The sequence below is a fragment of the Vipera berus genome (assembly GCF_964194415.1).
Source record: "Vipera berus genome assembly, chromosome: 3".
Lineage (NCBI taxonomy): Eukaryota > Metazoa > Chordata > Lepidosauria > Squamata > Viperidae > Vipera > Vipera berus.
The window spans coordinates 164,964,646-165,237,861 of record NC_138204.1 but is presented as its reverse complement, the minus strand read 5'-3'; the positions used below and the strand labels follow the sequence as shown (position 1 = coordinate 165,237,861).

The 273,216-nt window shown below is 38.7% G+C and overlaps 5 protein-coding genes and 1 long non-coding RNA gene across 15 annotated transcripts; 5 read left to right on the top strand and 1 right to left on the bottom strand.

The window, feature by feature from the left end:
- Positions 1-51,007: 51,007 nt before the first annotated feature.
- NDUFV2 (NADH:ubiquinone oxidoreductase core subunit V2) lies at positions 51,008-77,785 on the top strand (the record flags this gene model as incomplete). Its single annotated transcript, XM_081323489.1, is given in 9 exon segments — positions 51,008-51,028; positions 51,031-51,144; positions 54,300-54,365; positions 58,142-58,204; positions 58,354-58,470; positions 58,774-58,942; positions 62,350-62,459; positions 75,996-76,072; positions 77,638-77,785. Coding segments are annotated over 9 exon segments (831 nt in total). The 3' UTR covers positions 77,732-77,785.
- Positions 77,786-86,011: 8,226 nt separating this feature from the next.
- ANKRD12 (ankyrin repeat domain 12) lies at positions 86,012-159,931 on the top strand. 5 transcript variants are annotated; one of them, XM_081324433.1, is made up of 13 exons: positions 86,012-86,204; positions 110,192-110,328; positions 123,232-123,379; positions 128,935-129,003; positions 137,795-137,941; positions 138,990-139,190; positions 141,259-141,401; positions 143,572-143,719; positions 144,664-149,222; positions 151,010-151,108; positions 151,323-151,466; positions 155,245-155,340; positions 158,533-159,931. In XM_081324433.1, exons 2-13 carry the CDS (start codon positions 110,242-110,244, stop codon positions 158,716-158,718), a joined length of 6,027 nt encoding a protein of 2,008 aa, XP_081180559.1. In that variant the 5' UTR covers positions 86,012-86,204; positions 110,192-110,241; the 3' UTR covers positions 158,719-159,931. The 5 variants fall into 5 exon arrangements, with proteins under 5 accessions (XP_081180559.1, XP_081180561.1, XP_081180560.1 ...); XM_081324435.1 differs by lacking the exon at positions 128,935-129,003 and having other exon boundaries at positions 137,801-137,941; XM_081324434.1 differs by lacking the exon at positions 128,935-129,003.
- Positions 159,932-164,505: 4,574 nt separating this feature from the next.
- TWSG1 (twisted gastrulation BMP signaling modulator 1) lies at positions 164,506-180,927 on the top strand. Of its 5 annotated transcripts, none has more exons than XM_081325271.1 (5): positions 164,506-164,718; positions 166,909-167,065; positions 174,836-174,935; positions 179,440-179,703; positions 179,987-180,927. In XM_081325271.1, the coding sequence occupies exons 1-5, from the start codon at positions 164,582-164,584 to the stop codon at positions 180,166-180,168; spliced, it is 840 nt and encodes a 279-aa protein (XP_081181397.1). In that variant the 5' UTR covers positions 164,506-164,581; the 3' UTR covers positions 180,169-180,927. The 5 variants fall into 5 exon arrangements, with proteins under 5 accessions (XP_081181397.1, XP_081181396.1, XP_081181399.1 ...); XM_081325270.1 differs by having other exon boundaries at positions 164,567-164,850; XM_081325273.1 differs by lacking the exon at positions 164,506-164,718 and adding an exon at positions 164,872-164,945.
- A 12,326-nt stretch (positions 180,928-193,253) lies between these two features.
- RALBP1 (ralA binding protein 1) lies at positions 193,254-221,858 on the top strand. The gene is made up of 10 exons (XM_081324047.1): positions 193,254-193,440; positions 203,092-203,388; positions 205,103-205,561; positions 208,481-208,830; positions 212,145-212,306; positions 213,751-213,882; positions 214,676-214,783; positions 215,703-215,824; positions 217,136-217,256; positions 219,233-221,858. Exons 2-10 carry the CDS (start codon positions 203,145-203,147, stop codon positions 219,515-219,517), a joined length of 1,983 nt encoding a protein of 660 aa, XP_081180173.1. The 5' UTR covers positions 193,254-193,440; positions 203,092-203,144; the 3' UTR covers positions 219,518-221,858.
- Positions 221,859-226,932: 5,074 nt separating this feature from the next.
- On the bottom strand, positions 226,933-271,851 carry PPP4R1 (protein phosphatase 4 regulatory subunit 1). 2 transcript variants are annotated; one of them, XM_081325268.1, is made up of 20 exons: positions 271,487-271,851; positions 270,941-270,985; positions 258,905-259,040; positions 258,134-258,240; positions 255,185-255,327; positions 252,721-252,867; positions 250,601-250,708; positions 248,141-248,206; positions 247,205-247,363; positions 245,947-246,077; positions 244,906-245,408; positions 241,592-241,767; positions 241,326-241,424; positions 239,726-239,911; positions 238,769-238,930; positions 238,372-238,472; positions 235,634-235,754; positions 235,410-235,544; positions 234,620-234,761; positions 226,933-228,563 (listed from the first exon to the last, which is right to left on the bottom strand). In XM_081325268.1, the coding sequence occupies exons 1-20, from the start codon at positions 271,491-271,493 to the stop codon at positions 228,400-228,402; spliced, it is 2,838 nt and encodes a 945-aa protein (XP_081181394.1). In that variant the 5' UTR covers positions 271,494-271,851; the 3' UTR covers positions 226,933-228,399. The 2 variants fall into 2 exon arrangements, with proteins under 2 accessions (XP_081181394.1, XP_081181395.1); XM_081325269.1 differs by lacking the exon at positions 248,141-248,206.
- On the top strand, positions 244,588-252,406 carry LOC308666433. The gene is made up of 3 exons (XR_014026127.1): positions 244,588-244,601; positions 245,060-245,133; positions 252,201-252,406. It is a non-coding gene; the product is annotated as an uncharacterized lncRNA (long non-coding RNA).
- Positions 271,852-273,216: the final 1,365 nt, after the last annotated feature.

The following is a 273,216-nucleotide window of genomic DNA, read 5'->3' as shown; positions in this document are numbered from 1 at the left end:
ATGCTAATAACACCTATCAAACAGAATAAATTAAAAGTCAAGGTTAAAACAGATTTGTATCTTTTCACACGTCTGTTGTAAGAAATAACACGAGCAAAGAAACTTGTTAAGTAAATTCTGCTGACACTTGATATCGTTAACACATAAAAACTAAGAATGGCAACATTTTTTTTAATTACAAGAACATTGCAGTTAAGACTGCAAAGCAGATTAGAACCATATGATCTTGGAACTATTTTTTCCACTCCCTCTAATCCCATATTCTCACATTTGCCTCCTGAATGCTGGCCTCATTCCTAACTGTCCTTTTGACACTGTTTCAGTAGCCTTTGAACCCCAGCTCAGACTGGTATGTTGAATATACATAGAAAAAGGTGAAAGATTAGTAGAAAATGGGATTTCAGGAAGTCAAATCTGAAAATGAGCACAAATAACCCTCTAGATGTGTTTCATTTATTTACATACATGCATACATACACATACAGGTACGCAGGGCTTTTTTTCTAAAACAAAAGGTGCCGGAACTCTCATCTTGGCGGGCGGGGGGTGGGGGGGTCAGCGCTGCTGCGGTCACAGGCGTGAGGGTTGTTGGCAGCGGGCTGTCCCCTGGGTCTGGAGCTGGTGCAGTGGGAGCAGCGGGGCCCGCTCTATACGGCGGGACTGCGCGGGGCGGAGGCGGTGCGGGCCAAGCAATGCAGGGCAGCCACTTAGCCACGCAGGGCGAGGCGATGGTGACGCAGGTCCAGCACCGGGTAGGCCACCAGCCTGGCTGACACGGGTGAGCACAAGGAAGGAGTGCACATGGACTCCGCAGAACCCACCTCCCACTCCTTGTCCTCTCTTACTTACCTAGTTGAAATGGTGTAGTTGGGCAGCAGGGAGGGATGCAAACTTCCTGCCAACTCACCTTTGCTGCAGACAACTTTCCAGTGCAACGTTTGCCAGCCAGGTCTTTTGGCACTCTCAACAGCAATTCCTATTGGCTTTCAAGTAGCATAGCTTGTGGGAGGGAGGGAGTAGCATAGCTTGTGCAAAAGCTCTTTTTTTGTGTGCGAAAAAAAGGTGCCGGAACGCCATTCAGAGCGTTCAATGAGAAAAAAAGCCCTGCTTTTATGTTTTAATCTTATGATTTTAAAAATATATTTTTTTCTGTTGTAAGTTGCCCCAAACCTCACCATGTGGATTGCATACAAATATTATATAATCGGTAAATAAAGGTAGAACATATGTTAAATATACATCAAATGATAATATGCTTCCCTACAAAGTCAATTCTTGCTCAATGACAGACCAAGGAGTTAACTCGGAAAGGCAAGAGGAAAATCTTGAAGAGGTCTGTGCAACTTATAGAAGGGAAAGGCCCACACTGATAAATTAAAAATCTTTGTGGTCTGCAAAGGAATGCTGGTGGGCTAATCAATGATTTGGTGACTAGAGGAGCATCTACAGTGTTGGAGCTCATGGTCATGGTAAGCCATGGAGACACTAGGCAACATGACTTTCATGGCAGTGGTGGTGATTTTATTACTTTTTTTAAAAAAAAGTCTGCTCTGTCCAAGGGTGTTTGGCAGGCTGCATGTACACGCCTGGTCTACAATTTATTTTGGAGCATTCAACTATCTAGAGCAGGCATGTCAAACTCATTTTGTTTGAGGCAACTTCTTATAAAAGAATTGCCATTAATTTGTTTTAATAAAATAATTTAAATCAATTTTTCACTTGATTTCAAATTAAATGAATTATATTGGTTGACAATGAGATTTTTTTTTTTAGTACAATTGCCAAATGCAATAAACTGGTTTTAGGTATATGTTACTGGAAGGAAAAAGCAATCCCTGCTGCGTTACTGATCCCAGAGAAGCATTTGCATGTATGCAGGTATCCTTAGGGTGCCATAGTTATGGATGAGAAATATTGGTTGCAAAGTTGGCATTTCTGGATGTAATACAGATATTTTGGACTTATTTTTGTTTCTTTGCATGTTTGATATTTTTAAAAAGGCATATGCTACTGACTACACTTATGCACATATGTAACATCTTTTGCTAGAATACATGACCACTGCTTTTCCAGAATGTGAAAAGTGAAAGACTGTGACTAAACAAAATTTTAATGTACAGATAATACCACCAGAAATTATTTTAGCCTTTTTAATAAATGTTGTTATTGATGTTAAGCTCACCATGGAAAACATCATATATTGTTATGTATATACTAGGTTAATTATTTAAAGACTGAAGTGCAACATAACTAGATTCTAAATAATCTATTTTTCAAAACACACAGCAGTCCAAACAGTAAAAGTAAAGTCCAAATTAAGAATATTTCATTCTTAAGAATTGTTTAATTTAAAGTGGTTTAGTTGTAATAGATGGTTAGATTCAAAATAGTTTTCAAGAGTACAAAATAGTACAAAAGATACTATTTTTTTCTAGCATCAGCTAAATTAGACGTATCACATTGAGAAAAATGTTTCTCATTTCTGTCCTGTTACCTTTATGAAATCATCATTGCAGAGATGTTAACATAGGAAATAGATTATTTTGTTATCTAATTTTACCTTCCAAAAGACAGAAGCAGATTAAAAATCTGAGGTTCTTTCCTGTTGGCTTTTTTGAATTAGCTGCTTTAGATTCTAAAAGTTTAGTTCCTAAAGAAGTAACCCTGTAAATAATTTTAATGTCCTCCTCTAGTGCAGGCAACCTTGGCTCTTTTATGACTCATGGACTTCAACTCCCAGAATTCCTGAGCCAGCCTGGCTCAGCTTGGAAACCTCTCCCTTTCCCCTCAGCGTGGCTGGCTCAGGATTTCTGGGAGTTGAAGTCCACAAGTCATAAAAAAGAGCCAAGGTTGCCTAACCCTGCAATAGGCTTAGGAAAGCCAATAGAGAGAACTGCTTCTTTTTTTTTTTTCAAAAAAAAAAAGGTGCCGGAACGCCGTTCTGAGCGTTCTATGAGAAAAAAAGCCCTGCAGGTACGCATACATAGACGTGTGGGGAGGGTGTTGGTGGGGTGGGGAGTGTCTTTCAGAAAGCTGTGAAAGTTATAGCATAATCTTACAATGCCTGAACTGCAAAAAATCAGGGATGGCAACAACATTTCTTGATTTTCCTGTTGTCATCTAGTGTCTGGCTATGGTAAGCCACTAGAGATGGGCAGAAAAATTGTCAAAAATTGTTTATGCACCTAAGATTCTGCAGTACCAAGAAGTTTCCCTGAATGGAATGAATCCATTGAATACAAATACCTAAACTTCCATAAGCCATTTTTTAACCCTCTCATGAGGAATAGTCATATTGTTAACCTATACTTGCAGTCCAACGCAGACCTAGGGACTTTCACTGCACCATCACATTGTGCTATTGAAATTTGACTGCCTTTCGTATGTTTCTTACAAACTGAAAATGCAATCCAATATTTCAGAATAAATATTTAGATTTGAGTAAAAAATGTACTATTAATAATTTGAAGTATGTGAGTCTTAGTTGTACTTTCAAATATTGTACAGTATAGCAAGGCTATATAAACAATGTATATGAACCAAATCTTAAAGCTAGTTAGAAAATGTTACTTTATTAGACTCTCCTGTTTTTTAAACATAGGCTTAAGTATGGAAAATATATTTCCCATCAACAATAAAAGATTTAAAAATAATATTTTATTTAATCTTAGAACCAGAAATACCTCATGGGTTTAGGTAATTGATATATTTTATTAGATTTTCATTAGTTCATTTCAGACTCAGTTTTAACAGTATCAGCTTGAATCATTTTGATAATTTCAGTAAGAAAGCCAACTGGATTATAATGTTCATTGTATTTTCAAAAGTGGTGAAACAAACATCTAGGCCAGTGCAGTTTGTTAACAGTAATGACATTGTTTTCAGACTAAAGCAGTAATTTTTAAGATAAAAGATACAGAGATAAAGAATCTTATATTAAGGCAGACCAACCTTTGGATGATATTGGGTTTGGGAAGGCAATGCTGTATGACAAGCAATCACAGAAAGTAAACAGGAATTTGGCAGTGGAGTTAAATGCGAAGAAGTTCATTCCTTTGCAAGTTCATTCAGTATGTCTTTACCAGCAGTAAAGAAAGGGAAAAGAGCAGAGTGATCAGAAAGTTATATATTTAGCTGTGAGGGATGAAACGGGTCCCCCCCCGAATAGGTTCTAATTGCAAACGATATTTCCAGAGAGCTCTTGATTATCCATTGTGAGTGCTGGCACAATTGTTTCTTATTGAATCAGCAGAAATAAAAGAAAATATAAAATAGATAGGTTTTAGGGACTGGACTTACTGAGTGAATTAACAGGAAGAGCTACTGGAAGTCTGCCAGTTGAGTTCAATACTGAATTTTCTTTTTAAGTGAATATTGTTGTTGTTGTGTTGTTAGCTGCGAAGTCGTGTCCGACCCATCGCGACCCTATGGACAACGTTCCTCCATACCTAAGATGTCGATGTTCAGTCTTGTCATCTCTTGTTTGACCACGTCCAGCTTTCCTTGATTCATGGATCTTACATTCCAGGTTCCTATGGAGAAAAAATCTTTACAGCATCGGACTTTCCTTTCACCACCAGACACATCCACAGCTGAGCGTCCTTTCGGCTTTGGCCCAGTCGCTTCATTCTTTCTGGCGCTACTAGTACTAGCCCTCTGCTCTTCCCCAGTAGCATATTGGACGCCTTCTGACCTGAGGGGCTCATTTTCCAGCATCATATCGTTTTGCCTTTTGACACTGTCCATGGGGTTTTCATGGCAAAAATACTGGAGTGGGTTGCCATTTCCTTCTCCAGTGGATCACGTTTTGTCAGAACTCTCTGCTATGACCTTTCCGTCTTGGGTGGCCCTGCATGGCATAGCTCATAGCTTCATTTAGCAAATTCAAAGTAATCGCAGTGTCTTAACATAAACAAAAGACTAAAATTTAACATTTAAAAAGGGACAATTTCTTCTTTAAAAAGAACAAGTTCACAAAATTCCCTTACTTTAAGTAAAAAGACAGATACAGAGCTAGTTTAAATGCTGTCTCCTTAATTCTAGGTAGAATCTCTCTTTAACGAGCTTTTACCAATTGCTTCTTGTCCTACTCTCAGGTGCTTTGGAGAATAAGTTGACCTCTCTTCTCTGTGACAGCCTTCCAGTGTTGGAAGATAGCTATCATCTCACTCCTAAACCTTATCTTCGTTAGACTAGACACACTTAGTTCCCTTAACTATTCATCATACAATTTACCCCCCAACCCCTTATCATCATTGTTGCTGTTCTCTGCACTCTTTCTAGAGTCTCAACATCTTTGTATTGTGGTGACCTGACTGGATGCAGTTTCCAGGTCTGGCCTCACTAGTCCAGATGCTATCATTTCTCATAATCTTGATGATATCCCTCTGTTAATGCAGCCTAGGATTGCATTGGCCTTTTTGGTAGCTGCAGCATACTGCTGACTAATAATAAACTGGTGGTCTACTTAAATATTATGTGGTCCATTTTAAATTCTTAAAGGTTATAAAGATGCATGTTCATTTTCATATTTTAAGGATTGAAGGCACTTACCTGATATTTGCAGTCTTGTCTCTATAAAAGTGCCCAATTTCTTTGAAGCAGTTAATAGGCCATTTCTGAAAATAGTTAGCAAGGGAAATGCAAAATTAGTGTCCTTGTTGAAGATGAAAGAAAAGAGTACCAAAACTAGATTGCTGCTCAATATTTTGTTAAAAAATATGTTAATAGGTAATGATGGCCCAATGCAAAGGTGGAGGATAACTTGAAATAGTTACAGACGTTATCTTCCTAGGCTCAGACAATAGGAGATGATGAGTATATGGAATACCAAGACTTGTGTTGCCATTGGTTTGTGCTTAAATTGTAAGCCGCCCTGAGTCTTCGGAGAAGGGCGGGATATAAATGGGATTAAAATAAATAAATAAATAAATAAAACTAGACAAAATAGATGGTCAGGTAAAATCACAAGTTCACATCTCCATGGCTTAATGACCTGCATCCCAGGGTATTCAATTCACTGGTATTCTGACCAAATCTTGAGAAATGCCTGTCAGAGAACAATGTATTTTGAAATTATTTAACATGGTGAAAAAGAAAAATCCAGAGAATAACAGATCACACACAAAAAAAGCTAACAATAAACAACAGCCCAATCAAGGAGCCATCAGGACCACTCCTATCAACACTGAGAGAGCAAGCTGCTAGAATATAAAATGAGAACAAACGCCACTCCCTTCTAGCACTGATGACGTTACCTAGTTTGGTAATGAAACATCTACAAGAAAACACCAAGCTCAGAGAGTACCAAGGACTCCACAATTACAGATCAGCCTGACATCAATATTTGAGAAGAGGGTAGAGTAGGTCATAAGATTTTTCTGTAAGCTCTTTGAAAAAGCTGGTGGCCATTAGACATCAAATTAAATTTGACAAAAGCAAGTCTCAGCAGACTAAACTTATCTTGTGTTTTTTTTAAAAAAGATATTTTTAATGCAGGGCGAGAGTACTGCAGATACAATATACTTTAATTTCAGTACAACTTTTGACAAAGTAGCACATAATGTTCTTCACAGTTAGTTAAGTGCAAACTGCCTGGGATCACAAGTGGATACCTTGTGGACTTGAAACATGATCATCACCAATAGTTTTATCAAACCAGGAGAAGGTTTCTAGTGGGGCTGCCACAAGGGCTCTTTCTATTCAATGTTTAAAAAAGATTTAGATAAAATTGTCAAGTTTGCTGATGACACAAAGCTGTGGGGGGGGGGGGGGAAATAGGATGCTTAGTATGTACCAAAAATAGAAGAATAGAAGATTGCAAACTGAATATAAAACTGTAGTGGATATGATTCCTCCCACACACGCCCCCCCCAAATACTCCAAGTGCAGCTTTCAGTGCAGCTTTTCTCATCATGTGACAACATTTTTTTACAATTAAGATAAAAACTGCATCACGTAATTATAAAAAGTATATGTGAAATATATTCCTGCAGATGTTCTGTGAGATATAAAGAATTCTATTACAAATTAATTCTGTACTAATATTCATCAGAAGCAATGATTTCTTCCCTCTGCCTGTCCTTTTCTGCTAAAAAATGGTATTTTTTCTCTCCATCTGAAATAGAAAAATGAGAAAACAGATTACCATCACCACCACCCAAAAACAAAATGCAGCCTAGGGGATGTCTGAATATTCATGATCCATCTTTTTTAAAAGAAAAGAGAACAGAGGCAGACTTTACAATATACAAAGCTGGTTAATGACTGAGAAGTAAAGTTGTTCTCTAGATTCCCTGAAAACAGCTGAGCCCTCGGATTAATTGTCAGTCATCCTGAAATAATAAAGTGTGATAAGATGAGCAGCTTGCTGTAGTCTGTCAAAGAAACTGCAGGAGTTCCCATCAGTAATTGCAGGAATTACTTAGTCAAGAGGCAGACTGACCATAAGGAGGAAGAAAAGGAAAAAGAAACAAGAATAGAAAAGGTCAAATATGAAAGCTTCTGTCATGATCTGAAATTAACAATTCAGTGTTATTTTCCCTGTTGCCAAGTTAACACACCTGACAACATCAAAGGTATTGCCCATAGATTATAAAAGCCCGGAGGTGTTCATGGTTAGCCAGTATGATAGCTTTCTCTCTAGATACTACACAGCTACATTTTTCTATTATGGGCAGTCTTAATCTGAAATATTAAACTTGCAAGAAATTTACAATGTAATCTTATATGGAACTTCTAAGAACTTAATTCTGCTGAATTCAGTGACACTTATTCCCCTCTAAATATAAAAACCAGTTATAAGGTATAATCTAAAACAGAGGTCCCCAACCTTTTGGGCACCAGGGACTGGTTCCGTGGAGAGAGGTTTTTCTGCAAACCGGAGGGTGCGTGGTTTTGTGTGCTGCCTGCATCCCGCAGAGGGGGCGTTGTTTTTTTGTGCAGACTGGTTGCTGGCATGCCACGGCCCGGTACCACTCCACGGACTGGGGTTTGGGGACCCCTGATCTAAAATACAGGTGGCAAACCATTCAGATACTGCCAAATTGTAACTCCAGTCAGCCTAATCAAAGATGAGGAATGATGGGAAATACAGTTCAATCACTTTTGGAGCTCTTCAAGGTCCCATCCCAAAAGTGTCAAGTATAAAGGCACAATGACTGTGTACGTGCCATAATGATAATCACACAGATATCATGAATCATGTAATTTGAATTAGTTGCATTGTAATATAATGAGTGTCATTTGTGCAATGACATAACACAATGTCATTTGGTCCCCTTTGCAGATGCCCAAATTCCAAACCCTATCCTAAAGAAGACAACTTCTGCTTTCTAAATACTTGAGTCTCCTGGTGCTATTGCATTAATCATTTACGCCAGACTTTCCCAAACCTGCCACTCAGGGATGTATTGGAATTTCTGGGCAATTCCACAAGAAATATAAATGCTGGAGGGCACCAGGTTGAAAAAGACTAAGTTCAACCAACAAGCTAAAGAATTAAGCAAAGGGTCAGAATTATATGAACACATTTCTGAAGCTGGGCATATTCATCTCCACTTTGGTAATAGTGGTTCAATGAACTCCTGCCACTGTATTTATAATTTTCATGGTTTTCGTATGCAGAGGCCTTCAAACATGGAAACAAAATATGTGCATGTCTTCTTCTACCTGATGTAGGGCTGAAAGAAGAGAACCGGAAATGAAGCAGCCAACACACAAAGGACCTAGCAATCCCTGATGGAAATGCAATTCTATATATGCATCATCATCATTTTCAAAACCTTGATGTGAATAACTGGACTGCTGGTGGTTGTCAGGTCAAAAATATCAGCCTGTAATAGGAAAATAATGTTTCATGATTTCTGAATGCTCAAACCTGAGGTCAGAGAAACTCATTTTACACCAACTGAGGTTTTCCGGCACAATAGCTCAGCATTAATCATCTAGCCATTTAGGCAGCTCATCTTTTAAGTGGGATATAATTAGAGCTTCTTTCTAAAACTGTTAAATTATTTAGAATCCTTTCTTGGAAAAGTCTGGACAAAGGGATATAGCAAATAAAGTTTCCAAGCAAATACCTAAAAGGCTTTAAGAACAAGGGAAAAGATAAGCTCGATCCCCTGTAGTGATTGGGTCAAATGATTGCTATTTTTAAGAAATAGCCAGAGAGTCCTCAGGGAAGAATTTAAAAAAAAGTCAAGATGGCAGCCACATTATATGATCAAAACACTCTTTTTATGAGCGTTCTGCACATCTTGTTTCTTTTTGTAGTTATGTTAAACAATTAAAAAGAAACATATATGTTGATCGCATTGTTCCTTTCCAGGATAAGCAAGGTTATGTAAAGTGCAGAAATGGAGCAAGAAATAGTGAAGAAAGTAAAGGCCTGAGATAAGAATAAAAGAAGAAAGATAGCTAAAATTTGTTTGTATCAACACTGTTCCTCATACCTTTCCATAGCTACCTTTTTTCAAGAAGATATATAGGGGAAATAATTTACATCACCAAAGGAAAAAAAAATACTGATTATATAGTGAAAATGAACCTAAATGTTTTAGAGTGAATAAACATGACAAAAAAAGAAAAAAAAAGCAAACAATTATATAAAATTATTTCACTTCCTCAGTTGACATTAAATCTAGACCATCTAGTGCATATCGTGTCATTTATTTTTTCCATTTTCAGTACTGAGAAACTGCAAGAATAAATAAGAAACTCATATCCTACATTCATTCCTTTAAAATCAAAGGAGTAGGTTTTCTTTCCAACTATGCAGAATTATCCTTTTTGCCTTATGCAAGCTCTTCATGAGATGGCAAAATCCATGTTTTAGGAATGCAGTTCAACATCATATCGAGATCCTTAACTTGGTTTCCCCCCCCCCCAAATTGTATCAATACATGTACTAATTTGAAATCAAAACAACACCATAATAGAACAAAAGTTTTATGAATTAAAATTTTTCACATTTCTCACATCAGCAGCATTTTTAAAAAGTGCTTTTTTCCTTTTGAACATTCTTTGAGAGTCCAATAAACATAATATTTTCAGATGAACTAATTTTGTTTGTAAATCATAAGAAGACTATTTCATATTTTTAACACTTGGAATCATTGTGTCTTCAAAACTGGATATTCCAATTCTCCATTTCACAATTCTTATACCTAGCTATTGCTAGCTTTCATTCTACTTTCTAATGCCTTAAAAATGTAATCGTTGGTTTCTCTTGAAGTGCTGCATCACTCAAACTAAAATATCCAGTTCCTCAGAGGCTACTAAAGCATCAGACCATACTGTTGAATTAATCTATATTTCATATGTATATTGTATATATTGTAGTCCTTGACTGACAATGGTTCATTTAGTAACCGTTCAAAGTTACAATGGCACTGGAAAAAATGACCATTTTTCACACTTACGACTGTTGCAGCATCTCCATGGTTATGTGATCAAAATTCAGATACTTGGCAACTGGTTCGTGTTTATGATGGTTGCAGTGTCCTGGAGTCATGTGACCCTCTTTTATCACCTTATGACAAACAAAGTCAATGGGGAAGCCAGATTCATTTAACAACCATGTTATTAACAATTGCAGTGATTTACTTAACAACTATTGCATGAAAGCTTGCAAATTTCATTTAACAACTGTCTCAGCAACAAAACAATTTGGGCTCAGTTGTGTTCATACATCAAGGGCTCCCTGTATTGTAGATGTCAAATTCAAGATGCAGTCTCTCAAGAGCTTTAAAAGAGCTGTTAGAAACATTCCAATAGAACATTTTCCACACTATTTTCATATTTGAGTTAGTTCGCAATATCAATTTCTCATGTAATTTGAAATCAAAACAGAAGGAAAATCGGGAGTTAGTACATGTGGATCCTAAAACTTGCCCAAAGTTCAAAATACGTCCTCTTTAATAAAGTGAACTTGAATAGAGCAAAATTCAGAAGACTGAGCAATTACTGCATTAAAACACTTTTTAACCTGAACAAAGTTATCAACTTATAAAACAGGCCAACTTCAATGCGACACATCACAAGTACATTACTGGGCAGATTTTTCTTTTTGGAAACCAGTCTGCCATTGAAAATGTCAATATATATCTGCTACATCTGTTGCCCTGGCAGGACTCCAAACAGTTGCCTCTTCCTGCTCTGATATCATCATCAAGGTCAAAAAAGATCATAGGCAAGAGAAGAGCCTGAAGATTGCTTTGAAATATAGGAGCTGTTGCAGATCATGTCACTATCACTTCCCATTTGAACTGTATACGCCATTACTAACTCAGTGCTTTCAGGCTGGGAACTTTCTGATGATGCGGGTGATCTGAAGCAGGTGGAGGGTGTTTTTTTCTCTTGTTAAAACCCCCATGCATTTTGTATACAAGTAGCCAAGGGAAAGCCAACTCTTCTTCTCCTGCCCCCCATTCCTATATATAGGAGTTTCAGTCTGGGTGCCCTGGGTGCTCACACCAAAGAAAGGGGTTTATTCCAGGGCGCTTGCTTCGTGTTAATTGTTGTGGCTTTCTGGAGTCAGAAGTAAACAAAGTTCTCCATTTAAGGAAAGGACAAGGTTATGCTGAGATTTCATGCAATTGCAAGTCTTGATTGCTCATGATGTCACCAGTGGAATAATTTTATATTCAAACAGAAGACATAAATCCTTAAAATTATAGTCAATAATTAATAATATTTACATTTGAGAATAAAATCCCACAGTAAGTAATTAAATTATGGAAAATGCAGAATATGAGAACAGACTGGGGGGGGGGGTAGAGTATGCCATCTTAGTAAATCTAACTAAATCAATGACACCTATTTAAATCACTTAAGATTTAAGATTTGCAGATGATGTTGTTCTCTTCTTATAATGGATGCAAAAGCTAAGATTGGCACAAAGAGCCATGGAAAGATACATGCTCGACATTACAAGACAAGATAGAAAGACCTGCACATGGATTAGAGAACAAACAACATCATCAAGAGAGTAAAAGAATTGAAATGGAAACGGGCTGGTCACATAGCAAGAAGAACTAATGGCAGGTGGACCAAGGCAGTCATAGAATGGACCCCACTTGATAAAAAGTGTCCACCAAAGAGACCTAAAACAAGATGGACCGACAACATCAGCAAGTATTTTGGGCCCAGTTGGCAAAAGAAAGCTCAGGACTGTATTGATTGGAAATATGTGGAAGAGGCCTTCATCAGTGGATAGACAATGGCAAAAATGATGATGATGATGATGAAGAGCATTACTAGAGTTGTATTCCTAAGGTCTAGGTTCCCACAGCCTGAAATCTCCCAATTTAAAGGAACATAGTTGTTCTTTTTTTAAAAAAATGCAAGATTTTTTTTCTATTTGAGGGGAGTGAAGAACTGAGCTTAGAGAGAGCTATATTGGTGCATGCAGCAGCTTATTGCTTTCATCAGAATGACATAAGCAGTGTTGTGGCATCACATTGCAAATTCTGCCCATATATACATGTTGCAATATCAGGATGCATGTACAAAACAGGTAGAGATTGAGTTGCAACACCACAATGCTAACTTTGTGGTGCCTCTCCTTCTCCCACCTATGGATACCATTGGAAAGCTACTTGTAAACTGGAAATGGGATGGTCAGAAATAAATGCAGAGTTTCCTAATTACATTTATAATGGTTTAAAATTGATTGTAATTATTTTGTATGATAATGAATCTATACTGAGTTCTCTACAGGCATGGGTCATCTGGATATATTAGCAGTAGAAATGATGCAGTAGTAGCTCTATTACTCTCCAGAGCATCAGGTCTGTGATGGTCCTTCAGGTGATAAGACAAGAACTTTCAGAAGGAGCAAATACTCTTTCAACACAGGTAAAGTTTCCTCTGCTGCCTCTAAGGTAGGCATGTCAGACTGCCGGCCCATGGGCTGGATGCATCACACCAAAACTGTGCCCACCCCATTGCCAGCAATGGGGAAAAAGTCCCAATACGTCACGCAACATCAGGTGACATCGCGAGTTTAACATGCCTGCTCTAAGGACTCTTAATTCACACACACAGTAGGAAAACATACAAGAGGAAGGCAGCAAAGAAAACATCAAGACACTAGTACAAAATTGTGAGGGTTTTCAAGGAATGTTTAGGCTTCACTAGTAATTCCACCTCTTATTCTGAGAATTTTTGACAGTATGTATATAAATCAATTTCCTTCACTTAGGAGACTAGTATAAACTCCCACAGCAAAACAGGAATTAAAGATTTATCAGCATCATGGTTGTTCTCAGGAAATAAATACTGTTTGATGTAATGAAATTTAGATGTAACTTTTATCCTCCTCATTCTGAGGAGATGCGTCTATGATGTATGTATTAATAATCCCTTTCCACTGTGCTCCAAAGGCATGCTTCTCCAGACACATTAGGAAACAGCACAGCAAATTATCCATCAGTAATAAATAATGCAGAATTTATTTCATGTGTGCGGAAAGTCCATCCATAAGGTTTGTGCACTCCTGTGCGTATTGAAAATCTTTTTATTGATTCCCCACCTTTTATTCAGTTAGTAACATGGATGTTATGAGTCCATTTTGCTTTCAGTTTGCAAAACGGGTCTGGATATGACTGTCTGGCATGTTTATGTGTAGCCAGTTCAGCATCAAGATCTTCTTGAAGAATCATGTCTCATTTAAATCATCAATTCTGCTTCCTAGTGCCTGAGTTAAGAGTTTTTGGTTTATATGTATTCTTCAAACAAGTACCGGTATATTATTTAAAGCCTTGTAAAACAACAGTTAGAATCAGATATGGAAAATTCTAAATGAGAAAATATTTCATTGAATCTGAGCACAAAAAGCTAAGGAATGTCAGGCTTGGTTAGTACTCAGACAGGCAACTCAACCTTAGCAGCTGAAGAACATCCCAGTGGCAAATCTCAGCTAATTATTGCTTAAGCAACACATCATGAAATCATCAAAAGTGAGGCTTGCAGAGAAGGCTTTATTGTATATTAAAAGAGAAGGAAACAATCTTTTTCAGTCAGGTTAGTACTTTTCTTCTTGGAAATCTTTTGGAGCCTGTAAAAGTGGGCAATAATGGTGGATGGAGATATAACATATACAGAAGGATATACATTCTCACATATACTTGCCTAAGCAAACAGATCTGTGCAAACCCACACACCACACACATTGAAACCTTGACTTTCCAGCAGGGAAAATAAATATTTAGCTGGATTATTGGGCAAAAGAAAGGAAACTTTCCCCTTTGCAACCCACAGTAAAGCCACTAAAGGGAAGACCAGTTTAAATCCTCTCCCTGGGATTCACAAATCTTGAGAAAAATTCTTTGTGACTAGTAGCCATGCTCTGTAAGAAAACTGCAAAAGGAGGGGGGGGTTGCCTGTCTTTGCTGAAGCCACACTACCAATCTCATTTTCTTTATTACATTGTAATCAGTGCTTTTTTCTTTAAAAAAAAAAGGTGCCGGAACTCTCATCTTAGTGGGCACAGGAGGTGGGGGGTGGCACTGCTGTGGTCATGGGTGTGAGGGGTGTTGGTGGCGGGCTGCCCCCCAGGGCCAGAGCCGGCACGGCTGGTGCTGTGGGAGCAGTGGGGCCCGTTCTATATGGCAGGGCTGTGCAGGGCAGGTGGCGGAAGCGGTGGGGGCCAGGCGATACAGGGCGGTGTGGGCCAGACGATGCAGGGTGGCCACTTAGGCACGCAGGGCGAGGTGACAGTGGCACATGTCCAGCACCAGGTAGGCCACCAGCATGGCTGACACAGCCCTCTCCACAAGGAAGGAGTGCACATGTACTCCGCAGAACCCACCTCCCACTCCTTGTCCTCTCTTACTTACCTAGTTGAGATGGTGTAGTTGGGCAGCAGGGAGGGATGCAAAGTTCCTGCCAACTCGCCTTCGCTGCAAACTTGCCGGTGCAACGTTTGCTGGCCAGGTCTTTTGGCACGCTCAGCAGCAATTCCTATTGGCTTTCGAAAGCCAATAGGCTTTCGAAAGCCAATAGAGGGAGTAGCATAGCTTGTGCAAAAGCTTTTTTTTTTTTGTACAAAAAAGGGTGCCGGAACGCCATTCTGAGCATTCTATGAGAAAAATAGCCCTGCTTTTATGTTTTAATCTTATGATTTTAAAAATATTGCCATGGAGGCACTAGCAACATGACTTTCATGGCAGTGGTGGTGATTTTATTACTTTTTTTTTAAAAAAAAGTCTGTGCTCTGTCCAAGGGTGCTTGGTAGGCTGCATATACAGGCCTGATCTAGAATTTATTTTGGAGCATTCAACTATCTAGAGCAGGCATGTCAAACTCATTTTGTTTGAGGCAACTTCTTATAAAAGAATTGCCATTAATTTGTTTTAATAAAATAATTTAAATCAATTTTTCACTTGATTTCAAATTAAATGAATTATATTAGTTGACAATGAGATATTTTTTTTAGTACAATTGTCAAATGCAATAAACTGGTTTTAGGTATATGTGTGCACTAATTATTTCAACACCAATACATTTTAGCAACATATTCTATTTGTAAATGAATGCAAATGCAAATTAAACAATTTTTTGTGCAAAAATAAAAGAAAATAACAGATTTAAGAGCTGTTATCATTAGTTATCCTTAGATAAAAAATAATTCCATCATCCAAAACTTTGTTATACTGTATTTAACGAACAGATGCTTTGGGATTAAAAAAAATGACTGACTACATTTGATTGTGTATGGCATTAAAACAAAATTCGAACAGTGTATGAAAAATAAAGGTTCCCTAAACATCTGCTGGCTATATCTATACATTTTCCTTGATAGCACTCTATTGCCTTCTTTTTAGCCTTTTTTTCAACTTCCCAGCTTAAAAAAGGCAAGGCACCGGGAGCTGAAAGTTACAGAGACTGTTTAAGCAGGTTGCTAAGCAACCTGTTCACACTCGGCCCTTCTTAACCTCCCACTTTTAAATTAGCCTGTACGGATTGCATTTCCGTCTATTTGAGCCATCTGAAGGCCTGTCGCTGAGATGCATTCTGCTGCTCTGCAACCTGGCTGCCTGAAGATAATTTGGCTCTCCGGAACAGTTTCCTTCAGCTTTTTGTTTTGTGTGTGTGCATAAAAAGGTGCTGGAACGCCGTTCTGAGCATTCTATGAGAAAAAAAGCCCTGCATGTAATACTAATTGACACAAGATATTCTTGCCAGTTTTCTTCTCTATAGTGTGGAAGTCAGGGGATCAATAACTATTAGCTTTGTGACTGCCTCTGAAGGCCATCTGCTGGGGGATTAGTGGTTGGCCACAATGCGGTTGGTGGCCACTGTGAGAACAGTTTCTGGAATAGATAGGCCAGAGCCCTATCCAGCAGGGCACTATAGCACTTAGACTTATACACTGATTCATAGTGCTTTACAGCCCTCTCCAAGCAGTTTACAAAGTCAGCATATTGACCCCGACAATATGGGTCCTCATTTTACCGACCTTGGAAGGATTGAAGACTGAGTCAACCTTGAGGCATTCAAAATCAAACTCCTTGCAGCCAGCAGAGTTAGCCTGCAAAACGGCATTCTAACCACTGTGCCACCACGGGTCTTTTTATATAATTAAAGTTATTATAATTCAGTTATATGAATTACTAACCCCATATATAGTGAACCAAGTGTTGTTTTAAAATGCTCAGAGAATGTTATTATGTTTATATTTTAGTTCTAATAAAAATAGAGTCAAAGATAGTATGCTAATCAAATTAGTCTTTCTAGTTAAAAGGGCAATGGATCTTTCAGTAAACATTTATATTGTTTCACAGTTGGAATTAATCTTATTTTTTACCAACCTTAGACCAACTTTGCTCCATTTGGTGGTTTATGATTTCAGATAAACATTCCTCTGTCTCAATAACTTCAAATGCCATCTTCTATTCCACAACGGTATTTAGAAAATGCATAAAACCGATGTTTGTCTGACATTCTTGTTTGTAATATACTCCCAAAGAAAGGATGAGAAAAAATTAGTCAATGCCAGAAAATCATAGCATAAGAACACACTAGAATCCTGTCTGAAAGTTTATCATCACCCTTCAAAATTACATCAGATGTAGAAACACCCTTCCCACATCTAAACCATAGAAGAGATTTAGAAGTACAAAATTACATTATTTCATGTGTTTTTCTCTATTTCTTTTTGTTTTAATTTAGCAAGTGACAGAAAAGTCCTAATGAATTCAAGCAAAGAAGACAATGTAATGTTATGGCTTTTAGATTCCTTGATCTAATTTTATGAGGTCCTCCATTTATTTCCAGGAGTTTTCTGCAACCTCTCAATTCAGTTTTCTGGAACTATCTTTTGTTCCCTCAACAGATAATTGAGAAAGGTGGGGAGAAAGAGGAGGAAATGAAAGTCAGAGGGAAAATGGGGTCAGGACAAGAGTGTTCACAGGACATGACCAAAAAATCAAGATGGTGGCATAACAATGTGAATGAAGGCTTTTTTTTTAATGTGTGGTGAAAGAGGAAAGGATTCATTCCATTTTTTTACTATGATATCACCTATCCCAGCTAGGTACTCCTCAAAAACTGGTGGAATGAAAGCACTTGATTTCTGCTCCTGATTGTCAGTCGTATCAGGTGGACAAGTCTAAGATTCCATGTGGACCTAAAGCTATTTTTATCAGAACAACTATAGTAATAGAATCTTCGAAGTCTGAGTGTAGGTGCTTCCTTTTCTCCCTTTTTTATCTTCATGAGAATTGGGGGTAGGTGGGGGTAGGGTGTTTGCTGTCTGCAACTTTTTGCAAACTACTTTCTTGGCCAGGGCACAAGTTTTGTTTATCTATTTGTTGCCTTGGCAGCTGATATTCTCTTTGTCCTTGAAGACCATTCTCTTTATTCACTGCATTGGTAGCAGGAAGCTAGCCTGAACAAACATTAGCGAGGCAGGCTTATAATTCTGACAAAGATTAATTTAAAGAAGTATATGATTTGACAAACCTTGGATTTAGCTAACCACATCCTCTTTGCACATCTGCCTAGGAAGAAAGGAACAAGGAAGGGAATTTAACTAGCAGGTTTGTAGACTACAAGCAGGCAGAGTAATAAACAAAAAGGAGAGCCCAAATAAATTCTTAGCTTTCTTTTTATACTTTGCTACCCCCTGTAAACAATAGATTGTGAGATACCAAAAACAATGCCACTGAAACTGGGTTCTTCGCTTCAATGACGAGACGAGGCGAGTGAGTTCAGCAAAGATCATTGTTTATTGCTTGCAGGATCTGAACTGAGAAACAGGGCTGCGAATGCAGCAATTTATACCCAGAGCTCTAGGCAGCGGCCAATAGGTTTAAAGCAACCTATTGCCGCCCTAGAGGCAGCCAATGGCAGCGCTGGAGACGGGTTGTCTGAGGAGCTGGGAGCCGTTAGCCAACTTCCCTGCTTAAGCAACCTTCCAGCAATTAACCCATGTGGTGTTCCCTTAACAAGACAAAGCCCAATACATTACAGAAACCATGCTTCCCAACAAAAGTTACTCTTGTGAGTACTTCCATCTTAAAGGTAGCCCAGTGACAATATTTTCATCATTTTGTCCCTCTTGTCAGTCATTAAGTTTTGGATAATGGTATGTGTTTTTACAAATTGTCTAAGTTGGTCTTGAAAATATCTCAGTCTAACTCTGAAGTGGCTGTTAATTTTCTTTAAGGAGCTATTGCAGAGTCAAAAGGTTTTAGCAATAGAAATAGAAATATCATTTTTCAGAGTAAAAGAAAAATGCTCCTATTGATACTTTTTACAGTAGAAGAAATTCAGCAGGCAAAATTAACTCACTGAACAATTATTAAAAATATACCTTCCAATCTTAGCCTTCTGTGTGCCTGACTGCACATCCAGTACAAACTGTACTGACAAAGTTACATGGGGGTGGGTATCCACCAGCATTCATGCAATGTGATCATCTCCTGTTAAACTTATGATGACACCATAATTCTTCCATATGATAGTATTACACTAGTGGCTAAAGAACAACTATCCAAGACAGGAATGTGCTGCAGATGCCTCAGTTATCACTTTATATTAGGTTCTAAATTTACAAAGCAAATTCCACTTGTCAAGAAGTCTTTATAAAAAGGAAAAGCTTAGAACCCAAGGGCAAAATAACTTCAACGGACCAGACACGAGAAAGCTGGAATCTTCTGAGTGTTTTCAAACTCTGACCTACATCAATTACAGCCAGCATGGCCAATGATCAGAATTAATGGGAGCTGAAGTCAAAAAGCATCTAATGGCCACAAGTTCCCCACCCCTAAAATGTTTATAGCAACACATAGTAAGTAATATGCCATTCTGTTCAAGTGGTTTGTCCATTTGATAGCCACCATGATGATATCATTGGAGTGCTTCACTTAAGCAGGTTGAACCATAAGAGATTTTTGATAAGAAGGTCAAGATAAGAATAATGAGAAAAAATGATAAGCCTTCCATTAACCATCCTTCTCAGCTCATATTGATGGAAAATAGTTTTCTCATCAGAAAGAGTCATTTTAGGTGAAAAAAATACTTGGGGAGGACAGTTATTTGAGGAAAAAGATTTACAGACAATTCCTCAAGTTAAGATGGCAATTGGAATTAGGATAGTAGTCACTAAGTAATAAGGTCATAAAGGGCAATGACCTGTGACTGCAGCATTAATTGGTGGCAATCCAGGCAGTCTTGGTTGTTGCTGTAACTCCAAGACACGTGGGTTGTTAAGCAGAAAGCAGAGGAAGATCCCAGTAAGCAACTGCAAGCAAATTGGGGGAGGAGTACCACAGTGTATGCAAGCAAGCAAAGGTGGAAGGAGAGTGAAGTGCATGCAAGCAAACAAGCAAAGGGTGCATGATGTGGGCAAGTGAGCAAAGGCAAAAGGAGGGTTTGGTGCCTGTGAGTGAGTGAAGGAGGGAAGTAGGACATGCAAGCTAGCAAGTGAAGGAGGAAGGCAGTGGGGTGAACTGTATGTGAGTGAAGGGGTAAAGGGGGTGCAGCGTGTTCAACTAAGTGAAAGAGGGCATGGTGCACACGGAATGGGACAACATTCCGGAGCCAACTCGCCATGGTCAACTCACCATGGTCAATTCGCCATGGGGACTACTCATTGTGGGACCATTCAATGGTTCAATTTAATTATTTAAAATAATTTAAACATTATTTTAATTTTTGTAATTCACATTTCATTTTGTCTCTCCTTTGGCATCTTTTCTTTAACGATTCTATTCCACTATTTCTTCAATATCGGTGTAACTCTTGTCCCGTGGTAAGTTGTCCTGTGGCGAGTTGACGGTGGCGAGTTGACCACAGTGAGTTGTCGTAGACCAGGGGTCTTCAAACTTGGCCCTTTTATTACCTGTGGACTTCAACTCCCAGAATTCCTCAGCCAGTGTACCTGCTGCATGCAAGTGAAGAAAGAAAGTTCAGGGTCGGTAGGGCAGGCATATTCAAGTAATTTGTGATCTCCCCTGCTAGCTTCCACATTGACCTTGCTTGTGGGAAACTGACAGGGAAAGTTCCCAACCGTGTTTATATGATCGCAGGATGCTTAGCAACCAGTCATAAGTGCAAATAGGTTGCCAAGTGCTCAGATCACAATCACGTGACTACAGGATTGCTGCAATGGTTGTAACTTCAGAGTCCAGTCATAAGCCTCTTCATTTAGTATCACATAACTTTGAACAATCACTGAATGAGTGATTGTAACTGGAGGGCCACCTATAAACCATAATAAGGTGGTTCACATTACATAAGACTAAGATATACTGCAAATAATAACTTGTGACTGAAAGATGGGCATAATGAGAAATTTTTTGAAGAAGAGTAGCCCAAATTTCTTAGCATGCAAAAAGTAGAGAAAGGAAATATAACAATAAAAACTCAGAATATAACAGCAATAATATGTTATAAAACAAATACAGTGTTGAATATCTTGGCGATCTAGAATAGGAAGTTTTCTTCCCTCACAGCAGAGATGTCTATTTGTCCCAATAATGTAAAAATTTCTAAAGACAGACAGCATAAATAAATTCTGGTTCCCCGAGTCAAATACTGCTGAATTCCATTAGTTTCCATCCAGCAAAGCCAATGTTAGGGGATGGTTGGAGTTTTAATTCAGTAATAACAGGAAACCCACAGGCTGCCTAACACAAAATAGACTATCATGATTCCATATATGTATTTCTTTGAAATATTACATTTTTTATATGCCTGCATAGAGAGTTTCTGAAAAAATAAGTAGAAACCATTTCCTTATTATTCCCGTAATCACTATACCCCTTGTGCCTATCTAATCAGCAGAAGTTAAACTTGACTCAAGGTATTCTTTACCCAGGTCTAGGCACTCATGCAGTAATAATTTTAATAGAGGTTTCCTTTAAAAATTACTCACTGGAGAAATAACCAAGAAAGGTACTAATCTCTTGCAAAAAATTGTTTGTTATTTCCATTTTCGTGTACTAATCCAAATAAGAAAGGATCATCTCAAAGGAGCAGAAAATATATCTGTGTATCTAACAGCAGCACTGATAAACCTTTTGCGTTACTTTCTCTAGAATCCTCTCTGAAATAAACTTTGTGATGGGATGCTCTTCTGTTATTCTAAGTATCATATGAATGTTCGCCCAATGCTGAAAAGAACCACCAATGAAAGGCTTTATATAAGCTAAGCCAAATACCATCTCTAAAGTTCATTCAGGTATCAATAGATAGAAGACAAATCCAAAAAGTTAATAACTAGGTTTTTATGCACTAATGATGGTAGATCAGCTTGATGCTATTCTTACACATATATCCAAATCTCTTTGACTTTTCTTTCAAATGTCAACCCTTTCTCATCAGGTTTTACCCAGCATGAAATTCTATTTTCATCAAATAAATGTTCTTTTAGGGAACATGCTGTCATCTTAGCTATCAGCTGAACATTAATGGAAATATCATGATTTTGTATAAATAAAATATGATATAAGTAATAATAAGGCAATGCCTCAATATGGAAAACACAGTTAATTCTGCATTTTTCAAAATCCCCCTTTTAAACAAAGCTTTATATTTAAATACAAATGGGAAGGGAACAAAAACCATTTATCTAAACAAATCACTTGGAATAAGCTAAAAATTCATTACTTATACTTACTTATTCAGTGTATAGATGAACATTTATTTTATTAGTTATATAAAGCATCCTTTTGCCAGTTGCACAAGCAAAACAAATGTGGAACATTTATATGGTCAGTAAAATAAAAAATGCAAATATTAAATTTTGTACTTAAATAAGAATTTAAGTAATATTTAGAGTCATGTTATCCTACTCAGAACTGACCTCCTTTTTTAATCTAGTCTTCAGATGATGAAACAATAATGATGAGAGAGGAAAGAAAAGAGTTATTCCCTTTCTTAAGGAAAATATAATTTCAGTTTTTTTATGAAATGAAGGATGGGCCTTTTTATAAACGGCATATGTTTCAGTTTTCAAAATAAACATAGACTAACATCCAATATAACCCAGCACAGAGGAAGTGTTAAAAAGCTGCAAAATTGTTGGAGAGATGATGAGACATTTTGCATAATCTAGTTGGCAAGTCTAATACATCATCTTCCTGACACTGTTTATAACCATCAGGACAATCCCTATTTAATGCAGCTGCCTTCCCCCTCCCCCATTTATTCCTAACTACCATCTGTTTGCATTGGCTCTCCATCTCCCGTGTTTGAAGCTACTATTTCTTGGAGTGACAAATGAACAATCTATGGTAAAACTAATTCACTTGCATAAAAAAGAGCATAAGATCCAGATGGGCACCCTTAGCAAGAAACAGGAGCTCTGGAATAGAATACCCTGTTTGCAAAATGAATCACCATAACAACAGCAAATTCGCTTCACTGTAGCACAAATGGTTACGGTCCTTTTGGCCTTCTGGTGATGTACGATCAGGAAATGAACAGCCAGCAGATACTATTTTATGGTCCATTTTGGAGAGAATGAAAAGATGACAAGCTTCACACCTTGACTAGAATCTTGGGAGGGAGGGAGAGAGGGAGGGAGACATATGGTAGTTTGTTTTAGGAAAATGAAAACTAAATGATGGATCTCTATATTTTCTCCTCTTCATATTGCATATATGTATTGAGTTCATGTCAAAATGAAATTTGGCTTCCTAATATTTAATTAGACTAGCGCTAAATTACAGTATGTAACTCTTTGCTATGTTAAGGCTATTTCATGCAAGTATTGATACTATATAAAGAAGGGTTCTAATTTGCTGCTACTAAATTCTGATTACGATAAAAAGAACAACTGCACGAAGCATTGAAAAGAGGCATTCCAGCATGAACAAAGCACCTCTTTCAAAATTACAGAGAAGCCATATCCATTGCTCAGCCTGCACAGCTGTCTTTAAAGCTCTCCCTGGCTGCGTCTACAAATTAACTTCCCTTGCACACTATAAGGCTGGTTTGCCTGTTCAAAGAGAGATGTTTTGTTCATGCTAACATAGTTGAAAGCACCTTTTTCAAATGCATTGTGATTCCTTGAAAATGAGTCATTTGATTCAGGAGTGTCCAAGATAGCACTGCAATGGTGTGATCAAAGCTCCACCTGTTTTTGTTTTTGTTTTAATATATCTGCCACAGTTGATTAAATTGGATACCAATAAATTTCATAAATACAAATGGGTGAACAATTGAAATAGACTTTCTCAAAATCCACCATTTCATAATTTTACAGGCATGTTTTCTTTATGTTTTGAAATAAATGGCTCATGCAAAGGAAGCATCTTATACTATTATTGTATGGAAGGAACTGAAGAAAAAGAGAGGGGAAATCCTGGGTGAAACAGAGGCCACAATACTAATAAAACAAGATATAGGCAGATTGCAAATCACTGAATCTGAGAACCAGTGCTGTGTACAAATTACCTTATTGAACCAGAACTGGAGAAACCCAAACCCAAACCCACTTTCAGCCATGAATTGTCTTAGGTGACTTTAGAGCAGCCATTCAGCCAAAATGGTAGTTTCTGTGTAAGCTGATGTAATTATGGTTTATTATTAAAATAGTAAGAACAATTACAGATGGAAAATCTTCACAAAATGGGTGTTCTTCACCCGGAGTAGGACTATCGCTATGAAAATGCCCAGCTGCATGTTTGGACTATATGCAATGCCAGCATATTCAGATGCTTTGCTGAGGAAAGTGGATTAGAGCGTGATATAACACCTGAAATTACTCTTGCCCTTGGCTTCAACCTTCTTGATGTTTCTCAGGTTTGGATTAAGTTATACGGTATAACAAGAGAGGCCTCCAAAGTTATATAAGATCAGGCTTCCAATGGGATCAAGCTCTAGGCATTTAAGTGGAATCAGAAAAATTGTTGTCAATCCAAGCTGTCAGGACCCACCTCAATCCACATCTTAGGAAATAAGAACTCTTGCATGCAAGTTTAGTCCAAAAGGAAAATGTTTACTAGGATGGAATCAATTGTGGCAATACAAGACGGAATCTAACAAAGTTACATTTCAATCCTATATAAAGCATTCCCATTTCAGCCCCTCCCCTCATCCATTTGGTCAGGCTCTCATCATTTGCTTAGGTGTTAGGCCCTTCCGTGGGAAAGGGAACACTCCTTGGTTTTATGGTTATTGCTTTCCTTTTTCAGTTGTAAATGAAGATGCAATCCAGAACTGTCTCTCCCCCTCCCTCCCCCAGTTCAAATGTTCCCTGTTGTTTGAAGATCACCTTAAGTCTATCCTCTCCCCCCCCCCTTCGGAGAGATGGCAGAATCCCCAGAATAAGCACATTGTTCTACCTATACATTTATGAAATGTGATATAAATGGATTCTGACACAAGCCAAAAGTAGGAGATAATCCAGAATAAGGAGTCATTCCTTCCAAGATATCTAATATCATAATATTTGTGTGGGGATGGGTGTGCGGTGGGGGTGTATTCAATTACTTTATTAAATGATGATGATACTGATGTAGACTCTTAGCAGTAAAGGAAATTCTCACTCTGATATCTCCTTCACTTTAAGACTGAAATAGTGATGTTCCTTCCCAAGACACTTCTGAATCCATAGGTTTGTTACAAATCTCAAATGTAATGAGATTATTTCTACACCCTCCACAAAGTAACTAATTTGTCATTCTCCAGTTCCTCAGCATTCTTGGCTGGGAATTATGGGAGTTAAAATTCAACAGGTATAGGTGGCACCAGACTAAGAAAAGTGGCCTGTAATTTCTATAGCTGTCCTGCATCCTTAGCGTTTCCCAATACTTCTTCCATCTTCTTTCTTTTCCCCAAGAACACCCTAGGAATACAAACGCTGATTAGTAGGGGAAAAGAACTGTTGTCTGGAAACATGTGGAAATTCTTAGCTAGGAACAAATAAAACTGAAGAAATTTATTCCCAAAGCTGAAAATAGTTAAGGCTATTCTGTCTTTAAAGACTGTTGAAGAAAAAAAAACATGTTCTGTGTCCCTTCATTTCTGAGGGTGGTTAATTGAAGCCTTTACATTAAAGTCTTCTTTTAAAATTTCATAAACAAAATCTCCAAATTGTCATTGGGTGTTCCCTCTCATATTGTCCTCCTTCAAAGAAGATCCAGCCATTTGCAAGAAAGCTGTCCTAGTGACCAATAATACTTGCGGATGGGCTATATCTTGCTGTCATTCCCACATGAACTCCATCAATAACATTTGTTTCTAAATACCTGATACAAAGCTCATTTTCTCTTCAAGAAGGTAGAGCACCATCTAGTGGAAATGAAGATTCTAATAATATAGGATGAGAAAGCAAAGTACAAAGTTAAAACCAGGATTTGTTTTTTTCAGTTTTCAGAAAGAAATAGCACTCCTTCTGGGTATCCTATACGAGGCCTTTTCCATTACATTACTAGAAATGTGGCTACCAATCCAGGCCCTTTTCTTTCAGTTGATGGGAAAATTGCATAAATTTGCATGTTTTGTAATGGCAATTTAAAGCTGAAAGAAGGAAAACTATTGACCACCAGTCCCCTTAGCGTTGCTGTCTCAGTCAAGAGATGAGTTGTATTGACTAAAAGAACGCCCTTTGAAAAACCCACTGAGGAAGCTGTTGTGCTTTATGGGGTTGAGTACAGTGAACAATCCCCATTTATAGCCGTATCTGCCCCTGTAAGGAAGGATGGGAAGCTTTGTTCGGTTTATGGTATTCCTATATGGATAATCTGTGTGGGTAGTTTATGTAGGTAGGAATTGCCAGAACCGGTGGAGAAAACCATTTTTTCTCTGTGGTGTCTTTCTTTTCATACTGAAAATTTTCGTCTCTTAAAGAAGAGAAAGAGACAAATTCTTAAATATATTTCATTTATATTGAGAAGCATAAGGGCTACTTAGTACCTTTCTTCAGAAATAGGAAAAGCTGACAAATGAGTTCTAAGATCAGATATGCTGGTGTGTGTGTGTGTGTGTGTGTGTGTGTGTGTGTGGTGTATTTGTAGAATGTCATCCTGAAATATTATTAAGTGTTCCAGTGAGCACTGCAACAGGAATAAGATGCACTTTGGGATATGTTTTGATGGTACTTTAATTCTCTGATCCATTCCATTTCCTGTCTCCTAATGGTGCCAATAATAATCCAAGACATCGAAGAACACTGAGTTAGCCAGTTAGTCAGACAGTGCTCAGACAGTGGTTATTTAATAGGATAATGGCTATGACATGTACATCCCTTGACTCCTGAAAAAGATATTGTTCTTAGTAATGCATAGATAGCATGTCTATAAGGAAAAAGCCTAAAACTAGATCATAATTTAGGAAGAAAATTCAGATTTACATGCTGGATAAATCTGTAATTCCTTCCTAAATTTGTAGGTATTTGTAATTACCTGCTGATTCCTGGACATTCAAGAAAGCAATACTCCTCAGTAAGCAATGTTTTATCCTAAATGTGTACAAACTGAATTGAAAAACCATTCTCATTATTACAAATATAGAACATCAGTTTCTTTCAGTTGAATTTCACACATTAGAGAATTTATATGCACAAAAACACATGCAAAGTAAAACCAGAATCAACATAAGACTTGATTTTAGAAACTTACACAATTGCTTAAAATTCCCTTGCCTGAGCTCTGCATGAAGAATAGATAATATATAATAATATAGAAACCAAAATACATCTCTCTCTCTCTCTCTCTCTCTCTCTCTCTCTCTCTCTCTGTGTGTGTGTGTGTGTGTGTATTAGTCTCTCCTCTTTCTCTTTCTTTCTCTCTGTCATTTATATGCTTGATCCTGTACTTCCTAGCTTGTGTAATGTGTTAGTGGGAGATGAGGAATTCGTTTGACTGATCAATCCTAAGGAGCAAAAGAAACATTGTAAGATGCTACACAAACCTGGGTGAAAGCTATTGACTCTAGAGAGGACCTATATTAACCGACATGTTCAAATGAATTTTGCCAGCTGGCAAAAGGTTGTTTTTGCAGAAGTCCTCTTGAATGAATAAAGCATTTTAATAGCTGCTTCCTTGACAGCAGAAGGTCAAAATTTGATCTCTCTAATTAGAAAAAAGTGCTGGTGCAACACTGAGAGACTGACGCCTTGTTTTCCACCATGGAAAAATTTGCCTAGAGCTCTTCTGTCAGTGAATGTGAGATCGTTCTAGTCCCCATGCAAAATAAAGAATGTTAAACTGAAAAAGTTTGTTCTTTTCTGTAATATAGACTTTAAATTTTCACACAAAAATGATAATTTTATTTAGTAATTACTGGACACTGCAATATTTAAATATCAATGAAATTACGTTCTATCAGTATTCAAATTGCAGCCATTTTTTTCTGCATTTGAATGTGTTTCAGTTGACATGCTAGGACTCCTATCAGCTAATGCTCCTTCTTCCCATCTATTGTTTGGGTCATTTTATGAACATAGAGAAAAATGTTCCAGCTTCATTATTAGTTCCTTAATAAACATCCATCATTTATTATTTCTGTACAAAAATATGGATATACTAAAAAGGAAGTGAATAAATGAGAGCATGCCAACAAGACTCCATTCTCCTTTGCAGAAATTCCTAAGCCTTTGAGAAATATATCTAATTTCGTTTAATATTTACATCCAGGTGGAACGTTCTCTTCCCCTCTTCTTTGTTTGATCATTATAAAGCATAAGCAAAAGGTACAGCATATTGACCCTCAATATAACAAGACATCCATCAATTACAAACAGGGTTACTAAAGAAAAATATCTAAAAATAACCAGTAGTGTAGCTTCTCTTAGACATTACTGAGTCTTTCACCAGTCCCGTGATGATGGGCTAAACTTTAGTTCTATAACTTGAATCTCACTTCTTACCTTTAGTGGTAAAATATAATTGTTGTTCTATAGGGCGTATATAAACTTGCTCTTCTTCTTCTTCTTCTTCTTCTTCTTCTTCTTCTTCTTCTTCTTCTTCTTCTTCTTCTTCTTCTTCTTCTTCTTCTTCTTCTTCTTCCTCCTCCTCCTCCTCCTCCCTAAAAAATAATAGGAAGGATTCCTCTGAAGCCCTGTACCAATTTCATGTTTTTCTGTAAACATGCCTATCAGAGAAAAATTAACACTCCCTCTGTCCAGTCCAGTAAAAAAATCCAGAGATCAGCATATTTTTGAAGAGATCTTTGTATGATGTTTAACAATTCAACTCTGCAGTGACAGAGTGCTTCCCCAGATGCAACTAACAAATCAAAATTGTTGACATGCACATTTCTTGAAAACTACTTTGTTTTTCCACATACTACAACTTTTGATTCACGAAAAGGAAGTAGAACTTGTCAAGATCTGATTATGTTTTCAGTATAAAAAATGAAAACTATGACCCAGATCTAAGAAGCCATGGAAAACTAGGTCTTATTAACTCCTGAAATATTTATTACTCAGCTGTGATTTATTTTCCTATTGCAAGACTGTGCTTCTTTAACCTGCTCTAGTAAAAAAAAATAGGGAAAAAAATCTTATTTAGAACATCTTATGAAAAGATGCAACAATCCAACCTTTAGATACATAGATATTCTTTATTATATGATGTTTTTAATTTTATTTTATTGTAAACTACCAAAATTGCTGTGGAATCAGATGACCTCCAATTTAAAATATTAAATTAAACCAAACATGACTTAGCATGACATTTGAACTTATCATCTCAAAAATGGATAACATTCACATTTTTATGACACAACAATACTCATTCTTTACATGAGAGCCGACTGCAAGGGTTATGGATGCCTTAAATGCTTCCTCCAACTAGATGTTCCTCAGATGGGTTGCTCCCATCATTTCAAGCCACCATGGCCATGTAAAGTACAATCTGGACACTCTGATCCCTGTCCTCTCCAGGAGCTACAGCTATGAACAAAATGTAGGTGCCCTCATTACCCCTGGGCAAAAAAGGTGCTGTCAGTTAGAAAAGTGTTCACTTTTGAACAAGATGTTGATGGTACATATTGACATTGTTTATTTATTTATTTATTTATTTTATTTAATTCAATTTATATACCGCCCTTTTCCCGAAGGACTCAGGGCGGTTTACGGGGCAAAATTTAAACTTCGCCGTCATCATCGCTGCGAGATAAGACCTCGTAGAGGTTCCCAACCGCAATCGGTCAGATTCAGACCAGCTAGATCTCCAACAGCTCTCTAGATCCCGTCTCCTACGCTTCATTTCCCGGAGCTCCACGGAAAACCATGGAGCCCACCGGGATCTGCGTTGGGTCAGGGGTCGCAAGGGTACAACACGGTCGAGCACCTCGGTGGCAGCCCTTTCCCAGGCATCCACCAAGGCATCGGCCGGGCTGTGAGGGAGATAGGTATAGACCCAAGCGCCGTCTGGAACCGTTCCGGATCCATTAGGTGCCTGGGGCGGAACCACCTGGTCGGTTCCGCAGCCCAGCAGCAAGGGGTGGCATAGCGGAAGACCAACCACAGGAGATAATGATCGGACCATGACAGGGGCAGAATAGTTGCCGAGCCCCCTCCCAGATCATCCAACCACTGTCCAGATAAAAAAACTAGGTCGAGAGTGTGACCCCCTCCATGAGTCGGACCCTGAATTACTTGGGTCAGGTCAGGTTACTTGTTGGCCTCAGGGCTGGATAGGACAATGTAACTGATGTTCAGAATTACTAAAAATGCCATGAAAAGAAACAGGAAAGACACTGGACAGACGTTTCTAAAAGCTTTTCCATCTTTCTCAGCCATTACCAGAAGTAGGACTTGCTTTTTCTTTCTGGTGAGCGGGGATCTCCATTACGGAGAAGCCATAATGAGCACAATTGGCTGCATTCCAGTTATCCATGTCCTATGAAATTCACAGTCAACTACTATTCAGTTCCTGCTAATATATGCAGTGTTTCCTTCATAAAGGGACTTCTAAGAACCCCCTTTTTAAAAAGTGTGGCACAAAATATCACAATCCATTGTTACTTTTTTTTAAATTCCCACCTCTGATTCTGCTCTATTCAGCAGGTATCCCTCCATGTCACCTAAATAGTTTCTGCATACAATATTATCAGATTGATAATATTGATAGTATTACCATGTTTATTTGGAGAGGTTGCACTTGAGTCCCATGCACCAGAATCACATACTGGCTCCTGCCCCCCGCCCCCCCGAAATCAGCACTAATGAACATTCAAATCAGCCTGTTCATGGGCATTAAGAAATGTGCTGTCTAATTGCTCAGGGAAATCTATACAAGTGCTGATGGCAGGATTGAAAAGTCACTAATGGCTACAACAGGATCTGAACTGCTGTGCCAACCATTAGACAAGATAACAATCAAATACCACAGCAACAAATATATATGTTTGCAGGGGTGAAGAAACTCCTTAAGGACTTGTTTGCAACGACAACTCTCCTTGGTTTACAACTCTGTTCATTTAAATCTAGGAAGAAAGAAAAGATTTTTTTAAGGATTCAGGAAATATCTATTTTATAGATCTGGGAGAGTTGCAAACTAAAGTATGCAATGAAGAGATATTAATCTTTTGTTCAATAATTAAAATTTCATAAACTACATAGCAGAAGATTACCATATTTCAACTTCATTTTTTAAAAAATAACCCAGTGCAGGAGAATCTAATTGATATGGCCCCCTTGTGGCTCCCCTTTGTATTAGGAATACTTTTATATTATGTCTTCCAAGCTTCTCTTTTCCAAATTCCTTGACATAAATGTACATATATCATGGAATGTGGAAGAGATGCCTGTGAGATATAACTTAATGGCCAGTTTAGGGCAACTTGAATATATACGAGAGGCCAAATTCTGATATATTCTGATAATTTTTGCTATGAATTTCCATTTATACCTGGAAATAGTGTTGGATTTAAGTCATAAACATTTGCCTCTAGAAACTTCAACATTGACTTTGGGACATTTTATATGAAGTAATATTTCTTGTACTGAAAAAATGCCAGATTCATTTCCAGGCACTCAAATTGCACCCTGGTGAAAATCTGGCAGGAGAGTCAGAGGATTTTAAATGATACTAGACATTGGCTCATCATTCAGAGATAGTGCCTTATCAGATTGTCAATGTCTTCAAAAATGTCAGTTCTTACAAATTCAGAGAGACAGAGATGTATCTGCCTTGAAATTTGAACTGCATAGTATAGACAAATATCAAAGGTTGACCACAGGAAGTGTTTTACGGCATTTTATATTATGTCATTAAATGTTCATAAAATGTTTTATAACATTTTCCAAATTTCAATTTCATGGGAATCATGGGTCCTGTATTTTGAACACATTCATGAGTTATCCCACTGTGTTGAAACAGTTTCCCCCTGAGATTCACTGTTTCACCCAGTTAAAAATTACAGACACAAGAGTTTTAGTGTTATATAGACTAAATAGATATCAAAGAAACTGCCTTAATCACAGTGGAATTATTTTAAAATAAAGGACCTTTTGTTATTTCCTCTGAAAAATAAAAGTCTTTATGATATGTGTTTTTTAATTAAATGATAACTGTAGTTTTTGGAGGGAAATTACCAAAAAGTATATTTGTCTGCATGACCATAGAGGTTAAAGAAATAAATTAATTAGCTCAATCGTTGCCTCTTTTGTATTATGTTTAATTATTGAACTTTGTTTCTGAAATAACCTGGGTAAGAAGGGCTATTAAGAAGCAATCTCGTTAGTTTGATTTTTGAAAATGAGTCTTTGTAATTGGCCATACACAACATTGCAATTGCTATAAACAGGCCAAAGCACAGGAGAGCTCATTTCATGAAACACTAATAGCATCCTTTAAAATTCCAAAAATGCTCCCTGACTCAGAAAGATAAAATATAAATCTACTATCTTTTGAAGTATGGTATATTCATTTTTAACTATCTCTGATAGTCATTTTAAATTTGGAGACATCATTAATCTCTCTAAAACTCTGAGACTGAGCACATGTACCAACAACATACTTCTAGAGTGGATTAGTAACTTTATTGTTGATCTGGACCAGGGGTAGACAATCTTGGCTCTTTTATGACTTGTGGACTTCAACTCCCAGAATTCCTGAGCCAGCTGGCTCAGGAATTCTGGGAGTTGAAGTCCATGAGTCATAAAAGAGCCAAGGTTGCCTACCCCTGATCTGGAGTCACACTTTGTTACTATCCCTTGCCTGGTAACCAGAGAAGATGTAGCTGGTAAAATCATGGTGTCACCAAAAGGGAGGGAACTGCTCTCCCTCCCTCCCTCTCTTCCTCCCTCCTTTTTTAAGAAAGTGGAAAAAAGGCAAAATGAGTCTAGAATTACAGTGTTTAAGGGATGAATCAAGTGCTTTAAGATTCTGCTAGGCCTAAGTTACCCATTTTGGCCCTTACCCTCTCCTAAACTGACTCCTCAAAAAAGCAAACAAGGACTCAAACCCCAGTCTGCCCTCTTTGCAAATGGCTCTGTGGGCTATAAATGGGCAATGGTGTCCATAGAAAACCACAGTGATGTTTAAATGATGACATGTGTGCGGTGATACAATCACAGAAAAACAAGCCTTTGCATGTTTGTATTCAGATCTTTGACAAAAAGATGTACTTTTCAGCACTTGGGTGATGATGTAGCCATTCATATTTCCTCTCATACTGTCCTCTGTTGACACTCATACAGATGGGCTGCTGGGGCCCTGAGTGCAGCCTGTAGGCCACATTAGCCATCTTGTCTAAACAGCCCTGACCTTTCCTCACTTTCCCTGGCTGGTCACAAACGTCATGGTTTATTTGGAGCAGTCCAAATAACTATTTGTCTTCCACTAGAACACCCAAGTGTGCTTGTTTCTGTGTGTGTGGAATAGAATAGAATAGAATAGAATAGAATAGAATAGAATAGAATAGAATAGAATAGAATAGAATAGAATAGAATAGAATAGAATAGAATAGAATAGAATAGAATAGAATAGAATAGAAGTGGAAGGGACCTTGGAGGTCTTCTAGTCCAGCCCCCTGCTCAAGCAGGAGAACCTATACCATCTCAGACAAGTGACTGTCTAGTCTCTTCTTAAAAATCTCCAGTGATGGAGTGCCCACGATTTCTGGAGGTTAATTGTTCTTACTGTCAGGAACGTTCTCCTTAATTCCAGGTTGCTTCTCTCTTTGGTCAGTTTCCAACCATTGTTTTTTGTCTTGCCCTCTGGTGCTTTGGAAAATAATTTGATCCCCTCTTCTTTGTGGCAGCCCCTCAAAGACTAGAATACTGCTATCATGTCTCCCCTATTTGTTCTTTTCTTTAGACTAGCCAGACCCAAGTCCTACAGCCGTTCTTCGTATGTTTTAGTCTCCAGGCCTCTGATCATCTTAGTTGCTCCTCTGAATTTTTTCCAAACTCTCAACATCTTTTTTGTGATATGGTGTGATATGTATTCAAATGTTAATGTTACGTTATTAATAGTTATGTTAAACTAGTTATGAATTAATTGTTATAAATGCTACATGAGGTAAACACCGCTGACAGGAAAACACGCGGCAATTTGACAGCTGTCAAATTGCCGCTAGCTACCGCGCAAGCGCAACAATTGACAGCTCCACACGCGGACTCAAGCTGTCAGAAACCGACGCAGCCGATTGGTCCGAGCAGACGAGCGGGAGAAAGCCAGGTCGCGGATTGGAGGAAGCAACTTCCAGCTGGCTATATAAGGGAGCCAAACCGATTGACTTCGCCTGGGTACCTCAATAAACAAACGTAGCTGAGCCTGCTGTCTCCGCGTAATCCTTACCATCACTAACCACTTCACTGGCGACGAGGATGGGATTCGCTTGCTAAGCTGAAGTCACTGAGCTTAGGAAGGGCAACCTTCTGGAGGCTCAGAGCTAGTCACTAGGAAGTTATAACTTCCACCTCACAGCAAGCAGAAGGAGAACCGAGACAGCATGGCCGCTTTCGGTCAGATACGTGAGTTTGACACCCGATTCCCCGAGCGCTGGGAATCACACCTAGGCCAAGTAGAAGGGTTCCTGCTGGTTAGTAAAATAACCGATGACCGGGCCAAGGCAGCAGCTCTCTTGTACTTGAGCGGAGCCGCGGTGTACGACGTGGCCGTCGGTCTATGCAGCCCGGAACTGGTCGCGCAAGTAACCTACGCTGAGCTCACCGAGAAGCTCAGCAAACACTACATGCCGACGCATTCCGAAATTTACTGGAGAGTCCAGTTCACGAAGCGACGTCAACGACCCGGGGAAACAGCAGCCGACTTCGCAGCGGGAGTAAGGCAAGCCGCCAGATGGTGTCACTTTCCGGACCTGGAGGACCGGATAAGGGACCAACTAGTCATAGGTCTTAGAGATGAGCATCTCCAGAAAAAAATAATGGCGAAACCAACCCTGAATCTAGCTGAAGTCACTAGAGAGATTCAGGCGTACGAAGATAGCCACTCAGAAGACTTCGCCAAAGCTGAAAATGGACAAACCGGAGCCGTGAACCAGGGGGAAATAGCCCCCAAGGACAGAGGAGAGCTGGAAGACCTCACCGATGTGGACGCCATCCACCGTCGGTTCGATAGGCTCCAAACACGGAAAGCCGAACGAGGAGAAGGGGCAAGATCCAAGAACAACACCCGAGAACTTCGAACCGCCTGCGCCAGCTGTGGAGGGAACCACATCAGATCCTCCTGCAGTTTCCGGAACGCCAGGTGCCACAACTGTGGCAAATCGGGTCACATCAAAACAGCATGCAGGAGCCGCAACCGTGAAAATCTCCATGAGGTCGAGGCAACGTCCCCAGGTATGACATCCCAGCCAACCCTAAAGGCCGAGCCCCCCAGATACCTAATACAGGCAGTAGATAAGGAAGGAGGAAGGGGGGAGGGCCATAGTCTAACCCCTAAGGTCAAAATCAAAGCCAAATTACAAGGACTACCATGCGAACTGGAGGTAGACTCCGGCTCCGCAGTCACCCTAATATCTGGAAAAACATTCAGGGAAATTTCCCAAAAAAGCCGCAAACAGATTCCCTTAAAACCACCCCAGATAATTCTGGCGGACTACCAGAAGTCCCCAATAACCCTGAAAGGCCGAGCGAAAATTTTCGTTGAATTCGAAAAATTTCGGGGACCCCTTAACGTCCTAGTCACCCAAGAAAACAGATCCAACCTAATCGGATTGGATTGGTTTGAAGCACTAGGCATAAAACTAACAGGCGTTAACAAAATACAGGCCACAAGCCTCGAAGACGTCTGCAAACAATTTGCAGACGTCTTCGATGGCTCCCTAGGTAAATACACAGGGCCCCCAATCACCCTTAAACTAAAACCTGAGGTGCCACCCGTACGAATAAGGGCACGAAGGGTCCCGTTCGCCCTCAAACAGAAGATTGAGGACGAACTGGACCGCCTTGTCAAAATAGGAGTCCTAGAGCCCACCGACGGAGGGACCTGGGAAACTCCTATAGTGACACCTATAAAACCAAACGGTCAAATTAGATTATGTGCCGATTATAAGGCTACTCTAAACCGGGCACTCAACGCACATGCTTACCCGGTCCCCGCGGTGAAGGATGTCCTCTCCTCTGTCCGTTCCGGCGCCATCTTTGCCAAGCTTGACTTGGCACAGGCGTATTTACAGCTCCCTGTAACTCCTGAAACCGCAGATGCGCAAACCATCGTAACTCACCGCGGGGCTTTTAAAGTCAAACACCTCCAATTCGGCATATCGGCAGCCCCAGGGATTTTCCAAGAAATAATGGAAAAAACATTAAAAGGGATTCCTGAGGTATGCCCTTATTTCGACGATGTCCTCATCGCCGGAGAAAATAAAGAAAATTTAGCAGAACGACTGTCAGCTGTTCTGACCAGATTCAGAGCAGCAGGTCTCAAACTACACAAACAAAAATGCCAAATAGGGGTTCCCTCAACCGAGTTCCTCGGTTACAAAATAGATGCCCATGGGGTCCACCCAACAGACACCAAGATCAAAGCTATCAAAGCTGCCCCTACAACAAAAAATAAACAAGAGTTACAAGCGTTCTTAGGACTCTTGAACTTTTATCACTCATTCTTGCCACATAAAGCCACCATAGCAGAACCATTACATCGCCTTTTAGATAAGGGACGTCCGTGGCTCTGGACATCGGAACACGATACTAGTTTTAACAAACTCAAAGACGCTTTATGCAACAGTTCCACTGTCACCTTATTTAGAGAAGACCTTCCCCTCTGCATCGCGTGCGATGCATCTCCATACGGGATAGGGGCTGTACTCAGTCATCTGCTTGACTCAGGGATTCAAAAACCAATAGCTTTCTATTCAAGGACCCTCACGAAAGCAGAGAGGAATTATGCCCAAATAGATAGAGAAGCTCTGGCCATTGTCGCCGGAGTCAAAAAATTCCATGATTACCTATATGGTAGGAATTTCACTATTTACACCGACCACAAACCCCTTCTTGGCATATTCACCTGGAACAAATTAACCCCGCAAATACTCTCACCGAGAATAATTCGATGGTCGACCTTCTTGTCGGCCTATTTGTTCCAACTAATCCACAAACCAGGGAAAGAACTGGGGCATGCAGATGGCCTCAGCAGACTGCCCCTGCCCCAGTCAGACCCAGACCCGGCCCCAGCAGGGCGCATTTTGGCAATCACGGAGCTGCCAGAAAGCCCCTTAACGGCAAAGGACATCTCCGCTGCCACAGCCACCGACAAAATTTGCAGCCGAGTATTAAAGTGGGTCACTGCAGGATGGCCAACCGCATGCCCGGGGCAGGATTTTAAAGCATTCTTCACAAGAAGACATGAGCTGTCAGCTCATTTAGGATGCCTCCTATGGGGAAACAGGGTGGTAGTACCGCACAAACATAGAGAAAAAACCTTACTGACACTACACGAGGGACACCCAGGCATAGTTAAAATGAAAGCCCTGGCTAGGAGTTACGTATGGTGGCCAGACATAGACAGCAACATAGAAAACTACGTTGCCGGCTGCTATCCGTGCCAATTAACACGCTCAGCTCCACCGCAGAGCCCACCACACAGATGGGAGTCAACCAAAAATCCTTGGTCCAGGGTCCATTTGGATTTTGCCGGACCATTCCAGGGACAAACATTCCTAATCGCAGTAGATAGTTTTTTGAAATGGCTAGAGGTAGTCCCAGTCCACAGCATCACCACTGCTACCACAGTACAGGTTCTGCGGGGGCTTTTCGCAACACACGGCCTCCCTGACATCCTTGTTACCGATAATGGGCCCCAATTTACCTCTCGTGAATTTCAGATATTCATGAGGGGCAACTCTATTAAACACATTACATCGGCTCCCTTCCACCCCTTGTCCAACGGGATGGCTGAAGTCATGGTGAGATCCACAAAGGACGCCCTCAGAAAAATAGTCAAAGGCAACTGGCATCGACGACTTTCCCAATACCTGCTCGCCCAGCACACCACCCCATGCACCACCACGGGGAAATCTCCAGCTGAATTACGATGGGGACGTCGGCTCATCACTCGACTAGACAAAATGCACCCAGATAGATCCAATGCCAAAACAGACCAACCCTTGCCCCCAAGAACCTTTGAAATTGGTCAAAATGTGTGGGCCCGTAATTACTCAGAAGGACTTAAGTGGCTTCAAGGTATTGTCATGGACCAAACAGGGCCACTCTCATACTTGATACACACACAACACAACGGACATATTCGCAGACACACAGACCAATTGAGAAACCGACATCCCCAAAACATCCCACACCCTGCACCAGCCGATTCCGCAGAGCCGCAACAAGAACCCGAAACCCGCCACCTTCCCGCGATAAACCAACCAAGACTGGGGGAAGGGGTACAAGAGAACGAAAGAACCCCTCGACGCTCCAGCCGGAGTAGACAACCACCAACGTATTTGCGAGACTATGAATGGCAGGGCAACAGGCACCATCATGTGGAGAAGAACAACACCAGTTCAGGGGAGGGGTAAGGGGTGATATGTATTCAAATGTTAATGTTACATTATTAATAGTTATGTTAAACTAGTTATGAATTAATTGTTATAAATGCTACATGAGGTAAACGCCGCTGACAGGAAAACACGCGGCAATTTGACAGCTGTCAAATTGCCGCTAGCTACCACGCAAGCGCAACAATTGACAGCTCCACACGCGGACTCAAGCTGTCAGAAACCGACGCAGCCGATTGGTCCGAGCAGACGAGCGGGAGAAAGCCAGGTCGCGGATTGGAGGAAGCAACTTCCAGCTGGCTATATAAGGGAGCCAAACCGATTGACTTCGCCTGGGTACCTCAATAAACAAACGTAGCTGAGCCTGCTGTCTCCGCGTAATCCTTACCATCGCTAACCACTTCATGGTGACCAAAATTGGCTGCAGTATTCCAGGTGTAGTCTTATTAGGGTTTTATAAAGCGGTACTAATACCTCACGTAATCTTGATTCTATACCTCTGTTTATACAACCCAGAATTGTATTAGATTTTTTGGTTGCTGCTGCACACTGCACACTGTCAAGTGATTGTCCACTAGGACTCCAAGGTCCCTCTCACAGTTACTATTTTTGAGCCAGGTCTTACCTAATCTGTACTTGTACCTTTGATTTCTTCTGCCTAAATGTAAAACTTTGCTTTTCTCCACACTGAAACTCATTTTGTTGGATAGGGCCCATTGTTCAAGATTGTCAAGATCTTTTTGGATTCTGAGTTTGTCTTCTGGGGTGTTGGCTACTCCTGTTAGTTTGGTGTCATCTGCAAATTTGATGAGTTCCCCTTCAATTCCCCCATCTAAGTCATTTATGAAGATATTGAAGAGTACTGGGCCTAAGATGGAACCGTCAGGTACCCCACTGCTTACTTCTCTCCATGTGGAAGTGGTGCCTTTGAGGATTACTCGTTGAGTACGGTTTGCCAGCCAGCTACAGATCCATCTGGTGGTGATATTGTCTATTCCACCTTTTTCTAGCTTACCAAGGAGTCGGTTATGGTCTACTTTATCAAATGCCTTACGGAAAACTAAGTATACTATATCCACAGCATTTTGCTGATCTACTACTTTATTGAAGAATGAAATAAGATTGGTTTGACATGATCTGTTTTTGGCTACTAGTGCTGGCTACTAGTTATAACTTTGTTTGCTTCTAGTTGTTTGCAGATCTGTTTTTTATTATTTTTTCTAGGCTCTTCCCAGTTATTGATATTAAACTGATTGGTCTATAGTTTCCTGGGTCCGTTTTTCCCCCTTTCTTGAAGATGGGAAGCACACCAGCCCTTTTCCAATCCTCAGGTACTTCTCCGGTGCTCCAGGATTTCTGAAATATGTGGTGCAATGGTTCTGAGATAACATCTGCCAGCTCCTTCAGAACTCTGGGATATAGTCTGTTGTGTTCCCGTGATTTATACTCATCAAGGTTGGATAGGTGTTCTCTTACCATTTTCTTGCTTATTTTAATTTTTGTTTTTAATTTGTCTTTTGCAGTGGTTTTCTTGGTATGTTGAGCTATAGTTTCTTTTTGTGTGAAGACTGATGTAAAGTATGAGTTAAGCAGCTCTGCTTTCTCCCTACTGCCTGTTATTTCCTTGCCATCTTCTCTCTTTAGTGGACCTACAGTTTCTTTGAATTTTTTCCTTGTTGTTAATGTGTTGGAAGAAACTTTTTTTTTATTATCCTTGATTTCTGTTGCAAGTCTATGTTCGTTCTGAGCCTTTTCTTTCCTGACTTCATCTTTGCATGTTCTGGCTGCTTATGGTCAACAGAGATTGGAAACTGAGTCTTTCCATTATTTATTCTTTAGCATATAATAAGAACATGACAAAGAGAAGAAAACATATACACACAACCCAGGTAATTATATACAAAACATCTAAGGGGATACGGCAGTGACCTCATAACTGGATGTCCAGTTCAGCTAGCCAGGCAATTGCTTCTGGATAGATCTTCCAAGGAACCAGAGAATACATGTCATGGGCTGTCTTCCCATTCATAGGCCAGTATTCTAATCATGACATACTAGGATATTATGTAACTTTACTTCAGTTCTTGAAATCAGGAATAAATTATGAACAAGTATGTAGAAGACTCTTAAAAGTCGGGCTTAAAATGTACTAGATAGCAAGCTGACAGGGCATTTTTTTCTACATATTGTCTCCTTTCTCAACAAATAAATGGTGAAAAGTAAGCTAGCACTTAATGGGTAAAATATTTGCCATGTGGAAAGTTCATACTCAGAAATACTCACATTCAGAAATATTTCAGGAACGTAAACATTCAGGATTATTTAATTTAAAAAACATAGACACAGTGTGTAGGATCTACTTAGGGCTAACTCTATATACTCACACAGTGTTAATCACCCACCATCACAAAGTCAAATTGATATATCTCTATTGATTAGATAGCATGCTTATAGCTAATGCCTCTGAAGAAAATTACCATGCTGTGAAATGGTCCTAACAACTTTTGATTCAGCTCCATAATTCCATGCAGGATATAAGCAGAACTGCTATTTTCTGATATGCTATTAAAATATTTCTAATATTATGCAAAATAATACAGTTAGTTAATTAAAGATGTTTTGCATTAAATGCATATTTTTCCAAAGTTCAACAAATCAAAAAAAGGGAGAAAGGGGTGAGAGAAAAATAGAATTTGGCTCAAAAGCATCAGTGGAACATTTTCTCAGTTTCCTCACAGGTAAAACAATAAAAATAGAAACCAGGGAGCTCAACAAAGTTTGTGACATTAATTCGTCTTCTGGGCAGAAATGATTTATTTGAAGTATAGCCTTCTATAATTAAGAATAGCATAATGGTGCACAAGAGAGCTGTAGACCAGCAGTCAGAATTATTTGATTGGTTATATACTGAGAATCTGCCACTAATAACTACTGCCTTTTTTTCTACTGATCAAATAAAATACACTAAGGCTAGGTGTCGGGTTTTCTGGTGCTTAATTTATTGACAGAAAAACTAAAACCAGTGAGTTAAAAATTAAAATATATACAGGCGATCGAAGGTAATCAAGTAACAATACAAAGTCACAGGTACGTTTAATCATAATTAGTATCAATCATAATCCTTAGTTATGGGGCTGGAGCTACTACAAATTAATTGGAATACAAAAGGGGAAGCCAAAATTAAATATTTACCTATATTATTTTTAGGAACATTTTTCTTTTTCTTCTTTTTTAATATTTATAAATAATATAGTGAAGATTTTGGCACTAAGTTCAAAATTTATATCTTATTTTTTTATATAAAAAACCATTTAATACACTTTGCTTGGTATTTTTTACTAATCTTTTATTGAGCAATAACTGTATAGTTTCATTAATATTCATTGATTTTTTTTGGAAAATACAATTTTGTTTTAAATAAAATTAAGTAAGTTTAAAGACTATAAATAATAATCAAACAAGCACAGAGTACTGTTGATATACCTTTTAAAAGGAAAAAAATAAAATATATCTCTAAATCTGTATATGCTCTTTTTTTCCTTCCTAACATTTTCCTGCAGATCAACTAAATGTTGATCCATTGGTTCAGCTTCTCAGCTGAGCACAACATCCTGGGCTAAGAGAGAATGACTGGTTCAAAGTCACCTGCCGGACTTCATGTGTAAGATGGAACTAGAACTCACCATCTCCTCGTTTCTATCCTGGGGCCTTAACACTTAACTTTATTTTTGTTAAATGAAGTAACTGTTAAAAAAGCAATAATAATCACAATAACATAAAATATTATACTAGCTGATAAACACTATACTTGTTTTTTCTGTATTTTAGGACCTTGGTTTAAGCATAATATAGAACATGAAGCTTACTTTGGGAAAGGATTTATTGGGATTTAAGAAAAAAGACAACAAAGCTAGTGGAGGTGACAGTATTCCAGCTGAGCTATTCAAAATCTTAAAAGACGATTCAGTAAAAGTGCTACACTCAATTTGCCAGCAAATTTGGAAAACTCAACAGTGGCCACAGGATTGGAAAAGATCAGTTTACATTCCAATTCCAAAGAAAGGCAGTGCCAAAGAATGTTCAAACTACCACACCATTGCACTCATTTCTCATGCTAGTAAAGTTATGCTTAAAATCCTACAAGCTAGACTCCAGCAGTATGTGGATCGAGAACTACAAGAAGTACAGGCAGGATTTTGAAGAGGCAGAGGAACTAGAGATCAAATTGCCAACATATGCTGGAACATGGAGAAAGCTAGGGAGTTCCAGAAAAACATCTACCTCTGCTTCATTGACTATGCTAAAGCCTTCGATTGTGTGGATCATAACAAACTGTGGTAAGTTCTTAAAGAGATGGGCGTACCAGACCATCTTATTTGTCTCTTGAGAAACCTATATGTGGGCCAAGAAGCAACAGTGAGAACTGGACACGGAACCACTGATTGGTTCAAAATTGGGAAAGGAGTCCGGCAAGGCTGTATACTGTTGTCCTGCCTATTTAACTTATATGCAGAGCACATCATGAGAAAGGCAGGGTTAGAGGAATCAAAAGTTGGAATTAAGATTGCCGGAAGAAATATCAACAACCTAAGATATGCAGATGATACCACTCTAATGGCAGAAAGTGAAGAAGAACTAAAGAGCCTCTTGTTGCGAGTGAAGAAGGAGAGTGCAAAAGTTGGGTTGAAACTTAACATTAAGAAAACCAACATCATGGCATCCGGCCCTCTCAATTCCTGGCAAATAGATGGGGAAGAAATGGAGGTAGTGACAGATTTTATTTTCCTGGGCTCCAAGATCACTGCAGATGGGGACTGTAGCCAAGAAATTAAAAGACGCTTGCTCCTCGGGAGGAAAGCAATGGCAAATCTAGACAGCACACTAAAAAGCAGAGACATCACCCTGTCAACAAAAGTGTGTATAGTCAAGGCTATGGTCTTCCCAGTTGCAGTGTATGGCAGTGAAAGCTGGACCATAAAAAAGGCTGAGTGCCAAAGAATTGAGGCCTTTGAACTATGGTGCTGGAGAAGACTCCTGCGAGTCCCTTGGACTGCAAGGCGATCAAACCAGTCAGTCCTAGAGGAGATCAACCCTAACTGCTCTTTAGAAGGCCAGATCCTGAAGCTAAAACTCAAATACTTTGGCCACCTAATGAGAAGGAAGGACTCACTGGAGAAGAGCCTAATGCTGGGAAATATTGAGGGCAATAGAAGAAGGGGACGACAGAGAATGAGGTGGCCGGATGGAGTCACTGAAGCAGTAGGCGTGAGCTTAAATGGACTCCAGAAGATGGTAGAGGACAGGAAGGCCTGGAGGAACGTTGTCCATAGGGTCGCGATGAGTCGGACACGACTTCTCAGCTAACAACAAGAAAAAAGACGGACCTTTAGTTTAGGCATTTAAGGAAATGTATGCTGTACAGAGAGTTTTTTGAATAATAAAATGAAGAGAATAGAACACAGCTGTGTCTAGTGCATTCCACAATTAAATGTACAAGTCAACTTACCACTTACATTAAAGATTAATAGGTCTCAACTGAGTAGTTAACTCCCAATCTAATTAGTTTTGGTAGGGAACTAGTTTTTTCCCCATTTTCTCATTGAAAAGGCATCTGGAGTCTCCCTGCACTTCCCAGCCATCACAGTTTGGTCGTATATTATATCACAAACAGTTTTTTAAAAAAATAAAAAGGAAATAAAATTTAAACTTTCTACATGTCTATGAAGATTCTCAGTCATCCAGATCATAGTTATCCCAAAGATGCTTTTTCATGAGGCAACTGGATGTTTTCTTTGAAGCTGAAGAAGCGTCTCGGGTGAGAAGCGAAATGTCTTCAGAGAAAAATGAGAAAGTCCAGTAGCCTCGTGAAAAATCATCTTTCTACAGGTCACCAATTTAAAGCCCTGTGGCCAGGAAGGCCTTCATGCAGCTTCATTTGGCACCCAGTTTCATCATTTCCTAGAGTGGGAAGCCCTTCAGATTTAATTCATGTCCTAGTCACTTCATGGCTCAGTTTACTGTAATACACTCTACGTGGGACTTTCTTTGAAGGCCACTTGGTAGCTTCAACTAGTCCAGAATGCAAAGGCATGGACTGTGATAGGCATGCCTTGATACACCCATGTGATTGCCAGATGTCTTACAAGTGTGATTCGAGATGCTGGCTATGATGTATAAAACCTGTGGAGATTGGCCTATGTGGCCTGATCTGGAAGGGTTGGCACACACTCCAGATACCTTTGATTAAACAGGGCAATCCATTGAGACTTTGGATGTGTTCCTTCTATGTTGTAGCACTACCCTCTGGAATGAGGTACCCCTTGAGAGCCAAGTGGCTCCCACCCTGCTGATGTTCCTGGGAGCCTTAAAGACCTGGGTCCTCTTCAGGCTCTAAACTAGAATGATTGGAGCCCATTGCTGGGTGTAAGATATGTTTTGTCATTGCTGACTAGATTCCACATCTTGTTTCAGTTTTTCTATTTGGATTGTATATTTCTTATTCTGTGCTTATAATGTGAACCATCCAGGGTTTAATATTGATTGATCGATCACATTTATATGCCCACCCATCTCATAGAAAGTGATTCTTGGAGTACAATGATGCATGTGCCCACAGAGAGGGCTACCACCCTCTATACTGAACAGAATAGAAACCTGGTTTTCCTGTTTTATAAATGAATTGTGTAAGATAATTTCTGTATGTCACTATAATTGAAATGTACTTGGTTTCAGGTTTATGGTATGGTATCATGAGATTGATTTAACTTTTAATGAAGAATTGAAGGAATTATTTGTCCCAATCTTTATTTGTATATGTGTCTGTCTTATGTTTATGGTTGTTTTTTTTCCATTTGTTGATACTGCATGTAACTGTTTAGGGATTATCAAAAGAAAAGAGTGAACTGATACAAATTCAGATTGATTGACCTCAGTATAAATGTATATGTGTATAAATGTATGGTAAATAAATTTAATAGCAATTATACTTTCCTATTAGCGAGTGTACATTTCAATGAGTCTCATTCCCTGCAAGGGGATGCAACACTCCCATCTACTGGTTTAATAACCAGTCTTACAAAAAATGCTAATATCGACAGCATATCCTGAAGTTGAATGATAGGGAATATTTATGATGGCTGAATTATAGCTCCCAGAAATTCAAGCCAACTTAACCAATTGGAGTAATATCTGAAGGGCTACAGCTCTCCCACAAACTCATATTCCCCTGCCCCCCATTATGGGTACACAGTGATAAGAGATAAAAATACATTCATCCAGCAGAATATTATGTAAAATCCTATTTACATGTACAGGTCCACATTACTCTTTGTTCACAAAATACACATAGGCTGATCCCATGCCACAGCAACTGCATTATGCTGTCAAATTTCCATGACTATATCCATATGTTAGACAACTGTTAGTCACCCTTAACTGTTTTAGTACTAGTATGTAACCCTTAAGAACTGGCAGCATACTTCAGGAATTCTAAAGTATCTGAAGTCTGATGTACTTTACACCAGAGTTTCTCAATCCTGACAACTTTAAGATTTGTAGACAGAGAAAGAAACAGTGGTTTACAGATTATTCTGTCAGGAATGCAGCCAATTGGCCATCCAAGTGGGAACAATTCAGCACTTATTGGCCACTTGAGGCTGATGTACACCATTATTGTTTATGCCCCTGGGCTCTCTCCTCTGCCATCATTGTTTTCCATCCTCTTGTAACCTGATTTGCTCCCTATTCCTAAATTCAACCCTAATCAGTGCACCACCTCAACACTCCTGTCTCCCCCATGAGGCCAAAAATATCCTTTGTAGCAAGCAGTTCAGTCTTATAAAGAAACCAGTACCCTGGTACTCTAGAATAGGGGTGTCAAACTGCCCGCCTGCAGGCCGGTTGCATCATGCGGAGGCCGCGCCTACCCTAGCTCTGGCAATGCGAAAAAGGTCACGATACGTCATGACGTGTCACGTGATGCGGCAAGTTTGACACCCGTGCTCTAGAAGGAGGATGGCAAGAAGGCAAGTGGGTCTGCAGAGGTCAAAAAGGTGAAAATGGTGATCATGACCATGGGATCAAAACTACACCTCCCAAAAGCAAGATAGTGATCACAACTGTAGGATCGAAACCTGACCACTGGGAGCAGGGCTTTGATCCCAAAACAATGGGCACCATCTTGACTTTTTGACAATACCAGCAGATGCCTTGCATGCATGTCTGGCTGACCGGCAGAAAACCTAATTTGGGTTGAACTCAGGGGGCCTTTAGAAAATCCACTTCCATTCCTTCCTTCTGTGGAAAATAACTGGAAGTAGTGAGGAAATTTAAAAATAAAAATATATATGCTTTTAGTATTATCATGTAATCATATTTTATATTTTATAATAATCATTTTATAATCAATTGCCTGAGTAGATGCTTTGAGTATATGGGGAAAAATACAGGTCTCAAGTGGAGGGAGGGGGAGAACAGGATTTACCATGGGGCCCAGTGTGAGTCACCATCTAGGAATTGGTGCCTGGTACCCCTGGCAGGTGCAGAAGATGGGAGACATCTCTCCTCTAGAAACAGGATAGTAGGGGAGGGATCTTATTAGTATAATGTAAGCAAAGAGGGGCAGAGATAATGTATTCTGTTTAGGCGCTTCTGATAGATTGTAACCTCCAAAGCCTAAGCCAATGGGGCCATGGGGGAGGGAATGGGGCGTCGTGATAGGATGTATAATAATATGTGATTTTGGAATTTGGGGTGTGTTTCAGTGTTTGGCTACATTGTTTGCCTTCCTGAATCCACCACACTTTGCAAACCGTTACTTTTTAGACTTTGTTGTGAAGTCTAATAAATTTCTTTTCTATTTGTAACTCAAACAGAGTGGATTTCAATTTGTGACTATTTTTGTGTCTAACATTTCTAAACAAAATTCTGCAATAATAAGGAATAAACAGTGGTCCCACAATGAATCTTTTCAGATAAGCATATGGATGTAAGGTGATATATACAGACATACATGTCCTTACATAACTTGTTGGTAAAATAATGATTGTGGCTCTCTTTTGAAATCCTGTAGGCCTTCTGCACAATATTTATGTAATCAAAAGAAAAGACTGGAGATTTAAACTGGAATTTATATCTATACATAAAAACTTGAAATTCAGAAATATGGTGGCTAATCATCCTAATTCTGTTCACACGCACAAAATTGAGTGATTCATGCATTTGTCCAGAAGATGGCAGTCGATAAATACTATACCAGTATTTTTACTAGAACAAGTTAATTATTCATTAAACCCTTTAATTAAAGGATGCATTATGATAAAATATTTCTTATTTGTTCATTTGCAAACCAATTTGTTTCTCATCTTACATCAAAAGGTGATATTTACAATATCACCTTCTGGTTCACATTAAAGTCAATCTTACTTGCCACTTAAATCTGATCAACAGCGTTATCATTTTAGTCAAAGCAGGTCTATTTTCAATCAACTACCTTTAAACCGAAAAAGTTTAACCTCCCATAGAGTTGAGTTACAATAACATTAATTGAGAAATGGAATTCTCATATTCTACCAAGTTATCTGCTGTTTGTAATACCTTGCTAATTTGTTTTGTATAGTGGGAATATCAATAATGATTTAAATAATACCATATTTACCTAATGGAAAGGTGAGATTGCTTTTTCTCATAATTAGAATGCATATATTCATGTGCTGATGATGCAGTCCTATATATTAAGGGTGGGTGACCTTTAGGTGACTAAGAAACATACTTAATTTTTATAAAAAGTACTTTACAAAAAGCTTTCATATGATACATCCACAAGCAAAGACAGGAACTGGGGGGTATTCTAGTTTTTACAAAAGGGTTAATATATTTTTTTAAGTGATGGGTAAGAAATGTATAGTTCTTGGAACTAAAACATTTCAGAACCCTTGAATTTTTCATTCTTCATTTGTATAACCCCAATCTGAACATTCCAATCATGGTCCAACTGTAAGGACCCACTTCAGCTAACCCCTAATAAAAGTATCCTTTTGAGACAATGCCTGTTTCAAGAGTTCTGCTTTCTTGGGTGGTTTTCTGGAATAATATGCTTTATATAGATATATTTTTAAATGATGCCAAGCATATTTTAGAACTTAAATTACAATAGTTCTGTTCACATCTCAAGATAGGAAGAAAGGATTATGCTGATTTTGGTAACTTTTATCAAAGTTGTCTTCAACAGACCCCCAAATGAGCCTTGGTGGAGCAGTGGGCTAATGCCTCTTTAAGTAACACCAGCTGCCTGCAATTAGTGCAGGTTCGAGTCCCACCAGGCTCAAGGTTGACTCAGCCTTCCATCCTTCCAAGGTAGGTAAAATAAGGACCCAGATTGTTGGGGGCAATAAGCTGACTTTGTAATAATGCCGCTTGGGGGGGGGGCGAAAGCCCTAATAAGCAGGCATATACATAGAATGAAGGCTATTGCTAAGCACATTGATTTGTGCTTTAGATTGTAAGCCGCCCTGAGTCTTCGGAGAAGGGTGGGATATAAATGGGATTAAAAATAAATGAATGGGAATCAGAGGCAACATATAGCCATGGGATGCCAAACTGCCTGCCCTGTCTCAAAACCATATGCAGAATACAATAATAGAACTGGAAAGGACCTTGAAGTCATCTAGTCTAACTCCCTGCTCAAACAGGAGAATCTATATCAGAGTTCCCCAATCTTTTGGGGTTGGCAACCGGAGTGGGGGGGAGGGGGGAAAGAAGGAATGGTTTTGTATGGGGGTGAACGCATGTATGCATAAGTGCGCACGCACAAACACCTGTTGCTCATTCGAGTGGGGCCACACAAGTGAGGCTGGACACATGCATGCACCAGCCAGCACACATGCACGCACCAGCTAGCACACAAGCACACACACACACCAGCCAGCCACTCATGTGGCCCTGTGGCTAATAGGCCACAGCCCGGTAGTGGCCCACAGGTTGGGGACCCCTGCTCAATATCATTCCAGGCAAATGGCTCTCCAATCTCTTTTAAAAAATCTCCAGTGATGGAGCATCCACAATTTCTGGAGGCAAAGCTCTTCCACTGGTTAATTGTTCTCGCTGTCAGGAAATTTGTCTTTAATTCTAGGTTAGATCTCTCCTTGTTACTTCATCTTCTGCTTCTTGTCCTGCCCTCATGTGTTTTCCCTCTTCTCTGTGACATCGCCTCAAATATTGGAAGACTGCTATCATGTCATCCTAATCCTCTTAGTTAAACTAGACATACCCAGAATTCCTGCAAATATTTATCATGTTTTAGTCTCGTTTCCTAATCATTTTTGCTGCTCTTCTCTGCACGTTTCTAGAGTCTCAACATCTTTTTTATATTGTGGTGACCAAAATTAGATGCAGTATTCCAAGTGGAGTTTTCCAAAGCAGTATAAAGCAGTTAACACTTCTGGTAATCTTAATACTATCCCTCTATTGATGCAGCCTAGAACTGTATTATATGTTTTCCTAAATTTCTTTTCAATTTCTTATATTGTTGTTGTTAGTTGTGAAGTCGTGTCTGACCCATTGCGACCCTATGTACAACGTTCCTCCAGGCCTCTACCATCTTCTGGAGTCCATTTAAGCTCATGCCTACTGCTTCAGTGACTCCATCCAGCTACCTCATTCTCTGTCATCTCCTTCTTCTATTGCCCTCAATCTTTCCCAGCATGGCTCTTCTCCAGTGAGTCCTTCCTTCTCATTAGGTGGTCAAAGTATTTGAGTTTCAGCTTCAGGATCTGGCCTTAAGAGCAGTCAGGGTTGATCTCCTTTAGGACTGACCGGTTTGATCGCCTTGCAGTCCAAGGGACTCACAGGAGTCTTCTCCAGCACCATAGTTCAAAGGCCTCAATTCTTTGGCGCTCAGCCTTTCTTATGGTCCAACTTTCACAGCCACACATTGCAAATGGAAAAACCATGGCCTTGACTATACGCACTTTTGTTGGCAGGGTGGTGTCTCTGCTTTTTAGTATGCTGTCTAGGTTTGCCATAGCTTTCCTCCCCAGGAACTTCTTTTAATTTCTTGGCTGCAGTCCCCAACTGCGGTGATCTTAGAGCCCAGGAAAATAAAACCTCCTAAATTCTTTTTAGATGGATTTACCCAGGATTACACTACAATAAGCATGCATCTCTGCTCCAGTTAGCTTCTATATACAACGATGAACCAAAATGTCATATTTGCCAGATTTACTGCTCTCATTGTCTCTTGGCGTCCTCTTTACCGCCCTTATTATTGGCATATAATGAATGGGGGGACATGAAACCGGTCCTTTTCTCGGCTGCTACAAGCTTTAATAAACATCTCAAGCGCAGATTCAAACGGCACAGGAAGACACTCTTGTGGTTTTCCAAGCTGGGACTGTTTTAAAAAAAGCCAGAAAGCCCTAAAAGTATGCATCATGCATCAGGACTCCAGGCTGCAAATGAGACTGCCGGGATCCGCATCTGATCTCAGCTTCACTTTTGAAAGGAAAACCTCGCGTTTTCTGCGCCGCCACTCCACCCGCTAGCGGCGCGCGCGTTCATAATAATGGTCCTAAAAGATCGCGCGCGCGTCGCACTCCCGAGAGGCCGGTTGTTTTCGCTGCAGCGGTTGCGCATGCGCTGTCGAGAGCGCCCAGGGGAGTGAGGCTCTTTGACTCTCGAGAGAGCGGGCGAGCTCGGGTTGAGGTGGCGGTGAGGGCGGCTGCCGCCATGTGGTTCCCTGCTCCTTTTCGGATTGCCTTTCCGCGCTTGGTAAGGAGAGGGGGCCGGGAAAAGTTGGCGTCCTTAAAGGAGCAAGTCGGGCGCCGTTAGCGATCTCGGGGGAGAGTTAAGAGCAGCCAAGGGCAGAGTGGCCTTCCTCTCCGGGAAGGGGAGGAGCGTGAGGTTCGGGCTGTTGTGCCTCACTTCCTTGGCGGAGAAGAAGCGAAAAGAGCAGCAGGGCAGGCTGGGCGGGTGTCAGAGCAACGCTTATTTTGCTAGAAGCGGCGGGCCTAAACCGACGAGCGAGGGGAAGATGGATGCGGAGCGAACCATTTGTGCCTTCGCATCGCTCCAAATATCATATCAGTCCGTCTTGATTGCTTCGTTCCGTTTATGCTAATTCGTATGCGTCGAACTAGGTCAGGGGTAGGCAACCTCGGCTCTTTTATGACTCGTGGACTTCAACTCCCAGAATTCCTGAGCCAGCTATGCTGGCTCAGGAATTCTGGGAGTTGAAGTCCACGAGTCATAAAAGAGCCGAGGTTGCCTACCCCTGAACTAGGTGATGGTGGCATAGGACCGAAATTTGCAATCTTCCGTGATTGCAGGAAGCATAGCTGGCTCAGGAATTCTGGGAGTTGAAGTCCATGAGTCATAAAAGAGCCGAGGTTGCCTACCCCTGAACTAGGTGATGGTGGCATAGGACCGAAATTTGCAATCTTCCGTGATTGCAGGAAGCATAGCTGGCTCAGGAATTCTGGGAGTTGAAGTCCACGAGTCATAAAAGAGCCGAGGTTGCCTACCCCTGAACTAGGTGATGGTGGCATAGGACCGAAATTTGCAATCTTCCGTGATTGCAGGAAGCATAGCTGGCTCAGGAATTCTGGGAGTTGAAGTCCACGAGTCATAAAAGAGCCGAGGTTGCCTACCCCTGAACTAGGTGATGGTGGCATAGGACCGAAATTTGCAATCTTCCGTGATTGCAGGAAGCATAGCTGGCTCAGGAATTCTGGGAGTTGAAGTCCACGAGTCATAAAAGAGCCGAGGTTGCCTACCCCTGACCTAGGTGATGGTGGCATAGGACCGAAATTTGCAATCTTCCGTGATTGTCCGAACAGTTTTTCTACCTCTTGGCTTCCACAAAGGTCCTCCCGCCTTAAACTATACGGTAGCTGATTAACGGAACACAGGAGCTGAGGTTGTATTAATGTGGGCAGCGTTTTCTACATAAATTTGAGATGGCTAGTTACGCATATTTGAAACTGTTATGGTCTGTTATCCTATATTGTCAGGTGTGGACATTGGTGTGGGAAATATATGAATATTAATTTCTGAATGAAGCCTGATTCTTACAGATCAAGAGTTAGAGATACAAAAATCAAAAGGTTTACTGTGCATCTTTCTTTCCTTTTATAATGTCCAGGATATTGAGCACTTCCTGATTCTATCCTTATTTTTTTAAATAAACAGAAAGAAAAGAGAATAGTATGCCAAAGAAGTGGACAATATGTTTACGTTTGTACACCATGCATTGCTTTTGTATTTGTATGACCTGATTATTTTAGATGGATTCTGCTCATTGCATAAAACTTTTGCTACCCAGGATACTGTCAAAATTTCAAATAAGTCCATTAATCTAGCATTTGCAAAAAATGTCCATTTTTAAAATTCTTTTCACTCAACTATTTCTGTTGTTAATTCTACCATTTATTTTTTACTAAATCCATTTTCAAATTCATTTATCCCTTCAGCATTTTTATTATAGTTTTCTTTTTAATTTTCTCATAGATCTTTCCAAAACTGGATTGTTTTCGTTTTGTTTGGTTTTCCATTTTCAGAATTTGCCATTTGTACTCTGGTAGAATTGCCTCTGGTCTGATAGCTGATTTTGCTTGGATGATTCATGCATCAGTTTTCCCAGTTATTGCTTTTATTGGTTGCTTTATGATTTCCAAAGCTTCTTTAATTTTTCTGATGCTAAGATTTTTTAAACTAGATTTGTCTTTATCTTTACATTTTTACTCTTTCATGTTCTTTAAATTACTTGTATCTGATCTTAATTATTTTATTTTGGTTTCCAATGTGACCTTGTTTGAGATTAAATATGGTTTTGCTTTTGGTTTTCTAGTTTTGATACCCAATTCTTCTGCAACCATCACTGTTTAGGCAAGCTGACTGAGATATTACTTTAAACCTTGCAAGACCCTTATTCTTATCGTTCATGATTATTTTGCAGGTGCAGCATGCTTTTGGCTTATTGTCACTTGTGATTCACCAAGACATAAGATGTATCTTCAATATATTGCTGTATCTGATCCATACTTAACTAACTTGTTAATTAACTTAATACCGAATACTTTGTTAAATTTTTGCAAAATTAAGGCTGTAAGATTCTTAGAATCCAGTGGGAAAATCACATGATCAAAAAGAGGCCACGTTAGCCTAGCAAGATTGGTTCTGATTTCTGGCAGTTACTACAGTATTTTCAGGATACTGTATCCTTTTATTATCTGCTCTAGAATTTTAGTAGATATTGAAATTGTACTGACTAGTGGTCTATAGTTTGTTGGAGCTTGGTCTCTTCTCCTCTCTTCTCTTCTCTAGTTATTGACATTTGCTATCATTCATTCAGCTGTCATTTTATCAGTTGTCCAGAATTCCTCAATACCTATAGCTTTGGCTAGTTCATTTGGTCTGGAGTTTTAAAACTCATTCAAAGAAATACTGTATTCCCTCAGCATGTTTCTATCAAAAGCCTTTATTCATGTAGGCAGATACATAGAAGGAAATGATTATGGTTGGTTATGTCACAAAAGCACTGAAGATTCTGTTGATAGGATGCCTTTTTTAGTTCCTGTAGAAAAGGAGCCTTATCGGGATTTCTAAAGAGCATGCTATCGCAAGACGAAATTCAAGCTGTTTATATCTTTCCTGTTCTAAACTTCCTGCAATTTCTTCTTTTGAATCATGGAGATTTAGGTGCAGGTAAAGGACAAATTTGAAATGTCAATACATATTATTACCTACTTTTTCATTTAATATTCTATACTTTTGGTTATATGTAGTGCAGAGAGATTATCAGCAGTACAGTAACTTAAAATAGACCCATCTAATTCAGTAAGGATTTAAGCATAATTTAAGGTTGGTTCGATTTCTTAGCTGTAATTGCAAATACAAACTGTTTGCTTTATATGAAATATTTGTAGATGACAAATCTTCGCTGCCTTCATACATCAGCAGAATGCAGAAGTAGTGGTGGAACTCTGTTTGTGGTAAGTAGTTTGCATAAATGATTATACAAAATGTTTAGTAAAATGGAAAAAATGTGGCTTTTATTTGTGTGCAATTTAACGGTATTTATAACAACATTACACTTTCTATTAGTAATAATAAAACTGCTATACATAGTCTTGTAGGTGATTGCATATATTATTGCTGTACTTGGCAAATACATCAACCTACTGAGCTATCATGTTTAGAAAAGCTTATTTTATTAGTGGAATATGGGGAGGAATATGGATGGGGAGGAACAGGCTTCGACTCAACCCTGACAAGACTGAGTGGCTGTTCGTGCCGGCATCCCGGGAAATTCCGATTATCCCATCTCTGGCCATGGGGGGTGAGCTATTACCCCCCGTAGATAGGGCGCGCAACTTGGGGGTCCTTCTAGATTCACAGCTCTCTTTGGAAGAGCATATTGGAGCTGTGACTAGGGGGGCCTTTGCCCAGGTTCGCCTGGTGCGCCAATTGCGACCCTATCTAGACCGGGATGCCTTGCGTACAGTCACTCATGCGCTCGTGACTTCTCGTCTAGACTACTGTAATGCTCTCTACATGGGGCTGCCCTTGAAGTCCACTCGGAGATTTCAACTGGTGCAGAATGCAGCCGCGCGAATTGTCCTGGGGGTTTCCCGATACTCCCATGTTACACCTTTGCTCCGCGAGCTGCATTGACTGCCGGTTGCTCTCCGAGTGAGGTTCAAGGTGTTAGTGATGACTTACAAAGCCCTACATGGCATGGGTCCGGATTACCTACGGCAACACCTGCGGCCGGCGTCAACTTCCCTCCGTCCAGTGCGCTCCCACAGAGAGGGCCTCCTCAGGGTGCCTCCGATCAAAGAATGTCGATTGGTGGCCCCCAGGGGGAGAGCGTTCTCTGTGGGCGCGCCAGACCTGTGGAACTGCTTGCCGGTCGAGCTCCGGATGGCCCCCGAACTTCGCTCCTTCCGGCGCAATCTCAAAACCTTTTTTGAACAAGCTGGCCTGGTCTGATGGGATGGGGTTGGGTTTTATAAATTGGTTTTAACTTTTAATATGTATTAATTTATTATGGGCATTGTTGTTTAATTATTTTTTAATTTTTGTATCCTGTTTTTTATTATGTATTGCCCTGTTCACTGCCCTGAGTCCTTCGGGAGAAGGGCGGTATACAAATTAAATTATTAAATTATTAAATTAAATAAATTTCCAACAAGCATGTAGAGAATATCAGCCCCCAAAGTATAAATGCTTGTCTGTTATATACATACACGTCCTATTTAGCAGTCGTGTATAGGCTTCCTGTGTTAGTTTTACATACACAAAATGACATATACAGAATGCATAAGTTTACCTGACCAGATTTCTGTTTTTGTCAACTGAAGTAGGAAAAATGTTGGAAATAAAAAACATATTTTGTAACTTAAAAAGTGTACTTATTGAACAATTAGTGTGGTGTGGTTACAGTATGTATTGAGGATTAGCAGCATATTTAGTTGTTAAATTAAACTTTATAATAACATTGAATTTCTACAAGTATAAATTGATTGTATATAAACATTGAAATTTTGGGTTTAAAATATTGTGTTAAAAAGCATTTTGGTCATTCCAAAGAGAAGATATTTGATTAGACGACCTTCCCCACTCCCATCAGTGTTCATCTAAAACTTTAAATTTTCTGCTAGTTTTCTCTTCAGAAAAATATGAAAATTTTCTTTTTTTTCCCCCACTATTGACATCATCCTGTACATGTCTTACATTTGTGGTACTGTGTATTCTTTATTTCAAACAGTTCTGTATCCTTTTTCCTTACATTTAATTAGGAAATTAATGTTTACTAATATTTCTCATATAGAACTAGTACCATCTGTTGTCACATTCTTTGTACTTTCACTTTTCTTTAATTTCCTTCCTTTAATCATTTCTTTCTACAAAAACATCTGTCCCATATTCAGAATTTACTGTCACCCGTGTATCTTTCACTAACTCTTAAACTTCCATTATAAACTGTCAGATTCATCATGTTTTAAAATTCATATTTATTCCTTTTTCATGTCTACACATGAGTTCTTAACTATATACTCTAAACCAGGGGTGTCAAAGTGCCAGTCCGCGGGCCGGATGTGTCACGCGGAAGCTGTGCCCACCCCATTGCCGGCAATGGCAAAACCGTCCCAATACATTGCACAATGTCACGTGACATCGCGAGTTTGACGTGTCTGCTCTAAACAAATCAATACTTTTCTAAGCAGATACTCACCAGTCACAATTCTCATTCCATCTTGGGTCCCTGGATGGCTCAGTGTCTTTTAACACAGTGGCCCCCAACCTTTTGGGCATCAGGGACCGGTTCCGTGGAGAGAGGTTTTTCCATGGACCAGAAGGGGCGTGGTTTTGCATGCTGCCTGCATCCCGCGGATGGGGCTTTGTTTGTGTGACTCAATTTCTGGCATGCCATGGCCCTGTGCCAGTCCATGGACCGGGAGTTGGGGACCTCTGTTTTAACATAGACTGGCATTAATACTTTTCCATTCATGTTACCTAACCAAGTAATGTTAGATCTTCTTATTCAAAATATTCTGCAGTTTCTCCTGAAATTCACACATGGTTCTTTCACTAGCTCCATTCAGTGGAGTGTAACATGCAACTATCACTAACTACAAATTGCTACTTGTATAGGTTTCCTTAACAGTCTAAATGTTTCCAAGATGTTTTAAACATATTTCAGCTTTTTTGTTTGTAATTAAACCTTCATTTCCCTACATGCCTTCATCAGTTCAGTCCACAAGTTCAAACCATCTTTATTCATATGTTATATCCATCTCCTCCTTGTTCATTCCATTTAAATTTTAAATCAGTGTTCCATATAGCAGTGTTTGCTTTTTGTTTTTGAAAAAAATGTGGCAGGGGGACAGGGAGGGGAGTAAGTAAGGAAAAGGTTTTGGGAAGCTCATCCTGAAACTGCCTTTTTTTTTTTTGCAAGGGCTGGTTTCCCAAAGCCTAGAGAGTTAGGAGAGCTTTGCAGCCTCCCTGCTTGTCAGCTGATGAGGGGCAACAGACAGGCACAGAACTCTTGGAAAGCAGCCGCCATTTTAAGGGTAATGAAAATGGCACTGCTTCCAAGAGTCATTGGGAGGCCTAATGCTACAGGGGTTGAGGGGGAACACCTGGCAGGGGAAAGTGCTGCAGAATCCCCATGGTCTATCGTAAGTGTGAATGACTGCGGGAGCGCTGCATCTGTTGTAACTTTGAAGGGACAGGTTTGTAGGTACATTTGGGGTGTTTGGTTGTTGTTTTGAACACTTGTCATATGGCCTGTCGTTTCTTAAGGATTACCTCTACTTTAATATTTGACTGGGTACAATAATTTTTACTTTTAGGTGATCAATTAAATGGCATGCAACTGTATAGGTTATCATAAACTTTTATTTTTCAATTCTGCATCCAGTTACTGCAAAGTTATTTTCATAATGCAATTTGCTTACATAATAAACATACAAGTTGAAACAATGATGATCAAAGTATTCACTATTAGTACACTTTTTTCATACCGCGTGTGATATAGCGTGATGCAACATTTCATTTCTGAAACTACTGAGTAGACTGATCATGCGTAGAAGGTGGCTCCTATAATTCAGCTGCTAGTAGAGCTTTTCATATCTTCATAAGAGGAATCTCTCCTCATGAAGTATCGTAATTATTAAGACACAAGAGCTATAATTTTTCTATATGTAACTATCTGAAATTTGTTTTCTGTGCATTTTTCATTATTTTATTGTAATTTGTACAGCACAGAGATACTCCTGAAAACAATCCAAGCACCCCATTTGATTTCACTCCTGAAAATTATAAGGTATGTTTTTTTTAAATTTTGTTATTAAATTACTTTGGCTTTTATGCCGTTTAGTCCCTTTTTGATGACCTTTCATGTTTTGATGGATGAAATGCTGTATTTCTATTTCAATAAAAATTGGTTATTGTAATATTTATTTTCTTTAATAGAGGATAGATGTAATAGTAAACAACTACCCAGAAGGACATAAATCTTCGGCAGTAATCCCAGTCCTGGATTTAGCTCAAAGACAACATGGATGGTTACCTATATCGGCTATGAATAAGGTACTTCTCTTTAATTTGATAATTTAGCATACATTCAACTGAACAATAACTATATTAACACAAAATAATTTTAATATTCATTAGGTACCTCTCTTAAAACAAGTAATTTAGAGTGTTGTCAGGTGATAAAAGGAAGTTTTTCAGTCTTAAAAATATTCAGATAATAACTTCAGGTTGAACTCTGCAAGAATTCTGCGAGTTATAATTTAGGAAAATTAAGACATTGTGAGATTTTTATTGCTTCTGCTAAAAATAGCAATATATGTAAATATATTCAGATAAAAAATGATCTTCTATTTATAGGTTGCTGACATTCTACAAATGCCTCCTATGAGAGTTTATGAAGTAGCAACATTTTATACAATGTTTAATCGCAAGCCTGTTGGGAAGTATCATATTCAAATCTGCACTACCACACCTTGCATGCTTCGAGATTCAGATAGTATATTAGAAGCCATTCAGAAGAAGCTTGGTATGAAACAGCACTTAATTTTCCTGTATCATGAGCCTGTTCTTGTTGTATTGACTTTTCTTACTTAATCCAATTTATATTTGTACTCTGAAAAGCATATTTGCAAAGAAACGTGATCATGACAAAGTTATCCTTGTACCCTTTAGAACTGAACAACAGGATTTTTTTTAGCTGTTGATGGTGGAGCTGCATATCCTGAGAGGCTGGTTTATAGCTAAGAAAAGGGGGAAAAGGAAATAAGAGTCTAAGAAAAGAGAAGCCAGTAATTTGAGAACGGAAGCTATGGGAGGTAATTAAGAATATAGGCAGTCCTTGACTTGTAACAATATTGGTCATTCAGTGAAGTGGTTGTTGAATGAGACATTACAAGATTGCTCGGGTGACTGTTCAGTGACTGCAGTCTCAGCACTCCCAGTTATTATTGAGCAATCTAGCAGGTTGTTAAGTGATTGGAGTCCCAGGTAAGGCACGTGGGATGCCTCAGGGTGTAGGGGAGACCCTGGGAGGACCCACTCAGGTCCCTGCCAAAAAACCAAGCAGCAGGATTTTTAGCCTGAGGAGAAAGACTTTTGCATGCATCTTTCATTGGGCCTTTCAGGCCCTCTCCAACCCCCTTCCCCCCCAGGAATCCTTTGCTCCGTAACTGCACTGCCCACCTGGAAAGGATTACAAGTATCCCAGTAATGCATATCTGCAACTTCCCCACACACTCCATAGTGTGCTCCACCCACCTCCACTTGCCCAGCACCATAGCACACACTCCCCTTTCACTTGGAAAGAATTTAAAGACAGGGTACAGATTAATGAAAACAAAAATCTCTGCTCTTGTAGCTTGAAAGTCAAAACACTTAACACACAACCCCCCATAGGGAATTACAGACCCATCTTATAACACTTTATCTGATTAAATATCCCAGAAATATCCTGATCTCTTTTGTATACAACTACTATTGTCGCATTAGTACAATTTAGTTTCTTTGAATATAGCTAAGTTTTATTACTCTGTCAATAAAATTAGGAAGACCTTGGTCACCCATTGATGATTTCACTATCAATTGTAATATATTACTGTATCTTGTTCTGTTTGGTTCTGTTCAGTTTTGCTTTATTTTAATGTTTAATTTTTTGTGCTGATCTGTGACCATAATAAAAATTGAATTTTTTTAACATAAAATAGAATAGGGAAGAGAGACTAAAATAAGAAACTCAGACACTACCTTCTAATGTTTGTTTAAAAAATGAGCAGTCATGATGAAATCAGTTCTTTAAAAAAAAAGCCAAGATGGTGACCTGATATTTCCATTGAAATGGCTATAATAAAGCTGATTTTATTTGATGATGCTTTTTAAAATGTAGCTGTACTGTCAACATCTTTTTCCAGCTGTTTCCAATTTTTGAGAAGATGAGGCCAACATTTTGGCTTTTTGTGGTGAGACTCCTTAAGGGCAAGATGCATACGTTTATTTTAAGCTTGCTGAAATTTCACATACTATTTCATTCTTCCCCCAACCCACAAAATAGTTTTTTCTGAAGTTTATGAAATAAAATTAATACCTTCATTTAAGATAACATTTGGCTCATTATATTATCTAACAGCCAGCTATATACCCATACATTCCTATAAACAGGATTGCAACTCTAGTGGCGACAACAGATTGGGAAACATACAGTGGGACAAAAAAAGTATTTAGTCAGCCACCAATTGTGCAAGTTCTCTCACTTAAAAAGATGAGAGGCGCCTGTAATTTTCATCATAGGTATACCTCAACTATGAGAGACAAAATGGGGGAAAAGAATCCAGGAAATCACATTGTAGGATTTCTAACGAATTTATTTGCAAATTATGGTGGAAAATAAATATTTGGTCAATAACAAAAGTTCATCTTAATACTTTGTTATATACCCTTTGTTGGCAATGACAGAGGTCAAACGTTTTCTGTAAGCCTTCACAAGGTTTGCACACACTGTTGCTGGTATTTTGGCCCATTCCTCCATGCAGATCTCCTCTAGAGCAGTGATGTTTGGGGGCTGTCACTGGGCAACAAGGACTTTCAACTCCCTCCAAAGGTTTTCTATGGGGTTGAGATCTGGAGACTGGCTAGGCCACTCCAGGACCTTGAAATGCTTCTTACGAAGCCACTCCTTCGTTGCCCAGACGGTGTGTTTGGGATCATTGTCATACTGAAAGACCCAGCCACGTTTCATCTTCAATGCCCTTGCTGATGGAAGGAGGTTTTCACTCAAAATCTCACTATATATGGCCCCATTCTTTCCTTTACACGGATCAGTCGTCCTGGTCCCTTTGCAGAAAAACAGCCCCAAAGCATGATGTTTCCACCCCCATGCTTCACAGTAAGTATGGTGTTCTTTGGATACAACTCAGCATTCTTTCTCCTCCAAACACGAGTTTTTACCAAAAAGTTCTACTTTGGTTTCATCTGACCATATGACATTCTCCCAATCCTGTTCTGGATCATCCAAATGCTCTCTAGCAAACTTCAGATGGGCCCGGACATGTACTGGCTTAAGCAGGGGAACACATCTGGCACTGCAGGATTTGAGTCCCTGGCGGCGTAGTGTGTTACTGATGGTAGCCTTTGTTACTTTGGTCCCAGCTCTCTGCAGGTGAATGCACTAGGTCCCCCCGTGTGGTTCTGGGATTTTTGCTCACTGTTCTTGTGATCATTTTGACCCTATGGGGTGAGATCTTGCGTGGAGCCCCAGAACGAGGGAGATTATCAGTGGTCTTGTATGTCTTCCATTTTCTAATAATTGCTCCCACAGTTGATTTCTTCACACCAAGCTGCTTGTCTATTGCAAATTCAGTCTTCCCAGCATGGTGCAGGTCTACAATTTTGTTTCTGGTGTCCTTCGACAGCTCTTTGGTCTTGGCCATAGTGGAGTTTGGAGTGTCTGTTTGAGGTTGTAGACTGGTGTCTTTTATACTGATAACAAGTTCAACCAGGTGCCATTCATACAGGTAACGAGTGGAGGACAGAGGAGCCTCTTGAAGTTGTTACAGGTCTGTGAGAGCCAGAAATCTTGCTTGTTTGAAGGTGACCAAATACTTATTTTACCGAGGAATGTACGAATTAATTCATTAGAAATCCTACAATGTGATTTCCTGGATTCTTTCCCCCCATTTTGTCTCTCATAGTTGAGGTATACCTATGATGAAAATTACAGGCCTCTCTCATCTTTTTAAGTGGGAGAACTTGCACAATTGGTGGCTGACTAAATACTTTTTTGTCCCAGTGTATATGCCAATTTAATGTAGAAAATCCAAACTAAGAATTATACAAACTGCTATAATCTGTTTTGGAACATTGTATTGGGACAAATAGCCATAAAATTTTCATTTTTACAGTTTGCTTTATTATAAATCAAACTAATTTCTCTTGCCTCAGGTATAAAAGTTGGGGAAACTACATCTGATAAACTTTTCACTCTAACTGAAGTTGAATGCTTGGGAGCCTGTGTAAATGCACCAATGGTACAAATAAATGACAACTATTATGTAAGTAGGAATAAGCCTTAGATCTTTCAGTGTATTCATCTTGTATATGCTTGTTGCCTAGAAAAATTAAATTAGCATAAAAGACAGGTTTTCATATGATATTCTAATGAACAGAATTGTTTACTGAAATTAATTTTATATGAATTAGATTAGTGCTTCTCAATATTTCATTTGTTGTTCCATCATGATAAAAAGAAAAAGATCAATGTTTTCAAGAAATATATATATATATATATATATATATATATATATATATATATATATATATATATATATATATATATATATATATATATATATATATATATATATATATATATATATATATATATATATATATATATATATATATATATATATATATATATATATATATATATATATATATATATATATATATATATATATATATATATATATATACATACACACACACACACACACACATATTTATTTATTTATTTAGTTACATTTATATACCGCCCTATTCCCTGAGGACTCAGGGCGGTTTACAGGAAATTAAAAAATCCACCATACAAAAGTTAAAAAAAACCAAATTAAAAAATATTAAATTGACCTTGTATACTTAAAACCCCAATTAAAAATTTCTCCTCAGCCTGGGCCCGAGAGCTCAAAGAGCCAGGTCTTCAGGCCCCGGCGGAATGATCGGAGGTCGGGGGCAGTCCTCAGCTCCACCGGCAGCTGGTTCCAGAGGGCAGGCGCTCCCACTGAGAAGGCCCTATCCCTGGGTGTCACCCGCCGGCAATCTCTCACCGGCGGCACCCTGAGCAGACCCTCCCTGTGGGAGCGCACTGGGCGAAGGGCGTTTGATGCCGGCAGCAGGTGTTCCCTCAAATAGCCCGGACCCAGGCCATGTAGGGCTTTATAGGTAATAACCAGCACCTTGAATTTCACCCGGAGGGCAACCGGAAGCCAATGCAGCTCGCGGAGTAGAGGTGTTACATGGGAGTATCGGGAGACCCCCATTACAACTCGCGCGGCCGCATTCTGCACCAGTTGAAGCCTCCGAGTGGTCTTCAAGGGCAGCCCCATGTAGAGAGCGTTACAGTAGTCCAGACGGGAGGTAACAAGCGCATGAGTAACTGTGCGTAGGGTGTCTCGGTCCAGATAGGGACGCAACTGGCGCACCAGGCGAACCTGTGCAAAAGCCCCCCTGGTCACGGCTCCTATGTGGTCTTCAAAATTGAGCCGTGAGTCCAGGAGGACGCCCAGGTTGCGAGCCCTATCAACGGGGGGTAACACCTCACCCCCCATCGTTAGAGGTGGAATAAGTTGGTTAACCCGAGATGCCGATATGCACAGCCACTCAGTCTTGGCGGGATTGAGACGAAGCCTGTTTCTCCCCATCCAGACCTGAACCGCCTCCAGGCACCGGGACATCACGGAGAGGGCATCGCTGGGTTGGTTCGGGGTGGAAAGAAAAAGTTGGGTATCATCAGCGTACTGGTGATACCCCACCCCAAAACCACGAATGATCTCGCCCAGCGGCTTCATATAGATGTTGAACAGGAGAGGCGAGAGGACCGACCCCTGAGGAACTCCACAAATGAGAGACCTCGGGGCGGATCTCTGCCCTCCTGTCAACACCGACTGCGAGCGGCCCTGGAGGTAGGAGAACCACCGTAGAACGGTGCCTCCCACTCCCAACCCCCTGAGACGCCGCAGCAGGATACCATGGTCGATGGTATCGAAAGCCGCTGAGAGATCTAATAGGACCAGGACAGAGGAGCAACCCCTGTCCCTAGCCCTCCAGAGATCATTCACCAGCGCGACCAATGCCGTCTCCGTGCTGTGTCCGGGCCTGAAGCCCGATTGGTACGGGTCCAGATAATCAGTTTCCTCCAGGAACAGAGGGAGCTGATGCGCCACCACACTCTCAACAACCTTCGCCAGAAAGCGAAGGTTGGAGACTGGACGATAGTTGTTTAAAACAGCCGGGTCCAAAGCAGGCTTCTTGAGAAGGGGCCTCACCACCGCCTCCTTCAAGGCGGCAGGGAAGACACCCTCCTTCAAAGAAGCAGTTATTACTGCATGGAACCAGCCTCGTGTTCCCTCCCGAGCCGCATAAGCTAGCCAGGAGGGGCACGGATCCAACAAACAGGTGGTGGTGCTCAGTCTCCCCATGATCCTGTCCACATCATCAGGGGAAACAGGGTCGAACTCAGTCCAGATAACATGCTCAAGACCGCCTGATTCCTCCACGTCAGACTCTGCCCAGTCAGAGTCCAGACTGGTCCGGATCCGAGCGATTTTGTCCGCCAGATGATGACTAAACTCCTCGGCTCGTCCCTGCAAGGGATCCTCTCTCACCTCCTGGTTAAGGAGGGAGCGAGTCACCCTAAACAGGGCGGCCGGGCGATTATCTGCGGACGCGATAAGGGCGGCAAAGTAGTTAGACTTCGCCGTCCTTATCGCCGCAAGATAAGACCTTATAAAGGTTCTTAACTGCAATCGGTCGGATTCGGATCGGCTGGATCTCCAACCGCTCTCTAGACCTCGTCTCCGACGCTTCATCTCCCGGAGCTCCACAGAGAACCATGGGGCCCAACGGGATCTGCGCCGGGTCAGAGGTCGCATGGGTACAACGCAGTCAAGTGCCCTGGTGGCAGCCGTTTCCCAGGCCTCCACCAGAGCATCGACTGGGCTGTGGGTAAGGGTGATAGGTATAGGCCCAAGCGCCCTCTGGAACCGATCCGGGTCCATTAGGCGCCTGGGACGGAACCACCTGGACGGTTCCGCCGCCCAGCGGCGGGGGGTGGCATGACGGAAAACCAGCCTCAGGAGGTGGTGATCTGACCATGACAGAGGGGTGATGGACGGGGAACCCCCTCCCAGATCGTCCAACCACTGTCCAGACAGGAACACCAGGTCGAGAGTATGATCCCCCTCATGAGTCGGGCCCTCAATAACCTGGGTCAGGCCCATGGCTGTCATGGAAGCCATGAACTCCCGAGCCAATTCCGACGACCCTCCCAGTGACGGCAGGTTGAAGTCACCCAGGACTATAAGCCTGGGGAACTCCACTGCCAACCCTGAGAGGGCGTCGAGCAGCTCAGGCAGGGCTGTTGCCACACAGCTGGGCGCCAGGTATGTAAGCAACAAGCCCAACTGAACCCGAGGACCACATCTCAAGAGGAGGGATTCACTCCCGGCCATCTGGACAATGGTGGCCTCCCGGGGACACAAAGTCTCCCGAATAACCACTGCCACTCCACCACCCCTGCCCTGAGCCCGCGGCTGGTGCAGCACCCGGAAACCCGGCGGGCATAACTCGGTGAGAGGCACCCCTCCCTCCGAGCCCAGCCAAGTTTCCGTGATGCACGCTAGATCCGCACATTCCTCCTCGATCAGGTCACGGATGAGGGGAGCTTTGTTGACTACGGATCTAGCGTTAAAATAGACCAACCTGAGCTCAGGGGCCTGATCACCCTCATCCCCGGGTAAGAGGGTGCTAACCGGAGGGTCGGAGCGCGCCACCGCTCGGAGATAGCGGGGGCGCGATCCCAGGTGTTGATATGGCCCTCCGCGCAAACACCTGCTGCCTTTCCCTATCGCCGTGGGGATTTGAAGCCCCACCCCCACATTCCCAGAACCAGCAGCCACCGACCCCGTCCCGTCGGGACCTCTAACAGGTCCAGACTGAGTGCCGGTTAAAGATTCCCTCCCTCCCCTCCCCTCCCTCCCCCTCCCTAACCTTTTAAAATAACCGGCTAAAAATTTTATCAGGGGCCTCTTAGTACGTCTCCACTCGAGGCCCCTAGTTAAGCCCAGCCACCTCTCGGAGCCCCAGCAATTGGGTCCGTCATCAAGGGGAATGTTAGAAAAGAAGGCTGGTCGTATCCAAGAGGGAGAAACCCCTCTGAGGGCGCACAAGTCCGAACCAGAGTATTGTAAACGAGCCATGAGATGGAACTGTCTATATGAGCCATTGTTCACAAATGGGGTCAAAAGTTATTAAGCTGATGGGATGTTAGTTCAGATGTAAAGAACATTAAGTCCGGAACGTGTCTTCATCCAGCAGTCTGCCAATCATATACATATACATACATATACACACACACATCATATACATATACATACATATACACACACACAATCATATACATATACATACATATACACACACACATACATACATACACACACACACATATATACATACATACATACACATACATACATACATCGGAATGTGTCCTTTGGGCTATTCTATACATTGTGTTTATATGGTGCTTTCCTATTGGTTGATTGGCGTGTTGATGTGCTGCCAAGTCCTTGGCTCCTAAGTACCTGGTAAGCTGGTGGTAAATAAGCACTCCTGTTGACTGACAAGGGGCCTGTTTCCCAGATTTCAATCATTTCCCTGGCTATCTTTGTACCTGCACAGCTAACAATCTTAGTATCTACAAAGTGGAATATGTTCTTGTTCATTACTATGTGAGACTACCGATGTGTTTGAGTTTACTTGTCTGACCACTTGCTTGTGTTCTTGCAATCTCCCTGTCCATCCTACAGTCATGGGGCAATCCACGCAGGAGATCCGGTAGATTACATTAGAAGTATCTCCCACCTTCAAGTTATCTTTGCAATACATGATTTGTCCTCTTATGGTAGCCTCTAGGCGGTATGCAATGCCCACTTTCAGATGTCAGAAGCTGTGTTTTGCATTTATGGCAGGATGTGCTATATAATTGGTCTTATACCTCAGGGATACCTCAGGGACCACCTGCTGCCGGCATCAACTCCCCTCCGCCCTGTGCGTTCCCACAGAGAGGGCCTCCTCAGGGTGCCGCCAGTCAAGGAATGCCGACTGGTGGCCCCCAGGGGGAGGGCCTTCTCTGTGGGCGCTCCGGCATTATGGAACCAACTGCCGGTTGAGCTCCGGACGGCATCAGACCTCCGAACTTTCCGTCGTGGCCTGAAGACCCACCTATTTGAAATGGCTGGTCTGGCCTGACGGGGGATTATGGGTTTTAATTTGTTGTTTTAGATTTGTAGTACTGTTTTAACTGGGCATGGGTTTAATCTTTTTTAATTTTTGTATTGTCTTTTTTATATATGCCCTGTGAACCGCCCTGAGTCCCTACCAAGGAGAAGGGCGGTATACAAATTAAATAAAACTTAAACTTAAACTTAAACTTATACCTTGTTTCATTTTTCTTCTTAAGATAATCTTTATTGTCATTTTTTTTACTGTGGGCACAATGGCGCACATCAAAAATGAAATTTAGTTGCCCGCTCTCAAAGTGAGACACATACATGACACACCCAAAACATACTACATACAACATATGTATAGACCCACACCCCTACATATACATAACAGTAAAATATTAAATACTGTCCAACTTGAATATATAACGGAAGGAGGAAGCCTAAGAGTTCACAAGGTTAATGCTGTATGGAATGAAATTATGGCTGAATCTGGATGTTCTGCTAGGGATACCACGAAGCCTCCTCCCAGAAGGTAACCAGGAAAACAGGTTGTGAAGAGGATGAGTAGTGTCCCAGATACAAACCCTGTTCAAACAACACTTCTGTGCTATGTCCTGGATGGGAGGGAGGGAACTGTCAATGATCTTTTCTGCCATCCTCACCACTCTGCACCGCCTTCCTGTCTGAAGCAGTGATGCTTCCAAACCAGACTGTGATGCTGTATGACAGGAAGGAAAATGAGCTTTTCTCATGTGATGCAGGAAGTGCAGGCACTGCTGTGCCCGCTTCACCAGTTTCTCACTGTTGAGCGACCAAGCCAGCAAACCCAGGAATTTGATGCTGGTAACCATGTCCACAGGTGTGTGTTCTGCAGGCATCTTATAATGTTTGTGGGTACCATTCTGCCTGAATTGTTCACCTTTTCTTCAGTTCTCACCCTGCCATATAGTGTTCTGATGCAACTTTTTGTGTGACAGTGGATGGTTACTGTTGAAACTAAGAATATGTGGCGTGTTGGTGCCCTTGTGATAAACTCTGATTTCTAGGCTTCCATCTTCCTGCCTGTTGACAAATACATCTAAAAATGATAATTGTCTAGCCGTTTCTTCCTCCATTGTGAATTGTATGTCTGGAAAGATGAAGTTCAGTAGGATATGAAAGTCTTTCAGTGCATTTCTTTTGATGATGACAAATGTGTCGCCTACGACTACGTTATGGCACCAAAATTTAGAAGTGTAGTTTTAAAATGCACAATGTTCTAATTCACAGTTTCTACAATGACTTCTGATACTGGGGGTCCCATGGGTGTCCCTTTTATTTGCTCATACATTTCCCTTTTGAATATGAAGATATGCTGGCAGTACTGGAGTAACCTGATTTGTATCCTGGTTAGATTGTTTTGATCTGTGCTGTACTCTTCTAGTTTTCTTATCTATTATTTGTATGCTAAGTGAGGAGGGAGGGATGTAAATAGGGACACTATGTCAGAGGAGACTGTTCTGAACCAGCCAACTACCGGCCTTGTAATAAGGCAAACCCCTGTTCAAGCAGTAGAGACTGGAGAGCGTCTGAGGTTGCAAAGCGTCTGCCAAGTTTAATTCACAAGCAAAACAACAGAACAAGAAACACAGGAACTTGAATCCTCAAGCGGAAGGGTTGCTTTCAGCAACCAGCCCCTCCCCAAACACTCCTTTTATTTAGAGTTCAGGGCATGGTCTCCCTGTGCCTCCTCCCGAGGAGTCCCACAGCCTTTCTTTGTTTGTTCCTGCTCGACTGCCTCCTGCGTCGGGCGTCCTTGAACAGGGCCAGCTGTGGGTCATCATCCTCCGCACTATCGGGCTCACGCAGCTGAGAAGAGGGCCCCGGCTGAGGGCTCTGCGAAGCCTCCAAGCCATCATCAGCCGGTTCGTCTTCCACACCCTCCTCCTCCCCCTCATCTGAGTCATCCGATACATCTGAACCGGCTGCCGGACCCACCGGCTGGCCCTGAGTCATAACACTATCCCGCACCGCAGGGCCCTTCCCCCGGGGCTGCCGATCCGGATGCGGTCGGGATGGGAATTGTTCGTGAAACGCTGTCACCAACGCAGGGGCATGAACGGCGGTCGCGTCTTCCCATGTGAAGTCCTCCGGCCCGTACCCTTTCCACTCGATCAGGTACTGGAAGCGACCTTTCAGCCAGCGGGAATCCCGGATGCTGGCGACCTCGTACTCGGGGGTGCTGCCTCCATCACGAGGTCCTGATGGGGGAGGTTCCGCTTGGCGAAGTGGACAAGCCGGTTGTTCGGGGACCAACAAGGACCGATGGAAGACGGGATGCACGCGCAGGGAACGTGGCAGAGTTAAACGATAGGCGACCGGATTGATGACGGCCTCGACTGGGAACGGTCCAAGGTAACGGTGGTCCAGCTTCCTCACCGGCCGAGTGGATGGTAGGTTCCTGGTGGACAGCCAGACCCGATCCCCCAACGATAGTGGAGGCGTATCCCTTCTCGACCGATCGGCGAACCTCTTGTAGTCGGCCTTGGCCTTCTCCAGCTGCCGTCGCACCAACCGATGGATCGCCTGTAACTCCGCCATGAATTCGTTCGCTGCCGGCTCCGGTGAGTCCACGGGAGAAAGGGGGAAAAACCGGGGGTGATAACCCACGTTGGCCAAGAACGGTGTCATCTGCGTGGAGGTGTGCTGCGAGTTGTTAAAGGCAAACTCGGCTATGGCCAAATAGTCCACCCAATTGTCCTGCTGCAGGTTAACGTAGCAGCGCAGATACTGCTCTAAGATGCCGATGACCTTCTCGGTACCCCCGTCGGTCTGAGGATGATGCGCGGACGAGAGGCAAACCTTAATGTCCAACGCCCGCATCAACTCCTGCCAGAAGCGGGCTGTAAACTGGGCCCCCCTATCGGAGACGACTCTATCAGGAAGGCCGTGCAGCCGGAACACCTGTTGGATGAACATGCGACTAGTGGCGCGAGCTGACGGTAAGCCGCGACAGGGGATGAAGTGCGCCATCTTGGTCAACATGTCCACCACCACAAACACTGTCGTGAAGCCGGAGGATGGGGGTAGATCCGTCAAAAAGTCCATGGACACAGCCCCCCAGGGTCTCTTGGGTGTTGGCAAAGGCTGCAGTAAACCAGGCGGGGCCTCTGTCGCTGACTTGGCCTGCCTGCATGGGATGCAAGAGGTGACATAAGACTGGACGTCGTGTCGGACTCGGGGCCACCAGAAGGTACGGGAGACCAGGTTCAGAGTCTTGAACAGGCCAAAATGCCCCGCAGCCGGGTTATCATGACACTGGCTGAGGACGAGTCCCCTGAGTGGCCCTCCCGGAACATAGAGCCGGTCACGATAATACAGAAGTCCATCCGTGACCGACCAAGGCGAATCTGGCCCCACCTCTTCCTTCCGCTGAGCCACCCACGCCTCCTGCTGCTGCGCCTCCCGGATCCGAGCCCGTATATCCACCGGCTCCCGCACCGCAGCAAAAGACTCGACGGGGATCACTGTCCTGGGCGGAAGCTTGTCTTCCACTCGGGTGTACTCGGGCTTCCTGGACAGAGCATCCGCTCTCTGGTTGTGCCCGCTTGGTATGTACCGCACCCGGAAGTCAAACCTCGCAAAGAAGAGGGACCACCGGATCTGGCGTTGGTTCAAATTCCGAGCGGTCTGCAGGCTTTCCAGATTCTTGTGGTCCGTCCGGACCTCGATTTGATGCCGCGCCCCCTCCAGATGATGCCTCCAAGCCTCGAACGCCGCCTTGATGGCCAGCAGCTCCTTCTCCCAGATGGTATAGTTGCGCTCCGAGGGATTCAATTTCCGAGAGTGATACGCGCAAGGGAAAAGGGTACCGTTGGGCGTCGCTGCCTGGAGTAACACGGCCCCAATGGCAATGTCGGAGGCGTCCGCCTCCACGACAAACGGCCGTTGCGGGTCAGGATGCTTCAAGATGGGCTCCTTCATGAAGGCGTCCTTCAAAGCTTGGAATGCCTGTTGTTCGGGGGCGTTCCACTGGAACCGAGTCTTCTTCTGCAGGAGCCGGGTGAGGGGGGCTGTCAAGGCAGCAAAGCCAGGGATGAATGTTCGATAGTAGTTGGCAAATCCAAGAAGTCGCTGAACATCCTTCACGCGACGCGGGGGTTGCCAACTCTGCAACGACTCAACTTTACTCGGTTCCATGGCGATGCCCTCAGGAGAAATGCGGTGACCCAGGAAATCGATGGTCACCTGGTAGAACTGGCACTTCTCCAACTTGGCAAACAGCCGATGTTTCCGGAGGCGCTGCAGGACCTGACGGAGATGCTGATGATGCGCTTCACGCGACGGGGAGTAAATCAGGATGTCGTCCAGGTAAATCACGACAAACTGGTCCAACAGATCTCGAAAGATGTCGTTCATAAAATGCTGAAACACAGCGGGGGCGTTGGTCAGGCCAAACGGCATCACCGTGTACTCGAAATGTCCATAGCGAGTACCAAACGCCGTCTTCCACTCATCACCCGGCCGAACCCTGACGAGGTTGTAAGCTCCACGCAGGTCCAGTTTCGTGAAGATCTTAGCCTCCCGGAGTCGGTCCAAGAGCTCGGGGATGAGGGGCAGCGGGTAGCGGTTACGCACCGTGATGGCGTTAAGTTTTCGGTAGTCACAGCAGAGCCGTAACTCGCCCGACTTCTTTTTGATGAAGAGCACGGGCGCAGACACTGGCGAGGACGAGGGCCGGATGAAACCACGAGCCAAATTCTTTGTCAGGAAGTCCCGCAATGCAGCCAACTCGGGCTCCGACATGGAGTACAAACGCCCCACTGGGAGAGGCGCATCAGGGACTAGATCAATGGAACAGTCATAGGGCCTGTGCGGGGGTAATTGGTCCGCCTCTGACTCGCTGAACACATCAGCAAAGTCGGACAGTTCGGGAGGCAAGGAAACCCCTGAGGAACCCTCCACCTGGCCGGCACAGATATGGCGGGTGTGGTCCACGCACTGCAAACTTGGGAAGGTGACCAAGTTCTGAGACCAATAGATCTGTGGATCATGCGCCCGGAGCCACGCCAGTCCCAAGACCACGGGGAAGTGCAGATCCGAAGTGATGTAGAACTGAATGGCCTCCACATGGGAACTGATGGCCATACACACTGGTTGCGTGGCGGCCGTAATAGGCCCGGACAGGAGCACTCGACCATCGATAGTCTCCACCAGCATGGGCGGATCCACCGGACACTGGGGAACAGCCCATTTGGCCACAAAGGCCGAGTCCATAAAGTTAGTGGTAGCCCCAGAGTCAATTAAAGCATGGACCGGAATCCCCTCTGGCTTGCCAGGAAGGATCAGACGTGCCTCCAAAATCAAATGCCGTGGAGGTTCACAGGCACCGTCGGAACGGCGTTGCTCGGCGTGGTCGTTGTGGGTCGCCCGATCTATCACACCGTCTAGATCGGGCTCGGGCCGTTTCCCGACAGCAAAGCAGGGGACTTTCTCGGGGCAGGCTTGGTCACTGATGCCCGCTGATGCTTCTTTGGACAAGAAGCAGCCAAATGTCCAGGGTCCCCACAGTAAAAACACAACCCCCCCGATCGTCGTCTGTCCATTTCCGTCACCGATAGACGGGACCTGGCGGCACCCAGCTCCATTGGCTCCTCCCTCTGGACTGGGGGCTCACGCTCAACAGGGGCGGCAGGGGTCTGTGGGGTGGCACGGCGACTCTTTCGCTGCTGCAGCCAGGCATCGATTCGCAGACAAAGATGGATCAGCCCATTCAGGTCTGAGGGAATGTCCACACGGGCCAGCTCATCCAACATCTCCTCTGACAAGCCATCCTGGAAGGCATCCACGAGCGCAGCCTCATTCCAGGCGGAATCCTGGCTAAGCAGCCGGAAATCGCTGATATAGGCCTGTAGGGGGCGCTGACCCTGCCTCAGAGCTTTCAGGCGCCGGGTGGCAGTCTGCGCCTTAATCGGGTCCTCGTACATGAGGCGCATATGGTCACAAAACCCCCCAAAGTTATCCAACAAAGGGCTAGGCTGTGCCAGCAGAGGCGTGCCCCAACGAGCTGCATCCCCCGACAGAAGGCTCAACACGAATCCCACCTTATCTCGGTCAGTGGGGAAATCAGCTGCTCTCACGCTGATAAAAAGCTGGCATTGTCCCAGGAAGGCAGGAAACAGTTCTGGATTGCCAGCAAATTTATCCGGCATAGCTATCTGACATTTCCTCCTGGAAATGTTGAGCCACCTGAGCTGCCAGCAAAGTGAGTTGCTGGGTGAGCTGAGCATTCTCGGCAAGAAGCTGCTCCATCGTAGTAGTAAGGGGTGGGAGGCTGAAAGCAAACTGTTCTGAACCAGCCAACTACCGGCCTTGTAATAAGGCAAACCCCTGTTCAAGCAGTAGAGACTGGAGAGCATCTGAGGTTGCAAAGCGTCTGCCAAGTTTAATTCACAAGCAAAACAACAGAACAAGAAACACAGGAACTTGAATCCTCAAGCGGAAGGGTTGTTTTCAGCAACCAGCCCCTCCCCAAACACTCCTTTTATTTAGAGTTCAGGGCGTGGTCTCCCTGTGCCTCCTCCCGAGGAGTCCCACAGCCTTTCTTTGTTTGTTCCTGCTCAACTGCCTCCTGCGTCGGGCGTCCTTGAACAGGGCCAGCTGTGGGTCATCATCCTCCGCACTATCGGGCTCACGCAGCTGAGAAGAGGGCCCCGGCTGAGGGCTCTGCGAAGCCTCCAAGCCATCATCAGCCGGTTCGTCTTCCACACCCTCCTCCTCCCCCTCATCTGAGTCATCCGATACATCTGAACCGGCTGCCGGACCCACCGGCTGGCCCTGAGTCATAACAGAGACCATGATCTCATCAGGAATCACATTGTAGTTTTGGCAGCACAAGGAAACAACAGCCAATTGTCAGCCATCAACACACCAATTAGCCAATAGGAAGGCACCACATAAATGCAACTCATAGAATAGCTCAAAGGACTCGTTCTGGTGAGAGAGAAGTTTCCTGAGGATGGGCTCCAGCACAAGTCCGAAAGCTCAGAAGACTAACCTTTGGTCCTGGTGACTGATCCACATTTGAACTTGCAACATTATCCTGGGACAGGCTGGATAATACTTGATATTTTTTTAAAAAATGGATTTTTTAAAATTTAAATTGATTTTTTTTATTTTTATCAAATTTATTTTAATAAAATGCTTTTGGAGAAAACTTATCTAAATATAGTTTTCTATTTAAGATACATTAATTTAGTTTATTCAGCATGAAATGGACCTTAGTTATGTAGCATAAGGCTGTATATTCTGCAATATTTACATTTTTTGTAAACTCATTCAATGAATCCAAGCTCTGCTGAGATAACATGCACTGCATTGATGCATTCACACAATTTAACAGTAACCATGAAATAAATCATAAAACAAGTTCAGGAATATTCCTTTATCCCATTGTTTTGCAAACCTATGTACATTACAAACTGTATGATTGAAGAAAAATGCATCTGTACCAGGCGTTTTAGTTTAAAAGAATTTGAGTAGTTTTCCAACTATGTGTTAAACTAATTAACCTAACCTGACAGCTTATTATTGTAAATAGGAAACCTTCATTTTGATTCTAAATATTATTAAAGATTCTAACTATCAGCAAGAATGAGTCCTTACATTTAAAGAGCACCTGTCATTTCAGATCCATCATGGAAGCCCGTTAGCGGGCATCCACTCACCTGCTGCCCACCACATGCCTCATCTTGTTGTGTCACTGCTGCATCACCAGCTGGTTGAAAAGCCCTGTTAAAGGATTTTATTATGGCAACTTGAAATGTTGTGATACCTTCATACCAGTGTAAAACTTGCTCCTCATTCAGTTGGCAGTTTTGCTTGTGTATTACCTAGATTGCTTTTGTGCATTAAATCAGGTTTTTCAAATTGTATCCTGCAGAACACTAGGGTTTCATGAGGATGGGGTTCCTTCAGATTAAGGGGGGAAAGTTCAAACACAGCATATTTTTTACTAGAGTTATCTCGTCTGGGAATGCAGGTTTTTTTTTAAAAAAAAAATAAATCGGTTCCATAACTTGAAAAAGCTTGAAAACCTGTGCTAAATCACATGTAGTACTCTAATGAGAGTATGATGCTTTTTATTAAGTATGTAGAATTCAACTTGACACAATAAACATATAGACACATTTTCGAATTTTCCTTTTATAACTTCAGTTGGACAATTAAGAAATTTATCGTTCTCAGATATCTAATTTTGCCAGTACTGTATTCTGTTGCTAATATTACTAACAGATTACTAACTGCATTTGATATAGACACAGTAAAAACATTATGCGTATATCTTTAATCTTAATATATGGTTTTTAGATTATGTTCCGACTATTACAGAAAGTCACCATTGAAAGATATGCAGCTATATAAATGGAATAAAATATAAAATAGTCTAATAACTAATAACTTCTAATAACTTCTGAAGTACAATTTTTATAGTCTGTAGCAAAAAAGAGTTCTATAACATGTTAAATACATTAAACATACTCAAGATGAAGAAAATGACATATTTAATATGTGTAATATTGTTTTCATTTAATTTTACAGGAAGATCTGACAACAAAAGACATTGAAAACATAATTGATGAATTGAAAGCTGGAAATATTCCAAAACCTGGACCAAGGTATTTTATTTGCATAATAAAATAAATACCATGAGAAAGCAAGGAAAAAAACTACTAAAGCAATCCTGTAGAACAGCCCACAATCTTTTGGGCACCAGGGACCGGTTCTGTAGAGACATTTTTTCGCAGATTGGAGGAGACATGGTTTCACAGGCTGCCTGTATCGCGTGGATGGGGCTTCACTTGTTTGTGTGGCCCAGTTTCTGGGATGCCGTGGTCCAATGCTGGTCCCTGCTGTAGAAAATTCTCAGGATATATATTTCAATATGAGATTAAATATAGAATCTTATTACCAAGACATTTTCCTTTTTATGTTCCATGCTATGGTGGCCTATAAGAAGCTGCTTCTTAATTTTTAAGAAACAGGTGTTTGTAGGCATTTTTGCAAATTAATATCAAATATTTGCCAAAATTTATTGAAGACTGCTTTTCTTATATATAAAATATTTTTGTTTCTAAATATGCTAACATGCTGCAGAGTTTAACTTGGTAGCCCTAGATCCCCAAATTTATTTCAGATGTTATATGACCTTTCTAATCAAAGTTTCAGCCAACAATTATCAACATATTTTGATGTTGTATGGGAAAGTTACTTAAATGCGTTTGGTAGGTATGCATCGTTGATTTGTGATCATCATTTGATTAATTTTCATCAAATTCTGCTTTTTGAAATTTCAGGGCTTTTTAGTTGTTGAGAAACCATTTCATTTGTTACTTGATGTTAATGCTTTCTGTTAGGAACAAAGATAGATCTATAGCACCAGTGTCAAACTTGATTTTGTCATGTGACGTATCGTGACTTTTTTGCCTTTGTGGAGCCAGGGTGGGTGTGGCCTGCGCATGACGCATCTGGCTCGCAGGCTGCCAGTTTGACACCCCTGATCTATAGGAAATGTGGGATAGTATTCAAGATGGAAAAAAGAAAGTCATGTTATTAGTCATAGATTCTAATCTTGTCCAGTTACTCTTAAGTAATTCATACTGATTTCAGTGGGATTACACTCAAGCAGACATATACAGAACTTCACTGTGCAGGCAGTCCTCAATTTATGACAAGTTCCTTAGCAACTGTTAAATATTATAATGGACCTTGCCAAGGGTACTTCTGACCCAATTCTAATGGTCAGCCTCCCTTTCTACAGGTTCATATGACCATATTTTGGGCAGTCAACTGGCCTACATTTGTAGCTTCCTGCAGTCACATTTGCTGGAATTTACAACTAATTTATTTCTGGTTTTCAACAAACTGGCCCATTGTCAACAGTTGCTTAACAATCACTGCAAAAAGGTTGTAATGTGGTGACCCACTTTACAGCTGTCATGATGAGCAGGCTTCATTACAGTCATTAAGTACAGCATTATTGTAATCAGAATATGTGTACATATGACAACTAGAAATCCCCCAACTCCACATTTTTATTTCTTTCCATCACATTCTATCTTGTATTGAACTAAAAGATGCTTAAAATAAGTCATCAAAAGTTGAAACAGATTTTTCTGGATGTTTCAGAATGACTAAAATTATACAGAACAATGTCTAATACTGATTTTTTATTTCTTTTCAGAAGTGGACGTTTCTCTTGTGAGCCATCTGGTAGTCTGACTTCTCTGATAGAACCACCCAAGGGACCTGGTTTTGGAGTTCGGTCAGATCTTTAAAACTATTGTTCTAAGTGTAAAAATCATTGAAAAAATAAATTCTAAAATATGGACGATGGAAATTCAAGTTTAAAGTTATTTTAGGACAGCTGCTAAACATATGTATTTTATTTATTAGAAACAAGAAATGGATGAAATCCAAAAATTCCAGTTATTCAGAAACAACAGTGTTGATCAACTACATTTATAATTATTAATGAACAGTTATATAGATGTTTCACTCCCTATATTATATGTGACACACCAGTGGTGCATAAAATAAATATAATGGAAATGATAGTATATTGCTCACTAATTATCAAGAGGATTTTTGCAAACAAAAGATCTTTGGCATCCCACAATACAGTTAATTAGTACATTGATGAAGTAGCCAGAATGCTATCAAAAGTATTTGGAGATAATGGCACAAAAAGAATTTCTTAAAAGTATAATTCAAGGCAAAGCTAGACAAACTTTAGTCTCCAAAAGAGCAGCTCAATGACTTGGGGATCCTCCTGGACTCACAACTAAATAGCAGGTGGAGGATAGGGCCACAGAAGGCTTTGCCCAGTTCCAAATGCACCAATCCTGCCCCTAACCTGCAGCTAAAGGACCAAAAGAATGTTAACTCATACCCTGATTTCCACGTGCCTAGAGTATTGGAATGTTCTCTATACAGGGCTGCCATTGACGCACATTTGAGAACTTGGTTGGGAACCTGCTAATAGAAGCATACTGCATCTGTGCTTTGGGCCTTGCATTGATTCCCTATTACTTTTGAGAGCATTTGCCTTTCCACAAGCTACTAAAAATTGAGTTGGTCTGGAGAGTCTTTCAGAAAAGAACTGACATCATCATAATGACTATTGTGTTACTGTGTCCTTACTGTTTTTATTATTCATTTATTATGGGTGTTTTATTTAATTTCTGATTTTTAATTGTGGCAGCATACAAATCAAGTTGGCAAATAATTATTATATTAAGATGGCATATCTATTAATGCCAACTATAGCTATCTTTGAAGTATCCAGCCAAGCTGATTGCCAAAAATTTTAAAATGTAGACAATCCTCCTTCAGTTTGAGAATTTGTATTATAAATATAAAATTTAAATTGTGTACATCACCCAGAAACATACATAAAATGGGTAGCTTATAAAGTTAGTAAATAAATGGAAAAACATAATTTTTTAAATTTCTGATCGACAGCAAAATGAATTAATCATCAATTTGTCAATAATGATGTGCAGTCTGCAAAAAACCCAAACTGTATATCAGATAAGATAAAATGAAAAAACTAAGCAATAGGTTTTAATGCACATCCTCCCAATAAGATATTTTGGAACTGCTTTGTGGCATTGTTTGGATCAGAACCTTAAATTCTTCAGTTGCTTGCCATGCTTCTGAAGATATCCATATATTCTTGTAGCTTTCTATTGTGGTAATGATTATAATGTAATCTAAATTCATCTATTAGAGTTAATATACCTGTTGTATAGAATTTCAGTATAGTCCTTGCATCTTGCTGATCTTTGAACTGGTCATCTGTCAAGTGAGATGATCTGGGTTCAAAAATCTTTTGCAAGGCTTTCCCTGTTTTTCCATCATCTGTTCTGACATGTAGTATTCTTTCATTTGCTACTTGATCTTTTCATATTGACCTGTAACAACCTATTTGATTTCAGTTCCTCTAGTTCAATGGTTGCCAACCTTTTCTATACCCCGCACCCCTAGAATGTTTCTTATATATTCTCGCACCCCTTACAAAAGTTTGAAATAGCGGCAATGAATTATGCGCATACACTATAATTTTGAAAACCCAAAGTTTTCGCACCCCTAGAATATCATCTCGTACCCCCGGTTGGGAACCTCTGCTCTAGTTCCTTATAAATGGTGTTCACGTCTTGGCTAGTCTAGCGAAGAGAAGGACCAGGGGAGACCTGATAGTAGTGTTCCAATATTTTAAGGGCTGTCTCAAGAGAAGAGCGGGTCAACCTATTTTTCAAAGCACCTGAAGGCCAGACAAGGAATAACAGATGGAAACTGATCAAGGAAAGATTCAAGCTGGAAATAAGGACAAATTTCCTGACAGTGAGAACAACCAACGGGACAGACTGCCTTCACATGTTGGTGCTTCATCACTAGAGGCTTTCAAGAAGAGACTGGACTGCCATCTGTCAGAAACAGTGTAGAGACTCCTACTTGGGCAAGGGGTTGGACTAGATGACCTACAAGATCCCTTCCAACTCTGCTATTTTAGTCTAGTCTAGTCTACTCTATCTTGAAAGCAGTTCTTGATGTTATCCTTGAAAATGGTGGGTAGATGCTTAGGATCATATTGTAGAAACTGTTTGACTTTCTTTCAGTTTAGCATGACTTGGAACTTGTACATGAGCAGTTGATCAACCCTGGCCACGTTTTTCTATTATAACAACTTTTCCAATGATTGCCAATAATGCAGTTTAATTTTTGTGTGCTGGACTGCCATCTGTCAGAAATGGTGTAGGGACTCCTACTTGGGCAGGGGGTTGGACTAGATGACCTACAAAGTCCCTTCCAACTATTCTATTTAATTCTATTCTATTCTATTCTTGAAAGCTATTCTTGATGTTATCCTTGAAAATGGTGGGTAGATGCTCAGGATCATATTGTAGAAACTGTTTGGCTTTCTTTCACTTTAGCATGACTTGGAAGTTGTACATGCCCCTGGCCACATTTTTCTATTATAACAACTTTACCAATGATTGCCAATAATGTAGTCCATTTAATTTTGGGTACTGTCTACAGATGTCCACATATGTAGCAGTTGTTTAGGTTGTTTGAAGAATGTGTTAACAATAAATTATTGGATTGTCAAAAACTAAATTGTTCTGCTTCATTTCTGCTTCCTAGACCAGGGGTCCCCAACCTATGGCCCGTGGCCCACTACTGGGCCGTGGGCTGTTGGCCAGTGGGCCACAGAAATGGCTGGGCAGGGTGCGCACGCATGGGTGCGCATTCCCAACTCACGCTAGCGCCCACAGCCATTTGCGCATGTGTGCAGGCGCAAACAGGAATGCTAGCGCAGCGGGCATGCACGCCCCATTTGGGTGTGTGCAAATGGGCCACTAGCACGGGTGTGTGTGCAGCCCAGTTGCGCATGCGTGAATGGGCACTAGCAGCGGGGAGGGCGCAGCTGTTTACGCATGGCACCACTGCATGCGCAACCGCTAGTACTGCACCAGTGGGCATGTCCCCGTTTCTGTGCGTGCATGCGCATGCAGTAATTTAGAACCTGCTCTCCCCTTTGGGCTGCAAGCCCCAAAAGGTTGGAGAACTTTGTCCTAGACCAGGGGTAGGCAACCTTGGCTCTTTTATGACTCATGGACTTCAACTCCCAGAATTCCTGAGCCAGCCAAGCTGGCTCAGGAATTCTGGGAGTTGAAGTCCATGTGTCATAAAAGAGCCAAGGTTGCCTACCCCTGTCCTAGACCATATAGTCTAACAGTTTTCCTCCTTTTCCAACTCTGATGTTCCATTCCCCAACCACAAGCAGCATATCTTGTTTGCACATTCTGTTCATTTCAAATTGAACTTGATCATAAAATTCATTAACCTCTATACTGCATCAGCTATTAAAGCAAGGCTGTCCCTTAAGTGGAAGATATATTTTGTCACTGATTAGACTCTACCCCAGTATTGTCTTTGCAATAATCCGTGAAAGAAATGCCATTTTTTTTAAATTTCCTTAGTAAAAAAAAACCATGAAACTATTCAACTCGTTATTTCATTAATACCTGAGATGCACTGTGTAATTGATTCATTGTATGTTTCAATGTGTTGAGATTTTCCAAGCCCATGTTTCTTATGTTCTATGTTCCTACTGTAATTTTGTTTTCAGTTTTAGATTTTATTTTCCTACATTGCATCTTCACCGCAACTAGATGCCCAGCACTAGACATGGCTTCAATTTAGCCATGTCATAAAACTATTTGTAATCAAAAACCCTCAACAGTTCTCAATATCATATTTGCTGCCATTTAGTTAAGTGCCATTTGTTCCATGGGGCTCCCATCATCTGGGATTATAATGTCAATCACTTCATTCTGTCTATCCAGGTGGCTTTCATGGTTGAGTACAGGAATGACCTACTATTGCTTTCCCCACACAGTATAAAATGATACATTTGCAGTTGTTGCTGAAACAATCATCCATTTCCTCTTTTCTCTTTGTGACTGCTTCCCTATATAAATCCCTGCTTGCTTTAAAAGGGCACCTAGGATGACCTTCACATCCCAGATGATGTAGCTATATACTGTTGTAAACTCCTGGCATTCATAGCCCATTCTCCCAGACACAACTACACACCCATCATGAGGCAACATAGCTTGACTTGGAGGACACACATAACGGATAAATAACCTCTTTGCCTTATTTCAAATGAATTTTCAGTTTGGTATGAATAGCTAGATTCTTAAACTAAATCTAGTTCATCAATTACGCTAAAAATGTTATTGAAAACCTGTGTTTAAGGTCAACAACTTATGGCATTGCAAATTCAAATTCATTTTAAGTATTTCTGAATGTGTGTGTGTAGAATAATATAATCAAGCTAATTCAATATTCAAAAATATATCATTACTTTTCTTTCGTGATTAAAGAAGATTCTCTAGTTTTTTCTTGTTTTGTTTCACTTTTATTTAGTGGTTATATTTCAAAACTAGCTTTAAGAAAATATAATTAATGAAGTCTTTAGGGCCAAACCTAAAGTAGCTTTAAGTCAATAGCACAGCTAGAATACTGATTAAACAATTACTGTCCTGAATAATTACTGTCATGTTCCCATTATATAAATATTAATTGATATAAATGATATATTCATGTTGATTGAAACAGCAGTCACTTTGGCTTCAGCACATAAAATAATTTAAAAGATTTCTGGCACCATTATTGGTTCCTATGAATTTGATATTTTATAAATTGTCTTCCATCTAAAATCTAATCAACCCTAATGCTACAAAATTTAATGCAAGTTGTGCTCATTAATGATAAGAGTGAGGTGTATAGGATAACCTTTCAAGAATAGATATAAAATTATTGCAATTTTTTAAATAAATAAAATATAAATAAGGAAGATTCCAACTTATCGGCCCTATTTCTCTGATGATTGACAAAAAACATTTATGGTACTGGTTTTAGTTACGCATGGGAAGTGAAAGAGCAGAGAGAAATGGGAGAATCGTGGTTATAAGGCACATTTTCAGAAGAGATATTAACATCTAATTTTGTTGCATGTTGACAGAATATTCTTTACTATGTTTGTTATGGTCAAATGTGTATTATGGCAACCTATACTTTTCAATGCATTCTCTACACAACAAAATTAAGAGTACCCTTTGCATGTTGGGTGGAGAACCCCCCCATGTTATGATTAGAAAAAGGTGACATAAGGATATAATAAAATAATTTTAAAAAATCTATAAACTGACGGATCACACTGTTCAGAATAATATGTTTGCATTTCTCATTTTCCAAAATAACACTTTACTAAATCTGTTAAAGAAGAAAATAATGCCTTGAATTATATTCAACTACATCTGTGGGACAGATCCTCCCCCTTTTCTCATAATTTTTTTTTTGAAAATTGAGGAATCTTATGGAGGAAAATTAAGGAAACTCATGGATCAAATGTAAGTGAAAGTCCTACTGAAAAAAGTTTACATAACACTGAATGAATCATGCTGATATTTAGGTTCTATTGTTTTTTTCTTGAAATTATGGCAATGCATTCTCCTAAGATCACTTTAGCAAACTATAAAATGCAATGTTATATTTAAAAGGAATTATTTAAACCAAGATAACCATTTGATTTTTATTATTGGAGATTTGGTTTTCTCACTGTGACATGGGCAAACATGTTTTATTATTTAAATATCCATAGGGTATATGAGAGACAGTTTGGTATAGGAATTAAGGTATCAAGCTAGAAATAGGGAGAGTTTCAATATCCTGTTTTGCCTTAAACACAAAGCCAGCTGGCCAGCTGTTATCTCAACCCTAGAAAGATGGCAGTGGCAAGCCAACAAAACTACAGGGGCTTGTCCAAGCATCACCAGGAATTAAAACTTATAGAAGGCACACATTTATTATCTTGAGAGCCAAAAAATCAGATCACTAGCTGGCAACAACTTTTTGCTAGCCCAGATCTGTAGCCCTAATTTGTGAACAAAGTCAATTAAACAAGTCAGCTCCTTTACAGGCCAGTTTATAAATACCGGTAATTATAAAACAAACATACAATTACATTGAAAACAATTGAGGACAATGAAAGGATTCCCAACTTTCTGAATCTCTTATTTCATATTAACTAGCTTAAAATTCAGCTTCATCTTTGCTGCTATAGTATGTAGAATTACATCTACATTGGTAGCTGCCTAAAAACTTACTAATCATTTGCACAGGTCTGGAAGAATTCTGGTGAACTGATTACTTTTTCACTTGTTTTTTTTGTATCTCACTATAAAGGCCAAATAAAAATTATTAATATTTTCTTGGGAAATTAGTATTAATAGCACGGGGATGGGGATATTATCTATAAAAGTCACTATGCTGTAATCCTTTATGCTCTGTTCATTCAGTCCTGAAGTTGTAAATAGCTAAAACTATTTCATGTAATTTAAGGAGCCTCAGTTAATACTACAAATAAGATTAGCCAATTATTGTCAATACAGTTAATGCTATGACCATTCCATAAATAATGTCTTACTCTGTTACAGCTAAAAATTTGCTATGTTTAATTCTTTTTTAACTTTTGTATCTTTGTACTTTTATATGTTTGCCCTGTTCACTGCCCTGAGTCCTTCAGGAGAAGGGCGGTATACAAATAAAATTATTAAAATTATTAAAATTATATTATTATTATTATTATTATTATTATTATTATTATTATTATTATTATTATTATTATTATTATTATTATTAAATTCAAAGCAGAGGTTCCTAACTATCTGCTATGAGTGTTCATGAATACTGAAACAACTATCTTACAGATCTATTGCCTATAGATCTATTTGTATACAAATAGTGCTGTATACATCACCTTTTCCACATTCTAAATATAAAACTTTATGGTCCAAAAAAGGAAAATATGTTTACTATAGATTCATCCTAAATAGGCAAAAGGCTCTTAATTTAACAGTAAAGATAATTTCATAAATCTTCGTTTACAGTTGTTGTAACCTAGGGCCATCGCTGAGTATCCACCAGTCATTTTTAACTAAGGCTAAATTTTAATAATATGCTACTTGATAACTTACCAACATACAGTATTTTGATTTAAATCTTAATCTAAAAGCCCATTTTTCTACATTCAAGCAGAGACTGGTACAGTTCGCGATTAAACCACTCGAAGAATGTTCCGAGCAGCCTTTCGAACTTGCAACGTTGCCAATCCACTCAAAAGCTTCCAACACAAACCGGTTGTTCGCGACGCTTATATTACTCAGGTCGAGCAAAAGGATGACATGGAAGCCGGCCTACAATGACATGTCAATAGTGCACTGAACGCCATTCGTGGATTTCACTCATCCGTGCCCCGAAAAAACAAACGGGGGGGGCGGGAGGAGGTCTGCAACAAGTACAAAGAAAGAAAAAAAAAGAAGCCGAATGCGGTTCAACACCTGCTCCCGGACGGCTGTTTTATTAGGATGCAGCAGAGCTCCTCAAACCCAGCCACGCATGCGTGCTCAGTGTTTATTAAAAATTCACTGCGCCACCGTCCCCGAAAAGCCCTTCCCTCGGGAAGGGAGTTTCCTGAATGACTTGACTCCTAAACGTAAGGCGCTCCGGTACCTGTTCGAGTCACCTGGGCGAGCCAAGTCCGTAGGTTCTTCTCTCCCCTCTACGCGTCTTTACAAAACCACCCCAGCCCCCGCCGCCGGTATTTCGAGAAAGTTCTAGCTAGCCGCACCACCCAAGAAGACAAGATGATCTCGACGCTTGCGCACTGACACTCACTTTCTCCGCCCTCTATTCATAACCGTGCCCGTTATTCTTTTTTTTTTCCTCCTTCTGGTCGGTGGTTAATGTTAAGAACCGAGTGAAACCACTGCCGCGGAACCCCTAGAAACGCTAAGAACGGGCAATTATGACGTTGGCCTTTGCCCCGAACTCTCCTCACCTCCCTTCGCCTCGCTAATGCTCACGACCGTACCGCGTGTCTACCCCGTTCCTCTCGCCCGACTCCCGTCACGTGAATGGCGTTTCCACCAATCCGAGAGGCGAGTGACAAACCGACATACTGACGGGCTTGAGGGGAGGGGGGGAGAGGCGAGGGAAAGGGGAGCGACTGAACTGAGGGGAAGGGGTGTCGTCCAAACCCGACTATTATACCGTAGCTGTTGGAACGGGGTTGGAACTCGGGGCGCCGCTCACAGGCAGCGGGTGGCTGAGCAGCCTGGCTCTCTCGGAAAGGACAGCCCGCCTTGTCAGGAGTCTTCTCTCTTCCGCTGAGGAAAGGTAAAGAGAGGAAACTGCCAGTGTCGCTACCGCAGATTCGGGTCCGGGGAGGGGGAATGAAGGCGGCGGCGGCGGCAATTAGGTGGATGACACCCCGTGTTAATATCGCCCTGAGGTGAGGGGGGAGAGGTGGCGGGAATAAAAACAGCCGCGGGAAGGGTTTAACGCTGCTCCGAGATTTTCTTTTTTTTCGCTTCCTTCTGCCATATATAGATATGTGTCTGTCAAACTCGCTCTTTTCTGCAAATGTGGCTGTTTTTTTCTGTGGCAGAGGCGAGCGTGTACGTCCGCCCCTCACAGCCCCAACCCGTCTATATAGATGGATGGATGGACGGACGGACGTCGGGTGTGTGTGTGTGTGTGTGTGTGTGTGTATTCGTGCCTCCGTGTGTGCGCACACACGCGCGCGTGTACGTGTGTAGACCCGAGTCAGTGCACAGTTGACTGTGTTGCACCCCGCGAATCGTCCCTCTTGGGGCCCCGGGTGTCGTGTGGCTGAGCGGGAGTCGTTTTGCTCCCCCGGCGCGTTTGAGAGGAAGAGAGAACCCTCCTCCTGCTTTCCCACCCCCTTTCTCGCATTGCCTTTCCTCGTAATGGAGGGTACTGGAGCCGGTTTGCTTTCCTAGAAACGGGCACGAATCCTTCTCGGCTCTCCCCGACACGCCTTCTTCTCAGCCTCCACGGAAAAGGCTGCCTTCTCTGGAACTGGCGCTCGGGAGGCAAGCAATCCCTGCTTGCTCGCCCTCTCTCTTCCCAGCCTGTCACCTTTGGCGCGGCTGCAGCTGGAGCCATGGCTGCCGCCGCTGTCACTTCTTCTTCTCCGCGCTTGTGGGCTGGTCCCTGATAACGCGTTCTCTCCGTGTTTCCCCCGTCGTATTACTAAGGCTTCTGTTTTTTTTTTTATGGGCCAAAGTAGGGTAAATTCAGAGCAAGCCCAGCGCTGCTTAACTCCCGAGTTTTCTGGTCTGCAGCATTGTCAGCCCTTTTTTAAAAGGAAGAGGCGGTGGTTAGCGGGCGCGCGCGCGCGCCCCCGCCCGTGAGTGTTTGCGTAGATTTCTACAGGCTGCTTGGCGGGGGGGGGGGAGAGAGCATAAACGGTGTTTTAGAGCAGGGGTCTTCAAACTTGGCCCTTTTATGACTTGTGGACTTCAATTCCCAGAATTCCTCAGCCAGCTTTGCTGGCTGAGGAATTCTGGGAGTTGAAGTCCACAAGTCATAAAAGGGCCAAGTTTGAAGACCCCTGTTTTAGAGCTTACGGAAATAGTTATTGCCAGCATCATTCTGATGGATGGTGCGTGCTAGGAGTAAAAAGATCATTTAAAAACTGCGCCTTAAGTCCAGGCAAGCCGGTTAGCCTAGATTGGTGCAAGACGTGTGTCTCTCTCGGCTGGGTCTTAAAGACTGAATAAAATATTTCTATCAAAAGTCTTTTGCTTTTAAGTAGCTTTCTGTTTCTTGCTTGGCTTTTGCCAGTTCTAAAAATTCGTATTTCACTTTTAAAAGTGAAACGGCTTGAAAATAAAAAATAAAAATAAAAGGACCCAGATTGTTGGGGGCAATTAAGCTGACTTTGTAATAATGCCGCTTGGGGGGGTGTGTGTGTGTGAAAGCCCTAATAAGCAGGCATATACATAGAATGAAGGCTACTGCTAAGCTTGTAAGCCGCCCTGAGTCTTCGGAGAAGGGCGGGATATAAATGGAATTTTTTTTAAAAAAAGAAGTGCACTCTTTGGCTAAAAATGGCCAGAGTTTTTAGAATGAGAAAAATCGCATATTGAGAACCATGGTGACATTTGGTGAATGTTGCTAGAGTACTGGCATTAGCTATTTCTATGTGCTTTTAGACAAAACGCTGTCCAAGCTTGCCACAGTGAATATTTAATGCAATTATACTGAAATTATATAGTAATAAATTATGTGATTAATAAATATACCTGCAAGACAGGAAGTGCTGTTGTAGAAGATTTGATTAGCTCTCATTTGCTTCTGTGCCTCACACAAGCCTTTACTTTTGGATCATACTGCCTGAAAATAATTGCAGATGTCACAGATATGTAATGGTTTTTAACTGGTCTTTGAGGTGGTCCTTTATCTGGTTCCTGAAATTCCAGAGTGAAAGTTGCTGTTTCTTTCTATAGTGAGAATAGGGGAAAGTCATTTCCCCTGAAATACATACATCTCAATATAAGAACCACTTGTTTATCTGTTGTCCTAAATGAAAAGTTTCCCTTCCTTTTGCTCACAAACATTCTGGATTTTTTTTTGTTTCTCATCCTTTTCCTTACTAATCATCTTGGCCTGTATATTAGAGTAAATCACACATAAAAATTAGGTTAGCTGTGGAATAGGGTACAAGGAGATTTTGTAATTCTTTGTATATGATACATACTGGTAATTGTGTGCCACATGGCATGATGTGAAAATATGATACAATGTTGGCAATATTTCATCTGGCAGAAGAAAACAAGATTATAAATGCCATGGTAACTCTGCCAGATTTGACCAGAAAAGATAGCCCAGGGTTGATGACAGATAAAACTTGCACTTAACCTGCTGTTTCCTTAGTTGAGCTTTTTTCAAGATTATTAGCCAAAGTTCCAATCATAAATGTGTTGGATTATTGCATTATATTTCTATTTGAAATTGTTATTTAGCCATACATAAATGTATTTGGGGGAAATTTGGTAATTTCAGCTTGAGACTAATATTCATATAGAGATGAATGTTTAATAGTTGTAAGTAGGCCAAGAAGGTTTTAGCAGCTGTGTAAATCAACCCACCCACCCACCTACCTGCCCGCCCCTGAGATGAATGATCCCTCATTCTGCTGTTCAAAATCAGTAACATGGACTACTGTATCACAACTTAAATATGTGCTGGAATAATGATTCAGTATTTCTGATAATTGTGTTTGTGGTTAAGAATATTCATTCTTATTTGTTCTGAATACTGTTCATATGTGTTCTAGAAAGTATTCTACACGTACAGGAAAAGTAAAAGATCAGGTAGATGGTATGGAAGAATTCTTGGATGCATTAGAGACTCAAAGTCTCAGGGGCTTTGACTGCTATTTATTAAAATGATAGGATAGGATAGGATAGGATAGGATAGGATAGGATAGGATAGGATAGGATAGGATAGGACAGAACTGAACCTTGGAGGTCTAGTCCAGCCCCCTGCTCAAGCAGGAGGACCTATATACCGTCTCAGACAAGTGATTGTCTAGACCACAGGTCTGCAACCCGCGGCTCCGGAGCCGCATGCGGCTCTTTCAGCCGTCTCCTACGGCTCCCAGTCCTCTGCCATGTGCAGTCCAAAAAACAAAAAAGTGGGACTAAAAAAGTTCAACCAATCAGTTCAAATATGCAGGGTAGGTGCACATCTCACCTTGGCTCCAGTCTTCAGTCAAACCCTGTTCTGCGCATGCGCGCATGTACACACATGTGCACACATTTTTTGCGGCTCCCAGTTTTTCCTTTTGTGAGGGAACCGGTTCCAAGTGGCTCTTTCACTGTTTCAGGTTGCTGACCCCTGGTCTAGACTTTAGCCTCTTCTTAAAAATCTCTAGTGATGGAGCACCCATGATTTCTGGAGGCAAGCTGTTCCACTGGTTAATTGTCCTCGCTGTCAGGAAGTTTCTCCTTATTTCCAGGTTGAATCTCTCTTTGCTCAGTTTCCAACCATTGTTTCTTGTCCTGCCCTCTGGAGCTTTGGTGAATAACATGACCCCTCTTCTTTGTGGCAGCCCCTCAAATACTGGAATACTGCTATCATGTCTCCCCTATTTCTTCTTTTCTTTAGACTAGCCAAACCCAAGTCGTGCAGTCGTTCTTCGTATGGTTTAGTCTTCAGGCCTTTAATCATCTTAGTTGCTCTTCTCTTATAGCTTGTGACTGGCTTATTTTGTAAAAATTATTCATGTTCTCGTAACTTCCTATGGACAGTTACAATGATTTGTCTGTGTCTTTGGAAATAGTGCAGAAACTACAGTTCATTCAAATCAGCATCTATGCCAACTGGACTTAACAGGTGCAAAATATATTATGTTGTTTCTTTGCAGTCTGTCTATAGTCCATTTCCAAACCCAGTTCAAAGTACATTTACAAACTCTAAATGGCTTAGTAACTTAGGAACATCTTTTTCCTAATATTTAGCTATTTGGATTCTAGTGATCTGTGAATAAGGCTTATCTCCAAGTACCTTTGCCAAATTAAGTGAGGCAGATAATCACAGAAAGGGCATTTTTAGGGCAGGTGCTTTGTTTATGGAACCTGAAAAAAACCTGGAAAAGTTTAACACATACCTTATTATGTTTCTTGGATCAATCATTTTATTTCAATTTGTAGTATTGTTATTCTTTATTACTATTCTTGGTTTTTATCTCTACTGAGTGATGTAGAAATGTAGCATACAAAATGAATCTAATAAGATATTGAGATTATTGTATTAACCAATTTAAAATTGTTGCCAGGATGAAAGATAAACTCCATTTACAGGCTATTTGTTTTAAATAAGCTTCAGATTTGTTTTCTTCTCTTCCCATAGTTATATATTTTGATTCATGGACACAATTTCTGCAAGTCTGTGAATGATTGTGAAAGCACCATAAGTATTGACTTTTTGCTTACAAATACATTTTAGTTAGTAAGCAAATCTGCAAATACAGAATCCAGAAATAAGGAGAATTGACTATACCTGTGGTGGCAGATCCATGGCACGCGTGCCACAGGTGGCACACTGAACCCTCTCTGTGGGCACACGCGCCATTTCCCCAGTCCTAGGCCTTCAGTCCCATCCATGAGCAACCTGCAGCAATACCTGCCCAGGGTAAGGTTGCTGCACCCGCCCCTGCCTTCCCCAAGTGTTCTTTTTTAGTAACCTGCCTTTCAGCTGCATTCCGTTTCTCCATTTCTCAGTCTTCGCCATGGGTTTCTGGGAGTATCGGTTAAAAAAAAAGTTCCATCAGACTTTCTAACTTCTCGTGAGCTCTCAAGAAGTTAGAAAGTGATGGAACTTTTTTTTTTTACTGATAATCCCACAAACAAGCGGTGAAGGCTGAGAAGCAAACAGAGAAACGGAATGCAGCTGAAAGGCAGGTTACTAAAAAATAACATTTGAGGCAAGTTCATCTGGGCAGGGGGTGGCAACCTTACCCTGCATGGTGGTGGGAAGGTGGGGCGCGTGCCCTTCCCATGCCAGGCCAGCCCCTGCAGCCCCGGGGAGGCCATGCTGGGTGGCAGTGGGCAGGGTGTTGAGGTGGGGGCCGGCAGGCTGACCAAAGCAGCAGGTGGAGCGCCGGAGGCTCGGGGAGGGAGGGCGCTGAAGTGGGTGGTCGGGCCATTTGCAAGAGCAACACGTCTGAGTGGAAAGCAGCCTTGGAACAAGTGGGGCAATTAAGGAAAGAAATCCTCGCTCCCCTCCCCAAAATTGCTTTTCTTTCCTTACCTGACTTCTGGCCCCATGCCATTGCTCCTTCGCAATCTGCCACTACTGCCGTGTGCAAGGAAACAATGGAAGTTTTTTGGGGGGGAAAAAGGTCAATCAATCCTAACTTCTCTTGAAAGATCGCGTTGCTTTTGCCAATAGCCTGAGCGCCCATTTCAGCGTCCTCCCTCCCCAAGCCTCTGGCACTCCACCTGCTGCTTTGGTGGCTCTGTAGGCAGAGCTGAGAAGTTCTCTTCTCTGTCACAGAAGAGAACTTTGCAGCTTTGCCTACAGAGCCACCAAAGCTGTAGTTGAATGGGTTGGTGAGGGGGAAACCTGCCACACTTGTTCCATGGCCGCTTTTGGCCAAGCTGCATTGCAGCAGCATTGGGCGCAATACGCAAGGTGGCAAACTGCTGCACCATGCCAAAACCAGCCGTTTGCCGCCACCTGCACAATGCCGCTGCCATGAGGCCGCGGAACAAGCCAGGCAGCGGTAAGAAACCGGTATACCAGTTCCTTACCTCTGCCCGACTTATTCAGCGGCATTGGGTGCGACGCGCAAGGCGGCAAATGGCTGCAGCCGGAGGTAGACAGCCATGTCGTGCCGAAACCAGCCGTTTGCCGCCTCCTGCCCAATGCTGCCATAAGACCGCGGAACAAGCCGGATGGCAGTAAGAAACCAGTATACCGGTTCCTTACCTCCGCCCAGCTTTTTTCCTGGCCTCATTGGAGCGGCATTGGGTGCGACATGTGAGGCGGCAAATGGCCGTAGCTGGAGGCAAACAGCCACATCGCGCCAAAACCAGCCATTTGCCGCCTCCTGCCCAGTGCCGCTGCCATGAGGCCATGGAACAAGCTGGGTGGTGGTAAGAAACCGGTATACCCCACAGGCATCCCTCCTTGCGAGCAACATCGAGGTGGCCATGCCCAACCCAGCCACGCCCACCCAGTCTGCTGTGACCACCTCAGCCATGCCCACCCAATGGGCCACGCCCACCCGGCATCTGATGATACAAAAGTGGGTTTGGGGTTGTAGTTTGGGCACTCGGTCTCTAAAAGGTTCGCCATCACTGAACTATACAAATCAAATATAGACTATTTCATGTCCTTGGGAAGGAGTCAATAGGTGGATAAAAATGCCAAATCCAGTCTAAACATCTGGATGACTGTGACAAACCATAATAAAAATCATAATTGGCATATTGATTAAAATATACTGTTTTCAACTAAAAAGAATGCTTAAAACCAGAAGTGTAGAATGGAATTTCTGCTCTTCTAAATCACATGCACTACAAATTCATTATAATATTTTCTAAATTTCTAAATTTCTGTAGGACTACTGCAGTCAACATACAAAAGATAGTAGACAAAATGATTTGCAAAATAGGTAAATATTTTTAATTGATTTTTACAATGTTTGTACCATTAACATCTTAAATTTAGTAGCCTTGGAGCAGTGGGCTAATGCCTCCTTAAGTAGCACCAGCTGCCTGCAATTAGTGCAGGTTCGCATCCCACCAGGCTCAAGGTTGACTCAGCCTTCCATCCTTCCAAGGTAGGTAAAATGAGGACCCAGATTGTTGGGGGCAATTAAGCTGACTTTGTAATAATGCCGCTTGGGGGTGTGTGAAAGCCCTAACAAGCAGGCATATACATAGAATGAAGGCTACTGCTAAGCTTGTAAGCCGCCCTGAGTCTTCGGAGAAGGGCGGGATATAAATGTAATAAAAAATAAAAAAAATAAAAAAATAAAAAATTTATCTGATCTTAGTTAAGTGAAGTCCAAATATGATCATATTAAACATAGACCTTTCCATATCACTATGATGTTGTGGTATTAGAACCCCAATTTGCATGCTATCTCCACAGTGTGTATCCAAAAGAAGGATCACTTATAATTAAGCTTTCTGTTCCTGTAAAAGTTATTTTTTTCTTCAAAATGTGGCCCTTCTTCTTTCCTTCAGGGAAGGCCACTCTTCTATGAGTTAAAATCCCAGTGAGTATATTTTTTTTTTCAGAGTCAGGCAGATGTTTTTCTCTAATCATCTACCTTTCAACATACTATTTCAAGTCCTCACCATATCATTTCATCCTCCCTAGAATTAATTTACTGATTCATTGATTCATTAATTCATCTAGCTCAGGGCTTTTCAACTAGTGGTACGGGTACCACCTGTGGTACATTGGCACCTGGCAGGTGGTACGCGACCATCCTAGAGAAGTGGTAGCGGGGGAGGGGAATGACCTGAACCCGTGGCAGCACCGCACAAGCCTGTGCAAGAGATGGCTGGAGCTGCAGGGCTCAGCGAAAGCGCCAGGCTCCAGCTGGAATGTTGCAGCATCTCCAGGGTCTTGTGATTTACATTCAGATGCTTGACAACTGATTTCATATTTATGATGGTCACAGTGTCCCAGGGTCATGTGAAGTGACCAAAACCTGCTGTAACCACCCAGGGGGGGGAATAAAAACCAAATGCCACCCCACCCCACCCCACCTGCCAATCCTCAACAGAAATGCTCACAACAATGAAAACCTTGGATAGGAGGAAGAGCGCTGCCGGGCGGGCAGGCAGGTGTCTTGCTCGGCTGTGGCTTGGGGGGGCACTTTTTTCAGTGCCATTGTAACTTCAAACAGTCACTAAGTGAACTGTTGAGGACTACCTGTACTTCATCACTTTTTTCCTTTTTTTTTTGGTCAAGTTTTTGACACCTTGCTAGGTGACTGGTGGTACTCGGATGTTGCCAGATCCTAAAAGTGGTACAATGGGTGAAAAGGTTGAAAAGCCCTGATCTAGCTATTCTGGTGCCACTGTAAATTTTTCCCCCAAAAGGGTAGTAATTCAATTTTCCCTTCTTTTCTAATAACCTCCTTTCAAAGATCAGACATAAAATACCTATCTAGGCTCTAGAACAGGCTTTTCAACCTTTTCACCCATTGTACCACTTTTAGGATATGGCGACATCCGAGTACCACCAGTCGCCCAAGCTTTCGGATCTTTCCACTGATTAAAAACAGGTAATGTAGTTTACTTGCATAAAATAACCATGCATGTTGAGGTCAAATGTTCTAAATACCTATATGATGTAGTTAAGTCATGCAACCTTTTTTTAAAATATTAAGCAGCCAGAAATGATAAAGTATTTTATATAGATGACTGTACTGGAAGAGTATAGTTATCTATACAGTATAGTACATGTAGTCCTTGACTTACAACAGTTCATTTAGTGACCATTCAAAGTTACAACAGCACTGAAAAAAAACTGACTTAAGTCTGTTTTTTACACTTATGACTGTTACAGCATCCCCATGATCACATGATCAAAATTCAGATGCTTGGCAACTGGTTCATATTTATGATGATTGTAGTGTCCTGGGATCACATGATCAGCTTTTGCGACCCTCTGACAAGCAACATCATTGGGGAATCTGGATTTACTTAACCATATTATTAACTTGATAAATGCAATGATTCACTTTAACAACTGTGGCAAAAAGAGTTGTAAAATTAACTTAATAAATTTTGGGCTCCATTTTATTTGTAATTTGAGGACTACCTGTATTGCATTCTTCTCTTCTCTGAACTTAGCATAGAACTACATTAACCATTGACTTATCAGAGAATGTAGATACTAAGCAGAATGAACAAAAATGTTTTTGAAATTAATTTAAATATAATTAGATTGCTGAATGTATTAAGTTTATCTCATCTTGATTAAATTGAAAGTGTACTGTATAGCTTTGAACAAAGTTTAGTCTTTTCTGAGATCTCAGCAAGAAAGAGAGCAGGTGACACAAAATTCATACTATTCAAATCTTTGAACTATACCAGGGGTCAGCAACCTGAAACAGTGAAAGAGCCACTCGGAACCGGTTCCCTCACAAAAGGAAAAACTGGGAGCCGCAAAAAATGTATGCACATGCGCGCATGCACAGAACAGGGTTTGACTGAAGAGTGGAGCCAAGGTGAGATATGCACCTACCCTGCATATTTGAATTGATTGGTTGAACTTTTTTAGTCCCACTTTTTTTTTTTGGACTGCACATGGCAGAGGACTGGGAGCCGCAGGAAATGGCTGAAAGAGCCGCATGCGGCTCCGGAGCCGCAGGTTGCAGTCCTGTGAACTATACCAATAGCCAAAATCACATATATTTGTTATATCTTGCTTTTTTTCAGGAGTTCAAGTGTTTAACCTTTTAACTATGATCTGTTGATCAAATAATAATAACCTGGTTCCCATGGAACTTTCTGGCTAATGGGGATGTCCACAAATTAAGCTAAGCAAAAGCAAAAAAACCCAAAACATCACATTACAACCATTTTGACATTTTAGAATATTTAGAGGGAGGTGCAAAAACATTTTGAGAACCTTGGAACAACATCAGAACAGTGTCAGTAAGATTGAACAACCCATTTCAAATGACAGTTGAAGCAACAACTCTTTTGAGCTCGAAATATTTTGAATTCAAAATATTCTGCTGTATGTACTATTTAAATGTCATTTTTCCTCAAAGACAGTGGTTTTGTTTTTAGATAGAAAAATATACTGGAAGTTAGTCCCTCTCACTGAGATAAACTGAAATATTTGTTTTAAAATATGTATGCTTTCATATATTTATTTGAATTCCAAATATATGTGGAATATAAATTTGCTACAATTTCATTGCTGATTCTAATGAAACTGCTGAATTTTGATGTGAGATACAGTGTTTTAAATTTTTTGGAGACATTTTCAATCAGTATGTTTTTAATTACTTGAAATGTTTGCATCTGAGTATATTGAATTCTGGAATGTGTTATCAATAGTGGTGATGCTAACTCCCATATTTTTTCAACTTGCAATATGTCTGCAAATGCAGATTTTAAAAAAGGAATTTCCAAATGTTGGAGCTGTTTAATTTTTTTGTGTGTGAATGAAACAAAAAGCTTTGCAAAGCATAATTAAATGCAATAATAAGATGTTATTGAAGACTAGCAGTAACTAACTTTTAAAAACTGCAGGACCCTCTATATAATACTTGTCCTCGCTTTGGATTTTGTGGTAGAAATCAGATAACTATAGTTATGTGTTTATTAAACAACCAACAAAAGTAATTTTTCTCCAGTATGTTTTCCCTTGTTTAATGTTCAAAGATACAACACTTATGTTGCTCTCCATATTTGTTGTGTGAGCAATCTGTTGCAAAATGTTCTGGCATTTTCCAGTGTAATGGTAATTGTGTGAGGCTTCCAAAATAATATTGGCTGAACTATTTTTTTCTGTTTACAAACATTGAATTAAACAAGTAATAAAATAAAAATAATTTTAATTTGCATTCTAATTAATTTTAAAATATGTGTAAAACATGTTTTATAACATAAATGTTTTCAAGCCATTTTAAATATAATACCATGGTGATATATATAAAGAATAACTCCCACTTAGGAAAATGAAAAAGGCACTGATAGTTGTAAGAATGTTTAAATAAAAATAGCCAGCTTTTTTTTTAAAAAAAACCCCTCTCCTTGCATGAATATATACTGCATACTTACACACCTTTGGTATCTCATAAATTTGATAATTTTAATATATGTTCTACCTGTACGACGTTCAATTTAGAACTATGTTTTTTAAAATAAGGACACAGTTCGGTATAACTTACTCCCAAACAATAATTATTCATTTTTTATGACTAGACACTCAAGACTTAAGTTTAATAGGTTCATTGATTGGTCTTATGACCATATCAATAAAATAAAAGTAAAATACATGGTATATTTCCAAGATGAAATAGGTAAAAGAAAATTCAATAATAAAATACATATGTGTTAAATACAAACATCAATGTTCAGATAAATACATCACCTTTACTCAATACACCAATCTGTTTAGTAGAATAGATTCTTAGCTAAACTACCTTGTGTATAAATTTAACAGTTCTTCTAACAGTGCATATGTTAGAGCCCAAGAAGAAATAGGACAATCTTTAGTTCAGGTCCCAGGTGACTGTTCTTTCAAGTAGGGATTTTAGATATCTTAAGCTAAAAGTTGACAAATAAGTATTTCTGATGGATGGAGTTTTACACCACTACACACTTTCAAGTACATGTTTGAATCTTAATCAGGGGTCTTAATCAGGGGTATGAGTCTGGGTTCCATTTTTAATGTAGCTAATTTCTTCCAAAGAATGTTTCTATTTATGGAATTAAAAGCTAGACTTGAGATCTATGAAGGAAGTAAACGGTTTCTTGTTTTTAATTACTCATTTTGTTATGACATAGTGTAAAACGAAACATTTATCTATCGTGGAGCACTCTGATCTAAATTGCAGTTTGTTTTTCCAGTAAGAGGTTTTTTTCCCCCATCACCAAGTCTTTTGTTTTACTCAAAAAGTATTTTGCACTCATCTTAGCCATGATTCTAATAAGAGTATAGGTCTACAATTTTGGATCACCCTTGCCTGCTTTTTTATATATGGAGAACCCAGACAAGATGCAACCTGTATTATTTATATGGGAGAACAGCTCAGCTAACAGTGGGGCTCACCTAAAAAGCTCCAAGAGAAGAAAATGTCTAGGTGCCTTATTGTGTTTCACAGACTTGATTTCTGATAGTGATAACACTGGCGATGGGTAGGGGAGGTTTTCAAAACCTAATGGGTAAATTATTTGCTTATGTAGATGGCTCTGGTAAGAAATAGCAAATAAAATTGTGTAAAAATCCTCCCCAACTGAAAATGGGCTTAAATTTATATTCCTTCAATAAACTAGATATGATATTCCAAAAAAAATGAATTTGCCCTTTCTCTGAAAGTTCATGTTTTGACTCTATTTTAGTCATGTAGCTGGCTTTTTTATAAGGTATCGGTTTCTTATAATCACAGGTAATTTCTGAAACTCAACATAAACTCAGGACAGCGAACAGAAAGTTATACAGGCAGTCCTTCATTTTAAATAGTTCATTTAATGATGTTCAAAGTTACTATGGCACTGAAAAAAGTGATTTATTACTGCTTTTCACGCTTACAACTGTTGCAGTATCTCTGTCATGTGATCAAAATTCAGATGCTTGGCAACTGACTCATATTTATGACGGTTGTAGTGTCCTGGAGTCATGTGATCACTTTTGCTACCTTCTGATAAAGTCAATGGGGAAGTCAGATTCATTTAACAGCCGTGTTACTAACTTAACAACTGCAGTGATTCACTTAATATCTGTGGCAAGAAAGGTGATAAAATGAGTCACAATTAACTTAATAGCTGTCTTGCTTAGCAACAGAAATGTTGGGTTCAGTTGTGATTGTTTAGTCAAGGATTACCGTATTTTCCGGCGTATAAGACAACTTTTTAACCCATGAAAATCTTCTCAAAAGTTGGGGGTCGTCTTATACGCCCAGTCGTTTTATACGCCGGAAAATACGGTACCTGTAAAGAGGAACATCAACAAAAATGAATATGCATCATGCCTTTGGCAGTACACATATCCACAGTTATACAGATAGTCCTTTACTTACGACTACAATTGCATGCCAATTGCCAATTTTGATCATGTATCCATGGGGATGCTGTAGCGTCCTATGAACTATGAAAACTGGTCATAAGTCACTTTTTTGAATGCCATTATAACTTCAAACAGCCATTAAATGAATGGTTGTAAGTCGAGGACCACTAGTATGCATGAATTTGCAGTCAAACTTAAATATCTTAATTTCTGCCCATTGCTTTAGTTTACTAGTTTAGGTGCTTATATTTGTCTGTCAATAACTGTCTACATATCAGTGAGGATAATAAGAATATATTTTGCTTGGAATGGGCTACAAACATAGTGTAAAACTCTATAAATAGAAGTTTATAACTTTCTTGTAGAAGATGTATATATTAACATAAAAATTGTTCATCCCTACTAATAAATTATGATGGAAAAATCTGTCCAGATGACAGATGATGAAAAGCTAATGGCTAGGATGGCACAAATAGAAGTGGCCTCATTTGCTTTTATCAGATTTACCGTAATTGTTTGCAATTTATTAAGCAATGTAAAGGTTTCAAATATTTTCAAACTATAGAAAATATTACTCTGGTTTTTTGCATGATGGAAAATATAATATTTTGAATTTTAAAATATTTGGAATACTGCATATAATTATTAAGTCTAAGATTATATATAACTTTTGTAGAGAGATGTATTAAAAAGGAGTTATTCTTTACAGCTTGGTGGCCCGGCGGGGGGAAAGGGAAACCAGCCTGTTACTCATGTAAGTTGAGCTGCATGCATACCAGCCTGCCACTTGCACAAGTTGAGCTATGCACACATCTGTGCCAGCCAACCACTCGTGTGGCCTGGTTCTGAACAGACCACGGTCCCTTAGTGGGCCATGACCTGGGGGTTGGGGACCCCTGCTGTAAAAGAAATACTTTTGTATAAAACAGATGTGCATCACAATCAAGCCTAGTCTGTAATTGTAGTTTGTATAAATTACTCCAAGGACTTAAAAATATTAGCTTTTATTTTTGTTTTCTAAGCCTAGCATTTCTAAGCATTGATTTGTAAAATCTTACAAATTAAGGTATTTATTTAGGGATTTCAAAGCCACTTTAGGATTAATTGATAGAACAAGCTGTGTAGGAAGGGATTTTAAGTAATCCTAAATAACCTTCTAAATAAATGATCCAAAATATGATGGACTGTGGCACAGAACAATGTGGAAAAGTCCATGAATATTACTGAAAACTAAAATAAAAATAAAATCCTCTACCATTTCCTAGTATTAAGTCATCTATCACACAGACCAAGGCAGTTTGACTCAGCCTTCCATCCTTCCGAGGTAGGTAAAATGAGGACCCAGATTGTTGGGGGCAATTAAGCTGACTTTGTAATAATGCCGCTTGGGGGGTGTATGAAAGCCCTAATAAGCAGGCATATACATAGAATGAAGGCTACTGCTAAGCTTGTAAGCCGCCCTGAGTCTTCGGAGAAGGGCGGGATATAAATGGAATTAAAATAAAATAAAATAAATAAAGTTTCTTTTGGAATTCTAACATAACTTATAACCTAATTGGAAGGGAATAAAATACATAATAGCATCCAGAAAACTTGTGAATGCTCCAACGCTGGAAGTTTTTAAGAAGAGACTGGACAACCATTTGTCTGAAATGGTATAGGGTTTTCTGCCTGAGCAGGGGGGTTGGATTAGAAGACCTCCAGGGTCCCTTCCAAATTATTATTATTATTGTTGTTGTTGTTGTTGTTGTTGTTATTATTATTATTATTATTATTATTATTATTATTATTATTACTACTACTACTACTATTATTATTAATCACACAGTCAGTCAGATGTTCAGACTGGATTTGGCACTTTTGTCTACCTATCGAGTCCTTACCAAGGACCTGGGATAGGCAGATGTGGAAGTTTGATGGTATTATTGATATCGTCGCAGGATGGAAGCAGTTCCTAGTAAGGTCGCCTTTTGCAATTGACTAATGGTGAATTTGTCAATGCCAATGGTGTTCAAGTGGTGCTCCAGTTGTTCTGGGATTGCACCCAGGGCACCTATAACTATTATCGACAATTGTTAAGTCCGGGGTGTTATGTTGCAGGTGCTTGATTGTTTGAATTCTGAAGTCCAGAGCAGTTTAACTTTATCATTTTCTATGACTTTCTCTATTTTATGACCCCACCAGTTCTTGCTTACAGGCAAATGATATTTCTTGCAGATCTTCCAATGCACCATTGTTGCTACTTTGTCATGCTGCTGCTTATAGTCAGTCTGCGTGACCTTGCAGCAGCTTACCAGGTGGTCCACTGTTTCTTCAGCTTCTTTGCATAGGCGGCACTTACTGTCTGTTGCTGTCTTCTCAATTTTGACTTTGTATGCATTTGTCTTTAAGGCTTGGTCATGTGCAGCCAGAATTAGTCCCTTGCTCTCTTTCTTCAACTTTCCTGCTCTTAGCTATTACCAGGTCTTGTTATTATCTGCTTTCCCAGCTATTTGTTTAATGTATTGGCCATGTAGTGCTTTGTCTTCCCATGCCTCTATTCTGTTCTTTATTTTGTCTTTCTTGTAGGCCAGTTTGGTCTCTCCAGTAGTCAGTAAGTCTTCCTGATATACTAATTTCAGTGCATCTTCATCATTGTCCTTCAGATATCCTTCCAAAGCCATTTTTTCTTCTTCAACAATCTGATGTACTTGCAGTATTCCACGTCCACCTATTTGCTTTGGTAGGTAGAGTCTGTCAATGTCACCGCATGGATGAAGGGCATGATTCATTATCGTTATTTTTCTGGTCTTTCTATCCATTGCTTTTAGTTCTGCTTCAGTCCAATCCACTATTCCAGCTGTGTATCTAATGACTGGAATTGCCCAGGTGTTGATTGCCTTCATGGTATTTCCTCCATTGAGTTTGGACTTTTAGATCTTCTTCACTCTCTTGATGTATTCACCTCTAATCTTTTTTTTTACTTCAGTGTGCTTGATGTTGTCAGCTTGAAGGATACCCAAGTATTTGTAGTAATCTTCCTCATCCAGACTCTTAATGTTATTTTCGTGGGGCATCTTTATTCCTTCCGTTTTCACTATTTTTTCTTGTTTGAGAGTAAGTGTGGCACATTTGTCCAAGCCAAACTCCATTGCAATATCTTGGCTATATATATATACAGTGTTCAGCAGCGATTCTATTTCAGATGTTTTTCCATACAGCTTCAGATCATCCATATAAAGGAGGTGGGATAGTCTGGCAGATGTTTTTGATGTTTGATAGCCATGTCCTGAGTTATTCAGTATTGTTGACAGAGGAAACAGTGCAATAACCAGTGCTTTTTTTGTAAAAGAAAAAGGTGCCGGAACTCACACATGTCATACAACCCGCCTTGCCTACCATACAAGGTTCCATCCAAAAAAGGTGCCGGAACTCCGTTCTGAGCGTTCTATGACAAAAAAAGCCCTGGCAATAACAAATAGTAGTGGTGATAATGAATCTCCTTGAACTATTCCTCTCTTGATATTAACCTCTCCCAGTCTTTCACCATTGACCTGCAACTGTGTCTTCCATTGTGCCATCGATCTTTGCACAAATTTTCTGATGTTTCTACTGACTCCTGTTATTTCTAGGCACTTGATTATCCAGTCATGTGGCAAAGAATCAAATGCCTTTTTATAGTCAATCCATGCCACATTCAGGTTGGTCTTCCTTTTCTTGCAGTTTTCCAAGATCATTTTGTCTATTAGGAGTTGATCTTTTGTTCCTCTGCCATTGGGGCGGTTTCCTTTCTGTTTGGGTGGAAAGAGATTGTTTTCAACTAGATGCTTTTGTATTGCATCAGCTACCACACCAGTTGGCAATTTGAAAGTTGTTGGTAAGCAGGTAATTGGCCTGTAGTTGTCTGTTGTTGCCCCTTTTGCTGGATTTTTCATTATTAGGTAGGTTTTCCCAGTTGTTAGCCACTTTTCAATTTCTCCTCCTTGTAATATATTGTTAAACTGCTTGGCAATGAGTGGGTATATAACAGTTAGATGTTTCAACCTAAACCCATGCAGTTCATCTTCACCTGCTGCTGACCAATTTTTTTATCTTCCTTGCTCTTTTTTCTATCATTTTTGTTGTTATTACTAGTTCTTTTATTTCAGCTTCTGTTTTATTTGTATCCTAGTTGTGTTTCTTTGTGTTATCCCATATCTGCTTCCAGAACTGCACTGTTTCTTCCTTGTCAGGTACTGACTGATTCATTGCAGTTTCTCCATTGATGGATTGGTAGAAACGTTTCTTATTGGATTGAAATTGGAGGTTCTGCCTATAATTTGCAATTCAAGCTTCATATCTACTGATTTTCTTGGCTATAGCTGTTATTTGCTGCTTTATTATTTCCAGTGCTTCCTTGATCTTTCTTGTTTCTAAGTGGTATTTCTTGATTAGGTATTCTTTGGTCTTCTTGTTCTTCAGCTTCTTTTCTTTCATCTGTTCTAGCTTGCTTGCATGTGATCTTAACTTGCTGATCTTATTTTCTAGTCTAACCTTCCATTTTTGTGGTGCACTGTTTGTTTTTCTTCTTTGTTGATTTTGCATCCCAGGTATTCAGTTATAACTGCAGCTGTGCTGTACATTAGTTGGTTTGTTTCTTGCAGCGAATTGGTGCTTATACTTGATATTGCAGTATTTGCATCTTTTAATGCTTGTGCTAGCTGTTTCTTTGGAACAAGCTTCAAAGCAGGCAGTCTTATTCTGTTGTTTTTGTGCTGTTCTACATGCTCAGTTATTCTTTCTTTCAATTCTTTTATTTCTTTAGTTAGAGGGCTTTGTTCTTCCTGAGGAAGAGATGCTTGGTTTCCAAATGAGAACAGTTGTATATCTCTGCTGGATTCCTTCACTGCCAATTCCCCTGACTTGCCTCTACATTCTGAATTACTTCTGGCAAGGCTTTGATTTCTTTGCCCTGGGTAACCTTTGCAGTTCGTCCAATTCTGTTTCTGTGAATATTTTATTTCATATTATAAATCGGCGTTGATCTGCTAGTCTCTATTCTGTTATTTCTGATTCTGGATGTTGTTCTTTCCAGAACTGGTGCATTCGTTTTAGATATCCTCTTCTTGTTGGACTTGATCTGTAATAACAGATCATTATTTCTTTGTTTCAATCATTGTGTATTTGCGACGGGTAAACACCATTTCTTCCAGTAGTTCTGCAGCTGCTGGCCCTGGTTGCTCAGCCAACAGTCCTGAGTCCTGTAACCCATTTTTCACCAGATATCCAGGAACTCCAACATCTAGCACGGACCTTGTTAACTCAGGCAACATCCGAGCCAGTATGGCATTCTGCAATTTAGGTCTCACCATATTTTTTATGGGAGAGACACTCTTTGTCTGACTCCTCTGATGAGACCTATCCTGTATGGTTGAACCTCTGGCATAGCTCTCATCTTCCTCAGAGTACACAAGCCCCACAACCAAATCAAGATAGTGCCTCACTGGGGGATAATGATGATGATGATTGACAACTCTTCATTGGATGGACAGAATAGGCACCAGATTATACTTGTCCCAGTGGGATCTAAATCTGTTCTTTCCTGTTTGTTTTTTGATGAACCGATTTCAGGATAAGAGATTTTATAGAGTTATCAACCAGTTAGTATGCTATATATCATTAAATGAAGAACAGCTGTCTATAAAATGGGGAATAATTTGCTCAATTTGTTTAATTCAAAAGTTACAGATTTTTATTTATAATTAACAAAAAATATAGGCATGCATATTAGAAACTAAAATGTAACTGTATTAATATGTCAAAAGCATAGCAGGTAAACTGATATATTATTTCTAATGGTCCATCTCATTTTTCTTCTGTTGGGTGTGGTTCCCATGGTAATGCCATTTGTAATGAACCTTTATTGTGGAAAGACAGGAACTGATTTTGTATAGAGTTTTGATTCACAACTAGATGGGTTACTGTCATTTGCTTTATTTTAAGGAAAACAAAATGAATCTTAAATTACTTTGATTGTCCTTGAATTTGCATTTTCCTTAATCAAAAGAACCAATTATTATGAACTTGCTGCAAGACGGGAATAATAAAAAAGAACCCCATATAACTTTATTATTGTGCAGATAATCATGGGATTTTGTCATATTTTAACAAAGGGGCAAGTCAAATTATGTTGGCTTGAATGAAAGGGTATGACCAAAGTGAACAGCAGTATAAACTTGGAAGAATAGAACATTATCATGGATATTATAGCTAGCAAAGAGAGAGCTGCTTCATGAAGCTTTGGCTGCTTTGTGGATTAGACCTATGACGATGCCTTTCCCTTAAAGGTAAAGGTTTCCCCTGTCCAGTCATTTACAACTCTAGGGCGATGCTTATCTCCATTTCTTAGCTGAGAGAGCCAACATTGTCTGAAGATATTTCTGTGGTCATGCGGCCAGTATAATTATTCTCCAAGGTTCAGGGAATGCTGTTATCTCCCCACCAAAGTGGTACCTATTTATCTACTTGCATTTGCAGGCTTTCAGACTGCTAGCTGGAATGCCTTTACCATGATTACATTAAAATTTGTCAGATAGGGTAAGTAAGGAAGATTTGAGACATACCAAAGTTAAACAGGATTAAGATCTAGTACTACCTCCATTTTAGTGATGCTGGATGGAAACTGAATGCAGAAAGTCAGATGGCAATTGCAGCTTACTTTATAAGTATTGACTAAGGCAAAGTATAGTTTAGTATAGTGTATGAGACTGGATTTTTTTCCAAGTGAAAGTGTTCCACCTGTAGAATCCTAAATAATTGGATGAATCAAGAAGCTTCCATGGTTTCTATTACTGTGTCTGCTTGCTATAGCTGTTGATGAAAATACAAAAATGAAAGTTAACTGGTTATATCACTCAATTCAAAGATATATTTGGGCCCATTGGCAGTCTGACATTTATGTCCTTTGGCAGTGTATTAATATGAAGATGTTAATATGTACAAAATGCAGTTGGTTTTCAATACAGGTCTGTATTGAATATATCATTGTCATGTACCCATTCAGTTTCTAAACTTGGATAAATTCCATGAATGCATGATTGTGTGCTCCTCTAGATAAGAATATGGTTTAGAATTGTGTGTCTTTGTTAGCTGTGCTAATTTTGCAAATATCCAGAGAGAATTATGTTAGCAGATAATAAATCACAACACAGGTAATAGTATCCTAGATGTGTCCTGCAAAGTGATCTTTTAGTTTAGTGTAATCAATAGATAACTTAAATATTCACAATTTAACTTCTGTGAAAAGAAGTAAATATTCTTCATGTACATTTAATAAAAATCAGACAATATTGCTGTGTTATATACATTTTAGAAAAATATAACTTTTAATATGAAACTTTTATTACTCTTACCATCTGTTGCTTAAAATACCTTATGTCATCAGAGCACTTGATCTGTACAAATCCTTGCTGCTACTTTAAGACAAATTTCATAAAAGTCATACCCTAATCATAACAATGTCCATTTTAAATAGTAACTCAAAATATGGTAATTCATGAGTTACCCAAAACAATAAGGGAAGTCCATCAAATAGGCTTTATTCTTTGATGTGCATTAGTAGAGCTTCACTTCAGCACTATTTTCAAAGTAGCAAAATTGATTTAATAAGATTCTCAGTATGGAAAAAATTAAGTCTTTAACATAAATTTGAATTTTTTTCTCTATAATTTGGAAATCAAATTATAATTCAAAATCAGTTATTAGCTTCCTTTTCTCCTGTAGGTGGCAGCAAGATGTTAACTCCTTTTGATTTCCAATATGAAGAGCTACTTTATTCTATTTGTTCAATATGTACAGTCAATATTTTCTCTTTTTTTCCAGAGCAGCCATAATGTTTATCTAGAAATGTGGAATTAATAAAAATACCTCTTATGTTTAAATTGTCATCCAGAAAAGCCAAATTACTGTCAATATATAAATAAAACTTGTAGATTCTCTTTAAAAATAGAATTTCAGTCCTCTACTGAGTAATGGAAGCAAAAAAGTGCATTTCAAATTTGAAAATATTTTATCAATAGTATTTATTTTTAGAATTCTAATAATAGACATCAGTTGTCTTCCATTTTTATTTAACAGTTTATTAAGATGCTGTAGATCGGGTTTCCAACCTTGGCTTTGCTGGGTGTGGAATTCTGGGAGTTACAAAGTCCATAAGTTTTAAAGTTGCCAATGTTAGAGACCCTGGCCACAGATCACCCTTGATTCAGTTGGGGAAAAATGAATAAAAATATGAAACAGGAGTTTGACACTCCTGCTTTAAGCAAAGAAATAAGCCTGATTGATGACAGCTGGTTGCAGCCTATATAAGAATCTGTTCTATCCCTATTCTTTTTAACAACAACAACAGTAATAATAGTAATAGTAATAGTAATAATAAAGTTGGAAGGGACCTTAGAGGTCATCTAGTCCAACCTCCTGCTCAGGCAGGAAACCCCATACCATTTCAAACAAATGGCTGTCCAGTCTCTTCTTAAAAACTTCCAGTGTTGGAGCATTCACAGCTTCTGGAGGCAGGTTGCTCCACTGATTAATTGTTCTAACTGTCAGGAAATTTCTCCTTAGTTCTAGGTTGCTTCTCTCTTTGGTTTATTTATTTATTTATTTATTTTTGGGACTTATATGCCGCCCTATCTCCCAAAGGACTCAGGGCGGCTTGCAACAATAAAAAACAACAATACAAAAATTAAAAAAAAACTGTTTCCATCCATTGCTTCTTGTCTTTCCATCCATTGCCTCTTGTTTTTGATGGAAACAATGTCTGATATATATGGCTTATGTGTGATATTGATGTGTGGATTCTGCTTCTTGGACCTTGGGCAAGAATACATGGGGCATACAGAATCTTTCAGGCAAGGGTGGTGGTAGGTTGAGACTGGTGAAGTGGGCATCCCACCCAACGCACCTTACAAGGCAGACAGAGCCCCTGCACTGTAGACTTGAGGCTGGGCAGCAATGGCAAGCCCAACAAAGAGTCAAAGTGAAGAATTTTGAAAGTCAGTTTGGGCAATGGTGATAGGGGTTTCAGCAGAGAAATGCAGTAGCCTCTTCATTTTGGCCATGCTGTAAGGTGCAGCCAAAGGGCAGAGAAGGTCTGGGGAAGTTGAAGCAAAGGCAACTGGCAAGAAAAGCACAAGGTCCTTGCCTAATAATTGCAACTAGGAATGACTGGACAGCAGTTGCTAAGCAGCACAGTCATGTGATATTTCACATAGTTAAATATTCACCTAGTAATGTAAATTCTGGTCCCAATTAGAGTTGTAACCAAGGACTACTATAAAGCAATTGATAAACTGCTCCTGGTCCTAACAGTGATACTGTCATTGGTGTCAGCATCAGCTTCCATCCATGCCAAAGAGCAACAAATGGAGGGAGGTATTTTCACAGACATCATAACATGGAGTTGTATACTCGGATTTTTTTAAAGTTTCTATATGTACTGTAGACCTAACCTTCCATGGTTTTTGAAAATACATATTAAATTGCATATCAGTTTGATCATTCTTTATCCAAGGATAAATATTAACATATAATGCCAATCTTTAACCATACAAAATGTTAATTTAAAATTTTGGTCAGTCTGTGGATCCTTTAACCTTTTCTATGCCTACACCGTGTTCCCAAATTTATGTAATATTTTAACTCTAATATTTGGTATTTTTATTTAATATGTACTTATATTTAAGCAGAGTTCAAGACCTATTGTTCTAAAATTAAACTTCTACAAAAGATAGAATATAAAAAAGCAAACAAAAATTATTAAAAAGGAAAAAGATAGGGGAAGGAAAGGTGGAAAGGAATAAAGAAAACCTAATAGAAATAAATAACTTCCAACTTTCTCCAATACAGTTAGAAATACAAAATATATAGAACATAGAATCATAGGGCTGGAAGGGATCCAGAGTTTTTCTAGTCCAGGGGTACCCAACCAGGGGTGCTTACAACCCCTAGGGGTGCAAGATGATATTCCAGTGGGTGCAAAAACGTGGGTTTTCAAAATTATGGTGTATATGCATAATTTGTTGCTGTTATTTTGAACTTTTGTAAGGGGTGTGAGAATATATCAGAAGCGTTCTAGGGGAGTGGGGTCTAGAAAAGGTTGGGAACCACTGTTCTAGTCCAACCCCCTGCTCAAGGCAGGAGACCGTATACCATCCCTGTCAAGTGGTTGTCCAGTTTATTTTTGAAAACCTCCAGTGATGGAGCACTCATAACAAGAGGCAAGTTATCCCATTGATTGTTCTCACTGTCAGAAAATTTCTCCTTACTTCTAGGTTAGATCTCTCTTTAACAAGCTTCTCAAGTACTAGAAGACAGTTATCACGTACCCCTGTAATCCTTCTCTTCAATAGGCTAGACCACAGGTCTGCAACCCGTGGCTCCAGAGCCGCATGCGGCTCTTTCAGCCGTCTCCTGCGGCTCCCAATCCTCTGCCATGTGCAGTCCAAAAAAAAAAAGTGGGACTAAAAAAGTTCAACCAATCAATTCAAATATGCAGGGTAGGTGCATATCTCGCCTTGGCTCCACTCTTCAGTCAAACCCTGTTCTGCGCATGCGCGCATGTATGCGCATGTGCACACATTTTTTTTGTGGCTCCCAGTTTTTCCTTTTGCGAGGGAACCGGTTCCGAGTGGCTCTTTCACTGTTTCAGGTTGCTGACCCCTGGGCTAGACATACCTAACTCCTTCAACTGTTTGTCATACGATTTAGCCTCCATAGTAAGTGGTGCTACTTTAACCTCAGTATTTTTTAATAAGGAACTGAAAATTACATTGATTGAGTCTAAGTTGGTAATCTGCATTGCCAGAAAGAATGCCAGCTACCTCACTTCCACTATTACCATAGGGGTTGTTTTTCATTTCATTATGTCTATCAGATGAATAAAGATAACAGAATCATATATATCTAGGATATTTATGCTTTTAAGAGCCTCAGTATAATTTAATTATGCTATTACATGTAAACAATTCTATAAAGACTGAAGTGCATTTCTTATCTGTGTAGCTGAATAATTTCATACATACAGGTGGTTATTTCTATTTCTTTATCTTTTTTTTACTTGGCAGATACATAATGAGCATATTGATGCAAGATAAATTTAGTGAACAACTATAAAATGCCCAGGTTTGGGTCAACAAAGACAGTTCAAGTTCAGAATTCTGTCAGCGATAGCACCATGGTGGAGAAACCAACTGGAAGAAAGGTATAAAAAGATACTTAAGATTACATTTTAGCTAATTTATGGAAACGGAATCTTTGTGAGTTAAAAACAATTAGTTGAATAAATGAATTTTATTTGGTACCAAAAGGAATTGTTATAGTCACATGCTAAAAGAAACTGTACTCCTTTGATAGGATATTGTTTACTGTATTTTTTTTCTTTTTATAAAATTTTTCAGTCATATATAATAATTGGTGAAATTGCTTGAAAGTAAACTCACTGTTTCATTTAACATACTGAAGATGGTATTTCATAGCATTAATTTTAAGATTTGAAACAGTAGTAAAATGAGGTGAGATGGGAAATTGTATTATATAAACTATCACTTCCTGTTCTATCTCAGCAAACTTCATCCAGCATGAAATATTAGAAGAGGAGAAAACTAATTAAATAGTTCAAAGTTTATCTCAGGAAAGACCACTGGATTTTGTTGAAAGGAGGCATTTCCTGTTTATGGAGGGGAAGTCTTTAGTATCTATAATTTCTGGAATAGTCATTCAGGAACAATAGAATCATAGTTAAAATATGTGATGAGTTGAAATGTTCAAGATTCAACATCTTTTCCAGTGGAATTAATTATATAATACTAATACTTGCATAAGTGAATTTTAATTCAATTTCTTTTCATTAAGGTTTTAAAGACTCATAAATTGGTACAATAATTGTTGTTTTTGTTGTTTCAATATTAAATTAATAAAATTGCTGGTGCTTCCACAATGACTTTTGTAATTGAAATTCTTATTTTGTAAATTGGTGTTTCCTGTTGCTATGAATGCATTCTACTTAAAAGTATTCTTGCCATTTGAATTTCCCTGAACTTTTACATATCTTTGCCCCAGAATATTATCAAAGTTTCATGTGGATCCTACTGACAAAGTTACTCAACATACAATCTGCCAATGTGGAAAAGTTTTACTGTTTCCCACCTCTATCCCTACTTCAAGCAATTCTGTTAATAGGATACCTATAGCCAGCTATTTGGATACTTCATTAAATAGTGCTGATTTGGGCCAGATTCGGCCTATGTAAATCTCATAATCTTACCTTGTTTCATTACAGTAAGATTCATACCAGCTTATAGATCACATCCTGTTCAAATGAAATTGTAAAGAGTCCTTATGCTTACTAATCTGGCAAAGATTACAAAAAATGTCTAAAGCTCTGGGGCTCAACTGATTCATAAGTGGAGACAATCTTGAAATGGAAACATCAAACAATAATGAATCTTCCCAAAAGGATTGATTCTGACCAAACAATTCCTAGTTGCAGCATAGAATCATACAGGAAAGCATAAAGAATGACAAAACATTAAGATATTTGCAGGCTTTTTCCTCCTCTAGGGTGTGTATATATATATATATATATATATATATTTATGTTGGGATCAGAACGCAGGAGTTTTAGAAAAAGCTTGCTGGGTTTTTTTATCTGAGGAGGTCATGTATGGACTCAGGGTCTTCAGTCTTCCTTTTTGTGACAATAGTAACCAGCAGCAGCAGCAGCAAAGAGTAGCAGCAAAGGAGATGAAAGATCAGGAAGATCTGTTTGATGAACATCCTTGATCTTGGCTAGGACAGGGCTATACAACTATTTGGATTGAATGTGAGCTGGCAGTGGAGCCACAACACGTTGAACCATCATTGATCAGCTGTTCATCTGACTAGAGATTCTGAGTGCTAGGCAGAAGATCTCAAAGAACTGGTTAGAGAGCTGGTGGATGGTTATATCATCAGAATGTGAGTTGAGGCCTTTTGTTTGGGAGGGAGGGACAACATGATAGGATTAGCGTGTTGAGGGTAGGAACAGGCTGTGATATATGCCTATGATGATGGGCAAGGGAGATATAGTGGGAAATGGTTCAAGGTGCTCTCAGAGAAGGCATGCTCAACCTGTTGTACAGATTCTACATTCTAGCCCTTTGTGCTCAGGCCCAGAGTGCCTGTAATGGAATATGTAGATGACCTTGGGGGTTCAGAGAAAGAGATGCTGCCTAGGAATCAATCAGTTAAGAGAAGGGGGAAACCCCAAGAATTTAATAGTCAGGAAAAAATTTTTAGGAAGGACCCATCCTAATTGATCAAATGATTAAAAGTGGCAGGGGGAGTTTGTACCCTCAGATTAACAAGATTATACTAATATAGTCTTACAGTAAAGTAGATTTAACTCACTTAGTTATGTTTCCTGTCTGGTTTACCCGGTGATCTGACAATGTCCTGGGCTTTGACTGCTGCTGTTGAATATCAGATCTAACTGGAATAAGTCCTCCTCTTCCATGATCTGATAGAGAATTAGAGGAGTCCTCACTTAGAAACAGGCTGACTTGGGTTTTGAGAGTGGCCCAACCCCAGAGCAAGGACAGGAGGAAGCTGATGCCATGTGAGAGATTCTGGTGGCTTTTAGGCACTGCTCCATAGCTAACTGGGTATGAGTCTGCACTAGTGAGATTGGATCTCATTAGTACAGGCATCAGATGGGACTGCTGTTACTGTACCAGTCTTCCTGCTGTGTTGCAGGCTCCACATCCAAGCTGCCTAAAACCATGGCTGGGTTGGCATTGGAGGTCCCCAAATTCATGTAAATTGAGCAACATTGATTTCTCTGAGCACAGGTTCAGAATCAGCTCAGACATTCTGGGCAACTATGTACCTGGCCTACGTTATGAGTCTAATTCATAGGAAAGATGCCAGTGTTGTACAAGAGTTAAGGCACCAGGCTAGAAACTTAAGAGACTGTGAATTCTAGTCCTGTCTTAGACACAAAACTAGCAGGGTGACCTTGAGCCAGTCTCTTTTTTAGTCATAGGAACAAGGCAAAGGCAAACCACTTTAAAAAAAAACCCTTGCCAAGAAAACTGTAGGGACGTCTCCAGGCAATCACAAGGCATCAAGACTTACTCAAAGGCAGGAAAGAGAGGAGAGGAGAGGAAAAGTGAAAGTCACTTTGTGGTGGTTAAGTGGGAAACCATAAGTTCTAGTCCTTAGGCACAAAACCAGCTAAGGGATCTTGGGCAGTTATTTATTTATTTATTTATAATGAGACTTGTATGCCGCCCTATCTCCCGAAGGACTCAGGGCGGCTAACAACAATAAAATACAAATAAATACAAATATTAAAAAAGAATTAAATTGTGTCAAAGTCCCACTAAAACTAATAAAAACATTTAAAATCATAATTAAAAACCCCATTATCATCAGTCCAGGTCGGCCTGTTGGAAAAGATATGTCTTAAGGTCACGGCGAAAGGACCGAAGGTCTGGGGCCATCCGGAGCTCCCGGGGGAGTTGATTCCACCAAGCAGGTGCCCCAACAGAGAAGGCCCTCCCCCTGGGGGTCGCCAGCCGACATTGTCTGGCCGACGGCACCCTGAGGAGGCCCTCTCTGTGTGAGCGCACAGGGCGATGGGAAAACGTTCCTGGCAGCAGACGGTCCTGCAAATATCCCGGACCTAAGCCATGTTATACTCCCTCAACCTGAGAAATGAAGCAATAGCAAACCATTTCTGGAAAACCTTACCAAGGAAACTATAGGGACTTGTCCAGGCAGTCACCAGAAGTCAACACTGATCTGAAGACACAATTAAAAAAAAAACTTCATAGCAGTGATTCTATATTAGACCAGGGGTGTCAAATTCACAACGTCATGTGACGTGTTGGGACGTATTGCGACTTTTTTTCCATTGCTGGCAATGGGGTGGGCGTGGTTTTGGCATGACGCATCCAGCCTGTGGGACGGCAGTTCGACACCCCTGTACTAGACCTAGTTATCTTGGTGCATTGGTGATGATCTGGAGTTGGGGGCTATTACCTTCACTTCCTTGTCATGGTCAGGTGTGAAGGACTACAATAACACAGCAGGGGTGGGTGATATGATGGATTACAGTAACACAGCAGGAGGAAGGGAGCACATTCCAAGGAGAGAGCGGAGCAGGGGGAGAGGCAAGACAAGAGAGCTGGATCACAGGAAGAGGAAGTGATTTAAGATAGCCAGTCCCTAGAATCTTCCAGAGTATATCTATTAGGTTAGGATAGGTTTAATCTGGCAAAAAAATCTGTCTATATGACTGTATATTTGACTGTATTCTTATAGATCTGCTTAATGAAAATTGTGCTACAAGAATACGTACCGTATTTTCCGGCGTATAAGACGACTTTTTAACCCATGAAAATCATCTCAAAAGTTGGGGGGGGTCATCTTATACGCCCAGTCGTCTTATACGCCGGAAAATAGTACATAAATCAATCGAGCGCCCCCGTTCTTGCAAAGCAACTTCAAGCCTCCTTAGTCCAGTCCCCCCTCCAACGTGACTCTCCCTTCCCACCCCAAGAGCCTCTCAGCCCCTTCCCCTTCCCCTTGCAAACGCCAGACCCCGGGAGCTCTTGCGTCTATTCCAAAGGGTGGGTGGAAGGAAAAGCCCCTTTCGGCTCCGGCGTGGCTGCAAGTCAGCGAGCCCGGGAAGGCACGCCCTCCCCTCTCACTGTGGAGAAAGCAGGGCAGGCTGGCGTCTAGCGGGAGCCGCCAGGGCAGTCCTGCGCACACGCGCGCTCCCCGGCTCCTAAGGAGTCCTCGGGGAGCCATGGCAGGAGCCTCACGCTCTTCCCTCTTGAGGCAGCATCGGCGGAGCCGTCCGGCATCAGGCGGGAGCCGGCAGGGTAGTCCTGTGCACGCGCGCACTCCCCGGCTGCTAAGGAGCGCTCCTTAGCAGCCGGGGAGTGCGCACGTGTGCAGGACTGCCCTGCCGGCTCCCGCCCGACGCTCTTCCCTCTTGAGGCAGCATCCCCGAGGACTCCTTAGGAGCCGGGGAGCGATGCTGCCTCAAGAGGGAAGAGCGTCGGGCGGGAGCCGGCAGGGCAGTCCTGCACACACGCGCACTCCCCGGCTGCTAAGGAGCGCTCCTTAGCAGCCAGAGAGCGCGCGCATGCGCAGGACTGCCCTGCTGGCTCCCGCCAGACACCAGCCTGCCCTGCTTCCTCCACAGTGAGAGGGGAGGGCGTGCCTTCCCAGGCTCGCTGATTTTCCGGCGTATAAGACGAAAAATCTTGAAAATCATCTCAAAAGTTGGGGGGGGTCGTCTTGTACACCGGAAAATACGGTAGCTAAAATATTCATATGATTTAGTGGTGGGAATGCTTTAGGATTGGGTTATTTGTCTCATCTTGGCTTTTAATATCTACTGTACAGATTTTTCTCATTGATTAGATAACTGAACAGCAGTCAGTTTTCAGTTTCTGAAAAATGATAATTCTCTGGGGGCATATCTCTTCCCCAATTGAAGATGCACATATATTATCTTACATTTATCAATGTGATACATAATTAGGCTCTTTTTTATTCCTTTGGATAATCATTCTTCCTAGCAATCGCTCGAATAACTAGTATAGCTGTTTTTCCGGAGTAAAATGAACTTTCTTTGAATAGAGTGATCAAGGAACAATACCTGACAACAGTTTAGCATGAATACAGAGCTAATATATTTTATCTTCTGAATTAATGTGTTAAAATGTTATTGTGCATTGTTGCATACTAATATTCCTGTGTTTGCCTATTTTCAAAAGACTAATATATTGTTGTAATAAAACATACATTTATAGCTAGTCTACTGAGTGTAAATAAGAAAAATTTACTTGAGGCTTTTAAGACTGACTGTGCCAAAATTGCAAAAACTTTCTATTTGTAGGTATAGTGTGTTTTATTGGTTCTGCATTGTGCAACTGAGAGATTAAGAGGGAATTGTCTTTTTAAGTCACTTTTTGTCTGAAAAAGACAGGCTTTTTCCCCTCTTGGAAGGCTTGGCTTCAATTTCTGACTACAGTAGTGTTCATCTCTTAGCTATCCTGAAGAATAAAGTAATCTAATAGCAGTTTCCTATAAATGTATACTGAAAGAAAGTTTTAAAGAGTCCGTTTGTGCTTATTCTGTAACATATATGGAGTTTCAGTCAGAATCAGTGAGCATATTTTTAATTGATAAGATTGCAACAAAGACCTATTTCTGAATACAGATAGTGTTTGGTAAACAATGGTAATTGGGACCAGAATTTCCATCACTAAGCAATGCGATCGTAAAGCACAACATAACATGACCACATTGCTTAGCGACAGCAATCCTGGCACTCCCCACTGCCATTGTTAAGAAAGGATTGTGAGTTATTAAGCAAGTCCCAGGCTGTCTGCAAGCAGAGCAACAAGCAGTTAAGGTGCAGTGTGAGCATGATGGAACTGGAGGTGGCTGTTACAAGGTGGTGGAGGTTGTTTAAGTGCCCTGTGAGGTGTAGCACAATTACAACAGGGATAGAGGTACCTGTTGTCAAGTGTGGAGGATGGGTGAGTGGCCTGCAAGGTGCAGCACAAGTATGACAGAACCAAGTGTCTGGTGCTGGGTAGGGGAGGATGTGGTGAGTGGCTCACACAGTGTAATAGAGTCGGGGCAGCTGTTGCCATGCAGAATAGAACAACAGGTAGTTGTTAAATGAGGACTGCCTGTTAATAATGTGAATTAGGTATGCAAAGTGCATTTCTCTTAGAAAAAGGTATACAGATAGTAGTATTTTATGCTTTCAAGGAACCCTTCCATTTTCATTGTCAATTATAGAAATAGATTAAATCCAGATTAAAGCAAAAATAAATAAATGCACCTTTAGACATTGTTTGTACAAAATTATTTATAAGACATACATGCAGCCTTACATAGTTAAGCGAAAGATAGAACTGAAACATGAAAATTTTATCTAATTATAGTTAGGTGTGACCAGTTAATCAGCCAAATCTTCCATTAGATCTAACAAATCAGATTTATAAATGAGTTACTTAAATGTACTGTATGTTACTAGTTTATATTCTAGATTTATGAATATCTTCTGTGATAATATGCAAACTCAGTAGAGCAGGGGTGTCAAACTGCTGGCCTGCGGGCCGGACACGTCACGACAAAACTGCGCCCACCCCATTGCTGGCAATGGGGAAAAAGTTTCGATACGTCGCGCAACGTCATATGACGTCGCATGTTTGACATGTCTGCAGTAGAGGAATTCCTTTCATTGTTGCCCCATCTCAGCAGTGATATGTTGTCAGGATCATCTGCAGTACAGTATGTAGGTAAAGCATAATAGATGGTTGTTTCTAATCTGTACAAAATCTTACATCTGTGTGAGTTTAGCGATTTTCAACTTTAGACCTTCCAGATGCGTTCTACTACTATAAGTCTCAACCAACATATAGTTGTGTGTCATGGTGTGTTATTTATATGCCTATTAATGATCATCCCTTTTAAACCGTTTTAAATAGTATAAGTGAATGAGGTTTTCTTGCCATTATTTCCTATAATAATGACTTTTGGACTTTGAGGGATTTATTGAAAGAAATATATTACCGGTAATCTGTATACTATAAGAATATTTAAAACAACAGCAATCTTACTCCAAATAATTTAACTATAACAAAACCATGAAGAATAATTTATAGCAATTTACCGGTAGTTATGCAGTATTTAACATAATTTGTAAAAAAGGGGGGATGTAAATTGTCTTGTTTTATCCTTGACAGAAATTTTTAAATTTAAAAAAAAATTAATAATCCCAATGATGATTAAAGAGATGGATGCACTTAAGAACATGATAATGAGATTAAAGAGGAGAAGGAAGAGGAAAGCCTATCCTGGATGATGCGGCTTAAATTGTACCTTGAATTGCACTCTGAAGCATATTGGCCACCAATGCCTCTTGTGGAATGGAGGTGTTACATATGTTGAATAAGTGGCACCATTTACTATCTATGCTGTTGCATTCTATACCAGATGAAGCTTCAGAATGCTTTTAAACGGCAGCCCCATGTAGAGTGCAGTGCTTCAGACTGGAGATCACAAGGACATGAGTAACAATGAGCAGGGCTTCTGGGTCCAGGACCTGGCACAACTGCTACACAACAGAAAGGTGTGCAAAGGTCTCCTAGCTATGGCTGCCACCTGCTCTTAGGAGCAGGAGCCATAAGTGTAGGAAGACCCCAAGATTGCACTCCACACATGTTTGAACCAGTGTCACCTCATCCAAGGCAAGGGTGAAAAAACCCCAGCACCAGAAGGTTCAAACACAAAAAACCAATCAGTCTTGCTTGTGCTGAGTTGAGTTATTGTGCCCCAGACTCTTCAGTTTATCCTTCAAGCTTTAAACTTTAGGATTGCTTCCCTCAGCAGAATTTATTCCATTCATAGAATAAATATTTGGAACTATTCATGAGGAATAGATATAAAATTATTTAAATTTAAGGAAGTAAAATTATAAATTAAATGAAATAATTTAATAGGTAATATTAATAATTTTTAGATAGTAAAACATGGAATGAAATAATATCTTCTCCCTAAGTTTTATTACAAAATATTAGGGAATGCAATATATACAACGGTAATATTGCTTAGAATTAAGTCACATACATGTTGGTTTAAATAGATGCTTGTTTCTTCATAAAGGCTTTTTAAAAAAAATATAGTTTAAGTATTTATCTTATTTAGACAGTTATACTTCATACCAATTGATTGGTAAATGATTTACACTACCATATTGAAATGTTTCAGTACTACTATGCACATGTAGCTGTTTTTCCTGTTTTATTCTTACCTTGTGATAAATTTCTCAGACCATTAATTTATTTTGAGCTGATCTTATTAGGTTATTAAAGTTTGTTTATTTATTTATTTGTTTTTATAAACCGCCCTTCTCCTACTTTGTGAGGAAGTAGTGGTAGTTTGTGCATACTTCCCAGACAAAAAAACATGAGAATGAACGTTCAGAATTTCATCATAATTTACCTTATGAGCTCTGCATGTGCCTTTACAGGCAAAAAAAATGAATTTAATCAGAGTGTATTCCAGGAAAAAGCAGGAAGCCTACTTAATATAACCTTTATTTTAAAAATTCTGGGATTCAGTAATGAATATTCTTAAATATAAACTGAAAATAATGAGAAGAAATCGGCTTAACTTATTTAAAAACAGAACAGTATTACATTAACTGCACACTGAGGTCAAGATTGTTGAATTGGAAACAATTTTAATTATAATACCACAATGTATTGGGTTATTGGTAAGAACTTCTTACATGTTCTATACAATAATGAATTTAAGATTGATCTGTAGCTAGTTGAGGAGGTAGATAATGCTGCCTGTCATCCATGTAATTTTGAGCTGAGTGGTGAATCAGGTTCCATCCCATCCTATACAACTTCTGGATTCTTTGCTTTCTGGCATGGCACTGCTATTACCTAATTTCTTACCTTGCCCCACATATTTATATTTTTTTTAATGTTTACAGCTACAAAAGTAAACACTAAAGCAGCTAAAGAAAATATTTAAAAATGCAGAAAAAAATTTAAAACTAGTAAAGAAAAAAGATATATAAAGAAAGCCTTTCCCTTTATCAAGATAAGTACAAACAATTTCAGTAACTCATCACCTGCTGTAATATTACAACAAAAGATGTTTTCTTATATATTGTCTATAAACAAATGTTAAAGCCTCATCATTTAGTCCTAATCAGTAAAAATCCACTGTTATCAGAAATAACAACATACTGTATATTTTACCTTTCATCAAATAAACCAGTGTTGTATTCTTTTCCTTTTAACATAAAAACATCACTTTCTTTTAAATACAAAAAAACTCTTCCTATTTTTTATCGTCTCATAAACAAATGTTTAAAACCTTGTCATTTAGTCCTAATTAAAAAAAAATATTCAATGCTACCAGAAGCAATCACATATACATGTTAATCTTGATCAAATAAATCAATTTTATACAGGCAGTCCTTTAGTTTCAATACTACTTAGCAATGGTTCAAAGTTATGACCCCCCCCCAAATATTTATGACCCAATCCTGAAGTTACGTATGTTGCAGCACCACATTAGTCATTTGCCCTTACAACCAACTGCAGAGAAACTGCAACATGCCTCCTACCTATTTCCACCCCATCCTGCCTCGCTGGGTCTCCACAGGCACTGGGCCTGCTTTGCTAGCCCACCTGGTTCTACATGCTCCTTCCCAATCCATCTCCGATGGTTAACTTACCTTTTGAAGCTCTCCAGAGCTCAAGATATTGGGGTAGGAAAGGAGAACAGACTGGGCCACATGACAGTAAAGCGGGGGTGGGTGGGTGGTCTTTAGCTCAGACGCTGGTGAAGCTGTTTTTCTTTCGTCACTAGATGCTCGCCTTCCCTTCCCCCTACCATTAGTCTTACACTAGTGGAGTTCATGGTGGGGGAGGGAAGGTATCAGCCAACAGCAAACCTCTCCTTCCTACAGGCTTCTCACCTCTTTGCAAAAGCATTCAGCAAACAGCAGATCTCGCATTCCTACACATGCTTCTCCTCTTCGCAAAAGCTGTTTTTCTATCTTATTTTGTGTATCACTCTAGTACTTGTTCAAAAGAAATATACATTTAAACCTGTCAGGAAAGACAATCAGCCAAATGTTTCTTGAAATTTAATCATATTGTCATTTGATTCTAAAGTCTGAAGATTAAGTTTGATAGGGTTATGGTTTGTAAAATTAAAATATTTCTATTCATTTTATATAAAACTAAATCATAGGACTTTCAACTGTGGTTGGATGCACCTACATCATGGTTGTGATAAAACAATCACAGAAATCGGCAAAACTTTTGAATGCAACCAACAGGGTATCATTCTGCCAAAACTGAAATATTGATTCGGTTACATCATTTATAAATGAATGGGACATATTAAAATTTTTAAATATGTCCATAGAAGTAGGTCACTTGCATCAATAACAATTCTCTTAAAATTAAATAATTTAACTTCTGGCTAAAGCTGAAATTGATATTTATTTGAGTTAGCACCCTGTACGTTTTCTCAATCAAGAAGACTTAAATTTGCATCCTTTATATTCTAATATTCCCATTTTATGCAGCTCCTTCTGCTTCCATGAAACTACAGAATTTAGAAATATTCTTCTGGACAATGCCATTTGAAGGGCGAATTTGGCACTTTCTCGAAGCAGATTCTCTGAACTGCAAGCAGTTTATGATGTCCTACATATAACATTGCACATAAAATATGTGTGCTTGTGCCTGGGCTCTTCCCAGGACTCTTTAAATCATTTCCAGCTCAGATGATTTACTTTAGAAAAACTTTGAAGCAGTCCTGGGATGTTATGTTCCAGATGGAAGTCAGCATAATCTGGTGGGAAATAAATTATTTCAGAATCCTCTAACATTTCATTCTCAAATAAGCGAGTTTTGCAGATCCTGATAGTAGGCTTCAGTGTAAATAGAGGATAACATCTGCATTTATTAAGTATCAGTAGGATATATTTGAATTGGTGAATTGGTGAGATGGTTGCATTCAATTCTCTCCACTATCTTGTTAATAATCATATTGTTGATGTTTTTTAATTGGGATTCTTTTTAACATTTGGATTTTATTATTATTTTTATTATAAGGCACCCAGAATTACTTTGTCATGAGATGGCCAGCTATATTAATGTGATTGATTGATTGATTGATTGATTGATTGATTGATTGATAAATATTCTTAATGTTAGAACGTACAAGTTAACAGTATATTTATATAAAATGGCTGGAAAAAAGTAAGATCTGTTTTTAAGGTTCTAAGTGAAGAAAGATTAGATTAAGAAGTGTGATTTTCTCTGTTTCATATCAACCTTTCAAAAGAGTTTGCTCTCGTGCATTAATATTGTCTGTTTTATAACAATAGCTCTTTCTGTCTGTTATAGCATATCTTCTTTGATTTATTTCTAATATTCTCTGTATTCATCCTGGTGAATTTTTGAATATATTAACTGTTTTAGTATAGGGAGGCTGCCAAATGAATGCTAGGCCCTCCCACCATCCATGCATCAATGAAAAATGTTTCATTTCATAGAACAATTGCCAAAGTCAGAGTAATTCTGGAGATGCTGGATGCGCACATAAAAATCAGAAAATGCCTGAGAATTTAGTAGGTGATATTGCAGCTTAAGGTGTAGTAATTCCAGTTCTATTAAGTATAACAATCTGTCCTGGCTTTCCTATAAGAGGCCACCAAAATTAATAATGGAGATTTCTATATTATCAGTTTTAAGTGGCATCCCACTTATTGAATTTGAAGTTTTGCTTACAATTATTATTTACTGTGCAAGGTGTAAAGTTTCTAAGCCAATTATAGGGGTGATAGGTAAAGAAAAACCAAATGCATTTTGACTTTTGCTGAAATAGGTTATTCTGTAGATAATTATTTTATTAATTCATTTAAATTGTACTCTGCCACAATTAAACAGTTATCAAAAGTTTTCATGCAAAAAGCTTGTCCACTTAACTTTTTGCTACTCTAAAACAGAATGCTGGAGAGAAGGATAAAATGTAATCCATTTTTCCCTTTGGGTGCATATATACACAGAATATGTATGTGTATTGTATGTTTTGTAAAAAAAAAGCACCCCTTGATTATATGCTCAATCAGTTATTCAGATGCCCTCTGTAGTGTATTATGTGTAGTGTATTAGAACACACAAACTGACATACCTGAAAGATTCAGTTGTAGTTTTACTGATTTTTTTCTTGAGATAGGGAGATTTGGAATAGCTTCTTTATTCCATAATTCTATTTATTCTAGCTCAGTTTTGCACAATAACAATTTTATTTTCATCTATAAAAAATAGAAGATATCTGGCTCTTTAGCATTTTGTTTCAACTATGTTTACAAAGGTTTCACAATAAAGTTTAATATACTTACTAGAGTGTTGTAAATTAAGGGAAAGTTTATAGGGAAAATTGTTGTTGATTAATTGAGTTGAAGCCTTTTCAATGAATGTGCTTATTTTGTTTATTATTGGTCTTATGCAAACATTGTACTCATAACATAGTATATTTTTGTTTATATTAGAGCAAGGACAAGATTGCCTCCTACAGCAAAACTGCAAAAGTGGATAGGAGTGATATGGGAAAGGACATGAAAGAAAAATCTTCCATGAAACGTAAACTTCAGTTTAATGTTAGTCCATCCAGAAATGAAGATCGAAATTCAGATACAGGTAGAGCCCTTTTTGTTTTATTTTCTCTTTTCATCATGCTTATGATAATTTTGTTAACATTGGTTTGTCACAAAATATGAAAATAGTGAAATAAGAGTGAAATATCCCTTTTGTTAGCTATTAGTCCAGCAAAGTGATTCTCTTAAATTATAAGGGAAACTATTAAAATATTTCATTTTGTACAATTCATAGCAAATCTACCTGCTATGCATCTGTTTTACAGTCAGTTTGATGCTTTCCAGCAGTATTTTGTGTGGGAATTCCTATTATGTGTTTAAATAAATTCATACCCATGCATATCAATGATGAACACAATTGCTAATTGTAAGTGATGTGTGGGCAGAAAAAAAGAATCAAATTGATAAAGAAGAGGATCAGATATTTGTTGTAAATTAATGTATTGAAATGTAAACATGAGGACACAAATCACCTACATTTAAGCATCTTCAAATCCCATTCATTTAAAATATATAATTCAATGCATCTTTAAATCTCTCAGTTAAAGAGGCTTAAAATATTCATTTGGACAGATGAGGTATTCAGAATTGGTGCGGATATGCACTCCATTGCTTAAATTACAAATTCCATTGTTTTAAAATATCTAATGACCATGCTGTTTATGATTTTGTATTTTATTTTCAGTGAACTGTAAGTTTAATTTTTAAGATGAGTTTGTGCTTGCCTGATCATTCAACAATGTTAGTGTCTAAGGAAAAGTAGCAATATTTAAGTTCAGAATATATGTATGCAAAAGCACTTTTAAAGCATGCTTGATTCTTTGTTTACTTAATTGACATGTAAAACGAGTCAAGCTTGTACATAGTACAGATGAACTGTTCCCAACCTTTTTGGCCCTGTGGACTGGCGGGGGCAGGAAAGAAGATGGTTTCGTGTGCGCTTCCACTGTTTGCGCAAATGGAGATTCATGTACTCGTGCTTCTACTTGCCACCTGCCCAGCCCCGTTCCCAAAAGGCTGCAGACTGAGTCCAGGCCATGGACTGGGGATTGGGGACCCCTGGTATAGATCAAAGGAAACACTCCTCTATGAGATTATAACTCATTACAAAATAATTTGGTTTACGTGGAGCTTCATTGAGATAGTTTCTTTCATTCTTGGTCCATTTCCTCTTCCCCCTCCCTGAATATTCTTATACTGCGTTATATTGCAACATTATATTGCATTCATATTGAAAGGTCTGTTTGATAATTGTTGCTTTTTGTATTGTTCTGGGTTAAATTTTGTTGGAAGATTGCTTCTACATTTCACATGTATAATACAGGGCTCTCACAGTATTTTCCTATTTCCCATGTTAGCATTACATGGACCTAATAAATATGTGAGGATTCATCCTGACTGAGATGATACTCAGCTTCCATTTCCTAATCCTGAAAGTAAGGATATTGAATTAACATGAAAGAAAGTTTAGTTCTTTGTGGGTTTGGTTTGTTTGGCATGGAGACAATAAAAGTAAAGATTATTTAAGCAGTTAAGAATTGATTTGATGATCTAGAGGTATAGATCATGTTGTTTAAGGATTTACATTTTCTTTGTGCAGGGGAATACTTCTAGGTTTTAAAAAATACTGCTAGTGATAGTGTCCAGGAATCTGTTTACCATTTGTGTTGTGCCCTTTCTGGGGGGATGGGTGTAGGTGGAATCATATTCTCTTGTTTTTGTTTTGTTTTTTCATGTCCTTCTACTTGTCTCTTCAACAAGGCTGTTTTTAAGGCACTCTATAAGTTTCAGTTGGTTCAGAATACATGTAGTCCTTGCTTAACAATCATTAGTTCAACAATTGTTCAAAATTAAGATGATGCTGAATGAAAGAACTTATGATCTGTGCCCAAAGTTGTTGCACTCCCACAGTCACATGATGAAAATTCAGGAGTTTAGCTGTCTACCTGCATTTACAACCAAAAGTGTGCTTCAACTATCCCTAGCTATTTATCTCTTCCCCAATCTCATTCACCTACCCAGCCCATCAGCACACATAAAATTGTCTTGGCCCAGGAGGCCTCAGTTGTTCCCCCCGCCTATGAGGAGACCTCAGCCAGTTAAAGTGTCCCACTTACCTTTGAAGTTTTCTGCAGCTGCTATCAGGTGTGCCCAGCCACTGAGAGGCACAACCTTCCTACTGAGGCCACCTCACACCATTCTGCAAATGGGTGCCATTGTTGCAATCTTTCAAAAGCTTACTTCTACAAATTGCACAATATGGAAAAAGAGGTTTTCGAGGCACTGCAAGAACAGGGTCGTGGTGGTGGTGGTGGTGATGATGATGTGCCATGAAGTTGGTGTTGACTCTTAACAACCATATAGCTAAATTTTCTCCAGAATGACTTGACTAATTGAGTTCAGCCACCTTGTTCCTGGTCATCCTCTTTTTTCCTTTTCTTCCATCTTGAAGGAAATGCTTAGAACCGATAGGTCAGGTATCAACGTATATTTCCTATTATGCTTCCAAAAATGTAATAATAAGATTAGACAGGTTTTGTGTAGTTTCTTGTTCCTAATTACTATAGTTTTCTGAAACATAGGAACCTATTTTTGCTTTCAAAAAACACTGAAAAGTATCTTTCACATGTATTATGCCCCATCAGGTGTCCTTCAAAAAACTAGATGATTCAATCTATTAATGGAGAAAATTTTACAAACTGCTATTTTATAGACTTCAGATGTAATAGTCAAAACCTCTGTGTGACTATGCCCTAACATAATAGCTGAAGTTGAAGTTGTCCCTTCAATATACTGACTGCAGCTGAAGTTGTCCAGAACAGAAACTTAAATTTATGTTATATTAAAGAACTACCATAAATCTTCATGAATGCTATAATTTGTGCTATTTGCATAATGGTCCTTATACAAATTATTATAATTTGATATTTATACTCCCATTTTTATGTATAGCTGAATGTTGCGAACAAATCTAGCACCTCATATTTTCCCAACAACAACCCTGTGAAGTTGATTGGGCTGAAAGAAAGTGACTGAATCATGCAGCCAATTTTCATGCCTAAGGGAGGCCAAGAGCATACCATCTCTCGTTTCTGGCTCAGCACTTTAACCATTACACCAAACTGGTTATCTTAACGACCTACATTGTAACAAATAATGTATTTTTAGTTTTAATGGAAATTCAAAAGTACACATAGTCCTCAGCTTATGACCACAACTGAAACCAGAATTTTCTTTGCCAAGCAAGTTGATTGTTAAATGAGTCACACTCCATTTTATGATTCCTCTTGCCACTGTTATCAAGCAAATTATTACAGTTGTTAAATGAATCATTCTGTTGTGAAGTGAATCTGGCTTCCCACATTGGCTTTGCTTGTCAAAAACTGGCTCAGAAGGTTGCAGATAACAATCACATGATCCCAGGATACTGCAAGCATTGAAATACATGACAATTGCCAAGCATTTAAATTTTGATCACATGACAGTAGGGATGCTGCAACATTCGTAAGTGCAAGGACTAGTTGAGAGTCACTTTTTTCAGTTCGATTGGACTCAAAACAAATGATTGTAAGTTGAAGTTTATTTATAATTCAACTCTCCAGCTTCTTAATGATCTGTTAAGATTTTGAAACGGATGTATCTATGTATTCTTTAATCTGAGATTTTCCTCTGTTGTTTAATAGTGTGAGTTCAGTTATGAGAGAAATAAATTAATATTTAACTAGTAAGAACAAACTGTATTTAAAACCAAAAGTAATTTTGAGATGTAATTAAGATTCTCATAGTCATGAATTAAGTTTTTAATAATGTTGGATGCAATTTAAAAAGCACATACATGCATGAATTTTTTTCTCTCAGAAAAAAATTATTAAGGTTTGTCACTGCTGATAATGTGCAATATATTCTGACTATTTTAAAACTTCAACTATGTCATAGAACCTCTTTACAGGTCCAAGAAAATCAAAGCAGTAAATGTGAATTTCTCTGTATTACATTTTGAAACAATATTGGTTATAAATTACATTAAGATATGGTTGTTGGCCCTTTGTGCAGGTTATTATTTTTACATGTTTTTACTCATTTTAAGATGATTGAAGGCATAATGCAGTGTTCCCATTTAGAGGAGAACCAGAACAACATATTTAGCTTCATATTCTTATTTAGTATCAAATTTTTATTATGCAATATTAATATTTACTCATGGGTTTGCAGAACTTTAATAGATGAATTAATGTAACTTTCCTTTCTTTGAATCTCGATTTAGGCTTAGTTTTCATAAATTATAATTTTCATTTTAGATTTAATAAAATGATATTTTTATGAAAACTATAAAGCATATTTTCAAATATGATTAAGCAATTATGTTATAGTGGTTGAAGTGTTGGATTAGAGCCATTGAAATCCAGGTGCAAGTCAGCCTTCAGGTGTGAAAATTCCCTAGAACAATTTAGACCGGTCACGATCATTCAGTCTATTTCATATGGATGTTATGGAGAAAAATATGCACGAGAGAATGAAGTATATTTCATCTTTTGCCCTTGATAAAGTAAAGGAAAAATCTAACAAATTGTATTTTGTTATAGAACTATATCAGTCCTCTCTAATGATGCTATTTCATATTGGTGGTTCTTTAGGGCTTTTCTCCAGTTCAGTACATTCAGTTTTTAGAAATGAAAGTAAATATCAGCTATACATACCTTTGTATATTTAGAACTTTATGTGATCTCTTGAAGGAAATTTTCACCTGAATATTCTTGTAGAAGTGTGATTTAGCTAAATCTGTGCATGTTGAAAAAAAAAACTTTTCTTTCACCTCATCCTCCATTCTCCCTAATTGGCAAAATATAGCGAATATGCATAGAATCACTGAAAAGCAGTAAAGTCTTTTGGAATAAAGTAGAAGGGACGCGGTGGCTCAGTGTGTTAGGACGCTGAGCTTATCGATCAGAAGGTCGGCAGTTTGGCGGGTCAAATCCCGAGTGCCGCGTAACAGAGTGAGCGCCTGTTACTCGTCCCAGCTTCTGCCAACCTAGCAGTTCGAAAGCATGTAAAAAAAAAATGCAAGTAGAAAAATAGGGACCACTACGGTGGGAAGGTAACAGCGTTCCGTGCGCCTTTGGCGTCTAGTCATGCCGGCCACATGACCACGGAGATGTCCTCGGACAAGCGCTGGCTCTTCGGCTTTGAAACGGAGATGAGCACCGGCCCCTAGAGTCGGAAACGACTAGCACGCATGTGCGGGGGAACCTTTACCTTTACCTTAGAAGCAGCTAGTTACTGAGCCAATCAACACCTGAAAAAGATGCATCAATTTATAAATCAGAGAAAGCTGGTACTAGTTAGATTATAATAACTTTCATGTACAACAGCATTAAAGTGGAGCACTAAAAGGAAATTACATCATTAATGTTTCCTTGAATTATTATTCAGTATTTCAGTTAAAGTTTGTTAGGGATTTTTAAACGACACTGTAATTGGTGGTAGATAGATGCTACAAAATAACCGAAATATCATGTGTAGTGTATCTATCTTGTATGCCACACTTCCTTCCTCTTGCTCTTCTCCATCCCTTTCTCCCATGTCTTCTTCATTCTATAGATTCAGATCCAGAACATACAAATGAAAACTGGGGGGAGAGATTAATACCTTCTTACAGGACATATTCAGGTAAATAGATTACCAGGTGTACTTACTATAGTTGCTTTTTAAAAATTGTTAATGTCATCACAGTACTTGTTTATTTTCTGTACTAGTGGACAGCCTGCAAATAACTTATTAATATAAATGTAATATTACTTTTTCATTGGAAAATTAAAAATGCAAATTAAACTTCTATTATAGTATTTTTCCATTTCAGTGAACACCTTTGGAGGAATACGGCTGATGTAACCACTAATTTATTAGCAAAAGCAGTTTTGATTCCATATGCAGTTGCATCATTTATATGTTAAATAGTAAGAGTAATTAATATCTAGAACAATGTACTGATGGGAGTGAAGCAGGAAATCTTATTTTCACATCTAAAACTTTACATGTTAGGCTAACTCTGCCCACAGCCAGGAGTTCAATCCTGATGGCCCAAGGTTGATTCAGCTTTCCATCCTTCTGAGGTTGATAAAATGAGGACACAGATTGTTGGGAGCAATAGACATTGTAAATCACTTAGAGTGCTGTATATACTGTATGAAGCAGTATATAAGTGTTTCTGTTATTTGTCACACTAACTCCAGAAGAGGTCTAGTCCTAGCACCTAAGGAATGAGGGGTGGGGTGCAGGGGATTTGATGGATTGAGATTAATTGCCCATGGTATACCTTCTTTCTGCAACCAGTAGATTTTTGTAGGACAGAAGTAGAGCACTAGGATGGAAAAAGTCACCATGCAATGAAACTCTTCCATTGGCAAAAGAAACTTCTGAGAACTAGGATTCTGAGCTGCATTTAAATATTTGGATTGGTCTGTAAAATAATTGTAAAAGTGTTCTTAATGCTTCTGTTGCTACATATGTTTTCTGCAAAAGTAATATAAACAATGTATTTGTACTAACTAGGGGTATATATTTCTTAGAAAATAGTTTACAAATTATAACTCATGCTAGGCAAGCTTGACCTCCCTGTTTTATTAGATTTATAAAAGCAACATGTGCGTGACATTCAGGCTAATAAACTTGACAGGTCTACTTTTTACCCATAGCTGATGCCAAACTAATATAGTGACAATATTAAAGATGTAAATTATTCTGGCTTAATATTCAATATATAATTTATTTTCAGAAAAAAAATAAAATGGAAATGGAAATTCTGTTACTAAATCTAATTTGAAAGGCAATATATAGAAAAAAAAATTCTATCCATAGCAAAAACATTTTTCAGGTTGTACATACTTTTGATAACAATACAAAAAGCTCAATAATTAACTAAGTTTGTGTTATGTTTTAAAAACTAAAAAAATCAATTTTTATTGAGGAATTTCATTTGGCCTATAGTATGTAATAACAAATGTATCACTGTAAGTTTTTTCCTATTATATTTTGCTGCAAAACTGCAGACAAAATATCTTTTTATTTTTGTGTCTTTTCTGTGTGTTCAGTGAATGGGGGAAGAGATTTCAAGATTTCTTAGATATAATCATTGAGGTTTGAAGGAAAATGTATAGCCCAGCAAAAAAATGAGACTGTAAGAAGAATTGCTGATTAAAATAGGGGCAAAAAACGTTGAGAAGTTACTGATTGGTGCATATTAAGCCCCACCTCATTTCACCTTTAGGGTAAACATGTTTTCCCATCAATTCTCTCCTGATTCCATGTACATTCAGTTGATATACCCAATCCCAAAAAATGAAAATTATTTATTATGAAGGTATATCAAGATTGGAACTCAGCTTGCTGTCCTATACATCAGAATAAATCAGAATAAATCCTGTTGATAAATTTGCAAACAGTTATGTATGTAAGTGAATCATAATGCTCTTGAATGTGTGGTCATATTACTAACAATACATTTTTCTTCATGTTATAACGTTGCTTCCAAGAAAAATACCATAAATATAGAAAATATTAGTATGCTTATTTATGAAATGTGTTACAAATTATAATAATTATGGCAAAAGTACAGTTAATGACAGTGAATTTCAATTATAAAAATAATTACTTTTATTTATGAATTTCCTGTGAAAATTATATTTATTTAGGATGAGAATATGGAAATTAGTATCCTATATTTCTGAAGATATTTATTTTGTATCACATTATATAAGTCATATGATCAAGCGAAATCCAATTGTTAAATGATCCAACACATCAAGTACAATATTTATAGAGTATGGTATTATGTGTACAATGTTATAGAAAGGGAATGCTGAAGTCTTATTTTTCCATATTCCATCTTCCCTACTTATTTTCCTCCCAGGAGTTTTTGCCAATACAGGGAAATATTATTTCAAGTCATGATGTTCCATCATAAAAAAAGTGAAATAGTTAAAAAAAAATCCTTTTTCACTCTCATGATAGTCTGTTTCTTCCTCAGTATTGGGTCTTCTACCAGAGGCTTCAGAGTTTGAGGATTCTGTGCAGTATCTTAGCTGTTCCTAGAACTGGACTCTTCTGGACAAATTGCTCTGATGTTGTTCTTGGGTTATGCTGGCACCATTCTCCCAGCTAAGGAGTCACAGCCTGAGTACTCCTACCACCACTGTGAGCACTTTGGCCTTTGGTTTCTACATCCTTGCTATTTCCTTCTTCGGGTCCTGGTACTTCTGCTCCTCATCCTTCTTTCTGATGTTGCTGTCACTTGGCACAATGACATCTATCATCATTGCTGTCTTCTGGTCCTTGTCTATTACCACAATGTCTGGTTATTTAGCCAGTACCTGTCTGTTCATCTGGATCTGGTAGTCCCACAGGATCGTAGCTCTGTTATTCTCCATGACCTTCAGTGGAATCTCCCATGGAGACTTAGGAGGATCTGGGCCATACACTGTGCAGATGTATACAATGCCAACTACTTGGTTTTGTCATTCAGTGTATGCTGTTCCTGCCTGCCTTTTATAGCCTACTGTTATGTGTTGGACTGTCTTTGAGACCTTTCTGCATAGTCTACACTTCAAGTCTTGTCTGGTGTGGTAAACTCCTAACTTCTATGGATCTGGTGCTTAGTACTGTTTGTGTGTGCTGTGATTAGTGCCTCGGTATTATCGTTTGGTCCAGCCCTCTCCAGACACTGGTTGGATTTTCTAATGTCTGCCATCTCAACAATCCATCTATGGTTCATCCCATGCAGGGTCTTGTCTTGCCATGGCACTTCCTTTCTTTGATTTTTCTCTCATGTCTGCTGCTGCCTCTCAGCAGCTCATCTTTGGATGCCATCTTACTGAAGTATTCCTGGATATTCTGGGTTTCATCCAAGACATTTGCTTTGACACTCAGTAGACCTCGCCTGCTCTCTTTCTGGCTGGGGTACAGTCTCTGGGATGACTTTGGATGGAAACCCTTGTACATTGTGAGGAGTTTCCAGATTTTCACACCAGCAGCCTCCACATCCTCCTTTGGCCAGTTCACTATGCCAGCATGGTAATCGATGACTGGCAAAGCATACGTGTTGATAGCGTGGATCTTGTTCTTCCCATTGAGCTGGTTCTTCAAGACCCGCTTTATCTTTTGGTGGTATTTAGATACTGTTTTCTTCCTAGCCTCCTCATTGTGATTCTCCCTTGGGTCAGGCCCAGCCCAAAAAATTTATCTCACCCTAACGGATATCCCTGGGATATTCTAGTGAGTCATTATTGTAATTCTCTTCCTCTATCTCCCTCCAGCTCAAGATTAAGCGTTGTCTCTTGTCTCACCTACCCTTCCTGGAAATGTGCTCCACCCTTCCTGAAAAACTGCCATTTCACTGTAATTCATCACACCACCTGCCCCTTCATAAGCACAATCCATACAGTTGGATACCAAGGTACTTGTAGTTGGTCTGTATTTCTGCTATGTGACTTGCTGGCATTTTCATTCCATCAGTATTAACTACCTTTCCTTTCTTTACTATCTTTCAGCCACATTTCTCCAATCCAGTTGACATCCCAGTGTCCTCTCTGTAGATCCATGTCAGTTAGATCAATGAGTCGATGTCTCAGTCACACTTAGCATACAGCTTGATGCCATTCATGTAGAGGATGTGGCTAATGGTAGTTCCATTCTTGAATTTGTATCCATATCCAGTCTGTGTGATTATCTGACTGAGTGGTTGAAGCCTGTGCAAAACAGCAGCAGGGAAAGTGCATTATCTTGGTATATGCTGCAATTGATGATCACGTGTGAGCTGTCTTGAGTTGACTACCAGTGTAGTTTTCCACAGTCCCATTAAGTTCTTGAGGAAGGTCCTTAGTGTTTTGTTGTCCTTGTATATCTCCAGTCATTCACAGATCCATGGGTGTAGCACTGAATTTCCTGTAATCAATCCAGGCTGTGTTCACATTGATCTTCCTACTTAGATCTTGAGACTTGTGTGACTGATCTATGACCATGTGGTGTCTTGAGTATCTGGTAGTGTTCCCAATGCCCTTCTGAGCTGTGCTTATGTACTGACCCATATGGTCCTGTACCATATGGCTTGATAAGACTTCCCATATTGTGGGAAGTCAGGTTATTGGTTGGTAGTTTGATGGATCTGTTTCCTTGTGGGGGTCTTTCATTATCAGGACTGTCCTTCCTTGTATTAGCTGGCCTGGGTAGGAACCTGCTACTAGCAGTTGGTTCATCTGTGCTGCTAAGCATTCATGTACTGCTGAATTTTTTGTTTAGCCCAGGGGTAGGCAACGTCGGCTCTTTTATGATTCGTGGACTTCAATTCCCAGAATTCCTGAGCCAGCTGTGCTGGCTCAGGAATTCTGGGAGTTGAAGTCCATGAGTCAAAAGAGCTGACGTTGCCTACCCCTGGTTTAGCCAATAGGTGTGGTTATTTGTTGGATGTCTGTTACCATGATGGTGACTGATTCCTTTTCTGGGAAATTAATTTTGTCTGCTCTTGGATCCTGCCGCCACTTTTCATTGATGTTATGTGTCTGCTGTTTCTCTTATAGCTTCTTCCAATACTCTTCAGTTTCTGCTATTGATAGATCTGCTGTTACTGTGTTGTTGCACCACAGTTTTGAATACACTTTGGATGGTACTTTACAGAGCAGGACATTTATCTTCTTGGTCGCTGCTTTTCTAGTGTATTTCCTTATCTGGCAGCCAGTACTTTTGTTTACCTTGTATTTTTTCATTGATCAAATCTTAACTTGAATATTCACATCTTTCTGTAATTCTACCAGCTGACTAATCTCTAAGTTGTCTTGATCTTAGCCATTAACCTCATTTTCTGGGGGTGTGGGGGTGTACTGTTCTTGATCATGTAGCCTAGCATCTCCAGCATTACAGCAGCTGTAGCATATATCAGTTCATTGGTTTGAGTTATAGTGGTCATAGGAATTGTAGTGAAGGCTTTATTAGCATCTTTTAGCATACTGCTGGATGGTACTTCTGCACTGAGCCTTGGTGACTGGTCTTGAAGGTTGACTGCAGCTACTTTAGCCATGAAAAGACTGGACAACCATTTGTCTAGTATAGGGTTTCCTGCCAGAGCAGGGGGTTGGATTAGAAGACCTCCAAGGTACCTTCCAACTCTATTATTATTATTGTTATTATTATTGTTACTGTTACTATTATTATTATATGCCTCACATTAGTTGCTTTGCTCTGTAAAGGAGGAGGTGAACGTGATGTTCCAACTTCAGTTGTTGGCTGCATATTTAATTGTACTTCCAGGTCTTCTTGTGTATGTGTAGTTGATCTTTCTCAAGTTGTGAGAGTAGCTTCTCTTTACAATGTTGAAGAATCAGGTAATTTAGCTGTTTTTCACTTAGTGTGGATGTAGGTCTTTTGTCCATCTGTAGCTCCCTCATACTCTTCATATATCCCTTCATTAAATTTACTGTTGTAATTAGCATTCATCAATTCAAGGTTCTCTTACCTAATCCATTTAGGGTTTGTTCCAATAGTCCACATTGTCAGATTGTCCTGGTTCCCCAACAGCTGACACAGAACTTGTTGACCCAGGTGAGATCGGTGCTGGCATTACTTTCCTAGTTTGTGTAGCTCTCATATTTGAGGTACCGTATTTTCCGGCGTATAAGACGACTTTTGAACCCCTGAAAATCTTCTCAAAAGTTGGGGGGTCGTCTTATACGCCGGGTCGTCTTATACGCCGGAAAAAAAACAAATCAGTCGAGCGTACTTTCTTGCAAAGCCGGCGCGGCTCCGGGACACGGCTGGGTGGGAGCGTCAGGCGGCTCTCCCCACGCTAAGCTTTGCAGGTAACTCGCGGGCTAGGGAGCGGCGCCCTCTGCACGCCCGCGGACCCGGAGCCGCGGCGGAGAGGCGCTTTTTCCCTTTCCCTTCATGGTGGGGTGGTGGTGTGCGCCTCTCCAGGGACTGCTGGGTGGGCCGCGTGAAGCTGAGCGGCGCTTCCCGCGCGAGTGGCTCGGCAGAGGCGCTGGGAGAGGCCGGGGAGCGAGGCGGGCTGGCGGACAAAGGCAAGAGGGGCGGGCCTGTGCTGAAGGTTCTCCCGGAGCCTGGCCTGGGGCGGGGGCTAGGGAGTGGCACCCTCTGCGCGCCCGCGGACCCGGAGCCGTGGTGGAGAGGCGCTTTTTCCCTTTCCCTTCATGGGGGGTGGTGGTGTGCGCCTCTCCAGGGACTGCTGGGTGGGCCGCGTGAAGCCGAGTGGCGCTTCCCGCGCGAGTGGCTCGGCAGAGGCGCTGGGAGAGGCCGGGGAGCGAGGCGGGCTGGCGGACAAAGGCGAGAGGGGCGTGCCTGTGCTGAAGGTTCTCCCGGAGCCTGGCCTGGGGCGGGGGCTAGGGAGCGGCGCCCTCTGCACGCCCGCGGACCCGGAGCCGCGGCGGAGAGGCGCTTTTTCCCTTTCCCTTCATGGGGGGGTGGTGTGCCTCTAAAATTTAGGAAAGAGTGGGGAGAAAGAGCTGTGCCCATCTCCCCAGAACCATCTCCCCAGATGGATCAAAGAAGTCCATTGTGGGGGCAGGGGGGGTGTTGAATGTGAGTAGAATTCTAACATTCCTACAGCAGTTACAAGCACCCAAAGGAGGAATTCAACAATGATTATAGAGATCTCTCCAAGAGGGAAGAGAGCAACATTAACCCCTCCCTCCCTCTCCCCTCGGACGCGCGACTACTCTTCCCCCGCTAGCAAAGAAAGCGCTCCTGCTCAAGTAAGCCTGCCGGCAGTTGGAAAGGGAAGAGTCAGAGGGGCGTCGAAGGCAGAGCGTGCAGGCTCTGATTGGTGACTTCTCGCGCAGGCGCCCGAAGGCCGGAGCCAAGTAGGCCGCGGGGCTTTTTGTCAAGGAAACGCCTCTGTTTACAGTTGTTGCGTCCTTCTCTGCTTCCACCGCAACCACCTTCTTTTCTCTCCCCTTAGAAGACTTGCACGTTTTCGCTGTCCACGTCTAGTTCCAGGCAGGCGAAGAGTCATGCCTGTACGCTGGAAGGTGAGAGGGCGCTGCCGTCGTGTCCTCGGCGAGAGGCTCTCCCCTCTTTTCCTAAGAAGCTTTAAGCTCTAGACAAACGCTCGGCTTCCATTTTTTATCTCTCCTCTCCTCCCCCCGCGCATACTTGGTATTGGCCGTTGTATTATGGTCGTTTCAAGAGAAACGCCCATTGTTGCCGCTTCGGGGGTTTGTTCTGTCTTCATCAGGAAATAATTCGGGTCGGCAGCTGCTGGTTGTCTCGCAAACCCTCGCAGGTCTTCCCTGCCGGCTCCCGTCCGACGCTTTTCCCTCTTGAGGCAGCATCCCCGAGGACTCCTTAGGAGCCAGGGAGCGATGCTGCCTCAAGAGGGAAGGGCGTATGGCGGGAGCCGGCAGGGCAGTCCTGCACACGCGCGCACTCCCCAGCTGCTAAGGAGCAGCCGGGGAGTGCGCGCGTGCACAGGACTGCCCTGCCGGCTCCCGCCAGCCTGCGCTGCGATTTTCTGGCGTATAAGACGAAAAGTCTTTAAAATCACCTCAAAAGTTGGGGGGTCGTCTTATACGCCGAGTCGTCTTATACGCCGGAAAATACGGTAGGCAGATGAAGTGTTAAGGGGTCTTGCTCAAGGACACGTATTGGTATGTTTAGGTATCTGCTGAGATTCGAATCCTGGCTTCCCATGTCAAAGGCAGTGCTCCAACCACTATATTATCCATCTGCACACACAGACACACACTCACAATATAATATACTGTAATATATGTGTGTATACGTGTGTTATAAATGATGAGGAAGCAGTTCAGTACCAGTTTTCCAGCTATACATCCATTTTTCGGAGTTTATGCTAATAAAATACAGTGCTTTTAGCACTTCCACTTTATAAGCCTTGTATGCATAGTTTAGCTTAGATGTATTGACTAAATCGCCGCGATCTGAAGACGTTTTTGTTTGCACAAGCCGGCCTAGCCTGATGGGGGATTGGTGGGGTTTTTTATTCTTGTATTTTATTATTGTATCTTTGGGGTTTTATAATTGTAACATATCAATTGTTTTAAAATCGGGCAATTATTTAATTTCCTTTTAATATTTGTAACTTTGTATTTTATTCTTGCCCTGTGAACCGCCCTGAGTCCTCAGGGAGAAGGGCGGTATAGAAATATTATTAAATTAAATTAAATTAAATTAAATCAGTGTCCTAGAGTAAAAAGTGTTGCTTTTCATGTATTTGAATCTAACTCTCCAAAATTTATGACCAGTGCTTTTTGTACGTCTCATTTACTCAGGACTCAGACAGAGGGAATATTTAATGTTCTTGGATTTTCATCAACATAAAGAAATCATGTAACAGGTTTAGGGAATTATTTTCCCAGTTTGAATATGTTTGTTTTATTTAGAATCTGTTATAATTTGGAATATTTTGCTGCTCTTATGAGTTTACTGGTATTTCCAGAGAAAGAAGTCCCAGAAAAGAAGAAAATGAAAAAGGAAGCTGGAAATAAAAAAACAGCACCTGTTAGCATTCTTTTTGGTTACCCCTTATCAGAACGTAAACAGATGGCCCTTCTTATGCAGATGACTGCAAGAGACAACAGCCCAGGTAATAGCAGAACTCTTTCCATTGGTAAAAGGTAAAGGTTCCCCCGCACATGCGTGCTAGTCGTTTCCAACTCTAGGGGCCGGTGCTTATCTCCGTTTCAAAGCTGAAGAGCCAGCGCTTGTCCGAGTACGTCTCCGTGATCATGTGGCCGGCATGACTAGACGCCAGAGGCACACGAAATTCTGTTACCTTCCCACCAGAGTGGTCCCTTTTTTTCTACTTGCATTTTTACGTGCTTTCGAACTGCTAGGTTGGCAGAAGCTGGGACGAGTAACAGGCGCTCACTCTGTTACGCAGCACTCGGGATTCGACCCACCAAACTGCCGACCTTCTGATCGACGAGCTCAGCGTCCTAACCCACTGAGCCACTGCATCCCTTTCCATTTGTATATAACTCTCTAATCAAAGGCATGTAGAGGGTAAGGTAACATAGCAGGACATTTTGATTTTAATTGGAGCTGTACTGCAATTTACTCCTGATTTTGGATGAATGGGATAATAAGTCAACTTTATTTTAAAAATTGAATTCCTTCATTTGTACTCTGACAATGTAAATTGATTAATCCTGAGGCACCCTTCATGACAAAAAGCTTTACTCAGTACTGGGACATTTATTCTGAATACACATGCATGGGATTGACTTGTGGATTAACCATCTCTAGTAGTTTCAAGTCATGGCTTCATATATTTAATTTGGCAATTAAATTATTTTTATTTTTTATTTGGCAATACTATTTTGCAGATTTATTTCCCCTCCAAGTCAGGCTAGGTTAAATATAGTAATCTTGAAAAAAATGGAGCTTTATTTAAAACTAACACTTAAAAATTTAATCCATCGGGTATTAATAAAAATGCAGTTTATTCTGATCAGTCTGTTTACAAATGGTAGATTCTTAATCGTTACACTAAACTGGGGGGGGGCAGAGAGAGAGAATGTACAGAAAGAATGAGGAGTACAGTATGTGTTTACATATCTGAAGAATGAATTTGTTAACATTCATTTTTGCAGTTTTTTTACTGATTACATAGTTTGTTTTTGTTTTTGTAGATCCTAATTTAAATCACCCTTTACAAACAGTGACAACACAAAAGAAAACTCCAAGCTCCTCATCACGCCAAAAAGATAAAGTTAACAAAAGAAATGAACGAGGGGAAACCCCCTTACATACAGCTGCCATTAGAGGTGATGTTAAACAAGTTAAAGAATTAATTAGTCTTGGTGCAAATGTGAACGTGAAAGATTTTGCAGGTAAGTTTGATGAGTAGTCAGTTTTAAGACTATTTGTATTTTACAGTTAGTAAAATTATTGATCCCTTATCGAATATGAAACTGAATTCCAGATTTACTGTAAGATTCTTTACAATACAGGTTTCTAAAAAACAGTGACTTTGAATATTTAGAATTTCTCAAAAGCAGGGAATTGGGTAATAGTCATCTTCCCACCTCTCACTTGAGTTCTACAGTCTAGATATAACTGGTTATAGAGTTTCACCTGACAACTGAAAGATACCCTCTTTTCAAATAGAATCTAGATGGGGCAGAATTTTTATCCAGATCCACTAGGTATTAATAGTTTGGGAGTGTGTGACATTAGTACAATCCCAAAAGTGGAGTAACAATGGAAAACATATTTTGTTTTTAATAAATGCAGTGAAATAGGTACAGGTAGTCCTTGAGTTATGACAGCAGTTAGGAATGGAATTTCCTTTGCCAAGTGATGCATTCATAAAGGTAACATCACATCACTTAGGGACAACAAGTCCTGCATCCCTATTGCTATTGTCAAGCAAGGAGTGTGGTCATTAAGCAAACACCTCCTTGCAACTATAGGCTTTCAACACCCACCTGGGGAATCCAGCAGGAAGTTGCAATCCCCAAGGACTTGCAAGCAGGCTGGGAGGCAGAAAAATGGCAGGTATGTGAGGATGGAGGAGGGTGCCTGGGTTGTCGGAGAAGCGTGATGCAAGGTTTGTGGAGTGTACACGGGTAGGGGAGACTTACCTGAACAATTTGTGACTTTCCCTGCCAGTTTCCCCACTGACTTTGCTTGTGGGAAGCTGGCAGGGAAGGTCACAAATTGCAGTCACTACAGGATCCTGCAACTGTTGTAAGTCCGAGCTGGTTGCCAAGTGTCCAGATTACAAACATTACTGCAGGAGTGCTGGGACATTTTAGGTTGTAACTTTAATCATCATTCAATGAGTGGTTGTTAATTGAGGACTACCTATACTAGGCATATAAGAGCAGTACATCAAATTATGCAAAATTAATAATTACCCAAATTAGTAATTATTAATCTGTAAACAAACAAACACATAGAAAATGGAAGCAAAAATAAAGCTGCCTGAGTAAAGCAGCACTTCAAAGAAAACACCACTGACATTTCTGCCTACATTTTCTGCACTATGTTTACTGTTTTTGATCCAGTTCTCTAGGGTTTTTGAGCATAAGGTCTGAATTCAGGCCAAAATTTGTTTGTATATTACATATTTTTGGACAAGAATTTCAGAAGACATACCACGTGTTGCTGTTTAGAATAACTGAACATTTTCAAAGAATATTCTTTTGAGACTTAAGTTTCAAAACTATTAATTATTAATTATTTTGCATAGGAAATCTGGTTCTATCATATTTAGGAACTGCAACCATCCTTGATTCTATCTAATTGCTTTTCATTAGAAAATGATAGTTCCTTTTTAAAACTGGAATTGACAGAATTACCATCTAAACTTCAGGCCCCATAGCTGAAACTAATAAAATAAGACACATCAAAATTAAATAAAAATATAATATTTTCAGTACAATTGTGATCATGCCTAGTTGTAGTTGGATTGGATTTTTTGGGTGGTAGAAACACAGTAATATATAATAAATTCATAATGAAGAGGAATGTGTGCCTCATCTAATTAATAATTTGTGGGGGAGAAATGAGAGAATAAAAATAATTAGGAACTTCATGCAACTTAGAAAATACTTTGAGCATTTTCAGCATTGTTCTATAAAGCAATAGGCATGTATTCTGGAAGTCTTTTCTAAAATACGTAATTTAAAAATCAATTGCTTTTTTCCCAAGAACAGTTAAATATAAAGAATTTTACTCTGTGGTATCTTTATTTTCCAGCAAGTTGCATTTGGAAAAACACAATATATTAAATCTGATAAACTGTATTATGTGCAATGTATAAAACAAAACAATATTTTGGCTTTAAAATTACTTGTAGCTTACTTATAAAAATATATTTGTACTATCTGCATTTTGAAAATTTGGTAAAGGCAAAACATTAAAACTAAAATTATGTTCTGCCTTTTGTTATAGGTTGGACCCCACTCCATGAAGCTTGTAATGCTGGTTATTATGATGTTGCTAAGGTTTTGATAGCAGCAGGGGCAGATGTAAATACTCAAGGCTTAGATGATGATACACCACTCCACGATTCTGCAAGCAGTGGACATAGAAAGGTAGGTATCAATCATGGAAAAATTAAATACGTAATATGTGTTTATTTTTAATAAAGCTGACTAAACAGAATATAACAAAGAAATCCTATTTTATCAGTTAGACCCTTGGATATGAATAATTTGTAATCAGCATCATGGCAAAGACAATGGCAATTATTTTACTGTGCATTTCAAGGTATCTATTCATAGAGATTCAGAGCATATGCAATCACAACCATAATATATATGGCAATAAAGGAGAATTACACAATATAGCTCAACAATATTATCTGTGAAAATATATAATAATAAAGCCACTGGAGAAAGAAGCCTGCAAAGGAAACACAGAATCTTCATAGGTGTTCTCAGCCATCTAGGTCATAGGTGTCTCAAAGGTGCTTTTAAAAAAAAATTTCTCATTTTTCTTTAAGACATTTCACTTCTCATCCAAGAAGCTTCTTCAATTCTGAAGAACCAAAGAAGTTTCTTGAATGACAAGTGAAATGCTTTAAAGAAAAATCAGAAAGTCCAGTTACCTTTAAAAAAAAGGACCTTTGGGACACCCTTGACTTAGATGACTGAGAATCCCCATAGACAATCTTCCTAGGTCAATGTTTCAAGAACCTTTATAGGGGAAAAGTTCTTTTATTAAGTTGTGAAGGGAAAGCATAAGACCCAGACAGTTCGGTATGCAATGTCTGGTATCTCAGTTTATAGGAAATCAGGGAATGGAAGTTAGTTCTACTAAAGGGAAATTCATTAAGGGTCAAATTGATGTTGACTCTTAGCAACCACATAGATTTTATCCAGGAGAATCTGTCCCCAACCTGTCCTTCAGGTCCTCCAATAATATACCCGTTGCCACTGTATGTAAATCCATCCACTTTGCTGCTTCTTCTTCTTCTTTTTCTTCCATCTATCCCAGTACTGTAGACTTCTCTAGGGTTGGGTTTTCATATAATATGCCAAAATACAATAGTTTGAGCCCATCATTTGTGTCTCAAGTAAAAATTCAGGGTTGATTTGTTCAGTTACTGCTTTTTGCCCCCTAACTATCTATTGTATTTTCCAACACTAAAGTTCAAAAGCATCAATACTACTTCTATCATGTTTTGATAAAATACCTGTCTTGATGACATGTCAATAATAATAGTAATAATAGTAGTAGTAGTGATGATGATGATGATGATGATGTTGGAAGGGACTTTGGAGGGACCTTGCTCCGGCAGGAAACCTATACCATTTCAGACAAATAGCTGTTCAGTCTCTTCTTAAAAACTTCCAATGTTGGAGCATTCACCACTTCTGGAGGCAGGTTGTTCCACTGATTAATTTTCTAACTGTCAAGAAATTTCTCCTTAATTCTAGGTAGTTTCTCTCTTTGGTTAGTTTCCATCTGTTGCTTCCTGTCCTGCCTTCAGGTGCTTTGGAGAATAGCTTGACTCCCTCTTCTTTGTGGCATCCCCTGAGATACTGGAACACTACTATCATGTCACCCTTCGTCCTTCTCTTCATTAAACTAGACATTCCCAATTCCAGCAACCATTAGTTATATGTTTTAGCTTCCAGTCCCCAATGTCAAAGCCTTTTATATGTCATGTTTTGATATAATATTTGCTTTGATAGAATATTTAAAGTTCTGCCAAATCCTATATTTATTTAGTTGGCAGAACTTCATTATAAGGTTATTATGTAAAAATCCTTAAACATTGTATGCTGATATTCAGTGGTTTTTTACAAACTTTTTATATCTACTACAACTTCAAAAACTGCTTTAGAGTAATCACAGATGGCACTTTCCATTTAAGAAGTATCAGGATTTCAACATTTTTGATCATAGCTATTATTCTACCATTATTGATAGATCAGTATACATGGGGCATTTTCAAGAGTAACAGTGTTAAAAATACAGGTTAGTGTTTTAGGTTTATTTCTTCTTTTTTATAGATATTTTATTATTATTTTTGTAGTTACAAATCTTTAATGCTTAATAAACAGTGTGTTGTCTGGGTCCACATATTTAACATAACTTCCATCCCTACTCTCTACTCTGTTTTTCTAGCCATTTGTAAAAATTATCCCATGTTTGAAAATATTCTGTGTCTTCTTTCCCTTTCATTTTCAATGGTTTATTTCTTGATCAAACTTTTTTAAAATGGGGCTTTCAGTTGCAATGAATCTAATATTTCAGATTGTAAAGTTGCTCCTCCGACATGGTGGTAATCCATTCCAAGCCAATAAACATGGAGAAAGACCTGTAGATGTAGCAGAAACAGAAGAACTGGAACTATTACTGAAAAGAGAAGTTCCTATTTCTGATGATGAAGATAGCTGTTCAGGTCAGAAAAAATGATGTTAAATTATCTGTGTTTGTATATACTATGTTTAAATTGTGTAATATTTCAAAATACTAGCACAAGTAGGGGTATGCGAATGGGTTCTTTGTTGCTAAATTTTGGTATCAAAGGACTCGCAAATTTTAAGTTAACTCAGGGAATTTGACTTGATAAATTGAAGTATATAAGTAGAATATATTAATAAACATTGTAAATATGAACTTCGGAAATATTTTGTTAATCCATTAAATTAATTAAAATGTAGATTATGTGTTTAGTACCGTAATAGGAATGGATAAAATAGGTTGCTTGATTATTTCAAGTGTCTTCAAAAAGTATCCTTCTTGACACATACAGAAGTAAGAAGATATATTTTAATTTTGCAAAATACATAATTATTCCAGGATATTAGAGTAAGAGAATGATAGTGCAATAAAAATCTTTTTGGGCCTTCTGTTGTTTCAGCTATTTCTGATGTTTGTTTATATTTTTAGTGTATATATAGAATTATCATTGTTATTATTGTATATACCTGTCATTTAAACGTGTGGCCTGAAAAAGCATAAAACACAATAAGACATCCATGGTAAGGGGAAAAAAGAACATAAATGCAACAAATTATGCATCATAAGAAGAAACAACATAACTAGATTAAAATGTTCATAGTGAGTAAAATGAATTGAAAGTCCTAAATAACAATATAATTGGTTTTTTGAATTACAGTTTATCCCTGGAATTCTCTATCAAATTACTATTATTCCATGTTAAATATAACAGTGTTTTATTATAAAGTTAATTTTTCTTAAAGTAGCACATTTCATATTTACTTCTGTCTAATTTATACTACAATAATTTGAGCTAATGAAAATACATGACAAATATCTAAAATTTTATTGCCATTAATAGCAAAGAAATGAACACAACAGCAACATTTTTTTCTATTCTAGATCTTGATGAAGCACCATCTGTAAATCCTTCCAGCATTGAAGGCAATATAGATTCTGAGACAGAGAAAGAATCTCTAGCTAATGACAACAAACATGTTTCTAATAAGACACCTCTTTCATCTGCTCTTGATGAATATGAATTTAAAGATGATGATGAAGAAGAAGTTAAGAAAATGATAGATGATAGACATATTCCTCGGAAAGATCTGAGAAAAGAAGATATGTCTGAAACAGAACAAAGTAACTTATTTCTTACACAGGAAAAACTATCATTTCCAAAATCATTTAAAAATAAAAAACAGAAACCTTCCAGAGTCCTGTATTCAAGTTCTGAAAGTTCAGATGAAGACATTCTTCAAGACAAAAAAATAGTATCTCCTTCATGTACTGTTACAGAAATTTCAAATTCTGATGCAAAGATTAAAAAAGAATATGTTTATAATGAATATAAGCAAAAAGGAAAAGTTAAAAGAAAACTAAAAAATCAAAGCAAAAACAAAGAGAATCAGCAATTAAAACAGGAAAAAGATCATTCCAGATTGACAAACTTGGGTGTTTCTCTATTAGAATCATTAGACAAAAGCAAAGAAGACGATAATTTCCGAAAAACATTTAGCCCAAAGGAGGATTCTTCTTTATCCTTACTCCATATTACTCCTAGTAGATCCCCTAAACATCCATGTGGCATTAATGAAAAACAGTCTTCAACACTTAAACAAGAAAATGTTAAAATTTGTTTATCTCCAGAAGGGTCAGAAGCAACTTCACAATCTGAATTAATTCGATATGACCATAATACAGATACTGATTTTCTTTTAGAAAATTCTAGTAATAAGTCTTACAAGAACAGAGACAAAAGTAAGCATCAGAAAGAATTTATTTTAGAATTTAGTGAGAAATCCAGTCCTAAACTTAAAGATGAAGATAACAGTCCAATCTTTGAAAATTCTGACACTATGATGAAGAAGAGTGACAAGGAGGGGAAAATGCTTAAAAAGCATAAATTGAAGCATAAAGAAAAGGAACGGGATAAGCACAAAAAGGAACAGGATGGAGAGAAAGAAAGATACAAGCATAAGGAAAATTCCAAGGATGTCCAGAGGAATATTGAGTTTGATAGAGAATTTTGGAAAGAAAATTTTTTCAAAAGTGATGAGACAGAAGATATGTCAACTGTAGAGCATGACCCTCAAATGTCAGAGAAGAAATCTAAATTGGAAAAGATCTTAATTAAAGAAGACAAGTATGTGAAAGAGAGAAGCTTTCAAAAAGATAAAAATTTTAGAGAAGAAAAAGAAAGAGAAAAAACTAAAAAAGAAAATGACAAGGAAGAGAAAACAAAAGAGCACAGCATGTTTCTTGATAAAGAACCAGATTTATTCTGTTTAGGTGTTAGGGATATGTCAACAAACATAACTGTCATAGAGAAGGAAGACATTGATAAACAAGAAAAAAAGGATCATAGAGAAAAGAATGAAAAGCGGAACTCTTCTATTGAAAAAACAGAAAGAAAAAATACAGATAAAGAGAAAAAAGTAAAATGTGAACACAAATCAGAAAAGGATAAATTAGATTCTCTTGAAAATAATGAAAAAACAAAAGAAAAGGAAAAGGTATATTTTCAACAGGTAGAAAAAACAAATAAAGAGCATGATAAGTTAAAAAGCTTCAATACTATTAAAAAGCTCGAGGACAAAGAAAAAATCAAAGAAAGATTTGAAAAGAAGCATGATAAAGAAAAAAATGATAGATTCTTTTCGGAGTCTAAAGAAAAACCCAGCAGTGATAAGAAATGCAAGAGTTCCGAAAAGGACAGTGAATATTCAAAAATGGAAAAGGGTAGAAACAAAGAAAAAGAAATGGAAAAAAAAGAGAAGTCAAAAGAACGTGATAGTTCAGTAATTACAAACATGAAGCAAACAGCAGAAGAGAAAAAATGCAGTAGTGAAAAAACTTTATTCTTAAAAGAGAAGCCAAAGGATGAATTGCTAAAAACTCCTGATGGAAGAGAGAAGGATAAAAAAGATAAAGACATTGACAGATACAAAGAGCGCGACAAATATAAAGATAAAATGCAGCAAAATAATGTACCTAAATTAAAACCTGAAACTGAAAAACTTAAATCTAAACCATTACCAGTTTCTAAAGACACTCGACCTAAAGAAAAGAGGTTATTAAATGATGACTTGATGCAGACAAGCTTTGAAAGAATGCTTAGTCTTAAAGATCTGGAAATTGAACAATGGCATAGAAAACACAAAGAAAAAATAAAACAGAAGGAAAAAGAAAGATTAAAGAATCGATCCTGTACTGAACTTAATAAAATAAAAGATAAGGATAAAATAAAATATTCTGAATCAAAGAACAAAGAACTGAGTCGTTCAAAAAGCTCGGAGTTATCAGATGCTTCTGGGAAAGATAAGCAGCTAAAAGATGCTACCAGCAGTAGATCACAGTCAGTTGATATAAAAAATTCTATTGGAAAACCATCTCTAGCATTGGACAGTAGCTTAAGTAGGTCTCCTAGATCAGAAAGTGAAAAAATTGGACTAACCTCCAGATCAATATCCATGATTTCAATTGCTAGCTCAGAGGATTCTTGCCATGCTACAGTAACTCCTCCAAGACCTGTTGTTGAGTATGATTCAGATTTTATGCTTGAAGGATCTGATTCTCAAATGTCTTTTTCACATTCACCATTTCTGCCTAGTGCCAAGTCACCTGCAAACTATGAGAATGATAGTTTGTCAGAGTTGCCAGAGCGCAATAAAGCATCTACTTTAAACAGACTTCCTCCAGCTTATATTAGATCAGCATCAGTTGAAGATGTAAAATTTGTTATAAATGATTGCAGACCAGTTGTAGAAGTGCGAAGATGCAGTATGCCAGCTGTTTATGAAAATACAAAACAGTCCCGAGTATCAGAAGAAAGTAGCCACAGTACTTTGCTCTCAGTTCAAAGTTATAATTCTTTTCCTAAACATGAATGTTGCAATTTGCTTGAAAAGGATTCCCAGAATGGACTGACCAGCTTGTATTCCGGTTCCACTTTATCCCCGAGTAGATCTGTTCATAAACTTAATGCGTTAGATGCAGTTGGTAAAAACGCTCCTTCAAGCTCATCAGGAGAAAGTCATACTTATTTAGAACGTAATAATACAACTCCATCAAGTAAAACATGGGATGTGCCTTTGGATAGATTTATTTCATTAAATAGTGAGTGTTCCTGTTCAAATTATTCAGGCTGTGAGCTTGACGCAACACATGTCTCAACCATAACTAATTTTGAAAATAAAACTATGAAAGAGCAGAAGAGTTCTGAATCTTTTTATCATCATGCTGAAAATGTATCAAATCCTACATCCCAGGAAATGGCAGAATTTTTGTCTGTTCAGTCATGTTGCCCTTCTCAGATTCAGCCAAGCACAGATACAATTTATATGTCAAAGCATGTAGCTGTGTCAGATACAAACAGCCAAGAACTTCTGATTAAGAACCCACAAAGTTCCATTCAACCTAGCAATTCGATCTTAGACATAGATGCTGCCAGCAAAAAAAAGATAGAAAAAAATGTTTTCTTGTCAAACAACAAAAAAGCAGATATGCTTATCACAGTTTATCCTGAAAATATTACTAAAGATATTCCACAAAATTTTGAAAAGGATTTTGTTGCAAATGATCCTCGTTTACACTCCAGTGCAGGTTCATCTGCAGTAAGCAAGCTTATTTATAAAACGTCACAAGCTGAGGAGCTTGATAATAGTGTAATTGATATTCAGTTCCAAGGTGAAAAACCCCATTCCATTGACATCTGTTCATCCCATATGGCTGGTAATAAAAATGACCTAGATCTTCAAGATCTAAATGGTAGAACGCTGAAAGGAATTACAAATGAGTACAATAGAAATTTTTTTAATATGGACAGTGCAGAAAACAATTCAATGGAAGAAAGGCAACAGTACCTACCGCCTAATTTGGAAAGCCATTCACAGTTAACTGGACATGAAGTACATAAATATAGTCCAAGTATTAAATTAGAATTGGAAGAAGCAGTAGAAGATCCTAAAGCACATCACTATGAAATTCCTCAAAGAATTACAAGGAATAGAGCAAATATCCTTGCTAATCAGAGTAAGCAGAATCTTTCTGGTTGCTCCCAGATCTCAGAAAGAGATTTTGACTCATCTGCCTCTTTGAAAGGACGGATAAGATTAACTGAGGAAGATGATGCTCAGCCACATCATCCACGTAAAAGAAAGCTGTCACGTGTTCCTCAGCCTGTTCAAATAAATGCATCTTTAATGCAAGCTAAAGAAAAAACTCATCAGTCTCTGGCAGCTGTTGTAGACTCTCTAAAACTAGAAGAGATTCAGCCATACAGTTCAGAGAGAGCAAATCCGTATTTTGAATATTTGCATATAAGAAAGAAAATAGAAGAGAAACGTAAATTACTATGTAGCGTTATTCCTCAAGCACCCCAGTATTATGATGAATATGTAACCTTCAATGGATCATACCTCCTAGATGGCAATCCCCTGAGCAAGATATGCATTCCAACAGTAAGTAACTGGGAATTTGAGTTACTATAGAATTAAATTAATTGTTGGCTCTTGCTTTAGAAGCTCCATTTCATTGTAAGCTAACAATATCAGTGTTTATCTTGCTGATATGCTGAGTCAGAATATGCAGTCATAATCATGTTACACTCGTACATTCCCTCCAACAACAAATATAAAATGTGTATTATGCAAATTTGGAATTAAAAAAAGATTTCTTGACTGCATCATGAAAAAATTGCATATAGTACAACCACTGATTTATATGTTAGATATCTTGGCTTCTTATCAGACATTTGATACAAGAGAAATGTATTTTCAAAACTGGATAACTTTGGGCCTTTGGCTAAATTATTCCAGGGTAATAATTTACCCTGGTTCTGAATATGGTTGCATTCCTCTGCTCAGAAGTACTCTGCAACTTGGAGATGCTCCTTGGCTGACAGTTCCTGCTCAAGTACATTCCTACATATTTTTTAGTTATATAAATTCCTATACATAGATTCCCTCATCAGCATTTATACAGAGAAATGGATGCAAATTAGCTTAGTTATCATGTATTCATGTGGTAGTTTGGTGAAAAATCATCTTAATTATTCTATATCAATTCATAGAAAGACAACTTCCCCCCATAAATATCTATGAAGACATAACCTGGTAAAAAGAAATAGAAGAAGCAGAAGTGCAAATAATAGCAAACTTCACTGCTCAAAAGTTGGTTGCCTTTACGGATTAACTACGGATTAACTAAAGATTAGCAATTGCTTGAGAGTGTTTAATCAAAGAAATTTGGACTCTTAAATATATATCTAAATAAGGGTTTACCCTCTTTCCTTGTTCAATTACCTTTTCCCCTTGTCTCTCATCTCCAGTTGGTTTTGTTCGTCCCCTTTCTCTTTTCTTTCCTTCTTCCTTGTTCTCTTCAGCTTTTATTTTGTCTTTTTGGTTGTTTCTTGCTGTTATTCAAAGAATAGGGAAAACATATGAGTACATATGTGTTTCCTATTCTTTGAAAAACAGCAAGAAACAACCAAAAAGACAAAATAAAGCACATATGTGTTTTTATGTACATATGAGTACATATATGTTTTTCTATGTGACAGTGATTGTGTATGAGAGAAAGAATGGTTGGGATATATAGATATGGGATTTATTTTATAAAAGAATTATTTTACAAGCTATTCTCATTAGTAGTTATTTATTGCATTTAGTAGTTCTTTGTAATATTACTTGTATTTTTATATATGTATATCATCCTTGACCTGGCCCTGACTTTTTTGGAGTGACTGCTGATTATGATTTATTAGAGAAGGAAAATTTCCAGAATTGGTTTGAGCTACAGCAGGCAACTTTAGGCTGACAAAATGAGAAAACTGGAAATTGCATAGACTTTTTTCTGGATTTTCCTATTTATATTTTTCTGGCGAGAGTATTTTAAATGCATGGTAATATTTTTCTGGTGTGTATTTTTGATGACATCCTTGGATTGGTGATGCAAGATTGCAGTGTAAAATATTTAGAACAATCTTATATGAACGATCAATTTTACTAGAACCAAGCCTTACATCAAGTCCAACCTTACGTCCCAATGTATTTTAAAATTAATGTATTTAAAAAATTTCAAGAGAATATAAAGCAAGTGTTTCATTTTTTTATACTCAATTTTGCCTCAATTTTAGCCACCACTTAAATACTGTAATTTTTCACCTCCCATCAAATGTATCTTTTACCTATTCAGAATACATCTTTTGCATATATAGATTTACATCAAAGTGATATTTCTTTCACAGATCACACCACCACCATCACTATCTGATCCACTTAAGGAACTCTTTAGACAGCAAGAACTTGTAAGGATGAAACTTCGTTTACAACACAGTATTGAACGGGTAAGAATGTAATAAAATCTACTGACTGATCACCACTTTTAAGAGGTTTCCATTTTTTTCAAGGAAATTTTAAAATACAATGCATTGTATATTTTTAACAGGATTTCTTTATAAGTATAGGGAAAAGTTGGTTTTTCAGGGAAATAAGATGTATCTTTGAGTTTAAAAAAATGACTATGATTTTGCTAAATTATATGTCTTTTAATTTAATTAGGAAAAGCTTATTGTTTCCAATGAGCAAGAAGTACTACGAGTCCATTATCGAGCAGCAAGAACGTTAGCAAATCAGACTTTGCCTTTCAGTGCATGTACAGTTCTGCTGGATGCTGAAGTATATAACGTGCCTCTTGATACACAGGTAACAAAAGTTGTTTGAAGAAATATAGTAAAAGTAAAATTATTGACTCATTGGAAATATAAGTTTATATCCATGCAATTAATTGAAACTAGTAGAAATGTTGTGTGCTTTTGTATTCTTCCATGAGGTTTCTTTCTCTTGGGATCATTGCTGATACTAGTACTGTCTTTAGATGGGTAGGCAATGCCTATGAAACAAAGGATTTGTGATTTGGGGGTCCTGCTAGAGCAACAGGTGGAGGCCATAGTTAAAAAGGTAGTTTTGCCAGCATATGCCAGTTGCAATCACTGCTGTAGAAGATCACAGTTATAGTATGTATATATGTATGTATACATACATATAACATTTCTATAGCTGTCCTTCTCAAGGCTACTCTGAGTGGCTCACAACCCCAAAATAAAGTAATATCTATCTACAATAAAATAACATTAAAACAAAAAAAGACTGGCACTGTAGCTAATTTTTCTCATTTAGCCCACAACAGTTCATCCCATCAATCTTGCTGTATCCTTTTTGAATGGTTAAAAGGATGGGGGCCTGCTGAACCTTGGAAAAGGGTGTGTTCCATAGGCATTAGGCTGCCCCAGAAAAGGCACACTTCCTAGGTCCATAAAATGGCAACATTTAAAGGGAAAGGACTAGGAGCATGCCCACCTTATTTGATCTGGTAGGACAGGTAGATGGTCTTAGCAAGAAGCAGTCCCACAAATAGCTCAATCTTGTGCCACTTGGACTTTAAAGGTAATAACCAGCATTTTGAATTGTACTTAGAAGTAAACTGGAAGCCAGTATGTAACTTGCACAACAGGATTGTAATACGGATGAACCTAGTAGCATACAGTGTTGTGGAAGCCACCACATTCTGCACTAGTAACTTCCAGACATTCTTCAAGGGCAGCCCTATGTAAACCACAATGCAGTAATCCAAGCAGAAGTGAACCAAGACATGAATAACCAAGAACAAAGCTTCCCAGATGTTGTGGGAGGTAAAGCAAGTGCAGTGAGTCTAGGAGGACCTCCAAATTGCATATCAGCTCAGCCCAGGGAAGCGCTTCCCCACCCAGAGTCAAAGATAATATAACACCTGAATCTGAGAGATCCAAAACTTAAAGCCACTCCATCTTGCCAGGATTGGATCAAGGCTAGTTTCTTCCCATGCAGACCCTTACACCTCCAAGCACTCAGCCAGTACCATACCAGCATCATCTGCCCTTCTAGGTATGGAGATGTATAGCTATACTGAGGATACTGCATCCCATGTTCAGTGGTTAGGGTTAAAATTTGAGCCCTGGGGTGCCCCACATTGCAGAGACCTGTGCTCAACCTCTCCACTCCCCACCAATACTAAGTGGAACCAGCTCTGGAGGAAGGAAGGAGAATCATTGCAAAACTGCCACACACTCCCAACTTCAAAAACTGTTGCAGTCATCACCACTCAATTGGACTACTGTAGCTCACTTTACATGAGCCGCCCTTTAATAATTATTTTGAAACTGGCTTGGAATATGTAGCTTGCATACTTGCATTTCTGACACTAGAAGCATATAGCAGACCTACACTGGTTACTGATAGATTTCTGAATAGAATTGAAAATGCTGTTGTTGACCTATAAAGCCCTTCATGTTTGGCACTTGGGCATCTAGAGAACTACCTATTCCCAACATTAGCCTGACATATCAGATTATTTTGGGAATAGCTACTAATAGCTACTAATGTTCCACACTTCCAGTAGGTGAAGAAAACTGAAACTAGATCGTGCTGCTTCTCTCTGGCAATGTCATTACTATGGGATAGCCTTTGATTGGAGATCAAATTCACTTGCTTCCCTATTAGCTTTAAGGGTGTTATTGGAAGCTGAATTACTCTGAACAGCTTTTTCACAAAAGAACAGCTTTTTTGTTACCATTGTTATATTTTCATTGTTGCCTTGTTATTTTAACTGAAGTTTGATTTTTGTTTTGTAAGCAAGTGAGAATTGGTCAGTTTTGAAACCTTTAAGTCATTTACAAACATACCTCTGGGAGAGTATTCAAGAGACGTTTGGAGAAGAGGTCCAGGAGTAAGCCTTTTTAGTGGTCTCCCCATTTTTGTAAATAGTTTTGCCCCATAAGGCCAGGTTGGACCCCTCTTGCAACTTTTTCAAAGACAATACAGATCTAGTCCTATTCCTCTGAATTTCTGGAGTGTAGATTACTATATTAGGGGGCTGCTATTGTGTTGATCCTCAGTTTTGGGAAGGGACTGTGTTCATGATCTTAATGGACAATGTTTTTATAGTTAATTGTGTTATCTATTCTGTAAAATTAATAAAATACAATGATACAAAACAATATAGTTCTTTGAAATCATGCATGTTTTAAAACACAGTTCCTGGTACCGTACTTCAGTTTTATTCAAGAAAAGACAAGATACTTTTAATCTATACATAGTTAAGGAATTTGTTAGTATGAAATATAATCAGCAATGGCTTCAACACTATAACTTAAGGGGTATGTTAAAATTTATGAAAAATAGATATTAATAGCTATTAGTTTTAAAAAGATAAAAGGAATATGTCTTTGAATAGTGGGGTTTTTTAATGAGAAGTGGGAGAGGTATTGCTTTTATGTCACCTTAAATTTCATTGAAACTTTGTGGGCTGGGTAGACCTTTTTTTTGATCAACCACACCTCATTAAGTTCTTGTGTGTATGCTCTAAAGATTTTCTCCATTTTATATTTATCTTACAAGTGATGACCAGAGATATTTAGAATAATGTTTAAATTTTACCATGATCGCTGTTGATTTTCTAAGCAAATGGTTATAAAGATTGTTATAAAATGGTGAGCATAGGAGCATTGCAATTATGTTAAAATGTGTTATAAATTTTCCAAATACATAAAATTCTATTTATATTAATTCAATCATCCCACAAAGAAGGCATTGTGATACTAATGTAAAATTTCTTTACATTTGTATATGACGTGAAGCCAAGTGGGTGTAGGCAGTAGAAAATAGAGATGTTTTATGAACTATCAGAAGAGCATTAATAGAGCTTACAATGCAGCTGTATTGCTGAATTAAAGCTATATTATCAAAGGCATAGACTATGAAGAAAACATACACTGTAGGGGGCTAAAAAAAAAGATACAGATAGTCCTTGATTAACAACTGCCCTATTTAGGAACTATTCACACTCATGACAGTGCTAAAAAAATAACTTTCTGATGATCCTCAAACACAACAGTTGCAGCATTCCTGCAATCACATAGTTGCCATTTAGGTGCTTCATAACAGGTGCAGATTTACAACCATGGCAGCATCACATTTGCAAGCTTCACAGCTGGCTTCCAACAAACAAAGCCAATGGAGAAGCCAGCAGTAAAATTGCAAGTTACAACCACATGTTATCTCACTTCATGTTCTTAGGTGATTTGCATAACAAGTGCAGCAGAACTGATATCATAAGTCCAGTGTGGTCAAATGAAGTTTTGCTTAATGACTGCAACACTTAGTGACAGAGTTGACAGTCCCAACTGTGGGAGTTAGGTGAGGAGGACCTATAGTGGAAAAGAGATTTTGCAGTTAAGATTTCTCTCGATTGTCTAGCAAATCCCATTTTTTAATTTTATTTCTTCCATTAAATGGAAATAGGTCTTTCCCTAAGAATATCATCTTTAGAGACAAACTGTAGTTTTCATTAAACACATAGTTCCATCAAAGACATTGTATAGCATGGGAATGAATGTATATTGGCCTATAATTAACAGGTATAATTTTTAATATGTTTAATTTACAGACTGATGACAGTAAAGCATCAGTTAGAGACAGATTTAATGCAAGGCAATTTATGTCATGGTTACAGGATGTGGATGACAAATTTGACAAATTAAAGGTACGTATCTTCATTGAACTCCTCCAAAAATATTTTTCTATTAAACATTTCTAGTATCTCATTAGATATGCTGCCCACTATATCTGACTCTTTTGTGTTATTACAAATTGAAGTGGAAATAACATTTTATCTTGCTCTTCTGCTAAAAAAAACCTCCCAAAATGTCTTTAGATCTATTCTAAAAGGACTGTGCTGTTAGATTTCAAATGAAAAAGTAATAGTACCATAGCTGATGTAATAGCATTGGTATCCACATTTCTGTTCTACATTCTAATCAAAACTGTTTTATATGATACTGAGTCAGAAGGAGCCGTTACTACAGTTTCCAACTATTCGGAGTTTAGCACAGTACTGGAAGAATCGTTTGGTCAGAAATTTTTCCCATTGAATAGATGAGTAAGCCAATGGTGGCCATTATACACTTTAGAGCAGCAGTGTCAAACTGCCAGCCCGTGGGCCGGATGCGTCATCCAGAAGCCACGCCCACCCCATTACCGGCAACCGTCCTGATACATTGCGTGACGTCACGTGACGTTGCGAGTTCGACATGTCTGCTTTAGAGTATAGCAGAATTCTAATTCAGATATTCTTAATACACTTTTCCAAGTACACAGCCAAGACAAATGCAAATACATTCAACCATTTTTGTTTCAGTGGAAGTTAAAGAGCATATTTCCTCCTAATTTAAACAAGACCCTATTGAATGAAACAATATACAGTAAAATTTTAGGCTATGTATAAGACAAGCTCGTGTGCCAAAAGCACATAGGTGCAGCAGGAAATTAGGGGAAATGTTACTAGCTATAATAGCTAAAATGAATCTCCAAATTGAGCAATTCTTAAGAAGTGAATCTACATCAATGCTATAATTATATTTGCAATTTAAAGATGCACAGAACATTTCATAATCAAAATGTTTTATCTGTGGACTGTCTTGTTTAGACTTTGGAATGTAATTCTGACCCAGTATCCCAGAAGCTATCCAGTTTACAATGTCAAATTTTGAGGTGGGAACAGTAAATTCTATGTCAGATCAGGATATTCTGAAAATGAAATGCTTCAACCACAGATATTTTGCATATTTCCAGTACAGTTCAGAGAAGACAAAGCAAAGATGAAGTCTATGGGGCACACATAAAAACTTTTATTCCTGTTCTTTGGAATTATACCACTAGAATCTTAATTATGTTAAAGAGTAACTTGCATATATACATTTTGAAAAAATGGTACCAAATATATTTCTACAGTTTTTAAAAGAAAACAGTTAATACAAGACTCATCAACTTTATAGAACAGAAAATATGAAGAAATACCCAGTACAAAATAAAACCCACTGAAATTAATACAGGTGGTCCTTGCTTACCAACCACTTGCTCAACCGTTTAAAGTTACTACTGTGCTGAAAAAATAACTTTACAACCATTTATGATTTTCACAGTATCCCTTAGTCACATTGATCATCATTACAGTCAATTCTCATTCTCCTGTATCTAATTTGTTGTTTTCTTCTTTCCTTCTTGCAGAGCAGAGGGATTGGAGAAGAAAGAATTAGAACAGAGTAAGCATGCACACAATGTACAGAGTAAGCATGCAATCAGTGTACTGGTACTGACAGCCATGAGTGCTGGTATTTTTCCCATTATGTGCCTGCTTACTCTCTTCTAATCCCTTCATCTCCAGTTGCTCTGCTCTACATGGGGAGTAATGGAATTAACTTCCCCTGTAGATCTTGCCCTGCCCATCAGAAAAAGATGGCCGGCATGACCTAAATTGGTTGGTCAATCCGCTTGTGGGGACCTTCTTTCTGCAAGTAATGCTGAGATAGACTCCAGCTGGGTGCAATTCATAACATCAAAGGGGGGCATGAAAATGCCCTTTGTGTCCCTTCAGATCCTAGCCAGGAAGAGATATGCAAAAGCTAATGGTTGCATTTTCAAGGCAGATGCAGATCTCCCCTGTGGCCAAGAAGGAATAAAGATCCTCATCAGGAGCAGCATACAAGGGAAGCTGCCTCTTTATCTCCTCCACTTGGGTGTTGTTTGTAACCCATTGTTCACCACTCATCTTTCCTCAGTTTCCAGTGCCATATTGGACTAGGGTTAACTCTCTTTGCCATATGCATAACAGTCCTCATTTCTTTCACTGATATCTTCCCATTCAAATGCACTGCCCAGATTTGCAAAGTAAGAAAGAGGGAATACCCACTTATCTCTTTCCTGCCCCGTCAATATCCAAGTCACTCTAGTGCAGACATGTCAAACTCGCAACGTCACGTAACGGTTTTGCCATTGCCGGCAATGGGGTGGGCGTGGCTTCCGGATGTTGCGTCCGGCCCGTGGGCCAGCAGTTTGACACCCCTGCTCTAGTGCTTCCATGCCCTTTCTTCTCTTGTATGTCAGTTGCAGCCCCTCTTCTCCCCTTGGCCCACAAGCAAAGAAGGACCCTGACAAGTGATTTCTCTCTTCTGCTTCCCTTCGCAGAATAGAAAGACGAGGTTAAGGGGTTAGAAGAGAGTAAGGAGGGACATAATGGGAAATATACATAACCATTTGCCAAGCATGCTCACAGCTGTCAACACCAGTGCATTGCTTTTGAGGTGTATTCTCTGTAGTGTGCCTTATTCTCTTCTAATTCCTTCTCTCCAGTGATACAAACATTTGTTAACTACCCAGTGCTGGGATGAGCATTACAAGGGCAGGGTAATGGTTAGCAGACAAATAAAAGCCAAAAAGTGTGAAATTATTACTTATCAGATTCAACCCAGAAACCACAGTCTTGGTCAGGTGATTTTCCACTTAGCAAACCACTTTACATAGCAACCAAGTTGCTAGCCTCAACTGTAATAGCTAAATTAGGACTACCTGTAAGTGCATGTAGAATTGAAGCCTAAGAGTGCTATTCTTTTACAGGATAGATTGTACTTCTATTTTTTAATTATTTAAACACAAGAGACTATTATTAAAATTAATATTCAATACAGTACTTGCATTATAATTAACATTATGGATTTAATTTTTAAAAGAAATCTTAGATAAACCTCGGAATATGAGAATCAGGCCAAACCATTTCACAAGTCTAATTGACCTGTGGATTGCCAGACTAATAGTTTCTGGATTAATAGAAGTACAGTGTGCTTTTTATATAGAAGCTTGCTTCAGATAACTAAAGATTCTTCTATTTATTTTGAAATAGACATGTCTCCTGATGAGGCAGCAACATGAAGCAGCAGCTTTAAATGCTGTTCAGAGACTGGAATGGCAGCTTAAACTACAAGAACTTGATCCTGCAACTTACAAATCAGTCAGCATTTATGAAATCCAGGAATTCTATGTTCCTCTTGTGGATGTTAATGACGACTTTGAATTGACACCTATATGACAGCTAGCATTTCTTGCTGTTACAGCTCAAGACTGTGGGATGCTTAAATTATAGCACTAAAATGGAATACTGCCTTTATCAATATTCCATGTATTCCTTCTGATATGTGCTCCAAATCTCATTCAGAATTGCACATGTAAATACCATTTGTTAATAAATGGTATTATTTTAGCCTTTGGGTTCAAAAAGCATCTACTCAATAAATCTTACCTATGACAGTCTTTCACTCAAGATTTAACAGCGCTGGCAGCTGTTATAAGTCCACCAAAAAGTCTTGCTATTTAAAGTTAACTTCAATGCTTTTTATTATTAAACTTACAAAAACAACAAAAACCTGTGGAAGAACTTTTAAGTTTGTGGAAATGTGCAGAATGAGTCTATTCATCTTACATAATTTATAGGTTAACTGTACAGTTTTCTTTTTGAAAAAGATGTTATATTGTTTTCATTTTTAAAAATAACTTATTTTATACATATTGTGCAAATGTAAATATTCTTATATTTAATGTTCAGCCCTGTACAAAAATAGATATTTTAATTGTAAAACTGTTTTGTCTAATGTTTATTGGACCAAAATTGTTGTTGTTTCTTATGTGTAATGTACAAACGATTTTTTTTTAAAAGCATGGTGTTTGATTTAGCTGCTTGTTCATCACCATTACTGCTAAGATTTGGTACTGAGTGGTATTGCATGCTAGCTCAGTTGAATTTTTCCCTACTACAGGGTACCTAACTGATTGAAATATTTGTTACCAATCCAATATACGGCTTTGTACAGCATTCATTCATTCAGAGAAATTTGCATGAATCCCTTTTCATTGTAGTATGTTGCAGTGCTTATTGGATTATGTCTTAACTCTACAGAGCCATTTGTCGTTTGCTCTGCTGCTATAATGCCATATTTGTGACTTAACTTGAAAAGAGTATTTTGTTTAAAATCTTTACAAGATTAGAAAACCAGCTCTTACATCCTGGTCTCTAAAGGAGTTTTTCAGTGTCCAATTTATTTCCTTTTACATGCCTCTCAATGAGAAATCTTAAATTGTATATTGTCTATTTTAATATTCCCTGATAGAAACATATGTAAATAACTGTAAATAACTATGTTTAATAAATTCTATTGGTCATGCTAACAGATGTTTGAATCCTTGTGATTGTGAAATTTTCATTTTTGAAGTTTTATACAATTTGACAAATAAATCCTTGAAAGTTCCATGATAAGATTGTACTTGTATATTCCTATTATTTGTGAACATATAATTAATATATTGCTATTATGTTAGCAAAATGCTTGCCACTGTGATGGGGAGTATATACCGGTAGAAGGGTTTTAGAACTTTGGAGTCAGGAGAGTCAGCCTTGCCCAAGCTGTGCTTTGGAGCTTTCAAAGAGGTACTGAGTTTGCACACTTTCTTTCTTAATGACTGTCACGGGAAATGGATTTTAAATTGCTTTAGGAATATAGCATTAAGATCCTTTAGAAAGACAAGTGTTATTGCACTGGGTGATTTTTTTTCAATTTTCAGTGAAAGAAGTTTCATCTAAGCTTAAGAACTTAACCAAAAATCTTTGTTGTTTGAAATAAGCAGCAAAAGGATGATTTTGAAAAGTTTTTCAATACATTTTATCTTTAACAAAACATACCCCCTCCCAATAAAGGATGATTTTATATAGCTTTTAAATTACTAGGATGCCAACTTGATAGGAAATAACATGGAATATAATAATTATAATACTTCCTTAAAATCTTATTAAAAATATATGAAGATTTTTAATTTAAAATTTAAAATCTTTGCCCCAGAAAATGTGGATTAGTGACAAACGTAATAAGAGATTTTGAAGACTGGTCACTAGAAGCAATTAGAAATAACTGAAGATTATAATTAAAAGAGAAGAACTACTAATACTGAATGAATATTTTAACTCTGAAAAAATTGAAGGATATTTACAGAACTTGCTTACAGAGTAAAGGAGTTGGAAGGGTCGTTGTAGATCTAATCCAAGCCCCTGGAGACCTTATACCATTTTAGACAAATTGCTGTCCATTCCCTTCTTTAAAACCTCCAGTGTTGGAGAACACATACCTTCTGGAGGCAAGTCATTGCACTGATTAATTGTTCTGTAAGGCAATTTCTCCTTAGTTCTAGACTTGATCTCTGATACGTTTCCATCCATTATTACTTGTCTTGCTCTCAGGTGCTTGGAGAACAGGCTGTCCCCCTCTTCTTTATAACAGCCCCTCAAAAGTTGGAAGACTGCTATCATGTCACCCTTAGTCCTTCTCTCCATTAGACTAGACTAGTGGTAGGCAACCTTGGCTCTTTTATGACTCGTGGACATCAACTCCCAGAATTCCTGAGCCAGCCATGCTGGTCCACGAGTCATAAGAAAAAAGTCCACGAGTCATAAAAAAGCCAAGGTTGCCTACCCCCGGACTAGACATACCCAGTTCCTGCAACTGTCCATCATATGTAGCTTCCAGCCCTTCAAACATCTACAGTATGTTGCTCTGCAGTCTATTTGGCAACAATGTACTGAGAAAGACTGTCTCTTACTATAAAAATGGGTTCAAAAGAAGAGAGAAGATACAATTGAGATTCAGGCTTTTTTCCATATGGATTTAAAATTACAATATAATACAATAATGATATTGACAAAGATATTAAGCAGGATTTACATCTGAAACTGGTTAACATTTTAATTGTTAAAGGGACACAAATTCCTATAAATCAGAAGACTGACTTAGATGAGTGGATTTCAACTCAGAAGAATGATTAGATATCTTTCTTATTTTGGACTCACAAGAGAGATGTATTATACCTTTGAAGGAATTTCTGAAAAAAGATGAATTAAAAGAAATCAGCTCCTGGAATGATAATTAAAATGAATGAATGTCAAACTTTTAGAAGGATTTATAAAGTTGGCTTATTCAACCAAGGTTAAAATATTTTTTCTTTCTTTCCTAGCATATTTTAATGGTTGTTTTTTTTAACTAGGACTGAATGAGGCTTTAAATTTTTGTTTATATACAAAATATGGTAAGAATATATTTTTTCTTGTATTTTTAGAGAAAGTGATAAGGTGTGGTATCAAAAGTGAAGGAAAGTGTTAAACTTCCAAAAGAGTTTCTAAGAAGAGATAAGGAGATGATAGGAAATTAATTTGTGGGACCTTATTTGATGGAATTAAATTGTTTCTGATAGCTGTTAATGGAAACTTCTGATTAACTTTGAATGATAAAGCTCTGAATCACCTATAGCAGTAATAACTTGAAGTAATCATTTTCTGTATGGCTGTATCAGTGTCTCACATCATTGTGTAGAATTTTGGCCCACTCTTCTTTACAATATTGCTTTAGTTCATTGGGATTTGTGGGCATTTGTTTATGGAGGTTCCACCACAGCATTTCAATCAGGTTGCAGTCTGGACTTGGGGCCATTGCAACACCTTGATTCTTTCTTTTTTTCAGATTCTGTTGTACATTTGTTGGTATGCTTGGGATCATTGTCCTGTTGCATGACTGTCAGCCAAGTTTTAGTGCTCGGACAGATGGCCCCACATTTGACTCTAGAACACTTTGATATACAGAGGAGTTAATGGTCGACTCAAAGACTACAAGGTGTCCAGGTCCTGTGGCTGCAAAACAAGCCCCAATCATCACCCCTTCACCACCATGCTTCACGGTTGGTATGAGATGTTTGTGCTGATATGCTGTGGTTGGTTTTTGCCAAACATGGCAGTGTGCATTATGGCCAAACATCTTTGCTTTGGCCTCATCTGTCTAAAGGACATAATTCCAAAAGTCTTGCGATTTGTTCAGATGCAGCTTAAGCCTTGCTTACATGTTCTTTTTAAGAGAGAAGAGGCTTTCTCCTGGCACCCTTGCAAACAAACCATACTTGTTCTGACTTTTTCAATTTGTACTGTCATGAACTTTAAAATTTAACATGCTGAGGCCTGTAGTGCCTGAGATGTAACACTTGGATTTTTTGCAGTTTCTCTGAGCATTACATGGTCTGACCTTGGGGTGAATTTGCTGGGATGCCCACTCTTAGACAGATTGGCAACAGTCTTGAATGTTTTCTGCTTGTGAATAATCTTCCTCACTGTAGAATGAAGGACTTTAAATTGTTTGGAAATGGGCTTATTCCCAGATTGATGGGCAGCAGCATTTGCTTCTCTAAGATCATTGCTGATGTCTTTCCTCTTTGGCCTTGTGTTAATACACACCTCAATGCTGGAGACCAGCAAACTCCTAAAACTAGAGGTAGTCACAGTTGCTGATGATCAATTGATCAGGGCACTTGAAATCATCTACTATATATATCCTCTTCATATATATATGACACCAGTAAGAGTACATGTAGTTTTTCCACATGTGGCTGCTCCATTTTGGCTTTCTTTTTGTAAAATAAATGATGACATGTTAGTCATCACTTATAAAGCCCTTCATGACATATGGGCTGGTTTTTTTAAGGGACCACCTGTCTCCAGTTGCTCTTGTCCATCTCATTCTCTTTGCCTGTTCTTGTGGAATGTAAGAGTTTTGCTCCTTCCTCCTATTTTCCCCACAACAGCAACCCTGTGAGGTGTGTTGGGCTGAGAGAGAATGACTGGCCCAAGGTCACCCAGCTGGTTTCCATACCCAAAATGGGACTAGAACTCAGACTTCTGGTTTCTAGCCCACCGCCAGACTGGCTCTGAGTTCCTTGCTGTGGCTCTAACCAGTCAGCTGCCTAGGGCACCTGCTGCACTCAGCTTAAAGGTGCTACCAGGTAGGCCCTGGAACTGAAGACCATTTTTTTCCTCCCAAGGAGGTATGCGGGAGAGAAAGAGGAAAGCAAGTATTGCATTTACAGCTATGGTTTCAATAATACTGAAGCCCTTCATGAAGCTTGGCACTAACTGCAGCAAACAATTATTTTTCCTACTCATTCAATTGCTGGATATGCACACGATAAATCACAATCCAAACAAGATTGAGGAAGTCCAAATTGGCTCCTTTCATGTAACATATTAAGGCACAAACTATGGTTTACACAACAGTTGGATTCACACAGCAGGCAAAATCAAACAAATCACATTATGACTGAGATATGTGCATGGATTATGATCTCCTAATTATAAGCTGTTTCTTTTTCTTACGTGCTCATTGTACAAATGCCTTATACAAAAGCAGGCATATACATAGAATGAAGGCTATTGCTAAGCACATTGGTTTGTGCTTAAATTGTAAGCCGCCCTGAGTCTTCGGAGAAGGGCGGGATATAAATGGGATTTTAAAAAAAGGCATTTAGAAGGGGAGCGGGTGACACTTCTAGTCAATCCACAAAGAATTACATAATGTGGTGGGCCGGGAGGGGAGACCACTATTTTGCATCTAGCAATTGTGGCACAGAGCTTTTAAACTCTTATGCCAATATCGCTTAAGATAACCTTTATTGTCACTTTTTTCTGTGAACACACTGGCACAGGTTAAAAAATGAAGTTCCTCGTTTTACGCTGTTGCCCTACCCATATGGCAACATGCGGGAAAGAAAGAAAGGCAACAAACTGCTTGCTTAGCTCTGCAAAAAAAAACAACCCCAAAAACCTATGTGTGTGAGAGAGAGGTAGAACTTATTCTGCTCCCGTTTTGCAGATTTTTCAAAAAACGAATACGTGGACAGCACAATCCAGCAACAGGTCGGGCGGAGGCGCAAGTCGTCAGGGTCACAGGAGGAAAAGCCCTTCGCGTCCTCTGGAGAGAGAGAAGCGAACCCCTTTTTTTCTCCTTCCGCAGGAACTATCCTGGGAGCTGAGCCCAAAGGTGCGCTCCGTGGCGCCAAAGAAGGGGCCGGGTTACCCCCGAGGCCGGTCCTGGATGGGCAGGTCTCCCCCCCTCCTCACCCCCAAGCGGCGCTTTCCCGCCCCAGAGTGCCAAGAGGCCAAATTTCGCGATGCGCTCCCGGACCTTCTGCGAGGAGACAGCGCGTGGGCGAGTCCCTCCGGCGCCTTGAGGTGTGTGCGTGTTTGTTCTGTGCGTACGTATGGTAAGGCCGAGAAGGAGGAGACGACTTGGCCAAGCTTTTCCCGCCTCCCTTCGCAGCCGAAGCTGCTCGGAAGGCAGCCGCCGCGGCCTGTCCCTTTAAGGTACTTCGACGCTGCCCGCCGTCCGGCCCTGTGCGAAGGCAGCCAAGCGGGGCCGCCGCCAAAGAAAAAAAAAGGGCTCGACTCTCATCGTCCTGGTCCGCTCCGCAAGCTGAAGCCGGGTGGCGGCGGGGGAGGGGGGGCGCGGCTCTGCCGGGCGAGGGAAGGAGGCGGTGGTCGGGGAAGAAGCGGGGAGTGAGTAAGGGGCCTCTGAAGGAGGAAAACGGGGCTGAGGTAAGGGAGCCGACCCGGCGAAGGGTGAGACCGCAGTGGAAACACGCGGGAGCAAGCGGGGGGGGGGGGGTCGGAGGTTTCTCTGTAGAAGGTAGGAGGTGGGCGCGCGCGGACTGATCTCCGCGGCTTCTTTTGTAGGGTCTGGAGCTAGTGGGACCTTCTGTTTTAGAAAGCGGCGTCGGTTGCGCCCCTTGCGCAGAAGCGAACTTTCCTTTGAAGCCTGGATGGCCGAGTGCTGCTCCATCTCTCCAGTTGTCCTTTGTATTCCCTGCCGCCGCCGCCGCCGCCTTTTGCTGGTCCACGCTAAGCAACTGGAGTTTACTTGAGGAGCCTCGCTCTGCTGCCTTTCCATGCCCCCCCCCCCGCCTCGCCCGTTACATTCTCATTCTGCCCCAGGCGCTCGACCCGAGTTAGCCAGGCGAAGCAGGCGCGCGGGTGGGGAGGGGAGAGCTGTTTCTTTTGGCTCGGGATTGTATCTTTCGCCGCTGCGTTGGAGGTTTCGTTAAAAGTCCTTGTTTGAAAAGTGCGTGCAAGAGTTGGGGGCTCACTCGTTTGAGAAAATTTGCCTTTGCCAACTACGGGGGGGGGCTCGACTGACGATTTACTTGAGTAAGGTAAAACGGTTTAAAGTGGAATTCAAGTAGAAAAGAGAATAATACGCTGTGGGTGAACAGGTGTGAATAACTTTCAAACAGCTTTGTTTGCTCTAAAAATGTCTCTCTGTATACATTTTTTTATTATTATTGTCCAGCATAAAAACTTTGAAATCTAGAATCAAATACATGTTCATCTGTCCTTTTTGGTAATAATACATTTTGAATTGTGAAAGCTCATTTTTTTTTCAATGGATAGACTGGTTTACCTGTAGGGAAGAAGGACTGACAACGAAATTGTAAAAACTGGATTCAATCCGACAGGTTTCTGTTGGCTAAAATTTTCAAAGGCTTATCATATAGTTTTCAGATTCTTTCTCCAAAACCAATTTTCCAGTAAACAATCTAAAATTACTGTTCAGATTCTCCGTATTTTGTAACTCTTAAGGTCGTGTTCAGTATATAAAGAACATAATTCAAAAAAGAATCCTAGCGATGTTTGTCGTGTCAGGTTTTTTCAAGTTGCTCTGCTAAAGTTCAGGTGTATCTAGTGAAAAGGTGTTAGACCTTGTTCTACAGAAAGGAGACCCCCCCTCCCCATCTTTTGTTTGCTTCTTTTTGTTTTGCTGTTTCTCAGCTATATTGTTAAAAGAGTGATAGGGAGATAGTAAGTAGATTTGAGTATGTAATATAACTAACTAGAAGCAGAGATGCAGAGATTAAGTCACCCAGTATATTCTTTGTCGGTATAATATTCTGTTGATTAATGTATGGCACCAATCCAATTTCTTCTTCAGAAGCTTTGTTTGTAAAGTAATACTTCTATATAGCTGGAATTCAAATGAGGTTATGTTAAGACACGTTCTCATTTATCCATCAGAAAGAATTCTACATTAGTTCTAGTAGGCCTCCTTTTCCTGTTCCTTCTGTTATTCCATGAAATAAATATGTTGCAAATAAATACCATAATGGGGTTGTAACTAAAATAATTATATATATTAGCGGTTGAAGGGTCATGCTTTACATAACTTTGAAGTCAATGGAAAAATAATTGTCTTGACTTATAATTACATGAGAATTCTTTTACCAAACAAGCTGCTGATCTGAGCATTAAAAAAAACTAATGGGAAACAAAAACAAACTGCCTTTGAGAATTATGGGATAAGAATGTAAGAAGCTTAGTATTGTGCTCAGAAAATGTGGGCTTTTCATACAACTTTTTATTTCAATACAGTTGGAACATTTTTAGAAATCTCCCTCCTGAACGAAAGATGAAGTTGTGGTACTCCCCGGGGTTCCTCATAATCGGTTTCCTGTACTTCTGGATCCCATCGTCCATGTGCTGCAACAAAGCCCTCTGTGCTAGCGATGTCAGCAAATGCCTAATACAGGTATGAGATATGCTTATGCTTGATAAGAATCCAGACATTTTTCTGTAATAACAATTTTGAAAGAAGTGAAATAAAAATTATTTTGAAGAGAAAACTTATTGAAGAATGTGGAAATGGTTTTTTTTTTTGTATTTTCATTCCATTAATCCATGAAGAAACATACAAATGCTTATTAGCATCATCTTATAAATGATAAGATTAGAATTTTGAAATTAATCAGTAAAACTGATTAATGAGGTGATTTGTTTAGGTAATAAAGTTCTGATCTACTGAGACTTAGGTTCTTGGCCAGACAGTGAATCGATAAAAAGCAAAGAATACTATAAGGAAAGTATATAGGGCATATACAATCAAGTATTGTTCAAAAACTGTTCAGACACTTAAAATGATAGAAATGCATAGAAGTTTTGTCTTGCGCTGAGGAGATATTTATGTGGGTATCATGCATGCTTCCCTCAAACATAAGTGGGACATTACAGGTGAAACATTTCACTTGGAGGAAGCACCTGGAAGAAGATGGTTGAAGATGTCTGAAAGCCCTATCACCCTATCCTCCTCCATAATGGAGGAGGCATTCCTTGAAATACTAAATTACAAACTAAAAGATCACTTTGTTTTATCCAGTGTTACTTTGTTTTCATGCTGCACGGGCTTGTCCATGAATTGTAAGTGACTACCTATTTCTCATTTAAACACATCGTAAAACTGGATCTCTGGAACAAAACTTAAAATTGATGTGGAAAACCGTATGTGACAGAGTAGATACAGGAAAAATATATTGATCGAACAAATGTAAAAACAATGACTTGATGATTTTTCTTAATATAGGGCAGGGGTGTCAAAGTCAATTTCATTGAGGGCCGCATCAGCATTGCAGTTGCCTTCAAGGGGCCGGGTGGGTATGGCCAGGGTGGGCGTGGCCTACTGGGTGGGCGTGGCTAGAGTGCGTATGGCCTACTGGTGGGCATGGCCAGCTCTACATCGTTCTCATCAAGGGTTCCTATGAGGGCCTGGGCAGGAGTGGGACAGATCTGAGTGTCTCTGGGCCAGGGCTAAGGCAGTGGGGGCCGTTCCCTCACTGTTTCCAGGATGGCTTCATGGGCCACATGAAACCACTTCGCGGGCCGGATCCGGCCCCCGGGCCTTGTGTTTGACATGTGTGATATAGGGCTATAAAAATTTACCATTCCATCAAAATTAGAATATTCTGTTTGATTGTAATTAAAATTATAAGACATGTTGCTATTATTGTAATTAACTTGGACTTAATTTTTGGAATTTGTTTTATCTACTCATAATTTTTTATATTATTGATGGAGATCAGGCTTATTTATATATACTCTGTGAAAGAAGCATTATATTGTGACCAGAAATGAATATATTTTCTTTATGTAAAGTAGGAAAGCAATACATACTTTTTGGTTTTTTTTAGTTTTTAGTTTTTTGAAGAACATTTAGAACTAAATAACATTAGGGAAAACTGATGGATAAAGAAAGCTGTGGCTCATTGAATATGGAAAAAGTTACATTTTTTATATGAAATAAATGAAGTAAGCAACCCACTTTGGTGTTATTTGTTCACTTCAATGCCTCTCTATATCAGGCATGTCAAACGCGCGATGTCATGTGACGTCGCGCGACGTAGCAGAACTTTTTCCCCATTGCCGGCAATGGGGTGCGCGCTGTTTTGGTGTGGCGCATCCGGCCCATGGGCCGGCAGTTTGACATGTCTGCTCTATATAGTATATTAGTAGGGTCCCCATGGAAGCTGTGGTAACATTTGTTGGCAAAGATATGCAAAAATACAGAAATCCAAAAGAAGTCAAATACTTTTTTTTCCAGAACTATGTGATACATTTTCTTTGTGTTATGTTTGGGAAGTAATTCTAAAGATAGTATTGGGTATTTCATGTTTACTAAAGCATGTATACAATGCTTGCTGGTTTAATTCGACTAAATTTATAGCCTTTTCCTACAATCGAGTACAGAATTTAAGTGTCCATGCACTGATATTGAAATATTGCTCCTGGTTGTAGAATTCTTGTTACTGGAACATACTCATCATCTCTGTGGCTAGATCGTCACTTAGAAAAAGAAGTCAAAGCAAAAAATATCTCTGTAGGAAATGTGATGAATGACAGATAGCTTTGAAGCATGCAGTAAATAAAATGGCCAGTTTTTCCAGTAACGTATGACCAGAATTGTAAAATCAAAAATGGATTGGAAAGAAATCTAAAAATATATTTTCAAAAGAGATGAATAGTAATAGGATGGCAAACATGAGTCAGCAAGGGCAAATGTTCCAAAATGTGGCAAAAATCATCAGGAAGCAGAAGGTAAATATTATAATTTATCATGGTAGTTGCATATTACCATCCCAATTTACTTTTGTTTTTGTTATTTTCCTGGCAACATGGATGCTTCTGAATAAAGCACTAAGCTGCGACCATTTTTTTAAAAAACCCATCTTTATTATTTTTATGAATAACTCAAGGTGGCAGACATACCTAATACTCCTTCCTCCTTCTGTTTACTACACAATAACAAACCCTGTAAGGTGAGTTGGGCTGAGAGAGAGTGACTGGCCCAAAGTCATCCACCCAGCTTTTATGCCCAAAGTGCAATTAGAACTCACAGCCTCCTGGTTTCTAGCCTGGTACCTTAACCACTAGACCAAACCCTGCTCTTTATATCTTTGTATTTGCTTTAAACCTTTTATTTGCTTTCTAAAAATTCTTAGAACCACCTCTTGTAAATACAAATGAAGAGGGTAGTGGACAGTCTGTTTTTTCAAGAGCCAGGTTTCATTTAACCTAAATAAAGAATCGTCAGTATGGGCTTTGATGCCAGTGGATGCCAAGGGAAGTTTGTGCAGGCATACTGGGACCCAGAGTCATCTCATTACCTACCTTTGAATGATGCAATAATTGTCCTGGACCTGGAATAATAACCCCTGAACTGCAGCAGCTTGGTAAATGGATGAGTTAGTAGAAATAACTCCAATTCATCAACATGCATACCAAACCCTATTTCTAATACATACTTGAGGCTTATTTCTTGGCTGTTTTGCATACTTGTTTTAAGTAAATGTTAAACCACAAAGGTTTTGTTACTAAGCTCAAAAGTTTGTATTTTCCTTTTTTTTAATATTATGAAAACAATTCAATGTACTTTGCTTGGTATTTTTTAACCTTGAGCATCAGTTATATAATTGTAACTATTCAATTATAGACATCTTTTTTGAAACTATACCTCTATTTTAAATTAAAAGGAAAAGGGGAAAAATATTTTCAAGAATATGAAATTTTACTGTAGTATTTAACATCAATAAGACTTCATTGTAAATATCTTCAGGATTTTTAGAGGGAGAACTGGTATATACATTTTAAATCTATGCATACTTACATGATCAATTATGCCTAATTTGATGGTGATAATAACAACAACAATATTGACAGATTGTACCTGCCAAGAAGAATAGGGGGCAGAGGGCTACTGCAAATCCACCAAACTGTAGAAGAAGAAAAACGAAGTTTGAATGACTGTGTGAATCAAAGTACAGAAAAATTGCTGCAGGCTGTGAAAACAGAGCATTATAAAAATAACAGAAACAAAGGCAGAATATAAGGAAAAACGGCTGGATGATAGATTAAATAGATGTAAAACCAAAGCTTTGCATGGACAACATTTGAAAAACATTGAAGGAAAATGTGATAACAACTTGAAATGGGCATGGCTTAAGATGGGAACCATCAAGAAAGAAACAGAAGGCTTAATACTGGCTGCTCAAGAACAAGCACTACAAACTAATGCCATGAAAGCAAAGATACAAAAATCTACTAACAATCCAAATTGCCGACTTTGCAACAACAAAGCTGAAACTGTTTCACATTTAATATGTGAGTGCAGCAAAATCGTGCAAACCTATTACAAAGCTAGACAAACTACTGGGCATTGTGTAAAAAATACAACTTGCCTGTGTCCGAAAAGCCGTGGGAACATAGGGTGGAAAAAGTTGTCGAGAATGAGAGGGTGAAGATCTTGTGGGACTTCCGAATACAGACAGATCACCATTTGGAACACAACATGCCAGATATCACAGTTGTAGAGAACCAAAGCGTACAGCTGATTGATATCGCTGTACCAGGAGATGCCAGAGTCGAAGAAAAAGAACAGGGAAAAATTATGAAATATCGCAACCTGGCTATCGAAACTGCATGATTATGGATAAAACGCATAACAGTGATACCCATTGTCATTGGGAACTATGTCCAAAAACTTTACAAAACACATCAAGAAATTGCAACTTCCTGCAATAACTCCAGCAAAGCTACAAAAAACTGCGCTACTTGGAACATCTTACATTTTAAGGAGATACCTGGTTGATACCTGGCATGGTGGCAGCAGCCCGTGTCAACCATTAGTGCCAGTCAATTTGAGTGTTCAGTTGACTGAGTTTCATGTTTCTGAATAATAATAATAATAATAATAATAATAATAATAATAATAATAATAATAATAATAACAACAACAACAACAACAACAACAACAACAACAACAACATTGAAAGAGACCTTGGAGGTCATCTAGTTCAATCCCTGCTCAGGCAGGAAACCATACCATTGCAGACAAATGGCTGTCCAGTGTCTTCTTAAAAACTTCCAGTGTTGGAACATTCACCATTTCTGGAGGCAGGTTGTTCCACTGATTAATTGTTCGAACTGTCAGGAAATTTCTCCTTAGTTCTCTCTTTGGCTATTTTCCATCTGTTGCTTCTTGTCCTGCCTTCAGGTGCTTGGATAATAGCTTGACTCCCTCATCCATGTGGCAGCCCCTGAGATATTGGAATACTGCTATCATGTCACCCCTCATCCTTCTCTTCATTAAACTGGACATATAACTGTTCCTTATATGTTTTAGCCTCCAGTCCCCTAATCATCTTTGTTGGTCTTCTCTGTACTGTTTGTAGAGTCTCAACATCTTTTTTACATTGTGGTGACCATATGTTGAAGAGGCACAAATACTTCATGTATGATTAAATATACTTATTAATAGTTCTGTGAGAAATTCTTCTCTTATCAAGATAACAAATTGAATAATTTATTTTTAGAAACTTTTTAACTTTTTTTCCTACTGAACAATTTTGTAATTTTCATAATTAAATTTAATAATGAGCATTTGTTTAAAAAAAAACTTAAAAAAACATTTTTGGTGCATTTCATGGTTCATTGACAATTTAAAAAAATTCATGTATTGATAAAACACATTAATTTAATTTATAAATACATTATAAGGGATTATCCCTAAATTAACATTCTTTATCTGAAAAAATTGTATATAAAAGCCCTGCTTAAATATTCAAGTTTTGATGAATTCTGTGTAAGCTAAATTACCCTCTCAGATAAAAGTAATTAGTTTTTAGAAGACATTTGTTTTCCATAAGAGCTTGTATTGAAGAGAGGGGAAGAACAGAGGGAGAATAAGCTGTTATTAATCAATTTCTTTCATGTGAAAAGAAGAGATTGTGTGAACTGTACTCCATTTTATAGAATGCAGGGAATGGTCAACATAAATATTTATTTTATCAGCTGTGCAACAGATGTGAATGAAGTCAACAATCTTGTATTGAAACATACTTGATTTGTTTTGTCTTGCTGGATAGTTCTCTTTAAATCTTGTTCAGATAGGATTTCAAGAAAGTATCATAAACTTTCAACAATCTCTTTAACCCAGGGGTCTCCAACCTATTGGGCACCAGAGACAGGTTCTGTGGAGAAAGGTTTTTCCACGGACTGGAGAGTGCGTGGTTTTGTGTGCTGCTTGCATCCCATGGATGGGGCTTTGCTTGTTCGTGCGGACCAGTTGCTGGCATGTCAGGAAGTTTCTCCTTAGTTCTAGGTTGCTTCTCTGCTTGATCAGTTTCCACCCATTGCTTTTTGTCCTGCCTTTGGGTGCTTTGGAGAATAGCTTGAGTCCCTCTTTGTGGCAGCCCCTGAGATATTGGAACACTGCTATCATGTCCCCGCTTGTCCTTCTCTTCGTTAAACTAGACATATCTAATTCCAGCAACCGTTCCCTATATGTTTTAGTCTCCAGTCCCCTAATCATCTTTGTTGCTCTTCTCTGTACTCTTTCTAGAGTCTCAACATATTTTTTACATCGCGGTGACCAAAACTCGATGCAGTATTCCAAGTGTGGCCTTACCAAGGCATTGTAAAGTGGTATTAATACTTCACGTGATCTTGATTCTATTCCTCTGCTAATGCAGCCTAGCACTGTGTTGGCTTTTTTGGCAGCTGCAGCACACTGCTGGCTCATATTTAAGTGATTGTCCACTAGGGCTGCAAGATCCCTCTCACAGTTACTACTATTGAGCAAGGTACCCCCTATACTATACCTGTACATTTGGTTTTTCTTGCCTAAATGTAGAGCCTTACTTTTTTCACCATTGTATTTCATTTTGTTAGATAGCGCCCAGTGTTCAAGTCTGTCCAGATCCTTCTGTATCTTAAGCCTGTCTTCTGAAGTCTTGGCTGTTCCTGCCAGCTTGGTGTCATCTGCAAATTCAATGAGTTCCCCATTTTTCCCTTTGTCCAAATCATTGATGAAGATGTTGAAGAGCACTGGGCCCAGAACAGAGCCCTGAGGCACCCCACTACATACTTCCCTCCGTGTAGATGCAGTTCCATTGAGGACCACATGCTGAGTATGGCCGGTCAGCCAGCTACGAATCCATCTGGTGGTGATTCTGTCTAACCCACATTTTTCTATCTTATCAAGAAAAAGGTTGTGATCTACTTTGTCAAATGCCTTACTGAAGTCCACGTAAATTAATATCCACAGCATTCCTCTGATCCAATAATTTTGTCACTTGGTCAAAGAATGCAATAAGATTTGTCTGGCATGATCTGTTTTTGACAAACCCATGTTGGCTTTTAGTAATGAATTTGTTTGCCTCTAGGTGCTCGCTGATTTGTTGTTTGATTATCTTTTCCAGAATCTTCCCAGGTATTGAGGTCAGCCTGATAGGTCTGCAATTTCCTGGATCCATTTTTTTTTTCGTTTTTTGAAGATGTATATCAGCTCTTTTCCAATCCTCTGGTATTTCCCCAGTGCTCCAGGATCTTTGAAAAATATAGTTCAGTGGTTCTGAGATCACATCTGCCAGTTCCTTGAGAACCTTGAGATGTAATTCATCTGGTCCTGGTGGCTTGCTTCATAATAAAGTGATCAAAATAATCCATGGGTTAACCCATTGTATGAATCCATCTATCATTCAAGACTTGTGGAAGCAAAGTTTACTTAGCACAATTTACTTCCCAATCACTATTTAAGATGGTAATTTTAAATAAATAATTTCCAACACAATGAAGTATTGCTTTTGTTGACTAGATGGAATTAATGTTCATTATATTTTTCCCAATTTGTTTTCCAAGGCACTGAAATGGAGGTAACTTGGGCTTTTGGAGACTGTACTTCCAAAGGCTGGACTAAATTTATAAAGGATCATGGAGGGAAGTGGGAAGTTTATGCATTCAGCCAGGACAGGGGCTTACTTCTGCACCTTTTGATGGTAGGAAACTTCCCATGATTTCCTCATGGAGAGGTTGATTATTTAAGAACCATAAATACAAATCATAATGCTTTCATTGACACTGCATATGCAGAAGGACATAATATCATGTGATACATTTTTGTCTGTCTGTCTAACCTTTCTTCTGTCTGTCTGTCTGTCTCTCTCTCTCTCTCTCTCTGTGTCTCATTATCCAGGAGCTGTGTCAGTGCCGACCTGGTGAAGGAAACTGTTCTTGCTGTAAGGAGTGCATGCTTTGTCTAGGCACACTTTGGGATGAATGCTGTGACTGTGTTGGTGAGTTTATTTTTCTCCCCACCTATACCAAAAACAGCTACTTTCAGTAGTAATTTTCAATTATTTAGCATTTTTTAAAGTTTATGCCAAAAGTAGCAGCTGGTAGAATAATGGGTATTTTATATTTAATTCAGTGTGTACATGAGGTTAAGATTAACTATTTGTTAAGGAGGAAGTTGTTCACGAAATAACTCTTGGTGCTTTAAACCAAAATTCATGAAATGTGTACCTCATCCTGTATTGGAGGAAGAAACTTTTATTAGGATTGAGAAAAGATAGTGCATGCTGCAAATCTTTCTGAAAAACATCGTTTTGACCAGTTGTTTTCAAAGTTGGGAAAATTGTGGTTCAAGACATGCAACCCGCTAGATTAGACTAAAATGGGCTTGTGTGGTTTGTGAGTCAGCATGTAAGGAGCCAGTCATTGTATGTTGAATGTTGTTTGAATAATGCAAAAATCTGAAACTTTGTTTTGAAATTCTAACTTAATTTGAAACTTTTTATTTGTTTGAATGTACTATGCAGACAGAGGAATTAATGTTTAGTTAACACAACCATAACTTGTGTGACATCCCCCCAGCTATCATTTTAGTCTGAAGTGCTTAATGCATCTTTCTTCAGTTTTTCATTGCTATTAAATGTTCACGCATGGCACATGCTCACCTATCTGCTTATGGGAATATGCCCATAGCAGTGGGCAGAACAGAGTTGAGGATTTATTAATGTCAATTGATGAGAAGAAACCTCAGCTTGGTACTTTCAGCTGATATTAAATGCTAAATTCCCAACTGTAATGAATTACATTGAGGCCTTAAGGAAAGCTGAGTCTTCATTTTCTAATGTTGTTTTGGGGAAAGATGATCCATTCCACATATTTTATGGCTGCATCATACTGTGATAGTGTTGATCTGCTGGATGTTGCGAAGCTTATTGTTGCTGCAATCTGCCAAGCCAATCTGAGAGTGAATTGTTTGTTTTATGAAGACTTACTGAGATAGAGTTAGGATTCATCACAAGCTAGATTTGTTTGAAAAGAGAGCGAGAAGTCTCTGTTTTTAGGAGTCTGGAGGCCAGTTCATAAATTATGGGAGACCTTAGGTTGCTGTTTCCTATAATTTGAATTATATGCCACTGCATTATCAGTAAAAAGGAGCTATAGAATATAGGAAATTCTTATAATTATTTACTACAAAAAACCCAGCAGCTCCCTAGGAAAGTAATGGACAACACTGTGGAAAAATGTGCTAGCCACCCACCGCTGTGACTTTTAATTGATGTTACTGTAGGGATTTGGCTGGAGTGAATTATCCTGTTCCAATAATTAAGTGAAATTCTGCTTGGAAGAATTGTTGGATAAGAAAGCTTCCTTTCTTGTAAGGAAGCCAAAGCTTCCCAGTCAAAGAATGGAAGGTGCAAAAAAAGTAGTGCCAGGATTAAACTCCAGTGAGGAATTAAAGGGGGTTGATAGAGGGCAGTCAACTGCACATTAAGCTACTTATGGAGTAACCAATTCTTATCTAGCCTCACTGTCTCGACTGCTAGTGTAGATTCTTCTGAAACTCAAGCAGGGAGCTTTACGTGTCACTGCTGATTTATAATTTCATTTTCAGTAGATATGAACGCAACATTTAGTGTACTTCCCCTTACCTCAGAGTTACAACACAAACTATATTGTGTCATATCCAACACTATTATTTTAGATATCGTTACATTTCTGAGTGCTAGATTTACCCAGGTGTTAATTGTTCTGGCCAACTGTCTCTAAGGACAAGGAATTCTTTTTCTATTCATCTATATTGTCCTATTTTTAAAAAATGCAAAATTGCAGTTCTGAGCCGTCATCGAAAAACAGATTACACATTTATGAACATCCACAAAGTAAAGCTGGTCCAGGTGTACAATTGTGTTCTGCTGTACAAAAATAGAAAAAGGAAAAATACACAACAATGCTGTAGCTATGATTAGCTAAGGACACAATAGAGAACAAGGGATCAGGTGCTTGAATTGCCTCTGACAAATTTTGTATTTGTACTACTTAATGTTTGTACTAAAGTTCATTCAGGGGTGATTATGCTATTTGAATTTTATATTGCTGCTTACATGTTACTAAAGGATATGTGGGAAACCATAGCAAACTGAACACACGTTCTTAAGATCTCTTTGAGGAAGAAAACTGAAAAGAAATTACTGTAGATCATGCCCTAATTAATAAGGAAAAGCAGCTATGAGCACAAACACTATATAACAGGGGTGTCAAACTGCCAGCCCACGAGCCGGATGCATCATAGCGAAACCACGCCTACCCCATTGCTGGCAATGACAAAAAAGTCACGATATGTCGTGACACGTCACATGACATTGCGAGTTTGACACCTGCTACTGTATATAATGTCAATACTTTTCTATATAATGTTCAGTGTTTCCTTGCAAACATAGTAGACCATTAGAGAGGCATAATGCAACAAAAACAAAAATATTTGAACTACATATATAGGTAGTCCTTGAATTACAGTCATTTGTTTAGTGACCATTCAAATTTACAGTGTCACTGAAAAATGTGAGCAAACAAACGTTCCTCGCACTTAAACCACCATCACAGCATCCCCACAATCATGTGATCAAAATTTGGGCACTTGGCAACCAACATCTATTTATGACAGTTGCAGTGGAGTCAATGGGGGAAGCCAGATTTGCTTAGTTGACCACATGATTTACTTAACTGCAGTGATTCACTTAACAACTATGGCAAAATCATAAAATTGGGCATGAAACACTTAACAACCCCTTGCTTAACAACTGAAATCTTGGTCTCAATTGTGGACATAAGTTGAGGACTACCTTTAAGTGTTTCCCTTTCATATATTGTTAAAATACAATGCTAAACATTTACACATGGTGTAAATTAAATAGTCCATTGTATAACATATGTTACAGCTAGAACAGATTGTTAGATATGTACTATTATTTGTGTAGATACTATCAACAGGCATCTACAAAGTATTTTTCCACTTTAGTTATTGAAATAATTACTTAAGATGTTCTCTTGAAACTTTATTTTAGTGGAAGGATTGTATTTTTATAGTTAGCAGAATACATTAAGGATTGTATTGAGTACTTCAGAAATCAAATGCAGCAAAACAGTTTTTCAGACTGTAATTTCATATTTAATTATTTTTAAATTGTGGTAAAAGTCAATTCATATGCCTTGCTGTCTTCAGGGAAGAGTAAGATTCTGGTGCACTAGCTCATTATTGGTGAATTAACATATTCTTTTTAAAATATGCAACATAAGTTGTGAATGCAATAACTTCCGGGAATGTACTAACATGTCTGAAGATACGAATATGGCAAAGATTTATGGTCCCGATTTTATAAATCTGGTAAAAGGATTGCATTTATTGATTGAAGCAACATGTCTTGATTTGTAATCAAATAAAGTATTATATGAATAGTCTTAATACATTATGCTGTTAAATTCAAATATTATACTACTGGGCCTTAATGTGTGTGTGCATGTACATCCCCACTTGCGTGAGCAATGGATAAGTGTGTGCATGTGCATTCCATTTGCATGAGCAGCTGCTGTGCATGCCCGCCGCTCGTGTGGAACCATTCCTCCCCCTGCCCTTGCCAGTCCACAAAGCCGAAGAGGTTGGGGAAGTCTGCTCTATGCCATCTCCATCATTTCCCATCCTTTTTTGGAGGGAGGAGATCAGATTACATTGATACTGTGGTATTGTTTGTTGCAATTACTGAGTTAAAAAGCATCTGGATGGAAGATCCAGATAGTTGTAGAAGATAAACAGGATTTATAATCCATGGTCTCTTCTTCTCCAGCCTAAATAGGATGAAAAGTTCTTTTGTTCGCACTGAAAGGCTCTTAATCTTCTAAAATGCAGTTTGTGGTATTTGTATTTTTGTGTATATTATATTGGGAAATTTTATGACAGGAATAAGAGTTTCTGCAGGTAGACCTCAACAACAATTTGTTTAGTGACTATTCAAAATTACAACAGAGATGAAAAAAGTAATTTATGACCATTTTTCACACTTATGACAATTGTGGCATCTCCATGGTCACGTGATCAGAATTCAGATACTTGGTAACCAACTCATATTTATGATGGTCATATGGTTTTTTGTGACCTTCTGACAAGCAAGATCAATAGGGAAGCCAGAATCACTTAACAACCAGGTTACTAACTTAACAACTGTATTGATTCACTTAAGAATTGTGGCAAAAAGATCATGAATTGGGCAAAACTCAGTTAACAATTGTCTTGCTTAGCCACAGAAATTTTGGGCTCAATTGTAATCGTAATTCGAGGACTACCTGATTTAAAAAAAAAAGAAAACGCTTTTATAAATCCATGTTACAGCAAAATTTAATCTCAGAAGCAGTTTTTGTAAATGCCTATAAGGTTGTTAATATCAACTTTTCTAATGTTATTACTCATATTCTTATGGGCACCTATTGTTGAACAACTTGTCAACTTGTCTACAGGTATGTGTAACCCTCGGAATTATAGTGACACACCTCCCACTTCGAAAAGTACCGTGGAGGAGCTGCATGAGTCAATCCCTTCCCTTTTCCAAGCACTTACAGAAGGTGATAGTAACCTGAACTGGAAAATTGTGTCCTTTCCTGTTGCAGAGGAACTATCACATCATGAGAATTTAGTCTCAATTTTAGAAACTGTGAACCATCCCCAGCATCAGAATGCTTCCATTTCAAACAACGTTCATCCTCCATATTCTAGTGAAAAAGGTAAAATATTGTGGTTGAAAGATTGATTTGTTTGTGGCGTTTGCTAAGTTTTAAAAATGTGTGGTGATTTTCATTTTATTTTTAAAAATCGCATAAATATGACCCCTGTTCTAAAATATGGAAAACATATGAAATATGAGCAGTGATCTAATATATTATTGTAGGAAAACAGATGGTACATGAAACCACTAACTTAGGAGTTTAGCAGAAGTTTTACTTGAATGATCTGTGATTTAGACTTTGGTCAAAAAACTAAAATCTATCTTCTGTTTTGGTTACTTAGAACGCATATGTACTGTGGTTTACTTTGATGACTGCCTGTCGATACACCAATGCAAGATTTCTTGTGAATCTATGGGTGCTTCCAAATACCGATGGTTTCACAACGCCTGCTGTGAATGTATTGGACCTGAATGTGTTGACTATGGGAGTAAAATTGTAAGATGCTCAAATTGTATGTTCTGAAACTAAACCATTCAATTTTAATATGGCAGACACCAAAGAATGTGTGTTGGGGGGGGAAAGGAGGGAGGTATACTTTGCATATATTACTTTGGATGGTATAGCTGCAGCACATTTGAAAGGAACTAGACATGTATAATATTTTAAATATGTAATTTTACACTTTAAATTGTTGGAACAATTAATTAGTAAATGTTTAGATTTGGTTTTGATTGGGCAATGTATGAAGTTTCATAATTTGAATTTTATTTCAGGCTATTGATTAATTTGCATGTATGACCTTAAGTAGATTGATCATGAAGTTTGGCCAGAATCATAATTTGGAGTTCTGAATTAAGTTATATTTTTGAGCTTTTCACATGTGCCACTTGTGAACTGTAAATTGCTTTTATAGACTATGCAGATTACTGATTACTTCAGCAATAGCTATTTTTAAGAAAGAAAAGGAATTTAGATTGCTTTTTTGTTTTAAGAATTTACCCTCCTTATAAATAGCCCTTTATAAAAAAATTTTGATATACTTAACGATATCCTTTTCGTTGCACCCTTCTTTTCTTTGCTTTCTTAACTCTTGACTTCAGCTAGTCTGTTTTGAACAAAATGGATGGAATTTGGGATATTATATTATAAATCATAGTAATTCAGAAAATTTAGATTAAAACATTATGGGGTTTAGATTAAATAGGAAATTATTTGAAAAATTATAGTCAGTGCTATCTACTAAAATTTATATGCATTTTCCCATTTCCAATTATAGATTCCTATAATACACTATTGTTAGTGTTAACAAACTGCTTAATTTATTACTGTTATTTGCTGTTTATGGAAACTATACTTTTATTTGAAAATATGTCTACAAATTGATTCTTTTATGGTTTTTAATAAGTGATTTCATCCAGGTGAAGATTGTAAAGAAATGATTACTATTCTCAAAGATTAGAGCAGGATTTTTCAAACTTTTTCAGTGGAACCTACTAAGAAAATTTTCCCCTAGAATCTCTGATCAAAACACAAGGTTTAGGGATAAAAATTGGCTGTGTTCAAGTGTCCACAGAATCATTTTTTTTCTTCAGAACATATTTGAAATAATTCTGGAGGAGAGGAACAGTCTAGTGGCTAAATAGGGTCCTGTAATTCCTGTTCCCATCTCCAACAGATGTTGGCGATTTAGTCAGTTGTTTCTACTGCTATGTATTTATCAAGTGAGATAACATCACACAGCATCACAAGGAACAGTTGTTTTCCAGGCATTCAGTGCCCAGAAGAAAGTACCAGTAGTCCTTGATTTATGACCATAATGGAGCCTGGAATTTCTTAAATTATGACCGCTGTAAGCCGAGGCACAAATGGACCTGATCTCATGTATGTTTTTTTGTGATGATCATTAAAGTGAATGCTGCAATTGTTAAGTAAACACTGCAGTTGTTAAGTAAATCCATATATTCCTGTGGGCTTTTTTTGCTAGATTCTGCCTGAAAAGGTCAAAATATTGTAAACATTGTAAATCATGGTCATGTGACTGTGAAATGCTGCAACCAGCTGTAAAGGTGATCCATTTATCACGCACCTGAAATGTCATGTAACAAAAGGGGGTGTGCAGTCATCAGAACTCCACAACTGGATTGTAAGTAGCTTTTGAATGGGAAGTTTGTCTCCAAACAATCACTTGGTATGGTTAGGACAAAACAGGATTACCTGTATTGTATATTTCTACATGTGAGCTAAGTTAACCCTTGGTATATTTTATCTAATTTAAGACTGTCTCAGTGGTAAACCTCAATGCTTTTCATTGAGAACTATTATACAGTTGTAACACTGGATTTCCATGGAGAAAAGATATATAATTGCTTAAAGAAAGAATATATACAATGTTTCTCCTTTGAATATTCTAATTCATTTATTTTGCAAATAAGTGATCTTACATCTTTGCTGGCTGGGGAATTCTGGGAGTTGAAGTCCACACATCTGAAAGTTGCCAAGATTGAGAAACACTGTTGTAGACAATAATTCCATTGTATTATTATTTTTAATTTCTCCAAACATTCAGGGCAACCAATTAAATGTGGGCTGTATCTTACGAATTATAATAAAAGATGATGAAATCAGGAACTTGTGCAAGCACTGCAAGTACCTTCAAATTTGGAAGGGGCTGGGTGGGATTTAGTCCTCTCAATTACAGCTTCATTAATACACAGATGACCATATTCAGCAGCTCCGCCAGCTCCTTGTAGATTTCTTTAATTTTATAATGTAGTATTCACAAGGTATATTTTATGGTCTTGCTTCCTGGAGGAAACAGTAACAGTCCTATGTAATTTAACTTGATTCTATTTATAACAGAAAATTATACCTTAAAATGGAGGACTGGTATAACAATTTATGTAATCCAGTAGCATTTAGTCAATTGGCAATGTATTGCAATAGGAAGTCTGTTCTATAAAGTGACAAAGAAAATTGTTCAATTTAATAGTCTCAAGAGTAAAAAAAAATATATAATTTTGAATGCTCAGCCTGTAAAATGCATAATTCTAATTATTTTCTTATTCTGTTATGGTAGATTTTTGAGATTATTGTAATAGTTTAAAAAGTATTACAAGAAATAATTGAATTTGGAATGACTCTTTGTTGCTTATTGTAGAAATTCTTCAACCTTTAAATATATATTAGAATGTTCTGTTAATCTAGAATTCATAATACAATTAAAATCATCTTCCAGATGTATATGCAATTACAGTAACAATTTACAACAATATTAAGTATTTTCTTACTTTTTATATTTTCCAATAACTAATAAACACCTTGTTTTATCTATTTTGCTCATTGTTTTCTGCTTTAATCTGTAGAGGAATTAGTATTAGTTTGCTTGTAGGAATTTTTATATTAAAAATGGCAAGCCTGCACTATTCCTAAGAAAAGTACATGCAAGTCTCAATGAAATCACCAAGGGTAAGTTTGACTCAAAGGAGAATTCAGCTTTAGCCATTCTGAATGTCTTTAGTGCAGCAAACTAGGATAAAAATATTTTACAAAATGGGTACATTTAATAGAATAGATATACATAGATACTTTATAGTCAGAGGTCAGGCTCAGGAATGGATAGAAGCTGTATTGCTTTAGTTCAGGGGTCTTCAAACTTGGCCCTTTTATGACTTGTGGACTTCAACTCCCAGAACTCCTCAGCCAGGCATGCTGGCTGAGGAATTCTGGCAGTTGAAGTCCACAAGTCATAAAAGGGCCAAGTTTGAAGACCCCTGCTTTAGTTGATTAATTACTGTTGTCAAGTCCTAGGTAGAGGATGTGCCTACACAAGGGATGTTAGCTTTCTCTCCTAAATCAATCAGCAGTCTTTGATATCATTAACCATGACGTCAAGTCTGAACCACCTACAAGATTTAGTATTTGGGAGCCTGTTTACAGTGGTTCTGCTCCTTTCTCAGCGGAAGAAAACAAATCATTCTAATAGCCTATGATGTATAAAGTGCCATGGGGTTCCATTTTCTTTAACTCTACATGAAGTCGTTGAGAGAAGTCATCCTTTGATTTGGAGTAAAGCGTGATATTCTTGTGATACGAACTTTATGTCCCCAAATCAGGCTGCATCCATGATCGAGGTTGAGATTGAAGGAGAATTTGGGGGCTCAAGCTAAAAATCCCTAATCCGTGTCCCAAATACACTTTCACAAGGAAATTAATATTGTCAGCCATGAAACATTTCGAAAACCGAGGAATGCTGATAAGCTAGGGAAAAAAAATGAGGTGGTGGTAGGACGTTATAGAAGGTGATCAGTGCTCTGAGAAAGCAAAAGAAATTCCCTGGAAAGAAACTTATGTTCATAGAATAATGCCTCTTTATTATTTCAAAACCCCATTGTCTTTATGGTTCTGCCCTGTCATCTTTTAATTACATTCTAATGTTTCACTGACCTCATTAGCAAGTGATGTCGTAACTTGGAATGATCGCTAAATGAATGGTTGTATGTTGAGGACTACCTGTATCAAATTAAATACCTTGCTAATTGATGTGTACAATCCAATATATAATTTGCATAAGTCTATAAGTCTTCCTTAGCCTTGTCCTTGACGCCAGCAGTCAATAAAGTAAATTGTGCTTCAATGTAAAGTGTCCTGGTCTCCTATTCAGATGAACCCCCCTCCCCCCCAGTAAAATCTTTGCGCTTTGATTAAAAGGATCTGACTGGGGAAAAAACAGGCTGAAATTGACCTCTCCAGCAAGACCAATTTGCTCTTTACTTATTGAAACTGAACCTAAGGGACAGTTCCTTAACTTGCGGTTCTCCTTACATCAGAGCTACTGCTGGAGGTCAGGTGGAAATTCTAGGAGAGCTTTTGCCAAGCTCTGGCTGGTATGCTGGTTGTAACCAGACCCTACCTGAAGTAGGAGACTCTTACAACATTCACAGTGCACACTGTCATGTGATACTTTTAAAGACCATTCAGAAGCTTGGCACAAAATGCAATGATTTGCTTGTTAACTGGCACTGGGTGCAGTGAGTATATTGCGTACATGATATGGTCCCTGCCATAGTTACCAATCTGGTATGAAGTACTGATTTTGACCTGCTAAGTCCCATTTGATCTGATAGGTATCTTCAGGACCACCTGCTTGTGATCCTTCATTTCCATGAAGTTGTGGGGAAGAAGGGCTTAGAACATATTAGTCTATCATGGCTTCCATTTGATGGAGCAGTTTATCCCTGAAAGTTTGACTTCTTCAGACACTGATGGCAGCTTTTTAACAATTAAGATAATGGATTCTGGTAAATTTCCTTGTTCCATTTTCAAATTATAAGTTGGTTATTCTTAGATTTTTATTTTTGTACCATGAACATTTTATTTTTAACATGGATGTTTTATCCTTATCTTTATATAGAGTTGAGGGTCTAACTGTATATTTCAAATAATATAGATATTTCAAAAATAAATAGGTAAAAGTAAAGGTTCCCCCGCACATGCGTGCTAGTCGTTTCCAACTCTAGGGGCTGGTGCTCATCTTCATTTCAAAGCCGAAGAGCCAGCGCTTGTCCGAGGATGTCTCCGTGGTCATGTGGCCGGCATGACTAGACGCCAAAGGCGCACGGAACGCTGTTACCTTACCACCGTAGTGGTCCCTATTTTTCTACTTGCATTTTTACGTGCTTTCGAACTGCTAGGTTGGCAGAAGCTGGGACAAGTAACAGGCGCTCACTCTGTTACGTGGCACTCGGGATTCGACCCGCCAAACTGCCAACCTTCAGATCGAAAAGCTCAGCATCCTAATCCACTAAGCCACCACGTCCCTCCAAAAAAATAAATACATGTAGATAAAAGACTGGTATTATATAGCAGCACAGACACTGATCAAGGAATTGTTGAGTAACAATCATAAATACTAGTGTCTTTCTTAATAAACTTTCATTTTCTTTTCTCTGAAAAATCTATTGGAACAAAAATACCACACTGTTTAATTTAGAATTGAGTTGCAGACACTTAAGTAAATCTTTATGAATATAAATGTTCAGTTGAAAATAATTGGGCCTTCCAGTAAATGCACTTAAGATTAGGCACAAAAAATTACACAACCACTAAACTCAGATCATTTTACTTTTTGTGCTACCAGATAGTACAGAAAAAAACAGAATACTACTAAAAAGAATTCCTACATAAATAAAAATTCGAGAATAATTTTGAATAGTTACAAAGCTCTGAAATTTCAATTGCTCCTTTGCATTTTTCAGTATTTAGATCTTCCTGCAATGAATGCCTACTGCATTTATTTATCAAATTTGTAGGCAGCCCATTCCCAACAACTTTGGGTGGCTCACAACAAAAGAAAGAAATTCAATTAATAACAAGAAAAATGAATAATAGGTTGCAGGAACAACAAACTAGATGGGAACCAAGTGAAGGGCTTTATAAGACCCTTGCCAAAGGCCTTTCTAACTAGCAGAGAGGAGGCCATCCGCCTCTATGGAACCTCATTCCAGAGAAAGCGAGCTTCCAGGCAACCTGAATGCCACATAATCTATTTTTTATTAGGTTAACATCCCAGTTTGTTTATTTATTCAATTTCTATAGCTGCCTATATCAGTCAATAACTCTGTTGGTGACTGTGGGAAAGGAATTGTCCAGCCCATGGTTCCTCTCATCATGAGGTATCACAGGGATCTACCCTTTTCCTATGCTATTTAGAATCTACATTAAAATACTAGATGAAGTCATCCTTTATTTGAGGCATAGTATTATCAGTAGGCAGATCCTATTAAGTTGTACATTATCACCTGAGGCTAGACTGGAATTCTATGGAAGTCTTGGCCTGGTGGTAGAAAGCTGTGAGGGCTTGTACGCATCAAAATAAGCTCATGTTAAATCCCTCCAAGAAGTTCTGTCTCTGTCTCTGTTACAACTTTGATTCTGGACAAAGTTACACTTTCCTAAAGATAGCTCTACAATTTGGCAGAGTCCTCTTGGACTCACAATTCCTATTAGAACAGCAGGCTGAGGAGCCTCTGTCCAGCTTCATCTTGTAGCACTTGTGGATGTTTCTGGACCAGGAAACATAAGTGATTTGTGTGCTCAGCACCTTTAGTCTAAATTACAGCAACTCAGTATAGAAAGAGGTGATGATGAAGATGATTAAGAAGCTACAGTTGATCTTGTCTGAGACGGTATTGGCTCTCCTGCTTGAGCAGGAGGCTGGACTAGAAGACTTCCAAGGTCCCTTCCAGCTTCTATTCTATTCTATTCTATTCTATTCTATTCTATTCTATTCTATTCTATTCTATTCTATTCTATTCTATTCTATTCTATTCTATTCTATTCTATTCTATTCTATTCTATTCTATTCTTATTCTATTCTTATTCTATTCTTATTCTATTCTATTCTATTCTAAATCAGTGGCCTTTCAGTGGGAAAATGTATGCATTAATACTAATGCTACATTCATTATACTGGCTGCCAACTTGTTTTTGGACTCAAAAGTGCTAGTTACATTCAAAATCCTACATGATTCTGCTCCTCGGTATTTACAGGACTCTTTCAACAGGAATTTGACTCTACCGTGCATTCTTTTATGGAGGTTACAGTATGCTGGGCATCGGATTCCACATGAAACGAAGCAGATGGGCCACAACAATGGAACTTCTTGTTGGTTTTGGTGGTTGAAATGCTCATCTGCTGATCTTTCGGAAGGCCCTTAAGGTCTGTTATTTTACAGGACATTTAGATACTAAGGCTGTCAGGGCTGCCTTAGCTGATGGATTTGTTTTGACTTTTCTTGCTTCTTGAATTTTATCTATTTATTTAAACAAACAAGGGTAACATAAAATGAATATATCCCATTAAAATCAATCTTCAAGAAACAATTCAAATTTTACTTTTTTAAAAATCAAAAATAGCTACATATCAAGCGTATTCCTTTTAAAGTGTGTCCATCTCATCCAAACTGTGATGTTCAGTTTTTAAATCATTAAACTATTTTAATCTGATTTTTGTGTTGGTTACAAACTTGAATGACTTTTTATTTAAGCTCAGTATATGTATATTTGTGTTTATATTTACAATACTGAAATAAGGGGTAGTGGAAAAGCTTGAGTGAATTATGTAAAAAAAATCCTCATGTACACATAGATACATGCACATCTTTCTGTCAGTAAACAGGGTTACTGTGTACTTAAATGCTTTATCAGAGAGTAAGGAATTTCTGCACTTTTAAAAGACTTGGAAAATTACACACAAAATACAGGCAACTATTATTTTAACATAATTTACATACTCTGTAAACAGAGCACAGCTATTTAGAATAACATCTAGTGTGGAAGAAACCCAGTAAAGTTTAAAAAAGCAGTGCGCTAGCTCTAGTTAGACATAATAAATGGCAGAATTATTCCGAGTCAAAACATCCCACCCCTGTACATAATCAAAAGAGTTAATAAAAATAACTAGCTAAGGATGTTTGTAATGTTAATACAAGAAGATTAAATTAAATTGGGGAAAGTCTTGGTGCAGAATTTCTGTGGTTTCCGAAAAGCATTCCAAAAAGGTTACAGCATCATCCTCTGGAACAGGAGACAAAGTCCAGTTCTGTAGATATTTTCCAGGGGAGGGATACCTGGTCCTCAGTGATGTCTAATCTAAGGGTGAGGATGCAGGGTTTTAATTCAGCTTTTGATCACGGTTCAATAATAATTTTGAAACATTCTGATTACTTAGAAAACATTAAGAATGACTGCCGACTATCCACCACTGAACATGGCAAGGAGGTCAGGAAGGGGCCTCACTATCTCCCTACTAGAGATATTTTTATTTTATTTTATTTTTTATTTTTTATTTTTTATTTTTATTTTTATTCCATTTATATCCCGCCCTTCTCCGAAGACTCAGGGCGGCTTACAAGCTTAGCAGTAGCCTTCATTCTATGTATATGCCTGCTTATTAGGGCTTTCACACACACACCCCAAGCGGCATTATTACAAAGTCAGCTTATTGCCCCCAACAATCTGGGGCTTTAAAGGTAAGAACCAGCACCTTAAATCTCATCCGGAGGGCAACCGGTAACCAATGCAGCTTACACAGGAGGGGTGTAATATGGGAGTATCGGGATGCTCCCATCACAACCCGCACGGCCGCATTCTGCACCAGCTGGAGCCTCTGGGTGGTCTTCAAGGGCAGCCCCATGTAGAGAGCATTGCAGTAATCTATACGGGAGGTAACGAGTGCATGAGTGACCGTACGTAGAGCATCTCGGTCCAGATAGGGGTGCAACTGGCGCACCAGGTGAACCTGGGCAAATGCCCCCCTGGCCACAACTCCTATATGCTCTTCAAAACTGAGTCATGTATCCAGGAAGACGCCTAAGTTGTGTGCCCTATCAACAGGCACATTATGACAAAATGTATTGCTGTAGTCCAATTTGGAGGTCACAAGGGCAGGAGTGATCATGAGCAGGGTTCCCATGCTAAGAACAGGCATACCCCTCAGTTGTGCAAAGGCCTGGTAACCATGGCTGCTATTTGCTCTTCAAGCAGGAGTCGTGAGCCCCAGAAGACCTTCAGACTGTGCAGTAAGTCTGTCTGGGGCTGTGCCACTCCATCTAGAATCAATGATGGAAGGTCCCCAGAATCGTGATATCCAAAAATCTGGAACCATGCAGTCTTGTTTGGGATGAGCTGAATGTTAATCACAACCTAAACAACAAAAGACTAAAAGGATCAAAGTATTTATAAATATGAAAAAATATGTGAGCAGGTGAATTAATTAATGATTCATTATTAACTGAATGTTTTTCCTGCAACCCTTTCCCATAATTAATTTGTAAACATTGGCCAAGAGTCCATGTGTAGCAATATAAAGTGAGAACATTTTGTGAATGTTCTGTGAGTTTAGCAATAACCAGGAAATAGGGAGGGAGGGTGATTTTAGATCCAAATTATAGAACATCTGAAAGGGAAAAAGACTGATGGCAGCATATTCAATTTCAAAAGAAATCAGGTCAGATCAACATGTTCTTGCCTGTTTTCCTTAGGTCATAATGAGAGGTGTCTCATTGCATGTTTGCCAGTTTTAAAAAAAAAACTACTAAATTCTAACAAATCTGGCAGGACACCCATTCACTGATAATTAAACAAAGTTGGAAGAAATCATCTACATACCCGAACAAACATTTTATTTCCTGGAGTCCCATTTGTAGGACTATTCAAAATTTTGGACTTTGGACTGGTTTATATATTTAAGTTTTTTGTTTTTGTTAAATAAACTGAAAGAAATATTAATAATGTATGTAGTACGGTATGTAAGTTTAGTTTTGTTGAATAAATGCTGTACACATTTCTGGGGCTTTTTTTTCTACACGGACTTATAATAAAAATAATAGAAAGTGGCGTGGTGGCCTTATGGTGAAAAGGCCTGCCTCCCACTCATAAGGCTGAGTTGAATCCTAAATATCGGGAGATGTTTCTTTCCTAGGGCACAAAGAAAAAATATCTCCTATGAACTCCATGTGGTATCAGAAAGTGAACACTCAGCTTCATCCAATCTCCCTGGCTCTATCCTGAAATAAGGGATTACGGAGTCGTAAAAAGGGAGTACTGTATAATAAAAAATAAACTGAAAAGTTATTTACTGCTTTCTTTAAGAAAGAACAGTTGCTTCTGAGTTAATTCAATAATGACCTCTTAGAGAAATACATTTTTTAAAGTTATCTTTCCCAAGCTTGCAGACATGGTAGGAGAAGGTGGGAACATAAGATATCTATTTGAAACTGTTGGCATTAAATTTCTGTTGCCTTCAAACACAGCAAGTGAAATGGAAGTATGTGATTATATAGTGCACTGCAAATATGAAGCCACTTATAAACAGCAAACTAAGTAGAACATACAAGGATGAACTTGTTTTATCACCAGAGTAATTACAACAAAGAACTCATTCTGTAACTATTGAATAAAGTTGCAAAAGAAATGATTAGACAAAGCATTTGGCAATCTGCCATATAAATAAAGTATTCAAAAGTTCAAGGATTATGCTTGAATCCTGGACATGTGAATTACAACATTTTAATCGAATTGCATTCTCATGCATAGAAAAAAAAATAAGGGGAAGAAATGAAATAAGCAGATGTTGATCTTTTTCCAAGAAAGTTGGATTTTTTTCAACCGAAAAGTGGTCAAGAGCAAACAAAAAACAGACCCAAAATAAATGCAAGCTGTATTGATGGTGTAGATCTTGTTCTTCCCATAGAGCTGGCTTTTCAAGACCTGTATTATCTTTTCATGTTTTGGCTGCTGCTGTCTTCTTTGCCTTCTCATGGTTGCCATGTGACTGGAATATTAAGATACATCTAGCTGGTCTATGTCTGCTATGTGGCCAATTGGTAGTTCCATACCAACAGTCTTAATTACCTTACCTTTGTTTACTATCACCTAGCCACACTTCTTTAGTCTGAATTACAGCCCAGCGTCCTCACTGTAAATGACAAATCGCATGGAAAAATAATACCTCCTCTCGAAAAAGTAGCTGATAAAATCAAGCCAAAGTAATGGATTGTTTTACAAGGAATGGTGGAATTTAGTTCTTTATAGAAGACATAAGCATCATGGAAACAACTTGTAGCAAACATTATGGGCATGTTAAAAATGAACCATTACTATGTACAGTGTTTAAAAACATCAAATAAAAAAACTGAATTCAGCCCAACTGACATTGCTTTAACCTCTTTTTCTAAACTGCAAAAATACAGGAACCAATTAAACATAAAACAAGATTGCATATCTTACAATAAGAGGGAAGGAAGGTAAAGCAATTATCCTCCTTGTATATGAAGCATGAGCTAAGGAATAAAGTAGTTTGGTGGGACTGATTCTTTACAAGAGGAACAAAGAAGAAAAAAAGGCATTTGGGCCTAATTATTAGATACTGGTCTATGATTACAGACATCTGACTTAATATTCCCTTGAGCTATGAAATTTAGTGGATATTCTAGGCCAGGATCCCCAACACCCCACCCCACCCCGGTCCATGAATCAGCACTGGGCCACGGCATGCCAGAAACTAGGCCGCACAAACAAGCAAAGCCCCATAGGGGCCACTGTTCTAGGCTGATGATCTGTAACCTATTTTAAGGATAACACTGGATGACTGACTCCATAAAGCAAAAGAAACCCATGGTTTTCCCCAAATAGCTAAGCTGCACCTATCAGCATCTCCTCAGCCATGCTGACTGGGGCTGTATTCTACTATATACAGGTAGTCCTCAACTTACAACCACAACTGGGATGAGAATTTGTGTTGCTAAGCAAGGCAGTTGTTAAGTGACGTGTGCCTGATTTTACCACCTTTTTGTTGTCAAGTGAATCACTGCAGTTAAGTGAATCTTGTGGTTGTTAAGCAAATTTGGCTTTCCCCATTGACTGTCAGAAGCTGTCTGGAAAGGTTGCGATCATGTGGCCCTGGGATGCCGCAAATACATGCCGTTTGCCAAGCTCCCAAATTTTGATCCCATGACTGTGGTGACGCTATGATAGTTGTTAAGTGTGAGAACTGGTCATAGTCATTTTTTTCAGTGCCATGGTAACTTCAGTCACTAAATGAATGATTTTAAGTCAAAGACTACCCATATTTGGAAAACTACAGGCTGACCATTCCAATCCTTGTAAATTGTGGATAGAAATTAATAAAAAGAAACAGAATTAAGGTAAAAGGGTTGTGTTTTTGATGGCTATGGGCAGTTGAGTGTAGGGTTTTCTTGCAATTAAGTGGTTTTCATTCAGGAAAATGAAGAGATAGAAATGGCTGAAGACCCTTCTCTTTCTATTCTCTTGAATAGCACTGCCACCGACGGCCAGAATTTCTTGATTTTGCTGTATTCCGGCCAAGCCTATCATGTTGTCAGTAGCTTAGTAGATTTCTTCTGAATAAAAGGCCAGGCCACCTTGTTCTTTTTAAAGTGAAATGTTACTACAGATAAGATACAAGTACAGTTTAAGCACTGGTTGCAAGAATGAATTGGCCTTTGGGATAGCTTAAATCAGATTTTTTTTCAAACTTGGCAACTTTTAAGACCTGTGGACTTCAACTCCCAGGATTCTCAACCCAGCATGTTGGCTGGGGAATTCTGGGAATTGAAATCTACACTTTTTAAAGTTAAGAAGTTTGAAAAATACTGGTCTATATGCACCTTCAATCAGGAATAAGGCCCAATAAGAAAACACAACACGGCTTTAATCACTTGATAGGCACGTTGAAGACGTGGGCTTGTATCCTGAACGCGTTTTCGCCATCCTCAAATCAGCCTCAATTCCCAAATGTAGTTTGAAGCATACAAGTAATCCCAACTCAAAATTCCCTCGTCCCTCCTGCTTGGATTTAGGAGAAAGACTACATTTCTCGAAATGCACCATAAGAAGGAAGGTATCAGTCAGGATCTGGCCTATTCCACATAAACCATAGCAGGGAGAATGAGCGCGCAGGCGCAACGCTTCCGCCTGCCTTCTTTGATCCTGCAAAGATCGGTCGCTCAGTCACTATGATGGCCCCTCCCTGTACGTCACGCGCTTGCGCGCTTAATTCCGGCCTCTACCCTTAGGTAGCCAAAGGGCTGGAAGAAACAAGATATACGGAGAAAAGGGTGACCGCGCATGCGCCTCTTTCTGTTTCCTATACCCGACCTTGCAAGCAGACAACGTCGGGTTGGAGTGCAGAGCGAGGTTTGAATGATGCCGGGTAGAAGGTGAAGTTAGCACAGCCATTGTGCGAGCGGCAGGATACCTCTCCCCATTCCTCAGGTCAGTGTTAAGAGCATGTACGGCCTTCCCATACTCCGGGTCCTTTTCCACCTAAGTTCCATTCCCGACGAGGGAGGCCGCCCCTCGGTGACCACGATGGGGATGGGCAGTAGCTGATGCGTGCTCTGGAATGCGCATGCGTGCTCAGCTCCCGACAGCGCTTTGAGTTGTGGTTGGAACTTGCGCTGTCATTTCCCGCGCACCCTGTTTACTCGGATGTTTGACTGTTGTGGGGTGCCTCTGGAGATGGGACGCAATTGCCCTGGGGTTTTTAATGTGCCACATTCAATGCTTTCAGGTTGCATTTCTACTTGGGAATCAAACTTTGAATGAACGCTCTGCAGTCCGCCTGCCATTTATCATTGCTCACTCGGATTTCTCTGCCCATTGCTCAAGGGCACCAGACTTCGACGATGAATTTGTGGACGAGACTCTGTGGCTTGAGTCCAGGGGTAGGCAACCTCGGCTCTTTTATGACTCATGGACTTCAACTCCCAGAATTCCTGAGTCAGCATAGAATTCTGGGAGTTGAAGTCCATGAGTCATAAAAGAGCCGAGGTTGCCTACCCCTGCTCTAGTCAGAAGGGCCAGGTTGGCTCCAGATACACGGGGACTGTAACTTCCAGACTTCTCTGCTAGATGTAAATGTGAAAAGCAATAGGCAGGAAAAGTCTGGTGCCTGGTAATTAATTCATAGTCATCAGGTGGTTCATAGGTACTCCTGAGCAACAGTAAAGCTTGTTGGATTGTAATCTAAAACAACTAGTTGCTTAGTCTTTACTGCTTCTGGTTAATTTTGTTGGGAAAAACAGGCATGTAGGCAGAGTACGTTTGACGAGGGATTGTTGAGAGAATCCCAGTAGCAACTTCAGTTATTAGATATATTTAAAAGTACATTTTTGTAATTTTATTTGTCCCTGTTCAGATCTTCTCTATGCCACATTTAAGATAGTTATGTGTTCTAAACAAAAGGAATATTCTCAAACTGATTCACGAGTATGCATTTTGCAGTCATTGTGACAGCAGCTCCTGTCATCAAGAATTGTGGAAATGTGCAATGCAAGCTGTATTTGAATGTGTGAACATCAAGGTTCCACATATGTGTGTGTTTGTTTGTGGCCTACAATCACTAGTTCCAAATGCAATTTGTCCTACTCTTTTTTTTATCTGATGGATAAATGGAATGTGAGATTGAAATAAATAATGTAATTGATTCTGCCAAAGCTATTGTTTGTGTTTGTTATGAGGAAGAGGTCCTCTGGCTAGTATGAGAAAAATTAATAGGGGAAAAATTAACAGGTAAAGCAATGCTGGTAATATGTGTTACTTAGACTGAAATTTTACGGTGGAAAATGCTTTGTTCGCTATTCCTTTTTTTTATTCCTTTCTCCATCCTACCCACATTTTGCTTAAACCTTTTACTACTTCCAAGCCTTTCCCTCATTAATGGTATATAGGTATGCATATCATCTGTTGTCTTTGGTTCCTTTGATGTACTCTGATATATTGGGCCATTTGTATTTATTTATAGACCTACAGTCTCACACCATTTTTGTGTATTGAAGAGAAGCTTTTATTGACATAAGCTACATTTCTCGAAGTCTTCCCATTGTATACTTAGCAGCAGATACAGAATAGGTGTGACTGAATGATAGAGTATATCTGTCTTGTCTCACATGCCATTTATTTTAGCATATAAAATACCTTTACCATGTTCTGTGTCCTTTATTATGAACAATTGTTAATAATCAACTGATACATTTTGTGCTTTCCCTAGATTGGTAGGCATCTGTGGCCTGGATATTGTTTTTGTTTGTTTCTAATAATTTAGGCTGATTCATCAAATGCTGTCTATTGTAAAGGAGATGAAGTGGTTTCAGTTATTTGCTTTCTAACTACCGTATTTCCCCAAAAGTAAGACCCGGTCTTATATTATTTTTGCCTTCAAAAGAGGCATTAGGTCTTACTTTCTGGTGGTGTCTTATATTTTTCGTGATACCTGCCTTGCCTCCTGGTGGCGGCACAAACAGCCCCATCCAACAGGAGCCCGCATGGCTGCTGGCCCACTTCCGCAGCCATTCCGCTTCCTGTTCTCTGTTCTCTCCCGTGGCAGCGACAGAGGGCTGGCAGAGGGAGGCGGCGGGGGAGGCTTGTGCCACCTGGTCACTGTGCAAACCACCGGAGAGTTGACGGAGGAGAAGGAAGCGGCAGCTGCCCCCAGGCAGGCGATCTGTGGGGTGGAGTGCGAAGAAAGCCCCTCCAGCGGTGCACAGTGGCAGCGGAGCCTTTCGCTGTCACTCACCCCTGGCTCCGAAATGGCGGAGGGGGACCAGGCCTACCCCGCCCATCCTCCGTACAGTACCATGGCAGTCCGGATCAGGAGGGGAGTGAAAGGGAGCAAGGAATGACTTGGTGGGGGGGGGCTGAAGGAAATGGATGCGGGTTGCATGTGGCAGCTCCACCCCCTCCCTCACCTGCTTCGCCTCATGGCAGCAGCGGTGCGATGTGCCGCGCGGCCTCCTGCCCCATTGCAGCAGCCAGGTGGGACTGAGTGGGCGGGGTCCTAATTAGGGCTTATTTTTAGAGTAGGGCTTATATTAAGCCCACCCCCACAAATCAGGGTAGGTCTTTTGGGGGGGGTTATTTTTTGGGAAACACGGTATACAGTTTAGATTACTGCAAAACTCTCTTGAAAATTGTCAGCAACATAAATTGGAAAAAAAAGTAGCTTGCCATATGTTCATTTGACCATATTGTCAGTCCTAAACACATTTGTCTGTTTAGCTTAGTTTAAAACTTTAAGTAGTCTAGAACAAGGGTAGTAATCTCTTCCCTAATCCTATCTGAGGCTTGTTATTTGTCTAAGAGGCCCGCTTTCTGTTCTGATGTAATTAAAATCTTTTCAATGATTATACTAAAGACTCTGGGTTCCTCCCAGTTCTCTCTCTTCAGAGATGGACTAGAAAAACTTATCTGGTCCAAGGTTTTCGATACATAAATATTTCCTTTTTAAAAGTTATCTTCATTTGATATTGTAATTGTAAATATTACCATTTTATATCTATGGTATTTTGATTATTGTTTGTGCTCTTTGAATTTCATAAACAAAGTTTAAATCCATTTAGAATAATAATATAATAAGTTACAAATTGAATTACTATAGTTGGGAAGTGCCCTGCTGTAGCAGTATTGTTTATAGTTTTTAATCTAATAATTGTATTGTTGCCTGTATTATCATGGTGTTCAGATTTTCATTAAATTATGTAATCTTGTGATGTTTTTATAGGTTTTCTAGATTGCCTATGCTAATTGTCAGCAGCATAATACATATAAAACTCCACAGTACTAGAGTTCCATAACACTGGAATTCATACCACTGTTACTACTACTTTAGCTATATTATTATTTTAAGTTAGAATTAGACTATTCCTTATAACAGTTAATACCATGAAGAATTTTATAAGGAAAGGGATTTTTAATATATATTTATACTGTTCTGCTTGATCCTGTTGTCAGATTTACTCCCCCCCCCTTGCATAATTGCTCAGGTTCCACAGAGTGAGTATATTATAAGTAGCAGCAGCTTTTCTAAAGTTTAACCTGGTTAATACATTACCAAGGTTTCCCTGTTGCTATAGCCCCATAGTTGGATTTCTTTCTTAAAGCTCTAGTGATATCAGAATTTCAGTCAAGAAATATTGTTTAAATCAGCTTTCTTCATTGCATAGTATGCATTGTGCAAACATTTTAACATTAAACCCTTTTGAGGAGAAATTCATCCATGTTCAGTTTTACATGTATTTTTGGCCATCATTAAAACTATTTTCGGGCTAAAGCAGATGTGAAAGTCATGTGTTTAAATTCTCATGCTCCATTTGTGTTGCATGTTGTGGTTAAAGCGATAGCTGCTTTTTGGAAGAGAGACATTGGAGCATGCTTTTTAAAATAAAATGAGAAGAAATTTTTTTGTCAAACATTTTTGTTTGTTTTGAATGCATTTGCTGAGTATTGGCCAAAATTAGCCTGATTATTTCCTTTTTTCTTGAAACTGCTACGTGGAACTTCACTTTAGCCAGATGGACAGAAAAAGGGCAGGAACAGGAACTTGGCAATCATAATAAACATCTTGACTACTAAATAAAATAATACATACTTCCCTCTCCAGATACTTGCACTTTTAGATTTTATTGTGGTCAGTATCTGTACTACACTTTATATAGGATTGAGGCCTTAGAAATATTGAACTGTGGCTGGATGGGCCCTTTGGTATTCTCTGTCATTGATAGATGCATTGTGTGGAATTGTTCATCTACCTAGATGTCTTGAGAATAGCACTTCATAGACGTTTTTCTATTGGTTTATTTATTACTTTTTTAAACCTATCCAAATTAGTAGCCATCATTACAATGCATGGAAATGAATTGCATATATTAATTATGTGTAGAGTAGAGATGACATACATACTGCCAAAAACAAGCATCTGAGAATCAAGGAAAGGTTGCAGCTGCATAACTGGGAAAATTGAAATGAGTAATTATGTTTTTATGCAGTTCAGTCCCAGAAAGTCCCAATAGAAAACGCAATATTTATTTTTCTTCTGAAGTTAATATTTGAAATAGACTTCTAATGATAAAATGATAAAACTAAATTGTCTGATGATTTAATGGCAAACTGCATGAAAAGTGTGACCTTCTGAATGCTGATTTAGAGTTGCCTGCAACTGCCTGTAGGAGTTCCTGTATACCTATGCTGTGAAGGGGTTGATGGGTAAGTGTAGGTTGAAGATGGCTGTAGACAGGCCAACGCACACACTTCCCAAATCCCAACTGCGCAATATGTGGAAATGCACATCCCTGCTGATTGGTTGATCTGAGTTCTTGTTCTGTACTTTGCCATTTGAGTGCCCCTTAGCCAGAAAGTTACCTTTGCAGAAATATAAATGGAGCACCTGTGCAACCGTCCCCGAATTGCACACACATATGTTCCCTGAATGCAGTGTTGGAGAAGTCTGCTTCATCCTTCAGTGTTAATGCAATTGTTTAATAACAAATTGAGAATATGAAACAGGTTAGAGGAAATATTTATGTGGCGTGTGTGTGTATGCATGTATTTCTATCCACAATGAAAGCTTTTAACAACATTGGGGGGGGGGAACGGAGTATGCATTACTCCCAAATGTCTTAACAGTAAAATATGACTTTGCAATGATTTATTGTTCTGTACCAGCCTGCTACCGGCCCTGCAGAAAAGGCAGGGACAACCCCTTTACAAACGGCAAGAGGCTGGAATTACGTCTGCCAAATTTATACCTACAAAAACAAACAAGACACGAACCAAGAAACAGGAGCTTTAAGAAACACGAACTATCCAAGCGGTTGCCTTCAGCAAACCAGCCCTCCCCACACATTCCCCTTATATAGAGTTCAGGGCGTGGCTTCTCTCTGCCTCCTTCCGAGAAGCCCCATTGCCTTCCTCTGTTTACTCCTAATTGACTGCCTCCTGCGTCGGGCGTCCTTGAACAGGGCCAGCTGTGGGTCATCTTCATCCACGCTGTCAGGCTCACACAGCTGGGTCTCCGTGGTGACCAAGTGGGAGGGGCCTGGCTGAGGGCTCTCATCAGCAAGATCTTCAACCCCCTCAGCAAGGTCTTCAACACCCCCCTCCTCCTCTGAGTCGTCCGACCCAACTGCCGAACCCACAGGCTGACCCTGAATCACAACATTTATGTCCTTTGCAACCCTTTGCTAAAAATGTCCTAATTTCCATCAATTTACTAAGAAAAATGATATCCTTGGCCTAATGTTATTATGCAAATCATATAAATTGTTGCCAGTGTCATAACGTTAAGGATCATTAACAAACTTAACTCCTTTGTCTGGACTACTTCAGATGCAAGGGACATGTCTGTTATTTCTGGAGGATATCTGTTGGAAATTTAGTCTGTTATCTTTCTGTTATGCCCAAAATCCATTAAATGAGAATCCGTTACATCAATGTAAAGGAGTTTTATTTAGCAGACCTGGACAAAATATGCTCAATTTGGGATTTTTAGACTTTAAAAGATTTGGTATAAGTCTTTTAAATAAATATACCATAGTAGGTTTTGAGTGTTTTATTAGAAAAAAAGGCTTGTTAAAAGCAACGCTACAAAAATAAACTCTATGTGGTGGTGATATTTGGGTCATGAAATTGAAGGTGACTTCTGCATGTGATCTTCATTGACCTCTCACATTTATTCAGCTATAGTTGATCTTAGCATTTTTTACCAGCCTGAGACTCTTGTCTATATGGTACAATACTGGAGGAACATAGTATTATCCAGATATTAAAGAGAAAATAGGAAAGGTGTGGAAAAACCTCTGCTTTAGTGTTAGATTCTTGGGTTTTCCAGCTGAGGTTTAGTAGTGATAAAGACAAATGGTGGCACTGTATCTGTCTTAGAAGTAACAAAGGGACTAGCAACCTATTCAGACTGACCAGATTGGAAATGCAGACAACTTTCAGACTGCATAAAATATGGGAGAATTTTGATTTGTGTTCCTATTTTTCTTTATTTCATTTTAAAATAGCCACACAGATCTTTAGAATAGCATTGCCAAAGGAGGGAAAGATTATTTACTTTACACACTTGTTAGAATTTCTCTAACAAGCTGTCACTAGCCCTGTCAGTAAGGCGAGTACAGAGATACCTCTTGCATCATGTGCGGTTTGGTATCTGCTTTGCCTGTGAAACTTGCATCATTAGAAATCCTTTCACTAATAGTAATTGAAGTGTGATTGTGATTCATGTGGGAACAATGAATTGCCTGATTATCTTTATCCCATGATACTGGTTTTTGGAATGAAAACTTGTTCTACCAGCACATAGTGTACACTTGAGACATTTTATTCTTTCTGTTGAAAAACGTACTTGATTTTCAGACAGGCTTGCGTGGATGTAAATTAATTGTAATCGAAACAAGAATTTCCTATCTAAGTCATGGTTTGCCTTAAAATAAGCACTATATTCTGCAGTTGAAGTAAATGAGTGGAAAAATAAAGGTCTACATTATAATCGTGTATTATACTGTTTCATTAATCTTAAAATTAACATGAAGGGAAAGAATGCATTGGAACCTAGAATAGTCTTGGAGTGCCATTGAAAAGATAGTGAAATTTTTTTTAAAATATCTACTGGGATTATTTTTGGCTTTAAAACTTTAGCAGACATTTTGAAAGATGTTTCTAAATAGACAGGTGTTTGTCTTCTGCCAGTTGCAGTAGTTATACTAAATTTCCAATTTTTATTTCATATGTACAAATCCTACCTTCAAAATGGGGAAAACTAGAAAGATAAAAGTGGTCAAGATTTTGGCTGCCCTGAGGTGCACCATTGCTAATTTGCTGTGCTGTCATTGTGTGGGAGTTATTTATCTAATATAAGCATTTGTATACTTTGCAGATTTGCTAAAGACAGCCCCCAATGATCTACATTTAAAATATATTTTGAAATACCAGTGGAGCATTGACACATACTATATTAGAGCTAGTTTGGTCTAGTGCAGAAATGTCAAACACAAGGTCTGCGAAGTGGTTTCATGTGGCCCACGAAGCCATCCTGGAAATAGTGAGGGAACGGCCCCCACTGCCTTGGCCCTGGCCCAGAGACCCTCCTTCTGCCAGAGACCCTCAGATCTGTCCCACTCCTGCCCAGGCCCCCATAGGCACCCTTGATGCGAACGATGTAGCCATGCCCACCCAGTAGGCCATACGCACTCTAGCCACGCCCACCCAGTAGGCCACGCCCATCCTGGCCATACCCACCCGGCCCCCTGAGAGCAACCGCAGTGCTGATGCGGCCCTCAATGAAATTGAGTTTGACACTCCTGGTCTAGTGGCTAAGGCATCAAGTAGAAACCAGGAGACTGTGAGTACTAGTCCCGCCTTAGGCATGAAAGCCAGCTGGGTGACCTTATGCCAGTCACACACTCTCAGCCCAACTCACCTCACAAGTTTGTTACTATGGGGAAAATAGGAGGAAGAAGGAATATTAGGTATGTTCGCTGCCTTGACTTATTTATAAAAATAATAAAGGAAGGATAAAAATAAAGGACATGTACATTGAGAATATGTTTTCTCAAATAGATGTTATGGATCTGCTTTTAGAAGCAGTTGCTCCCTAGTATGTTTGGTGAATACTGCAATGCATTTGTGATGTTTTTAGAGATCTGGCATCACTTCTGTTTGGGAATGTTGAATTTCACATTTATTGTATTTATTTAAATTTCTGTATACAAATATTCATCCATTTCAAATTCCAGCTAAGGAATGAAAAAAAAAAACGCTTTGAAAGCAGCTCTGTTCCTTATCATACCAAAGAATCTCAGAAGAGAGGGGAGAGACATGGTGTTGCAATGTTATGCTTTGTATTAGCATTTGTTCCTGGGATTTTACCAGTAGCTTAAATCAGAGTAACAATAAGGTAGGCAGGTCTTCATGTTTTCTCTTGCAGCTGCCCATTCCTTCTGAAAAACTGCTACAGAGGGCTGGGAAACATTTCTAGTGGAGCAAGGCAATATAAGGAAGGAAGAACTACTAAGAAAATATCCTTGCTTGCTCTTTCCTTCATTTGCTGGATCTTGGTTCTGGCATTCAGGAGACCCAACATGGATCTGGCTTACTGTTTTGACAGTGAAAACAATTTGGAGCACTAGATGATGGCAGTTTGAAGGGCTGAGGGAAGAATGATTATACTTAGGAATTTGTACCTATTAATTGCCTACCTACACTGCATATAAGAGGAATTGTAGAATTACTCCATTCCTAATGTAATTTCTTCTCATTAGTTTAAATAATAGCTCTGTGTTAAGAGGTCTTTAGTTTCAAGACTACTAAGTGAAGTTAATACAAGGGGATTGCCTGGAAAAGAATGAAATGCTTGGGAAGTGGTGGAAGGGTATATTTAGATTATGCTAAGTACAGTACAAATGAGCTTAATATATTATTCCTGCCAGTTTCATCAAGAATGCCATTATACTTTTCTGATTAAAGCTGTTGATTAAGTTTAGTATATTGCGTAAGCTGAGAATTTCCATGGATTAATTAATCTTGAGAATCTGCCAGGAGGTAATGAAAGTTATGAGGTGATGGCAATACATTGGTTTTCCTGATATGTCTTCCTGATATATTTAATAAAAAATAATGCGGAAAAAAGTAGTGGAATTCCTGCTCATTTTTGACAAAGAAATGGACTTCCTATAGTCCACATGGTAAATGTGACTTGTGAAGTCCAATTGTGCAGCCTGCTAAGAAATCCCCAACTCGTTCTGTTCCCAGCAGGAAATTTTTCTGATTATGGTCATCCCATAGCAAAGCAAGATCACTTCATGGCTTTCCATCATTATCATGTGGAGGTTGCAGTTGTGGTTCAAAGGACAAATCTGTGTGAAACTCCGCAACGTGGAAAGAAAATTTATCACAGCATTTATACCAGTCAGGATGTTAAATGAATCTGCTGTCTACAAATTGAAATTCTGTTGCTTAAAGTGATAATTAAATTTGCAGCTTGATGCAAGTACTACGTACCATGAGCCTGTTGTCCTATGTAGCATTGAAAAGGTCTTTTTGTCCCTGAGAATATTTGGAGGGTTTCAGCTTGTGTTCTTGTTGCAGGAGTAATGGACAGGTAACAGGATACTGTTCTGCTGTGGTGTCAGAGAGTAAGAATGACAGAGTGCTTCCTGCCCCCCCCAAGCAGTCCCAGCGAACACCGCAGGGTAGAGCATGGTGGAAGTCTGGCCAGGACTCCGAGCTCTGAAGAAATCAGCCCAACGAAATTCCCTGGTTTATATCGCACGAGTGAGCCTTCACCACCTCATGACAGCCTCCATGAACCTCCTGATATTGTGTCTGATGACGAGAAAGAACATGGGAAGAAGAAAGGAAAATTTAAGAAAAAGGAAAAAAGAAGTAGGTCACTTTAAGAAAAAATGTATGCTGTCAGGATGCATTGATGGTCTTTTTTTTCATGACCCAGTTTCTTTGTCAAATGTTCTTTATACTTTATTTATTACTTCACTTTGAATGATATCCATGTTTTAAAATAACCAGCTGTTCTTTAAGCATGAAGAAATTGATATATATTTCGAGGAACTTTTTTAACCTGGCTTTTCAGTTATCAGTTGTCAGACTCTAAACAGCTGTAAAATGGAAATGCTTTCACACTTTTTAAATGAGAAGTAGTTCCATGTGGGAATAGTAATATGATGTTCTCTCAAAGTTCTATCTATCTATCTATCTATCTATCTATCTATCTATCTATCTATCTATCTATCTATCTATACCAAATGTTCTGATCATTTTAAATGGCTATAGTGCAATATTATTTTTATTAATCAGCAGTCCATTGTTAGCATTTTCTGAAGTATGAAAACAACTTTGAATAGCCTGAAACTTTTAATTGCATTCAGCCTTTTTTTCCTTGTACTTTCCTTATATCAGTGCTTTCAAACCTGTGTAAATTACTGAAAATTGGGTAAAAGTGGTGTTTCTTTAGGTAATCAGAGACCTATTACCTAATGATAACAGGGACATTTAAATTGATTTAAAGTGTTTTACCTACCGGTACATTGGGTAAAAAGGGCTTTCTGATAAGTGGTTTGGGGTAACAAAGGAAAAAAGTTGTGGAAGTACTGCCTTATGTCATAGCATTTGTGTTGAAATTAATTATAGGTGTATGTGTTTGTTTAAAACTGATTTTCCCATTCCTACCTACAGGCTAGGCGGGGCTAGTTATAGAGGAGGTATCGGTTATTAGACACCTATGCATATATTTCAAAGTGTGTAAAGAACTTAGTAATTCACATAAGAACTAACTTTGTCTTATGGCTGTGGAACTGTAATCACTTGTACAGTTTCTATAATCCACTCGAGCAGGCGTAGTTTATAAAGAGACAGGATGCTTGGAATGGCTTTGCCAACTGAATTGAAAAGTAAGTTTTCTTTCTTTTTAAAGAATGGGCCTAAGCACATTAATATATCTATAGTTTAGAACACCTAATATATCTATAGTTTAGAATATTTAAAAAAGAAAGAAAAATAAAGTGATTGAGTGAGTTAGGTTGGAATTATATTCTTTGCAATTTTCAACAGCTGTTTTTAAATGTGCTTGTAAAGTACTGATTTAGGATCATGATAATTATAGTAATGTGAGAGTATAGTAATGTGAGATTTTTTAAAAACTACTTTCCCCATTCCTTGATTTTTTTTAAAATCAACTAAGAGCTGAAAATAACCTTGGCATTATCTTTTTAAGATTTTAAATTGAGGAGATGATGTGTCATTTATACTGGCCATTATTCTGTACATCAGTTCTGTATTCGCTTTGATACAAGATTTTATTCTGTGATGAAGTTACAGTTCTTAGCCAAATAACATTAGACTCAAGTGAGATGTTTTCAGAATTTTTTTAAAAATTGCATTGCTATTTATAATAAGTTCAGAGTGCACATAGCGACACTGATTTTTCTCAGAAAGGAAAATGTGCAAATATTTGACTTGGTTAGTTCTGCAGAACAAAGTGTGTGTTTTGAATAATAGCACATTAGCACTAGGGTTTTTTCCCCTCTTACACCTAAGCTTAAACATCTGGTTTTATTTCTGTTCTTCCTTCTCCCCCCAACAGCGGAAGGTTATGCAGCTTTTCAGGAAGATAGCTCAGGGGATGAAGCTGAAAGTCCTTCTAAGCTAAAACGCTCTAAAGGGATTCATGTTTTCAAGAAGCCAAGTTTCTCCAAAAAGAAGGAGAAAGACTTTAAGATAAAAGAAAAACCCAAAGATGAAAAGCATAAAGAGGACAAGCACAAGGAGGAGAAGCCTAAAGAGAAGAAATCAAAAGATTTGACGGCAGCAGATGTTGTCAAACAATGGAAAGAGAAGAAGAAAAAGAAAAAAACGCTTCAGGAGGTAGAAATGCCACCGGTGTACGTTCCTAGGCACAGGCCTGTCTTTGGGGTCCCTTTGAGTGATGCAGCAGAGAGAACCATGCTATATGATGGCCTCCGTCTACCAGCGGTGTTCCGGGAATGTATAGATTATGTAGAAAAATATGGCATGAAATGCGAAGGCATCTACAGAGTGTCAGGTACAGTGGCTCACCTGCAGGTAGATTTTCATGTGCCTGATGAGGTTTTGCTGCTTCGTGATTTTTTAAAATTCCATCATATTTCTGTCTTTGGGATGCTTCCCTAAATGAAAAAGGGTTTACGCTTACCTGAAATTTATTATTAGTTCTGACTTGATTGTGATTGGAAGAATCACAAACATGTTTATATATTTTAAAACATTTCAGTGGCTTATTTAATAGATGTGTTTTGAAAGTTAGTTTGGTTAACCCACTGTTCTACAGATGAGGGTAAAGAATTCATTGCCGGGGTTACTTTTGATTTTGGAAACAGCATTGCTTGCCACCTGCCATCTTTGATAAGTGCAGTTCAGACTTTTAAATTGTCATTGAGCACTTTGCAACTGCATTGGTCCTTTTGCTCTGCATGTCAATAGGATGGTGTTGGTTTAATTAATTTAAAGTTAGTATAGCAATGTATTAGTATCTATAATTCATGGAGAGGGACTGTAGCTCAATTATAGTGTGTGTGTGTGTTTTCCATGCAGAAAGTTCTGTGCAAGACAGTATAAAGGCCAATAGCGTAAATATATATATATTTAAATACGTTTTGTATCCTGTGTCTGCTAGGATTTATCCTTGAGGCTGTTTGCTTGGGACCCCAATTGTGTGAAAGAGCCCATTTCCTGACTCTGCTCATAGTCGTTATGATTTTGCACGGTTGCTGTGTAATTTTTAGTTTTAATAGAGGTATTTGCTTATTTTTAAGAGTATTAGCTGCCCAAAGTCATTTATTTATTGAGGTGTGCAGCCATATAAATTGACTAAATAAATAAATATTTTGATTTATACAGGGTAAGAAGGTATGTTGCTAATAAGTACCTATTTGTCAAAAACTTAAGCAGGCAGAGAACAGTTCATTAATTTATGTCTTCTCCCTATGCTTCAGCTTTGATGGAGGAATTCCTTCTCATTAGGAGGTGCCCTCAAACACAGAGAAAGTGCCAAGCAACGGTTAATTTTTTTTAGCTAAGATTTGAAGAAAACATCCTGGTAGTAATGTCAAGATAATTAGCATTCATAGTACTTGTGTAACTTTGACACACTTACAATTAACAGTGATTTGAGTGAGTTATTGAATTGTATAGCTGTGCTTCAAATTGCTAATGCCACTTGTGAGAGACACGATGCCAGCAATATTCATGTAATGCAGAAGCAGAGAATAAAGACAAAACTGCACTGAAAATAAATTCTTTGCAAGCACAGTATCTCAAATACACAGCTGTGACACTAGAATACCACAAACATGAATGTCACTATCACTGGGACAGTGTGTATCCAGTGCTTAGAAAAAAGATAGGACTGGCTGGGAGAATGATTGGTCTTTTGCTTTTAGGACAGGGGTCTTCAAACTTGGCCCTTTTATGACTTGTGGACTTCAGCTCCCAGAATTCCTCAGCCAGGCATGCTGTCTGAGGAATTCTGGGAGTTGAAGTCCATAAGTCATAAAAGGGCCAAGTTTGAAGACCCCTGTTTTAGGATAACAGTTTCTATGCTGCCTGAGCATAATAAAAAGCTTGCTTCTTTCAGTAATAAGTGTTGTTCTTTATCTAGGCTTGAAGAAAAAATCATATAAGAATCGGGAAGTACCTAAAATTCAAATGACATAAGAAAGCCAATTTGTTTGATTATAATAACCTTTTAGTTAAGCCCATAGAAGTTAGTAGACTGCTAAGAGTGTAGAACAGGGGTCTTCAAACTTGGCCCTTTTATGACTTGTGGACTTCAACTCCCAGAATTCCTCAGCCAGCATGTCTGGCTGAGGAATTCTGGGAGTTGAAGTCCATAAGTCAAAAAAGGGCCAAGTTTGAAGATCCCTGGTCTAGAACTTTTGAAAAGGATTAGAGCAGGGGTCTTAAAGTTGCCATGGTTGAGGACCCCTTAATTAGAGTGATCTGTTCCCTCTCTGCTAGCCTCCCATATTATTATGCGGGTCATAGAGGAAGAGACTCCCTTCTTTGACAGTTGATATGTGCAAAGAATATTTTTAGGCCAAGTTTCTAATTTAAAGGGATGGAGAGAATTCTGAAATTCCACAAATTACAGTATCATCCTGTCTCTCTCTATTTTCCTCCTGCCTTTTTTTTTAAATCAATGAGAGATGGCCGGATCTTTCTTCCGTTGCACTTTTTTATTTGCCCTCACTTGCAGCCCTTATGTACCATTGTTATATGTGATTTGGGCCCAGGAATGTGTTATTCTCCAGAAGGAAGATAGGATGGAAAACCAATATCAAGTATTGTACAGGAAGACTGGAAGACCTTTAAATAGCAGCTGAAGATAGAATCCTGTAAACAAAATGGTATTACCGAGTAAGCGTGTTTCTCTGAATTTTGGTAGGACTTAGATTGTTTTTATAATTATTTGCCATTCAAAGGGCATCACCAATTTTGTGCTGTCTTTTATGGATAGAATAGCTGCTGAAATAGCTAGGTTCAAATTCCCATCTAACCATTTTTCTTAGGAAGAGATTCCCGTTCAGTCATTCTCTCTCACCTTAGCCTGAACAATCTCGTAGATCAGAGGTCTCCAACCTTTTGGGCACTAGGGTCCGGTTACATGGAGAGAGGTTTTTCTGTAGACCGGAGGGGGCGTGGTTTTGTGTGCTGCTTGTATCCCGCGTATGGGGCTTTGCTTGTTTGTGCGGCCCGGTTGCTGCCATGCCGCGGCCCAGTACCGGTACCTGGACCAGGGGTTGGGGACCCCTTTCATAGATAGTAACTGTGAGAACATCAGGCAGGGCAGACCATGTGAATTCTTGGGAGTTCTCAGACGAAAAGTGTAACAAGTGATACTGTTCATTGAGATGACAGAAAAATATTGAACTATAACTCTTTTTTATTCTCTAAGGATTTAAAAATCATTCTAAATGTTTTTAAGGAATTAAATCAAAGGTGGATGAGTTAAAAGCAGCATACGACCGAGAAGAATCCCCTAATCTAGAGGACTATGAGCCCAACACAGTAGCTAGCTTGCTGAAACAATACCTGCGTGAACTTCCTGAAAACCTGCTTACCAAAGAGCTGATGCCTCGCTTTGAAGATGCTTGCGGGAAGAGCCTGGAGTCCGAGAAACGGCAGGAATGCCAGCGCCTCCTGAAAGAGCTACCAGAATGTAATTTCCTCTTGATCTCCTGGCTGATTGTGCATATGGACCATGTCATTGCAAAGGAGCTAGAAACAAAAATGAATATCCAAAACATTTCTATAGTGCTCAGTCCAACTGTCCAGGTATGTGTGTAAGCCAGCTGTTATTTAAAACTGTTTTCAAACACATTTCAGAAAATCACCTTATTGGCATCGCATGTGGTTGGTTATACATATTATAGGTGTAGCATAATTTTTGATATTTTAAGACAACTTTGATATCAGGACCACTGTGACTGAGATCTTGTAGCAGGTTTGACTGGAAGTATTAGATAAGTAACTGCTTCCTCTTAATTATTTTTTGAAGGAGGGGAAACACGAGGTCATACAGGGGTTATATAGTTAAGACACCTGGCAAGACATTACTAAATAATTAACTCATAATTAAAGTGGACTTTCAGTCAGCACTTGATACCAAATTTGTGCTACGGATTGAGGACATACAAGTCTCTGCTTTTCATATGCCACCAGAAAGCTCAGTCATTTTGGAGTGTGCTCAAGTGTATTTAGCACCAAATCCATATTGAATACAGTATTCAAAAGCAGAAGATCAGAATTTAAACATATTTAATTACATGTGTTTTTAATGAGCTGGATGCATTATGTGTGTTAGGTGATTAGTACTAACAAATTGCCATATAGAAGGCATTAGTGTATGGCAAATTTTATATGGTTTAGGGCAGGGGTAGGCAACCTCGGCTCTTTTATGTCTTGTGGACTTCAACTCCCAGAATTCCTGAGTCAGCATAGCTGACTCAGGAATTCTGGGAGTTGAAGTCCACGAGTCATAAAAGAGCCGAGGTTGCCTAACCCTGGTTTAGGGGAAACAAACTATTAATTGAATTCAGATATTGTAGTCTTTCCATCTTGAATTAGTGCTTCATTTAAGATAGCTAACGTTAAATTGTATAAGAAATTTTAGTTTGGTGGCAGACATTCACGTCCTACCGGCACTTAAATTAGCTTGAAGGAATTCATTAATATAGAAGTTGGTACATATTTCTCTATCGAGGAATTTGAAGAGGAGATGACTTATGGATTTGCCAATTAAGTAGGGTTTTATTCGGGAAGAAGGGAACCACGTAACTATAATCTTAAAGAGTGAGGAGAACTAATAGGTTTGTTTGTAACTGTTGGACGATACTTCATGTTTTTCTCTCTCGTTTTCCTGCACTTTTTCTTTTTTCTGTTTTTTTTCTGTTGGTATTTTATCTATATTTACGTCTCTAATAAAATTATGTATAAAAATAGAATCTGAAGATGGTGGTAATCCCAAGGGCCCCTGAGAACATATTTTTTTATTATTTGTAAGATCATATTTTTAGATACAAAGATATCCACAAGTTTTAACAAGCTACCTGTAATGTGGATGTAGTAAAGAAAAAAGAAAGAAAGTTGGACAGTTTAAAATTTTGTTTTGTATAGCAATTGGTAACAGTTATGGTCACAATGTTCAAATTTATCCTTGAAATTAAACATGCCAGAGATTCAGATAAGAGTAATTTAAAACTTTTGAATTAAAGAACTCTGAATAAACCAACAAAGGGAGCATCCACAATACAATGCAGGTCTATGTGCTGATGTTTTACTGTAGTATTGCAGCTAAAAAGTTCCTATTCTTTCTTTTGTTAAATTTATTATTTAATTAAAACATTTATATAACTATCCATCTTATAACCATCTTTGGGTGCTTCACAATCACAAGTTAAAACAACATACAAAACCATATTAAAGTTATAAAACTAAACATATTAAAATAGTAACAAGCTCTTGGTCCTTGTACCCGAGTGGGCAGTTGCAGGAATAAAAACCCACTTGTAGTTTTACTACTTATTACTAATGTTACCAGACCAGTCAATAGAAGGTCTATGGGATCTTCTAAATGAAATAGCTGTTTTATGCAATTAGTGTCAATACTTTAAAATTTAATGCAAAAAAACACAAATAATTTTAAAGTGATATTTCACTGATTTTGTTCAAATATGTTCCATTACGCCCAAGAATTTAACTTGTAATTAGATCAGGGTGGACTCTTAAGTATTGTGTTTCTTTAATATGACTCATTATTGGTGAGGTCTCCTATACATAAGGATTAGTTGTTCATACCTTTACTCGGCACTTACATCCTACTCCACCTTTGTTTTTAATAGGGTCACCTTAATGAATGCAATATGTTCAAATGCTTTGCACTCTGGTTATTTAACTAGAGTTTCGGTGTTATGAAACTGAAGTCAGACCTTTTTGGAATTTGGAGTTTTTCCAGATATTAAATATAACAACATTAGAAAGTTGTTAATAGCTAAATACCACACAGTAGATCTTTTCAGCATCCTTATGGCCAATTCTGTTACATTTTAAGATTCCTGAGAAGTAATAGAACATAGCTGAGGATTTTCCCACCAATATTTTGTGGTGGGGAAAGGGTTAAAATAAGTATTTAAAGCAATTGCCATGTTAATTTATAAATACATAATATAATACTTCTAGACTTTTGAAAGGTTGTTACATTGTATTAAAATGTATAAAGAAGATTTTGCAACGACTAACATCAGTTTGCCAACCTGAAATATGTGATTGACCTTAACCAGATTTAGTTTGAATCCAGAATTATAAACAATAATTTGAACCTGACTCAGTCAGATTAATCATAGTTAATGTTAAGTGGTGTATTTCTAAATTTGGATGGCATGGCAAGCTACAAAGAAGCAAAAGCAGAAACAGAATCCTATTCGGCTGGATAGAAGTATAGGGTCTCCTGCTTGAGCAGGCAGTTGGATAAGAAGACTTCCAAAGTCCCTGCCAACTCTGTTATTCTGCGTTTTGAGATTGGTATGGTGTTTGTATGGCACTCTAAGAAGACTATAGCACAGCTTTTCTCAACTGTTATTCAGGGCGACATATCCAACAAAGCAGGAATGTTGAAAAGATTGCTGCTCTAAACTAATAAGGGCCATCTTTGTTCATATCATAGACTGTGGCTCATATCGCATGGACATTTCACATCATTTTCCATTACAAACAAGCTGGTAAAATATGTGCTCAGGACAGATGCATTTAGAAGAGACTATTGTATGTTGTTCACAAAGATAGGTCAAGTTCTTTGTAAGGCTCACACAGCTTCATCAGCTGTCTCCTGTTTTGGGGCATAGTTGTGTTTACACACAGCCATTTCTGCAGCGACTGTCGCCATATGGCTGTGGTGCAGGACAGCTTTCTAAGTGCCTCTGAAAACCTTGCAAAAGATCCACTTGCTTTAATACTCTAATGCAATGTTTCCCAACCTTCACAACTTGAAAACATTAATACTGTAAGTGTGTTTAGAAAGGAATGTTTTATTATTTTGCAAATATCTACACAATGAATGACAATACTTCTAAAGTGGTACTGTGTCTTCTTAGATCAGCAACCGTGTCCTTTACGTGTTTTTCACTCATGTACAAGAATTCTTTGGAAATGTGGTCCTCAAGCCAGTAACAAAGCCTCTTCGTTGGTCTAACATGGCAACCATGCCAGCATTGCCAGAAACACAGGAAAGCATTAAAGAAGAGATCCGAAGACAGGTTGGTCCTCTTTGAATGATCAGAACTTTCTGAAAATTTGATTGAGGGAATTATTTCCATTCTTTTTATCACTGATTTATGGCCCTTTTAATTGACCAAAGCTAGATTTATGGTATGATGGTGAAGGAAAAAAAATCTTCCAGATTTTAGAATTAAGACAAGAGCTTACAAGTTCACTTACCGTATTTTTCTGTGTATAAGACGCTATTTTTTCCTGCAAACACCCTGTTCAAAAATCAAGTGCGTCTTATACAAGTGCAGCGTATTATACACGGAAAAATAATGGTAACCTCCGCAGCCCAGGGCATACCTGTGTGGGTTTCCATGCCACCTGGTGCAGGTGTCAAGCCCCTGTGGGCTTGCCACCAATGGGAGGGGGGAGGGGGCAAGATCGTCAGCTGGCTGAACTTCCGGATTTGCCGGCTCAAGCTGTTTAGTGCTCCGCCAAACAGCTGATTGGCGCAGAGAAATTTGCATGCCAGAGCGTCTTATACAAGGGTGTGTCTTATAAATGGAAAATATGGTATACTTCAGGTAGCCTGTACATTTAAATTAAGGCTTGAATACATAATTTTCTCTTACATACTGCCCTCATTTAAGATTTAATTCTCTCTTGTTTGTAGTTCTTTGATTTTTTTTCCAACCTAAGTTGTATTCTTTTGTAGACTGAGGTCAAATCTCACAATATTGCAACAAATGGCCTAATTTTCAGATTTGGAGGTCCAATTAGAATATATATTAACCAAGATGCTTTCTCAGTACTTTTCTCAGTAATAGACAGAAATTGATCTTCAGGAAATTTGACTTGCTAACTTAAAATTGACATATTCCATTCGTGGAAAAATAGAACTCACTTGCCAACTGCCTTGTATTGTGGCTGTTCATAGTTACAGCAGTGCTAAAAAATAACTTCATGATCCAGGCATGTATTTTTACAACCTTCACAATTATGTGTTGCCATTACAATTGGTTAGTACACATCCTGTGCCTGACCCATCCATCCATCCATCCATCCATCCATCCATCCATCCATCCCTCCCTCCCTCGCAGAGCAAAGAGATTGGACAGGAAAGGATTATAATAGAGTAAGCAGGCATACAATTAGAATACAGGTGGAAGGAATGTGCTAGAACTGGCTATTTTACCTAATGTGCTCACCGTCCCTGAATGTGCTCAGTAGACAATCGATGTTACTGCATTCCTTTTGATTATAATAATTTCTCTCCAATGAATGTAAATAAGACTTTAATTCCCTTCTTGCAATCACCAGCATCATAGTGAACATTCCAAAGGGAGTAGGGAAAAAGGAAAGCTGATGTAAAATATAAGCACAATGACAGTTGTGTTTGTTCATTTAGCAACCAGGTTGTCACAGTAATGGTAGCTGAATAAGGACTATCTTCATATTTAATAATGTGGTGTTGTTTTTTTAAAAAACAACTAGGAGTTTCTTTTGAACTGTTTGCACCGAGATCTTCAGGTAGGGATTAAAGATTTATCCAAAGAAGAAAGATTATGGGAAGTGCAGAGGATTTTGACAGCTCTGAAAAGGAAGCTAAGAGAAGCTAAAAGACAAGTAAGTTTGTGCTTTTCTCTTTTAAAATTGTGTGGATGGAATGTTGATTGTCCAATTTATAGCAGTATAGTTAAAATATTATGGGGCTTTTGTTAGTTTTGATACCACTTATTTTTTATTAGATTCTTGGTTTCACTGGTGCTTTGATTCCATTGGATAAAAAATTGAAAAGGCACTTTGTCAAGGCTTCTACGCCAGGACCTAAGTGATTCTATTGTAATGTCCACATCATCTGTTGATACTTTTTTCACATAGTTTCTGTTTAGAATAGATCTACTATACCACTGACCTTCCTATAAATAAGCTTTAGGTTTCTGGATGTGATTTCAGTTTTCAGAGTTTGATCATTTTGATCTTTGACTAAACTACTTTATACTACATTTACCTTGTGTTTTATCGGGCATTGCCTAATCAGGAATTCTGGGAGTTGAAGTCCACAAGTCATAAAAGAGCCAAGGTTCCCCACCCCTGGAACTGCTTAATTTTGTTCCAGCATGTAGGAATGTTTTCTAATTGCTGCACTGCCCAAATCTGCTGCTGATATGCCAGCAAAAATTCATGGTCTACCAATTTTTGGAAAGTCAAAACACCCATTTTCATTCAACCACCATCTGCCTTATAAAAATGAGTGATTGATTTGATCTGTAAATGCTGCTTTAGGACGCTTGAGATAACATATGTAGTTTCCCAATAATGTAGGTAAAAACCCTGCAAAAGTTGCAATTTAAATATTCTTGCACATTAACGTATGATCCCTTGAATTGAGTTATTAGTCAAGATTTTTTCAATACAGGAATGTGAAACAAAGATTGCGCGAGAAATTGCTAGTCTTTCAAAGGAGGATGTTTCCAAAGAAGAAATGAATGAAAATGAAGAAGTTATAAATATTTTACTGGCTCAGGTAGTATCTGTTGTTTAAAGTATTTTCATTCTTAATGTTTAAGCTGCACACTGTGAAAATAAGTTGGGGGCTGAAAGAGATAATTTCTTCTTGCAAACGTGTGTGTTTGTGTAAAGGGATAGCTATCAAGTATAATGCCAATTCTAAGTGTCCTTAGGGACTTGATGAAATTCTTGTGGTTGACACAGAAAGTAGTTGATCTGGAATTTCTGGAACTGGAGTTGAAAACAGCAGCAGCATTTGTGTTTCACCACTGACTTATAACTGAAAAAGCTGTTTCTTGTATGTAAATCTGGACAATTGTAGATTCAGAATTTCAAGACCCTTTGAAATAATAAATTAGTTGCACTGATTGAACTCCTTATAGAATAACATCTTACCATCCCTATTAGTTCTTCTCCACCCTGCAGCAGGCCCCTTCTATTTCTGTGTTTTGCTTAACCTCCTGTTCTCCAAAACCAATCCCTGACATACTGCAGCAAGCAGCCACAATTTCCAGATGTAATAGATGAAACTATGTCACAAACTTCACCTACTCCCCCAAACTTCCTAATTTAGGATTCCTACGTGCTTCAATTTATGATGGAGCTACCAAGATATATTGTTTAGGAAATGAAAATATAACTACATGAGAAGGGCACTTGCACTATTATGGTTTCATGCACTCTGTAACATCTAGAAAAAATGTGCAATAAATGTTTCAGTCTAGAAAAATACATTGAGGGGCATATAAGGGCATTAGATGTACAGTGGGCATTGCATTTGCCTTCATCCTTCCCCATTTTTTCTGCCTTTTTTCTATTAGCTACATGAGAAGCTAGGTTTTATGACTATAGCCAAAAAGAAAACCAATGTCCTAAATCAAGATTCGTTTATCATTTGAGTAAAATTCCTCATATAATTTAATTATGTTTGATAGGAGAATGAGATTTTGACCGAACAGGAAGAACTGCTAACAATGGAACAGTTTTTACGTCGTCAAATTGCATCTGAAAAAGAGGAAATAGATCGTCTCCGAGCAGAAATAGCAGAAATTCAAAGGTAACCCAGCCTCTGTTTTAGGATTAACCAGTGGGTGAAAATTGCAAGTAAGCTAATTCCAGTTAAACGTTAGAAGAAGGTTTCTTATAGCATGCCATAGACTGTGGCTGGTAGTGACTGCCTAAGGAAGTGTTGGATTCTCCTTCCCTGAATGGACTTAAAACTGAACCTGCAAAGTTATTTTTTAGGCAATGTTGCAGCATAGCCTTTTCCATCTTGGCACCTTTCACGTATATTGGAATTGCAAGTCTGAGGCCAAGGTCCTTATGTGTAGTAGTAGCAATAACATCTGGAGGATATCTAGTTGGCGAAAGCTATTACAGCTGCATATTCTGGATTCTGAAAGGAGCAAGGGCTTGGACTAGACCAGGGGTAGGCAACCTTGGCTCTTTTGTCACTCGTGGACTTCAACTCCCAGAATTACTGAGCCAGCGATGCTCAGGAATTCTGGGAGTTGAAGTTCAGAGTCATAAAAGAGCCAAGGTTGCTAGGTGGTCTCCATAGTCCCCTCCAGGCAAAATTCTATGATGCCAACCCTACTGAATTTAAATAATATTCTAAACATTGTTTCACCAGAACAGTTATAAGGGATAATGGTAATGGTGTTTAAGGCCCTACATGGCATGGGTCCGGAGTACCTTAGGGAACACCTGCTGCCGGCATCAACTTCCCTTCGCCCTGTGCGTTCCCACAGAGAGGGCCTCCTCAGGGTGCCACCGATCAGAGAATGTCGATTGGTGGCCCCCAGGGGGAGGTCCTTCTCTGTGGGCGCTCCGGAGCTATGGAATCGGTTACCGGTTGAGCTCCGGATGGCGCCCGACCTTCGCTCCTTCCGTCGCGATCTAAAGACATTCTTATTTGAACAAGCCAGCGTGGCCTGATGGGGGATGGGGGGTTATTGTTATTTTAATATTTGTATTTACTGTTTTTAGTTGGGCATATATTTAATCCCTTTTAACTTTTGTATCTCTGTATTTTTTATGCTTGCCCTGTTCACCGCCCTGAGTCCTCCGGGAGAAGGGCGGTATATAAATAAAATTATTATTATTATTATTATTATTATTATTATTATTATTATTATTATTATTATTATTATTATTATTATTATTATTATTATTATTATTATTTTATTATTATTTTATTATTATTTTATTATTAGCTTTTATACCACATTGTAATTCTTGTCCATGAGCACTTAAACTCATTAAATCATGTTCTGGAGTATGTTTGTTGTGTGCATGAATCTGCTTGAAAAATGTTGTATAGCGAACCAAGCCATAAGTGATACAAAATTTACACTTGCACATCTAGTCGCCAGCATGGTCGCAGTGAAACTGAAGAATATTCTTCTGAGAGTGAGAGTGAGAGTGAAGATGAAGAAGAGTTACAGATAATCTTAGAAGATTTGCAACGGCAAAATGAAGAACTAGAGGTGAGGTGGCTTTCTTTGCAGTAGATATTCACTGACTTCTTTATTCAGGCATGGGATTATACGATGCGGCATATGACAAAAAAGAAAATTTCAGTCAAAAATGACAAACTCCATAATATTAAAAGTTACTTAACTATGGAGTAGCATAGCTGAGAAAATAGCAGATCCTCATTTTCCTGCTTCTCCCTCTATCAGTGGACTTGCAGGGCAGAAACTCCTGCATCAGGGAGGGAAGTCAGTTTGATTAGCAGTTGCTTCTGAAAGCAGACTGTTAAACGTAAACTAGCATCAACAGTTTTCAAGATCAAACCATTGTGAGTAATTTTAAAACGAAATAAGAGAAAATAATAGGAAAAGCTCTTCTTTATGGGATTTTGTTTTAATAGCAGAGTTTAACTGAGCACCAATGTTTTAAGTGTTAAGAACTGATTTTTTAAAATATATTTAATCAAACAATAAAACAGGGAATTTAAAAATGGGAAGAATGGTCAGTTGAAACTAAAGCACTGAATTGTATTATTTTCAAGTAAATATAGCAAATTAATAGTTCACAATTTAGGCACTTATTATATTTGCTCTGATGCAGTCATTTTATAAATAAAAAAAATCTGAATTAGTGTGAATGCGACATCCTTGTAGTCCGCAATGATTTTGTAGTAGAGATGTCATCTGGACAGATACTTGATGGAAAAGCTCATCAATAGGACTAAGATTGGCTCCTGTAATACTTTCCATGTAGTTTATCATTTTATTTAAGAACCAAAATATATTTTTCAGCATTCTGGCTTTGAAATTCTCATTTTTAAATTAATACTATTGCTGAGCTATGTTTTAGCGATGAAATATAACAAAAATAATTGAATGAATATGTTAAATCTTTTTAAATTTCTGCCAGCCTGTTTTTCCATGCTGTCCTTTTCTTTCATGGAAGTTTGTTTATTTTTTTAAAGGACATTCTGGAAGAAACAAAATGCCAACACTGATCTATGTAACCCATGCAGGAAGTTTCATCAGATTTCTGTGGGTTTTCTGGTTAACCTTTTCATTGAAAAAGTTTTCCTGTCTTTCTAATAAAGACATTCCATGTTGCTTCTCTACTGTTTAATGAATTCTTCCAGTTAGATGAAATCCAGAATATAGTTCAGAGAGAGGTTTCCTGTTTCACTTAAAACATGCAACTGAAATAATTTTTTTCTTTGATTCTTAGAATAGATCGAGTGTCATAGAAAACCTAAAGGCCTCCCAGAAATAAACTCTGTAATTTAATTTTTTATAACTGGCAGTGAAAACAATACATAGACATATAGAAAAGGCAAAAGCAATGACACCACTTTGTAGAATACTTAATTTATTTTAACAATCTTTGAGACAGCCTGAAAAATTGTTCTATATTATTGCTCCCTTATTATAGCTGGAAAGAAAGCTAAGGGAGAATTATTTAATTAGGTCTTGTAGTTTGCAGATGTGCCTTTACTTCTCTAAGAGTCAACCCCTCTGAACTCAATAAATCTTCGTGTTGGCATGGATGCGACAGTGAAAGCTTGTGAGTTAATGGCTAAGGTGTGATGTGTACTGGGGAACTACTTCATATCCTATTAATCACATCTCTCTTAACGTCTGTTGAGTGATAAATCCTGCAACAAAAGTACAAATAAAAGTTTCCTTGTAAGCACATTTAAAAAATGAATGAATATGAATAAATAATTAACAGTTCCTAAGATCTGTGAGGAAAGCTGGGGAAAGCAAGAGCATGTTTTTTATTTTTTTATTTTTTGCTTTTGAATCTGCCATTGTAAATTGCTCACTTCTGCTGGGGCTGGATTTTCTGGTTTTGTTCTGCCTGATGAGACCTCGCTTGTCTCCCTGCCAAGAGAGAGATGCAGTGAGGAATGCCTTATTAATGATTCATTAGTTCCATCAGTAGCTGGCTGTGTATAAAGCTCAAGTGACCCTTTTTCCCTTTTTGCTGGATCTAGGTTAAGAATAACCATCTGAACCAAGCGATTCATGAGGAGCGTGAGGCCATCATTGAGCTGCGAGTACAGCTTCGCCTCTTGCAGATGCAGCGAGCCAAAACGGAGCAGCAGGTGCAGGAAGAGGAAGAGCTTGAGAAACGAGGGGGGGCGATGCTGCAGCAGCAGCAGCCGCCCCTGCCAAGAGACAGTGTCCCAGAGACAAAAGCTATGAAAGAGCAGCCAAAGGCAATCCAGGAGTCAGTGAAGCCATCTCCAAGCAAGGACAGAAAAGAAACTCCAATTTAATTGGATTTCTGAGCATTTAGATTCTTGCCTGCGCAAAGCCAGGACTGTGCAACTTACTGTAAATCTGTGGCCTGTACATTCTGTAAATATTTTCTCTTTTACATTCTGGGGATATTTTGTCCCCGTCCTATGTGTGGCTTCTGCCTATCAGGCTCAGGTTACTTGGGAAGATAAAGCAGAGAGAGAGAGACAGACAGACAGAAAGACAGACAGACAGACAGAGTCAGAGAGAGAGAGATGGCAGGAAAGGGCAGCTGTATAGTTACTCAGCCTGTCAGACGTTCGCTTTGGCTGATCGTTGGGAATTGAGGGGATAGTACATTTTAAAACAATTACATACTCACTTCGGAGCAGACTTTCAAATTCTCTCATGCATTATCTGTCCAAGGGCTACTTCATATGAGATATTTCATTGCACGGATGTAGGAAAAAGTACATTCTCTGCTGGGCATATACCAATGTATCTGGTAATTCTTGACCACCAGAAACTTCAGGTAGAGTTAGAGAAGTTTGCAGTAGAGGAACATATTTCTCTCCCGCCCCCACCTCTCCATTTGGTTATCTTTCTGGTCACACATACAGACAACCATGTTTCTGACCAGCAGAAGAGGGGGGAGCGCTCTGTGCCATTTGGGGGTAATTAATTTAAAAGGAAGTTTGGTAAGAAGCATTCCCACTCTGGTCTTGAAAAGAAACTTCCTCTTAGCATAGAAATGGCTTTTATGAAGTTATTTACAAGGCTGATACATCTCTAGTCGGTGCAGATGTCTGTTAAGTGTTTGTAGAGAAGCCACAGTTGGCACAGCAAAATAAATGTTTGCAAGTATGTTCCACAATGGTCTGTGTGGGGATAAAGAAACTATGAAAAGTGGCTGTTGGTTAAGAATGGGGAGGTCCAATCCCTATCCCATTCATCTATTTGCTTTGTAATTTTTTGCTCTCATACTTCATAATTGTTTTTATTCACTCTTACTTGTGCCTTTCAGTAACAAAGGAGCTTTACAAAATAGATGTGCCCGAAACAGTAGAAGATCTTCAAAACTTTAGTATTATGTAACGTGTTGTTTTCATTTGACTTTTTTTAGAGCTTTATGAAAATACATGTAAAATTAAGCTGGAAAAATTGATAAGCACATATCCATAAATCCACTATGAACTCTTGAACATTGTCAATGCAGTTATATGTAGAACCAATTACTAGGCTTGCCAATTAATTAGGAATAAGAATGGAAGCACTTTGTAGGTTTTATAGCAAACCTCATAATGCTGACCTTTTTTTCCCTTTCTTTTGATAATTTAAAGAAATTAGTGAATGTTGTTGATTATCAAGGTTCCATGATTTAGGAAAAGGAGTTGGTGCTGATTTTTGTTGCACTCTTTCTTTGATGGATTGAGAGCACTTTGAAGTACAGTGCAACACAGAAGTGTGCAAGCCTCCATCAGGATCTTGTAACTGAGGTGAATGATAAAGAAATAATCTTGGCCATTTTAGTGGGTTTCAAAGAAGTATTACATTCAGAAAGGGCCCCATAATTGTTATAGAACTTGTACCAGTTTTTGGTACATTTGAAAGTGTGTTGTAAGTGCTTTGGAGGTCCTCTCAAGCACAATGCAATGGAGGGAAGAAGGTCCGTCTACAAGCCCTTCCTAGTGTTTCCTAAAAAACAACAGGGAAGCATATTTATGACATTTTATGTGCTTAAAAGAGAGTGATTCTGATAAATAAAAAAAAGCTGGTAAAGCTGTGATGGAAATGTTCAGCTGCCTTATGCTTTAATTAGTTACCATTGCCAGCAGTGAATTCTTACAATAAATTGTGGCTTTTCAGAGCCACATCACTTAAAATCTCAATTCAATTTGAAGTGGATGATGTTAATTGAACTCTATAGGGTGCTTATAGCTTATTTAGTTTCTGTCTGTAATATTTATTTTTTATGTGGTGGGTGTTGTTGTTTTTTGCCTATTGCACTGTTGTGAATCATTGGCCATGATTTAATGTTTGTACAAATGACTCTAAAATGCATTCTAAAGAACGGCTTTTTAAAAAAACCTTAAAGAAAATTTATGGAGGGTGGTTAAATGACAGTTGTATGTAGATTTTTTTTGGCCTGTTACATACATTTTATATTTCTGACAGTATTTAGACCCTTTTGTTTTGAATTCATACTAATTTCTATTAAATTGTCAAACTTTTATAATCAATGTTCATCAGATATTTTGATATGGCTAATTTTTGTTTGTCAAGAACATGTTAATCAAGAAAATAAATTTTAACAGCCATGTGCTAATGGTTCTAGTGAATTAAAAATGTTAAGATTCACAAATAAATTCTCTGGCCCACCTTCAAAGTCCTGATGTGGTAATAACCAACTGAATTTATGAGAGATGTTTGTATTAAATAAATGCAATTCTACCAAAAATCCAAAAGAACAGCAGATTAGTAATTGTGGTTCTTTTTAACTCACATTTCTGGATTGTACTGTGATTCTTCAGTCTAATCAAGAATCAGAATTGCTCTCTGGCAGAAAATGGTGAACTAATGAGGGAAGGCAGTTGAAAAAAATAATCCTCTTGGGATACAAAATACCTGTTGGCAAATTTGAAAGAGTTTTTGAATGTAAAGCATTTCTGGAATGTTCACAACAACCTGATTTGAACTTAATTTATTGTAAGCTCAAACTGCTCTGAATTCCAAATGTTTTATCCACCCTCATGAAGACAAAGCAGTTCAGCAATGAGACCTAAATTTTTATTCATTCCCATTTCTTTCTTTTATGATTTTTTTGTAGATAGTAGATACGAAGTTTACTATCTATGCTGCAAAATCGAGTGCCCTGCTGCTTGCTTCTGTGACCCTAAACTGGTTTATGTTACCCGACAGCAGAATCTGTTCTCCCCATTTCAAATTTTGATGTACTACTTTCATCATAGCAAAATGAGCCGGAAGAGAACACAAATTTGTTGCTGTTTGATCCAAGTTTCTGAATGTAGCCCCATGTTTTCATTAGGGACTTATTATAGAATGGAAAATAATTATTTCCCCCATGTCGTTCTTCAGTGTATTCAGTGTTCCAACTCTGTTTTAATCCGGTATTAGCTAAGCAAATGGTCACTTTAAAAAAAAGGAGTTAGTTGCTTATCCAGTTCTTATCTTTTCCCACTGGCTGAAGAAATGAAATTCGTATACGTTTCATATATAATATCGCACAAGAAAAACACCAACATATATAAGTATTACTCAGGTTTCATTAATAAAGCTAGAAAGTTCTCAGTTGGTTCAAAAACGGAAAATCGGAAGCAATATTATATGATTTAATACAGGTCTGATTAGAATGCCATACACTGTTTTAACTTAAGCTTGCTTACAACTTCCACAATATCCACTCTTGCTGATGGTCCTTCTATTCCAATTTGAGAAGAAGCTATGAAACTTGCAATGTTTGCTTACATATCTTTTTGGTTAAAAAAATTAAAAATATACATATGGTCATAAAGCCAGCTCCTGTACTAGGGAACTATAAAAAACCCGTGTTATGCTAACTCTTCAAAAAAGCAGCCATAGCAGGGAGGAATAGCTATTTAAAAACTAGAAGACAGAGGTTAAAATGCCTGTTTTGGATGCATTGATTAAAAAATGCCAGTCAAAATTGTAAGTTACATAGAAGGAAACCTGCTGCAGAAGAATTATTTCTGCAGAGGAATTATTTTACTAAAATGTTTTAACGATGTAGATGGAATGATCTAATAGAAAGTATTTGTTTATACTTTCAGGGCACTTTTGAAAGTAAACAAGGATTCCTGAAGACTAGGTACTCAAGCCAAATTTTATGATAAGAGTAAATGCAATAAAGAATATAAATGGACTATATTCTCACAACAGGTATGTGCAGAAATGGGATTCAGTAGGACTAAGGTGATTTTCAGTTTGGATTTAAACGATGTTATGAATAATGGCGAATATACTTGTCCCAGGATAATTTTGCAGGATCCAATCTGGGTCAGATTCTTAAAAAGCCACATAACAGGCACCATATAAATACCACACAGAGGACAGACCAAAGCACACACCACCTGCTACAGGAAGTTCCCTGAAGATGGGCTCCGACACGAGTCTGAAAGCTCAGAAGACAAAACTACTTCTGGTCCCGGTGACCGACCCAGATTGGATCCTGCATAAAAGAAGTTATAACTAGGAACTCAACTGTTTGATTGGCACTTTGATGTAGGCTGACTCACATTCAGGGAAAAAGCCCTCAGTTAATAAGCTGATGAAATTTGGATAGATAATGCCTAAGCAGAAACTTTTTTTCTGTCCATTTTGATTTAGCATGAGAAAACAGCAAATACCATGTTAGGAAAAGGGCTGTACAAACTATTCAACAGAACTTTTTCATAAAGCCCTCTCTGAAATGTTAAGTTAAGCAGTCTCTTTGCTAGTCCTGATCAGCGATTTTAACACCTGTCTCTGCAAATGCCCTATGCTTCACTAGCGGACCCAGGAGAAGCATGGCCTATGCATCCCCTGTAGACAGATGAGGCCACCCTTTGAAGCATGGCTTCTTTAATATATCAAAGAGAGAGTCTTCATTCACACAATCACTTTAGGAATATTTTATTTATTTATTTATTTATTTATTTTATTAAATTTCTATACCGCCCTTCTCCCAAAGGACTCAGGGTGGTGTACAGGGCAATAAAATGCAACATACAAAAGTTAAAAAGAAAAATTAATTGGCCCTAACAATAAATAGTTAAAATAAACTCAAACCCTTAGTCCAGGCTGGCCTGTTCAAACAACCAAGTCTTCAGATCACGGCGGAAAGAGCGAAGGTCGGGAGCCATCCGGAGCTCAACAGGCAGTTGATTCCAAAGGGCTGGTGCACCCACAGAGAATGCTCTCCCCCTGGGGGCCACCAGCTGGCAATCCCTGACCGACGGCACCCTGAGGAGGCCCTTTGTGGGAGCACACAGGACGAAGGGAAGTTGACGCCGGCAGCAGGTGCTCCCGTAGGTAGTCCGGACCCATGCCATTTAGGGCTTTATAGGTCATCACCAGCACCTTGAATCTCACCCGGAGGGCAACTGGAAGCCAATGCAGCTTGCGGAGAAGAGGTGTTACATGGGAGTATCGGGAAACCCCCATCACAACTCGCGCGGCCGCATTCTGCACCAGTTGAAGCCTCTGAGTGGTCCTCAAGGGCAGCCCCATGTAGAGAGCATTGCAGTAGTCTATCCGAGAGGTCACGAGCACGAGTGACTGTATGCAGGGCATCCTGGTCCAGATAGGGCCGCAACTGGCGCACCAGGCGAACCTGGGCAAAAGCCCCCCTGGCCACAGCTCCTACATGGTCTTCCAAACTGAGCTGTGAGCCAATTGCTTTGCAGAGCCATAATTAAATTAAACTATAGTGTACCTGAATGGCCAGTTTGCAATTTGAGAATGTTCTCCAGCTGTAGTAGAGCAATGCATGCGTATGAAAATCTGAACTACTTTGCGGATAGCGCAACACCGTTTTCTCTGCCCTGTTATTCTCCCATCAACAGCTAGAGATCACAGTAGAGCAGGCCCACATCATTGAGGGCCACATCAACATTGTGGTTGCCCTGGGGGGGGGGGAGGTGGGTGTGGCTATGATGGGTGTGGCCTGGGTGGGTGTGGCTATGATGGGCATGGCCTACTGGGTGGGCTCAACATCACTTGCTTCAGGGGTTCCTGGGTAGGACTGGGGCAGATCTGAGGGTCTCCGGCAGAGGATGGGACCAGGGCGAGTGCCGGGACATGGTTCCTCCCACCCTCCCTCCCTTCCATCCTGTTTTTCCTCCCTCCCTCCATTCCTTCCTCCCTCTGTTGTTCTTCCCTCCCACTCTCCATTCCTTCCTCCCTCCCTCCCTCCCTCCCTTTGCCTTCTCATCTCTTTCCTTCCCCCGCACTCAGGAAGGGGTGATGGGAGGGGGAGGGATTGCCAGCACTAATATGCTGCTGCTGGCCATTCCTATACTATGTGGGTGGGTGGGGGCGGTCCTGTTGAAAGGGATGCCTCGTGGCTGCAAGGCTGGAAGTGCTGGTGGGGGGGTGCTGATCTACAACCTGGTTGCGTCCATCAAAGCCAGAACACACTCAGCCTAAGATCCACTGGAACCAGCAAGGAGCTGCCCCACCACCTCTGTCCTGCCCCCCCGGGTGTGCACACAGGAGATGGCCAGTGCCGGCATCCTGGCTGAAGTCAGCCTGCAGGGCAAGACAGCCAGCAGGGATGCCGGACTCTACTTGTGTGCACACCCAGGTGGTGGGGTGGGGCTGCCCCGTGGATTTAAGGCCGAGTGTATTCTGGACGCCAACACCCCACCCCCACCAGCACCTCCACCCTCGCAGCCACAAGGCATCACTTTCAATGGCACAGACCCCCCCCTCCCCACAGAGGCTAGCAAGACTGGCAGCAACATGGCAGCACTGGCAATCTCCCCCTCCCATCACCCCTTCCTGAGCGTGGAGGAAGGAAAGATGAGGAGAGAAGGAAGGAAGTGTAACAGAGAAGGGAATTGGGGGGGGGGATCGGTGCTTGCTGGGAGGCTTTGCCAGAGCTCTGGGGATTCAGCAGAGAGGTCAGGAGCTCCAGAGGCCTCTGTGGTGGCTGGGGGCAGGGCTCTTGAGGAGGGATTTTTAAAGGGGAAGAGGAGATTGACTGGGGAAGAAGATTTTAGTTTCTCTTTTCCAGAGAGAAGCCAGAAGGAGGGAGAGCAAGATAGGAAGTTTATTCTCTGGAGAGAGAATAGAAAACCTTTTTGCCTTCCTACCTCGTTCTCTAACAAGTAATATGTTGATAAGATCAAATATTTTTCCAGAAATGAGAACAAATGCTTACTATTAACAAAATTGTGATATGAATGTTATAGCAGAGCATCTGAATATGATAAAAGAATAAGTCAAGTATTCAACTAGGCTACAGTTTTCTTAGGAGGGTGGTTACCATGAATACTGGCCATTCCTAGCATGTTTCAAGCAAGTTGGATGTCCTATTAAAGGGCTGGGTAATAACTATATTAGGTTTTTCCTTTTTCAATAATCTGACCTGGTTTGAAATCTAATTGAACAGTTTGTGTGCACATGCACACCCATATGCTTAAACAAAGCCCTAGGCTTAACCAGAAAAAGCATACTTATAATTATGTTAACAAATTGAAGAAGGCCTTAGAACACGGGAGTCAAACTTGCAACGTCACGTGACATGTCACGATCCATCACGACTTTTTTCCCCATTGCTGGCAATGGGGCGGGTGCGGTTTTGGCATGACGCATCCGGCCTGTGGGCCGGCAGTTTGACACCCCTGCCTTAAGAAAGTCAAGTTATAATTTGAAGGATTCACAGGAGGGCATTCTTTTACAAATTCCCATCCCAGTGTCTTACCTGTACTATAAACCAGCCACAGTCTCTTTATGCTGAGGTATTCACATAGCAGTAGCAATAGCACTTAGACTTATATACCACCTCATGTTGCTTTACAGCACTCTGAGCAATTTACAATGTCAGCATATTGTCCCCAATAATCGAGGTTCTCATTTTGGTGACCTTGGAAGGATGAGTCAATCTCGAGCTCCATCTTAAGCATTTTGGCATTCGTAAATCCTAAAAATAGACACTTGCGAATAATCAGGGTTCAAAAGAACTGTATACAAACTGAGGCCAAGTCAGATTTCCCCACACGTTAAAATACCTGCATTGCAATTTGAGGCTATGAAAATATAAACATAAACACTAATAGTACAGCTGTTTTCTCCAATGGAATCAGGACGTTCAACTATTTTTTTAGGAAAACATGGGAATCAAAACACACTGACATAATCATGCTAATTTAAACCTGTATTTTTAGGCACATTTGAACACTGGAACAGGGTAAGGAGCTTTTATAAAAAAAAAACTGTTCATGCTATCATGGGATTACATGGCATTAAGAGAAAGAAAGTTCATTCTTAATAAATTTTTTATTCTGAGAAGGAAAGAACGTTATCACAACAGTTTGAAATAGCATGATTAAAGACTGCAGCACTCCCACGAGTGGTCCAAGATATGTACAGTATATGAAGAAAAAAGTTGTACCTCAGAACCGATCATGATCAAGTTTAAAATACCTGACTAGAGGTACATGTGCTATTAGATTTCCTTCAGGTCATGACCAGCATGAAAAAAAAAATCAAATATCAGGACACAGGTACTCAGCCTAGATTTTTGCTCACAGACACAGCAATATGCTGTGTTTAAGGGTTAAAATCAGATTATGATTTAATGTTGGCACTGAATCCTTAAAGTGAGAAAAATAAAACACCAAACTTCTACTTTTCCCTCATTTACACACATCAAAACTATTCACACTTAAGGATGTGCCCAGCTGCACACAAATTAAGTCTTTTCAAAGATTAAAAACTTTAATAGCTAATACTGGAGGCAGCTTCTTTGCTTCTCGGTATAAATCCTCCAGCTATTGGTTCCTAAGAAAGAAAGAGTTTGCTAAGGTAACTCTTTGACAGAAAACAAATGACAGTCTCTGGAAATCACTCCCTTTCTACACTGAAAATGCTCAGACAATTCAAGTTTCACATATTCAGGAAGACAGAAGATTTAAGGCTCTGGTGGCAAATACAATCCTCTGAGCGAAGTTTTTCTAGAGTCAAGATTCAACACATAACAGGTTTTTTTCCCCTTGACTCCAAAATTCTTGATCTCAGATTTAGATAGCATCCAACTGAAGTTACGTCTGGCAAGATATTCTCTCCTCCGTGGAAAAGAGGTTTCAGTAATCCATGTTAGGAGCACTTGACGATTGCCTACAATTTTGTAATGTTTGTTCTCTTTTATTAAAATTATATCAACATTCAGGAACTACTTTTAGTAAGTTGAAGAGGCTGTGCTCATAGCATCATCAGAAATTTTGGTACTGGCTGGGTGGATGCTTGCAAAATACTTGACATCACTGTCATTATCCATCTGGAGGGCCACAATTGTCTGCTCTACAGCCTCTTGATGGGAATTAACACACATCAGAAAGTATTCTGTATGAGGGGAAAGAAAAACAAAGGAAATGGGAAGGGAATGAGTTATTAGTCATGCCCCAATCAGCAAAATTAGGATGTTGCAGAAATGAAATGTAAGCTAAAGTCCACAGGAGCCAAGAGATTGTTTTCTTTTTCTCTCATTTAGTGTTCATATCTTCTTTTACCTCAATCCAAATAAACAAAATTGGATCATCTCTACTGCAATCAGTAATTTCATTCTGGCTTCTGGGCCAGTTCCTTACTCTAAACCTAACCCACTTCACATTTTTAATTAAAAATGATTGATTCTACCTCATGGGTCCTTTTCACTCTGCAGAATTCAGGATGAATTCTTCACCTTGTTTTTTTTTTCTTTCTTCTCCACCTCCCACTGTCCTTCCATGTTTACAGGTACTTTCTCACAAATTATGCTTCTGTCTCCCTTATTCAATTACCTTCCTAGGTCTTTTCTAAGCTATCAGCTTTGCCAGTAAAATCTCTTTATTATGCAGTATTTTCTTTCCAACTCATTTTCTGTTCACATTCTTAATCCCATAAATATTTTTCTCCAGTCTGTCTCCCCCCCCTCCCCCTCCGGTTACTAGTCTCTTTCAATAATCATTTATCAGGTAATTCTTATTTCTCAGACTGTATAAAAAGGGAGAACATTTTTGAAAGAGATTCTTTTTTCCCACTGTAATATACAGTTTTGGAAGGAGTAAAAGGTAAAATGTAATCTTATCAAATATATATCCAATTCTGTCCAGTGGATTTACTCCCCATATGGGTGTTCAGGATTGCAGATTTGTTCATGAACACATAACCTTGAGCCTCCGTGCTATCAGCCCCCTCTACCACAAAGATCCTGCAGGAGAAGGGCAGTGTGGACAACCGTGGGACCTGGCAGGGTGAGATCTGTGAACCATAAGCACAAAGCTTTCACTGTGTCCCTGCACAACAGATACAGTGCCCTTTCTGACCTTAATAGGGACATTAAGGAGACAGGTAAAGGTATCTGTGATAATAACTCAAATAAGCAGGGGATCGTGGTCTAAGATGAAAAACTTGTTTTCAACAGGGAGAAGTGCGAATCTGGTATTACACACCAGTCATGCAAGAACAGAAAGGCATCCCAAAAGAGAAGCCACCTTCTGGTTGGTGATTCAATTATAAGGGATGTAAATTTAGGAAAGGACACAGAGGTTTCGAAAGAGGTCAGGTGTCTTCCAGGTGCTACTGCCAGTAGGGACAACAAGTGTATTTTTAAAATAATCAAGAATTTATTTATTTTATTTTTATTTTAATTCCATTTATATCCCGCCCTTCTCCGAAGACTCAGGGCGGCTTACAAGCTTAGCAGTAATGCCAGCAAGGACTGTGATGTGGAGGCTATTGTACATCTTGGCACTAACGATCTGTCCCCAAAGGATGTACTCTCTGTGCAGAATGATTTCCAGAGCTTAGGGCAGGAACTTAGCAGAATAGGCTGTAGGCTTACTTTTTCAGAGGTTTTACCAGTGTATAAGGAGCAAAATGGAAAAGACCAGCATATAGCACAATTCAATATGTGGCTAAAGGAGTGGTGTAAAGGGGAAGGCTTTGGATATATTAGTCACGATGTCTGTAGCTGGTCCAATGAAAAAATGTACAAAAGAGATGGTTTGCATCCTTCAAAGAAAGGGACTGAGTTTCTCGGCTATAAATTCACAGATTTTCTGGAGGAATATTTAAACTAAACAGCGGGGACAGTGAGTTAACTGATATAGAACATCCCTGTCCCTGCCAATCTAAAAATTATAGGGCTATCAATGCATGTAACATAGATGTGTGTGCGCACAAGAATATCAACCTTGCTGTCAAGCAAAATCAAGCTTCTATTAGTGAGTGCCACACAAAGTGCACTAACCAAATAGGTGGTAAGACAATAGGGGAACTCAGGCACCACACAGATTATGTAGAAAGTAAACACAGGGTCACACATAACTCAAATGTCTATACACCAATGCACAGAGTATGAACAGCAAATAGGGTGAACTAGAAATTCAGGTTAATGAGGGCAGATATGATATTGCCATTACGGAAACATGGTGGGATGAAACCCACAAATGGAACACACAGCTAGAGGGATTTAAATTATTTAAAAGAAACAGACCAAATAAAAGAGGAGGTGGAGTTGCCCTCTATATAAGGAATAACTACATCTCTACAGAAATAGAGCACAACAATAATGAAAACTGTAAACTTCAATGCATTTGGGTCAATATAAAAGGGAGGGGAAATGACACTGCCATAAGTGTATACTATAGGCCAGCCAGCCAACCAGAGGAAATAGATGAACTTTTTGCTAGTCAGCTAAGGTATGTAGGAAGCACATCACAATAGTAATGGGGGACTTTAACTAACCTGACATCAATTGGGAGACAAACTCTGCACCAAGTGGAAGATCAAACAGATTCCTGACAAACCTAGCAGACAACTTTGTTACCCAAAAAGTAGAGAAGGGAACTAAGGGATTAGCCATTTTGGATCTAATTCTCACTAACAGAGATGAAATGACAGAAGATGTTGAAGCCACAGGAACCTTGGGAGGAAGTGATCATGCAATATTGGAATTCAACATTATGGAAGCACAAGCAATAGAACACTTTCAAACTAGAGTCCTGGACTTTAAGAGAGCTAATTTCAATAAACTTAGAGGGCTTGAGAAGGATTCCATGGATGAGAATCCTCAAGGGGAAAACAACTCAAGAAGCTTGGGAAATTTTGAAAAGTGAGATAATAAAAGCTCAGTCTAGCACAATACCAACGAAGAGGAAAAATAACAGCTCTCAAAAGAAACCAGTGTAGCTGCATAAAGAACTCTCCGACAAATTGAAAGATAAAAAGGACAAGTATAGAAAGTGGAAAGAGGGGCACATATCAGCAAATAGCCTGAGCCTGCAAAGATGAAGTGAGGAAAGCTAAGGCTCAAAATGAACTAAGGCTTGCGACCAAAGTCAACAATAACAAAAAAAGCTTCTTTCAACATGTAAAAAACAAGAAAAAAGTGAAGGAAATGATTGGTCCATTAGTGGGTGAAAGTGGCAAGAAGGTGACAAGCAACAGGGAGAAAGCAGAACTATTTAACTCATTTTTTGCATCTGTCTTTACACAAAGGGAAAAAAACAGACCAACCTATCAAAAATAGTGCCATAAAAAACAGAATAGAAACACAAGTTAAGATAGGCAAGAAAATGGTAAGTGAGCACCTGTCCAGACGAGTTTAAATCACCAGGACCAGATGGATTACACCCCAAGGTTCTCAAGGAACTGGCAGATGTGATCTCAGAACCACTGAACTATATTTTTCAAAGATCCTGGAGCACTGGGGAACTACCAGAGGATTGGAAAAGAGCTGATGTAGTTCCCATCTTCAAAAAAGGAAAAAAAATGGATCCAGGAAATTACAGACCTATCAGCCTGACTTCAATACCTGGGAAGATTCTGGAAAACATAATCAAACAACGAATCAGCAAGCCCCTAGAGGCAAACAAATTCATTACTAAAAGCCAACATGGGTTTGTCAAAAACAGATCATGCCAGACAAATCTTATTGCATTCTTTGACCAAGTGACAAAATTAGTGGATCAGAGGAATGCTGTGGATATAATTTACGTGGACTTCAGTAAGGCATTTGACAAAGTAGATCACAACCTTTTTCTTGATAAGATAGAAAAATTTGGGTTAGACAGAATCACTACCAGATGGATTCGTAGCTGGCTGACCATCTGTACTCAGCGTGTGGTCCTCAATGGAACCGAATCTACATGGAGGGAAGTATGTAGTGGGGTGCCCCAGGGCTCTGTTCTGGGCCCAGTGCTCTTTAACATCTTCATCAACGATTTGGACAAAGGGATAAATGGGGAACTCATTAAATTTGCAGGCGACACCAAGCTGGCAGGAACAGCCAACACTCCAGAAGACAGGCTTAAGATACAGGAGGATCTGGACAGATTTGAACACTGGGCACTATCTAACAAAATGAAATTCAATGGTGAAAAAGTAAGGTTCTACATTTAGGCAAGAAAAACCAAATGTACAGGTATAGTATAGGGGGTACCTTGCTCAATAGTAGTAGGGATCTTGGAGTCCTAGTGGACAATCACTTAAATATGAGCCAGCAGTGTGCTGCAGCTGCCAAAAAAGCCAACACAGTGCTAGGCTGCATTACTAATACCACTTTACAATGCCTTGGTAAGGCCACACTTGGAATACCACATCCAGTTTTGGTCACCACGATGTAAAAAAGATGTTGAGACTCTAGAAAGAGTACAGAGAAGAGCAACAAAGATGATTAGGGGACTGGAGACTAAAACATATAAGGAACGGCTGCTGGAATTGGGTATGTCTAGTTTAATGAAGAGAAGGATGAGGGGGGACATGATAGCAGTGTTCCAATATCTCAGGGGCTGTCACAAAGAGGAGGGACTCAAGCTTTTCTCCAAAGCGCCCAAAGGCAGGACAAGACGCAATGGATGGAAACTAATCAAGGAGAGAAGCAACCTAGAACTAAGGAGAAACTACCTGACAGTTAGAACAATTAATCAGTGGAACAACCTGCCTCCAGAAGCTGTGAATGCTCCAACACTGGAAGTTTTTAAGAAAAGACTGGACAGCCATTTGTCCGAAATGGTAAAGGGTTTCCTGCCTGAGCAGGGGGTTGGACTAGATGACCTCCAAGGTCCCTTCCAACTTTATTATTATTATTATTATTAAGTCAAATTCAATTTCACATGCCAAGTATCTTCAACTATAACGTAATCACAATCAGTTTAGTCACTAAAGCAGGATTGGGCAACTATTTTGATATAAGGAGCTTCTCTTTTTATTTTATTTTGTTCTGAGAGCTAAAGTGGGTATGTACAATGGTATGTGAGAATGTCCTTGAGGGAAGAGGGGAAGATATGCTGCCTACCAGCTTCATAGTCAGAGGAAGAAACTTAGGAAGGACCCACCCTAACCGATCAGGAGGTTAAAAAGAGCAGCAGGAGAGTTGTATGTTCAGACTTGCAAAATGCTCTTAATATAACCTTACAAATAAAGTAGAATCAGCTCATCTAGTTATTTCCTGAGTGGTTTACCTAGGAGGGCTGACAGCGTGGCACGAATATAGTAGAGATAATCCTCAACTTACAACCATTCAAAATTATGGCAGACCTCTGCCAAGCTAGTTACATTTTCAAAGTTCTGACGACTGATTATCATACTTTGGTGTTTGGTAACTAGCCAGCATTTATGGCCATTTGCAGCCCTCCAAGATCATGTGACTATGATTTATAATCTTTTTTTTAACCAGAAACCAATGTTTGCTTCTGGTTTCTCACAAAAAGAAAAATGCCCATTGTGAACAATTTGCTTAATGACATCCACGTTTACTTAATGTCTGCTGCATTCACCTAATGCTACGTTCACTTAAGGACCACTGCAAAAAAAGCTAGTATAATTGGGCATGGTCATTTGATGACCCACTAAATGACTAGCATGACTTACAACTGTAATTCCAGGCTCCGTTATGGTCATCATATTATATAACGTTGTAAAGAACAGAGGCAAACCTTTTCACCCATTTGGGGTTTGTTGTGGGGAGACTTAAAAAAAGATGATTTAAGCCTCCCCAAGAATTATTGGAATTCTCTTGGGGCCTACTTGCATTATAGGAAGAGTTTTTACAGCTGAGACTTCAGGCAGCCTTGATCATTAACTGCTTTAATTAAATACTACCTGGAGAAAAACTGGTTAAAAGTAGGAGAAGCAAATTCTGTACTTCCTGAGTACTTTCTACCTACCTATACTAATACTGTATCTCCATTTCCCCCTTGTCCAAACCTGACCCTTAGAAAACTTTATAACCTCCTAAATTTTGGCTACAATACTCTCCATATTCTAATTTAGTTCAAAAATTACAGTCCAATTTAAAACAGAGGATTATTCAGTGGCCTCTGTCATTCCCTTCTAGGTAATAAGAAGATACGAAACTACTTTCAAGATAATGGGAAAGACAGCAAAGCAATTTGATAATGTTAGTTACTACCAACCTTTCTCTAGAAGTGTTTGTCTTAAGGTTTTTGCAAGCAGGACTCTAACGTTTGGAACTCTGTCAGAGGCCAAGTGTAGCAAATGGGGCAGTAGATATTCAGCAAAGTGATCCATTGGCAGGCAGTCATCTTCTATAATAGTCTGAAAAAGAATGACATCTAAAACAACTGCTTCATTAAATTAAACCAATGTTTAATGGTGGACAGTGAGGTAAGCAGTAAAGGCTTAAAGTAGCATGGAACAAGAATCTATGTCAGATTTGGCCTCTTCTTTTTCTTTTCTTTCTAGTTTTGATGTTCTTCTCCTAGTCAGCCTCTTCTTTCCCACTTTGTCATAAATACAGTCAGTCAGTTAAAAAGAATGCTTCTTTTGGGTAATGCAATATGTAACAGTTACACTAAATTACACTAACTCCTGGCTTGTTTAACTACAAATTTTGAATAGGCCACAAATGCCTGTGATGATATAATATGCTAAATAAATTATGCTAAACTACAATATGGTAATTAAATTGGCATAATTAATTACTAAATAATTGGATTAATAACTGATTAAATTAGGTTGAGAAGATGATTAGCATTTACAATAATCCAGAGCAAGCTACTGGGATTCCCTCCCCCCCTTTTACGTAAGGAGCAGAGAAAAAAAGAATAATACAGTCAGCAGCTTGTACCTTATTCCTTTTGTGGCCATTTTCATACATTGCATTTTAAAATGCAAAATAATTCAGTACTGAAAATGGAGGAGCCACAGAAAACAGTGATTATGAAGAGGAAGAATAATTCTCACCTGGCAAATAAAGACAAATGCTTGCCGACCAGACCACTTTGGACATCTACAGAATCGTTCAATCAGTTCATTCATAAGATCAATCACAAATGTTGGTGTTGGAGCATTGCACAGCTTCTTTACCATTTCACTAACCTAGAAAACATGGTCCATTACGTAAATCAATCATCAAAATAGTTTGTGTATTCAACTGTTGTGTTCAAGGACTGCTTTTTAACTTATACCAGCTTGTAGGAAATCCATCGAACAGAAGAAACCTTGTCTGCACAAAGGTTGAGGGCAATAGGTCGCAGATAATCATATATGTCTCTGGGACTATACAGATCAAGAAGTAAAATCAGCTGCCTACAGGAACAGAAAAAACAAAACAAGAAGTGATGATTATTTTTAAAAATCACAATAATGATTTTATTACAATTAAAGTTAAGGAGTTGACCATATGCTAATTTATTTTTTGCAACTGTCTTAAAATATAACGAACCTTTGAAGATCACTATTATTCAAACCCTTATGGTGTTTATCATTTATCCTGAGTGCCATTCTTCAGTACTGAAATAAGGTTGTTGCAGGGGTTATTTCTGAAATCTAATTATTGGAACAATAATTTAGAGCAGGGGTCCCCAGCTCCTGGTCTGTGAATCGGCACCAGGCCACACAAACTAGCAAAGCCCCATCCACCGGACGCAGGAAGCACGTGAAACCACGCCCCTTCCGGTCTATGAAAAAACCTCTCTCCACAGAACTAGTCCCTGTTGCCCAAAGGTTTGGGGGCCACTGATTTAGAATGCTGGTTATTTATTAATCTCTGGAGATGAGTTGAACTTTATGGAGATATTTCCATACAATGATGATATGATTTCTCAAATACAGTGCATGGGGGCAGCGATATGCCTAAAGACATATGCTGAGTTTTTATAAGAATCTTCTATCCCTACTTCTTCCATTACTACTATTACTATTATAACCTACACTAATATGCTGCTCCATAATATCAGAGCCATCACAGAGAATTGAAACCAAGCAACAATATTTTTCTATTTTATGGAAATGCAAGTTCCCTAATGGTTTCTTCTGTATGAACACAGAGAATGGGTCGGTTCTAGTTGCCAGTCCTTAAGTTGCCTTGTACCAAGCCATATGGAGTCTGATAGGCACCTTCAATTGCATTTGGAAATTTAGTGGGAGGCTAAGCAGGTTTACCATGAGTGAAAACTATCACATTCCCACTTGTCCTCCAAAACACCTAGGCGGGCACAGATCCAGCCAATACACGGCGGAGGACATATTTGACAGCATTCTGGTTACTTGAACCAAAATACTAGAAGCTTCAGCTAACATTGCAGGATGTTATGCCAGTCATTGCTTCAAGCACCCTCCCATGAAGAGTTCAGACTGAGGTGAATCTGAGCAATTCTGTTGACAAAGTTGTGAGCAAGAGAGTCAAAGTAGCCAGATGGGTGATTTATTTGTAGAGATTTCCCTAAAAGGGAATTCATTAGCTTAAACAAGGCCAATGGTTGGCAGCCTGCCAATGCAATAAGGTATGTTTCAATAAAAATAAAAAAAGAAGCTGGCATGCTACCAAGCAGGACACTAGCTTTCATAATAATTTTTCAAGATGCCTTTGGATTCTACATCAGTTTCACAGGCATGCTGAGAAAATAAAAGAGTAGTTATAGCCAAATGTTTTGTTTGTAAATCCTTCCCCACCAAAAGAGGAAGTCATGGGAATACATATAGAACTATCGTGAGTAAATAGAAAAGGAGTGTTGCAATAACTTTGCTTGCTTGGTAGTAAATTGGTGTTTTGTGACCAGTCACAGCCACCTTAGAAGCCAGTCTGTGAATGCCATTGCCGGTCATTTTGTTTAGCATTCATGATGTGGTCTGAAAATATCAAATGTATTTACTGACTCAACAATTGTTGGATTTATTGCTGATCAACTCACAGGAGATCCAGCATTCATAGGACATGTTAACATTAAATGGCTGTTCTTCATATTTTCCATGCTAGCATTCTTTGCCATCATTTCTGGCACATTGAAAAGGATGATACATTACAAAGAATTGTGATCTCTCCCAGCATAGAACTTTTTAAAGTCCTGATCGTACCTAGTATTTCCTATCTGAAGGAAACCATAAGATAGCAGAAACCGTCTGCTCTACTGACACTCTGCTGATTCTGAAGCATTCTTTAATATCTATAGGTCACCCACTACCTATGTAGCTTGTTCCAGATTCAGCAAGGAATGTTTTCTTGGTTAACTTGGTTAACTCTTAGAACTAAAAGATTTGTGCACTATAATTCCAAGTATATTAGTTTAGTAGGAAACCTCTTTGAATTAAAACTCAATTCAGAATAAATTCTGAATAAGGACCTACTTATGAGTAACCACTGATTGGTGTTAGTTATTAATTTCTTATCTGGCAGGAGAAAAATTAAGGGGCTGGTTTTCTATTTTCTCAAAATCTTAACTATGTTCATTTTGAAACAGTATAATAATGGCTATCTTAATAATCACTTTAAGAAGCATTCTCCAATTTTGTTCTTATTGTAAATTTTCTAAATACTTTGCTTAAAAATACAATAGGGTGGAGATAATATCAATAACTGCAACAAACCAGTACTTATTTCCAAGCATTATGTAATGAGACTTTTCAACTCATTTTCTTGCCTCAGTCCTTGATGATGTTTATTGCCAAGATGTTATTGCTAAGGGTATACAAAACCTTCCTGAATGGTCTGCAATGACAGTGGGGAAATGTCTAAGTAGCCCATTGGATGAGGTAAGAAGAAATATCCAATCAAAACAAACCATTTCCAATATGAGCTCCTTGGATTGCATTGTGGCTAAGGATACAGATTATCAAGAGAAAAACAAGACTGATCTTGGTTCAGATGTGACAAGCCAGCAACATGCCCTTGCACATGTGCTCATATCTAATTATCACAAAAACGTACTCAGCAAGCTCTGCTCGGAAACGCCAGTTCCTGCTATTGTCTGTGACCAAGAATTCCTGAAGTTGGTAAAGATACTCCCGCCTTTTATCAGGATGAAGAAGCTGGAATAAATAATTATGAACACTCTTTAAGAATCACACAGAAAATAAAAATTGCTAAGAGAAACTGAGTAAATCACTGTATAAAAAATGAAGTTGTCTTAAAAGGCACTTTTGAGATTGTTGTAAGACAGCAATATGCAATATAAAATTACATCAGAAATTAAATTATAAATATAATCATTTCATAAATAAATTTGACAAGTTTAAACACAGAACAATATAGGAAAGAAGGAAAAAATACCAATTTATTTTTGGATATATATATATAGATATAGATATATATAAGAAGAATGTACCTTCAAAAAATCATGTAGGTGCTTAAGCACACCAATCCTAACTTCATCAAGATCTTTTAAGAAGCCATTAAAGACTGGAACCAGATCACCTGCAGTGAGCTGATCCCCAAGAATGACTGCAAGTTCATGTATGGAGAAAGCTAACGTTCTTCGAACTTTCCACTGAAAGGACACAAGCAATTATGAATTACGTATACAAAATGACTCCAGTTAATTGCATCGCTAATACAATATTAAAGCAAAACAAGGGAAGATACTTTTGAATTTTATCAGAAGAAAAGTTAGAAAAAACAACTGTGGCAAATAGGACAAACATGTTCAGGAGAAAACAAATGATGCCCACTTGTTTCTCTCCTGATTTCTTCAAAAATTATTTTGACTCTTGTTAATCCAGGAATATTAAACCAAGTATTTTTATACCAGAAGCCTTCTTTTTTACCAGATTGGATACCTGATATGTAACTTAGCCTCCCTATACTTCAAAGCAAAATACAGGATTGGCTCTTCAATTTTACACTAAAACAATTCCACTTTCTTGGTAATGTCTTGGTAGAGCAGTTTTGTAACAATTACTGAGCAGGAATTAAAGTATTTTTCTAACTCTTGCTGTTTTTTCTTTTATTAGATAGCCAGATTTATTTCCCAAACAACAATTAAGCAGGAAGAATGGTATTTTATACAAATTACATCTCAACAAGCAAACAGATTGCAGTGTAACTATATTGTAGAGTGAAATAAAATTCCATTAGTTATTTGACTATCTAAACAGAGAGATATAATCTACTAATTAACTTTTCCACTCTTCCTAAAACACTTTTCTCATTAAAAAAATCCAAGAAGCACAAGAAATAACCCAACATTTGTTTTGTTTTTTTATTACGCCAACCAGACAAATTAAGCTTAAGGTTGCACAACAAATTTCTAAACCATCCAAATACAATCTGAATTTTTTATTACCTGCATGTCAGAAGCTAGCGTCTCATAGGTGTCTTTCAGGCAGTGCCAGTTCTGCCTGCCTAGGGTAAGTGCCACTCCTGGAAGGCTATAGGCACAGTGTTTGGCAATCTCAGTATCAACAGTCTGAGCTCGAGAAGGATCAGTCATTGATAAATACTGGTCTAGCAAGGCTTGAGGTACAACATCCTAAAACAGAAAAACAGAATTTAGAAGTCATCTGAAAGAGCTAAATCCCTCTACAAAATCAGAAAAGGAGAATGCATGGCTGTCTCTTGAATGGTGTAAAAACATGTCATGCATTTATGGTTGCATGCTCAAATGAAATTATGAGGTGGCCAATCCAAAGAAATCATCTTGGACCGGATACTAAAATATCCTGTCCAAGATTTACCTGTTTGGATTAAAGAACTGGGGAAAATTTTTCATATCGTTAATGATTTCTCTCCAACCTTCTATTTGCAGTTGCCGTCAATTTTAAATGCCTGATTTCTGATTTTATGTTAAAACTGTGAATATTTAGGGATATTATAATCAATGCGTATGCCATGTGTCTAATTCTAAAAAACTCAGATTGAAAAATTGTATGTATAGGTTGAAACTCTTATCCAAATTTGTTACAATCTACACTGTTTGTCCCAAGGTTAAAAAGCGGCATCTCAGAAATAAAAAAGATAAAGGATTTGAGGTTAAAAGATGAAAAAAGGCTACATGTATGCTGCTTCCATTCTGTTTAGATATATTTAAACAAAAACAGATTCTTGGAAGTGTTATATGGCAGTAGCCAAAGTTATGAATATGCAATTTCCTTCTAAATCATGAGTTTGTCAAAAAGCCAAGAGGGAAACCAGTTTCAGTTATGAGGGAACAGTAAAGATTAAAATTGGAAAATAAAAACTGATAATTGTAAGAACAGGATTAGAGCAATATCTTTAGCCTTTTCCCCCTAGTGTAAATAAAGCAAGAAGGAGAAACAGAAATACAGCTTGACCTTGCATGTTTATTTTTTGTTCTCTCAAGGCTCACAGAGACCTGGAACATTTAAATTCCAACACTGTGTCAAGTCTCACTAACAGGAGAATAAAAATTAGAGCGGATAAATAAACTATAAATATCTACATACCACCAGAAGTCTTCTGTATGTAACCTCTAACTAGCCAAAATAGTATCACAGAGCAACAGCTTTTGATTTAAGAAACCTCAAATGGCAAATTTACAGAATGCATCCATAACCCAGGACCCATGAATCCCGTGGGATTGAAATTTGGTGAATTTATGACTGCTTCAGTATTGCCATACTGCTATGCCACCGCCTGGAGGTTCAATAGATCAGTCATACCCTTCCCCTCTGGAGGCTAGATAGAGTGGTTCCACCACTGGCTGGTAGTCAGCTGCAGTTAAGCCACTGGAGAACCAGAACTTGTTCTTATTCCTATTGCTTTTTTGTCCTTGGACATTCATTTTTTCTGTTTAGGTATGAAAATATCTCCAAAATGATGGCCCAACAGGTTAGGGGTTATCTAGTTATAGTCTAGAGAAAAAGGCTTAGCTTCTATGGAGGTATAGCTTCTCTATGAATCTGAGAGAAACATTTAAAATGTACCTGAATTTTAGATTTTTTTTCTTCTTCAGGGCTGAAACAACTATTAGTGTTCAAGTCTGAGTCATTGTGAATATAATGAAGAGTAGATTCTACAATGTCCTGAAGGTGTGGAGGGGGAAAAAAACACATTTTTTAAAGAAAGACTTTAATAGTAACTGTGTACAGCAACATTTCAGGCATATTCACACAGCACCGAATCACTACGTAGAATTTCATGTGAGTGTTAATACTAATTTAAAAATTCTTAAATTATGTCTTTTCTTTACCTCAACAACATCATTGATTAAAGGCACTGTGTCATCCTGGATTAATGTACAGTTTAGTTGGTCTTTGATGCACACTTCATTTTGACAGTTTGATAACTTGCCCATGCTTGCTGCAGGTTCCTCTTGAGGATCTAGACTGGAAGCTCGGAGAGCAGCAGAGAGCACCTCCACTTGGGCTGTGTAGAAAGAAGTATGTGTGATATATCAAGAAAGGTTCTCTGCACAGCAATAATGTACAGAGATTAGTAATTCAGCATTGCTTCCCACAAACATTCTGAACATACAAGTAGGGAAAAGGCAGAGAGATCTCCACTGGTAACGTTGGGCAGATTCATCCATATCTTTGTGCTCAAGGCAGGCATCCTCTTCAGAGTTTTCCCTGACCTCTGGGAAACCAAGTTAATTCATACATCAAAAAAATTCATAAATGCACCCTAATTTCCAATCAGTGTATTAAGTAAAAAACCAAGTTCGAAAATCATAAGAAATGATTAGGATCGTCGACATTTTTCGAAAAAATATAAAACAAAGACAAAGACTGAAAGTAAATCTAGTATTGTTTTTTTTTAATTCTATTAAGCCTTTTTTTGGGCTTTCTAAAGTCTTTCACGGTTAAAATAAAAGTTTGGAATTATTATACAGAAATCATGTTACCACACATTGACACAAAAGCATGTTATTATAAAGGTAAAGGTAAAGGTTCCCCCTCACATGCGTGCTAGTCATTTCCGACTCTAGGGGCCGGTGCTCATCTCCGTTTCAAAGCCGAAGAGCCAGCGCTTGTCTGAGGACGTCTCTGTGGTCATGTGGCCAGCATGACTAGACGCCAAAGGCGCACGGAACGCTGTTACCTTCCCACCGTAGTGGTCCCTATTTTTCTACTTGCATTTTTACGTGCTTTCGAACTGCTAGGGTGGCAGAAGCTGGGACGAGTAACAGGCGCTCACTCTGCTCTGCGGCACTCGGGATTCGACCCGCCAAACTGCCGACCATCTGATCGATAGGCTCAGTGTCCTAACCCACTGAGCCATCGCGTCCCTTTTCATGTTATTATACATATATGTAAATTCTACTTAAAATCTGACTATTGGGAGAGTCTTCATAATATAGTAGCCTGTTTAATGGAGCAAACCAAAAGATCAAACTATAGCATTAGAGGTTCTCAGAACCTAATTTAATTGTACTACTAGTTGTTAAATACACTATAGATGAAAGCAACACAGGGGATAAGCTGTTAATTCTGTTTATTTACCTACTGAGAAAAAGGTCACCTAACTTATGATCTCAAGCTAGCTTTTTATTTCTTTTGAAAAGAAAAAAAAAACCAAAGTTCTTAGATACAGGTGGTAAAATGTAAATGTAGTTGTAACCATTATCAAGAAGACCATTAAGCTTTATAGCTATACTTTTCCCTTCCTTCCCTCCCTTTCTTTTCTCTCTCCCCTCTACTTCTTTTCTTTGTACTTTTTTCTCTTACTTTCCTTTCCTTACTTTTTTTTTCAAAATTCATATACCTTTTATTCTTTTAAACATTTCTTTAATAAAAATTATATGAACAAAAAAAGAAAATTAATTGCTGTTTTTCCTGGACTTTGTTCAGCACTGGAAGAAGTTATAGAAACTTAAATATGTATTATTTCCACAAATAAACAATCCAAACAGTTAAAGAGAACATTCGTATGGTTTTCCCAAATATTTATCAATCTTGTAAAAAGAGCCTTCAGGGAGTCAGAAGTATTATTATATTCTGCAGAATAAAGGAAATGGAAAGCAGAGAAGGTGCTAAAAGTTGCCTTTTTGTGGGAGAAAAATATAAGCATTACTTCCACTTTGCTGATCTCTCATTTAGTCATTGCACCTTATAACGGTTATTTGCTCATTACTCTGCAAAAAATTAGCCTTTTAACATAAATTACACTGAATAAATTTCCATGCTACTTTAAAAATAAAAGGATTCTACTATTTATTCTAGGACTATACTTTAAAGGCACATTCCTATGAAATGGGAGAATTTCTAGATTTGTAACTTTTTTCTCACGTTTGACATTTGAACTAACTTTATAACGCATAACTTTATTAGTTATATTGATTTGGGCTTCTGATTAGTATTATCGAGCTTTTTCCCAATTCATCTTGCGCTAATCCGATCTTCAGTTCTCAGGCTTGACTAAACCATTGCTTCCTGAATTGCAGTATTTATCCAGCAATTGCCATTTTATAAGGCAGGAATACAAAGAAAGTGTAGCTACAGAAGATGTGAACACAAAATAGGTCACATGAGAATAAAAAAGAGACCGGTCTCTTTTTTATTCTCATGTGACCTATTTTGTGTTCACATCTTCTGTAGCTACACTTTCTTTGTATTCCTGCCTTATAAAATGTGACTGATATTGGCAAAATCATGCTAGAACCACAACAGCATGAGCAATGTAAGTATTGGACCAAAGTAAAACAAAAGTGATATGTACAATAATTAGTAAAACTAATTAATAATGGAAACGTTTGGACCCTTATGAAAACAAACACAAGAGATAATATAATTTCAGAAAAACCCAGTTTCAACTGAAGTAATATATTACTGTCCTTAAGTATGCCAAAATGTTACTATTAAATGTAATTTAAAGCAAAGGAATAGGATTTGTGGGTCTGTAACCTGAAACTGATAAAATGAAAAACTATTTTTTAAGACAGGCCACAGGCTAACAATCATTTAGTTGAACCTATTTTTCCTATTGTACTAAGTCTCTCTCTAACTAGCTTTTATTACTTCATTTCACTGATTTTATTACTATTTAGAATTTTGTCTGTCATGCCTTTTTTTCTCATATTGCTAAAATATTGCAATTCAACATCCTTCCTGGGCTTTTCTCAAATTAGCAATTTCCTGCTTTTCTAAACTGTGTTTACTTCCTTTTTCTCTGCTTCCTTGCTACTGCTCCACAGAGAAAGTTGGTAGATGCTGAGACAATTAAAGCATTATTTTACATCTTTTATGAAGCATTTACCAAAGGTAAAAATTATGCATTCAATCACCTATTTCAGATGTTTCCTACTATAATCTTAAAACATTAAATCGTTTAAATATTCTTTTATTCATGAGTTTTTAAAAAAGTAACAGACGGGAAAATCATTTCTTGTATATCTATCTTACTTTTACTTCCTTTAGTTTTTCCTTTATTTATTTTTCTTTGCACTTATATTTTATTGCTACATTTTTAGTTTTTTATCTTTCCATTTGTAAACTGTAATAAACATTATTATAAAAAAATCTAATTCAAAGCTTAACCTATACACCACCACAATGTGTTATTTACCTTTAACATCTGGATCATCTATATGAGGCTCCAAATTTTCTATCATTTCTTCCAACTCCTTTCTTGTAGCCATTATGTTTAAAGATGCACATGCCATAACCTCCTGCTGTCCTTTCTGATTTGCTAAACCATTTTCTCCTGCATTTTCCTGAAGCTCTAAATCAAGGTCTATCTGAGGAAGTGGAGTCCTCCAGAAATGGAATGAGTCATACAGTTCTTGCTCCACAAGTGAGTTTTCCTGTGAATACAATGCAGGCTCCGGTAGCACTGCTAACGTACAGTGATCAAAACTGGGTTCGTTCTCATCTGAAGGTTCTCTGCGTGGTTCTAAAGACAAAGTACTACGTAGCAATGCCTCATCCTTGAAATAAACAAGGTTACTTTCTGCTGTGTCATTTTCAGGGGTGGCTTCAAAATTGCATTCCTCAGTATCTAAAGACAACTCTGTCTGGCTTTGTACATCATGTGTGGACACATCTTCTGAATCCTTATTTGTTTCACTGCTGGATGAAAATAGATGTCAATATTAGTACATCTCATCTAGTAAACATACATATGAATCTAGCCAGAATACAAATAAGGATTTGTATTAGCAACTTGTGAGTGAGAAAGGGGAAAAGGAAATGAGGATTTGTAGGATGGCTGAACAGGAATAACAAAAACAAACAAAAAGGGGTAAAAAGCAGAACGAAGTACACAGAACAGTAGACATACTGTAGTACACAGGAAACTGATGTCAACTTCTGGCATATTTCTGTCAAAAATTACTCACTCTGATTTGTAATAACAACACATAAGCTCACTGACTCATTCACAGATGGAAGCCTTAAAACCATTAAAGATTTTCTATAATAAACAGAAATTTGGCATAAACAAAGAATCATCTTTCAAAATATTAGGAAAAAACTGGAACATGTTTTATCATAATCTCTCAGAAAGTGAGAGATTCACTTCTAAAGAAAGATGAGCAAATATGAAAATGTGTGGCGAATATTTTATTTCAAAATTATTTTCATTTTAAGTTATTTTCATTATCCATACCTTTGTTCTTCTATAAAATTCTGACTGTCAGTGTTCTTACATTCTTCTTCTCTAAAAAATTGACCACTGCTAGATGGATTTGCAAATGTTGATATAAAAGGCCCCAGGGATTGAAAGGCAGCTTGGCGAACCTGGAAGAACATATTCCAGAGAAAACTATAGCTATTGTATTTGGCATGATTAGGGAGGTGATGCGCTTGCAAAAGTATGTAGCAGGGAATTTTTGCATTTGGGCTCAAAAATGAAATATGGCAATATGCTACCTGAACTATCTGAAAAAACTATTGATTACATGCATTTATTTTGATAAGGTTTATTATGGATCCAATTTTATTTCATGAAGAATAATAGCAGTTTTTAATCTCTATGCTATTTTTAGTACTAAGAGAGCAGTAAAAGTAAACTATCTAATTAACTAACTGTAAAATGAAAGCATGAATGGTATCAGTAGTAATCTCAGATATCATATAAACAGAATTGAGCAGGGATGTTGTGGGCGGGAGAAAAACCGGCAGGAGCGACTTATTGAAATGATTTCCAATTTTCCCTGTCAGCTTCTCCATTGACTTTACTTGTGGAAAGCTGGGAGGAAAATTTGCAAAAGGTTGCAACTGGCAATTCTGTGACCATATTGGTGCTGTATGGTGGTGCTGCAGTTCCAATGGTGGAATTTCAAAGACCAGTCATTTGTTCCTTTTTTTCAGTGCTGCCATAAATACGAACAGTCACTGAAGAAATGGACACAAGCTGAGGACTACCTGTAATAGGGACAAAATTGGGAAAATCTCACCCGTATTAAATACATTCTCAGCCTTCACAATTATAATGAAGTATTGGATAGATATAATCAATGGGTTGCATCCAAATGGGATATCTGTGGATAGACTTTTTTTGAATTTGCACCAGGATTCAGTGAAGTTTCCAGAAAGAGAAAAATATGTGGGGTTTTTTTTCATTTTTCTCCACAACTCCTAGTAATATTTTTTCATACTATTCCAAAGGTCTTTAATTCTAAGAAAGCTTCTCAAATAGCGCAGTGGAAATAAGCAAAGATATCTTCTCCAAACCCTCCTCCTAATCTACATTTTAAACATACCCACTGTATACAGTACAAACCACTGGTTCCAGAAGAATAGAGGATTGAATAGTTTTCTTTATACATGACCCACCCTCAGGTTAACTGTACTTATCTCAGAATAAGTGAATATACAAAGAAATTGAGAATGTAAAGAAATAGAAGGCAAATTTAATAACTTACCCATCGTGAAGGGTCACTGATAAGGTTAATAAAAAGTGTTGACAATTTTGTTCGACGGACTTCCTGTGATGTGGCACATGAAACAGCCATAAAGCATTCAGCACAAGCCTTCCGCACACCCCACACATTATCGGAACAAAGCTGGAAAAATCTAGGTAACTGGAAAATAGAAAATATGATATCAAATACAAATGATTTAATCTGGGTCTTCTTTTTTTAAAGTTTAACCATTCCTTATAGACTTGAAAAAATTTAAGAAATTTTTAATGTGGGTCAGGCATGTCAAACTCTTAACGTCGCGTGATGTATTGTGATTTTTTCCCCATTGCTGGCAATGGGGTGGGCACGGTTTTGGCCTGATGCATGCGGCCTGCAGGCCAGCAGTTTGACATGCCTGATGTAGGAGCTAGGTAAGATTAATAAAGTATGGACTGTTTTAATTTTTTCTTAATATTTCTGAAACTATTCTACTAATTATTCTATTGCCTTTAACAATGGCCAATATTACCTTTGGAAACATAAAATAGGGTAATTCCATCTTTTCACAAGTAGAATAATCCACACTTCAGAAGGAAATATGTTTTTTTACAGTGACTTATCAGTGAAAGCAGAGATTATAGGAATGCATTCAAAGACAAAAAGTAATGACATAATTCAATAAAATCACACTTAGTACTATTTGCAATATGCCAAAAATGTGCTTGTATCCTATCGAAATGAAAAAAAAGTAAGTCTTGTTCCGGGTATAATATGCAATAATGCAGAATCTATTGACAACAGACTGTATTCCTGAAGAAATGATCGTCAAAAATTAACTCTATCCTATCCATTTTTATTCACACTCCCAAAAAACTATTTAAATGCCCATACTGAAATTCAGCACAATTTTACGATTAAAAATTAAATAAAGATAGAACTTTGACATATGAAGCTCACCAGCATTTCTTCAGTGGCTTGCTGTCCAACTACACTACAAATATCTCCAAAATTGGCTGCACACACCTGGACGAAAATAATTATTTTAATTAGAACTGGAGATGAATGAACTTAGGAAAGTAATAGTTTAGGGATTCGAAGATAATTCAAAAAAGCAGGACTATAGTTCAATTGTTTTTAAATAGTACTTTTTAATTAATAGCAAGTATTTTATTTGATCAAAGATTAATTATCCACTGCAGTTCTCATCCTGAAAGTTTGCATGTTATATTTAGGATTATGATGTGATATGCACAAAACTAAAGGAACGTTTTTCAAATTCTAAGAAAAATATTCTCTATTAATCAGCTGAAGATCAAAGCACATACCCAAACATTTCTCTCTCTCTCTCTCTCTCTCTCTCTCTCTCTCTCTCTCTCTCGTGCTTCAGGAACTCTAATTTACCATTCATGAGGTGCCCGATGGAATGATCTAAAAGTAAATCTTTTTTCACATTCTGCTAACTACCATATTCGGGATAATGTTCCCCACAGATTAAAACGAATAATAAACTTAGAAATGTTTGCTTTCAATTACTGCACTTAGTGAAATCATCTGATAATGCTTTGGTTTTGTCAGTAAATCAAGCATCATTTATGCATTTGTCTAAATTGGGCTCTTTTTATGACCTATTTTTTCTCAGCTCTCTGAAACTAAAATTCTGGGAATAAATCTCCACAGAATACTACTCCTCTATGGCGATCTTCCTTAGCTTTGTCTTTTTACAAATATGTGGACCAACTCCTCAAATTTCCCATGAGAAATAACATAATTACTTATATCAACACAATTTTAAATTTAACTTGACTTACAGATGCATTATATTTTTCTTTATTCAAACCTTTAGGTTAGAATGTAATTGAAATTCTTAATATAAATAGTTTAGCTTATCATCATTTTAGCCATTGTCTATCCACTGCAAGATGAAGGCCTTTTTCACCTATTTCCAACCAATACAGTCCTGAGCTTTCTTTTGCCAATTGGGCCCACAATACTTGCTGATGTTGTCGATCCATCTTGTTTTAGGTCTCTTTCGTGAACACTTTTTATCAAGTGGGATCCATTCTATGACTGCCTTGGTCCAACCTGCCATTAGTTCTTCTTGCTATGTGACCAGCCCGTTTCCATTTCAATTCTTTTACTCTCTTGATGATATTGTATAATTTCGTTTGTTCTCTAATCCATTTGCAGGTCTTTCTATCTTGTCTTGCAATGCCAAGCATGTATCTTTCCATGGCTCTTTGCACCACTTGTAGCTTTTGCATTGATTGTGAGGTTAGTGTCCATATTTCACTGTCATATATCATATATTAGAACAGGTAGCATGCACTGATTGAAAACTTTTCTCTTCAGGCATAGGGAGAAATTGTTCTTGAAAATTACACTTAGCTTGCCGAATGCCTACCAACCAAATTTAACATGCCATTCAATTACCTTTATTGTATCATTTTCCATTGAGATCCGTTGGCCAAGGTATATGTAGTGATCTATTACGTCTAGTTCTTCTCCAGATATAATTTTTTCTTTCTTTGGTGAATTTATTAAACATAACCTAGCTCTTTTTCAGGTTTATTTGTAAGCCAAATGGTTCTCCTGCTTTGTGCAGGTCTTGTATATATGTCTTTGTAGCTCTTCTGGGTCTTGTGAGAAGAGAACAACATCATCCTGCAAATCTGAAGTGATTTAAATAGGCACCATTGATTTTTATTCCATCTTTTGCCCAGTCTAGTTTGTGAAATACTTCAAGGCAGGCTGAGAGAAGGATAGGTGATATTGTATACACTTCATTCTGTGTTGATTTCTGATTTAAGATCATTAAGACAAATTGTTACCATTTTTTTCATATACTGATTGTAGCAAATTTATGTAAGTAGTGTCTACACCTTGGTTGAGCATGCATTAATTATTGCTTGCTGGAATACTGAGTCAAATGCTTTTTTGTAATCAATGAAAGCCACGCACAGAGGTATGGTGTACTCGCTGTGCCTTTCAATGACTTGCCGAGCAAATCTAGATATAGATCCATTGTGCTATAACCAGTTCTGAAACCTACTTGCTCCTTTAGCTATGCATCATTTAATGTTAATATTCTTTTTGCTATTATCTAGGTGAAAACCTTATAAATGACTGAAAGAAGGCTTATTGGGTGATAGTTCTTTAAATCATCTTGGGCTCCTTTCTTGTGTACAAGAATCACTTCAGCATTTTCCCATGCATTGGGTAGTTTTTCTTCTCTGAGGCATCTCGAGTGTAGTTTTGTTAGTATCTTGTGTAAATTGTGACCACCAGCTTTCAGCATTTCAACCATAACAGCTTATCTTATAGCAGACTACCGACAGACACATAATGTCTAGCTCTTAGTTAACAGTGAAGGTTTTTTTAATAAAAAGCAGCCTAGATTTATAAAGGAAGAAAGCATACCTTCCGTACATGAAACATTCTACAATCACAGCACATTTCACAAAATCTAGGAAGAATGAGTCTCTCTGTGATGTCCTTTCCAACCATGGAGGCCATTTTGCACATTATCTAAACATAATGATAATCTGAGTTAGCCATCTAGCAGTCCAACTTCTTTAAATTTATAAACCTATGCCTCTGCATCCTATAAATGTACATGTATGTGTATTTGTCTGCACTAATAGACTGAAACATTATCAACAAAAATTGAAATAAAATTATTTGTCAATATAAAGTTAGTAGAAGATACATACAAATGAGCTGTGATATTGACAAAATGAAGAACTTTTGGTCAGTTTACTATAGCACTCTACTGCATGTCCACAAGCAGCAGTAGATATGAACAATTCAAAGAAATATAGATTTGATACTAGATGTTTGATTTTTTTTGGTTCAAGGATGTGTGAGCAATGTGTCACAATAAATTCTAATCCCCTCATCCTATGTCATCACAGCCAATAATGGGGATGATGGGAACTGCCCATCACTGTTGTAAATCACATGGTTTGGGAAGACACACAGGAAGTTATACCCATATAAGCAAAGTCTCCTTAATTAAAAAGTACACTATGATGTTTTTTTTAAAAAAATCCAAATAAATAAAGATCAGGCTGTAAGGCTAGAAATATCAAGAAAGAAAAATGAGAAAAAATTAAAAGTGAATCTGACTGAATATGGGTATGACCTCAGAGCTGGTATAAGTAGGTATAAGGGAAATAATGTTATGATTAAAATATTATGATTTCTCCTCTCAGGCTATCCTGTTTAAGGTGGCAAGTTATCTTATACAGATTTCCTGTCAGGCTGCTATGACAAATTGGTACAGAACTTTGTTGATAAGTCATCCAGATTCACCAAAATCTAGACACTTTATGGGCAGTTTGTTATGGTGACTGGAGCAATATATTGACATGTTATCTGGAACTCAGCCAACTATGTGTTTGTTCCTTGTCTCCCCTGACTCCTTTGGAGACTACTGACATCTGAGAGAAGGTTAACACCTTGCTTCAAAGGAGCTAGTATCAGCAGCCTTGAAAAAGGCTTGAAAGAGTTTGCCCATTTCTTCAGAGACCTCATGATTTTTTAAGTATTTGACAACTATCATTTTTAGTCAAGCATCCCCTTTCTAGAGATTATTGATTACTGATTATTGAGACTTTGGTCAGTGTATAAATATAGAGGAATACATTATCCCAATTCTTTTCTGGCACAATTCAGACCTGGGCATCAGATGCTTTTTAACATTTACATGAAACTGCTAGGCAAGGTGGCCTGGAAGCAATCTGCTTTTTATGGGGCTGTCTTTGAAAATCACTTGGAAGCTTCTACTTACCCAGAATGCAGTGGCCCAGTTACTAGACAATACCTGCAACATAAGCATATTAAACCCGCACTGGCTCCCTATTCATTTCTGAGGGCATTTCAAAGGACTGGTTTTGATCTTTTAAGATTTACATTAGGGGTGTCAAACCTTGCGAATTTGACACCCCTGATTTACATGGTTTGGCATTGTGTACTTGCATGAACACCTTCCCTCCTAATTTCAACATATCCAATTTAGATATCCCAGGAAAAATACTTCTCACCCCCTCACTTTTGTGAAGGAGATAAAAGAGAGGGAGAAGCTCAGAGATGTGCCTTTCCTGTGGAAGTGCTTTTCTCAACCTCTGACCTGCCCCTACTACCCCACTGACTTTGGGAAAATGAGCTGACACCACGAGACTGACTGACCCCTATGTGATAATCTAATTTGGATTGTTTTTCTATTTTTTTTACCATGGATATTTTACTGTATTACTGAAATGCTATACCCACTGACAGGTGGGTTTTTTTTGGTGAAGTTCTGTATAAATCTAAATCACAAATAATTATTTAAGCGAAATGTTTCTTTTTTCTGAGGCTATACATCAGTTTTGGTCCAAGCCACCTTTTTGCCCCTAAATAAAAAGTGATGTTTGGCAGTATTGTGTAAAAGCTGTCACACAATATTTATTCTATCAATGAAAACACCTCTGTTGCTGTGATCTATATTCAGATAATCAATTAAACACCAATTCCTGGTATATCATTTTCTTACTTACTGCCACTGCCTCTGTCTTCACATCATCATTGCTATCTGGAGCAGTCAGTTCTACTAGAACTGGACATACTTTGGTCTCCACATCATATCGTTCAATAAGTTCTTGTTCCAACAAAACAAGTAATGCTGCTTGACTTGTTTTTCTCACCTATGTAAAAACATAAAAAGCAGGAAAAGGAGATTTCCATTTGTTTCAATCTCTGCAAAATTTCCATTGCTAAGCAAGATGTTACGTGAGTTTTGTCCCATTTTACGACTTTTTTTGCCATAGTTATTGAGGGAATCACTGTAGTTTTTAAAATAGTTAAGAGAATCTGATTTTCCCATTGACTTTTGCTTATCAAAAGTTTGTAAAAGTTGATTACATGATCCTGGGACACTGCAATTGTCATAAATACATGTCAGTTCCCAAGTGTCTGAATTATTTTTATGTGACTGTGTGGATGCTGCAATAGTCTTAAGTGTGAAAAATGGTCATAAGTCTTTTTTCAGGGTCATCATAACTTCAAACAGTCATTAAACAAGTGATTGTAAATCAAAAACTACCTGTATAATATTTATGGATTCTGCAATATATTTCTGAGCAATAAGTTATCAGTGTTAAAGATTCTAATAACTGGCCTTGTTTGTATTACTGCAGCAATGAAAAATTTGTTAAGCATTACAAAGCATTAATGGGAGATGAAGAGTCAAATAACTCTTTTACAGTTTTTAGAAGTTTTGCTATGATACTGAAGTCGTTCTGAGTTCTTATCTGGAAATATTAATTTCCATTCTTCAAATACTTACATTTATTCATAAACTGTCTATGCGCCTGACTGCACAAATAAATTGACACAACTTTGGTTTCAAAACAGTAACATCACAGCATTTTAATCTACCAGAACACTGCAGTACAAAGTTGGAACAAAAATATTTTACCAATGCAGAGAAGGGAGAAATTGCTGAACTCACATACTCTACACATCAATGTTTTCAGGCTATCCCAGATCTCAAGAAAGGCAAGGGTTTTTTAACACCTCAAACTGATAATTGATAAAATACTTGTGATCTGTCAAACATATAACTTGCATTGCATAACATCCTGATTTTCCCTCTTTCCCTTTCCCTATTCATATAAATCCTACATTTGTTAGACATTTCATGCACCTGATGAAGTGAATTATATTCATGAAAATTTATGTATTTTAACAACATTTGCTAGTCTGAAAAGCTGCTACCAAAAACCTTCTGATCTTCAGAATAGGAAAAAAAGGAAAAATAACAAAAACGCTCAAAATAACAAGGTAAAACACTGGCTCATACAATAATGAATCTGATGAACTTTCATTTCCTAATTAGAAATGAATTTTATAAAGCTGTGTAAGCTCCTATGTAAAGAATAAGCCAACATTAATCTTCCAGAACAGACTACACAAAATTTTAACGTAAGGTTGCATGGAACAGCAGAGTTTCTATATTGGGAATGTGTAGGTTATGAGTTTTTGTCTCATTTTCCCCTGCACAAAACATTTTGAATAAAAAACACATTTCCTCTATGCCAACTCACATAGGTTTACCTTCCTACGCTCCCCAGACTTTTGCCTCTCAGATTCCTTGCTCTTTTAGAAGAAAACCTTTGCTCTTTCCTGCTTTACCCATGTTTTCCTCTCTCTTTCTAAAATAAAATTCTGGACCATACCCCTTTGTTCTCTGAATATTTTAGGGGCAGTTTCAGCATCCAAAAAAACAACTTTTTTTAATCTGATGGGAGAAATTCAGTAGCATGTACATATTCCACACAAGCCTTACATTGTCCACATACGCCCAAATATAAAATGTAAATATAAAATGTCTAATGTAGCAGCCGAATATTTTCTTTGCCTGAGTCCTCACTTTCTTTCTGTAGCCTCAAACATAGAAATGATTGAGTGATTTGGGAAGATTTACTTTTAGTAACAAAATAAATTATATATAGCAATTGAGTAATACCCTTACTTTGCTTCTAAAAAGCCTGGCAATACTGGTATTGTGTCAGAGTGTTGAAAATTCACCCTTAATAAAAGTAGCTTGGGTAGTGGGAATTGTAATTCTAAAACTCCTAGGTTTCACTTTTTTGAAAGAAAAATGGAATCTGTAAAAATGTATACAGTGTAACAAAAACTGCAAATTCTGATTGAAACAATGAAATAGCAGTGGAAAATAATGGACTGTTGAGTTGTAGATAATATTATCAATGAGAAATTTGATTAATTCAGTGGCTAAATCATTTTTCCCGATTTGTCTTTAAGCAATCCCTTAACTAGATTTCAAAGGATGAGCTTTTCAGGTGAAGTAAGGCAAGATAAGGACTTACCATATTTACACTTGAAATAAACTACAAAAAATTATGAAGCTTGGTATGATGCAAAAGAAATCATACAAATTATTTAATTCCAAATAGGTAAAATATTTACATGATTTCAACAAATTTAAAGTAATCTTACCTGATTATTTTGGTCTGCTAGATACCTCACCACAATGGGCAATAAATATTTTGAAAAGGCATAAGGGATTGACGGCCTGTTTTCTTGACAAAACATAGCAATATGAGGCACCTGTTCCATTAACTCAGCTCGTACTGTTGGCTCTATCGATAAAAGCACAAACAAGAAAATCATTTGTAAGTTGCACATTTATGTTCATTTGAATCTGAATTACTATTACTTACAGTACATTGCTAGTAAAGGGGTTATAATTAGTTTTATTTTGATTTATAGTTGACAATGAATGTACAAGAAAAGGATTATTTCTTCACTTTTAAAGTAACATATTTTTCCTTCTTCAAAACTCAAGCCACTGATAAAGGGTTTTGATAAACCAAAATATACCTAATTTTCTCCATTTCTACAAGCTATATAAGCTCTCTATTGATCCTTTGATAGATTTAAATTAAAAGATAGGAAAGAGGGAGCTACACCTGGGACTGAAAGCCCTCTACATAGTGAAGACAGTTTTGAAGTATTCCGGATAAAACTAATATTATTTAAACCTCTATAACGAAAATATTCAAAATTATTGAATACGTAATTCTAGTAATATTTCAAAATATACTGAAACTAATCAAACACTAATTATCATGCCAAAAAAAGTATCAATTATATATCCATCAGTTGGTTACCTAGACAAAATATTCAAAAGAATTTTTAATATAGCCTTCTCTAGCACAACTTATAAATATGATAATAAACATACATATCAACAGACAGCAGATAAATTACAATTACTATAATAATTCCAAATGATGGTAGCAAACGAAAGGAAGGAGTTTGGCAACTTTCTCAAAGAAATATAGAAAATATCACCTCCCAAAAAATCTCTTACTTCTGTTCCATTTGCTTCATCTCAAGACAGCAGAGAAGCAACTAGAGAAAGGTTTCTGATTAAATGTCTCACTTTACAGGAAGCTTGTGTTGGAAAAGGCAGTCTTTTAAGCACTCAGTTCCATAGTGTTTAGGCCTTTTAAGGGAAAGTCTAGCATTTTATATACTCATAAGCCAATGTAGCTACTTAACCGACAATCTGAATAAATATATTCTTAGTCCCCATTTTTAGTTAGTAGCCTAGTGGTCTTAATTCTGAAGTTTATTTAAAGCTAGCTACACTCGATGCACCACAATTAATCTAACCTGGAAAACAATGCACAGGCTATCTCTGTTCAGCAAAGTTGAAGTTAATGCATCTGGAGGAAAGAATTCCATGGCATAGAGCCTTCTTTATCATCTGTGATAACGGACCACCCCAAACTGCAAAATCTGCGAAGTACAGTGAGGACAAGATGAATCCTATCGCCAAAACAACCTCCAACAAAAGCATCTCTGACTTATCTAGATTTCATTTTATTTATTAATCTTCATCTAATTCTTTATGGATTTCCAGCATTAATTCAGCACTTCCACTGCCTCATTCCACTCATAAAAATAAATACATCTGTATCAAAGCAGTAAACTTATGATACCTCACTCTGAATAAGTGACATTACTCAGCTTAATATCAATGCTCATAGTTTGGACAGCACACCCATTCTGCAAAAAATGCTTACTGGATGCTAAAGTACAAGTGCCTCAGTGTCAAGTATAAGTTTCCTATCACAAATCTTCTGGAATCACCTTTCCACGGAGTAAAAGAATCACTAACCTACCCTAATATAGAAGGATACACCCTGGATACTATATCAAACAGTATCAAATGGCCTAGGAAAATTATTAAAGCAACCTTTGCTCCTTACACATCCCCAAAATGCTCAGGGTAAGTTCTACATTAGAACAAGGCTTTTCAACTTTTTCACCCATTGAACCACTTTTAGGATATGGCAACATCCGAGTACCACCAGTTGCCTAGCAAGGTGTCAAAAACTTGATGATCCCCCCCAAAAAGGAAAAAAGTGATGAAGTACAGGTAGTCCTCGACTTACAACAGTTAGCTTAGTGACCATTTGAAGTTACAATGGCACTGAAAAAAGTGCCCCCCAAGCCACAGCTGAGCAAGACATCTGCCTGCCCGCCCAAGACATTCCTCCTGTCCGTTTTGGTCACTTCACATGACCCTGGGACACTGTGACCATCATAAATATGAATCACTTGGCTAATGTGGAATGTTTGTCAACAGACTTGGATTTCTAATTAGTTGTTTCCTCTGCTAATGAGGATATCCAGGAAGGAGAGTACTTTTTTTTCTCTTCCCTTGTGAATTTTATTCCTTTGAAGATGTTCATTGTTATATAGGTGTACTCCAAATACCTAAGATTGAAGGTGTCTTCTCTACATACATTAAGATTGAAATACTTAGAATCATGAACCACATCTGCCTCACTATCTACTTGCAGTTTGATGGATAAATATACAAACAAATCTGAGGAACACTCATAAGATTTCTCTCTCTCTCAAGACTTATAGCAGACTATAATCCAGCGTCTAGAAACAATAGCACTCCCACACATACAACCCAAAGGAAGGATCTCACATATAAACAATATCTTTGTCATAATAAAAAGAACAGCTAACGTACTTTCATAAAACTGTCTTTTGCATACAATGATTTCTTTCTCAAAAGCTATTTTTACTAGAAAATATTAGCTATTATTTCTGTAGAAAATCAACTAATTCAGGAACTGAACACTTCATTCCCAAATGCATGAATATCCCATATGGATTCCTTCTAATTTAATCTCCAATTATTTTTTCATGACAGCCAACAACATTCTGAATTTGATTTTATTTGAGCATTTCTATCCTATGTTTAACCAAAAAGGCTCTTAGAATGGTTTCCATTCCCTGCATCATTTCCTGATCAATTAAAGAGACAATTCTGTGTTTCATTAAAGTTTTATTACTTTATGAATTTCCCAGTTCTTTCTCTTATCATATTGTCATATAAACTTTGTTCATATTACATACCTGAATCATCTGCTAGCCTGCTGACTCTTTCCAATACAGCAATACAATCTTTCTCATCATCACTCACTTCTTTCAAAGTATCCAACAAACTTCGAGCCACCATTTGCCTACAGCATGAAAAAAAGCTTATTGTAATTTTACTGCATATTACATTACAATAACTTTATCTATCCCATTTTTTAAAAAAAATCAAACATTTATAGCTACTAAATATCTTGGGGTGATCTACAATCTCACTGGCCTTCTATGTAGAATTCAAATTAGTACGTATTTCCTATTCTGTTTAGGCTCTCACAACAAATCTGAATTTAAGCTGAAATAATATAGTAATTTTGTTCCTCTAATACAACACTATTGTACTGCCTACAAACATTACATACAAGTGTATAGAGCCACAACTCAGAATTCATTACAATAATTAAGATCATTTTTATCATACACATATATTTCAGTATCCTAGACCTATCTTTGTAAATAGCTATGAACATTCAGTTCCCCTTTTTAACCATGTATTTTAAAAAGTATTTGAGCTACTATTATTTACTTTTTCTGTGATCATAGAAGATTCTTAATATTAAAATTTTATATAAAATATGGTATCAGCCCTGAAAAAGGGCATGTAATCCACAAAATAGAAAAAAGATAGATTTGCATATACATTTAATTTCAAAATGATATAAAGATTAAATTATCTCTCTCTCTCTCTCTTTCTCTCTCTCATACACACACACGGCACAATATTTACTCTATTCCTTATGCTATAAACCATACCTATTAAAAATATTCTCGCTTGCAGCGTACTTGTCCAATCTTCCCAAAGGCGTCAACATTTCATCTTGTGAGACAAAGTCCAGGGCTGAAGATACAACAGTCACATCAGCTTCTGAGCTGTAGTCATCCACACCAACTATCAGAGACATGAGAAATATTTCTTATGATCACATTTCTATGGTTTAAAACGGATACCTAAATACTTATGCAATAATATTTCTTAAAACGTAATCTTTCACAATGCTTTCTCTTTCAAAAGAGGTTTTTGGGCAATAATGCAATGACTTTTGAAATTTACACTTACTTGCAATTAGTAGAAAAAAAAGATATTCTAATATATTTCACTAAATAATTTTTTAAATAGAAAGATCCTTCTATTTTAAATATACTAAGAACATAATAATGAATACCGAGAAAGACACTTTCTTCTGGAGGAGGAATTATGACATTTAATTCTCCTTCCATGTAAATATTACATTTCATTCTAAAAAAAAATCTTCAATATCTCAAATTTCTATAATTTACAAAGTTACAGAAATCATATAAACTCTCTGTAAGGAAACATTAAAGCTACTTACAAAGGATTCTTTAGTCAAATGACAGTCTTTGTTTATAATTCGTGTCATACTGAATAAAAAAACCTATCATCGTAATCTCTGTATAGTATTTGGCCACTACAATGTCTGAAGATTCCAAAGGCTAGAATCTCAGCTTCATATTTAAACCAAAGCACTGGTTATATGGAAACATTTTTTTTAAAAAAAGTGTATGACTTCCTTTATACATGAAAAAAATCTGAGGTAATATATGAAAGCATCAGCTGTTGTAATGTTCCATGCTTTACATAACATATGTCAGTGGTGTAGATATATTGGTGTTCTACAAAAAATGGGTAAAACAAAGACTATACCTGTATTTTTAAACTTCCTTTCAAACATGGCTAAAAATTCCAAAAAGTCTGGAACTCACATTTTCCATACTTTGTGAGAAAGCCTATCAGTAAATCTGCTGTTAAAATGAATGATATAAAATATACAACTATACAACACCAAATTTCCACGTGAAACCAGCTTTATTAACATGGAACAATTTACTTGGTCAATTTCTGAAAAATATTTTAAGCCTTATGCTTTTTTCAAGGGTTTGATATTTCAAGGAACAAAATAATAAAAATAATAAAATCACATGAATTATAAGCAGTTAATACAACAAAGTAGTATTTTAAAGATCTTGTGCATCAATATTTCTCAGAATTCATTTAGCTGAATAATAAAATCTTATTTTTAAAAAATCCAAACTGCCAATATCAGCTAGACTAAACTTTTAATGTTAAAAGAAGACCCCCAAGAGTCTTATTTAAATTATAATTTGAGGTTGATTTAAATGTTATTATCCATCTGGAAAATGGCTGAGGTAAATTTGTCATTTTACATTTATAGTGTTCCAATTATATAAAAATGAAATATCACCTCTTCACATTGCGGCAGGATTCCCACTCTACAAAGTCAAAACTAAATAAGCCATATTATGACCCAGTCAATTATGATTTATTAAACAAAACATGCTTAAAAGGAGTCACAATATAAGTGTATTTTGAACCAAGCATGAAATGTTTGACCAAGAATATGGATAAAGAATGTTGGAAGTTTTGTCAGAAAATTAGAAAAACTAGTAAGATATTCAGTGCAAAACTGTACTAGGAGACTCAACAGCCAGCTGTACAGGATCTAAATGATAGGTCTTGATGTCTAACATGTGAGAAGGGCACAGGGTTGAAGATACAATAGCTTAAGAAGTGTGAGTAGTACAACGCAGAAGCTGAAGAAAAATAAAGCAGGGTGAAATGAATGAGGAATATAGTAGCAGAGCACCACAGAAACTGAATTACCGGTATTTAGGGGGGAAGGCAAATTTTGAATAAGTGAACAGACACTGTACAGTTATAAGGGAATCTGGCAGAAACAGTAAGAGCATGAGATTATCAGAGCATGAACTAGAATTTTAGCTGAGAGATCAAAGATATTTGTACACTAGTGTGTAAAGGTCTAACTTGCAAATTGATTGAATGTGACAAGTAAAAATAATGAGAGATTAGAACAGCAACATCTTCACCATAGGAGGAAAAGCAGTTTTTTTCTGTCTTGAGAAGACATTATTTGAGTTTCAAGCAGAGTAAAATATTCAGGGATATACCAGACAAGAAAACGCAATGGGAGAGAGGGAAGAAAACTAAGTTACAGAGGTAGAATGAATAAAGTCCTCACCATAGTAAGCGGTAAATAAAATGACAGTATCAGATAGTTAAGCTAGAAAAATATATCAAACCAGACTGTCTTTAGTTTGAGGCAACATTTTAGACTAAGTGGCTTTTCAACCTTTTCACAGATTGTACCACTTTTAGGACATGACAATATTTGAGTACCACCAAGTGCTTAGCAAGGTGTCAAAAACTTGATGACTAAAAAGGGGGGGATTTTGGGTTTTACTGATTAGATTGAGTTGTTGTTATAGAAATGGCTAGTTTATATTATTATGGAAAAGTAAAAAGTTGAGGGTCAATGTTAATGCTTCCTTCTACTGCAACAGAGGAAGTCTGTTCTTTTTCCCTTCTCCCCCTCACTTTTCCCCCCCTTTTCCTCCCCACTGTATCCATCATGGCTGGTTGAGGAATTCTGGGAGTTGAAGTCCACAGGTCTTAAAGTTGCTACGTTTGTAAACCCTTGAACTAGATGGTCAGCCATTCTTCCTCTCTCCCTCTCCTCTTCTTCCTCCCTGCCTTCCGAGCTCTCCTTCCACAGTGTAGTAAGAATGTACACACCACCAGTCCCTTCCCTGTACCCTTAAAGACACAGGAATCAAGTGCAAAGCAAGAAAGGCTCACAAAAGCCTCCCAAAATAAAGAAACATTAAACTCCATTTTTTTGTCTTTAAGCTGCCTCAGGCATGTCTGTGTTTTAAACAATGTAGCAACCTGAGCCAAAAAGGCTCTGCAATTGCAAAAAACAATAACCTTAAATTAAGCCTGTTTAGCTACAAAGAAAACTTGCTAAAAGCCATAGATAGGCTCAAGATAAAGGGGTAAAACTAATTACATTTGTTGAAAGGAATTAAAACTATGGAAGCCAACACTTTGGATTCATTGCTAGCCTATGTAAAAGAGACTAAATATTCCAATAACCAAAGCACACCAACCGAGTATCTGAATTACAAAATGCTGTAAAAACTGTATAACAATCCTTATGGTAATCTGTTCAAGCTGCCAGCTGATCAGGAACCCGCTGGCTTCCGAAATAAACCCACCTCCTTTCTGACATGCTCGTTTCCTGGCTTTTCATTTCATCAGCACTGATTGCATTCTCCTGGCTGGATGACCTCTCCTTTCATAGCTTCTTCTCCATCCCCTTCTCTTTCCTTATTGTCTTTTCCCTTTTCCTGCCAAAACCACCTCCTTTTATATCCTCTCTTCTCCTTCCCCTGCTTTTCTCTTCAGTTCACCTCCAGCTCTGCACTGCTTCCAGAAGCCCCAATCAGCTGGAGCCCTGCCAGCGCTCCTGGGGCTTCTGCCGAGCCTAGACAGTCCAGCTGCCTCTCCCTCAGGTTTGGGTCGCTTCAGCTTATTCCCCTCCCCAACTACTCTTCTCTAGGATAGTCATGGACCACCTGCCACATGCCAAAGTACCACAGGTGGTATGCGTACCACCAGCTGAGAAGCCCTGGTCTAAGCCACTCATACTACAACAGAATTCAATTCACCTCTTGCAGAAATTAAAAGGACTATCCACAAAATCTTTTGAAGACAAACTGAATCAGGCACCATAGCACATGCGATATCTAGGCTATTTGTATCCTTTATAGGCTAAAATTATCTCTCATAAAAAAGCGAAAATAATTAATTACAAATAACGACAAGTTTACATTTGTAAACCATCCCATTCAATAGTTAGGCTATGCAGACTATTTAACTAGAAGCATTGATCTTTCTGTGTAAACCTGCCACAACCACCAAAACCACAGTGCAAAAATCCCGACCCATCCAGGTTTTCCTATGTACATGTGTGCACACAAAAGCCAGTATTAGTGTACCTTCACAACACAGACCCAAAGAGGAACTGTGTTTGTAAGCAAAATGCCTCATCAAATAAGCTGCACAGTGCTACAGTCTGTGTAATCTTTAATGCAGTGCGTAAGAAGCATAACATCTATGTATAAAAAGAAATGTCCTACTGTATCACATCAAATGTTTCTTAGGTCCTGCATTCTCTTTCAAACAGTAGTTAACAGATATGAGAGGAAGCATGTAAGTATGATATCAGCACTCCTCTCTTCCCATTCTCTGGAATCTGGTAATGAAAGACCTACTATTTCCAATACTGTATACATGCACCGATAGCCTTATTGCCATATAGTACCTTTATACCCTCCTCTCTGAAAGCAACAAAAAGAAGAAAGAAATAGTAAGCAAAAGAAAGCCATGACACGAGAGGAAAAAGAAATATATCTAAAACTAGTTTATGCAAACGGAGTAAACAGTTGTGGTTCTCATTTCTACCACATCGATACATCAATGCATATATTTCTCCATAAGTACCTCCAATCATTTTCACAGCATAAACAGATGGATGACATCACATATTTAGAAAACCAATCCCACAGGTTAAATACATGGTATGTGAACATTATTTCTTCTTGTCAATCATGAATACCCCACCATTCAGTAACTTCAGTTTCTAGAATTATAAGAGGAAAAAATGTCTATAACTGTGTAATTATCACATACCCACTTAATTGTTCTAAACCAGGGGTGTCAAACTCAATTTCATTGAGGGCCGCATCAGCATTGTGGTTACCCTTGAGGGGCCGGGTGGGTGGGGCCAGGGTGGGCGTGGCCTACTGGGTGGGTGTGGCTGTATTTCAGCATAGATGACCACCACAAAATTGTACATTGGCTCCTGATGGCCTGGGCCGGAGCCAAGGCAGTGAGGGCCGTTCCCTCACTGTTTCCAGGATGGCTTCACGGGCCACATGAAATCATTTCACAGGCCGGATCTGGCCCCCGGGCCTTGTGTTTGACATGTCTGTTCTAAACTAAAAGGTCCAAACACTGCATATATTTCTCCATAAGTGCAATAATGAGCCAGAATTCTGAACTACAATTAGCAGAACTGCATGCTACCAGTTCTTCTTGCCAATGGACAACAGTGTGTGTGTGTGTGTGTGTGTGCGCGCACGCGCGTGCACACACATGTGCATGTATTTATGTTTTGCTGCATTAGATGACCCAGCAACTCTGGCAAAGAACACATCATAGCAATGAGATTTAAACAATTCTGACATCATTGCAACTGAAGTTTGCCATTGTAACATAGGTTTATAGAGAAGCACGTCCAGTATTAGATCACTTTACTTGAATTCTTTCCCTACTGTACAATATAATTTGGTAAAAGAGAGGATCAACATTGCACAGAGCATTCTGAGTGCAGCCACACCACAATTGTTAAAAGTAAGGATACTGTTTACTTTCAAACTCTTTCCAAAATCTAAATTTGTTTTACAGCTGTTACATATTATGCCCAGTTTCACTAAACAGGCATCCCAGGGTTTCTCGCAATACTAGGATAGAGTATTAGGGTTATTTATTTTGAAGTGCATTATTTTAAAACGCCAAGCAAACATATTTGTATAGTGGGGCTTCCAGTTGCTCTCTGGGAAAGATGTTGAGATCTTTGGAAATTCTTTGCAGCTCTTCACAATCTCTCTTTTTTTTTTTGCTTTTTAAGCTAATGCCTTTACAGAATAACTAGTAAGGACTAACATACCCTTGACATTCCAACCCATTAATAAGGGAAAATTTGCAATACTAGATTTTTTTTCCTTTTTGAAACCTTCCAGAGCTTCAATTTTTCTGCTTCTTAAAAGCTAATGAATATACACCAAGTGTATATATTATTAAGTCACAGTATTTCAAAACAGGTATTTTTTTAAAAAAAGTTAGACCTTTGAGCTAAATTGATTCCTGGTGAAACTATGCTTTTTCTTGGCAGCAATACAGAAATGATTCCCATTGTCCCCTCTGGCTATTTCTTTCAGAAATCATTTGCAACTGCTTTCTTCCCAAGCTAGTCTACAAAGATGTGGATGTTGGTGATCTTCTACTGACGCACTAAGTGGGTCCCATTCTGCTTAGCCTTTTCCAGATTGTACCAGATTTATCAGATGCTGCTAGCTTCTGTAATTTTAAAGTATTTCCAAAAATATTAAGTTTTATTAAAAACAGCTAACTAAATCAGTTCCTCTTGACTCACATTAATGGAAATTAACTTATGTCAATGAGTACAGTAGTGCATCATTATGCTTTAACCATGAAGCCATAAAGGCTATTTTATGTGATTCTCTAAGATCTACAGACTCTTTTAAGATTTATCTACAGAGAATATATGAGAAAACTTGGCATCAGCATCTCAGTTTCTACATGTTGTATAAATCACAACTAAAACTATGAAATATTCACTGGAAAACTGAAGTAAACATACTGGTCCGTGTTTCATTCATTAATTCATTTATCTCTCACATCATTCTATACCTTTTATCAAAAGTGTAAATTTGTATTTGTTTTTGTACATAACTTTCTATAAAAATACCAAGCCATGAAAACACTCTACAATAAAACTAAAACATTTAATCACTTTACAGAAATGTTAAACATTTTTGAGAATCCAGTTACAGACAAGTCTTAGAAAATACCCTCCATTTCCAAAAAGGTTGATTCTGATTCTTTCATGTATATGCCATCAGTGGAATCCACTTCAGCCATTTTGATTACACTACCATTCTAACAAGGTTTCTCCTAATACAGTCTTCTTGCGAAAGGAATACTTATAGCAAGTCAGAAAAAGCATTTCCATTATTGCACTTTTCGAGTGAACAATGGGAAGATGAAATTCCCAATATTAACTCTTTTTATACAGATAAATATTCCAGTTGTCTCCACATGCTTTCTTATTTGTACTTCAGCTCTATAGTATAGATATAAATCAGCTTTTTGTTACTGACTTAATGGTACGTACATCACAATGGGACCCTTGATGCAAGGTTAGGCTTTTTTGCCTTATGAAAAATTGTTAGTCTTCCACTTCTATGTTTATAAAGATTTATAAAATATTTAAGTCTGCTCTGAAGCAAAAGGGAACAGATAACTTAATAAAATACTTCTTTTAAGAAAAATGATCATTTCATACAAATTATTTTGAAAGTTATGATACTAATATGATTGAAACTTTTTTAAAGTTGCTAAGTAGCTTTTTCAAGGGATTTTTCAGATAACTGTAAATATGTACAGCAATTAAGCATATTTATTTAGCATATTTTGAGTATGTTTTCAATATTATATTTCAGTATATTTAATATTTTATTTAAATACTAATTTGAACCACTATTTTCTGTTTAAATATCTCAGTTCAATTTAGTTCAGTTCAGTTTAATGCTTTGAATATAAAAATATTTTTTGAGATATTTACATAGTATAACATATTACACTGTATACTTTTAAGGTTATTAAACATATGATGAACCTGATGCAAATTCATTTAAAGTATTGGAAATTCTTCCATTTTCATACCATTATGCTATATAGTATTTATTTCATGACAATAAATAATTTTTTTTAGTAATGAAAGTATGAAGCCAGCCAGAATTTTAGTGTGTTTTTACTGCATGGTTTGTATTTACAGTTTTGGGAAAAACCATACATAAAATGATAAGATTTTATTATCTTGCTGCAGTGTTTCTGAAGATCTTATATATTCAACTTTGCATATGTTCCATTGTGACATAGTTCTTTCTCAAAAACTACAGCTGAGTAATGCTGGAGATATATGCCTGAACTAGATTGAACTTTTGGACTACAGAGGTATCAGCTTTAAAATGGGAAGCCATTCAAAATGCAGCATAGATATTTGCATAAATAAGAATGAAAAAAAATTGTGCAATTAATTCATTCAATATTTATTACAGGAGAATCAATATAATAGTCCACAAGATTGTAGGGATAATGGGAAAATACTAAGCAAGGATTATAAAAAATAAATTAACTAAATTTTTTTTAGCTATTTAAAAAGTATTTAATTCTTTCAAAGGCTAGCTATGTTTTCAGCATTTGAGTATTGGTAATTGGGTGTGATATTTCTATCAAAGATTGATATACTATTACATTCAAAATGCAATTATATTAACCTTGAAATTCAAGAATTCAAGTTCAGCTATAGGAATCTAGCGTATTTTTTTTTCATTGTGTTCCTTAATGAAGAATTGAATATGTCCAACCCAACGACTACTAATAATTTGGGCTGACAATTCAATAAGGAACTTCAGAATGATTCAAGATGCAAACTACACAACAGTACATAATATGTGCAATCTATTTACAAATAATAGTTGATTTCTTTCCTCTTTATAACTATTGTACAAAACTAGGTGTTTTGTGAATCCTATTCAGCTATTTATCTGAAAAATCTGAATGACCACAAGTTAATAACATTAATATACTTTGTCTCTGTAAAAAGGTGTAATAATGGGAAACATGGCCTATCATTTTAATATTCCAATGGTTCCAGAACCATGAGGGCAAATTAATTCATTAAAAAGAATGCTTTGTAAAATGCTTTCTTATGTTTTGACATAGCTAAAATGGTAAGGTAGCAAACTGGTTCCCAACAAAGGTCAGCTTTCAGGATTTACATTTTTTATATATTATGTCTAAATTAAACATTCTACATCCAAAATATGTTTCCTCAGAATCTCTCTAGTCCTCTCATAGACCATGTATAGTACAAATTCTGGTAAAAGGCCATATGGCAGCAGTTTCCTTAGAATTGCTATTTTCTAGTTTGTTTGAAAATGACTGGCAGAGGCCGCCAAACTAAGAAAAAGGTTAACAAAAACTAAAGTTCCCTTGAAAATTTTGATTATTAATGGAGAAACAGAAGGTGGAAAGATAGTGTTCTTGAAAATGACAAACTGGAATACAACCCCAAGTCCAATTATTTAGACATTACACATTAGACATTGGGGCTGCTGTTTTTGCCTAAAATAATTTTACAGTACAAACTCTCAAATGAAAAAGTAGAGAACATCTTAGCCTTCTTCCCGAGGCGTGAAACGCCACACCTAGGAACACAACGAATTACATATTAAATTCTAGGCTAAAATACCCACCAACCAGTCTCTTATAGGAGATCAACTTATAACATATAATTCAATTTACTGGCATTATCAGTGCCTCACTTATGGCCAGGTAAAGATTCTACGTTTATCCATAAATCTCTGAGTACAGATGAAGTATTTTGATGCACGTTTCCAGTCTCTGTAGAGAGGGGCAAGACAGCTGCACTACTCGAGGAACACACAGAGTACAACGCTCAGAATAAAGCATGTAAGAACAAGAAATAATGTGTTCTCAGTTGAAGAACTTTGGCACAAAGAAGACTTTTACAGGAAATGAAGCTAATATAGAATTCAAACACGTCAAGCACTCATTAAAAGATACTCCTCTTTGATAAAATTTTCCCACTGTTACTCTAAGAATCAAGAAAGTAAAGGCATGAAAGCTCATACGACAAATGCCACTTTCATGGGTTAGCAAAGAGAGAAAACAACCCTATGAATATTAATGTGAATTCAGCTGTACAAGATGAATGCTAAAACATTGTTTACAATTAGAAAGCAACTTTACTTTCCCCTAAAATTGCCCATACAAATTAGAAACTTTGCAAGATAAATTCTGTTACACACTAATTCAATCTAAGAGTTAATGGCCAGGAAATAATTACACACAATGTATGTCTCCAGGCAGATGGCACTGGAGTCACTCAAAAAAGATTTTATAATAAACAGTATCAAATTGTTTTACATCTTTATTGGCGATAAAGTACAATCACTTTTGATTTTTTCATTGTTAGTTCACTTTTCCATTATATCAAGGATCTCCATTAGTACCTATGCAATCCAATATACTCTATCTATGGTTGCCAACCCTGCACCTGTCAATCATTAAAACAAAAGATTCTTTTTAAAAAAATACTGATGCTCTGCACAGCTAATCACTATATTCTATATTTCATATCCAAGAATACTTTGTATTCCTTACAGGCAATCTTACAGGAGGGGAAAATGTTAAGTTTCTACTTCTACTTTTTAAAATAAATGTCCACACTTGTCCAGAAAACAAATAAAGGCTAACTGAGGTGTTTATAATGAATACTGGCTGAAGAAGACAGGATATCATAGAGCTACCTTGCTGTTTTGTCTTCTGAGATTTCATATTTGACTAGACAGATTCAAAATGATTCTGATACTGTTTAAATGGACAAGCCCTCCTGCATGGCAGCCTTTTTAAAAACAGTTTCTATATCATGATATCAAAATGCTGAATGCACAAACTGACTTTAAAAAGTTCAGGTCTCTGAGGCATAATATAATTCACAGATCTTCCAAACCACACAATAAATAATAATCTTCATATGCATTGTACCATGACTCTCAGAATTCTTGAGTATTGGCTCAGAATTATATGACCGGGGGGGGGGGGGGGGGGGGGGGGGGGAAATATATCATGAAAATAAATAGGTTGGAGAAGGCTACAAAATTGTTACATGGACTGTTAGCACATTTGCTACTTTTTAAAAGATACTCACACTTTTTCAGGAATAGAATATGCCAAATTAAGGACAGTGCAAGTATAACCTATTTGAAACACTTATACCTGTTTTTAAGTAAATATGTATTGTATTAATTATAGTCATTCCAATTGGCAGAAAGTCTCAGAAGGAAATCTCTTCTACCTCCCCCAACTGCAATCCAAATTTATTTAAAATATAAATTAACTTGCATTTTTTTTTCTAAAGCAGGAGAAGCAAAATACGATGCAATGCAAATAAATATGTATTTGCACTGCTGGGTATCTCCCTTTTTTGTACAGCTCCTGCTTTGCACCACCCCAGATCTGTTATTAAGGTTTCTATATCTCTCCAGAGTAGATTTTGGGTACATGAAGAACTATTTCATGTTTGCACTGTAGAAGCCAGTTATTCTATCCAGAAAACTATTTAGCTGAATATTATTCCAGGTCAAAGACACTACCACATTTTTAAAAAATTCTTTATAGAAAGTAAACTGTTCTTCACTGCATCAACTAGCCCAAAAAAAAACACGAATACAGCCAACCTCAGTAGAGGGATAAATTAAACATGAAAACATTACAACCCGAAAGAAAACCAATTCCTGTTATTTCCACGTTCCATCAACTTCAGTGGTGAGAAATAAACAACTCCCTTCCAAGGAAGGTGTAGCAAGTGGAAGCTCCGAAGCACCACATGACCTACATCACATTCATCAAAAGCCTCGCAACCACGCTACTAATCCAACCAACCCATCATATGCATAGCATTCCCCATGCTTTCAGTTCATGGCCTCCAAGGATGTCAAGACACCCACAGATAACTTTGCAAAGCCGCATTAAGCGCATCTAAATGCCAGCAAACGGAGAAAAACATCCCGGACAGCTGAGCCTAGCTACTTCCTCCCACAATGCAACTTGGGCCGCCCCCAACGATTTCAAACCCTCCATTCACGGAAACAAAAATTCAAAAGAGGTCAACGACGCTCCTCTGCCCCCTTCCCGTATTTCAGGGGTCGGCAACCTCGGCTCTTTTATGACTCGTGGACTTCAACTCCCAGAATTCCTGAGCCAGCTATGCTGGCTCAGGAATTCTGGGAGTTGAAGTCCACGAGTCATAAAAGAGCCGAGGTTGCCGACCCCTACCGTATTTCATCCAAGGCACCAACCGCGCTTGAAAAGAGAGGGGTTCCCTCTCCCCATTTCATTCAAACCTCGGGGGTACCCCCGAGTTTCCGGGTGAGAAGGAAGTGGGCCCACCCCCGGCCCTCCCCAGTTAGCAAGCAGGGCTGGGAGGGCCTTCCATGTGCAAGGGGGAAAGGGAAAGGGAAAGGAAGGCGGCGGCGGCGGCGGCTGGAGGTACTCACATCCGTCTATCTCCTCCTGGACGTCCTCCTGGAGCAGCGACAGATCTGGGCAGGCGGATTAAGACAAAACAAAAGGCACCATGAATTCTCGCCCAGGGACTCCGCGCGGCGTCCTCCTCCACCCCAGCCTCATTCCGGGCTCCTCTGGCGCCCGAGCGCACACCTCGCCCTCGCCCCCTCCTCCCATTCCCACTCGGAGGGAAGAGAGACGGAAGGGGGGCGCCTCCCCCTGCCAACAAATCCCACAAGCCCTTCCTACCTCACTGTCACTGAGAAACGCCAGTGAGCCGCAGAGTGTTTTTTTTAAAGGAGAGAGAGAAAAAAAACAACCACCCCACACTTTCACCATAGTTACTCCCCAAAGGCGCTAGTCCTGCACACGGGCGGTGAGGCCCACCCAAATCGGGGAGTTGCCCGCGGGGCGGAGGGGGGGTCTCTCTCTCAGGCGCGCTGCCTTTCCTTTTGGGACTTATTTGTTTCGAGGGAGGGGGCTCTCGCAACGGGACGAAGGAGGAGGATTGGGGGTGGAAGGGAGGTGCTACCTACCCGCCATGTTCCTGCAAACCTCCCCGCCCGGTTCCAGGGGCTACATTTAACTGCAAGGGCACCAAGAAGCGAGGGCTGAGGGAAAGGACAGCTGGCTTGAGGCCTTTGGGCCCAGGCGCGTTTCCGGGCGTCCCCGGGAGAGTCTCAAACCGAGCGAGCGAGCCGGAGAGGGAGGGGTCTGAGGCAGACACAAACGGCTGCCCCCGCCTCCACCAAGGGAGGGAAGGCAGGCAGGCGAGCCTGAAACAGACAAGCCGAGCGGCTCTGCTTTTCACCTCTCGTCCTCCGACTGACTCACCGCAGCCTCGAGAGCCGCCTCGGCCGGGCGCAGCCCTGTAGGAGCGGTTTATCCCGGTCGGACAGGCCCAGCCGGAATCGGTAATGCGGAATGAATGGCTTTAGCCAGCTCGAAAAAAAAGCCACATGGCACATTGGCGCGCCCCTCCCAGGGTCCAGCTCTGGTCCTGAGAATGGCTTCCCTTGACTCGGACCCGGCCTTGTCTCCCCGTCTTCCTTCAAATTGGTTGAAAGACATGAAATTTGAGATGTTTGTGTCTCCTGGTGGGCAGTGGCACCGTTTCATAGTTACGCTTGAAAGTTGTTAGATGCCCTCTACCTACTTTTTCTTCCTTGGATCAGACACTCATTTCTCTCTCCCTCCCCCCTTGTAAGCGGATGTCCTCTTGGCTTTGTCCGTGTTGTCACTGGCTTCATTTTCCTCTTGTCGGACACTTTTAACCCCTATCTAGGTTAGAAGCTTTTTCTTATATTGTACTATTTTCCTATGTAGAATATTCTGCATTAAACTTAACCAACAATAAACTGGAATGATAAAATTGAACTCACTATTTTAACTGTAGGTGACCCCTTTGGTTTATAAGATGGCAAATGGAGCTATTGATGTCTGGCACAGCAATAAATAGATTAAACCATTATGATGTCATTCTATGAAGAACTACCTTTCAGAATTGGTGTCACAATGCAGCAAATTCATGCTTTATCTTATCTCTTGACAATACAAGAAATTGTACAAAAAATTAATAAAAATACGACTTGGAATGCAAACTACTATGTCAAGGAAAGACACATTAATAAGAATCTTGAGGCTCATATATAAGCACACTGAGATTTAAGAGAAAATAATATTTTGACGGAAAAATAGCTGCTATAACCTAATGATCAGAAATATTGTCAGATAAGAGCTCCCTGGTTGAAATCTTATAGGATTAAAGCATTAAAGCATCATATGGCCACATTAATGTACTATTTTTCTTTCTTTTCTGCAGAATAATATGCTGGCATAAAATTTGCTGCTTCTGTCGTTACCTCTGTTCTGTCTCAGTCATGAGCTGATGACTATTGCTATCCTTGCTGTTTTAATGTACAACACTTTAAAGAAAAGAATTGGTGGAGTCCTCCATCATGCATCACCTACCAACAGGAAAACAGCCACCAATCACTCTGTGTAATGTGAGATGAACTAGTACTGGTATAGGGAGGTGCTTGGTGTAGCATGGTTAGCTACCTATCAAGTTGTCTAATTAATAGGTTGCAGACCCCAATGTGCTCTGTGCCTATGCTGTGTCAGGTTGTGAGTCTGGCATTCTTATGAAAGCTAAATCTGTGTCCAAGTAACTGGCAAATAAGTTGTAGGCATGGAAGAAGTTGGGGGGGGGGGTTAAGCAGGAAAGAGTAGTTGATAATGAATAAGTTCCATCCGGTAATGCTGC

Excerpts from the sequence above, each read along its gene's own strand:
- TWSG1 (XM_081325270.1), top strand. The coding sequence starts at position 164,582 with ATGGGCAGGTCTCCCCCCCTCCTCACCCCCAAGCGGCGCTTTCCCGCC. Across the intron at positions 174,936-179,439 it reads TGAATGCTGTGACTGTGTTG|GTATGTGTAACCCTCGGAAT; the intron begins GTGAGTTTATTT and ends ACTTGTCTACAG. Across the intron at positions 179,704-179,986 it reads TCCATATTCTAGTGAAAAAG|AACGCATATGTACTGTGGTT; the intron begins GTAAAATATTGT and ends TTGGTTACTTAG.
- ANKRD12 (XM_081324433.1), top strand. The coding sequence starts at position 110,242 with ATGCCCAGGTTTGGGTCAACAAAGACAGTTCAAGTTCAGAATTCTGTC. Across the intron at positions 141,402-143,571 it reads CAAGCAGTGGACATAGAAAG|ATTGTAAAGTTGCTCCTCCG; the intron begins GTAGGTATCAAT and ends CTAATATTTCAG. Across the intron at positions 149,223-151,009 it reads GCAAGATATGCATTCCAACA|ATCACACCACCACCATCACT; the intron begins GTAAGTAACTGG and ends TTTCTTTCACAG.
- RALBP1 (XM_081324047.1), top strand. The coding sequence starts at position 203,145 with ATGACAGAGTGCTTCCTGCCCCCCCCAAGCAGTCCCAGCGAACACCGC. Across the intron at positions 208,831-212,144 it reads TGCTCAGTCCAACTGTCCAG|ATCAGCAACCGTGTCCTTTA; the intron begins GTATGTGTGTAA and ends GTGTCTTCTTAG. Across the intron at positions 217,257-219,232 it reads GGCAAAATGAAGAACTAGAG|GTTAAGAATAACCATCTGAA; the intron begins GTGAGGTGGCTT and ends TGCTGGATCTAG.
- PPP4R1 (XM_081325268.1), bottom strand. Across the intron at positions 258,241-258,904 it reads AGCGAGAATATTTTTAATAG|GCAAATGGTGGCTCGAAGTT; the intron begins GTATGGTTTATA and ends TTCATGCTGTAG. Across the intron at positions 234,762-235,409 it reads CATTTGTCTTTATTTGCCAG|ACTATTATAGAAGATGACTG; the intron begins GTGAGAATTATT and ends ATTCTTTTTCAG.